Genomic DNA, 242632 nt, shown 5'->3' with positions numbered 1-242632 from the left:
GCGGGCCAGGAGGAGGGGGGGGTCAAGCCAGAAGACTGGGCTTGTCCCAGACCGTGGCGGTCTTTCCTTTCCTGGAAAGACCAAGTGCGCAGTCAAAGTCACCTCGATTGCACTTGATCTGAGTTGTCCCTGCGTGGCCGTGGCTGATGGTTTTAATTTCAGATTTTCCTGCCTGAACAGGATGGGTTAACGCTGCCGAGAGCGCGCCTGCTCTTTCCTGCCTGGGATTCCGCGTCTCCCCAGCCGCCCGCGGGACCGTATCTCCCAGAAGAGAACTGTCATCCCCCTGAGCCAGGCAACAGGCTGTGACGATTCTCATATCTAGATAAGAAAACCAAGGTCCCTAAAACTTCGTCGACTGGTCCTGGGTTCCTGAGCGACAAAGTTAGGACCCTTTACCCAGGTCACCTAAAAAATCTGAGTTCTTCCCATTCCCTTGGGGGTGGTTCCACCCTCCTCGCACTCCCTTCTCCCGCCCGCCACTCGGGGTCACGGCCCCGGCAGCTGGAGCTGCGCGCAGCGCTCGGGCGGCGCGCGCCGGGCATCTCACCTCAGCCAGGCAGGTGCAGAGGTGGCGGGCGCCGCAGCCGTGCGTCGTCCGGCCGAAGGGCAGGAGAAGGCTGGCCGCCTCTTTCCGCTGCCCGGCGGCTGAGGGGGCAGAGAAGGGGGGGGAACAGGGTTGGGGAAGCCGCCGTCAGCGGGTCCCGGCCCCGCCTCCCCAACACAACGTCCAGGAAACCTCGGAACTTTCCATTGTTTGAGGAGCTTCACTAAACAAACCGTCCCTATAACTATGGGGCTACGCGGAAGAGCGGGTAACCGGGGGACTAGGGGCGCAGAGCGGGCCGGGCGGGCACTGGAGGAGCCCGGTACCCAGCGCCCGCTGGCTGGGAAGTGTGACCGGAAGCCCCGCGGGGCCGGGGCGCCTCGGGGAAGTCGGAGCGCAGCGCGCGGGTGCTTCCCGCAACTGCGCTCTGCGCGCGGAGCCCTGGGGTCCAGGCCCTGGGGGGGAGGGCGCTCCGGCCTGGCCTCTGGGGCGGGCAAAGGGCCGGAGGCAGGCAGCCGCGGGCTCCTGGGAGAGCGTGAGTTCCTAGGAAGCCCAGGTGCCAAACTACCCGCCCCAAGCGCCAGGCTTCGTAATATTTGTCGCGATTCCCACCCTGCAGGGTGGTGGGTGGCGACGCTTCCCCCTCCTTTTCTGCACAGAAGTTACACTCCCGCACCCCCAGATTCTTGCTTCCCTCGCTCTGCACATCCCGCGCGCCCCACTTGGCCCGGCGCGCGCCTTCCCGCGGGTGCACGGCCCTGCATCCCACCCTGCCCTCGGAAGTGGGCTCTCCGGAGGCCGGGGGACTCTCTAATTGCCAATCTTCTCTTCTTCTCACCACACTGGGTAAATACCCGGCGGCCTTCTCTGGGAAAACAGCCGCGTGTGGGCGTGTGGGGCAGCCTCTAAGAGCTTTATGTTCCTGAGACCCGTCAACTGTGGCGCCCCCTCGGAGCACATTCAACTCCCGTGAGCACCTACATTTGGATCCCGCCACCCGAGCCCCCCGAACACCCGCGCACAGACCCGCAGGCTCTCTGTCCCTCTAGCCCCTTTTCCTTCTTGCCGGACTGGTTTCTGCTGGGTGATTAACGACCCCAGATAGTGTGAGGAATTCGGCTTCTCAAGCTCAGCATTTTCAATTCCTTAATTTGTCCCTAGGTGACCGTTAGCGATCGTGGCTGTAGATCACACCGGGGCGGGTTAGGTGGGGTGAGCAGCTGATTCAACACTCTTGAGTTAAGGTTTGGTTTCGGTTTTTTTAAGGCGACTCAGAAAGCAGTCCCTGGAGAACTTGAAGAAGGCGTCAGTCGGCATGCTGTGGAGGTCCCCGGGCTACACGGGCCTTTGGGTTGTCACCACTATCGTTCTTTATAAACTGTAAAGCACTAGCAAATCACGAAGCCCCTCTGGGCCTTAGCCTCTGATGTAGGTGGGGCAGCCAGGTGAGAAAATGGAGGATCCTGGGGTGCCCTACCCCAAACTCAAGGCCTCACTGGGAGAACTGTGCTCTGGATCAGGCCTGTTCCTGGAACCCACTTCCCAGGAGCTGCCCCAGAGAAAACTGGTTTGACATTAGCTGCCCAGGTTAGAAACAAGTTATACTCCTCTCCACCCCTGAAGCGAGTTTGTTTCCCTCGCACCCGACTCTGAGTCCTGATCACAATTCACCTCATTTAAAAAGAAGATACTGTCCCTTCCAGGGTTGGGGGGCCTGGGGGTTGGGGTCTGAAACTTCCCAGGTTGCCCCAAAGTTTCTTTGGCAGCTTTGGCTTTAGTGGAGCTTTTAAAGTACTTTTCCTGCCCATGTCCCTCCTTCCTGATGATGCGAACAGCTGCCCTGGGGGCAGAGGCTGTAGAGATGCCTCTCTTCCCCGACCTGCAGACACCCAAAGGCTAGGGGGAGTGTGAGGGGAGAGATGGGAGGTGAAGGGGGGGGCAGAGGGAAAGCGAGAAGGGGGGAGTCTTTGTTCTTGTTTTCCTGGGTCTTTCTTGCTGGGGGCAGACTTCTGTTCAGAGGGGGCAGAAATTAGTTGGTTTCCTGCCCTGCAGCGACAGGTTGTCAGCTCCTTCCAGCCTTCTTGCTGTCCCTCAGAAAGGGCCTGGGGAGGCCGGAGGAGCAGGGGATCAGCATCCTCTAGGTGGCAGCAGGCTGGCTGTGACACAAGAGAATCGGCCAAGTCCCTCAAAGGGATGAAGACTTGGGGGCCACTGGATGGCAAGAGTGAGACCCACAGAGCCCCAAGATCCTGGCACTGGACTCTCTTCTTGGAGACACCAGGTTTGTCCTTTCTGAAGTCACACACTATTGTGATTAAATACGTTTTTGTAAAACAAAACTAGAGCTGGGAGAGTAGTCTCAGCCAGATTGGGAACCGTGGCTTCTATCCGTCCTGGAACTGGCAGTCCCCTCCAAAAGTGAGGCCCCCAAGCTTTCCTGAGAACTGTGGTCACTCTGTGAAAACGCTGACTCAGCCCGGGTTGGTTAACAGGGGCGACCTGCCTGTTTGCAGGCCTGTGAAACCCAAGCAGTATACCACCTAGAGAGCATATAAAGGGATGTGGGGTGTGCAGGGTGAAGTCGGCCCAAGAACCTTTACAGAAACATGAGTGTGAACTGGGAGGGAAGTGAGGACGTGACCAAAGTAATGCCTTTGCTTTTACTGGCTGGCTGACAGGCTTTGGTAGGGGTTGGATACCTTTCCCAGCCAGTTGCAGAGACCTGCGCCTCAGGCAGGGACATGGGGGAGGAGGCTGCTTGGGAGAACTGGAAGGCAAAAGGAGACAGATGCTAAAAAAGTCCCCTATATTCTGGGCACACAATTTTTTGCCACATAGATGCTACATATGCATGTACCAGTTTATTTAGTGAGAGAAAAAAAAAAAAACTTGCCTTGGCCAGAATAAATATACACACGAGTTTATTCATTCTTGCAACAAGTAATCCTTGGATGTCCACCACATTCAGGGCATTTTACTAAGCTCTCCTTTGTAAAAAACAAGAAAACAGAACACGTGTGTGTCTGAGTACAAATTCACCCAGCAAACTCTGATTTAGCTTCACGGCAGGTTTGTGGGACTTTCTGCTCAGAGCAATCAGAGTGATGGGGCTTAGACTTCGGGATACAAACACACTTTGGGTCTTTGCCAGAGGTGGTAAGGAGACTGCAGGTGCCCTAGGAGTTCACACTTTTCCCCCTGCCCTGCAGATGTGGAAGTGGGGGAGGGGCAGCCGTGATCTCAAACCTGGGGTCCCACTCCCTGAAGGGAAATGCTGAGGAGCAGAGTATGAGAAATCCTTTTAAAATAATACTTCCATCCCTAAAGCCCAGTCCCCTTCCAGGAGCGTTCTAAGGAGCTTGGGGAGTCACAAAACCCTGCAACCAAAGGATTTCTTTTCAATGCCTATGCCAGAGAAGAGAAACTGATTGAGGGCAACTTCCATAGGTGCACACTTCAATAGCATGCTCACACAGACACACACGCACACAAATAACACACATTACTATGCAAATTCATTTACACAGTGTAAGTATACCTGCAAAAACAAAAACAAAAACACAGGAAGAGTGTATATTTAGAAACTCTATGGGTAGGGTTCAAAATATCACTCAGTGTTTTAAGTCATTTTCATGTTTCCTGACCAACTTAACTGCTTTATCAGTGCATAACCAGCCCAGCAGACACTAGCCTGGAGCGTATCTTCCAGCGGCCCGCGTCGTCATGGCATCGTCGGTTAGCATCAGATCTACACCCCCTGCTATCAATACTCAGACCCTCTGAGACCCCCTGGAGGCTCGGCAGCCTTGGTGTAGGCGTTTGCATGTACAGGAATGTTCCTGGGCAACGACTTTGAATTCTAAGGTCCAGGCCATGCAGAGAGGTAGCAATATAGGGATTCGTGCCTTTTGGGGGGGTCTCATCGGGGGAGGGTGCGACAAAGCGGCGGAGAGAAAGGTAAAATGACCCCAAAGAGAGAAAAGCTGCGGTGGAAAAGCTGCGGGCGGCTGGGGCAGTTGAGCGCCACCCGGACGCGGCCAGATGCGGCTGCGCTCCGCGCGCCCCGCCGACGGCAAGGCGGTCCGCTCGCCCGGCCGGAGGCCGGAGCCGGAGCCTCTCCGCGGATTCGGAGCCGGTGGGGACTGCTCACGACCTCCCTAAGCCCCCTTCGCCTCAGCCGTGTCTAGTGGAGCGGACACGGAGGAAATTATCCAGCTCTGGGGAGCTGAAAACATTTTCACTTTCACCTTGAACAAGGGAAGCAAACGGCTTTTCCTTTTCCGAACGTCGGTCTGATTTTTCCTTCTGGACCCTGGGGATGTAGCCTCGGACTGGAACGCGTCCGACCGTTTCCCCTGCACCTGTTCAGGTGGGACGCGCTCCCAGCCCTGCAGCGTGGGGCCGCGCAGCGACCCGGCCAGGCGGCACCCCCCAGCCTCGCTCGCCGGCCCGGGTGCAGCAGCGGGGCCCGCAGGGGTGCGAGCGGGCGGGAGAGGCCCCGCGGCTGCCCGCGGGCCAGCCGCCCACCCGCGCCCGGGCCGGGAGGGGAAGGGGCCCAGCCGCCCGCCGCGCTGACGCAGGAAACGGGCGGTGCCCGGCGCGCCCGTCGCACTCCCGCTTTCCCCCGTCAGGGAGCCGAGCGGTGGCTTCTTCGTTAGGCTCGGTCCCCAACCAGCGAAGCGCAGCAACTCCACGCGCGACTCCGGCGTGTCCGCGCTGTTCAGACGCAGACCAGGCTGCCGCGCCTGCCTTTGTCCCAGGCGGGAAGCCGCCGCGTGGAGCTCGGGGGGCTGCAGGGAGGGTGGGGGGCGGTTAAAAAAGGGCCTCGGGCCTGAGCTCTGGGCCAGGGCCCGTAGGAAGCCAGCTCTGCGTCCAAATGCGCCTCTCGGTCCCGCGGGCTTCGGACTAGACGCTTCCCACGAATTCACACGCTCGCGGACACCGCAGAGGCTTCGACGTGGGGCTCCCGGCGCCCTGTGGCCCCTCGCGAGGTTCTCGAGCAGGGTCCACTCCCAGGCCCCCGCGAGCCCCCACGTGAGCGGGCCGCAAGAGCGTGTAGGGCAGCCCGCGAGGGGGCCAAAAGGCGCCCTCGCCTTTATTTCTAGGGGCTCCGAGTTGAAGAAGGGCTGAGGCACCCATCCACTCTAAAGAAAATAATGCTGTTTTGAGATTCAGTTTTCCCTCCCAGATTTTAAAAAGCGACGGTCTCTCACTCTTTTCCAACAAGGGCCTGCCCCGCAGGACACAACTTCCTGAGAAATGGGCCCGCACGAAGAATCCCGTGGAGACTGCGGGCGGCCCCGGCGCTCCAACAGGACAGTTCGCACCGTGCGTCCGGGCGTGGGGTCCTGGGTCCGAAGAGGCCTCCCGAGCGGCTCTTGGCGAAGGCCAAGGCCAATCCCTCCAAGAGCCCATTTGCTCCCAGTTTCCCTCCTGACACACGCCTCTCCTCGGGAAACAGCATCCCCCTGACTTGTGAGGGTGCCCCCTTGGTGGCCTGGCGGGCCTGGGGGGGGGGGGCGGGTAGGAGGTAAAGCCTAGGGGAAGTCATCCCTCCCAGAGCCAGAGAGAATCCCCGCTGCTGCATGTGGAGCGAGGGCCCGGCTTTGTTATAGGCGGGCTTGGTGCTTGGGGTTTGCTTTACACTCTCCCAGCTCGCACGGCCGGCGGCGCGCGCTCAGCCTGTTCTCGAGCTGCCCGGCACACGCGCACACGGAGGGACGCATGCACACGAAGGGACGCATGCACACGAAGGACACGTGCACACGAAGGACCCGTGCACAAGAAGGGACACATTGCACACGAAGGGGCACATGCACACGGAGGGACGCATTGCACACGAAGGGGCACATGCACACGAAGGGGCACATGCACACTAAGGGACGCGTGCACACGAAGGGGCACATGCACACGGAGGGACGCGTGCACACGAAGGGGCACATGCACACGGAGGGACGCGTGCACACGAAGGGGCACATGCACACGGAGGGACGCGTGCACACGAAGGGGCACATGCACACGGAGGGACGCATTGCACACGAAAGACAAACCCCGCCAGACTGAGCGAAGGCTTCCGCCCACGGGCCGGGGAGGCCGCGGAAACCTTCCATTTCACGGACCGCATCCGAGAGCACACGCGGGTCTTAGGGGTTCCTGATGCTAAGCCGTTACCCCGTCAGTGGAAAAGCGCACGAAGGTACGGCCAGTCGCGGGGCCTGGCTGCGAAGGGTGCAGCCGGTGAGCCCGGACCCCCTCTCGCCGCCCGCGGCCCCGGAGCGAGCCAAGGAGCGCGCCTGTGAACCCAGAGCTCCCGTGGCCGCGGCGCCCTGAGGGGCAGGCCTGGGAGCCGGAGCCCGCCTCTCCCCTCTGCTGACACGTCCACGCGCGGTGGTGGGCGGAAGCGGGGCGTCTCGGAGCCCGTGGGCTGGCACCGCGCCGGGGAGCAGGGAGGCGGGGGCGTGTGTGCGCGGGGCCCGGGTGGGGGCTCGGGGGGTGCCGGGAATGCGGAGAACCCCGGACTCGCGCGCTCGCCCTCCGCGCTGAGGGCCACAGGGTCCCGGGACCCGACGCCCCCCCCCGCCCCCCCCCCGCCTCCCCGCGTCCGCGACTCTGCATCTCAAAGACCCGAAGGGTTTTAGCGACTCGTCGGGGCTCCCGCGCGCAGTCGTGGTAACGCTGCCCCGCGGACTGCGGGGTGTCAGGCTCGGGTCCTGAGCCGCCTGCCCCCTTTGCCCTTTTTTCCTCACACCTCAACCTCGGATAAAGAAACTGAGCACTTCCAGGAAAAAAAAAGAAAGAAAAAAAAAAAGTGGTGAAATCGGTGCTGGAATGAGGCTTGGGACACTTAACAGTCACAAGGCTGCCCCCAGGCGATGGTTTTCGGCAACAGCACGTGTGGGCACCGTCCAGGCGCTTTCTCTCCCTGTTGAGCCAATGTCATCTGGGGTAGAAGTTATTGAATCCAAACGTTTACATTAATCTCTCAAAAAAAAAAAAGAGTAATGGCCCCGAGAAACCTCCTTCCCGCAGACGCTGAGAAATTGTTCAATTTGTCTTTCTAGCCTCACTACCATTGACATTTGATAACTGCCCTTTCAAAATCAAGCTCTGGGCTCCCCGAGGTGCGGGCCCGCTCCCACCCATCCCCTCTTCCCCTCCCCTGCCCCCCAGCCCCCCTCTTCCCTGCCCCCGCCTCTGAAACAATAGCGCGGCGGCTGGAGTCAGTCTGATGATATAATCCTCGAGGCATTCACGGGCAGACCAGGGGCCAAGCTATCAAAGGGCTCAGCTTCTTTTTTTTCTTTTTTTTTCAAGCTGTTTACTATTCAGGAAATTTGGTAATTATTTTTTTTTCTTCATGTAGTGGTATTACCCTCTTCCTTTTGATATTAGATCCTCTGTGGGCCCCTAGCTCCATGCTGTAGAGACAGGAGGGAGATGAAGGAGCTGAATTCTGCATCAGAATGTAATTTTCCCTTATGTCATCCTTGCTGCTAGAGACCAGCTGAGGGCTTCCTAGAGAACAGGAACCCCGACGAGCGGAGCCCTCATGTTTCCAGGGGCCGAAGAGAGCGCCCATTTCATGTCTCTGACACCACAGACTTACTTTCCCACCGCGCTCCACCCAAATACTTCCAGGGCTTTATACTAGGATGGAGAAGGCACATCGGGAGGGGGAAAGGAAGATAGTAACCAAATTGTAATAAATCACTTGTTTAGAGTGCTTCACAATGAACCTCCCCCCGCCACAGGGTTTTATTGATCAGAATTGGTATCTTTGATATGTTATATTTACCAATATAGTGCCTTGCTCATAACACGCAGCACTTGATAAATATTTGTAGAGTGAATGGACAAGTGGTTTGAGAAATATAAAGCAAAGGAGTACACGTGAGATGGGATATTCAGCTCCGTTTAGTTAAAAAACCCTCCACGATCCATTTCTTGAGTGCCCGTGTCCCACAAAGCAAGACTATTTTTGCTAGATTGTGAGGGACTGACCATGCTTAAATGGGTTTAAGTTTTCCCTCCCAGACTGAACAGTAAAACACTGAGATCACAGACTCGTTAATACTTTTGTGATACACAAGGTCTTGTATGTTGCTGGGTACACGGATGCACCATCTTAGACTTTGGTGAAGGCAGAGACTCGACGTGGAAAATGGGAAAAAAAATTTAATGTGCAGGCCCCCCTTTGGGCAGGTCTCCCAGTAGAGGGGCAGGGGTGGTCCGTGAGCAGGGAAATTTCGGTTCAGCTTCCCCCTTCACTGGGGTCCCACCTCCTCCTGCCTCAATTCCAGAACCAACATCCTTGCCTCCTCTGCCTTCCCACGTAAGGCTAGGAAAGCAGGGAGACGGGGTGCGTTCAGCTGAGGGCGGCTTCCGTGGTAGCCCCCACCCACTCCCCCACCCATAGCTTTTTCTAGCTGCTCGGCTGTGAGCGATGATGACTAGTTAGCTCAGTGGGTTTGTGCGGATACCAATGAAATCGTTACAGAAGCTGCGCCCACTCGGATGTAGCTGTTTGGCCTATTTCAAGCACATCCATGACAGCCTTTCCTCTAAGTAAAGGTTACTATTTGGCCAAAGGAAACTGGGAAAGAGCTACCCTTAATCTCCTCATAGGAGATTACGTTTTTTGGAAAAAGATACGCTAATTGGATTTTTCCCATAGAAGCCAAGGCATCGCGTAGGTTTAGGTGCCTGTGTTAGACTATGTCATAAAAAAGACATAAAACCCACTTTCAAGGAGCTTTCTGTTTTCTACCTCTTTCTGTATTTTTTGTTTCACATTTCCCTAAGGCAAAGATAGGCCCTCAAGATCAAGTTGTTCCTCATTTCCTAGCGGCTCTCCAAATGGACTCTCTGCTTTCTTGAGCCGTCTCATTACTCAGATGTAAAGCACAGTTGAGAAAACGTTTAAAACGCGGGCTTCCCGACAATGAATAGTTCACCCTTTGATTCCTCATTATGTTCCTGCTTTAGTAGGTACAAAAGCCTCAAAGATCTGAATTGAATGTTGGCTAAATTTAGAAGGCCAGCAATCTTGGGTTTGATCCTAAATCCCCCCAAAAAGAAGTATTTTCTACCCCAGCCACACAGCCTGTTTGTTATCTCATGACGGTGAATAGCAACTGTCACTAAGGCAGGGCTCTTTCCTTTGATCAGTTAAAAAAAATTTTTTTAAAGGATTCAAGGATTGAAAGCTGATGAGAAAGTAAAGGGGCTGACATATATTTTTAAATACCAGAATTTATTCGAATTGAGTTGTCCTTCAAAGAAGTTACCCTGGGGTTCTGTATCTCACTCAAATGGTTGCTGAAAACATTTTTGGAATGCCGCTTTTGGAAATGACTTCAGGGATAGTTTACCAGCCACATAAAAGACCGCATCATCACTTACTCCAATACTCCTTCCCTCCGTGGCCGCTAACAGGGAAACCAGCTGCCGGTGCTAAAGACCTAATTCTAAGTGAGGCCTGTCAGGTGCAGAGCCTCACCTTTGCCTAGAGAAGGTGTGTCACTGCCGTGGTATCCCCGTGACAGAACACATAGCAAGCAAAGTGGTAACCAAAGCAGCCGTCCCAACTACGGACCTCTGAACAGAGCAGCAGCAGGAAATCAGAGCAGGCTCCTTGAGGAGGCGCACCTACCTGGGCGTCCCAGGGATTCTGGTCCCTTATTTGAGAGGACAACCTTTTTCAGGACAGCATCGCTACTGGAAGTTCTTAAGAAGCCTCAGAGGAAGTGGGCTACAGTAGCTGTCAGGCCCCTCGCCTTCCCAAACCCTCTAAACAAAACAGCAAAAACAAATGCTTTAGGCTAGGAATCGTAACAAACAAGTGGACTTACACAAGTTTGCTGATGGCTTAAATGATGATGGAGTGCCCTGCCCGGTGTGGCTTGGTTGGGCGTCATCCCATGCACGGACAGGCTGCTGGTTTGATTCTGGTCGGGGCACATGCCCAGGTTGTGGGCTCAGTCCCCCGTATGGGGTGTGCAGGAGGCAGCCAATCAGATGTTACCCTCTCACATCTATGTTTCTCTCCCTCTCCCTCTCTCCTTTCCTCTCTCTCTCTAAAATCAATAATAAAAACATATTTAAAAAAAATTATGACAGAGAATCTATGGGTTAAGAAATAACAGTCCAATGACAATCACAGGTTTCTGAATGCTCACTCTATCTCCGGGGCTACTCTGGGCATAGTCTTTGTGGTTGCACATCGAAGTAAATGACCTTTACAACACCCCCCTCTTTGTGACCTTCTCCCCTCCAGAGGTCATATGTTCCACCTATTTCAACAACCATTCCTCAGGCCATGCCTCCAACTTTGTCAACACCGAGAGCTGCATGCCCGTATCTTGAACGCAAGCTCAGACCAACATTTCTTCATCGTCTCACTCCCTCATTTCTTTGCCACCCCTGGGGCTTTCAATCAATCGATTTTACCATCGTTTCCCTGCCTCCGCACCCCTCACATCCTCTGCCCCCTTGCCCAGTAGGGAGGAGGCGGCTGCTCATTGTTAGACGCACTTAGTTCCTTTGCCCCTTTGCCCTTTTGTTCCAATCACTTAGCAAAACCCAGCTCTAGGCTAAGCAACTTTGCTTACGCTCTGCCTGCACCCACACAGTGGAAAGTGGCTGGAGCAAAACAATCAACTGGTCCACTGCTCTCGTAAGTTCATGTTTTCTAGCCTCAAGGGGGCCCTTAACTGCTGCCTGGCTGTTCTAATCCAAGTCCCTGGTCCTTCCCTTTCTTCTCCCCAGATGACTATTTCACACCTCCTCCTCTCTCCTCAGACCTCCAACACATCTTCCCTCATCCTAATTATCTGCCGAGGACATTGAATCTTATTTCACCAAGAAAACTGAAGCAACAGAGACCTTCTGTTGAACAACAGAAATTTATTTTCTCACGGTGTGGAAGATGGAGGTCTGAGATCAAGGCCTTGGTGGGTTTGCTTTCTTCTGAGGCCTCTCTCTTTGGCTTGCAGACGCCCGCCTTCTCATCGGGTCCTCACAAGCTCTTTACTAGAAGGAGGTGCACTCCTGGTGTCCCTCTGTGTGCTCTAATCTCTTCTTGTAAAGGGGCCAGTCAGATTGGATTAGCTTCATTTTAATGACCTCTTTAAATGCCCTCTATCTCAGATACTGGGGGTTGGGGCTTCAACATATGAATTTTGGGGCGGAAGCACAATTCACTCCCTAACACACTCCGCCCCCATGTTCTTTGTATTTCTACACAGCGTCCATCACCTGGTGACCAACCCATTTACTTCCCTTGTTGCTTTAATTGTCTGTCTCCACTACAACGTGAATTCTAAGAGGGCAGGGATGTTTGTCTATTTTGTTCACTTCTGTATCCCCAGTGTCTAGAGCAGCACCCAGCACATAGCAAGCACTGAACACATATTTGTTATTCAATTAAATTACAAATTATCTGTCTCGTGAAGCCACATGAATTTGCAGTCCCTAACCTCTTTCTCTTCTAAGGGTGGTTTTCAATCAATAGGCATTTATTTAGCATCTACTCTGTGCCTAGTCTTGTGCTCCAGAACTATGAGGAATCTACAAAACAAAAACCATAATAAAATCCCCAGTCTTTTGGCAACAGTATGCTCTCAAAGTCACTTACAAACAAGTACACCTATGGTGCAAACTTCAAGTGCTATAAACAGATTAGCCGGCGCCAAAGTACTCAGGGAAAACTTATCTGTAAAATGGGGGTAACAAATTCTTAGGCTTTACACAGGTTTGTGAAGATGAAATATGGTCAGAGTTTACCAAACACTTGATATGTTAAATTAGGAAGAGATTAGAAAGCTATGAAGGACAGGACTGTTGGGGGCCACATAAGCTCTCTTGTGGAAGGTGCAGGAGGATCAGGAAGGAGTTAACCTGCCCGGCAGCACCCAGGGGTCTGCGGGCCTGGTCAGCCAATATAAGCAGATCCAAGTGATGTAATTCTTGTAACACGAGTCCTTGCTGGGGTGCAGCGGTGGGGCAGCTGGGCCTCACAGAGGAGCCCCTCTCTAGCCTGCCCGCACAGTTCAATTTACTCTCAATAAAAACGCAATAAAAAGCTCACTTGCCTCCAGACTGTTGAATGCTTTTGACTCCACATTATTTGGAATAGAAATCCTGACTGACAGTATTTTGGGGTAGAAGATGGATGAAGCCTCCTTAAAGGGATAAAAGAGGGACAGGAGGAAATAAAGAGGTTGTATTTTACCAAACTGGAAGGCAGTTTAAAGATATTGCAAGGTTTAAAAAACATAGAAGCCAGAGATGAAATCATTTCTAGCAGCAAACGGCAGGCATGCAGAATGACTTGCGCTGCTCAGCGGGCAGGGAGACCACCCCCCTTCTCGAGACTCACGTAGCTTTGGGGAAGGCGGGCCACGGGAGCTCTACCTCTGCACTAGCACAAAGCCCAGAGTTTCAAACTCTCAAGTCGGGCCAGTCTGGGGAGCGCTAAGGCTCTGATATGTTAGCACCACCCGAAGTGTTTAAGCTCCTATGCTTTTATATATGATATTATATGAAGATATAAGATCAGTTCACTGTGTATAGTAATAATTATATTTTAGTTAGGTTTTGGAATATTTCAATGATCTGGGTTGTCTCTTGTTAATAAGACTAATGGCATACTGGCTTTAATCAGAAATCACAGCAAATTCTTTAAAGAATTGAATCCATTGCCTCCCTTATATTCTCTACCTTTACTGCCCATTAAATCTGAAGTGTGTACAGGCTTTTACAAAACACAGTAAGTACAACAGTCCTTATTCTCAGGCAGGCCCCTTTCCAGCCACCACCGGCTCCCTGCTGGTCTTCTCTGGTCTAGCCTGGAGTTCTGAACGCGGAAGATTACGAGGATGGGGGTGGTGACAGCAAAGGTGGCAGTTTCTATGATATCAACATCTGACACTTTGGGGAATAATTTGAGCATTCCTAACTTGTGCTCAATGCAATTTTGTGACTTTCTCACTCATAAATTTAATCCATGCTCAACTGTTTTTATTTCTAGGTCATATAACCCTTTATAGGGTAATAAGTACTATAATTTTACTACCCACTGTGTAAAATAACTCCCTCCTCTTACTCGTCTCTCTTGGCTTCAGGAGATCCTCGTTAATTCTCGTATTGATGGTCAAATCTCTATTTGCTCTATTTACAAATATAACTTCAGACACTTCTCCTTTTAGGATTTTCATAGGCCCAAATGACCTAAAGTTCTAGACTGTCTATAAATAATCATCACATATATAAACAAAAACAATCTAAGCTACATTGAGTGAATCTGATCTTTTAAAAAAAGGAGGGGGGAACAGACAGGCAATAGAAAGTCAAGACAATAATTATGTTTTTATGGCTGATTATACGTTTCCATCTCCTTTTTACTGTAAACTCCTTGACAGAAGCTCGGTTTCACTCCCTTTTTACCCCCAGCACAGTGGTTCTCAAACACTAGTTTGCATCTGAATTAGCTGAAGGGCTAATGGGTTGCTGAGCCCCAACCCCAGAAGTTCCCCTTCGGTAAATCTGGGGTGAGTCCGTGGATTTGCGTATCTACTGAGTTCCCAGGTGAGGGGGCCACCGGTGGAGAAGCACTGGCTCACCACATGGCTGGCTCTCTCAAGACGCTGGACTGAATGCACCGACCCCACGGGAGGGAAGACATTAGACAAAGACGGTTAGGATTAGTACATTAGATGAGCTAGTAGCCAAGGTGCCATAACCAACAGACCCCAAGATAGATAGTGCTTCATACAAAGTCAGTGCCAAGGCGAGGCGAGTAAATGCTGAGTGAAAGGGAGGTGAAAACAGACCTAGGTCACAGCCCTGGCTCTCTTATCAGCTTCCTGAGATCACTGGGCCCGTCTCAGGCCTTACAGGCCGATTTTGGACTCGAGCCCTCAGGTAGCTTTCCAAGAGTAACGACAGCGGGATGCTCACAAGCCCGACCTCACCTGTGCAGGGTTTTGCTCCTCGGAAGTTATCACAAGTCTAGTTTTTCCCGAGAGTCTTTCCGTGCTGCCTGTAGTTCTGTGGACAAAAGGTGTTGCAAGGGGGTAAAGAAGCACACAGACGGACAAACAGTTCATTAGTTTGATAGAGCCATCTTTAATTTTGTCATTTTCCAGTATTCATAATAGTTTTTTTGAAAGGGAAAAAAAAAAAAGACTTGGAAGAAATATGCCCAAAGAGGCTTGCTCTGGGACTATTGATACCCCATTCCAAGAAAAGACCCCAAAAAGGATCTTTTAATTTGGATTCTGGGATGCAGTGTTTTGTGGATTTGTATCTGTTAATACAAGGACCACTCTATTGCCTTCTCTTAAGACACATGAGTAAAAATTCTTTGCCCAACATACTAGTCTCTTGTGTATAAATGACAATCATTATACTCTTGGCAAAAAATTAGAAGCAATTTCTGTTACAAAATCAATCTTGCTAACAGATCCATTTCCATTTTCAGGTGTGGGAAACAGAAGTACGGGGAAGCTAGGTTTCGGAGTGACTTGTTATTACTTAGAGAGACGAGGTAGAGGCGAGATGTGCAGCTTCCACACGATGTTCAGGCCTCACTGCTGTGCAGTCTGGCAGGATACACTTTAAAGTACCTCTGCAGTAAGTTCAGGAGACAGAACTTGGGACTTGCCTCGGGGGCTCTGAGGAGCGAATGTGACCAAGGCTGGCAGAAACCAGATTTAAAGCTGGCAGCTATTGGTTGAGTAGCTGATAGAAACAGTCTCAGTAGTTCAGATCTTACACTTCCAGGACCCACCTTCAACAGAAGCGTGGTTGGAGGCTCATGTAAGCAGTAAAGGTTTTGACCTTGGATTTATTTGCCTCTCACTTCCTGATACTGTCCAAGCTAACTGTACTCTCCGAACCTCCCTTCCTCAGCGTCAAATATATTTCACAGGGGGTTGGTGAGATTAAACTGAGAGGTAGATAAAAGGAAGTACTTACTAGAAACATTATCTAGGGACTGGGCTCTTGTACAATAAATCAAGTTGAAACAGTACAGCTTTTTCATAAGATTATATCCTGCATTTCTAAATTATATATATATATATATATATATATATAAATGTGCTGGAACAATCAGTATAATCTCTTGGGAAACAAGTTAAGCAGTTTAAATACATCTAAGCAAGCACCACCTCAGTGACAAATGAACTATAATAATCAACTTATTTTTATGAGATCTGAACACAAGTTGGTCCAAATGGCATCCCAAGGGTTATAAGTCTAAGATCTCTACATATTACTGTAAAAGGGTTCAGATAGATAAAGTGACCACCTGTGATAGTACGTGCTTGAGAGAGACACAAAGGATACCCCCTTTTGCCAAATTACCTCTCACCTCAGTCACACCTGTGTAGATAAATTCAGGTCAAGTAATGTGCCTCAAAAATTGAGGATTCAGACGGGCTGGTGTGGCTCAGGGGATTGAGCACTGCTCAGTGCACCAAAAGCTCTCCGGCTGGATTCTGGGTCAGGGCAAATGCCCGGGTTGCAGGCTCCATCCCCGGTAGGGGGTGTGCAGGAGGCAGCCAATCGATGTTTCTCTCTCTCCCTCTCCCTTCCTCTCTCTCTAAAACCAATAAAAACAATTTTTTTTTTTTAAATTGAGGATTCAGAAAGCTATGCCTTCTCTGTTTTTTGTTCTGGTTTCCTGGCCACAGCCTTTTGCTGATGGGATTTAGAAACTGCTCTATCTGAAAGCCACAAAGCATTATTCATCAATTGAAGCCAATATCGGGTACACCAAATGAAATGTCCCCAAACTGCAATTTTTGGCTTGTGTGGAAAGCTGCCTTTTTTTATCGGGGCGCACAGACCGCAGAACAGAAAAGGCCGTTTTGTGACTAGTTGAAGCTCCCTACAGGAACCCCACCAGCTTCTTCACCTCCTGGCACACGGGATACGCTAATTCCTTGGCTTTTGCTGACCCGGCTTGTAAAACCTTCTCTAAGTGGCCCTTGTCCGTCTTCAGTTTTTCAATTTCACTCTTGATTGGAGCAAATTTCTCTATCACAGCATCTGCCACCAGCAGCTTGTAGCGAGCGGTGTCCACCCCTGCGCTGCGGCGGACCAGCTCCTCGGCCGGGAGCCCGGTCACCGCGGCGTGAATGGCAACCAGGTTGGAGACGCCCGGGCGGGCCGGGTCCAAGGTGACCTCCGAGGTGAAGTCCGTCACCGCCTTGCGGAACTTCAGCACGATCTCCTCGGGGCTGTCTGTTATTCTCACCGTGGCCAGTCTGTCCGGGTCTGATTTCGACATTTTGGCAGAAGGATCACGGAGGGATTTTACCTTCTTCATCGAAGCTTAGGCAAAAACACCAACACAACACAACACAACAAAATCAATGACAGCATAAAAAAAAATTACCAGGAATGGCAGTCTCTGGATCTTTAAAGAAGCCAAGAATACCAAACGACTTCATTCTTTTTATCTGATTATATAAATATTAAATTCTCACTGTGCAAAACTCAAGCAATTCATACGGGCCTGAAAGTAAACATCATCTGAAATGTGTAATGACACTGTTAACATTTTGTTGATCCCACTTTTATGCATTTCGAATGCACATGTCCACATAAAAATGTATAATCTTATACAAATAAAATTGTATCAATCACACTGACTTGCTGTGCACACCTTTAAAAAAAGCATTGTCTATTTCTTCCCTCCCCTTCTCTCTTCCTCTCTGTGCTTCCCTGCTAGCGAATCACCCCTACCCACAAACACTGCCTTTCCTGTCCCCAAACCAACATTAACAATCTGTGTCAACCCTTCCAATTCTTTACCCATGATTATATAACTATATACGAACACACACACACACACACGAGAAGCTTGTTTATTACTCTGATAGAATCAAGATGTTAAGCTGAGCTTCATAAACCCGTGTTAGTAATAAGTGCCTGTTTTATGGCTATTACAGAAGCATATAAAGTTGAAATCGGTACAATAACAATAGGCCAAAACATTAAAATGGTACTTATTGCTAAAAGAAGGTTGATTTGGGTGCATGGGGTGCCCTGAATTTATCTGTGGGAACTGCTGGAATAACTTAGGAAATTATACCCACCTTAGGTTTCTAACTTGATACTGGGCACATTACACTCCTTTAAAATGCTGTCAGCTTAATAAAGATGGACAGAGCTTAGGTTCGGTGATTCCTGCCCCTGCCACAAGTCTACACAACTACAAACGTGTTGATAGAGATTTACAGCTCCTTTCCGGAAGAAGATTCCAGACTAGCAGAGCCGGGCGAGCTGCGACTGGTCTCTGTCTCAGTAGGTGGACTGGACATTCTGCCTCGGTTGTGTCTTTAAGAAGGCAGAGTGTGAAGATCATCAAGGCCCTCTTGTTTCATCCAGATTATGATCCAGCAGTTCTCAACTCATGACTTTTGTTTTGTTGTGGATAGGGAAGACACGGTAAACTGGTTTTGGAACCAGGAGAACTCAGTGTAGGGCCCAGCTTCACCACTAACTAGGTACAGGACTTGAACACAAAGTTAGTCCTGGCACGCCTTAGTTTTTTCATCCATAAAATAGGGAAAGCTACCTGTCCTACCAAATGAGATGTACATATATAACTTGATAACTTACATAATACTTTATACATGAAAATGATCATTTTTAGTTTTTAGTCTCTCCCATACTTCTCAAGCTTTTTTGGTTATTTTATTCAGTTATCCAATGGGGTCTGCTAGTCTTACATGACAGAGAAAGATGGGGATTCTAGCTATAAATCCTGAAGCCCGTCCAGGAGGAAGCCGGGTGCAATTCCAAGAAAGTTCCAAGCTTCAGTCCATTATCCAGTCCTCTCTTCGAAACACGCCCTGATAGCTAGATTTACCAGGTGACCACTATGTAAGTTATATGAATGTCTAATCACTGTGCTGTACGCCTGGAACTCATGTAATATTGTATGTCAATTGTAACTGAAAAATAAAAAAAGCTTGTTTTAAATACCAAGGATAAAAAAAAAAAAAAAGGCCCCGATGTATCAATCACGTGTTGGTTACTTACTTAGAATGGACTTGGGCACCGGGAAGAACTCCCCATACTTCTTGTTAAACCCACGCGCCAGATCCTGAACCAGCTCCATGTGCTGGACTTGATCCACTCCGACGGGAACGTGCGTGGACCTTTAATAAAAGACAGACAGAGGAGCTCGCGAGGCTCCTGCTTATCCGGAGAAGGCACCGCGAGCAGCTGCCTTTCCTGGGCCTGTCTCCCTGCTGGTGCTCAACCAACGTTCACCAGCCGCAGAGGGGATGCTGGGACCCGCGCCTCTGTCTGTGTGCCAGGCAAGTGCCAAAGAGAAGCTGGCTCCTGCAGCTCTCCCCCTCCCACGGCACAGTGCGGCAGGGACCCCACCGGGCCGGGCCTGGCCGGAGCGGGAGCGGGGTCTGAACGGCGCGGGCCCGAGGCGTGGCTGGGCTTGAAACCACCCGGTCCCCGCACACCCAGCCTTGGCCAGGCGCCTTTCCCTTCGGAGTTTGCGCTCACCCTTGAGAGACACTCTGCCCTCCTCCGATGGCCATGGCACACAGCGCGGGCGAGGTTTCCTCCCTGCCGCACAGGGCGGAACTCAAGATCTTTGTGAAATACACGCTCTTTTGTTTCCAAGTACATTGCAGCAATCACGGGACAATTAATACGCTGCAGGGAACTTGAAATACATGCGCAAAATCCATCAGCACACTGCAGATGGATCCCAAAAACAACGTCGGATGGACAAAGAAAGTTGCAGGAGACGCAGAGTGCACTGACATTTCTGTAAATCTTAAAGCACATATGAAAATTCTATATATCGCTTACCAACACGTATGTAAGTTTAAAAACATATTGGAAGCTCCCCCACAAATTCATGATCGTAGCTGCCTCCAGAAAGGGAGGGGAAAGGATGGGCCTGAGGAAAGGAACAAAGGAGACCTGAATTGTATCTGTAATATTTTATTAAAAAATGGAGATGTGAAATAAAAATGATCAGAATATAGGAACTGTATTTATAATTCTTTTAATCCTGTATATAGTTTGCAGCGTTGAATGATGGCGAGTTATGGCAAACGGGAAGAATTAACCATTATAGAGAAGTCCTGAGGGGAAAACTTTATACCGAAGTATTGCTGGGGAAGGAGATGGGTGACTTTAAGTCTTTAATTTTGGCTGGGGGGGGTTTACATTTGGTAGCACAGTTAATAAAGAGCTGTAATTTCTTGATCAAGGAAGTTTAATATTCCCCTTAAAGTGAACCTGAATATTTAAATAATTGTAAATTGTGAGAGGAAAGATAACAGCTTTCAAAACAGCCACAGCAAAGGAAAACTGCTAGAAACCTATGGTGCTTTGTTATCGGGAGGAGAGCCTCCTAGCCCAGGGTTAATGAATGATTCTTGAAAAACTGGCAGAGGTCTTTGGTTTTCCTTGCGAATCACTGTCCATAGGCTACCGGTCCATTTACCGTAGTTGTCTAGAGCATGAGAGAGTGAAAGGTAGTTTTGACCAGCATAAAGACCAGCTACTTTAAGACAGTAAAATACTTGAGAACATTTTGAGAAATTTTGAAATATCCCTCATAATTATAATCGTTTTTATTTTTGCAAATTACTTTCCAGTCCCTGTTGTTGTATATATGAGTATTAGAATAAGCGGTAGGTTTCAAAGCAACTCTGACATTTCTTTTGCATGAAAGTCAAATAAAATCCATTTTATTTATTTTTTTAAAAATCCCTGAACATTAACTGTATTTTCATGTAGTTCCTCATATACTCACGCTGTGTGTGTGTGTGGGGGGGGGGGCGTGGGGGGGTGTATGCCTGTGTGTGAGTGTGTGTGAGCATGTGTGTGTGTGTGTGTGTGCATGTGTGAGATGCAATAGAGCACTCACTCAAGATAACAGGCTTGGCGGTCAGGCTAGCACCAAATCCTGACCCTGCCACTCTTGTCTTATGTAACTTTGGTTAAATCATAGAATTTGTATCACAGGCAACTTTCTTACTATAAGTTGGAGTAATAACAGTTACCCCACACTATTGGTGTGGAGATTAAATGAGACATAGCATGTAAAGTGCTTAGCACAGTGCCTGAAACTTGGCCAGCTTTCAAATAACGGCGGCTACGTAGAGAATAGAATTCTCAAATGGTGTATACGTATTGTACTTCAGAAACGTGCTCAGGACACACTCCCTAAAGAACTAGAGGTTCAATCGTTACCCGACTCTGATTCCAACTTCTCTCCATCTTGGCCAGAAATAGGGACAGTGTGTCAAGGGGGAAAAGCCCAGGTCATCAAGCATACTTAGCAAAGTGGATAAACAAGACCAATGGAATATTTATCTATATGTAAATTTTCACAGGAGAGTAAAAATAAAATACAATCAGCACAGGTCAATGAGTTGGCTTATTTTTCTCTTGTCCCCTAAATCTTGACATTTCTAAAAACAGTCCTGACCCTCTAGTTTTCTCTCATCATGGGAGAGCACATCAACTTTCATGGGAGGATCTGCATGTCCCTTCTCTTCTGATTTCTAGGGCTCTGTTGCTAGCTCGCTAGCTCTCTGAAGGCTGAGGGCTGCATCTCTGCCTTCCTACTAGATACTGGCATTAAATATCCCACACTCACTCTCAAACTCATAACAATCTTTGTTGAAAATCCCAAGATAGTTAACAAAATCAAAAGGAAGCGTGAGTATAGACAGAGGATCTCAAAGTGTGATTAACAACCCATCTGACCACATGATGTCATTTTGTACTTGGAAAGATGAAAAAAGACTCAAAAAAACAATTTCTGAAAAGAGAGAAACTGATATACAAATGGACAATGGCCAGACAATAAATGACCAATGAACCTATGCCCCAAAACCTTCAGAGCCACCAGACCAGGAGGCCAAATCACAACCTCTGCAGCCACTGGCCCAGAATGGTCGAGACTTTGACAATGACCGCCAACGTCCCAATTCTTTGTACTCACTTTGTCCAACTCAGGACCAACCACAGAAAGTCAAAATGCTCCCCAGACAAATCCCGTAAGATGCCCACTTCTGCTTCGAGCCTCTGAGAAACACAGCGATGGTGGCTGGCTCCCTTGCTGGGCCAGCTCTGTCTGAATAAATCGTCTGTGTGCTCTCATTTGGGTGGACTTTGTTTAGTTCAAAGATGATCACTAGTAGAACGGGAAACAGAAGGTACACCTTCCGAATCGCTGGAGTAGATAAAAGCAAAGCAAACACGATCTCTGTAGCAAAAGACAGAAAATAAAGAATCCTAAAAAACAACAACAACAGAAAACATTTAAATGATGTGGAAAAATCTAAGACAAAAAAGCCAGGATGCCAGTTTTCTTGGAAAATACACATAACACGTCTTCACAGAAAGGAGGAGCCACAGTAGTTGGAGTGGGGGCGCTGGTGTCAGGCAGCTCTGCGGTCAGACTCCTGCTCTCCAGCCGGGTGTTCCTGGGCAACTTATTTAACCTCCTTCGGCCTGTTTTTTTTCATTTTTAAAACTGACTAGTAATAGTTCCCACACAAGGGGTCCTTTGAGGAGTAAAATAATGCGTGCAAAGCTCGCAGTCTAGTGCCTGGCACACAGAATGCAAACAAGAACTGTTAGCTTAAGAAACTGATTTGAAGGGAATGCACCAATATGGTAATAAAAACAGACATAAGGAGCAGTGATTTTTAATTTTTCCTATTTAATACAGAAAGAATGTTTTAACTGTATTAGAACATTGAAATCAACCTGTGAGAGGCTTGACTCTCCCACTACTGGACCCTAAAAAAAAAAATAAGCTTTCTGAAATAAGCTATAAAATAAGCTTGTTGAGAGCTTGTCTGTCTTGCTTCTCTCAATGTATTTCCAGCACCTCGTAGAGTGGAAGCCACTGTAATTTATACGAAGTCACTACAAATAAAATTTATAAGAAAGCCAGTTCATGATCAGTATAGAAGATGAAAGCATGACCTCGGAGTCAGACTTTCTGAATTTAAATCACAGCTCCACCAGCTACTGGGCGCGTCACAGCCAACTTTCTTACCTTTTTTAAGCCTCTGTTTCCTCTGTAAAATGGAGATCATAAAGGTCCTACCTCATATAGCTGTTTCAAGGGTTAAATGGGATAACCGAGCATAGTGCCCGATGGCAAGAGCTCAGTAAACACTAGCTATTGATATAACATATATTCATTAACATCTGACATGATGAAGTAAAAATGGTGAAAGGAATTTCGATACCATTAGAGACCTTGGTGTGAGGCGCACTGTGACTTTTTCAAGCCACGATCATTCTCCTTTTCCGTGGCTGACTCTTGCCACAAATGTAAACGTCGACGAAGAACCGCAGAGACGGGCACAGGCCTGGGCAGCCTCCCTGATGCGTGTGGGTGCAGAACATGCTGGAAACTGAGAGCCCACGGGTCTGGTTAGGTCATTCCGAAGCCGAGAATTCCTTTAATTTCGGGAAGACAGGGAGAGAACCATGAATGGGCAAGGCGAGACGCGGAGACCGTGGCGACGGGGCGGGAAGCAGTTTCTCCGCCGCGAAGGCCGGCGGGTGACTTTAGGAAACTCCAGAATGACGGTCAGGCCTTTGGCCGCTGCTCGTTTCCACACAGCCTGGAGCAGAAAGTCACTGGCCCGACGAGTGGGAAAATGAAAATGCTCCTTTTGACGATTCGGTGCCCGTCACCCTGCCCACGCCCCTCCCCGAGGTGCACGCGCCCCCGTGTGCATTTCCCTCCGGTCCCCGGACTTCGCTGCTCCTGTCTCCTAATCACGGCGAGGTGACCTGCGGGGGTCACCTTGACGCTCCCAAACCAAATTAGCCAACAGGGCAGGTTAAAAAGCAATTACGGTAGCCCGTAGGAAATCACAATGGACTGCAACTAACACAGAAAAAACAATTACCATAATCAATACACTTTAAGCACATCAAAATGAATATTTCCACATGTCAAAATGGTTCCAGATTTACAAAGCAACCAAACTAAACAGAAAACACATTTCGTTTTCATAATCACTCTGCGTGCGTCTTTGCCTCATGTCGGACCCTCGCCTCTTTTCTTACCATTCGGTGAGGTTTTTGCTTTAAAAAAAAAAAAAAAAGATTTAAAAAATTTTAATTTTTTTCACCTGGCCCTATTGCTCCACTTGCCTTCTTTCTTCATCTGATTTTAGTTTGTTTGTTTCTAGTCTTTCCTCCCCCTGCTCCTGCTGCTCCTTTCACCTCCTATAATTTATCTTGGCCCCACTTCTCATCCGCTGAGTTTACACTTTACATTAATTCAGCCTGTCTTTGATTCTGCTCGCTTATGGGGCTTAGTCTCTTCACATTTGCAGCTTCTCTCCTCATAGGCTTCTTTTCACTTCAAATAATTTAGTGCTGCTCTTTTAAAATTTATACCCTCCATAACGATATCCATATTAATGTCTTCTCTTTTTCTCCGCAATCTTTTTTTTTTTGCTCACCCCGAGTGTGCGTTCTTAGACACAACATAAAACAAAAGCCTTTCATAATTTTGATTGTTATAACTTCTGTCACATAATTATGCGTCTGATCTTCTCTGGTGACTAAACCATTTTTCTTTTGCTGAGTTCCTCGCGGCATTTACGTTTATGCAGGATCCACCCCAACCCTTTGGCAGAATTAGTGTCCAGATGAATAATCGTTGCCTACATATATCTGCTCGCAGAGACTTGGTCTCTTGGGGTGGGGGTTTTTCCCCCTACTTCTTTGGCTGTTTGTGAGTTTTCCGTGCCATTGCCTTTAACCAGCCCAGCTGGGACAGGAGTTCGATGCTGTTTTTTCTTTCGTAAAAGACTAAGTCATCATCCCTGGTTGCTTCTTAGATATGCTGTGATGACTCTCTAATGTAGCAATTCCTGTTGAAGACCTACAATGTGCAAGGTCTGGTGCCGAGTACCGGCAGATAGACCAGGTTTTATCATCTAGGGAGTTGAGGCTCCAAGGAGGAGAGAGAGCCCAGGATGAAGCTGTCACTTCCTCTGGCTAGGCCCCCTGCAGTATCCCTGCCTCAGTGAATGGCAACGACACCAATCCAGGAGCACAGTCAGAAACCTGGGGTCATCCCTGACACCTCCTCATACACATCCAATCTGTTATGAGGTCATATCCATTTTACCCCCTAACATCTCATAAGTTTATCTACTCTCTTCATCTTCACTGTCACCATCATGATCCAAACAGACTAGTAAAGGAGCCTCTTCATAGACCACCCCAGCTGCTTTTGTCGCCCAATTTATTCTCTGCATTTTAATCAGTTCTCTTTTTAAAGTATACATCCAATTATTTCATTCTGTCCTTAAAATGCACAAATAGCCTCCCATTGCTTTTAGGAGAGGGTCCTGGGTTGTCTGTTGACATCTCAGGGCCCTTTTCTCCCTTCTCTCCTATTTCTTGATTTTCAGGGGCTAGCAGCCTGAAAGCTCCATTTCTCAGAGCTCCTTCCAGGAGGCTCTGGCTCAGTGGTGGCACCTGCTTGACGGCTGGAAGGGGAAAGAGAAAGAGAAGGAAGTATTGCTTCGGCAGTTGTGGGTATGTGGACATGAGCAGGCTGCTGAAATGAGATTTGGCCAGCAGCTTCCAGGATCTCAAAAAGACTTGGGACAGGCTGGCCTCCCGGACAAAGGATGTAATTCAAGAACTGGATGTCTCCAAAGCAGTTGGAGGAACTGATTATCTCAATTGTCCTCAATGGCAGTAGCCTGATCCCCAGTTACGGTGACTCAGCTCTTCTCTGGAATTACCAAGCAGGACGTTTCCGACCAGACATCTTACTCCCTGCCCTCTCTGTTTTGGGCTCTGCTTACTCAGTTTCTGGAGGCCTCTGTTTCCTCACTGGCCCCTCACCTCAGCTTTTGCTTTCACTATCTTCTTACCCTTTTCCCCTGTTTCCCTGTTCGAGTTCTTGAGAAAGAGAAAGTGATTAACCTCAGTCCATGCATAGTACCTTTTTTGGGTTTGTGGCATTACAGGTGCTAAATAAGTGTCGTCTATTAATAAAAACTGTGTGTGTGTCTGTGTGTGTGTGCATGTGTGTATAGAGAGAGAAAGTGAAAGATTCACTTAATATATAGCCAGCTATTTGAAATCAGATACTTAGAAAAATAATGCAGATGCAAAATAAAAATGATGAATGCTTGCTATTTTTTGAGTATTCTGTCTCTCTTCAAATATCTGCTATTTTCTTATACTCTCCACTTCACATGGTCTGAGCTCTCCATTTCTGGCTTCCTTACCAAGCATGCCACACAATCACATCAGTCTGTCATCCATCTACCTGAAAGGCTCCTCTTCCATTCCCTTCCCTGACCACGCGCCACTCATCTGAATGCTGATTTTGACAAAAGCAAACCGTAACTCTATACTTGCCCTGGGTGAACACTGGAAGAAGAGGCCACGTATAGATTTGCTGGTAGGAGACAATGTAAATGGTTTTTTTTCTATTTATCTATCCATCTACCTACCTACCTTTGTTTTTTTAATCTATCTACATGTATAATGTAGACATTCACATACACTCAGGTTATGGCCTTTTGCAAAATCCAGCAACTTCTGAACCAAAACTAAACAAAATCAAACCAAAAATACCCCAAGTGCTTGAGCTCTGTTAAGAGAAAGCAATGGTACAGGCTAAAACTCAGACCTGGGTTTGAGTCCTGCCTCTGCTACCCATTATTAAGCAAATTAGGAATTTCTAAACTTAGGGGAAGCACAGTAAACAGCCAAGAAATGTGTGTTAGCAGGATAAATGCTGTCGTGAACCACAGCTGATTTTATTGTACTTGTCTGCACGCTTTGTAGTGGTGCACACGACACACATGCCCAGGAAGTGTGGGGTATGTGCAGTGTGGCAACGGCTCCCCCGGGAGCAGTCTGTCGGAAGATGGCAGGAAAAAAGAGCCCAAAGGATCAGTCTATGAGCCGAGCATGTGCAGCCGGCAGCAGGAGGTCCAGCCTGAGACCAGACAGGAGGGAAATGTTTCTCTTAAGAAAAGGAGCATGTAAGCGTCTGCTCCATGTCTATGATCTAGTTAGGGTATTACAGGTAGGTAGTTCCCTAGGCTAAGGGAGGAGACAGGCATCTTGAATATATATAAGTACCCAGTTTTATAGAAAAATACTTTCATGTATGTAAAATATCAGAATCCTGATGGGAATAAAGAAGAATCTGCCACCATAATTCTGCTTTCAGAAAACAGGAGAAAGTGAGGAACCGTATACCATTCTTAGTACATATTCTAACCAGCAAACCGATCAGTAAGAGTTAAAGGTCTGTTTACAGCATGGGAATCTTTGTGCTCCTGGGAGTGGGCTGGGATAACTGAGGAGGGAAAGAATACTTTTCCTTGGAAGCATTAACCAGTGGTGTGAGAACCTGCCAATACTGGGCAGAGTGAGACAGACAGGAAGCTGCCAGAAAGCTCTTAGTGTTCACTTGCCTCATCTGAAATAATTATTGTTTTGTGTAAGAAAAGAGGACACTCACAACTCGAGGCATGGCTTGGCAAAAGGCAGAGTATAGGAAATATATTTACATATTTAGAACACATGAAAAATATTTCTATATTTATATATAGAAATTATATATTATATATTTGATATGTAAACATATAAAATAATATATAACAGAAATATGTAATATATGATATCTATTTAGAATATATATAAAATATTTATATATTTATATAAAAATATTTATATATTTACACATAGAAATATAATATGGCATATTTAGAATATATATAAATGTTTATATAAAATATTTAGATATTTAGATATAAAAATATATAGAGATTTGGGGATCTTAAGGAACTATTTTTGCCAATTTCAGCCTTTTCAAATGCTGCTCTTGTACGCTTAAAATGTTTGCATTGGCTGTACACTAGGTGATTTCAACTCATACAAAATTTGTTTAATAACCCCCTGAGCTATGTCCCATTAACTCACTTTGTAGATGAGAGAAACTGCAGTATTTCATCATTCTGCCAATTGTATTTTGGGCAGTTGATAAAAATAGATCCATAATTTAGTATCTGTTACTGGGGAACAGATGCAAACCGATTCACATGTCTGATCCTTTCTATGTCCCCTTTCCCTGTGAAGCAGATCTATTCCTGTCAGCTTGAGTATGTATAAGACCCGAGTGGACTCCACTCCTTACTTGTACAGCAGAACGTCAGCCGCCTGGAGCACTGGGTATGTGAGGAGCCCCACGGTTCCGCCGTGCTTCTGGTCGGCAGTCTTTGCCTGCAAAGGGGGGGGGTTGTTAAAAGAGAGGAGGAAAAGAAATCCTACATGAACCTAATTATACTGCTAAATTAAAAATCTTTAAGGCAAGCAAAGGGTAATCTGAAGCCCCCTGCAATAACATTACATCTCAGTTCCTTTCAGCAACTCGAGCCACCTTCAGGCCAGCTTGTCTTCATGTTCCAGCTCAGGCAAGAATGAGGCGAGTCCATTCCATCTCTGCCACTGTTTCCCATCCATTTTACTAAAGTAAGCGCATAAGAGTTTTCAAGGTTCCAAATCAGATAATTCCCCATTTCACAGGTAAGGTCAGAAAATGTCATGAAATTAAACGTCTATAAATTAACACGAGTTGACATCAAACGCCTACTGTTTATCTGGGGAAACCTCCCAAAAAGTCTCATACTGTGCTGTTGACAAAACTGGAATGTTCTCTTAAAATCACATTTAAGAAAACAACAAGAAAGAAAATCATGGCATTTAAAAAAATAAAATGAAGGGAAATTTTAACTACCCATCCTAATTACCTGTGTTGATCTTTTAGGCACTAAATGAGAGTAAAGAGATTCCAATGAACAGGACAGGTTGTATAGACCAGAATACTTCCTCAATGGGGAAGCTGGTAGAAACACCAGAGGTGACAGCAGAAATATTTAGTAACTGGTAGTGTGTGCCCACTGAATGTGAGCCCTGGTGAGACCAGCTCCCTGCTGTGGTTCAGCAGCACCTGCGGGGAATTTGGTTCTCTGAATGGAGCTACTTACTATTAGTAGCAGGAAGTGCTGTGTGCAGTTCACTGGTAATTGCTTCCAAGGCCTAGGCGCCTCATTGCACGTAAAATGAGAAATAGGTATTTTGGTGTGTAGATAAATCTCCTTTGTTTAGTTAATAGGAATCACTTCTCAGAGGTCCTGTTATTTCTGAATGAATTAAACAACTGAATGTATGGACTTGCGTGATCCCAAGGACCAAGCTCAACAAAGCTCACAACTTGGGCCTTTCCCACCAACATGCAGACACACTCCTTGAGTCGGGTCTGAAAGGCAAAAGCTTCTCTCTCATAATTCAGTTACTTCCAAGAGTTTCTGGCTTACAGCAACTAATGCTATAGGCCATTCAAAGGAAATTTGAAAGTTTGAACACACTACAGCTCTTTCTTACAGTGTCCGTGATAAAGGCCAGTTCACAATGAGCACCAGGTAAAGATAATGAAGGTTTAATTTGGAAATGAGCAAATTGGAAAAGAGCTCAATGTTTAAAAGTTGTCACTGCATTAGATTTATAGTCTTTTTATATTAGAATAGTGAATCTTGAAATTACAAAGAAAAGGGAAAGATGTGGAGAGCACTAATATTTATTGAGTGCCTATTATCAACCCCAGATGCCTTACATCTGTGTTATCTCATTAATCCTCCAAATAGCCCTGACCTCAGCAGCCCTCAGCCCACCTTTCTACCCCACTGTCCCGCCCCTCGCTGTGCCATTCAAAGCCAAGCGAAGTGTTCATAGATCCCAGAACCCTCCCTCTTTCTCTTTTATACTTTCTGATTACTTGTAGTTTTGTGTGTGTGTTTTAAATTTATTTTTTTAGAGAGAGAGGAAGGGAGAGGGAGAGAGAGAAACATCGATGTGAGAGTGAAACATGAATCAGCTGCCTCCTAACGCCCCCAACTGGGGATCGAGCCTGAAGCCTGGGCATGTGTCCTGACCGGGAATCGAACGGACAACCTTTCGGTGCACAGGACGATGCCCAACCAACTGAGCCACACAGGCCGGGGCCTGATTACTTGTTTAATTGCCTTTTCTTGAACAAACTATGAGCCTCATGAGAGGGGCCGCGTCCATCTGCTGTACCTCTCACACCTAGCATGACAGACTTGCAGGAGCATCACGAGCATTTGTTAATGAAGAGATGACCATGGAAAGCAGTGACATGCTCTAGGTTAAGGCTGGCACTTGAAATCCATGTTTTCCCACAAATAAGAAGTTATGGGCTCGTGGGAATATCATCACGGCCTTCACGAGTGACGTGTTATCAGGAGGCCCTTAGACTCTATCTTAAAGTAGGAACATTTCCCATGAAATTAACATTCAGTTCTTTTGAAGAGGATTTCAGTATTCCATTGAGCACTAGAGTACTATGATAAACTGGGAAAAGTCTTGCCTAAAACCAAAACATGGTAGAGAGCATAACAAAATTTTGTTCGTAATTCTTGTCAGATAATGATTCCGCAGCACCATCAATGCCTCTTAAGCGCTGTCCCTTTAAAGCTCTGTCTGCTCATCTCTGCAGCGGACGCAGAGGCTTCTGAACCAGCAGAGGCTTCTGAACCAGCCCAGGCTTCTGAACCAGCCCAGGCTTCTGAACCAGCGTGCTGGAAAGCAGCTCGAAACTGGAATCAGCCTTGACACAGTCAAGGGCTACCCACCCTTGGGTTATCCAATTGCAAAAATAAGTGGAAGTAAAGTACTATGAATTATCCAATTTATCTTTCCTAGTTGAACTTCTAAGAAAAAGTGCAGCCTTAATTTTTCTGTGGGTTTGAACTGTTGCCTGGACTCGACTTGTTTAAATGTTAAATAAAATATGCCGTCTCTTCCCCACACAATGAAAACATTCTCGCCTCACTGTCAGTCAATTCCAGTGCCGGTGGGATGTGAGTCCAATGATCCAGAAATTGTGATTGTTAAGTATAATGTGGTGGCTTCAAGGTCATTACCAAGTCTATCCAGAGGTCATTCTGATTCAACCATACACAGATCAAATCAAATAAGTTGGACATTTTTATCCAGTTTTTAAGTTGGAAGGACTCTTAGAGAACCCTTTTAATTCCCATTTACTACCCTGAGGCAGAGGGTTTAAAGATAGCTCTTCTAGTCACTAGTGAGTAGCAGACCAGGAAGGCTGTAAACTTGGGATTCCCAGAAACTACCCCAGAAATAAACAGAGAGGGGCCTGGCCAGTGTGGCTCAGTGGTTGAGTATTTACCTATGAACCAGGAGGTCACGGTTCGATTCCTGGTCAGAGCACATGCCCGGGTTGCGGGCTCGATCCCCAGTGTGGGGCGTGCAGGAGGCAGTGGATCAATGACTCTCTCATCATTGATGTTTCTATCTCTCTCTCTCCCTCTCCCTTCCTCTCTCTGAAATCAACAGAAATATATTTTTTTAAAAAAAGAAAGAAAGAAACAGAGAGGGGAAAAATAGCTGTAATCTGTTTTTAATCAGATTCCTGGCATTTACCTTCCACTGGTGTAAATGTTGTAATCGGGGCAGTCTGACCATGCAGGTGAGGATCCAACTTAATTGTGTGTGTTCAGCCACCTGAAGAGATAAAAAGAACATTAACAAAGGTGGTCAATGTTTTCTTACAGGCTCGACAAAACAGACAACAGGTATGACCTTAAATGGCTGAAAATACCCCAAATCAAGGTAATTTTAAAAGAGGACAGGTGAAGGGGACTGATCCATAATGCACAGAATTTTAGGCGAAGAAGAAACCTTCAAAACTAACCACTGAGATTGCTAGTCTAGTGTTTAAACCCTCTTTAGCATCCCTAGCAAGCGGCTGATGAGGTGTTTCACAATCTCCAGGGGAAGGACTTCACCAAGTCCTGAGACATCCATTCGGTCTTTAAAAAGCCAAGGTTGTTAAGAAACACATACACACATGGGTTCAAATCCTGTCGAAACGACTTCTAAACACACAAGAGCCGCCGTGATACCTGACGTGTAAATAAATGGTAGAGAAAGGCACTGCACGTAAAGATCGATCCTTTACACCTAGAATAATTTGAAATTTAGGAATCACTTTATCATCCCAAAGGGTGTTTTTATAGTTTTTAGTTCTTTCTGTTCCTCTTCTTCCTCTTTTGTCTGGTTTTTTTTTTCTTCTTCTAAAAGAAAAGGTGTAGCCCAGGCCAGGCAGACAGCTCAGCTGGTTGGAACGTCGTCCCGGGCACCCGAAGTCTGCGGTTTGATTCCCAGTCCGGGCACACACCCAGGCTGCAGGTACAGTACCCGGTCGGGGTGCCTACGGGAGGCAACCGACCGACCGATGTTTCTCACACCAGTATTTTTATTTTCTCTCTCTCCTTCCCTTCCCCGCTCTCTAAAATTACTAAAAGGGTGTCCTCGGGTGAGGGTTAAAAAAAAAAAAAGTCTAGTCAACAAGAAAATAGAACCTTTTCCCAATTTGTTTTTGTTTCAACCAAATTCAATCAAGCAACCAAACCTGGTTACAATTGGGATGATTCTTGGGCCCCGGCCAGGCTCTAACTGATGACCTGGAATTTAAGGCCCATGCATCTTGTTTCTGGACCCTGGGGATTCCGAGCCCTTCATCCATTGTGGCTTTACTTGTGTCCATATGATTCCCTTCAAAAGCAGAGACTGCTGCCAACTCTGAAAAGTGGCCCCAAATGTGTTCTTTGTGGGTTTTGCAAAAGGAACATGAAGGAATGGGGCTGAATCAGCCCAGGCCTATTTTACTAGCAGGGAATCGCCATCTGGCGTAGGCTAGTTTCTCATTTTTTCCCTCAAGTCATGGAGAGGGAAGAGTTGTTTTTCACGTGTTTGACAAGGAATCGCTTTTCAAGTTTTGCAGGCTGCTGGGCTGAATCTGTCATCTTTCTTCCAAGAGCCATTTGGGCTTCGCTGAGGGCTGGGACTTTGACGGCAGTGTCCATGCAAATTGCTAACTGCTGCTGTAAACAAACAGCCATCAGACAAAAACAGGGACGCTGGATGGAAGCAAGAGGGTTCTGGTTGCTCCTAATCATCAAGCAAAACACATTCCCATTAGAACTAATAAAACGAGCTGGGTTTTGGCATGCAGAAGCAGGAGAGGATGTTTTGTTTCTTCTTTACTGAATTGGGGAAAGAAATGACAACACAGGAAATAACAACGGGCATGTAGAAAGAGACAAGAAGACTCCTTTCCTTCAGTTCTGGCTCACGTGCTCGGCTTTGGCGATATGCAGAAGGCTAGCATCAGGTCTCCATGAAGTCAAGTATTTTCCTTGGAGTAGCTTTTTATTTGGACATATGGAATGAGACTTTAATATTCTGCAGAGATCTTCCTGGTGTTTCCAAATATGGAGGCATAAAAGTAATCCAAAGTATTCTTAGAAAAAAGTATGTAGAAAGTCAAAGACAATTTTCACAATTTATTATTATTAATTATATAAGAAAGTTAGTGCGCTTCAGGATTTGGTTCTTTTAATTTACTCATATTCAAGATAATTGCTTGGAAAGGTTGATTTCTATCCAGAGAAAAGTGAAAATGGTATTTAAATATAGTATGTTTTGAGTTACGTTGTGAAACTCAAATGATGTTTTGGCCACAGAAAAACAAAAGCATGGGACAATAGGTGGCCATCCACAAACAGGTTGTAGTGACTGAAGATTTTTGACCCCCTAATTGTAACAGCACAGACACATGCATTTGTCATTCACGAAGTTCTGCCTGTCTTGTTTGCTGCTGTAAAACAAGAGTCCGACACGTTGTAGATGCTCAATAAATACTTGTTGAATGCATGAACAGTTTCAAAGGCTGCAGAAAGAATGGTTAGGACCAAAAAGAATCCATTAGATTTAGCAACAGACTTGGTAATCCAGGCAAAAGCAGTTTCCAGGGGAGTGATGAAAGCCGAAGTACAGAGAGGTGAGATGAAGTGTAAGTAGGAGGCAGGATATGGAGACGGGTGTACAAGAAGTATGGTAGAGTGGTTAAGAGTTCTCTCTTTTTGGAGTGAGAAGGCCTGGATCCTAATGCGAGTTCTGCCACTTATTAATAGGGTGACCTCCTATAAGTGACTTAACCTCTCTGTGCCTCAGTTTTGTCATTTATAAAATGGTAGTTATTATTCTGAATAATTTTTAGGAAGACTTTTGTTTTAACTTTTTATTTTGAGATGATTCACATATAGTTGTAAGAAATAATACAGAGAGACCCAGTATGCCCTTCGCCCAGTTTCCCCAATGGCAACATTTTGCATATCTATAGTACAGTATCACAACCAGGAAAATGAACTTGACAACAACCCATCTACCCTATTTTTTTTTTTTAATAGATCTTTATTGATTTCAGAGAGAGGAAAGGAGAGGGAGAGAGAGTGATAGAAACATCAATGATGAGTCATTGATCAAGCCCGCAACCGGGCATGTGCCCTGACCGGAATCGAACCCCGATCACCTGGATCCTAGGTCGACGCTCAACAGCTGAGCCACGCCTGGCCTGGCCCATCTACCCTATTTAGATTTCACCAGTTTTACATGCACTCATTGTATGGGATATTTAGTTCTATGCAATTTTACCGCATGTCTATGACATTTCTTTTTTTATGTTTTTATTGATTTTAAAAGAGAGGAAGGGAGAGGGAGAGACAGAGAAACATCAATGAGAGAGAAACATGGATTGGCTGCCTCCTGCACACCCCCTACTGGGGATCGAGCCTGAAACCTGCGCATGTGCCCTGATTGGGAATCAAACCGGGGACCTCTCGGTGCACACTGGCCAGGGCTGAGACATTTTTTTTAAGGAAGCATAGAGATGGTAATACCTAGCAGGGGTTAGAGAAGGGAATTTGGTTTCGCTTTTTAAGGTGGGATAGACCTACTTTACAAAACATCCTCCATTGAGACAGGAGGGGAAATACATATAGGTGAGGTTATATCTTGTGGGATAGAAACGGAGAGCAGCAAGTTAGAGGACTTCACATCTAACGGGCTCTATTATCTCTGAAACTGGAAGACAGGGTGATTAGAAACAAATGGGATAAGACACACTCAGCGGAATGGCTGGGTTTGATAGGAGAGAACGAGGATCTGGAATAGTTGGATAAGGCTTGATGTTTCGTGGATGTTTTTGTGAACTAGAGGGGGCAATCATATGTACAATACACTCTTGGGGAAACACTGGTATTCAAGATAGACTAAAGTGTTCTGCCTAAATTAAAGTAGTATCACTGGGATACCACTACACACCTATCAGAATGATTAAAGTGAAAAAGCTGAATGATACCAAGTATGGCAAGGATATTAAATAAATACAACTCTTAAACACTGCTGTGGGACATAAACTGGTAGTATGTCAGCTTAAAAACTATATCCACTAACACTTGACATTTAAATAACATATGAGCAAGGTAGTCCATTTCTAGTTATATATCTAACAGGAATGTTCTCAAAAATATATGTGCAAGAATAAAATGTAACAGCCCCAAACTGTAAGCAATCCAAATGTCTACCTCTGTAGAAAGGATAAATCGTGATATAGTCACACAATGGAATATTATAGCAATGAGAATGGATGAACAATTGCATTCAACAACACAAGTCAATCTCAAAAACACGATGCTGAGTGAAAGACGCCACATGCCATAGAGTATCTACTAAAGAATTCAAATGATGTAAATTTAAATAATACGTTATCTTGGGAGAGGGACAGTTAGCGCCTAGAAAGGGGCAGGAAGAGCATTCTAGGTGTGAGTTACATGGGTGTGTTCAGTTTGTGACAATAGGTAAGAGGCTAGTAAATCCAACAACATTGGGCCTTGAATAAAATAAAATGAAAAACTTTCTGGTGTTTTAAAACAAGGTGGTGGGACTTCTGGAATAGCCAAGTAACCCCTGAAAATCTGCTCCTTCACAAAAGCAATGAGAACACTAGCAAAAATGGTCAGTCAACTTTTTCTAAACTCTGGGAATTAACCCAAGGCGGCAATAGTCTGAAGAGTATCTATTTAACAGAAACACCCAAATCTCAGTATCTAACCCACCTGCCAATCTTGTTGCTTTCACCTTCAAAATACTGTCAGAATCTTACCACTTTTCACCACTTCTGCTGCTACCCCTCCAGTCTAAGGCAGCAGCAAGTCTCACCTGGGTTCCTATAACTTCCTAACTGGTCTCTCTGCTTCCACCCTAGCTCCTGAACCATCTATTCTTACCAGAGCAGCCAAAGTGACCCCTTTAAAACATAGGTCATGTCACTTCTCTGCTCAAAATCCCACACTTCTGACTTCCTCAGAGTAGAAGCCAAAGTCCTTACAACGGCCTATGATCTCCCAGTGAACCCTAGTGTATCTGTGATTCGAATCTCCCTCCTCTCCCTCTGACCCAGCCATGCTGGCCTTCTTGGGTTCCCTGAGCAACCCAGGCACACCCCCACCTCGGGGGCTTTGTTCTGGCTCTTCAGTCTGATAGGAATTCTCTTCCCCCAGATATTCACCTGGCTAACTCCCTTACCTTAAATCTTTGCTCAAATATTATCAAGGGGTCTCACCCAGACCAAACTCTTTAAAATAGCAATCTGTTTTCCTCAGTGCCACTCCCCATGCCCCTTAATATCTTTTTTCTGTATAACCTATCACCTTCTAATATACTTTATGTTTGGCTCATTTATTATAGTTATTAATAAAAAACTGTAATATTAATAAGTAATATTTTGTGTTACCTCAACAGAGTCAGTATCATGGCAGCAAGGATTTTTGTCTGTTTTCTTCACTGACATACCATGACCACCTAGCACCCAGGACACAGGAAGTGCTCAATAAATATTTGTTAAATAAATGCATGAGTGAAATTAAAGGTTTATTAATAGGGGAATGTCTAAATAACATATAGCATATTTATATAATGGCATATTATACAACAAATAGAGGAAATGAGCTAGATTTATATGTATAAACATAAGATCACAAAAACACTGCTGTGTGAAAAAAGAAAATTCCAAAAAGGTACTATAATAAAATAAAAAAAAACCCATACAAATAAATATATATTGTTCATTGAATTATACACAAAAACAGGTATGAAAAATTGGCTCGATTGACACACTATCAGATCCAAGATTTTGGTTGCCTGGGGATAGAGAAAAAGGAATCCAAGGAGAGGGGCAAAGGGAGTAGGCAAGGAAAACAATTAAAGAGGCTCTCAACTTTATAATTATTTTTTAATATAAGGAAGTCAAGCAAATATAACAAAATGTTAACAATATTCATCCTTGGTGTTGGGGACATGAGTGTTTGTTATACTATTTTATGTATTTTACAATTTTTTTCCAAAATATTCAATTAACAACAAGAATACAGAATAGCATGATTCCAAAAGATATAGCTGCTAGGTATCAATCAAACCCATTTACACAATTAACTGGTTCAGTTAATACTGGATCGAATGTCTAAGATACCCTCAGTGTCCCTTAGTATTTTACTACTTCCCATAAATGTTATCTTCCCAGGAAACAGGTCTTGTAAGTTTTGGTTGGGACACCTGGAAAACTGTTCAGACTCACAAATTCCCAATTACCATTTCCTCTTGGAAACTAGCAATTTCATGCTGAGTTATTTTTATTAGACTCTTATCATGCCCATGACAAATCCCCTTAACAGGAACTTTGCTTGGGGATCTGATTTTAATTAAAAGAGCTCTGTTATTGATGATAAACTCTCATTCACTCCCTTCAACTGGCCTGCCTGCCATCAGTATTTTTGTTGACCAATGAACATCCCTCTCTACACATTTGGATTTTTCTATACTTTTTCTTAGTCCTATACTTCTAAAGCTGAATAAATAACTTCTATCAATCTGCTCCTGACTTAAAAGTCACCTCCATTTAAATTCTATTGCTTATTGTGTATATGTGTGTGCACATGTAGTTTTTTATCTATAGCATTATATTAGTCAGCTTTCTCTAGACTATGCTGGGTAACAAAAAGGCCCAAATATAAGTGGCTTACCCCAATGGTTTCTTTCTCATTCACATTACATACTGGTAGTTATAGGCTGGCTATAACTCTGCTTTCTACACCTTCTCATTCCAGGACCCAAACTGAAGGAGTACCCCCATCTGGATCATGCTGTTCTCAAGTTAGAAGGAAAAAGAGCAACAGAGCTAGAACAAACATGGAACAGCTATTAAAGATCCTGCTTGGGCATCATAGCCAGTGTACATCATAGCCGGCGTATATCACAGCCGGTGTGCATGAACATCATGGCAAGTGTGCGTCACAGCCAGTATACATCACAGCCAGTGTACATCACGGCCAGTGTACATCATGGCCAGTGTACATCAGGGCCGGTGTACATCAGGACCGGTGTATATCACGGCCAGTGTATATCACAGGCAGTGTACATCACAGCCACTCACTTTCCACTGACTAAAGCAAGTCACAAGGACAAGCCCAACGGAAGGTAGGAATAGATGTTCCTCCCACAGGATGCACTCTCAGTCCCATAGCCACAGATGACACAGAATCCTCATACACATACTGCTCACAGGCCAAATGTGGGCTAAGTGGTTTTTACATATTTTAGGGGTAGTAAAATTTTGGAAAAAAAGAGAGAGAAGATAAGGTGAAAGAGGAGCAGGAGGGAGGGGGGGAGGGGTGGTGACGGCAGAGGTGACAGAGACCGCCTGTGCCCTGCGGACACAAAATACTTATTAGCTATGCCTTTACCGAAAAAGTTTGCTGATCCCTGTTCTTACAGGGAATGAACATGTCCATCCATCTATCAGATCTTTGTTTGCTTCCTTTCTATTATGAGTTGAATGTGCACCTGTTGTTGGTAGTCTAACAACTTTGAGAGGTCAACAAACGTAAATTTGTACTGAAATATGCTTCCAATATTACTAGGATCAGCAAAAATACAGGAGATTCTTGGTCCAAGTTGAAGCCACGGTGTTACACATCTAAGACAAGGAAAATGGGTCAGGTATAATTCTGTTTGCATTCAGTGAGCTAAGATTCACGTTGTCAGTTCGGCGGGCCTTCATTCAGAAACTGATTCCCCCATAGCTCCCTTTCCTTTATTATTATTGATTTTCATTTCCTGGGAAACAAAATATGACTCTAATTAGGGAATGAGGCCACATTCCAAAGCTGCAGATTCCACTCTCCTCCCTTGACTCTTCCCTGGACTGCTTGGACCCTCTGTAACGTGACGTCTGATGGTCGCGACTGTCCTTTGCTCCTAGCCTTGGCAGAAAGGCATGCCAAAGCTACAGACTCCAGCTTTTATCTTCCATCTGCAGGGTGATTCATCGCAAGGAGAGTAACAACTAAAGAGGTGGAGATACACACCTCAGAGACAGCTGTGGGACTCAGATCTGATCTGCACTAGAGCCTGCTAGAAATAAAAGACCATTGACTTTGGCATTGGGATGAAAACCTCTGCCAAACACAAACACAGACAGCCTCTCTCTCTCTCTCTCTCTCTCTCTCTCTCTCTCTCTCTCTCTTACACACACACACACACCTTTCAGAGCAGAGGCTCTGTACAATTCCCCACATATGGCAAACATATTTTAGGGGAAGCACCATGACTAGAGGCCAGTGGGAGAGAAAGAAAAGGAAAATAGTGAGAAAAATCTTCAATAAGCCTAAATTGTTCCAGTCGGACTGCTGAGAAGGAATGCAAAGGATTGGAGATGAAATTATTGGTAAAAATCAGCATTAAAACATAGCTAAATTCTTTCCCTGCTTCAGATGTTACTAGAACTTACTCTGAAGTACAACAGTAGCACCTGGGGAACCAGCCTTTATGTTTAGCTGGGAGTGCTTTGCTTAACACAATGGATGGTCAGGAAAAGAGGGCATTATATAAAACAGAGATTCTGCTCTCATTTACGATTTCAAATATTCTTAATTTTACTTGTAAATAATTATGTGTGTGGGGGGGGAATGCAGGTATAACTAGTTTTAACTGGCAGTGGCTCCCAACACTTCAAGTACAATTGTTTTCTAAATTCCTATTTTCTCCGTGACATATTTAATGATCAATTAAATGCACTACAAAATTCCCAACAAAGGAACTGCCATCAGCTCCCGAGGCAAAGGCATGGTGGGGGCATGACAAGGTTCTCTCCCGTGAGTGGACCTTCCAGAAGTGCTCCCTTAGGAAGAAAAAATAGTCCTGGATTTGCCACCTACAAGCTGGATGACCTCAGGGAGCTAATTAAGAAGATGAGTTTGTTAAGCATTTTACTAAAAGTACCAGGAACCTCTCAGAGACGGATTTAAGTGTATTTTCTAATTTATTTAATCTTTTCATGCTTTAATTTACTCACCTGGGAAAGAACAGTAATACCTGATTTATAGGCTATTTTGAGGATTTAAAAGAGAGGTCATATACACGAGAAGGCTTCATAATCTTACACATTTAAAAAGGTTAGCTGTCTAATAAACATGACTTTTAACCTTTGTTTCTAGATCTAAAAATGCTATGAGAATTTCTTTTCAATCTCCATCTACTGGAGACTCCACAGGTTGATGAAAATAGTTGCTAATTATTAGTTGGGCGTGATGGCAGTATCGTGGTTATGTGAGAAACTTCCTCAGTTTACAGAGAGGCACACTGAACGACTTAGGGAATGAAATGCCATGAGGCGTGGTATCTGTTTTTAAATACTTCGCAAAACGTTAGTAAGTGATGGGAACACAGTATACCATTCTCCTTACTCTTCTATATATATTTACAATTTTCTTTATTAACTATTTTAACAAGGAATGAAAACCTGATAAAATATCCAGTCCGTCCACTGAGTTGTGATAAGGCTGGTCACCCCAGTTAAATAAGTGAATGGCCCATACCGAGCATGTCTTGAGGTCAGAAAGACACCTGAGGAAGTCTCTCACACTGTCTCCGTGGGATAAATTGTGGAATGTGGGCTGATGAGTATTTCCCTCAAATTTTAATGGCAAATGATCAAGATTCTCCCGAGGGACTGAAGGCAGGGACGGGAGGAGTGGAACTGTGAGATGGTTTAGGGTTGCACGCAGGCCCCTGAGGGAACAGGCAACACTGGTGACCTCCACTCTTTGGCCCAGACCCACAGCCACTTTGGGAACCAATGAACTCATTAGGTACCATAAAAAAATCAAAGAGGTGAATTTTATTGTCCCTCATTTACAAGGGAATTCTTTCAAAGTCTCCATATTGGGGAGACTCTCAATTGCTATTTTGAACAACAAAGTACTGCGTGGAAGAAAATACCTCAATTATTGCAAATATTAGATACTTATGGAGGTCGCCACCAAAAATCCTTAACAGAGGAGAAAATGTATTATGGTCATCATTCCTGGGGGTATGAGCTCAATGTGCAATACTGGATGTGGTTGTAAATAAGCCTTTCATTTTAAAGGTCACTTAAAAAGCAATCTGGCCAGTGGTTGCTTTGTGGAGATGAGACATTTTCATCTACAAGAAGTATGGAAATAGGTCCTGGGAATACAGTAGTATCATATAAGAAGCAAAAGAGTGCTGGTATCAAAATGGCTCGAATGGGCTGAAGTTGATGTGCTTTGGAAAATGCATTATATGACTCAAAAAGTGGTTCTAATGATGACCAGCCTTATAATGTCGGAGATGGATGCGAACAGTTTGAATAAACATTGTCTCATGAAATAGGAGAGGCACCCTGCTTTCAGAGAGAAGGAGAGAGTTCTTCGAGGTAGGCCAACCAAGAGGAGGAGAGATCTGGGGACAACTCGTTTGAAGAAAGTAAAATATGTGGGCTAAGGGCGCATACGGTAAGGATGGTGCAAAATAAATGTCTCCAAGTATCTGAAGAGCAGTCATGTGGAAGACAGAGTTGATTTAGTTTGTATTTTTCAGAGCAGAAGTTAAGTCAGTGGATGGGAATTATAGAGAGGCAGGTTGGCTCAATATAAGCAAGTACTTTATAACAGTTAGATCTGTCCAAGATTGAATTTGGAAAGTCAAGTGTGTGGTGAGGCTTCCTGACCAACTGTAAGGAAGGAAATTGAAGTAAATTGCCTTTATGGTCATTTTTATACTTAGATTCAATTCTTTTATCAAATTATCTCCAAGCTGGCAACAAGTTTAACTTGATAACCACGTTTATTTTGTGAAGAATATTCTAAGTCCTGTGGGTGATAAAGCATACATAAAAACAATAATTGTCAGAGGTTTATGATCAAGGAAGGAGATATACACACGTATAACACAGGCCACATGTGTATACATGTTAACATGCGTAACATACCATTCCTTGGCTGGGGTTTTGTCACAAGGTTAAAGCAGATATGTAATGACGGCATGATCTGATTTACATTTTCATCTTTTTTGCTGGGGAGCCTCTTAAGGACCCTGTCTCCAGCCCAGCTATCTGCCTGTCCAAGGGTAAACTGATTCATCCATAGTGAAAACATGAGTCAGAGTCAAATATTTTGGCTTAGTTCTGAAGCCTTTCTTGGATGGGACTCAAGTCACTGGACACTGCCTTCCAGCTTCCCAGCTAGTTCTCTCAAATCTTTTCAAAAGCTATTATACAACGAATGAACAATGGGACTTACCCAATAGGCCTTCCAAATGCAATACCCAATAAAGCAACATCGGAGTTACGCAAAACTGCTGTTAGCTGGATTCTATCCTTGATCCCCAGGAAATCAGGCAACAGTATGAAGCCATCAGTTTGAATGCAACCCAATATGGAAAACAATTCCAACGTCGGGGGTACTGAAGAGACCTACTATGTATAGTGGGGGGAAAGCTGAAAAGCTCGACTGCATTATAATGATACTTAATGATATGAACGCAAGGAAAACATTAAAATGAAACGATCACCTTTGATGAAATTGCCCTTGAACAATTTTTTAAAAACTGGAGCCAGGTACCCCATTCCAAATTTGCCTCAAACAATGTGAAAATGAAAGTTTTCTCGGTTTTCATGGGAGAAGCTGACCTGAGACTGCTGGAAAAGGATGCTCTTCTCCGGGTTTATGCCGCAGGCAAGGAGAGCAGCGGTCATGTCCAAGATGCTCTGTCGCAGCGCGGCGGGGTCCTGGGGGACGGTGATGGAGTGCAGGTCGGCGATGCTGTAGAGCACGGGCCCCGGCTCCTTCTGCAGGCCCACCCAGCTCTCAATGGCGCCCAGGTAGTTGCCGAGGTGGGGGGTCCCCGTGGGCTGGATGCCGGAGAAGACCCGTCGCAGGGCATCTTTCTGGAAGAGGGGGAAACAAACACATTTGCTCCTGAGCAGAATCCATGAGCCCGTGTCCGTGTTGCCACAGCGCCCAGGCTAGGCCTGTTTATTCCAACCGCAACCTGACAGTCACCCGCCTCCCGCAGCTGCTCAGTGCTTATTCCGCGCAAAGCACGGCGCTGGGTGCTGGTAGGGACAGGAGATGATATTTAAAACTCGGGGGGTTTTGGCACTCAAAAACTTACGAATACCAAGACACATAAGAAAAGGTCTGCATCCCCCAGAGAATGCAATCTAATTGGAGACAGAGGATATGTTTATGAAAAGAGAAGAAACAGTACAATGTGGCCGCGTGGCCTTGATCAGTTTGGAAAGATACTAGTGGGGTACAGGGGGGAGTTCCTAGGAGGAAAAGATGACTGTGGATCTGGGGGTCAGTGAGAAAGACTTCAGACATAGAATCAAATTTCACTGGAGACTGAAGGGACCGCAAGGGTATTTCATGTGATTTCATTCATTTTGAAGTAAAGGCAACGAAGGCCATAGATTAGGGGTAAAGGCTGTTATTTACTAAATTAGTTTTCTTTAAAAATAACTGCTGATATAGTATCAGCAGTATTATATAATTAAGTGTATATGTTAAGTGTAATTATATAATTAATATAATTAAGCGCGTAGGATCTTGGGCTAGAAATTTAGAAACCTACACTGTATTTCTAACATTACCTCTTGATAAAGTTACTTAAGTTTTTCATGCTTTTGTTACCTTTTACTTTTGATAAATCATACTTGGCTTTTTATTTCTTCAAAAGGAGTTTTTAATTATAATTTTAAATTATGTATAAATATATATATATATTTTAAATTATAAAACCACTTTTGTCATAGACAGACAACAGTGTGACAATTACCAGAGGGAAAGGGGGGTAAGGGGAGGTGGAAGAGGGTAAAGGAGGGATAAATATATGAAACAGAGGAGACCAGCATAGAAAAACAGCACTTCAGCCAGGCAGCGGGAGGATCCAGGTGCTGCGTCTTTGAAGCTTTCTTTGGCCCGGGCTCAGCATTAGCTCTTTCTTCCAGAAAATACAGGAGCTGAGGTCTGGAGAGAAAGTGCTGACTCAGCACCGAGAAAAATGGGTTTATTTCTGCTTAGAAATGAAACCAGATGCTCAGATCTGGGAATCAATATAGTAACTATTAATTCAGTATAAGAGAAGGAGGGTTTTATATGGTCCCCAAACAAGAAACAATACGTAGGCCAACAAAATGGAAGGAGACATTATTTTTTAAAAAGGGAGGGTAGTAATTTTTTTTAAAAAGGCTGTGATTTTCTTAAGGGCATACATGATAAGCACTTAGTACATATTGTTGGGCCAGTGGAAGAGTTGAAAAGGAATTAACTTGATTTATAAAAGTTTTCTAGAGACTTATTTGAGCCATTTCATATATTAAGAGCTGTGCATCTTTTTCCCGTGTGCCCTGTGCTACCCTTCCGTCAGGGGATGGGATGCCTTCCCGAATGTCTCTTCCCTCTTGTGGGAAACGTTCCCTATCAGAAACCTTCCCTGGCACTTGCTTGGACCTCATCTCATTCGATGGAACTAGGAATGACTGGCCTCACGTTCCAGGAAAGATGCAGCGAATAACCTGCGCAAGACGCAGGCAGATGGGTCAGGTCTGGATCTGAGCTCCCACCTAGTTCTGTCTCTTTCCTTCAGACTGGGCTGCATCCAGTTTAGAGTTTCCTGGCTTCAAGGTTGGCTTGGCCTGGCCTTGAGGAACCCTCACTCCCCACAACACCTCCCCTCCACGCACACACTTCTCAGAAGGGGAAAGTGTGCCACAGAGGTGTTAAACAAAAGGCCAAGGGCACATAGCTGGTGGTACAGCTGGGACCAGAAACCGGACCTCCCTCCCTCTCTCTCTTCTTCCCTCCCTCCTTCCCTGTCTCTCCCTCTCCCAGGGATCCCTCCCTCCCTTTCTCCCTTTTCCAGGGATCCCCCTCCTTCTCTCTCTCCCTCTCTCCCTTTCTCCCTTCTTCCCTCCCTCTCTCTCTCCCCAAGCAGAACAAGCTCCTCCTTCACCAGCTCTTCATTATTGCACATATCACATTGGTAACCTGGTAAATATTTTCTTATTTGCTTAGTAAATATTTTCCCACCTAGAACCCGAGCTCCTCTAGGGCAGGGCTGCCTCTTTCATCTTTACATCCCCAGTACACAGCAGTGCCAGGTACATTGTGAGCACCTAATAAATGTTAGCGGAATGAATGACAAATCTTTTCCCCCTACTTTGGCTCCAAATGTAAAGGGCTAAATAACTGTAAACAAAATGGACCAAATGTTCCAGTTATAGGCAGTTCTTAAACAAGCTATGTTCTAAAGGCTGATTTGAAAATTGGTTTTCTGAAACTCACAGACTCGATTTTTTAAATGGTGGTTAAGCTCCTGGAAGGCAGCCCATGGAAGCCTTGTGGAGCCCAGAGCATTCCTGAAGAATGGTTTTCATATCCCATTTCAGCTGCGCCTATACGCCATTCATAAAACTGTTGCTGTGGGAAGTGAACTCCAAGTTCGATTTGGGACACCAGAGACCCACCCAGGGGTAGCTCTGATTGTGAAGAGAAAGGGCTTAAGGGGGGCAATCTGGTGTGAGAACAAGGTGGCATTTGCATATGGAATAGACTTCAAAAATTAGATTGTATGATCACTAAAATATGCCAAAGCTTCCTCAAGCACCCATGAGCGTTCCTAACACTGATACTGTGAGGATGGGCCCGGAGGCAGCTGAACTGGCCGCTGTGGAAGAGCAGAAGGAAGGTGGAGGGCAGGCACCCATACCAGCAACGTCACCAGAACAGGGGACTCGTTAGAAATGCAAATCCTGGACCCTCAGCCAGATCTACTGACTCAGACATTCTAAGGGTGAGCTGAATCCAGAAGAAGAAAGGGGAAGAGTGAGGCATCCTGTGCTTTAACAAGCCCTCGGGTCACTCTGATGCATGATCCCCCGTTAGAGAGGGATCTGGGGGCACCAATATCTATTCTTCAAGTTCACTTCGACTACGTCAAATGAGGTCCAGATGAAAACACTATAAATGAAAAAGGGAAGACATCTTCTAAGCCAAGAGTTCTCAATCTTGGCTGCACAGTGATCAGCTGGGAGCTTTAAAAAATGCCGATGCCTGGGCCCCATCCGTACAGATTCTGATTTCATCAGTCTGGGATCTGGCGTGAGCATCGGGATTTTTAAAAGCTCCCCAGGTGATTCTAATGTGCAGCCAAGATGGAAAAACCACTGTTCTAAGCCAACTACTACACTACTATTCTCCAAAGCTGCCAATCTGCTAGGAAACACACACAAATGAAATAAAAAGACTGCAAAAATGTGAAAAGTAAGTTCACTTGCTTATAATTTACATTTCAAGGCAATTCCTGGGACAGTTATTTATTAACACATGGTCCGAGGCCTGTTTGGCTTCAGGCAGTTCTGATATCACCTGCAGCAGCCATGAGATTATGAAGATGTGCTTATAACCTCTATGTTGGTGAGCAAAGGCACCTGTGACAGGTAAGCATACCGCCTTCCATGGTCAGGTAGACCTACGTGGCAATGTCCAGTTCCACAGTCTTTATGGCTCAGGGATTCAGGGAGCTTATGTAGCCCGAACTTCACCAAGAAAAAAATCCTCCTAAGAAGGTTTTGACATAAGAATTGTAATGGATAGAAAACAAACTTATCTCTGCAAAAAATGTTCTTTTATGCCCACTTCCCTGCCTGGCAAACTCTCTAACTCCCTCTGATCCCTATCAGAGAGTCTGAATTTAACACTCAAGCAGCTGTAGGTGGGTCTCATATTAGCCCAGTCTATACTGCAGAGGGAGACTAGGAGAATATAAGCAAAGCATTCAAGAAATTATTTGCTTTTACCACTCTGATCCAATAAATGATGCTACCTTCCGGAAGGTATGCCTTAAAAATCTGCTTTAATTTTACATTATAATGAACTTCTAAGGGGATGGCTGGTTCTCTCCCTTGTACCACTCACAGCAAAAACAATTGGCCTGTGTGGGCCTTGTTTTCATTTAGAAGTGGTGGTCCGACCAGGGCAGGTGACAAGGACAGTGGTTCTGATCCATCTGGGCAGCAGCTTCCGTGCTAATTCCAAACACAGGTGGTGAGAGAGACAGCCAACGGAAGGGAGAAGGAATCACTGCTGACATGTGCAGCCGGGAAGATTGATGGTTTCCCTCTCCCTTTCCCCAGTGCGTCGGCCTGAGGGCAGAGACGCGGTGCTGCTGCGCTGGGGACAGTGAAACACACAGCGCAGTGTCTACCTGGCTGCAGCGCTGATTAATGAGACTGAAATGACACAGAAAACAGGCAGTGCCTCAGCCAGAGAATTCACAGGCCTTTCTTTCTTTAATGATTTCCACAAAAGCAGTTCCCATAAACAGCGGGTTTGAACTGGAGTGCCCCGTGGTTCGAGCAAGGCAGGGGTATATTTGCAGGAATTCGTGGAGCAAAGGGTGAGGGTGGGAGGGGAGCTTGTAATGAAGTAAATTCACTTATGATCGGGTGGGCACAAATCGTAATGAATTAATTCCTCTCCTCTATCTGCCTGGCTGGAAAATGTCACAAAGTTCCAGGTAAGATAGTTATTTACATACCCAACTTAATGTAAAGAGGACCTGAGAATACACTTTCGTAAACATTTGCCCCTGTTAAAAGCACTCTTGCTGTTTTGAGCTGGGAGATAGTATCACCAATTTTTCATGTTTTCCTGTAACTGCATTAATGTATACATTAAAACAATATTTTTTCTTTGAGAAAAAATGAAGTTTAACACCAAATATTATTTCTAGTACTTACTATCAAGTATCTATTGGACATACCCATTTGGATGTCCCACCAGCAGCTCTTCAAACTTAACAAATACTATATCAAAGCTTCAAAACTAAATCTACTGATTCACAATCTGCCAGTCAGCTCCCCCCAAACCTGCTGCTCTGTATTTTCAATGCTGGCTAATGACACAACCAACGACTCAGTGTCCTAATCGTGGGTCATTTCTAATTCCTTCCTTTCCCTCGCCAGAGTCTGTGGGTGAAAATTCTGGCTCCTCCAATTACTAGATATGCGATCTCTGCCAAGCATTTTCATCTGAAATCAAAATTTTAATAGTACTACTTCATAAGAATCTTGTAAGAATTAAATAAATTAGTACAAAAAAAGTGCCTAGCACACAGAAAGTGCTCAATAAATACTAGTTATGATTGATCTTAAATGTTCTCACGGCACACACAAAAATTATAATTATGTGTTAACTAACCTTACTGTGGTAACTATGCATGTGTCAAATCATCACGCTGTACACCTTAAACTTACACAATGCTATATGTCAATTATATCTCAGTAAAGCTGGAAAAAATATTAGCTATTTTTATTAGCATCATCTAATCAATTGCTAAATCCCCAGGGATGTTATCCAATACAATTTCACTATTCCATCTCCATCAATGTAGTCTAAACCCAATCAGAATTTTTGTATTGTTTCAGTGACTTCTATCTGACTTTTGTATCTGCCATACAAAACCACCACCTAAACTTTCTTTTTAAAAAAATGAATCTTCACTGGTTTTTCCTTTCTTATAGGGTCAAGTCCAAATCCCTCAATTAGTGTATAAAATCCTTCATAATCTAACTTCACATATATACAGATTACTTAGACATGGTAGGGTCAAGTATCTCCACAAATGACCTTTAATGAAGGAAGTGAGAAGTCCTATGAGGAATTTGGGGGAAATGTTTTACATTTAACACTTTATAACATGCCATTTTTCGTTAATCATCCTAGCACTAGAGCCAATATCATAGCCAACTAAAACCACAAGAGTAAGCTTGAGAATCTAGAATTTTTGATGAGAATTTTTTTAAATCACTGTTGCAGAAAAAAATAGCCCGATGCCCTTTCAGATGATTTATGTAACAAACACAGTATTTTACAAGTTCTCTCATGTTCCTGACAATTTTACCTTTTCTTCTGCTTCCTCCCCTCTGCACCACTGCTGAGTTAATAAGGACCAAGTCTACCTTTCCAGTCTTTTTCTTCCACCACTCCACAAATTAATTGTACACCTCTCTCAGGTCCCTGAAGGAGCCATACTCTTTCTCAGCTCCAACCCTTTGTACACTCAGTTCTCTCTGCCTAGTTGCCTTTTTTCACTTGACAAATTTCAATGATCTCTTAAGACCCAGTTCAGAAGTTACCACATCTGTGAGGTCTTCTCCACCTTCCCAAGGCGAGGGGAGTTACTTCCTCCTACAAGACCTACAGTGCTTTGTTCCCTCCTTATGGCACATGGTTGTTCTGGAATTTACTTCCCCTACAAGACTACTACCCTCAGCAGTCAGTGAAATCCTCACGGGTAAGAAAGAACCATGTTTTTATTCCTAATAGCACCAGGGTGAAGCACTATCCATACACAAACGAGGTAGAAATGAATACTAACTATAGGTGTCTTAGAGAATTCGGGAGCTGGAAACCTGGCCTTAAGTTCCTTGGCCCTCAGTAGCCCCAGGGGAGAGGAAAATCAGGGAGGACATTTACCAAGACTAGTAGGGCATTTTCAAATGATCCCTTCCCAGGTCACCTGTGCAAACGCTGGCCATTTTTCAGTCATCAACATCTACAACTCTCAGAACATTTTCCCCAATGTATGTGACTTTAGTTGAACCTATAATAAAATACTCTTGGAATAAAATGTCCTGAACAAAACTATTTTTACGAACCCCTTAAAAAGTTGCTCAACTCTCTGCAGAATGCAAGCAATCTTACCTTAAGGTTCAGATTTTCTGACATTTTATTTTATGTGTTGATTTCCTGACATTTTATTTGAACAATATGCTGTTAAAGAGGCATTCACAAGTATACTGGGAGCTCATAGTATCAATTCAGCTCTGCCCTCGGGGACAGTGTGTCTAATCTACAATTCGGTGTCATTTCCTCTTTTCTAGAGGACAAGCGTGCACCCTGCTGGGCCCCAGGCACACCCCTGATCCAGCAGGGGCAGACACACAGCAGAGCGCTGCAGGACCAGGATGCTCTGAACTGAGTTAAGAAATGGGATTTATGGGAAAACCTAGCGGAAATGTTAACTTTTTTTCATCTGAATTTTTAAGAAGGGTAAATTAAGAATCTTACAATCAACATCAGATGTCGGGTGATGACTTCAACAGGACAAATGACCTTCTAAAGCAAAATATTTTGAAATCTAGTTCCTCCTTCACTTACTGCTGCTGCTATGGTTCAAGGGGCCGAGGCTTCCACTGTGACGGTTCCTAAAAACCAAAGGCGGCGAGGAGAAAAGGGCTTTGGTCCTACTGGTGTCCCGGGTCTAAGGAAGAAACAGCAGACTCCTAACATTAACCAGCACGTTGAGGAGAAACGTATGTTTTAGTGTCAGAATCATTTTAATTTCCCTTTGTCAGGAAGTAATCAATTTGGGATATTAGCTCACTGATTTAAAATCAAAACAAGACCCTGCTATGTTTTGTGAAAGATAATAAATAGATTTTCCCAGTGAACAGTCACATTTTACTAGCCTCATCTTCAGGAAACGTCCTCTGCAGACCACGGGTGCTCCATACATAATTATCAAATGAATGAGAGTTTCATCACCAGTTTCCTTTTCATTCTCATAGGAAAATAAGTCCTTTCCCTTTGTGTTTCAAGCATGTCTGTCCCTGTACTGCCTTCTCTTCAAAGTCTTTTACTGAACTAAAGGCACATGCTACTCAATCTGGAGTTTTGATGTTCAGCTTTCACATCTGATACAGGATTCCTCGCACACGTTCCCAAGCCTCTCTCACACACCATGCTAGTCATTCCCTTTAAAACAGAAAGACCTGAACTTTCTCAATGTTACTGGAACATTCAGGTGAGGAGGCAGAAGCAGCAAGGTCCAGGTTCTTGGGGGCCGCTGTCTTGCAAATTACGGGACCTAAATATGGCTTTTCTAAACTCGGGCCAAATTCCAGAGCTACAAGGCGACCCACCCTTTCATCCAGCTCTCACGCCAAATGTTTCTTTCCTCCTCCCTTCCTCTCTCTCTAAAACTCAATTTTTAAAAATCTTAAAAAAAAAAAAAAAAGCTATATATACAGTAAGTCCTCACTTAACGTCCTCTCTAGGTCCTGTGGCTTGAAGTGAACGACATAAAAAGAAACCCATTTCACCACAGGCTAAACTGACCTAAACAAAGAGTTCAGTTCCTGAGGCACCTCATGGTTGTAACGGAAAGATGTTGAGCAAAATGAGGGCCTGCTAAGAAGCATCAACACTGCTTTGCTGGATTTATGTTTGGAGGAGGTTTTGTTTGTTTTCTTACTCTAGGAGAGCTACTCGTTTTTCCAAATACCAAGCTATCTGAAGAGAGAACAACAGGGAGATTTGGAGAGTAGAGTCTCTAATGACGAGATGGGAGCGTGGACAGCACTAGTTTGGAGCAGAGTTAAGAGGCAACTTTGGCTCTACTGGGTAAACGGAAAAAATACAAAACCAGAGTGCAACTGGCCACAATGCTCCCTTTAGTGAGCTGGCCAGACCCCAGCAGGGGCTCTTCCAGCTTCCTAGGTCAGTAGGAGAGGTTTGGGAGTTTCCCTAGTATTTAGGGTACAGTTTGGGGCCCATTCCTGTCCACAAGGAAAAGTAATGTTCAAGTTTAGGGTTTAGCAACTCTTCCTGCCATCCCATCTCTGTGCAAGAGACCAAACGGCAATGGTCCTGCGATTTTCTGTACTGCAGAAGCTATAAATTCATCCCTAAGTACACCCTGCAAACACCCCCGGCCAAAGCCTGCTTTATCAGAGCTTAGAGTTAGATGGCCTCCAGCTACCTCAAAACACAGCCATATGCTCCCTGGTATTACAGGTCTTATTATGCAAGGCTCCTCCCCGATCCCAGAGGAGGCCCAACGACATGCCATGGCTTGCCTTTGCTTCCTACCCACATTTTAAAATACCAAAAGAAAAAGAGGGGAAAAAATCCAGCCACAATTGGCTCCAGTTGGTGTGAATACTAAGATGTGGTTGTCAGATTCCTGGAAAGCTGCCAGCCTGGTCCGTAGCTGGCCAGATACCGGGCCCACTTATACAGAGGACGAGAGTACAACTTTAAATGAGGTCAATTTTAAGGAGACTTTCAATTTGGCATTTGGGTGTTGGGTGAAACCATCTAGGAATTAAAATCCTCCTTACATTAAGTGCTCTCCATAGGAAATTAGGGGGTAGACTGGAATGGGATGGAGCGTCCTCCGTCTTGGAAAGCAAGCCTCTCCCAATTAAAACCTGGTCCTTTTTTGAAGTCTGTGATGGAAGAATCCTAGCTTTGACAAGTTGGCAGTAATCCTTGTGATCTATTTTACTGGGATATATATACATATATACTGCAAAACTGGAGAGCAGACCCTGCCTGTGATCATTAGACAGACTGGACCAAGTGCCTCAAGCCTTTGATGCCCCTGACATATTATTTTCTGGATGGTGTCCAGCAACCCAATGCAGAATCGCTTTTTCTCTACTGTATCCAGATGGCAAATGGAAGAGATCAACAGTTTCGGGGCTGACCTTAATGGATGGGAAAGGCCGGCTTCTCTACCGCTTTTCAGGGATCGACAATACAAAAAAGGCCTTTGAACAAAGAGACAAATAATTGGCTCCTCCCCACCCCCCTCTCTCTTCAAAACTAAACCAAGGATGTGGTAATCTGGTTCAAATCCATCTTCTGGTTGAAAAGGACAGCCAAATATCTGATCAGTTCTAATCACTGACACTCTCATGACACTTTTTCTTTTTTTTACAGTTTTACATTTTTTTAATGCATTTTAAATTAAGGAGGGAACAAAAGGTTCTCGGGATATTTTCTGTGAAGTTCAGATGAGTGTTGTTCTTAATATTCTGGACAGCATCCCCCGCCCCCCTCCCAGGCAAATATTTTCAAATCTTCCTCTATTTCCTCCAAAACTTTAATACTAATAACACACACATACACACACACACACATTCCTAAGTGTTTTAGCAGCAGCATCTTATAGTAAGATTCTCACACCCCCACTAAAAGCTGAATTTCAGAAGTGGCTAGCATGAGCCTTACACATTTGTGTTATTGTAAAAGCATACAATATATATATTGTATAAGCTTATTGGTGAGCATACAATAAGCATAGGACTTCACTATGAAGCTATTTATTTGTGCAGGAAGGAATAAGGCAGGAAGGTCTCCTTCACTCTCCAGGCTTATTGTAGTACCAGAAATACCTCATTATAAAACAATTTCACATGGAAGTCCTGTGGTGCAGATCCTAAGACAGGCTGTGGAGTGAGTAAATGGTAGAGGGGGCAGCAGGGAGGAGGAGGGCTCAGTACTGGAAAGAAGGGAAAAAGTTTGACTTCTGTGAGTCAGCAAAACAGAGATGAGCGATTCAAAGGAGGAGTTCTTAACCTGGGTTGATGAAATTGCACACGAAGTTTTGAGAGTTTATGTGCATATTTTTCTAGGTAGAAGGTCCACATTTTAATCAAAGGAAATAGTGACTCCCCCCCCCAAAAAAAAAGTATAAGAACTCTTAGGATAAGACTTAATAGAAACAAGATGAGGGACATTAACATATCTAAGGAAAAAATATGCCCCCTGGATGGGTGGCAGCTTAGGGGAAAAAAAGGAGCTCTGTTGGAAAAATCTTGGCCATGTGTTTAAAGAGCTGACCACGGGGAAATAGTGACAGGAGGCAGCGAAATGTTGCCCAAGGAGTGGGTCCTATAATGGAGATGGAGCTTTGGGTGATCATAACTTGATTACACTAACCAATGAGGTGACCCAATGAACGGCCCTTGCTCTCATTCCACACCTATCAAGTTACCTTATTTAATAATTTGGCTTCCCAATAAATTTGCCTGCAAACAGAGACTATGACAATCAATGTGTCAAAGTCTTGATCATTCTATCTTCATTAGGACATGTGGTGTGTATGTGTCTGTGCGCGCATGTGTGTGTCCGTGTATGTGCACAGGTACATGTGAATTCATCTAAGAAACACCTTCCTCACAGGGTGTTGCCTTGTCCTGCCTTTTCCTCCATCTCTCTGGCTACTACTATCTTAAATGGTTCTTCTCGCCATCCCAGTCTCTTCATGTTGGAATGCTCACAGACTCGTGCTTGGACCTCTTCTCTTCTCTTTCTAAAAATACTGCCTAGATGATCACATCCAATCTCCTAGCTCTAGGCACAGTCTATACCGAGAACTCACAAATTTGTATCTCTATGGAGACCTCTCTCTTGAGCCTGGACTCATAGATCTAACTGCCTACCTGACACTTCCATGTAGATGTTCATGAGGCATCTAAACTCCACGTGTCTAAAACTCAACTCCTCACTCCCCCTCCCCCAAAGTCTGATTTATTCCCTTTTCACTCTTGACCATCTCATTAAGTGTCAAATTAATTCTTTCTGTTGCTCTGGACAAAAACCTGGGAACCATTCTTAACTCCTTCCTTTCTTTCATCCTACATCTAATCAATGGGAAAAAATCATGTTGGTTCTACATCCTTTAAAAAATAAATATGCAGAATCTGACCTCTTCTCATGAAGCCATCTTCACCACCCATCCTAGTCCAAGTCATCATCATCTTTTGCTCGAACCTTGTACTAGCCTCCTAACTGGTCTTCTTGCCTCTATCTTTCCTACTCTATTCTATTTTTTTACATAACAGTCAGAGTGAGGCTTTAAAACCTACAACACATCATGTCATTCTTCCAAACAAAGCCTTCCAGTGGCTTTTCAACTCAATCCAAGTAAAAGATAAAATCTTTACAGTTGTTTCTAAAGTTCTATACAATTGGCTTCCTCACTTCCACCTTCCTCCCCCAGAGCTGCCTCGGTCAGGCCGTTCTTCATAGCTCTCTTCACCCTCCTGGACACTCCTCATTCAGGCTTCTAGAAAGGATAATCCTCACTTCCTCTCCTCTCCTCTCACTGTAATGAACCTCCTGTTGTTGCTAATGATACTGCAAACACCAATGGATAAATTTTAGTCTTTATCATACTATACCACTATCTGCTCTTCATTTCTTTTCTTTGAAATTCTCTACCCCCTGGAACAATTAGATCCACACTTTAACGAGTCTTCTCCCACCTCTCTCTCTTTTTTGGATTCTTCAACTCTGGTCTTTCTCCAAGTTTGAGCCTACAGTGGGTTAAAAACCCCTGATTTAACAAATATATATTTTTCCCACTTTACATGCTTTTCTTGATGAGCTTTCCGTATTAAAAACAAAAATTTAAGTGTTATTCAGCTGACAGTAATCCCGTCAGTGGTCATGGCTTTGTTACTCCTTTTTGAAGAGACATTCCTCTCTTTCCCCATCCCCTTTCACACGTGGTCCACATGGAAGCTGGATGACCCTTTCTCCACATGGTTAGTCTAAAGGTGGGCATTTGACTTTCAAGAAGACAGGTGTCATGGAAGCCTGACCAAAAAGTCTGCTCTTAGACAGAAAAATAAGATGAGAGGACAAGCTGTGTCTATTTGAGTCATATATATGTTAATATATTCCCAATAAAAATGAAGGACACATGGTCTGCTGAAAAATTTCAGGTCCATTTTAGAATGTGAAAAACAATGTGGGAAATGTCATGTGGATGCTGAAACGCTGGAATTTCCAAGACATTGAAAAGATTTATAAGTACAATTGGTTCTTGAAGGAACAAGATGTCTGGCTGCTGTAGTCACAGACTTATCAGGAAGATGCTATAATCAAACCTCTTCTAACAGAGATGACATTCTGTGACAGTTCTAGGATTATGCTTGGTTGGTTTCAGGTTTCGTTAAACATGTAAATGAGAAACTGGTAAACAAGTATAACAAAAAACTTCCCTTACCAACTACTAAAATTTCCTTACCAACTACTTTAAAAAGAAGAAAATGTAAGTTCTTTGTAATGTAGATATAAATTCTGCTTAAGTCACACTACTCCACTCTTATCATGGTGCAAAGAAAAATGCAACAGAATTAGGTTGCTTACAAATGGCCTTATTGTCTCCATAGTGTATCAGTGCAGTGAGACTTAGGGCTTTTTCTCTATCTACAAAGAACATACCAAGATCTATAAAGCAAAGGTGCTAGGCATGGTTTGGCAGGTTGCCTTAAAGGGACCCAGGATAAACAATTAAGAAAAATGGCAAAGTTGATACAATGAGCAAATTTATTTCCTTCATGAGTTGAAGAAAGCATATTCTTGATTATAATAGCAAAACTACAACGTAAGTTGTTGTATAGATAATAGGGCACATTTATTGAACCAGTCTCTTGAGACAAAACTATCCTCAAAATATCTTCTCATCTTAATCCTTAATCCTGTACTTTTCTATACATAGAGGTAACAAGCTTTAGTATAATATACAGATGTAGAAAACTCCAGTATAGTTAGCGTCACCTGTGAAAAATAAAACTGGGGCTAGAGTAGCAAAAAAAGTCATTTAGAGCAACAAGTTGGAAATTCACAGCCTACTTGGAAAATCATTAAAATAAAATTATATTATCTCCCAATCATCGGACATTTAGGGCAATAACGAGATCACTTGCTAACTCCAGCAAACACTGAGCATCTTCCACAATTACATACTCTAAAATATACACAAAATGTATGGTTTAAATTCAACAATATGCTAAATGCCAATGGTATGTACTTTCTCTTATCTCATTGGTTTTATTTTTCACTGAATTCATTAACTCAATAAATACTTGCCGAGCTCTTGCTGATACAGGAATTAATATACCAAAGATTTAATTAAAACCTCATTTTCTCACATGGTTATCACAGCTAAGATGCAACAGAAAGAATCCCTCCTGCCCACCCTCTGCTACAGAGGGGGCCAGGTACATACTCCAGGTGAGGCTGGCCTGCTGAATGGCAGCCCCAAGGCTGCATCTGCAGAACAAGGTATTTATCATAAACTGTTTCCTGCTAGAGTGTTCACAAAGGTCTAAATTTAAAAAGAGCATGTTCTCTATCTGTCCTAAGTAAATGCCTATAAACAGAGACAGAATATAAGGAAGGATGTGTTCATTTCTATAAGAAAAGTACAAAGTCCTATAAAATTTCAAAATGGGAGCAATCATTTCCAGCTTCAGAACAAAGTTTTCTGGAACCTACACGAGTGTTTTTTGTCTTGTTTTTAAACAATGGTGGAATACCAGCAAGGATGGGAAGAAAGGCCTTTCCAAGAAGACACAGTGGTTTTAACAAAGAAGTAAAAGGGAACACCTCTGAGCAGACTTGGCAATTCTAAGAACTCTAGGGCAAAGGATCCATGTAAGACAGCAATGGCCTAGAAAGTGTTTTGGACCTGGATGGTGAAAGGTCTTGAATGTGGGGCTATAAGGAGTCTAAACTTTGAGAAGCCCCCAAATGTTTCTGAGAGTAAGGGAACAACATAATCAGAGCTCTGCTTTGGGAGATTAATCTGGTCAGACTGATTTTGGGGGGGAGGGGCAGGAAAACGTAGCGATGGGGGCATCAAAGGATTATCAAAATCGATAAGGGTGGAGGAGAGAAAGGTTGTTGAGTAGAATTATATATAATTAAAGAAATAATCATCATCAGGCATGGACAACCCAGTAGGTGCTATGCACTCACCAAGGGACTTTATATGTAAGTCAGGGTCTCGAATCCATATAAAATTCCTACAATGTGTTATTATCAATACCTTCAGGGCAGAAAACTGAGGTCTGGTGAGGTCAAATAACTTGCCTGCAACACGCAGCTAGTACTCGGAGGAGCCAGGCCCAACTGATCCCCATTTCACACGCCTTCTGCTTTGTACCACTGTAAATGGGAAGTCAGCTGTAAATGACAAGGATAATGTTCGTGTGACCATTTTCCTCCAGATACTTGCCTCTCTAGGTTACTGGGTTTCACAGTTTGGTGGCATGGGGGTGGCTGGAGAGGTGCCAGCCATCAGAGAAGCCAGAGTTGCCTGCAGAGAAGGATTTTCCTTCACAACCAGGATGGCCAGGCAACTAGTATCCATACATGGCCAACCTGGCTCTCTCCCAAGAACTGGCAAGGGCTCCACATAGTCTGGCTCTTGATATCTCCCCTGGGACTCCACCTTTATCCTGCACACTTACCCCCAGCCCAAGAGATCTCCCCTCTTCCAGCAAATTTATGAACTGGCTGCTTAGACCATTCTCCCCACGGGAGGCCAGGAATCCAGCTCAGGGATTTGAGTCAACAGCTCCATTTCCCTTCACCATTGCATTCCCCTGCTTTCCAAAAGGGGCCTAAAGTAACCGAGGGAGTAAAGTGCAGGGCTGGATGAATATAAAGTAGCAGGGCCTGTGCAAAGTCTCTGTTTGTGGGAAGATAAGGAATAGTTCGTGAGGAGCCCTTTGTTTAGTATATAAAACAAACTGTTCAATGTTGCTACTTTTAAAGCCTCAACAGCATCCTAATTAATGTACTATTTGGTAGTAATTCACTTTAATTTAATTGGTGAATTATAGACCCCTTTAAGAACTCTTTGGAAGGACGATCCTTTAGAATAAAATTCTTACTTATCCCTTGCTGAAATGGCCCACACCACTAATTACTTTAGTCTCTCCCATCTTCCTGCTTTGCACCTCTGCTACTTTTGAAGGAAGTACTCTAGCCATAAATCCCAATTAGACCCTAGATAGTGGTCCCCTGGTCATCCATCAGCTTCAACACTCACCACCTCCCCTTCGCCTGCAGGGCTGTGCACAGGTTGACCTTTTAGCTATAGAATGTGTATAAACAGAACTTCCTACATGCACCTTGGGACTCATGTGTTAAAAGCCCTTATTTTACACAGGGTAATCCTAGTGGCAGTAGCCAAATAGAGACATGGAGATAAATTTACAAGACAGCTTTGCTCCTTTCTCATAATTCATTGAGCCAAACAAGACCGTAGGAACAGCAACAACAAAGGATGATTTATAATTTCCACTCCGTGTGTCACCGTGGCGAGATACACCAGTGGCTTTCATGGGACAGATTTAAAAGGTGCAAAGCAGTTATCAGCATATTATCACAGATCATTTGTTTCAGAATTTAATGTCATTGTATTATTTATTGCAGTTAGTGTAGAGTTTGGAATCAGGCTTCCTGGGTTTATGTCTTATAGCTAACACTTGCTAGCTATAAGACCCTGGGTGAGTTATTTAACCTCTCAGTATCCTCACCTATAAAATAGGTCTAATATTAGCTCCTATCTCATTGGGTGATAAAGATTAAATGAGCTAATGTATGTCAAGTGCTTGGAACCATGCTTGGTCCATGGTGAGCACCCAATAGATGTGTGCTGGCGTCACCTCCCACATCACCCAGTTGAGTAATAACTGCAACAGGGCCCCCAAATGAATCACACATTTAACTAATTTTAGTACAAATAAGAAAATACTATCCACTGAGCTAAAACTTGAATACTGATATTTACTTATTTAGATTCACCATCTTCACAAAACTGGTTAAAAAATAGGAAGACAATGAAAATATAATCAGTGAGTAAAAATTTTAGATGACTAAATAGTGAAAATTTGTATGTTGTAATGAAGATTAATGAGCAAACATGAAGCATTTTGAAAACTACAAAGTGCTATATTAGAATAGGGCATTATTATTATTAGCGAAAATAATAGATTCCACCTGAAAATGTTGTACAAGCCCAGATTTGTTCTTTTATTTTATACTTTCAAATACCTTCATGAAAAATCTGCAACTATCATCCCTAAAACCTGGAATAAAAAACATCATTCATTCACCAAGGTCATTCATTCAGGGCTCTACCCATGCGGAGTTGCCTGGCACTGTAAGGAGTCCCAGCCAGAACATAGAACAGGAATGGAAAGGAGAGACTGACATCCCTGCACACTGTTTAGTGTCCTGGCCTAGAGGGCAATGGGTGGTGACGTGGAAGTTGTGAGAACCTCCAAGTATTAGAAATCGGGGTGGCTTGACTCTGCTTCTAGGAGAGGAAGGGCGATCAAAAAGGCGGACCCTTAGCCAGCCAGAGTAGGTTCGACACATGCAAGGAAGACTGTGCACCAAGAAAAAGAGAGCTCTAGCTGAATTTTGACAAATGACCAGAGGACCAATAGAATTCAGATGAAGGGGCAGTGAGAAGACCTAGATATGACCTTGGTTCACTCAGTACTCAGGGAAGTTAAGAAAAAGTGTTAAGCCTCCAACTGGGAATAAAAGATAGAGTATTGCTCAGAAATGATATATAGAGCAAACTGCAAATGCCTGAGCAGAGTTAAATTAAGTCAAGCTGGAACCAATGGATCATCCCCGTGCCTATAAATTATCCCTCTGCATCTAGTGTCTCACACTGGCAGAGCAGCTTCCACCCAAAACGAGTACATTTTTCCTGGGGAAATTCAGGAAGAAGCCTCAGGCCTCATGTTGCAGTCTCTAGAAGAGAAATTTCTGAGCCCTGAGTGGTGGCGGCAGGATGGAATCAAGAGCATACCTGGAGTAAGTGTTCCTTACGAGGCGGTCGGAGGCCAGGTTAGCCGTGATAGTGACTAAATGAATCCATAAAGTCATCTCTGAGCACAAAGCATGACGCAGAAGCAAGCTGTGTTTGCAGAGAAGGAAGGAAGGAGGGAAAATTGACTGCTATTATCTGAAGTACTTGTGTAGCTTTAGATAAACAGAATATATGTTGTATTTCACTGATAAAATACCTATATATCAAAGTAAATACTCCCAAACTACTCACTTACAGGGCAGCTCCTTAAAACAAATCCATCCATCATACATGGTCCTGAGCCAACAAACTCACTTGGATGTTTAAAGAAGCTGAAGTTGTTTTCAAACTGCATCATAAAAAATCCGAGATGTGTGGCACCATCTCAGAGGCCCCCAGTTGCGTGTGGTGGGAGGGGGGTGGGGTGGAGAGGTCAACATAACAGAAGACTACTGGGCAGGTGGGAAAAGCAGAAGCAAGGCTGAGTTTGAATCCTGGCACGGCCATGTGACTTGAGAAAGTGACCTCATCTCTTAGCACCTTAGTTTCCTTTTTTATAAAATGGGTACAATAATATGTACAGGATTATTGGGAGAAGTAAATAATATAAAGTTTATTTAGCACATAGTACCAGGCTGTGGCACAAAGCTAAATGTTCATTCCTCTTCTGAAAAACATAGGGATGGGGGGTGTGTGTGTATCTTAAATACATGTAAAAATATGCAATTGTGCAAGCCCCTATAGACAGCTCTTCTGTAACCAGCAGTCATGCAACAGATATGCTGAGAAAGGATCTGGGGTCAGTGGCGTCAATTTCTTCTGCATTTTCTGGCTGTAGTTGCCATAAGAGTTGCTGGCACAAATCCTCAGCATTTATCTACTCTTCCTCCTCGATATTTCCAGCAGGTACCAAAAGTTTTCATTAATTCAAATACATTTTTTTTAAATTGAAATATTATTTCTAATAAGCTAAGTCAGTTCACAAGGAAAACCAACCTATAGAGCATTTTAAACAAATGGATTTCTAGACTGAGCTTAAAAGGAGCTTTAGAGTAGATTCATATAACATCTTTATTTAACATTGATGAAAAGCACAAAGAGATGAGACTGATTAAACTGGCACAGTTATCATCTAGCAAAACTCCCAGATGGCTACAGCAGCTCCTGACAGCTCTCCACGCTGATCAGCTCATGTTGCATGTTGGATGGACAATATACGGCAGAGAAGAGCTAAGGCGACACTGGAAACACTACCCCATTTTAATTTCATTAGATCACAGACCTACAATGATAAATACTAATTGCAAAATATGGAATGAAACCCCAGTGGTAAATTTTACCACCCTAAATCCCTAATTAATTAGCTTTGTTACATTAGGCAAGTTACTTAACTAAAGTCTATTTCCTCATGATTTAAAAGAAGGTGCTAATATCTGCCTTAAAACCTTGTTATGAACAATATGTCTTCTGGCTTTGTGGTATTCTTGTCAAAATCCATAACCCAGTCTAATCATGAGAAAACATCAGACAAACCCAAATTGGGAGACATTCTACAAAATAATTGACCAATTTTCTTGAAAAGTGCCAAGGTCGAGAAAGACTACAAAAGCGCCATAGATTGAAGGAGACATGACAACTAAACGGAGTATGGGATCATGGATTTGATCTTGGACCAGGAAGAGGCTAATGGAAAACCTGGTGAAATTTGAAATAGGCCAGTAACTAGTACTGTACCAAGTTAATTTCTTAGCTTTGACCACTGGATTGTGATTATGTAATAGGAACCTTGGTGGAGAGGAAACAGGAATACTCTGCACAAATTTTGCAACTTTGTAAATCTAAAATTATTTTAAAATAAAAACATTTTAAAGAGCAATTTTTAAAAAAGCCTTGTTGTAAGAAATAAATACAAGATCAAAAATGTAATACATTGCCTGTTTTCTTGCAGGCATAATTCCTTCATCTAATGGCTATACTTAGAGGCCATCGACAGTAGGAAGAGTATATTAATATTGGCCAAACCCAGGTTGGGATAGTTAATAATGAAGTGTGTTGTTCAAGTGCGATAAAATGGGGCCATTCTATTTCAACTGAATAATTATAAGTATTCTCGCAAAACTCTACTAAACATCAATATTTCAGTCTTTGCACAATAAAATCCTAAGTTAGTTTTTTAAAAAGTATGGAGTTTGCGTTTGACTCATGATGACAGGCTTTTATTTACCTAATGCCATCAGTATTTAAACCTAACATGTCAGACCTTCATTCAGACTCTGGGACTGCTCCCATCTTGTCAGACTTCAACAGTTTTCTGTCAGGCAACACCTGGCAAAATAAACCGCTTTCATATAAATCGTAGGCATCTCAAAATGACTATTGCTTGATACGCTGTTATTTCTGTTTTCCCCCAATTTTTTATTTTAAACTTGAGTCTACATGTAGCCTTGAGGGGAAAAAGCCTGCCTCTGAGATAATTAAAGGTCCCCAATGCCAAGTTTATTACCTAAGATTTTGCTTTTGTTAAGAAAACATTAAAAGAACCTAGGAATCACAATGCTCTCGCAATCACAGTTTCCAACAAAGGAGCTATGGCTCCTCCACTTTTGCTCCTCACCTCAGAAAGTAACTGGGCAGCCAAAACTAGTAACGAGCAACTTGGCTATTTCTTAGTTTTAGATGGAATCATCCGTATGATAAATATACATTTCTTTCTATTATACTAGTCTCTTGCAAAATAATTTTTGTTTTCTACAAAGGTTATGAGATATCATAAAAATGTCTAATGCATCTGGTTTAAGAATCCAATTCTTCCTTCACATATTTCTGCATCTGTTCACAAAATCTCTTTGACTTCAAAGGAAGCTTTTCAAGGGGAAAAGAAGATACACACAGGAAAAGTGGCCATAAATTTTTAGTAGTCCCTCTCTAAGGCCATTTTAATAACAGCACTGTGGGACAAGTCTCTCTCTGAGACCGAAAATATCACAGATGATATTAATGACTATGCACTTATATGGAGATTTACGCTTTAAAATTGTATTCTGGGTCTAAACGTGATATAGCTTCGATTTAGAACATGTGAAAAATATGGAACGCTTAAAGAAAGCTTAAATCACTTTTAACCCAGCTATTCAGGAAAACCTAGCAAATGAAAAAAGAATGGTTGTTTCCTTCTATTTTTTTCTGTGCCTATATTTATATAAACATTTATTTACAAACAATTATTTACAAACATAAAACTGTAGCTATACTATTAATGCAACTTTGTATCTTTTTCAGTTGGTCTTTCAAAAGACTGTCTGGGTCCTTCAAGCCATCATTTTTAATGACTTGAAAATCATATGTAGATTTATACTTTAAAACGATACTCTCACATTTAATTCTTATTCTAATCAAAGGTAAATCAAAGGTTTGGAAACACTAATCTGTTCTGGAAGTGCTACATCTTGAAACAATCTAGATTAACAGTTGATTAAGATAATTGTATTGGTAAACGCCACCGAAACAATAGTAGATGTTTAAGAAACTTTTTCTTTAGCATTTATAATGACTTGGTCCCCTTAACCTCCCTGGGCAATCATTAAGGGGCTCTAGTTTCTTTTTATTTTCTATCTGATTCTCTGTTTCTCATGACATCCTTAGCTCTTGTTTGGAATGAGAGGAAGCTGGGGTCTAAGGCTGGGTGACTTTGATAGGGTAGCTTTAACATGCTACTATTATAAACACAGTAACCGACCACTTCTTGTCCTGCAGAATCAGGCCCTTGAGTTTCAAAGAGGGGAGTATTTGATTGGATTTATCTAATTTTGAACCAATTCTTCCCTCACATTGCTGCCTGAAATTTAAAAGAACATTTACGTAGCTGTTCTGTTGATGAAGAGCTTTCCGGTTTAACATTCTTCATTCTTATAAGAATCTTCTTAGGCTCATATCAATGAAGAAAACTTAAGTACAGAAAGTGAAGAGATTTATGGGGAGATGAGAAAAATCTTGGTTTCCATAATTAATTTCACTGCTGTACTCTGGCTTCATCATCACGACGCCAGAGGCCTTCCAGCGCTTGAGAGAACACGAGTGTGTCCAGCCCTTCCTCCGTCCGCGCTGAGGGGACAGAGGGGCTGTCACCTGACACAGCTAGCGGCCCGCTGACAAACCCCGCGACCTCTGCTCCCCGAACTTCCAGCCTAGCGCTCTTTCCGACACACTGCTTACCATGCAAAATCCTCACACGCACGCAACACCGCAGGAACGTGCACGGACGCCAGGCAGTCACCCAACAGTCAGACTCCGAGCTTCCTTCCTGCTTCCCGTAAGAGCGCTCCCAAGACACGTCGGGCACGTGCCTACGCCGAGATTAGACGCGGAAGGCGTTTAGCGAGTGTGAAGACGTTCAGCGAGTGTCGGAATGAATGAAACACACACTCACACACACACTCACACACATTTTCTTTTGCTTTTGCCATGAGGGCGAAATTCCAAATACTGACGGACAGGCTGAAGGCCTCGTCATGCCCTCGCGCCACAGAGCAATGACTGGTCACAGCAGAGCCGCCAGGCGCAGGGCAGCGACGCACCTGGGCAGGGCTACTCCGGGGCAGAGAGGAGGAACCACACTGGACAATGCACTGACACTTGCTCAGGGAGGAAGAGAGCGGCGGCGCCAATTTAAACCTCCCAATTCCGAACGAGACGTCGTCTCTCATTTCTCCGCAGGCCCGCGCGCTCGCGGTCAGGGAAAGGGCGGGGATCAGATCGCAATGGGACCCAGAGAGGGCGGGCCGTGCCAGGGGGCAGGCTGCGGTGCGCTCCTCCCACTGCGGGGCGCGTGCGTCATCACGCAGGCTTGCAACGTCATCGCGCTCCAGGTGGAAGGGCAGTCTTAGGCGAGTCGACTTGAGAAGCGAGAGGAGCGGGTGCTCTTAAGAGGAAACGGGAAGAGAGAAGCGAGTGGAGGGAGGGAGGAGAGACGAGAAGGAACTAGCGGGATGGGAAAGAAAAGCAGCGGCAGAAGGGCCAGCTTGGGTTACCTGGGGAGCGGGAGCCGCTTCGGGTCCTTTGTGAAGTGCCCGGATGAAGCCCCAGCACCCACGCGTCTTCCGCATTGAGTGCAGCGCCATCTTGAGGAGGGCGGAGCCTTCTTGTCTTGAGTGACGTCGGCTCGGAGAGCCAGGGCCCGATTCGCTGCGCTTTTGCTTGCTGCGCCTGCGCGCCGGCCGCTGTGCCCGGGGCTGGGCGAGTCCGGCCATTGCCGAGCAGGTGGGGCAGGGTTGGGGTGGCGCTTCGCTTCAGTGCCTCCCCACAGGCTCCTTCGCGGGTAGTAGTAGCTGGGTTTTAGGCCGGAAGAGAATCCAGAAGGTTGCTTTTCGCATCCTAGCCGTCCGGAGGCAGCTTTAAAGACGTTTCTGTAGGAATGGGGCCTTCGCAGTCCTATTAGAGACAGTAAGTGCGCCCCTGAGACCCGTATGGCCTCAGGCCATGCCATCTGCGGACCCTGGGCTCGGAAGGTGCAGGAGACTCGGGTCTTTCCTTCAAGGAGTGTACGGCCCGCTGGGGGGGTGGACAGGTAAATGGTGCAGCGTCTTAGCTGTGGCAGAAGCACATCCCAGGGTGGGGGAGGAGGGTGGCTAGGGCTGTACTTCTGCCCGTCCAGGCACGACCTTCAGAGGAAGGCGACACCCGATAGGAGAACCTTTCTGTTTTGAGTTAAATTATAACAAGAGTTAACACAGTGCTCCTGCTTCAGCGAATGCACCCAAAAAAGCTCCCAGACATGAAGATAAATAGATACCAGTAAAAATGCAACGAAGGGATTTAGTCAGAATTCCTCGATGTGGTGTTGTGTTTATCCATTGAACAAATACTGAAAAGTACCACATTTCCATAGGGAGGAGTAGGAGATAAGTGGAATAAGGATGCCCCATAGTTTTAAAGGAACTGGAATCTTCACAGGTTTAAATCAGAGTTTATAAATTAAAACCAGGCATTAAAACCTCATAGGAGTGGTACAAAGTACTGGTGAAGTTCAAGCGTAATTGGTGTAATCTAAGCAGGGAGGGAATTGTAGGGATGACGCCCCCCCTCCCCCCCAAAAAAAGGCATCTGAGGAAATCGAGTCTCATTCTTCAACAAAACTGGTCAGTTTGGTTTTGTCTCTGTCAAATTCCAGGTGTCTGTAGTACTCCCAAATGCGACACCCGTTAGATAGGCAGGTCTGGATCTCAGGAGAGGTCTGCACTGGGAGACGGAGGGTAACTGAGACCAAGGAAGGCTCGGAGACTGCCAGGTAGCGTTTGTGGAGTAAAAGGCGATGGTTGGATGATGGAAATTCAAAAGAGTAACCAAAAGATACTTTAAAAAAAACCCAACATGTAGTAAACCTGAAACCCAGGAAAGAGGTTTTGCCAGTGGAAGTGACAATTGATCTTTTTTATAACAATATACAGTATCCCTTGTAAATAACAGTTTTATAAAATGCCTAAATGTTTTGTACTCATATACACAGCAAAGCATTAAAATAGAGTATTTTTTTTTTACAGATGTTATTAATTAGATTCAATGACCTTAGGAATTAGTAAGATTAGATTTATGACATCCTACGCCATCTGGATTGTAAAATAAAGCCTAAAAGTAAGATGAGGGTTACAGCGGATAGCTGTCAAAGAGCCTGTCTACTTTATTTCCTCAAGCAGTACTTTTAGTCTTTTATCTGCTAAGACTCACGTGACTGACAATATTTTCGTGGGAGACATACTCCCATTGAAGAAATAATCAGAACACAAGTGTAATCATTTCAATATCTGTATTTTTAAAGTCAATTATTTTCAAACTCAGAAGTAATAAATTGTGTTTCCCACCACAGTGGTGACCTGATGACTCTAGAGTGTCACTCAGCCAGCAAGCTTGCCCCTTGGACAAGGACCATATTTTTATTTCTTACATTTCCCCAAGCATGTAGTATAGTGCCTTACATAGAGTAGGCATACCTTTTAAATCTAACTTTTATTTTGACAAAGTACACAATTTTCAGAGGTTGATAATACACTTTTGAACTTTTTCCATAGTGAATGATTCACATTTCTAAAGTTTGTATAATGCAGAGTTAGTATGGTCACACGGGAAGTTCACTTATGGAATATTTCATTGTCCAAGAGTGTTGTTAAAATGAAGCACCACTGTATTTATTGCAATATTTTACCATTGCTATCATTTGGTAAGCCAAAGAATTTTAGTCAAATGAGATACAAATGTTGTATTGAAAGCAGACTTTACAATTAAAAACTTATAGCCATCCACTTATGTACTGTTTGGCTACATAATGTGTTCATGCTTACAATTTTGAACACTTGTTTAAAATTTGATTTCTCATCAACACTTTTATTTTATAGTAAGTCCTGGTAATTTTGCTCTTTTCTGCACATTCCCTGCAAATCCTGTCTTGCTTGAAACAATAGATTAAAACCAGACTGGCAGTTGGGGAACGCTTTCTATTGCAACCATGTGTGTCAGAAGAAAGGATTAGGTTTCCTTGTCCAAGAACATCAAGGGGAACCTCCACCTCTGCAGACACACCTCTATTCCTCAGTAATGGGGAGTTTATATCTAGTTAGATTTAAATGGGATAAGGAAAGAGTTTAAATCCACTCTTAGCTCCAATAGTATAACCAGCCTCAAGTCTCAAAGTATCCAATTTTGTTTCTCTAATTTAATTCTAAGTGTCAGGTTGGTATTAGATGCTGATCAAGGTAATGGAGAATAACCCTACACATTTATTCAGTTAAAGAAGAATTTTGCAGAATGCAAGGACTAGATGGCATCTGTGTTCAAAACTTACTTAGAGCACAGTCCGTTCACCTCTGACCTTTAATTTATATTGAATATGTTTTTAAAAGAGCGGAATAAATTCCACAATGAAAGCAAACCCTTCTTTTCATAATTCTGGGTACAGCTGTCATTCCCTGGCCATGTGCTATCTTATGCTTGATTCATTATAAGGACTGAAAGTGAGGCAGAGTCTGCCCGTGAGTGAGATGGCTTCCAAGAGTCATTAAACCATGTGGAAGCCATGAGCATGATTTGGAGATTGTTCTTTTTTACATCTGTCTTAATTCCAATTCTACCCCTCATTTCATAGCTGATAAAACTGGTCCAGAGATATCAAGTACCTTGACAAAAATCACATCAGGAATAAGAGCAGGACTAGGAAGAACTGTAATTTCCAGACCAGCTCCCTGCTTTCAGTGGCAGCTCTGTAAAGCTGAAGTAGCTACGCTAGGGCTGGTCCAAGAGAAAGGCATCACCTGCACGCACATCCTGTGTCACTCTTCGTCAGCAGAGCAACCAAATGGCTAACTTTTAAAGGGTTGATGCTCACATCTCTCCACCCTGCAACACTGAAAGATGCTGTTTCCCTGGTTGGTGTTGAGGAAATGAAAATAATAGCCTCCTCTTTGTGTGAGGATGGTCATAGGAGGCTTATTTGGTCTTGGGAAAGCTACTTGGGGTTTTAAGGGAGGCGTTACAGTACTATCACTTTTTTTCCTGGAAGATGTCAGGTAGCAAAATTAAGGGAGAGACTTGGTGGTGTGGATAGCAAACTAGGAATTTTCTCAGAATACCCTTTCCTTAAAGTTACGGGCCAAGGCCATAGCTTTTTCCAGATTTCGTGTCTAACCTTCGGGACTCTCCTGCTCTGCAACGATGACATTTTGACTGGGTTTGGGAGAAGGTGGGTGGGTGGGGAGAGTCAGAGCAGACCTGGGCAAATAATTTGCCTGTGTTGATCTTCAGAGAACTGACTCCGTTACTTCTAGAGTTCGTAGGGTACAGAACCACGAGGGGGATGGATCGTATGGGATGTTGCAGGTCCTGGAATTCCTGCTCACAGCTAATGTTTTCTCTCGATTATCTTTGTCAGACTGCCATTTCAGCGTAACAGGTCTTCACCAGTGACAGAGAATTGCTCCCTTAAGTGTGGGTCTAGAATGGAGACAATAATTTTGGAGAAATGTAAGAGACTATTTCAGTCTTAGGACATATTTTTTATGGAGGAAATGGACCTTAGTAATTAGCAAGTTAAAGTTCAGAAAGCATTTTACTTTGCTATCTCTGCATGCCATTGGTTTTCCAGGTGATGTGACCCTAAAGACAAGACCTATTTGTTATCTTTACACTCACTCTACATTTAAATCACCAGCCTCTGTTCCAGCTACTTCACAACTGGGATGGACAGGCTTCCCACTTCTGAGTTTATGTTTTACAAAAAGAAACAGCAAGGTGTCCAAAAAGCTTCCTGGAGTGTCTTTTAGACAGGCTCTTTTCTCCTTTGTGTAATGAAGCTACATTAGGTCCCTTCCCACACCCCGTCTGCCTGGTGTAATGCTAGGATCCTAGCCATGACCTACTGCTTAGATCCTGATCTTTCTAAAAAAAACAGAAGACAGACATGATGATCTCTCTAAAAACAGGGAGGTGTTAACCTCACTGTCTCAGTCAAATCACGTCTCACCAGTTAAATTTCCTTGTACTAAACCCACTGACAGTTGTCATCAGCTATGTTTTTCTTTTCTTTTTGTCTTTAATAAGTAGAAATGAGCATGAACTCAGAGAAAATTTGTTTGCTAGGCCAGTGATTTTCAACCAGTATGTTGCAAGAGGCACACTGGTGTACCACAAGGATTTTTAAAGCATGTGCAATACCTGACTATTTCTTTAGATTGTCAAATAAAAAATTAAAAAAAGACAACAGTAGCCATCCATTGTGAATGAATCAAAATTATACCTTTTTTTTTGTCAAATTGGCAAAAAATATATTTTTTGGTGTGCTGCAGAGTTTTAGTAATTAGTTTATGTGTGCCATGAACGGAAAAGGTTGAAAGTTGCTGTGCTAGACCCAGTACTGATCTCAGCGAACCAGTTAGCCTTCATTACTTTTCCCCCGTTTCTGTGAAATGAGTGAAAAATAAGAGGGCTAGATGTCATACATTGCAGCTCTTGTTCTAGGAACTAGTTTCTGTTCGGTTCCAAATTAGATTCATGTAGAGAGACGAAGACAGATACTACAGTCAGGGCCCAGGTGTCAGAGCCTGTCTCCTGACCCCTCGTGCCCGGCGGGGGGGGGGGGGGGGGGGGGTGACCTGCAGGGGAGTCAGCTCCGACGCCTGGGGCCCCTGTGGATGAGTGGTGCCCACAGTGTCCTGTCCTCGTCAGCCTGGCCCAGCTCGGCACCCTCCTGCCGATGGCTTCTTTTGTGGAGTCAGCCCACCTTGTACGTGGTCTTCCTCTTCTCGTACCGCTTTCTATCGTCCCCGGCGTTATTGCCTGTTCCAAAGAACCGTGCCTTCTCACGATGCGCCCAAGGTAAGAGCTTCGGTTTTGTCATGGCAGACAGATACTGAGATGCAAATATTGAGAATGGGCCTCCAAAGTTTCTCAAGACTGCTCCACGCAGTTACCCTCGGCCAAGTCACGTCGCTCCTCCGTGTCATCCTGTGACGGCAGGGTTAGGTTTATGAGGGACAGAGAATAGGAAACTTTTCTCACCCAGCCTCGGCCACGAAGGGGCTTTCCACGGATCCCTTCAATGGGTAAGCAGGAAGAGTATCTTGATCCGTGCTCACCCTCTCTGGCTACTTTAGGTAGCAGTGCCTTAGTTCCAACTGCATTGCTTGCTGCTGTTTCTCAGACATATACTCCTGATTGTGTAATTGGCAGTCACCATGATTTGTATGACAGCTGCCAATCCAAGAGAATTCCAGGAGAGGGTTATCCAATAGGTTCTGTGCGCTTTAGGAAAGGAATGTAGCCACTGTCCCCCACAAATTCTCAGGTGTGAAGAATGGGGTTGGGGGAGGGAGGCAATAGCCCTGCTTCTTTCTCTCGCCTCCCACCCTCTGATCTTCTGATCTTTTGGTTTCTCCATTCACTGAACCTTCAGGGCAAAGGAACATGTTTATCTGAACCATAAAGGTCAGTCCTACTCCCACCCCATCCCCCTGAAGCACAAAACACAATGCAAAAGTAATAGACAGTGGCTCTGGAAGGCCAGATGGAAATATTTAGTACAGAACTACTTTACAGAACCAGAAATATAACTGTGAAAAATGATAAAAATTAAATATTCTTAGTAGAACTTTCTCACCAGGTATTAATCTTCAAGGCAAGACCACATTTTCATCTCAGACCTAACGGTACTTGACATCAGGGGAAAGCTCGATAAATATTGGCGGGTTGATTAAATGAACAGATGAACACATGTGAGGGGAAAAGAGGGAGGTGTGCGGGGTGAGATATTTTAAAGATAGTGCAGGGAATTGGGGAAAATTTTTTAAAGCCTAAAATAAGCCCTGGAAACATTTTTAAAATCTCTGATATATGCTTGCTTTCTTGTGGTTTGCTCTTTCCACTAAAAAGCAGAATGCATAAAATATTCTGATTAGTCGAGGGTTATTACTTAGGTTCCAACTAATGTTTCATATATAAATCTAAATTACTGCTTTTCCTTCATTCTGCTTCTCTTTTCTGTTTGGTCAAATCCCTGTGGGAGGGAGCAGCATTCCTGTGGTGGGTAAAATAATTTCTATGGAAATTATTCAAAACAATTTCTGTAAACACTATGTGAAGATATGATTTATTTCTGGATTCAGCCCTTTCTCTTGCGTCATCTCCCTATTTATCATCAAGTTTTCTGTTTACCAGCATCTCTTTGTAAGGATTTGTCCAGCCCTGGCAGGGCGGCTCAGTTGGTTGGAGCATTGTCCCGTGCACCAGAGGGTTGCAGGTTCTATGCCCGGTCAGGGCACATATCTAGGTTTCGGGTTCAATCCCCGGTTGGGGCGTGTGTGGGAGGCAGCTGATTAATGTTTCTTTCATCAATGTTTCTCTCTCTCATCCTTCCTCTATCTAAAAATCAATAAAAACATTATCCTCAGGTGAGGATTTAAAAATAAAAAATAAAGATCTGTCCATATCAGTTTTGCATCTAAGAGGATCAACTTCCGTTAGGAGGGTTGAGACAGTGGGAGGCAAGACAGAAGAGACTGTGATCCAGGAGGCAGCAGGTTACTGAAAAGAACACCGGACTTTATTCCCAGTCCCGACTCTTCCACAACTAGCAGAGGGACACTGGGAAGTTTTTAATCTCTCAGCCTGATTTTTATCTAAAAAAATGGGAGTGGTTCAACCACCTGATTCTCAAGGTTCCAGCCCTTACCTCTGTAAGCTTATGCTCATGCAAGTGTCACATTTTTAACCCGAGGATCTTCCAGTACTTTGGAAGTAACACCTACAATAGGTGGAGTATCCTCCCATTTTGACAGATGGTCCCAGCTGGGACCTCGGCGATTCTTTATTTATGACATTGTGAATTTGTGGAAGACTCAGAGACTGTCTTGCATAACCTGGTATTGTCGCCGGGCCTCTGTCCGGGTTGACAGGCATAGCTCCCATAGCAGCCCTGGCGACACTGATCAATTATAATGTCACTGCTAGTTAGCACCTCAGTAAGAACAAGACCCCCAGCAAGAGCAAGATCCTATAGGGCACAGGAGTGCACAAGAAATAGGACTGTGGTTTCTTCTCAATAACATCCCTTTAGGACCTATTTTATCTCTCTTATCCTAGAACTGCTTAGGGATCAGGGAGGGAAGGAAAAGAAGAGGCTGTCTGGCTGTGATGGTGACTGTTAGGAAGACCCCACTCCAGTCTTGGTGCCACAATGTGTTGTTGAAAAGGAAAGTTTCATTTCCTAGAACACTCAGCTCTCAGATTCTTAGACCTTTCCATTTGTCTGACATTTAACATCAAGAGGCGATGGGGTAGGGTGGGGTGGGGTGGAGGGGAGGAGGGAGACGTGCTGCTAATAACATAGAAACACAGACTCTTGAGGGCTTGGCATCTGTTATCTACTCATCTAGCAAAGACTGAGCATCCTGTGCCAGACACCATGCTGGGTGCTAAGTACATGAAGCTGAATGAGATCTCCGTGCTCTTTGAGATCACAATTTAATGGGGGAGGCTGCAATTAGCAAATAATTTCAGGGAAAACATCTCTGTATCAAGAAGACCTTTCATTTCCTTCAAGTCACACGTTAGGGGCAGTCCTGGCTCCTCTACTTCCTATTTGAACGACTGGAATTTTGAGCTGGAAAGAGGAGCAGGGTGCCCACCGGAGGGATAACTGCATGAAGGAGGTGTGGACCTGCAGCTGAAGGTGTGCAGGAAGGCGAAGGGGAAGAGAGCAGGGTGTTAACACACCTCCCTGCTTCCAGCCTCGACCCCTTCAGTCTAATCTCTCAATCCGCAGCCAGAGAAACTCATTAAAATGCATGTCAAATCATAGTCACTCCTCTGGCTTTCCACGCCATTGGGGAAGAAACCTGAGCCCTTCCCCAAAGCTACAAGGCCCAAATGCCCGCATTCGTCATCCCAGCCTCCCTCTCTGACCTCTTTCCCCACCGCCTTCCCCTGACCTTATTCTGCTCTGGACACATTGGTCTCCTCACCACTCAACCCTTAGCACCATCTAACATATTTTACTTAATTAATTTTTTTCTCCTGCAGAATGTAAGCACCATGAAAACAATGACTTGTGTCTGACTATTAAGTGCTTAGATCCTCTGTCTCTGTGCCCCTGGCTCTGTGGTAGACAGAATAGCGGGCTCCTGAGATGTCTGCATCCTAATGCCCAGAAACATGGCAAAGGGAGTTTGCAGATGTGATGAAGTTAAGCATCTTGAGATGGGAGATGATCCTTTTGATTGTTGGCTTCTGGCATTTTTTCCCTCAGTCACTTCAACTCTTTAGATTTATTGATTCACTCATTTATTAATTCATTCAACCAACATTTACTATATGTATCAATATGTATTTTAGCAAAAGAAAAAGGAAGGTTATGGAAGGGAAACGTTTGCACGTTTCTATACTTTTTAAAAAAGCAGTGGAATTAACTGTGTGTGTTTTACTTTAATTTGAGAATTTCCAGGTTTTTTTTTTAATTAAAAAAATAGAAACAAATATTTTCTGAGGGATACTCTGAGTCAAGCACTGTGGTAGACACCGGAGAGAGAGAAAATTCTTGAACTATACACACAGCTTAATAGGGGTGACAAGTGAACAGAAATTGTCGTCTAAGGCAAGTGTCACCAGGGAGGGCAGCAGGGTTTCAGTGGAGGCCTAGAGAGCAGCCTTGGGGTGGAGAGGGTGGCAAGTAGAGAAACCCAAAAGTGACATCTCAGTTCAGTGGTCTGATGGTTATCGGGGTCTGGGCCCTTTGGGTTTGCCCATCCCTGGCCTCTGCCGTTTGGCTCAGCAGAGCGGGCTGTTTTATGGGTGCCTTTTCCTTCACCCTGGTGGCCCGCCTGGTCTCTTCACTCACTGCCTCCCACGCCCTGGCATGACACAGGCATTTTCGGGCCCTTTCCCAGGAATCTATTTAGAGCCAGCATCCTGTGCAGCTCATGAGGAGTCAGGGCCCATGATGAGATAAGGGAGGGACTTGGAAGAAAATATGACGAACAAGGGCAAAGCCAAGGGGAAATATGCATGTTCTCATTTGCTTTCCTCAAACAGGATGCTTTCACACCACTCTCTGTAATCCAAACAGCATGTTCCTCCTTAACAACTGGGAGGATGTGATGGCCACAGGGGACACGTTCTTCTCCCAAGATGGGGTTAGCTCCCCTCTGTTGCTCCATCGGCACCCTGTGCTCCCATATGTCATAGGGCCCCTCACCCCCATCCAATCTCCTAAGATCCTTCTAGAACAGCAAACCAGTCTCGCTTGAGGGTGTATGAGACATGCCCCGCCCATGAGAACTGCTCGATAAATCACTGCTTCATTGAACTGAATAGTATAAAGCAATGTAGGTACTAGTTTGGGCACGTTTTGAAACATCTGAAGTCGCACTGTCCTCTTGGAAGGCTGGAAAATGGTTTTCAGTTTTAATGGATTGTTTCTAAGAAAACATAAAAATGTTCCCACAATTCTCTAATAAGCATTTACCAATGACATCTCAGCTTTATTTAACAGGCTTGGGGGTGAGGGGTGAGTGCAGATTGAGTACATAACACACAGTGTATTTTAATTGCCCTCTAACTTGCGGTCGTGTATCAGAGGGAGCACAGGATGTATGAGGGGGAAATGCTTTGAAAACTCTGAAGCGGGTTGCAGATGTTAGTTTAGGGTTTCCCACAACTACAGCAGAAACTGACCGTTCCCTCGGTCACTTGCAGACCGAGGCAGACATCAGTGTTTGGACGAGATGCAGGAATGGTGGGAGGGTGACCACTCATTGCACTGGGCACTGAATTGTTCTGGGCTCAGGCAGATGGTTGTCCATCGCTGGAGTCGGTCAGGGATGACCAGGGAAGTACTCAGGCTTTGCCTTCACTTAATCAGCGATGCTGGATTTCAAGAAGTCTTTGAACAATAACACTGTTCAGGTACCTAGCTAGGGAGGTCAACTCTTGATTAATTTTTAAAATTCAAATCACACAAGTGACAGTGACACACCCGGTGCCATTTCATACCATTCCTGACGTCTCAGAAGCAGTTGACGCCAGTTGTCTTCTCTGGCGGGGATTGCTGGCCCCGGCTTTGCAACAGTCCAAGCAGCCTGCACTTCTCCAGAGGGATTGCAAAATATTTCTATATATTCTAAAAATGAAATGAAATATTCATTTTATTTTAATTTAAGTATGCCATCCAGTGCTTTGAGAAGGTGTTAGTACTGTGGAATGTCATGGGCAGCCGTCGGATGCTGCAGCTCTGAGATGCACTGTGAGTTCTCAGAGGAACATGCTGCTGGTCCTGCAGCCCAGTGCTGCTTGGCTTTCACCGTGGCCAGCTCTGAGGGTTAGCCAGTACTTCTCTCTCTGTGTAGATGTAAAATATTTTATAGGTCCAAGGTGGTCAGATATTATTTCATAAAGCCTTAGTCTAGTAAGTTCTAGTAATTCTTTTTTTTTTGGTTTTATTTATTTTTATTCTTTGTGTTTTTAATTTTTATTTTTCAATTACACTTTACTTTCAGTATAATTTGGTATTAGTGTCAGGTGTACAGCATAGTGGTTAGACAATCATGTATTGTATAAAGTACCCACCAGGCACCCTGCATAGTTATCATGATATTATTTACTATTTTCCCTATTATTACAAGTTCTAGGAATTCTTAATCTCCCCCTGGTAAATACTGGTCAAATCTTCCCTGATAACAAATTGAATAAGCATCCACATCTCACAACTGTAATTTTGGTATAAGAAAACTATGTTCTGGTCTCCAGGGTTGAGAAAGTAAACAAACAGAACAGTTAGTAATGTTCGAGTGAGGGTCAGGGAGGCAGATGTTGGGCACATCTCCACCCCAGGCTCCCCGCTTCAAACCTGCTCTTGTCCTTTCTGCATAAGTGTATCTCGGTTTGTTGCCTGGAGTTCAGATGTGTTATAGCACAACAAAGAATTGTGCAAGACAAAGCGCGGCTTGCTCATCTCGTCCCTTCCAGCCCTGCTGTAACTTAGACAGCTCAACCATGTTTCTCCTGTTGTGTGAATGGCTACTGGAATGGAGAGATGTAGAAGAAAGGAAACTCTCAGGGCACAGTGGGGAATGAAGACATCATGATCGGCTTAACAGGGAACTGGAGGGGGGGGCATGTCTGAGAACGTGGAAATTGCTTATTTAAAATACTTTTTGTTTTCCATTCTAAAAAGAATACATGTGCATGGTAAAATAAAAAAGTCAAACTATAAAACAAAACAAAACAAGAAGTGAAAGTTCTCCAATATCCTACCCCAACTCCAGAATCCCGCTGCCGAAGAATCACTGTTAGCCACTGCACATCCTTCCAGAAGTATCCTGTGCATATCACAAAGATGTCACAACACCCGCATGCTTTCTTTCCCTGGAAGCTCTACAAGTCCGTATTTTCTCTTACCGTCTTAAGCATCTTTACACATCTGTAAACGTCAATACCTCCATTTAGAAGAAAATTATAAGTTTCATAGTATTTTGTTGAACGAGAGTATCATTATTTGTTTATACAATCTCTTTTTGGTCAACATTTGGATTGTTTGTAGATCATTACTTTTGCAAGCAAAGCTTCAGTGAACACTTGAAGCTTTGTATAAAATTCAATTTGTATAAAATTGAATATACAAATATATATTTGTGCATATAAGAAAATAAATCTTAATATCTGTGGGGGGAATTTTAAAAAGTGGAATGACTAATTTTTGAGATTATATATAGGGTGTCCCCAAAAAATGTATGCACACACTTTGAATAATTATAAAGGCAGTGTTTATTAAAATACATTTTATTTTCAAAATTGAGCTATCAGCTGTTAAAGTGTGTATACATTTTTTTGGGACACCCTATATTGATGATAGCAAATAAATGGAAACAATCTAGTTTCCTTCATTAGGAGATTGGTGAACTATGGTACATCCATACAATGAAGTATGATGCAGCCATAAAAAATGATGAGGGTGACCTCTGTGACCTGACATGAAGTTATTTCTAGGATATATTCTTAAGTGAACCAAAAAGCAAGGTGTAGCAGAGTATATATAGTATGTTACATTTTGTGTTAGGAGAGTAAAAATATGTGCATGTATTTGCTTATTTTTGCAGAAATAAGGATAAATAAAATATGACAATGGTACTTGAGGTGGGGTAGGAGTAGGTAATGAGCTAGATAAGATAGGGATTGAAATGTGATATCCCTTATATATCTTCTCAAACAGCTTGAATTTTTAAATTATAGAAGTGTTTTATAAATTCAAAATAAATTTAAGTAAAAAGACTGAAAGAAGCAAAATTAAATATAATAAAAAAATATACTTAGCCATTTATTAAATCTACAACATAACCACACAGGTAAAATGAATTTAGGTAACTTTTTAACACAATAATCTAAATGGGATCTAGTCTAAGGCTCAAAAGCTCTGTAACAAAATCTGGAAATTAGTAGGTTTGTCGTTAGGATTGGTATTGGAGTACTGAGTTTATTTTATTGTATTGCAGGATAGAGAAAAAAAAAAATATGTTGAGATAGTTGAGAACTTGGGTTCTCCCTGTTTAAGAAAAAAGGTATAAATATGGAATGGGGAAACGGGAATAAGAACCCTGAGATTGGAGGGTACCATTATGAACCCTGTGCCAGCAGCTGAGCACATCTGGAAATTAGGTCTTGGTTTCTAAATACCACTCGTCACTAAAAACGAGACTTCTCAGCCAATTCTATGTTTGGAGCAGGGAAAATACAAGATGACCCCAGAACATCTAGTGCCAGAAACCAAGGGAGGGCTCAAAGGCTACAAAAGAAATGCTAAAGGACACAGGAGCAACCTTGCAAGGGCCTCCAGGGCCACACTTGAAACAATTTGAGCATCCAAAGAATAGCATACAACACATTAGTAATATGTTACATAATATGTATTATTATAATATATAACACATTGAATTTTTTAAAACTCATGTGTCCTAGTGATACTACAAGAAAGCAAGGCAGGGGAAGGGAGGAAAGCACTTCTTTATAGAAGAATGCCAGCTACTATACGTAGAAGGGATGATAAAATTACAAATTGGCCATTTTGCAACCACCCACGCAATGATTGATTCAGATAATCAATTATGGATGTTAACTAGAGTTATTGTGGGGATCATTTCACAATATATACATATATTGAATCATCACATTGTACACCTGAAACTGATATTATGTCAATTATATCTCAATAAAAAAATGAAGACTAAAAAAAAAAAAAGATCATCATTGTTGAACTGTATGGATGTATAATCCATATTGAGCTAATTTTTTGTATATGGTGTAAGTTATAGATTGAAATTCCCTTTGTTGCATATGAATATAAAATTGTGTCAGCACCGTTTATTGAAAGACTATCTTTTTTCTCTGCTTAATTGCCTTTGTACCTTTGTAAAAAATCAGTTGATCATATGTGGGTGAGTCCATTTCTGGCCTCTCTGTTCTGTTCCATAGATCTATTTATCTTCTTTGACACCAATACACATTGTCTTGATTACTATAGCTTTATAGTATGTCTTGAAGTTAGATAGTGTAAGTTCTCTAACTTTGTTCTGCCTTTTCAAAGAGTTTTAAATATTCTAGGGCCTTGGCATTTTCATATAAATTTTCAAATCAGCTTGTCAGTTTCTACAAAAAAAATGCCTGTGGATATTTTGATTCGGAAAGCATTGAATTTACAGGTCAACTTGGAAAGAACTGACATCTTGACAATATTGAATCTTCTGATCCATAAATGCAACGTATCACTCCATATTTTAGGCCTTTCAAAATTTCTCTTAGCAACATTTTGTAGTTTGCAAATATACAGATATTAATCATCTTTTTTTCAGGTTTATCCCCAACTATTTCATATTTTTAAATTCTATTGTGAATGGTATTTTTAAATTTCTAATTGTTGCTTGTATATAGAAATACAATTGGTTTTTGTATATTCATCTTGTATCCTGCAACTTTGGTGAACTCACTAATTAGTTCTGACAACTTTTTTTGCTTCCCCACGATTTTCTACATAGGTTATCATGTCGTCTGTGGTGAAAGACAGTTTTACTTCCTTCTTCCCAGTTGGATGCCATTTATTTATTTTGCTTGCCTACTGTATTGGCTAGAACCTTCACTATAATGGTGAATAGAAGACTTATTCCTGATGTTAGAGGAAAAACATTTAGTCTTTCACAACTAAGTATGATATTAGCCGTAAGTTTTTATTAATGTGTTTTTTGTTTGTTTTTGTTTTGTTTATTTTATTTTTTTTATTATTATTTTTTTAAATTTACCTTTATTGTTGAGAGTATTACAGGTGTCCCATTTTTCCCTCCCAATTGACCCCTTCCACTTTGCTCCCACCCCCTCCCCAGGCCTTCACCTTGTTATTGAGTGTCCATGGGTTATGCATATATGCATATAACTTCTTTGGTTAATCTCTTCCCACTCTCCCTCTTTCCTGAGATATGACCGTCTGTTGCATGCGTCAATGTCCCTGGATCTATTTAGTTCGCCAGATTCTTTTGTTCATTAGCTTCTTCTTAAAGAAGACCCTTCAACTTTTCCTGTATTGCTGGTCTGGTGGTGATGAACTCCTTTAGCTTTTTCTTATCTGTGAAGCTCTTTATCTGACCTTCAATTCTAAATGATAGCTTTGCTGGGTAGAGCTATCTTGGTTGCAGTTCCATGTTTTTCATCACTTTGAATATTTCTTGCCACTCCCTTCTGGTCTGCCAGGTTTCTGTTGAGAAATCATCTGACAGTCGTATGGGTGCTCCCTTGTAGGTAACTAATTGCTTTTCTCTTGCTGCTTTTAAGATTCTTTGTCTTTAACCTTTGGCATTTTAATTATGATGTGTCGTGCTGTCTCTTTGGGTTCCTCTTGTTTGGGACCCTCTGTGCTTCCTGGACTTGTAAGTCTGTTTCTTTCCCCAGGTAGGGGAAGTTTTCTGTAATTATTTTTTCAAATAGGTTTTCAATTTCTTGGTCTCTTTCTTCCCCTTCTGGTACCCCAATAATACGAATGTTGGGCCTCTTGAAGTTGTGCCAGAGGCTCCTTATACTATCTTCATATTTCTGGATTCTGTTTTCTTTTTGCTCTTCTGGTTGGGTGTTTTTTGTTTCCTCATGTTCCAAATTGCTGATTTGATTCTCAGTGTCCTCTACTCTACTGTTGATTCCCTGTAAATTATTCTTCATTTCAGTTCGTGTAGCCTTCATTTTAAATTGGTACTTTATTAGGCTATCGATTTTCTCAGTTATTTCCCTAACAGTCTTCTTAAACATCCTTATAAACAAAATTCTGAACTCTGTATCTGTTAGCTTGCTTGGATCTATTTCATTTAGTTCCTCTTCTAGAGGTTTCTTCTGTTCTTTCTTCCAGGAAACCTCCACCCCGAGATTCCCTCCCGGGTTTACCCCGCGGCACCAGGTGTGGGCCCGCTGCGGCATCTCCACGATCCAGCCCCGATCCGCCCGCGTCTCCGCCCCTCCTCCCGGTCTCAGTGCTTCTTCAGCTCCCTGGTTGTGGGGCTTCTGTGCAGCCAGATCTCAGGAGGTTCTGAGTGATGGTGGTTCTGTAGTTTAGTTGTAATTTTGATGTGATTGCAGGAGGCGGCGGGTACAGCTGTTACCTGCGCCGCCATCTTGTTTCTCTCTCTGTTTTTTAATCCTCACCTGAGGATATTTTTTCCATTAGCTTTTCAGAGAGTGTGGAAGGGAAAGAGAGAGAGAGAGAAACATCTTTGTGAGAGAGACACATTGATTGGTTGCCTCCTGCATGAGCCCTGACCTGGGCCAGGGATGGAGCCTGCAACCGAGGTACGTACCCTCGACTAGAATCAAACCCAGGACCCTTCAGTCTGCAGGCTGGTGCTCTAACCACTGAACAAAACTGGCCAGGGTGTAGGGGGTTTTTTAGATGATATTTATCAGATTGAGAAAGTTTTTTTCTATTCTGAGTTTGTGGAAAAATTTCTAAAATCACAAGTGGATATTGGATTTTGCCTACTGTTTTTTCCTCTGTCTATTGAGATGATCAAGATAGATTATCTTTTAGTCTTTCTTTTTTGTCTCTTACTATGCCTGAAAAAGTATTTCACTTTAATTTTGAAAGATATTTTTGTGGACTACAGAATTCTAGTTAGACAGTGTTTTTCTTTGAGTACTTTAAAGATGCTCTATGCTGTCTTCCCTCTTGCATAGTGCCTGACAAGGAATCTTTGTCATCCTTACTGCTGTTTCTCTGTATGTAAAGTGGTGTTTTTCTTAGGCTTCTGTTAAGATTTTTCCTTTATCACTAGTTTTATGCATTTTGATTATGACGTTCATTGGTGTAATTTTCTTCATGTTTCTTGTGCTTGAAGTCCATTCATTGTCATGGGTCTTTGGGTTTATCGTTTTCATCAAATTTTAAAATGTTTTGGACATTCGTTTTCAAATATTTTATATGCCCACGCCCCCCTCCTTTTTTTCCTTAATGACTCCAATTTCAACCATAGGACTGCTTGAAGTTGTGCCATGGTTCAGTGATGCTCTATTATTTTTTTCTGGTTCTCTTTTTAAATCTCCATGCTTAATTTTGGATATTTTCTATTGCTATGTCTCCAAGTTCACTTATCTTTCTTTCTGTGATGTCTAATCTGCTGTTAATCCCATTCAGTGTAGCTTTTCATTTCAGGTATTTTAGTTTTTATTTGTAAAAGGTCAGTTAGAAATATCTTCCATGACTTTATTTAATTTGTTCTATGTTTCTTCTAGTATTCTGCTCCTATCCTGTAAGGAGGGTCATCCCTTAGTCTCAGGTAGTTTCTTCAGTCACGTTCTTGATCAGATACCAGCAGAAACCACAAAGGGGACCATCGATACATCTCTGTTCTCTCTGTGCAGCTCTCTCCTCTGTAGTTCTCTGCCCTGAGAACTCTGGGCACCTGTACCTCAAATTCGATCTCCTCAACTCAAGGAGACCACTGGGTTCTACCCAAGTACTTCTCTCTGTGTGACAACCTGGAATCTCTCTTCAGTAAGCTAGGCAATCCTAGGGCTCACCTCATTTGCTTTTTATAGCTCAGAAATCAATGACCTTCACTGTTTATTTCCAATATCTTGAGAGATGTTGTTTCATATATTTGTCCAGGCTTTTTTCTTTCTTCTTTTTTTTTTAAGTTATTTTACACAACAAGGTAAATCTAGTCCTTGCTACTCCGTCTTGGCCAGAAGCAGAAGTTCCTCACTATTTTTTTATGCATTCTAAAATTACCCCTGAGGCAACCTCTCGCGGATCTGCTTTCCTGGGCTGTTCAAGTTATGTCCCACGCAATAATTACTGTTTTTGTTAGTGCTCTGGTTACAAAGTTGAATATGTTTTTATCCATTTCCCTCTTATTTTAACATGAAATTTTATGGTATGCAGTGTTTCTGAGGAATGATTATATTGTGGTATAGCGTTACAACCTGTCCAACTTAAGAACCTATGCTGTGGTTGGCATACACTTTAAGCAAAAGCAAAGAATACACAGAGATAATTTTACGAACATTTTGAAAAATGAAACTATATGGTCTGATCTTTCAGGGTAGTTTTTATTTTGTGCAAGTCATTGTATTTTCCTTTCCTGTAATTCCCATAGATCCTCAAAAACTTTTGTTGATTTGAATAGATTTGTTGACAATTCAGGAATATATTGTTACTTTCATTATTATGATTCTTACTAGCTATTATGTATTGATTGTCTATTGTAAGTTAGGCACTCTGCCAAGCACTTTATACAATATCTAATTCACTCTTTACTGTGATACATATATATATATACACACATGTATACATATTTTTAGGTCCATCTTTATAGACAGGGAAATGGGTTCAGGGAAGTCAAAAAGCTTGCTCAAGACTAGTAACTGGTCCTATTAAGATTCCAGACCCAGGTCTGTCTGATTCCAAAGCCCCAGCTCCTCATGCTGTTTCGCCCTCTGTCCCATGAACCGTAACGAAGCTCGGTGGTTCTTTCCTCTGACAGGAGCTCCTTGGTTTTCTTTCATGCTCTTAAGAAAGTCATTTAGGACAAGACAGCCTAACATGCGGCAGAGCAGGTCAGGTGAGTACGCATCTTGAGTTTTCCGAGTTTACTCACAGATCAGATTGCGTCCAGGGTGACTTCACGTGGCTGTCTTATGTCTGAAGACCAGGAATATATTATGTTCAGTAAATAATGAAAATATACCAGAATCCCTTGTTGCCTTTTAAATAGCCTTTGCAGTTTCTACCAAGAGAGATGTATATACTTTTTAAGCACACCCCATTTTTTTCAGTCTTGACAGGAGACGTACAGGGTGTCCCCCCAAAAATGTATACACACTTTAACAGCTGATAGCTCAATTGATGTTTCTTTCTTTTCAGATTTAACCCGTTGGAATGAATAATTATTCAAAGTGTGTATACGTTTTTGAGGGGACACCCTGTATTTTACCTGGAGACCCTTTCCAGAGCTATGCGAGGGCTTCTCTTAGGAGGGACCTAAACTAGATGAAGAACTGAGTTTGGATCTCAGATAGTTTCCTTAATACTGTTGTGGTAGGGGCTGAGCAGGCGTGTGCCCTGAAAGAGAAGGGATAAACTTACAGTGACCTCACAAGGGGGCACTTCACAGTTTCCCGCATGCTGCTCCTCCGCAACCAGGAGGCCGCATTTCATGTTACTTGGTGCTTGGGTTTGAGCCTGGGGGAGGGTGGGGTTGTGAACAGGAGCCTGTCAGTGGAGGGAGTCGGGGAACAGGAGGCCAGATTGTCCTCACCAGGGGAAAGGAGCCTGGATTCATGGGCAGGGCCCGAAGTGTATCTGAAGTGCCTTCCACCTCAGTCAAGGTTTTGCATCAGGTCATTGGTGCCTATCACCGTGGTCATGAGGGATTATTTTTATTAAGCATTTTGTGTTTGTCCAGGAACTTTCAGCCATTAATCATCTAACTCTCTTGTTCCCCACGAGACTTCTCTGAAGTGAATGGGAAAGAAATAGCACAATTCTTATTTTACAGAGAGAGAAACTGAAGCATTTTTGTCTGCCACTGTTACACACTGAGAGAGCTAAAGCCGCACATTAGAGCCTGGGAGAGCCAGGCCAGGCGTTTGATGAGCTTTTTGTTCAACCCCAGAAGTGAGGTTTTTTGTTTTTACACAAAATGGACTTGCATATTTTTCATTTTGAAAGCAACATGATTGATGCTGAGGTGCAGTGAAGAAAAAACAGCCTTCACTTCCTTATATTCTATAGTCGGAAAATTTTCCTGAGTTCCCACAAAAATTCTGGAATCCAAATATGCATTTAAGTTTACGTAGTAAAGATTGTTAGGCATCGCTAATCTTGATCTTTCTAATAAGAAAGAGAATATAAACGAACACATCCGATGTGGTTGTGAATAGCCAATGGCAAGTTATAAAGGGACTTCAAGGGGTGGCATGGGGATTTTGCTGCCTGGAATTAATCTGGTGGGCTTCCTGGAGAGGGTGTGCTTTGAATTTCAATTAAAAAAAAACCATTTCAAAGATGGTATGTTCTTCAGCCCAGATGCTTTGAAATATCTTTCCTGTTCCTATGCAGTGTAAACACCACACAAAGAAAATTGTCAGGTATCACGAGAAGAAGGAACTGACTGAGGGGTCCACAAGGGCACATTTCAGAGTAATGGAGAGGAAATGAAGAAGTTTTCTGACAGTGAGATCTTTCAGATCTTTTAACAATGAGGCAGTTCAAAGGGCAGATGGGCTAGAGTGGTAGGGGGAAGGGTGTCAGTGGAAGCCATTAAAGCAAACTAGATAAAGCACGAGAAGATCACTTCGGGGATCAGCGTGCCCTCTGGTGGGGTTGGGAAATGACAGGTAGGGCGAGAGCTAATTGACTTCCTTTGGCATAAGACAGACCTTGGATTCAAATCCACTTAGAAGCTATGCGATTAAAGTCTCCGATTCCTCCTTTTAAAAATGGAATGACCTATCAGCAATTGAATTTTAAAAAACAAAATATACAAACAAGCAGAACAGAAACAGAATCATAGATACAGAGAACATTTTGACTGTTGCCAGCTGGGAGGAGGGCTGTAGGATGGGTGAAAAAGGCGAAGGGATTAAGAAGTACAAATTAGTTGTTGCAAAACAGTCATGGTGTGTGAAGTACAGCATAAGGAACATAGTCAAGAATATTCTAACTATGTTTGGTGTTAGATGGGTACAAGATTTGTCGGGATAATCACTAAGTTACATAATGTCTGATCACTGGGGTGTACACCTGAAACTAAGATAATATTTTATATCAACTGTAATTGAAAAAATTAAACATGATTAAAAAACAAAATGTTTTCAAGGGGAAAAAATGGTGTGAACGAGGCTAACCTTATAAGCTGGTGAGTAAAATAAAGTGAACATTGCTTACACCAGAGGCAAATTTGGGTTATAATGGGTCTGAAGCTTATACAATATCGGAGGCCTCTGTGTCATATCAACGCACTGAGCAACTCTGTCCCCCTGCTGGCTGGTGTTGCTGGAAGCGAGCGAGATGGCAGTGGGGATTTATGGCTACAAATTCAGGAGAGGCCCTGAAGGCAGTGGCTTTCTAACCACAGAGGTGTTACAGGTCTCCGTCAGCCGCGGTGAATCTAAATTAAATCGAATCTTGAGGATCTGATGGTGGCACATCAGAAGGAAACTTTCTGTTTCTCTTGTATTTTAATGTCTTCTTCCCCCAACATCAGCTGGTTACATTTGAGTTCAAAACTCCTATATTTTTATTTTTTTAAGTTGTTGTGATCTACCTGACTCTGAACTCTCTCTTCTTTCAGAAAATCCCTCTTGGAGCACCATGGTCCTGGGAGGTGTTGGCGGTGAGCTGGTAAGTTTGTCAAAGCCGCCTGGGGGCCACTCTGCCCTGCTCTGGGCTGAGAGGCTTCAGAGGCTGGTCAGGCAGCAGTTGTGTTTGAAACGGGGGCCAAGTGCTGCGGTGGTCATTCCAGAGCGTAACCCCTCAGAAGCGTGCTGCCCGGCGCTCGTCAGAAGGGTAAGACAAATAAAGCTGCCGCCTATTTGGAGCATACGCTGTCTCCTTCCACATCTGCAGGACATTTAGCTCCTTGCATCTGGTAATGTTTGCGCAAATATAATTCCATATTCACTAATAATTCCTGGGGCTAAAGGCCCCCCCTTGGGTAACCTTGTTAATATTCTCTCAAGGCCTGGTGTGAACGCCTCATAGCATTTTGATTAGAATTCAATCTTGTGTTTTTTTCCCTCTCTGTCTCTTTCTCCCTCTCTCCTCTCATGCTTTTCTGGCCCCTGGTTTCCTGGCCACCCACATCAGGAGACGTTCTCCTCCCTTCCACTCTCCATTCTCAGTTTCAAGGAATTTCCTTGTGTCAAAGGCAAAGTGTGATTGACATATTTTCCCCCTCTTAAGAGCAGTCATCTCGGTGTTTGATTTAACCATCTCCTTATGGGGCTCCTACAGTCATTACCTGGGTGAAAAAGAGACCCCCTGCTCACGCTCCCACTCGAGCACCAGGCGCAGACCCACGTAGCTTAGTGTTTTTATAGACTTTTCAATTGCTGCCCTCCTTCCTTTTTTTTGTACCTTTTTTTGGTTGGCACCAGAAATGATTCCCGGGTGTGTTGTACTCTGAGCCATAAAGAATTTGAGTTATCTGCAAACAGGTAGACCAGCTGCCTCCCGCCAGTGTCCTCTGCCTGCCAAGAAAAGCATGTGCCGTCCCTTAGCCCTGGGAGAAAGAATGGGTACAGAACGCGTTCTCTAGATCTGAATCCACCACCCCTGGGCAGGTCGCATTCAGTGGGCTCCTTAGGCTTACTTGACCAGCTTATTTGTCTCTCAAGAGGAGAAAACAGTAAACAAATACATAGGCAAATTAGCCATAGCATGAGACATTATATTTCAACCCAGGAAGAATTTCTTGGCCTGAAGTTCCTAATGTCGGAGCGATTCTGGAATGCGAGTGCTCTCTCGGGCTGCCGCGTCAGCCAATCACTGTGGGCTCCAAGGGTTTCTGCCCGAAGGGGATGAACTAGATGACCTTGGAAGGTCACTTGCAGCTTTTTAATTCAGCAGCAAACCCCTTCTCTGTGAAGGGCCACACTTCTCGCAGTGCTGGAGCAGACTGTCTTAAGGGGATTACTCACGTCTCTCCGGAGCAGCCTGACCCACAGCCCAGCTATTTCTCTTTAATGAATCGCATCTCCTCCTGCTGCTATGTGCTGTCTACTCAGAGCTCCCCACTGACGGCAGCTCTGTTGTCTTGCAGTAATTATATTCTCTGCTCACCTCCCGTGCCCCAAGTCCCATAGTTTCAGAACAAAGCTAGAAGATTAAGGCTTGAATTAGTAGTAACAAAGTTGATTTTTTTCCTGCTGGGATTTCAGTAATAAGGTTTTGAAATATGAATGATGATGAATATACTCTGCACAGACAGCACCTCCCCAGGGCTGCCTGACCCTCGCTGGGTAAGCATGGGGAGGGGGGGAAGCAAGCAGAGGGGCCACTTGGGTCCAGGAGAGCACCAATTCAAGGAGACGGGCAGTGGGAAGAGGGAGCCTAATAGAGACGAAAAGGCCTCGGCAGTGACATCTCACCCCCGGCTGCGGAGCTCATAGCTCTGCAGAGGTAAAGGTTTTCTAGGATGTGATCCAAGGAACAAGACATCCATCGCTTTCCTGGCAAGGCTGCTCTAGAAATACAGACAGACAGAAAGACCGAGACGCTTTCTCTCTCTTTTCATATTTTCATCTCGTCCCTGTTTCCATCCTCGACTGTTCCTCTCCTGTCTGGGTGTTTGAACTTGTTGAGTACTTGTAGGTGCTGACCACGGCCTGGCCCTGCTGTCACTTAGCCAAATTACACACATTTAGGTCTTTTCATTTCTTTATGAACCAGTCTCTCCAGCCTATTTAATCATTTTGGCAGTTCTTTTCTGAATTCCACCCAATTTAAAAATAAGCGAAGTTCTCCACCCCCGTGGATTGAAAAGCAGGCTGTTGGGAACCCATGCAGAGCTCTAGCCTTGCTTGGATGGTGTGGAGGAAAGATAACCCCACGCTTTTAAACTCTGTGTTCCCAGTTTTCCTCTGCAGTGACGGCCTATGAAAGGCAGGAGAGGTAGGAAAATGGCAAGAAACTTGCCTGGCCAGAGCTGGAGGCCATATGACTGTGCTGGGATTTGTTTTTATTTTTATTTAATTTTAATTTAATTTTATTTGTGTGTGTGTGTGTTTATTTTTGTTTAAAATATTACAGATGTCCCTTTTTCTCCCCAATCACCCATTTCACCCCTTCCTACCCCCCTCCCCAGTCCCTCTCTACACCATTGTCCGTGTCCTTGGGTTGTGCATCTATGTGTATGAATTCTTTGGTTACTCTCTCCCCCTCCACCCACCCATCCCCCTCCGTCCCTCTGACATTCGTCAGTCTGATCCATGCTTCCGTGTCATTGAATCTGTTCTGTTCATCAGTTTATTAAGTTCTTTAGATTCCACGTATAAACGAGATCATGGGATGTTTGTCTTTCGCTGCCTGGCTTATTTCACTTAGTATAATATTCTCCAGGTCCATCCATACTGTCCCAAAGGGTATGAGGTCCTTCTTCTTTACAGCTGCGTAGTATTCCACGGTGTGAATGTCCCATAGCTTTTTTACCCACTCACCTACTGATGGGCACTTGGGCCGGGGTCTGTTTTTAAATGTTCTTGTTGATTGATTAGTGGTTGGTAAAGATGATAGTGGCATTTGGTTCAGTATCCAAAAAGTACAAAAGTTTTATACCACGAACAGAACGCATTGCTCCTATTCCTGACACCAGCCACCCAGCTCTGAAGACGCGATCCAAGTAGCACGCTTCTAGGGGGTGCTCCTCCCCAGAGACACTTTATGCTTAAACAGTCAAATATGCACTTGCATCTGTGTGTGCAGGCATCTCTCCTCACCTCCTTTTTCCTAACAGCGATACACTATACTCATTTGCTCTCCTCTTTGCTTTTTCTCTTAGCTCTATGTCTGGGAGGTTTGAGGGTTGGTCAGTCCACAGTCACACGTAAATAGCTCCGTTAGTCCTTTGATGGCTCCACAGTATGTGTACCGTAAATGTGCTGTGATTCTGTAGTCCAGAATTGGTGAACATTTACATTCTTTCTGATTCCCTGTAGTCACTAGCGACAAATATTTAGGGGCCTTACCAAATTTCTTTATTCCTGACACCATCTCGCTGAGTAACTTGCATGTTTTGCGCATGGTATAGAGGATGCAATTCCTGGGTCAAAAGGCATGTGCAACAGGGTGTCTAGTTCAAGTCTGACTTGTCACCTTATGCACCTGCCACCAGTGTCTTAAATGCCTGTTTCCCCACACCCGCACACATACAAAACTTCCAAAACTCTGACAATCTGGTAGGGCAAAAGTAACTCATTTCTGTGTATTTCTCTTATCAGGAGTGAGGTTGGTTTTCTTTTCACGAATTTAAGAGCCATTTGAATTCCCTTTTCAGTGGACAGTCCATTCCTTTCTTTACATTTGTATTAGTTGCTGGTTTCCCATTGATTTAGTGGGGCTCTTTATATATTAGGGAGATCAGCTCCTGGTGACATAAGTTGCAAATATACGTTTCCTGTTTTTCATTCTTTTCTATTTACATAGATGAATATATTCGCTTTTTATGTCGTGATTCCTGAGTTTTGGTTTTCTGAAATACTTCAACAAGTTTTTCCCCCACTTTGAGATTGTTTCTTAAAATTCCCATGGTTTCTTCCAGTACTCATATAACTGACAGGTACGTCAAGCTTTATGTTTTTCCAGATGGCTGCCCAGTTGTCCCAATGTGAGTTATTGAATAATCTTTTATCTATAGAGTTGAAGTGTTACTTTTATAGTATATTAAATTCCCATTGCATTTGTGCCTCTTTTTTGGATTCTTGGTTTGTTCCATTTATCTGTCATGCCAATATCACATTATTTTAATCATCTGTAGCTTCAGAAATTGTTTTATTATCTAATAGAAATAGTTCACCTTCATTACTCTTCTTTTTCAGAATTTTTCCTTTTTTAAAAAATATGAATTTTAGAATCAGGTTGTCTGGTTCGAAAAATATCATTTTGGAATTTTAAAAAATCAGGGGCATGTTAAATTTATAGATTAATTTTGGGAAAGTAGGATCTTTATGATATTGCTTGCTCCCCACCCCCACCCCCAACAGCATGATATGCTTTTCCATTTGTCTCTATGTGTCTCTGTGTGTTTCTCAGTAGCATGTTGAAGTTTTACTCTTGTGAATTGTGCCAATTTCTTGGTAATTTTATTTCTTTTTGGTTGCTATTATAAATTGCAATCTTACATCATCTCTTCCAACCGTGTATGTGTGTGTGCTTTTGCTTTCTGCTGATTAATTTGTAATCACCAGGCACATTCCCAAATTTTCTTCTGTTCTCTCTGAGTCTCTCTTAAAGGTTATTCTAGGCCAGGGTTTCTCAACCCTGCATGATTGGTGTTTTGAGCCAAATAGGCTTTGTTTTCGGGGGTGGGCAGGGAGGGAGGTGTTGTCCTGTGCATTATAGAATGTTTGGCAGCATTCCTCAGCTCTCCTGGGGGGACTGTGTGGTTGTCTCTGACTAAGAACCATTGTTCTAGCCCATAATCCAGGGAAGGTCTTCATTATTTCCACCCACTCCCACCCCACTGCTCTCTTAGACACTACTGGGCCTAATCCTGAGAGTGGAAATAGCTAAGGCCTAGTCTTGTGTTATGAAAACAAACTGTGCCTGGAAGTGGGATGGAAATGATGGCTGTACCTAGTTTATGGCCAAGCCACATGTGGAAACCAGTCACAGGTACAAATCTCACGAATATAAAAGCTAAAAGTGCAAAAAAGAGGGAAGCAGAATCTATTGCTTCTATATCGCATGGCTTCGATCTGAATTGCATGGTGTTTGGCACGTTCTCTAGCTGTTTGACGTGTGATCACTGTCTTCCCAGTTGGCTTGAATTATCGCACCTTAGGCCTGGAGGGTTATCATCGTGTTCCCTAAGCACCCCTTTAACACTCAACTGTGTCATTCCACGTTTGCCTTTTCTGCGGTATTTACCATTGTGCTGGGCACATGGCAGGAGTTCAGTGAACCTGATATTTTGATAATCTAATCCCTTTAGCCTGACACACCTTGGGTTCTTCAGGGGAAACTATGTGGTATAGCAGGAAACATTTAGTGTTTGGAATAAAAAAGATCAGCATTCAAATGCTAGCCAAGAGTCATTAGATATTCATTGCATTTACAATTTACCTAATCTCTGTGAAGGTCATTTGAAAAACAGTTATAGTCTTACAGTGAAGGGTTGCAGTGGAGAGTAGATGAGATGACACATACAGAGCACAGGAACATAAGAAGAGCACAATACATTTTTAGCTCTCAGCTAAAACTCAAGCACTCGATATGAGATACCTATTATCTTCATTATTATTATGTGAAGACAAGTTCTTTATCTGAAGAATTAAGACTAAAACAGTTAATCTAAATTTTATCAAAAATTTAAAGTGTAAATTAAAATTTTGGACACTGGTTCCAAAGACTGATTAAATACTATTGAAGATCACATGTTTCTGTAAGAACTATCCACTCCTATCATTTATTTATTAGAGCTAAGTAGTCTGGGGCTTATGATTAAATCAGTCAGCTTCACGGGTGAGTCCTGTCTATGAAATTCAATGAAGAGTCATCAATCAGTATTCGTACTCCCACATTTCCTTTCACTGAAAATATAAAACATGCCACTAGAGTTCCAGAATCAGTATTTGTTACTAGCAAATCATGACCTTCCCAAAGAGATCTCTAGTAACCCAATTTCTTTGGAAATGCTCATCTCTCTAGTTCACTGTCTTATCATCGGTGCCACACATATTGCCTGTCCATAGTTGGCAATGAATAAATACTAGTGGAATGAATTAGTTAATTTCTGAATGGCCTCCTCTGACTTCTGCTTTAAGACACTATATTCAGATTCAAAGTAGTCTTACCTAGCCAAAAATTCAAATGGCCAGTTCTCCAGTTGTCTGGAAATGGTGGATTTCTTCTTCATAATAACTGGCCTAGTGTCCTAAACTGTTGCTTGAGAAAAGGCTGATTTAATCTTAGACTTCTTAAACCTTCATTCCAAATCAGCCAAGTTATTTATCTAAGTAGGCTCATGGGACAGTGAGATAAAGGAGAGTTTAAGGCAAAAATGACCTGATTTCTTTCAACTATTCAGAAGCATTCATCTCCAAAATAGTGATAAAGAAGGGAAGGAGCCTACATTGTATTAACGTGTGACCCTCTTAATTTGACCCTTAGTGAACTGCACACTCCACTACTTGAGACACTCAGTGGTTCTGAGAAAGTGGACTCTCTTAGTTAAGTCTAGCTTCCCGATGCCTGGCCCTTGGATTCGGTGTAAACAAGCATATGGTTTCCATTGATTGGTATAATCCCTTCACCCTGAAACATCTCAAGGTAATTTCTGACGGAGAAAAACAGGGTGCTCTTGTTACAGGGACAAAGTTTGTTCTTCTTCTGATAGAAAAATAAGTTTCAGCACTCAAAGCAGTCTCCACGCAGGGTCAAGTCTTAACAAGAAAAGGAAAATTTAGAAAATCCAGAGCCCACTTCGACAGTTTAGATCTTGGACTGATGAGAAGTTTTGTAGACCAAGCGGATTCACTTGGAGCCTACTTCCTTCTTTTAAACATTTATTTTATTTTATTTTATTTTAAGGGAAGCAAGGCTTGAAATACTTTAATACCCCCTTAGAGACTGTTTGGCTATTACATAGCCCATAAAAAGCAATATTTGGATGATTTAAAGGGAAATGAATCAGAAATTTAAAGGTTCAGTTTTCCTTGTATGACACAAGATTTTTCCCCCCAGAGTCAACAGAAATGGCCCTTAGGGTAAAACAAATCTTGGATCTTATTGAAACAAAAATTACTATCTATGTGTGTGCAGATTGTAATGTCTATTTTAAGTATTTTGCTTTACAAATATTTAGACACTCAACTCTACATTTTTTTACAACTTAACAAGGGATCTAACAATTTTCCCAATTTCTGCAGAAAGGACAATTTTCTCGCATCAAACCTGGTCGATTAAATTCTGTATTTCAGAGCCAGGTGGAAATGTGATCTCAGTTCCCCAGGCAGTGCTTTCGTGAAGTTTCTCTCAAAAACTGTTTTAGGCTTCTCAGTTACACTTCCCAAGGGGGTGATGGTGGTGTGGTCCAGGGTGTCCACATAACTGGTTGGCAATATTTTAAATGTGGTTATTCCTCGTACATTTAATATTTCTTTTTTCTTACATTTAAACAAGACTTTCATTTAGACATCAGACTTGTGTGATATAAGCATTTCTATGTGGGTTAAGAAAGGGCTTCACCCTCCCCTGATGTAAAGGAAATGGGCATCAACCAAGCTGGGTTTCTCTCTCACATAGCCATTGCTTCCCTTAGTGACAGTGGCCAAATTCCATCATGTCCCCAGTCCTGTTCTCTTCAGAGTGCCTCCATGACCTCTAGGATTCGTCTCACAGCTTATGTGCAGTTTTGGCACATAGTAATCATTCATTAAATGGTAACTTTCTTTTTACTATGAGCTTTCTTCATGGTGAATATTAGAATATCTTAATTTTAGATTCCTAAAGAGCCTAGAAGTTGATTCAAAAGTCTTGGACTTGCCCGGCCGGGCATGGCTCAGTGATTGAGCATCGACCTAGGATCCAGGAGATTGAGGTTCAGATCCCATCAGGGCACATGCCCGGGTTGCGGGATCGATCGCCAGCAGAGGGCGTGCAGGAGGCAGCCGATCAATGACTCTCTCTCACCATTGATATTTCTCTCTCTCTCTCTCCCTCTCCCTTCCTCTCTCAGAAATCAGTAAAGATATATTAAAAAGAAGAAAAAAAAGAAGTCTTGGACTTGTGTCTTGCCTCTCACTATTTACTAGCCGTGTAATCTTGGGAAACATTCTCCATTTTTAGAAAATTCAATTTCTTCATCTGTAAAATGGGGATAAAGGTAATACTATTAGGCACAGTGCTTTGTTGCAAATAATGGAATCCACTCTGGTTAGTTGAGGCAGAAAAAAATAATTTGTTAAAAATATTAAGCAACTCAGAATTCTCTGTAGGGCAAGGGAACCAGACTTAGAGACGATGAGGCCAGAAACAACACCAAGCGAGACTGTGGCATTTGCTCCAGTGAAAACACCATCGCTGCCAACACTTGGCAACAGCCCTGCTTCTTGGAGAGACACTGTAGCTTGCATTATAATGCTTGGTCCTGGATGCCAGGAGTTGAGCCGTTGAACCCCTGCGGTCCTGTTCGGCTGGGATGGATGCCATTCATATCTACCTCCTTGTAGCATTAGCTTCCAAGCTGAGGGCTCACATAGGTGTATCTGATTGGCAACTCCTAGTTCACATGTCTGATATCAGCAACAAGGGAGCCTGGGACAGTGATTTCTGGCCCTGTCTTGGGGGTTACAATGTGGGAAACTCTCCAAAACTCAGAAAAGATGTTGAGAAGGTATTGAGCAGCCTCAAACTACTCTACTCAGTGAAAATCAACACCCCCAATAAGACCCCAGCACTGTATGAATGGTGATTACTACCTTTTAACATTCTTTTACTATTCAAAGAAAAATAAGGCAGATGAAGTTAAAAGTGTAAATTGCCCAAATATCTATCCAGATGTGCTTTCTTTTTTTCTAAATTTTTGACATATATGTAATTCTTAGTATAAAAAGTTCATGAAGTATAGAAAAATTATAGGGAAGAAATAAATATCATTCAATAATCCTACCAGCAGGTACCTACTCTTACCATTTCGGTTCATATTCATCTAATAGAGTTATAACTATATGTATGTAATGTACATATATGTACATATATGTATACACACAAACAAATTTATATACACATATAATTATATATGATTTTTTTACCTAACTAAAAATTTTAAACAATATATTGTGGGTATCTTTTCATGCTAATAAATATTTATAAACTTCATTTTTTTAAATATATCTTTATTGTTGAAAGTATTACAGATGTCCCCTTTTTTCCCCCATTGATCCCCTCCACCCTGCTTCCACACACACCCCCAGGCCTTCTCCACACTATTGTCTGTGTCCATGGGTTATGCATATAAGTTCTTTAAACTTCATTATTTTTAATGGCTGCATATTGTTCTGTTGTATGAATATGCAATATATATACATATATCCATATTTTTATTTATCACCTATTTATGGGTAGTTTCCAAAGTTTTACTCTTACCCAGAGAGTTATGGTGAACATTCATATAGCCAAATATATCCTTAGAGTAACTACTTATGACGAATTTAAAGAAAGAGAATTGCTGTTTCAAGTATATACAGTTGAAAAGACACAGATAAAGTAGTTCATTCTTCTGAACCACAATTTACCCATCAGTCAAGTGTATAATGATGCATAATAAATAAATAATAATGGATAATAATTGTACTTATTTGGTGGTTGTAGAGATAAATGAGTTAATGTAAGTAACTGAGTTATGTGCAAATATTAAGTTAGTAGTGAGTCAATGCAAACACTAGTTTGGCCTGTATAAATAAATATTAATACCTAATACCTGTTAACTGCTAGTATCACACTCCTGGATTAGGTCTGCCAGTGAGCTCTGTCATGACTTGGCATTCGTGCATATACATGAGCTAACCTTGTATTGTTTGGATATTGCATTATGCTAGTAAATGTACCTTTGTCTATCTGGGTGTTCTTTCCAGAAGTTGTGGAATGAACCCTGTTCCACCCAAGATTCCTACCAAATCTGCCTTCCAGATACACCTCAGATCCGCTGCCTTTCTTAATCACCGCCTTCTCCGCTCTCACCCACCCCTCTGTCATCACTGAAATAGTCCCCTGTGGGCCTACCCCTTTCTAAACACATTCTCCCTGTTGCACCTAGGTGAAAAATCTAGGATCCGTATCAAGGCCTACCAGGCCTTCATACTATGGCTCTGCCTACCTTTCCGTCCCTGCCTTGTACCAATGTCCCTCTCACCCCCGTGCTCTGGACACACTCTCTGCCCAGCAACACACTCTTTCCTGGCCAGTCCTTCCTGATTCTTCCTCACTGAAGCCTTCCCTGGTGTGGCAATATCAAACAGACCTCCCTCGGTAATCGCTCCTCTTACCTTTTTCTTTTCTTTCTTAGCACTCCCAAAATGTGCAGTTGTGCATTTACTTGTATGTTCATTTAAAACCTGTCCCTTAGCTCTAGGAGGTAGGCACTGTTCTGTTTACCCCTTCATCTAGCATAATGCTTTGCACACAGGAGTTGCTCAATAAATGGCTCCCAGTCTAGGGGTAGACAGAGACACATAGACAGTAGCAATGAGAGAGCAATGAAGGGAAAAACCGAAACAGATGTAAGGAAATAAATGTCAGGGGCGCAGAGGAAGAAAGAACCTGTGCTGGGGGAACCCTCCCATTGGCAGGTTACAGAGAGAGTTGCTCATTGATGAACTGACCTCCCCTTGAACGACAGTCTCTCGCGGTTGGCACGTTGATGGCACTATATTACCGTTTAACACACAGGGAAGGAGTTGGGTCCTTGCCAGATAATAGACGCACACGTTCCAAGGGGCTCAAGGAGGCAGAAACGTATCTGAGCTCCTGGCTCCCACACAGAGCACAATGGCAGCTCTGAAGGGGGCAGAAGCCCTCTGCACCCACAGGCCCTGTTTATTTTCCCCTCCAGCAGAGGGGATGGCGTAGGTCAGCTGAAATGGTGCATCCTGGTGAATATTTATTGACCCAAAATGTTATACTGACAGACATGTGGACAGGCACACACAGAGGCCTCACACTTCTGCTCCCAAGGTTGTGACACGGCTGACATCTCCCCGCACGGGTCCTGACTTCTCCAGCTGCTCCTGGGGATGCCGGTGTCTCCCTGATGGGGGTCAGTGCAGACAATGTGCCCGGTCCTTTCCATGCTGCCACCCAGGCCTCTACCGATCGGTGGTCTCAAGATGTTCCCCCCAACACACACGTACTGTCCCCTAGCCAGTCTCTGTCCCCATCTCTTCTCTTTTAACTCTTTCATCTCCACCTTAATCCCATTGCCAGAGTCACAGGTGGCCAAATTAATTGTGCATTTTAAAGAGGGGAGCCCCTCGGTGACACCAAGGATCATCCTTGTGGTAAAGAGATGGGCTCTGCTTTCGCTGTAAAAGTACTTTGTGGTCATAAATGGGAACTTTTCCTCTCTTGTTCTTACTGTTTTCCTCTCCGTTTCTTGGGTTTTCTTTCCCATCATAGCTGTTCTTATTTAATTAATTTAATTTTTACTTTAGAAACTCTTTTATAGTTATAACTTTTTATTGTTGAAATGTAAGTAGCAGAGAGCCATAAAAAGCAAATGTGCATGTTAAAATACTTGTTTAAGGCCAGCTCTCTTGTGAACACCACCCATGAGAAGAGACTTCTTCCAATCACCCTGGAAGCCCCAGCATGCCCCTTCCCAGCCACCACCCCTCTCTCCCAGCCAGAGTAACTAACCACGATCTTAACTTTCATTGCAACCACTTCCCCCTTTCCTTTCCAGCCTTACCACCTGAGTGTGCATCCCTGAGCACTAGTTTAGTTTTGCCTGGGTTTTTAAAAAAGATCTCTTAAGCATTGTTTGATCCACAGCATCGTTTCCGCTCTATCTCCTTGTTTTTCTTACAATTTATGTATTGAAGATGTGGGATCGCTTACCTGTAGTTTCCTGCAGTCTGGATTTTGCTGGTTGCTTCCCCAGAGCAAAGTTTAGTCTGTTCCTCTAGTCTCTATGTTTCCACTGATCCCAATTCAGGGGGGTTGGTCTTTTTGGCATGACAACCTCATGAGCGAAGCGTTTTTACCTCAGGAGGCGTGCTAGTCTCAATGTCTCTCTTTGTTGTGATATTAGTAGTTATTGATGTTCAGTACTCTTTCGAAGTTCACTAGGATTATACTGATATTCCAATCCTATTTTTCTTTCTTCGTGAATTTGTTGAAACATTCTAATTTAGTACCCATAATAGTTTTGGGGTTTTTTCAGTGGTACAGTTTGCTTAGGAAAGGCAGCATAAAAGCTATTTAAAAAAAAAAAAAAAAAGTTGGTTCCCCAGCATCTTCTAAAGATACAAATTTGTTTTTTTAGCGTTGACTTTCTAAGTGGTTAAATAAACAACTAACCGTGTAATATGCTGGCATCCCTACAGGAGATGTCACACATTCTAGGAGAAGGGGATCGAGGGCAGGGAACTGGAAGCTCGAGCCAGGGGACAGGTTAGGCCAGCAAAATGGGAACCCAGGGAGGAGCCCAGCAGGCAGACGAGCCTCACATCTGCTCAGAGCTGACCTCCCGTCTCCCAGTCTTGAGCCGTGGGGACCCCATCGTGTCCCCAGGGCAATCTATGCTGTGAACGAGGCTCAGATATTATCTCTGTGCTTAGCACAGTGCTGGGCACCGGGTTACAGGAACAATACATTAGTTTGTTTTCTCTCATTTATTCAACAAGCATCTTTGAGCACCTACTGTGTGCCAGGCTCAGTGTTTCCCTGCAAGGGGACCAACTTGGGAGAAAGTAACTCAGAACTCAAGTCAGCATTTGACGCATTTCCTGTGGATGGTCCCCACATGAAGCAGGGCCCAAGAAGAGGAGGGGCAGGTGGAGTGCTGAGTGGTGTCCCGTTGGGGTGTAGCGTCACGGGGCGTGGCAGTGGCCGAGCTCCCCCAGTTTGCTAAAGGAGCTTGACCAGGCAGCCCCAGGCTCTCGGAGGGAGGAATATCATTACCGTGACATGCATGTGGAAACAATGTTTGTGAGCTTTTGCACAGTTTCCTGAACTTCTCATCTGATACCTTCTAGGAGGCTTACTCCATGTGCTAATATTATTTATGGAGGCAAGAAGTAAACTTAATCCATCATCAGCTGCTAGGACAGTATTACCACTTTAAATAGAATCTTATCGAGCTCCCTGCACCTTTCGATTGCCATTTCCTTTTTAGTCAGTGTCGATTAGTTCTCCGTCGCTGGTTTTAGTTTTCTACTTGATAAGCAAAGGTTTTGAATCCATCTTGATTAAAGCAGCGAGGCCCCAGCTCCATCCTGCCAGCTTCCTTTGAAGTTCATGTAAACTCTATATTCAGATCAGCTGCCCAGGGCGTAGAGAAAGATGAGCTATGAGCTGTGGCAACACGAGGGCACCAGGCCAGATGCTTCACGGCGGCCAGCTCCTTCCGTGAACTGGACCGCTGGGGTTTCCTCTCCCTGGAGTGGGTTAGGTGTGGCGGGGGGGGGGGGGGGGGGCACCACAAGAAACACAAAGTGAAAAAAGGATTCCTCGGGTCTCTTCCAAGCACTGATTTTCCAAACTAGGATCTATTTCTTGAAGCTGGTGGCAGGCTTTCCAACACTCCAGCTTGCCCAGAAATCTGGATTCTTCCAAGATGTCCCGTTGGGTAAATTGGAGCATTGGTTCATTATACAGAGCAAATAAAGAGAGGGAAATCATGGAATATTGTTACATATACACCAGGCTGTTTTCCTCATAATGGTGCAACGGCCACTTTGTCTTCCGCCCTCTTATAAGACTGCCTCTTCTTTTTCTCGTCTCGTTTTTCTATATTCTTCCTCTGTCTGTCTCTCTCTGTCTCTGTCTCTCTGTCTCTCTCCATCTCTCTCTGTCTCTCTCTCTGAAACCAATAACTTCCCTTCTTTGCCTCTTCCGATTGTCCTTCCTCTTCATACGTATTTTCATGTGGAAGTCACAGCTCTGACACTAACGCATTGTAAACCAGCCACTTTACCTCTTTGGGAAAGAATTCTTCATCTGTAAAATAGAATGATCCTTCAGTTCCCCTCGACTACTAAAATTCTATGATTTTTTTTGAAATACTATTTTGTCCCAGTACCCCAGCTTTCTTCTCGACCCCCTAAACTCTGTGGAAATCGACTATATCATGGCTGAGAAGCCGAGCGATAACTGAATCCCCTCCTCTTTCTCTTCGGGGGCCCCTTTCCCCTGCATCAATATTGGAAAGATGGTCAGACACCATCTCTGACATGCCCACTTGCACCCACGTCACCCCAGGAGCCTGAGAGCGATGGTAGCATGTCTCTGCAGCAGCCCCGGACGTCCCAGGAGCAGCAGCGCAGGGCCTGGGGAAGACGGATAAAGACTGTGAAACATTCGGAACACACAACTTTATAAAGGAGAATTTCTTGTGGTGTTGAACTCCCAAAGATTATTGTATGTAGCTCAGATCGTGTGCCCTACTTTCTACGCCGTTTATTTTTAAATTCTTTCCCAGATAGAATATCTAAGAAAGCGCCCTCCCCCAAAAGAATGATTTTTCTTTTTCATATGGTACACGCTAGCAATCCTGGCATTTGACCACTTTTATATAAACATGCAAAGATACCTATAAATTATTGGACTTAACCCAGTTTGAGTTTCCAACTATGTACTACAATGATTACAGCTGTTCTTACTTTAACCCCAGAAGATATTTTGGTCCATTTATATGGTTGATTAGTCATTTAGACCGTAGACTACATTTATTACATTGTTTGGGGGTGGGGAACATAGTAGATATTCACTGGAGGCACCAAGAATCTATATAGAAGCCAACAGTTTTTCAAACTGGTGGAGGTCCCCTAACCTGAATAACAATCCTGAATGACAATGGACCATCAGTCACCCAGGGCCACCCCACACTTTGAGATGACTTTGGGAAGAACCTGAGTCCTCCCCCAGAGTATTTAGATTGAAGAGAGCAAGAGGCCAAGAGAACTAATGGCTTCACTTTCTAAAATCTGGGCTCTGTCCAACAGATCAGGGGCTTGTCGGTGGGGAGGGGACACCGGGTCTTAATAACAGCATTGTAGGAATCTTGGCAGTAAAGACTAAACTGAGCTTTCTCACTCAACTCCCTCCTCCCCACCCCTTACTCATCCCCGCTGAGTCTCACTGCTTAGCCCAGCTGAGCTCAGATCCCCTCAGGTCTCACAGGACTAGAAATCTTGGGCTCTAGCCTGGTGCCAACAGCTGGACCAACCTGCAGGGGGTGCCCTAAAGCAGCTGCTGCCTGTCACAGCTTTTTGCTGAAGTATTTGGAAAAGGTATCCCACTATTATTTGTAATCAACCATACAATTTATTCACATAACATCTTAATTTTAGGCACTTCCCCCTCACACAGACACACACAAAATTTGTAAATGTCTTATTTAATATTTTATTTTGCCTCACAGTCACCAAGCGAGGTACCCTGTATAGAGAGGTGACATCATTTCACTAAGCTTTGTGGGAATCAGTGGTAGAGACTAGAATAGACGTCAGGCGTCTTAATTCCTAGACCTGTGCACTTCCCGAAAAAGTTCTTTACAATGAGGATGGCAATAAACAGAAAATACTTCTGCTATTTCTTTTATTTTCGTTTTCCTGTTAAAACGTTGACATATTTTATTTATGTCAGTTCCCCCGAGATCAGTTTTCATGAAACTCTAGTACTTTACTGGCTGTCCTCCATGCTCACACAATGTTGGGTAGGCTCTCCAGTCTTGTTCTGATTTATGCAGCAGATGGAAAGTTATTATCAATATTTCCTCAGAGTTTGAGGGGGTATTTTTGGATGATAAAGCTAGTTTCCATTTATCATCATTTTATCCCCAGCCCTGGCTTTTGGGGCTCTGATTGTTGCTGTATAAATGTGAACCACAGCGTTGCACTCAACTTGGAGTGTTTGCAAAGCCAGAAGAATCGGGACTAGAATGCAGAAATACATGGCAGCCTTTGGCAAGTTGGCGGAAATGTTTGCCTAAGGGAAAACCAGCACTGACTGGCTCAGATCTTTATTTGCACCTCTTTAGAGCATAGAAAACATTGAGCAATTCCGGATCAAGGCTCTTGTTTTCACTAATGCAGAAAATGAGACTCAGAGAAGTCAGTAGACCTGCCTGGGGTCACACAGCTAGTTGGTGGCAGTGCTGGAACGAGGCATCAGGTCATTCGTTCTGGGTTTGAGGCGCGGTCTGTGACTCCGCAGGGCCTGTCGCGGACAAGGGCAGGGCACACCTGGAGAGGGCTGAGGGAGCCCCGTGTGATTAATTCAGCTCAGCTTAAACACTCGCTGAGGCCAGCCCAGGAAGCCAGCGCGGCATCCAGGTATCCTGTGGGGCCCACATGGCCCACGGGCTGACCGAGCGAGTCCCCCCCAAGGTTCTGTTCGGTGGCCTCCTGGGACATTGCTACGTCTGCTTTGAAAAATCCCCTCTGAGGACCGAAATCGTTTATTTGGATGGATGAGACCCAGGCTCGCTCTTTATTTCCTGCGGTAACAGAAAGAAAGGCCATGGAGCCGCTTTCCTAGCAAACCACAGGATGATGAAGAGCTAAGGAGGAGGGTCGCAGCCTGGAAGTCGGAGGGTTCCTGGGCCCAGAGGGGGGCCTTCTCATTACTAATGGTGGCTCTGCCACAGCCGTGGCTTGGAAGTAAGAAGACGTGAGGCGGGCGAGACCCACGCGTGGGTTTGCGTTGCGCTGACCGCGGGCCTGTGCTTCGGACACCGTGCCCCGCGGCCAGTCCTCGCTGCCAGCCTCTGACGGGCGGCCCCGCTGGCCACCTTCCCCCCCCCCCGCCCAGAGGCCCGAGCTCGGCGGGGGAGGAGCTGAAATTGCTAAGAATAGCCGTGGTCTCTGGGACTTGCTCTTTCCAAGGAATCAATGGAATTAGAAATGAGATATTAGCTCTAATCAGTCGCACATGTTGGGTGCTCAGCTCCTCCGAGAAGAATTTCTGACTGCGGCTCCTCACCCCGTGGGGGAGAAGCATCCACACCTGTGGGTCTGGCAGGGCCCCTCTTCTGTCCTCCACAGGGTCCAGGACAAAAGGACCCCTTAGTATGTGCTGTCAGTCTGTCATCTGGTCTGATCCGAAGTGGCCAGACTTCTGACTAAGCATCCCCTATGTGGCTTTTCAACAAGTGTCGAAGAATTTCAAGGCACACATAGGCCCAGCCTGAGCCAAGAAGTGAGGGCTGCAGGAGTCCACGCCCCTCCCTTTGTCCTGTTTGCTTGTGTTTTTGAGAGAATTAGGCATACAGTGAGAGGATGGGTTCTTTGTTTTGTTTTACTTAACTTTGTATTTTATACAAATGTAAACCTCTGAATAATTTGCAAGAATAGCCTAATAAACCCCTGTGTGCCCTTCACATAGATGCACAATCGATTAGCAGTTTTCACTGAGCATGTGAGTTTCTCCTAACGGTCCCTTGACCACCTCTGTCAAAATCAACCCCAGAGCCCTGGCCCGTGGCTCCTTTAGTTGGAGCACTGTTCCGGGCACCAAAGGGTTTGGGGTTCGATTCTCCGTCAGGTTGACGGGTTGGATCCCTTGGTTGTGGGTTTGATCCCCAGTTGAGGTGAGTACTGGAGGCAACCAATCAATGTTTCTTTCCCTTCCTCTCTCTCTAAAATCAATAAAAACATATTTTCAGGTGAGGATTTTTTTTAAAAATCACCCCATACCTCTTCACTCAGGACCTTGGTGCAGCCTGGGGTGTTGCCTCTGCACAGTCCCCAGGCGGTGTCATTGTGCTGATACCTCTGAACTGCCCTCCCTCGAGCCACACACCAGGTCACGTGTCTGTGAATTTGCCCCTTAGTTCTTTGTGTTGCCAACTCCAACCAGGCCCAGCTGGGGTAAAACTGCTGTGCTAATGAGTAGTTTCTTTCAGCCTCGGATGAAACCTTCACAAAGTGGGCAAGGAGAATCGGCCCCCTTTCCTTTTCTAACACAGCACCGTTTAGTTACAATGCCTGACCCTTGTTCACAGGCCTGCAGTAAAAATAAAATCTCATGCTAAGCTCCTTGCCAGCTTTTTTAATATTTAAGTTTTATTTATGATTCACAATGAAAGTTTGTTTTATAGCCCAGGGCCTGTGCTTAACTGAATTGTCCTCTGTGGATCATTTGTGTGTGGGTGATGGGTGTGAATGGTGTGAATGCTTACACACTCACACGAAACACTAGTAGAACTTTTCAATGTCAACATCTAAGTATTCCAAAGGGAGCGGAGAGCAAAGTGAATTTTCTGGGGAGACTTGAAGTCCAACTGTCTGATCTACAGTTGTTTATATTTTGGGGTCTGCATCATGTCATTTAAAACAAGTGGCCTTAAGGAAATTGGGGTGGGTGAAATGGACAAGAATGTGGCTGGTGGTCAGGGAGCGAGTAGCAGATCAGGTGTTGGCACATTAAAACCATGGCCGGGCATGAGATTGCAGCCCATCCCCACAGGCTTCTTCAGATCCATAGATGTTTCTCAGACATGTCTGCATTCCTCACAGTATCACACACACAAATGCACAGGACACATGCTCCATGTCTGCTGAATGCTCACATGAGTGCCAGGCCTCAGCTTTGTATGAAAGTGCCACTGGCACAGTTTCGGGGCTGAGAAAGGGCCAGAAGACCTGAGGTCTTTCCCCTGGGGCCCACATTTTCGTCTTTCCTGAGGCTTCCATTGCTCACAGCCACCACGTTGCACAACTTCAGGAGCCACATTCATTTACGTAGCACAGAATGTGAATGGCGACCCCATAGCTGGGCACCTGGCAGCTCTGCGCCCTGGATGCCTTGTGGGAGGACCGTGTGGCTGCTTCAGGGCACAGCCTCCCTGGCTTAGCAGATGGGATTCCAGGGGTTTACACTGACACACCTCGTGGTCACTTGCTCAACAAATGCTACTCTCCTCCGGTTTTGTGCTGCTTTCTCAGGGAAACCTAAGACCCATTTGCCCTTAGGGAATTCACCCTCCCCTTCCTCCCCAATATCTTTTCTTCTCAGCATCATTCTTAACCCTGATCTCTAAGTATCATGAACGCCCAGGGGATCTGGGACCCTCAGAGTTGAAGACATTCACTTTATCGGGGTTCTAATGAAAGGCCTTAGAGTTATGACTGTTGGAGAAATGCGGGATAAATATGATATTTCGGGCACACACTTTTTCAATTACGGGCAGCTCAAACCTGGTATCGTTCCTCATCCATCTCAGCCTGAAGGCTGGTGGGGAGGCTGATCCTAACATCTTTGCACACTTAATCTCAAACCCCACTCATGCAGCTTCTCAATTTTTTAAGATTAATCAAACCTAAGTCTTGCAAAGTGCACATTCTGATGTATATAGGTTTTGGCAAACAGGCCCACCGAATAAAAACCCTCTTAGTTGGAAATGACAGCGTTAGGGGAATGAGGGCGGGAGAGTGGTACCAGGTCACCCTGTCTTGATGAGCCAGTGGCAGCTCCCGGACCTTAGTTAAAGGACTCGAAACTTGGCGTTGTGTTAAGGCGGGAGGGAGCCTCTAGGTGACACAGCAAGGACTGGCGCTGGTCTTTCATCCTCAGATTTATTTTCGAACTCTGGTTCCCATGAAGGAACACTCTAGAAAGTCCAGTCTCAGAGGAAATGGCACTAGGCTGGGCAGGGATCCTGTTACAGGGGCTGGAGGCCAAAGGGTGGGAAGCTGGAATGAGCTCTGACGCGGGAAGCTCTTTTCTAGAAAGATGACCAATGTCTAGGCTCGAGGGGGCCAGTGAATTTGGACTTGATTGAAGCCATTGCCATCCAAGAAGGTCCAACATAATGAATCAATACGGCAGCAATCAGCAGAGGACGGTGACATATAGTTAGCCCTGGCACGCGTCTCTGGCTTTGGGTTACGATTCCACTATAAGCCTTTCCCGCCGAGGGTTAAGCCTGATCTCAGCCTTAACGGTCAACAAACTTGAGCTTGTCTCCTGAGAGCACCGAAAGTGGAGGCCTTTGGCTGGCAGTGCCCTGCTCCCCTGCCAAGGGCGGGAGCGGACACTCGGGCTGCTGGCTCAGTGGGCTGGGGCTCAGGGCCGCGTGCCAGCCCTGCCCACGAGGGCAGTATGCGACAGGGAATGAAGGCGGGGGCAAGGAAGGGTCTGCGACCCTGGGAAACCGCTCGACTTTGTCAGACTAGCTGCAAACCGGATGGGGCTGCACCCCGCAGGTACCTGGGAAGGAAGAGCTGGTCCTTTACAAGACGTGCAGGCTGGGGCAAAAGTAGCTTGACAGTTGTTCCTATGGAAAGTAATATAACAATTAATCAATATTAACACAAGACTAGGCTGTGTTTCACGTACTCACAACTGTAGACCTGCTTTTGCCCCACCCTGTATGTCAAAGGAGAAGCACCTCCTATGAAAACAGAGGAGGGTTTACAATTAGCACGTAGGCCCTGGCCAGGTAGCTCAGTTGGTAAAAGCGTCTTCTCAACATGCCAAGGTTGCAGGTTCGACCCCTGGTCAGGGCACATACAAGAAGCAACCAGTGATGCATAAATAAGTGGAACGACCAATTGATGTCTCTCTCTCTCTCTCTTTCCCTCTCTCTCTCAAGTCAATTTTTAAAAATATAAAAAATTAGCACCCAGGAAAAATTATTTAAAATAAACGTCTGGTTTCTGTTATTCTGCATATGTTAGTCTACATTTTTTTAAGGTCTTTTGTAATATATGACTAGATTCTCGCAACCCGTCACACGCACTGAAAATTTTTCCTGAAAAGACAGAGAAATGTCAGGGTAAAATTGTGCCCCTTCGTATGTAGTGGGCGGCAGGAGTTCAGAGCACAGTCTAACCTGGTGTGCCAGGTGTCTGGCCTGCTTTTGCAGAGTTCATTGCTCTCTGAGAAATAAGATTAACATACAGGAAATTGCAAGGACCCATGTAAGCCAGATGGCTAGCTCCATAGGGATTCAGAGAAACGAATGATAAATGAGGTTCATGGTCACAGGGAAAGGCATAAAGGACCCAAGGACAAATAAGAGACAACTGGCAGAGAAAGAATGAGAGTGACAGCAATCGGAGAGGCGCAGAGTGTTCATGGGGCCCTGGTGAGGTGCTCTCCAGCAGAGGGAAGACAGTAGGGAGAGGTAGAAAAGAAAAGGGGATGTTTTAATTTTCCGTCTCTCACTTTATCCAGTCCAGAAGACCTACTGGAGATTTAGAAAGATCTCAAACCACTTCTGAGGCCTCAGGTCCACACAAGGGCAAAGTTGAGGAAACCAAATGATTTCATTGAGTGTTCAGGTGTGGTCATTAAATCTAGGTTAGTAAAACAAAGAAACAGGCAGATTACATATTTTCTTCGAGGAAAATCCTACAGCAGACTCTCAGTGCCCTGGAGAGGAGTGCTTTATGACCTAGTACTGAAAAGAACAGATAATCATTCCTTTTCAAAGCAGCACATAGAAACGAGGGAAAGGCTTCATTTGAAGATGTTAACTCATCTCAATTTTTAACTATTTAAAAAAAACCTCTTGCTCTAAATTTTATTTATTAGCTTTTTAAATGTAAACCTATGCTAATGTAAATACATCTTTAGTTTTATTGCTTAATAAAAGTTCTCTTTTTGTGAAAGGCAAGGCCTATTATTAGGAAAGTGTGCTGTGTTCTCTCTGACTCAGTTGCCCAGGCTTAAAGGAGTCCAGAGGGTTCAGATATTGTGGCTGCAACCCAGGCGGCAGCTTTCTTAGTCAGTCCTAGGCAGGAAAGGGGCATCATCATTTGGAATGTTGACACGTACTAATAAAACGACACACATCACAGTACCATTCTCCAACACACTGACTTCATTTCCATTATGAATTTTGAGTATATGGAACACTTGCCAGCTGTGAAGAAATGGGAAGTGCATTGAACTTGGAGAAAGAGGGCTGGGTTGCTTATGCCATTGCCACTTATTTGCTGTGTGATCTTAGGCAAACCATTTAAACTCTCTGAGCTCAGTTTTTTCATTGGTAGACTAGTGATAATAGGAAAGAGGTCCTTAGAAAGTCTTCATTTTTTAGGCATGTGGGGTTGGATCTTGTAGAGAGGTTGTGGATATGATTAGTAAAATCCTATATTTGATTAGCATAGCACCTGGAGCAAGGTAGGCATTCCAAAATTACACTCTCATTTCTTCATTCCATCACTCAGTGCAGAGCACTGACAACCAAGAATAGCATGATCCGCAACACCCATTGTTCTGCCTGCGGATGTCGACATTCTAGCCCAGCCACTGTTTTTCTGGGGCTTGATGGGTAGAAGGGCGTATGAGCCTTTGATGAACAGGTGGAATCCATGTCTCTTGGGACTTTGAGCACCTGGGGAGCAACTGACTCTTTTCCCTATTTGGGTTTCAAAATAAAATCTCTAAACTTGATAGAGATCGAATTAAATCTAGAGTGATCAAGTGTTTCAAGTGATCAGTGTCTAAGAAACAGAAAAGTCAGCTTCATCAGAAATACTTAGAAAAGGAGGCACTAGGGAGGGTGGGCCTGGTTTGGAGGGTGTCAACATGTGGGTGGGCATGGAGGTGGGGAGCAGGAAGTAGAGAAGGGTGCCTCCACATTCCTCCATCCACTGCAAATTGCTTTGTAAGGGAGGATTCCCCACTCGGGATCAATAAGCAGTTCTCAGCTGGTATTCTTTAAAGCATATAAAAGTGTGGAAGCAATCATACTGCGGGGGAGTTTCCATGGGGCTCGAGGCATGCCGAGGAGGAAGAATGAAGGCTGCCCCAGAGAGCTCGGGAGGGGAAGGGAAACAGCTGTGAGCATCTCTGGGAGGAAGGAACCGTGACACACACGCGGGGTGAGAGGGAAGGAGCGGGAGACGGGCAGCAGGAAACAGCACATTTCCACTCATTTCACTTTGAAAGCGTAATAGGCTTGTTTAAAAAAAATCCGGAACTGGTTCACACTGTATGAAAATTTGTTTTCAACAGATGGGTAAACAAGTCGGGCTTTAACTTAAAAATATATAATTCTCCACCTTTACTGTTTACCGTCTCATCCACGTGGGCTTGACAGTACGCAGCAGATTGACAATAGAATTTATTGAATACTACTGTCACTGAATTTAACTTGTCTAGGAGCCAAGGAAACCGAGCAGACTGATCCGAAAATGGAAATACGGTCCACGTACTGCCTCTTCTTTTGCATGGGCTGGAGGTTTGTTGGTCTGTAAAGCAGCCAAGATAATAGGAACATATGTTGGGAAACTAAATTAAAAGAAAGGTGGGAAAGGGGGGGGAGTAGCTACTGCTTCTTGTGCTGTGCATCACCTTAATCTTTCTGAGTCTTTCTTTCCTCATCTGATAAATGAGGGTAACACCCATCTCATGGGCTTAAACAAGGGCATGTAACGGGGCTTGCCCTATGGGACCAGACACCAAGCAAATAAATGTTGGCCCACTTTGTCTGGTAGACCGACAGGTCCCACCATGTTCTCTGGAGAAGTACTGTTGACTGTCACGCAGAAATGAACTTCGTGTCATCTAAGGCAAATGGGGTGTTGATGATTGGGTCTAAGTTTTCTCTTCCTCCAGCCTCAAGGGACAAAAGCTAAGTTAGGAGGATGGGTATTTTGTGTTGCTTGCTGTGTCAGAGAGCTGTTGGTTGTGGAAAGTTGGGGGGCAGGAGTGATGGCTATTTTGCTGTCTCTGTTAATCATACACTAGATGGTTTCCAGGCAGCTGAAACAACTCCATCGTCTGGCATGGTTTACTTCCTGCTGGCCTCTAAAGAGGTGGCCTTAGAGAGAGGTTCCCAAAAGAAGCTCAACAGTAGGTATCCTCTCCTCTTGGATATCCTGGGAGGCACTTTCAAAGGCAGTACCCCATTGGCCCCTCAGACTTACCCTAGGAAGTAATCTCCATTCTAAGGAAAGAAGGACTACAACTGAGAGAGACTGACTTGCCTGCAGACTTATTATAATCAGTGTCTGTATTCTGAGACTATAAATATTGTGGAAGGGGCAGGAAAGAAGGAGAGTAAGAACCAAGTCTGTCAGTATTGATTTAGGACCCTCATTGCGTCTGCTGTGTACCTCTCTGCAGCTTACCCGGGCAACCTCTGGAGGCACCCAGCATACATGGGAGCTCTCCAGCCACCTCACAGCAGGTCCTGGAGCTTCTGCTCAGGAGATAAACCTCTGTGCAGACAGCAGCTCACAAAAGGGACTGTTTAAGAAATTGACTTTTCATTGATGAGTTTTACTTCATTGCCGAGCAGACATGCCTAGGTTGGCCGTGAGTGCTTCTCTAGGGAGGGGCCACATTGTGGGATGATTTATAGGCGTGGTGTTACTCTACATTGCTATTCTCACAATGGTCAAAGAAACCACCACTCCTTAAATACCTGCTGACTATGGACCAGCATGTTATGTATATCATGACATACTCATTTAATTCTATGAAGTATATATTATCACTCTCATTTTATGGACCAAAGGGTCAAGGAGGTTAAGAGACTTGCTGAAGTTCACAGTAAGTGGCAAAGCAGTGATGCCCAATGCTGTCTATTTAATACTCAGGCATGTGGTCTTTCTGCCTCACCACAGAGTCTCTCAATAATTAATCCCTACATTGAAATGGGCACCAAGCCTCGTCTCTGAGATTTAAAGTCTGCTGCTCTCCTAAATGAAGCTCTTCCTCTAGAAAGTTAACATCCATCCCTAAACCTTTACACCAAGATAAATTAATGGATCAAAGATAAGAAAGATAATCTGTCTCTTCCTAGGCATCTCCCACGTTTATGATCCTGAAACCCAGGGCACTCCCACTGGATTTAGCTTTGAATCGCTTCTCACCCTGCATCACGGATTGCAGCAAGATTGTTGAGTCTTCCTCCCAGTGTTTCCTGCATTCACTCCTTGTCATCTAATCCCTTTGTCACCGCTCTCCTGTGTTACTTCAGTAGTCTCCTAACTTCTCCTTGCCTCCAGGCTTTCCCCATTCTAAATCCTGCTGCTAGATCAGTCTTCCCCAAACATTTTGTAAATGTCAATTCTCATTCAGAAACATTCCATTGATACAATGCAGCCATTGAAGCTAATGTTGGAAAAGAACAGTTAATGAGTGACATGATATGGAAAAAAATGTTCACAGTATGTTATTAAAGGGAAAAAAGAGAAAAGTTTACAAAATACACCAAATGTTCATGTGGTGATCTATGTGTGGTGGAACTGTGGGTCACTCTGTCTTCTTTTTGCTTATCTAGAGTGCTTTAATTTTTTTTTGCAGTAAATATTAGTTCTTGTAATAAGATTTTTTAAAAGTAGACGTTAATGTAAAAATAGAATTAGAAGACACTTAGGATAGTAAAAAAATAGAATAATGAGATTCCATTTTTTTACCATTCGACTGGCAAAAAAAAGCACAGGAGTTAGAACAGCCAGTGTGGGCAAGGTCGAGGGAAAGTTTCCGCTCGCGCACTGTAGGTGGGGACGTAAGCAGATACCATCTTTGTGCAAGACAGTGTGCAGGATTCATCAGAGTGAAAAATTTGCCTAGACTTTTACCCAACGTTCTGTTTTTAGGAATCCATCATATAGAAAGATGGTTCTCAAAGTTTGTTCTACCTAGATCAACAGCATCAGCATCACCTGAGAACTTGTTAAAAATGCAAATCCTCAGGCCCCACTCCTGACCTGCTAAATCAGAAACCATCCAGGAACCTGTGTTTTAACAAGACTTCCAGGTCATTCTGAGGCCCACTAGATTCGAGGGCCATGACGACAGAAATACTCTTTTGTTAAAATATATTTATTGGGGTGACATTGGTTAATAAAATTATATCGGTGTACAGTTCTATGATACAGCATCTGTATATTGCCTTGTGTGCCCACCACCCAAAGTCAAATGTTTTCCATCACATATATTTGGTCCCCTTCACCCTTTACCACCTCCCACCCCTCTTGCCTCTGGTAACCACCATGCTGTTATCTGTGTCTGTGAGGTTTTGTTTGGTTGGTTTTCTTGTTTGTTAAGGAAGTACATTTGTGGGAGCAAAGGTACAAGGGTAATTGTACAGTGCTATACATTACTACCTTCTTTGTAATGTTGTAAAATTAAAGACAATCTATGTATTCAATAGGGAAATTGCTAAGTAGATTATACTAATTTATCCTGTGAAATACTATGCATTGGTTAAAAAGTATTAGCATGGAAAGATCATTAGTACCTATGACTTTGTTCCAAGTTTCTTTCCTTGGCCAATAGATGACCATCTTCTGTCTATGTTTTTATATCATCTTCCCTCTGTATGTGCCTCTATGTCCAAATTTCCCCTTTTTATAAGGACACCAGTCATATTGGATTAGAGTCCACCTTAATGATTTCATGTTTCCTTGATTACCTCTGAAAAGACTCTATCTCCAAATAAGATAACATTGTGGGATATAGGGGTTAATGAATTACTACACACACGTACACACATAACACACATACTTTATATCATATTTTACTTGTAAATTTCCCTCTGACCATGTCAACTGAAAAGACCTAAGACCAATAACATCACTGCAGCAATGAGCACACCTAGGACCCAGATCTTGATTTCTAAATATCATTTCTGACTAAAGAAATCAGGGCTCTTTGAAGAAATGACTGCTCTGGCTCTGGTGCAGGGCCAGTGCAAGTGAGCCTGGGGAATCTTGGTGTGCCAGAGAGAAAGGAAATACTTAAAGATTAATGAGGTCATGTCCAAAAGACACAGTATCCTGCTTGAAGGGGTTCCCACTGGCCAAGTTTGGGATAATTTGAACATCAAAAAGAAAATGACAGTAATGGATTATAATTCACTGAAGCTTTTTTGAAAAAAAAATCCATGAGTTCGTAATTATGCTCAAAAAAGAGACTTTTAAAGAAAAGATTTGCATCTAATAAATGTAGAAGGAGAGTTAGAATTAGAAAATCACTACATTTCAGCCCCTAATGTAACAGTTGATTAAGACAAGGATCATCAACAGATGCTGAGCACCAAGCAAAAGGTTTCTGAGTGACAAGACTTTCACGTAGCATCAGTACATCTCCTCACAAATTATTTATTAATTACAAAGGGGAAAGGTACATTTTTTTTTAAATGGAGAGATTTGGTGATCACTGCTTTAACTAAATGTTCACAAGACCAATAGTGGAACAATCCAACATTATTTAAGCCTTTTGATGTGAGGCCCACCTGATATGAGGTACACCTTTAGATTATTCTTGCCAAAAAATACTTAACTTGAATTTAACCATGAGAAACAACCATATAAATCCAGAATGTTGTTTATTCTACAGACAATTGGCCTGGATTCTTTGTAAAAGTAGATTTCCTAAAACAAAACAAACAAAAAAAAACTATGACTAAAAGAGAAGTCAGGGGGCCATTCTGGGTTAGAAGAAATTGAAGAAAACACCATATGCGATATGCAAACTTCATTGGAGTCTTCCAATGAAGACAATAAAAAAAAAAATGTTTTAAGTGACATTTGGGGAACAATTGGGACATTTTTAGTGGGAAATGTATATTGGACAATAATTATGAAATGTGTTGCTAATATTTTCTTAAGTGTGATAATAATGTGATTATGTTTGAGAATGTCTTTATTCTTAGGAGACCCATGTTGAAGTTATTTGGTTTAGTGCCATGGTATCTGCAAGTTATTGAAAATAGTTCAGGAAGAATATGGTGTACTGGGACTGGCTCTTACCAGCTCCTGAGAGCAGATCAGTATTCAGGAATTTCACAAGCCATTTGTTAAACTACTGGTTTAATTTCAATAGCTTGAAATCAGCCATGGTGCGAGTTTTTACACCACAGAAATTGGCAAAGACTGCGGACGAGGGCTACTCCTCTCCCCAAGATGCCCGGTTTATCAGCACATCACTGTATGTGGGATCACATGTCAATAACTGCTGAAACTATTCAAGTGTGCCTTGTGTTCAGTATGGCATTCTTTCAAGCTTTATGAAGATTTAAAAATTTTTTTCCAAATAAAAAGTTGGGGAAAACAAAAAATAAAAAGTCCTTCCTTCCTGGGAATCCCGAGAGCCACAGAGAGAAGGACATGGCAGAGAGAGGGTGGGCACTTGGGAATCTACCAGGTGAGACTCCTGAGATGCGTCAGTGGCTCCAGGCGTCCTGAGTGGCGAACCACAGCATGAGGCCGGCCTGACACCCCCAGGAGAATTGGAGCTTGTCCTGCTTTTCCTCAGTGTGCACAAGCCACTGTCCTTCCTTCCCTCTGGGCCTGGCGCTGGCATGCCCACTTGGCTGTTGGCCTAGGTTTACCGGATCCTACAGGGAGCTTCCAGTTGTAATCCCTTTGGGTGAGAAGGTCCAAGGTAGCCTGCGGCTTGTGCGGTGACCAAGGCAACTGTGAGTGGCTGCCGGGGCCTCCCTTCCCTTTCCTTTCCTCCTCATTTGTCTCCATCACTCATTCCCTGCTCCTCTCTTCCCCCTCTGCTCTCCGTATCACTTTTATTCAGGAGCGCCCTCCCCACACCTCTGCCCAGCCCTACCCCCTCTTCTAGAAGACTCTCAAGACCCACCTCCTGTGCAAAACCTCCCTGCGGATCATCGTATCCACCATACGCTCTGCCCCCTCACCCTGCCCTGTGGCACTGGTGCCTGAATTACACTCGGTCATAATTACACATCTGCTCCAGGATTCGGTCCTGCGGCTGGTTTTTTGAACCACTCTGTAAGCTCCTGGAGGGCAGGAGCTAGATTCTACGTGTCCTTGTCATGTAAGAACGCTCGTCTCTCACAAGTGGAGGCTGGCCTACAATGCCTGTTGGGCTCGATTGCCTTTCTTTCCTCTGTCTCTCCTCAGTTCTCTTTTCCATTTCATTGTCCTCTCCTCTGACCATCCCAGGCCCTGCCCGGGCTCCTTAGCCGATTCCTTTCCCCCTCTCCCTGACCCTCGAAGGCTGGAGGGGTGGCTGGCCCTGGCTCGGAGCCGCGCCTCAGCCCCAGGACCTCCCCTTGCCTCTGGAGCTTTGGGACACCTAAGTCCATGGCAAGGAGAAAAGCTGCCCCAAGAAACCCAGATCAGTATCCACTGTCCTCAGTCAGGCTGCGGGTCCCCGGAGCTCCCGGCCCCACAAAGGAAGCCGTGTGGGGCGGCAGGGAACTCAACTCGCAGACATCTGCCTCACACATTTGTTTCTCTCCCACCCATCTCCCCCCCCCCCCGGCCCCCCCTGGAATTCTCTGGACTGATTCTTGTGGTAAAATCTCACACATTTTCTCAATCTATATGCAAACCAGGTAGGATTGACAGCTGCAGAAAGCTGCACATCGCCCGGGCCCAGCGTTATCTGTTCTCCCTCTGAGGGGAAACCTTTGAGCTCTGTGACAGTGCCTCCAAGCCATGGCCCTTGTCCTAGGCTCTGCCCCGGTCCCGGCGAGCGCCTGACCCCTGCTAATGTGTGGGGCCTTGAGCGGCACAGAGCGGGGGGAGGTAACCAGAGCCCCGCATGCCAGTGACTCATGTCCTCCGAAGGGATCAGAGTGTTATTAGAAACCTCGCCTGCCAAATGCAGGGCAAATGTAACCAATTTATTAATGCTGGAAAACCAGCGTGTGAAATCAGACCAGAGGAGAGGGGCGCCAGGCCCTCTCCCCGCTTCCTGCTCGCCGGCAGGGGCAGGGGCAGGGGCAGGGGCAGGGGCAGGGGCAGGGGCAGGGGCAGGGGCAGGGGCAGGGGGAGCCTGGCTTTGTCTTCTGCAGGAGGATGTTGGTGTCCTAATCGCATGTGATAGTGGCAGCAGATATTCCTGGCCGAAGTTTCAAAGGGCTGGGAGATCATCGTATCCGCCATCCCTGGCCGGGCTGTGATGCCTCCGCCTGCAGCTGGAAGGCCGGGCGGAAGGTGTGGAGCCGGGGCTCCCGGGGTCCCAGCTCTGCTCCTCCCCGTGGGGAGCAGGTGACAATGGAGGAGTGAGTGCAGTGCGCCTTCGTCACAGGCCTCTCGATTTCTGAAACGATAGTGCGTGCTGGTCACTCAGCCGTCTCCTATAAACAGCCTTCGCCTGGTCCCTGTGTTTCGGGGGTGGCTGCAGTCTCCTTCAGAGCAGTATGCATCTTTATGTCACTGTCACTGATTGCCCTCTAAACAGGCGGTTGGGTTAAAGAAGACATTGGCAGTCACCATTTATTGAAGCGTTGCTGTGTGGTGTGGCATTATCACTCGATATCTCACTTAGTACCTGCCCAGACACCCTCAGGGCATAGGCATAGTTATTCTCCATTTTTAGTTGGGGAAACTGAGCTCAGAGAGTTAATGAACTGGCCCGAGATGATAGGTTTTGGTGGATAGAATTCAAGCCCGTGTCTGGTAAAATATGCCCTTCACAGCCCTGGTTGTTGTGGCTGTTAGTTGGAGCATCGTCTGTGCTCCGAAAGGTTGTGAGTTCAATTTCCTGCCCGGCCTTGCTGGTCTGTGTTAAGCTTTTTTGAGTTAATGTTTGAGTGGGTAAGCTCACCTTCAGCGACTTGAGCTGAAATTAGCTTCTTAAGACCCTAAACTCTCCTGGTTCTGTCTGCTTCCACACCCAGCATGCAACCTTCTGAGAACTTGGCTTCCATGTAATTTGCCTGTAACGAAAGAACGCATTGATCTTCTGCCCTGAGCATCTTGCTCTGTGCGAGGAGGTGCACAGAGTAAATGTAAAAAGCCTTCAGCTTTGGCGTCAGATGAGTCTGGTTCCGATTCCAGCGCTATCACTTACTAGATAAGGTCACCAGGAGGTCTTCTGGAACCCTGTCAGTTATCTTCTCCTGGGGATGTTGCCCTGGGTCACCTTGGGCCACGTACCAGAATATTCAAATTGCAAAAAAAGATTTTCATGAGCAAAATTGATACTCCTAAGTCACAAATTACAGCAACTCCAATCCATCCAACCAACAAACATAAGTTTCTTGAGCAGAAACGTTCCAAAAGGGTAGAAAGGTGTTGATCAAAGACACTGCTCTGTGGTGGCTCTCTGTTCTAGAAAATGGGGGCTGGAACATGGGGTGTGAACTTAGGAGACTTGTATTCAAGTCCTAGTTCTTTCCTTTACCAACCATGTGAACCTAAGAAAGTCATCAGTTATTCCGAGTCCCTCAGATATAAATTCTGTCCCTACATACCCAGTAGAAACTTTGTGAGGATTAAATTCCCACGCACCTGGGCACTGACATTTCAGGGCCACACCTGTCCTCCGGGACTTGTGCTCTGGTGGGGGAACCAGTCAGTGTCAGCATAGTTGCTGCTCCTGCCTCAGTACTGCTAGCTGTTGTTCTATTCCTGAAACTGAAGTTTGCAATCCTGCCTTCAAAATTAAGAGTTGTGCCCGTGGGGCAAGGCATTGGGGCTTCTAAGAGAAGCTGTCCTTCTGTCCATGAGAATTTAACTGGAATGATTGTCCTTACATCTTGACTTCTGATCTTTGCTTCTGTATTAACTCTTCGTGGCTTTGACCTTAAACTTGACCACAGATTCTGCCTCTGCCTCTGCTCCAATCTTGTATCTTCTCTTGTGGTGACTTACTGTCCAATTCTGGCCAAACGTCAATTGGGTATTTTCTTCATACTAGCTTCCAGCACCTAATCCTCTCCCTCCTACTTGTAACTCTGTCGTCCTATCTCAGCAATGACATGGCCAGGAAAGAGGCCAGCATGGGCCCAAACTAACTACCAACATGGTAACTACAAGATACAATCACTTACTATAACCCACTGTAACTACACATGAGTCACCTGGGACACTTGCTATCTGGGAAGGTGTCCTTAACTTCGCATGTTGTTCCTAATGAGATGACTGAGAAGTCAGCAGGAATGGTTATGCCAGAGTCACAGTGCTGTTTCTAACAGCCCCAACACTTTGGGAGCAACCTGCCTAAGGTGGTGTATGTTTTGTAAGTTATGACTTTATGGAGGGAGATGGAAGGCCACCAGCTTGAGCCAACCTCTCCTTAGCTTGCCTGAATACTGACCTCTCCAAATGCCGATCTTTATTTTTTATTTCATGATACAGAAAGAACATATGGGTAGAATCCAGGAGTGAACTTACTTTCTTTTAAACAATAGAGTGTGAATCAGAACTGTGGCTCCACATGGTTAGGGACCATTCTTCTCAGACTTCTCAGAAAGGGCTGTGTGAGACCTGTGCATTGACAAGGCAGATGGTCAGAGAGATACAGCTTCTCCCAAGGCTGGAATGGAAACCCAACCTCAATTAAGTTAGAAATTCTCAATTAAGACTGTCTGGCCCTCTTCCCCCTGCCAGCCTTTAGCAGTTGAGACAGGATCTCCTTCGGACCCAGAACAGGAGCATTTTGTAATAAAATTCCTTATACATTTTCACATCTCCATGACTCTTAAAACAACCCTTTTAGTATGAAGGGTGATTTTCTCCTTTAAATCCCAGGTCTGCATTTCCTGCCAAGAAAATAGACATTCAACACACAGTGCACCCAGAATCCGTAAAGGAAACTAGTATACTACATTTGAGAACTTTAAAAAATTTATATGAAGAAAAAAAAAAATCATAGCCAAAGTCCAAAGACAACATATTGGTAAAAATATTCAAAACAAACATGGCAGATAAAGGGTTGATTTTCTTACGTGAAAGAATTTTTCCAAATTAAAAAGAGAGAGAGCACAAATAAACATTTAAGTCTTTTATCCATATTGAATTTATTCTTCTATATGGTGTAAGTTGGTCTAAGTTGGTCTAGTTTCTTTTTTTTTGCATGTATCTGTCCAATTTTCCCCACACCTTTTATTGAAGAGACTGTTTTTACTCCATTGTATGCTCTTGCCTCCTTTGTCAAATATTAATTGACCATAAAGGTATGGGTTGGTTGATTTCTGGGCTCTCTGTTCTGTTTCATTCAACGCAATTCCTATTAAAATACCAATGACATATTTCACAGATCTAGAACAAATATTGCAAAAATTTATATGGAACCAAAAAAGACTCCAAATAACCTCAGCAATCTTGAGAAAGAAGAGCAAAGTTGGAGGGATCACAATACCAGATATCAAACTATGCTACAAAGCCATTGTAATAAAAGCAGCTTGGTACTGGCACAAGAACAGGCGTATAGATCAATGGAACAGAACAGAGAATCGTGTCTTAAGAAAGAATCCTAGAGGCTATCGAGGAGAAGTCTGCAACTGACCCTTTAGGAGCTGATGAAACAGTCCTGGCAAGAGATATTAAGAAACTAAACTCAGTGCAAGACCACAGGATTAGAGAGAATAGGAGCGATCTGAGAATAATTAGAGAGGGTAGAAGAGGACAGGATTTATTGAATTTCCACTTTGCCCCCAGGCCCTGAGGTAGGTACTCTACACACCTTATATTTTTTACTCTTACAGCAACCCCACAAGGGTATAAAGGCCAGGATCCAAACCAAGGTCTGCTGGATCTCAAAGCCCATCCACTTTCTCTTTGCTCACATGGAATCAAAAGAGCTTGGTGGTAAGGTTTCCATCATCCTGGGAAGGGATGGACACCAACCTTCAGTAGCCCTGGGAAAGAATGTATTCTGTTAGGTTACACTGTGCTTAGGAAAGGAGTACTTCTTATATCAAGCAGAGTTTGGAGACCAAGCCAGTGTTCACCCTATCTAGCTCTGTATTCGTTTTCTATTATTGCTGCTGTAACAAATTGTCATAAACTCAGTGGCCTAAAACAAAACAAATGTATTATCTTACAGTTCTGTAGGTTAGAAGTTCAACAAGAATCTCATGGGCCTAAGATCAAGTTGTCCCAGGGCTGAGTTCCCTTCTGGAGACTTTAGGGGTGAATTCCTTCCTTGCCTTTTCCAGCTTCTAGAAGCCACCACTTGGGATGGTGGTCCCTTCCTCCAGCAATGACAGGTCAAGTCCTTCTTACATCGCATCTCTCTGATCTTCTCTTCTGCCTCTCCCTGCCACTTTTATGGACACTTCTGATTATATTGGGCTCGCCTACATAGTCCAGGACAGTCTCCCCATTTTAAGGTCAAGTGATTAGCAATCTTAATTCCATCTGGAAACTTAATTCTCTTTTCCCATGAAACAGAACATAATCACAGGTTCTGAGGATTAGGATGTGGATGGATATCATTGAGGGGCCATTACTCTGCTATCACTCTTGTGCTAGTTCTGGAAATTTACAAGGAGAGGCTCAGGGAAGCTGTGGTGAGGAAAGAGTTAACTAGTCATCCAAGAAACACAATGACCTCTTGACAATGTTGAGTGTGGTGTAGACCTGTGGGCCAAGAGCTGGGCTGTTGGGGTAGGTGGCCCACATCTTCGAAGAAAAGCTCATCAAGCCATGACCAGTGGAAACCAGGACACCAGTCACCTGGGAAACCAAGTAAACATAAACATACAGTCATCCATCACTGCCATCTGGAAAAAATTGGGTAGTGAGGGTCTTCCTGTTAGACCCTGCTCCAGTATTTATTTGTGTAGCTGGAGATTGCAGACCAGGCTTTCTGTCAGCAATGCTTCAGTGAGGTGCACAGGGCTGAATCTCAGCCTGGAATTAAAACATACCACCTTTCTATGTGCATGTGGATGTAAATATTACCAACGGACAGGTCACCCAAGAGATAGGTGTCCATATTTCCAAGTCTAAACAACCTCTGTCGGTCAGATGGGGAGGCCCCAAGAGTTTGTCGGCAACATTGTCTTTAGAAAAAGTCTGAATTCCCAGTGAATGCAGCATGTGTTCTGCTCTGTCCAGGAGCTATGGTGTCCGGGAGCCTTGTCCCACAAGCTGTATCCTGGTCAGTGACTTCAGAGATGTGCAAGGAAAAGATGGTATCAGCTGGGTCCACGGTACCGGGTGATACACTAAGTTACAGGGGCTCACCTTCCAAGAGTCCTTCCTCACTGTTGGTCGAGAATGTTTTCAATTGTTGCTCTCACGGTGGTGAGAGATTTGCCCTGCTCCCTTCACATGCTCTCACCCTGACCCCCACGTGAATCAAAGATACTGACAAGGCAGCTGGCTGGAGTCTGCGGGGCAAGGCTGAGGCATGGATCAGAGCAAAGCGAAGTGACCCGCACAGGGAACAAACCTATGACCTTGGACTCCTAAGCTCTGCATTCTTATAGACTCAGCTAACAGAGCACCCTGAAAGCCCATCCTTCATTCAGGTCCCTATGCAACATCAAAACACTCAAAGGCTGCCTGGCTGCAGCAAGACCAACATTCAAAACAGCCCAATTTCCTAGCATCGTGTTGTTTCCTTACCTTGAAGACTCATTTGGGGACCCCTAGCGTGGTGATACTGACTCAGAACTCAACCTATTCTTGATGACCATGGAATGCCGTGGGCTGGGTAGAGACTCTCCCATTCTCATTCATGGTGGGCTCCTGGGTGATGCTGTACCCAGCCCTCAGCACAGAGTAGATAGATGCTCAAAGTATGTCAGTGAAATGAATTTTAAAAATGAGTGAACTAATGAGATAAATACGTTTGTCACATATATCCTGACTTTGAAAGATGTCACATTCTTCATCACTTGTTTCATGAGTGGGAAATACCCGAGACCAGTACTGTCTATTAGAAATATAATACAAGCCCAAATGCAAGCCATACGATACTTTTATATTTTCTAGCAGCTTCATAAAATAAGTAAAAAGAAACAAGGAGTTAATTTTAATACTATTACATTTTAGTAATCCTATATATCTAAAGTTTTATAATTTTACTATAAGTTTATTATAAATATAATAGAAATATTAATTACAAATTAATTATAAATATACTTTTTATAATAATAAAATTAAAATTTATTGTGATTTATGTAAAATTATTAACAAGATGTTTTCCATTCTTTTTTGGTGCTAATTCTAGCAGCACATCTCAATTCAGACTAGCCATGTTTCAAATGGCCACACTTTGAAATGTGGCAACTTCACTCAGCAGTTTAGTTCTAGATACCATGCACTCTCACTGGTCAATATTATTATTAATTAACATCTGAATAGCTCCTAATAAAGAATCCTTACTTTTATGATAAGTGACATGATTTCCACTTTATACTTGAAGAAACAGGTTTAACTTCAAGGGAGTAAGTGGTAGAGCTGGCACTCGAACCCAGGTGTTCTAAGTCCCATGCTTCCCAGCGCACCACATGCTGTCATTCCTTTAGGGAACCTCCCCAGAGTGTAGAACAGATGGGGTTGCTTCCAAAAAGACCCAGTGAAGTGACTCTTGGTTTTAATGAACTACCATGTGATAGTTTAGGTCAAAAGTCTTAGGCGGCCACTGCCACACTGCAAATGTCATGTCCTGATGGCAGTTAAGACTGGCCCAGGGTTCAGTGAGCCACGGGCTTCAGTTTGAGAATAAGCTTCAGTTTGAACCTACTGCCTGGCTCTTTCCCAAGTTCATTTTTTAGCAGCAGTCCCAACACTGGCTGGGCACCTTCGGATTCTGGGAAGAAAAGCAGGGCTCGTGGAGAGACACATTCCTCCTGGGCCATTACACTCGGTTCCCTACTTTCCATTATTTTGTTCATTTCAGAGCTCCAAAGAACTTCCCTGAGACTGTGAGTCCTGCTTTCAGAAAGAAAATTAAATTCATCTTCATTCTTTTCTTTCTGATTTCCAAACAGCAAAAGTATTTGCTAGCACCTCCCGATTTCATTCCCAGCAACCTATGCCCTCCGATCCCTTCCCAGTTATGCACTCACATAGACTTAATTATGGTTGTTTTGCAGCATTGATTTTTGCACAGCCTGGTGGCCTATAACACCCCTTCACTTGGAACTCTGATGCTGTGACTTCCTTCTTGAAATTGAAATCATCTTTGGAAAAGACAACCAGTGTTTCACCCAAACCATGTCCGAGCAGGTCTGGTCCCCAGACCGTAGCTGCCATGAAAAGAGGCTCAGTGTAGCACACAATAGATGACTGTAGTCCAACTTTAGACCAGATGGTACTGAAGACCATGTTTCTTCTCTGTTGACCCCACTTCTTACCCCCATCAGACCAACTCCTAGGGGAGGGACCCTGACAGGCATCAAGAACATGCAGGAATGAACACACGGATTTTCCCAAACACATATGGGAACCTGCTATCCTCATGATTAAGACACTTCAGTGGCTTAGCGCACTCTACAAGGTGAAGTCCAAACTCTCTAATCGTGCAACAAATTCCTCCATGTTAGGTCTCTCTCCTACCTCCCATCCTCCTCTCTCACACCTCACACCCCATGCCCAATGACGCCAACTTCCTGCAGTTTTCCTAGAAATACCAGGTGAGTTCAGGGTTGTGATCTCTAGACCTGACCAGCCAGTTCTCCAAGCGCATCTCTGTGCACCTTGTTGACACTCACTCAAGAATCCCTCTCCCCATAGAACTGACTACTTTTTCCTTCGTGACTCCCAACACTGTCCATCCCTCCAACATAACACATAGCATGCTGCTGTACTTTTTGTTTACATGGCTAAACGAAAGGCAGCTGGGGGCAAGGACTTTGTCTTGGTTATGGTTGACCCTCCTTTGCTTGTTAGGATGTCTGGTGCGTGAATAAGCATCTTATATATTTATGAAGGAAGGAGCATAGACAGTTATTACAGAGGTAGAGTGATGCCCTGCTCTAGGGAAAGAGTTTTACCTACTTGCCCCTCACTACGTTCTCCTCTTATTTAAGAGATATTTAGAAGTACCCCTGAGGAAGGTTCTGGGACTTTTTGGTGGCCTGGAAGGTAAAGAAACCAGGTGGACATGCAGGAAAAAAGCAAGTCACTGATCATGTAGCATTTGCTCTGGGCTTAAGGAAAAGTGGACAAAGGGAGCTTCGGGTATCCTTTCAGGTTTCCCAGCTTAGCTCAGAGAAGGACAGGAAAGGAGTCAGGACCCAGGGCCTTTCTCTGAAATAAATTTCCATTTCACTGGAGCTTTTCCTGCCTGTATCTTATGAAAGCCTGATATACAGAGTGCAGTAAAGTGAGAGCTCAAACTCTTTCCCCTTTCATGTTAGGAAGGGATGTTCCTAAATCATTTCTTGCCACTTTTAAAATGACTTGAGAAAATGCTGCAAGACCTACAATGTTGGGATGATTTCTTTCTGATTTATAGAATCGAGAGAAGACTTCTCTCAGTCTTGGTCCTTAGGAAAGGATAACACTTCATAGGGAACAGACTTACTAACTGGGGGCCTTAGTACTATGTAATGGTCCTACCTTCAGCAGAATCTGAGGATTCCTTAGCACACGCACTCATGCACACTCTACACGTGCACACTCACTGGACAAAAATTTGGTTTTAAAAACATTATCTCAAGATACCGGAAAGCAACAAAAAGCAGACAGATACTGGAGAGAGTCGATGCATGGAGCAAGGGAATAGCACTGTTGAGTTTCCAGATTTTATAGTTTTAAGACCGAGGTAGGCTCTGGTCTGTACCAGGCAGAGTGGCTAAAACTCCAACATAAAACCCACAGTCTTACTGGCCAGAAGAACCAGAATTTGGGGCAACAACAAGTAGAAAATGAAGGGGGTGTCCCAAAAAGGATAGAGAGGAAGAGGGGGAAACCCAGCTGCCCTGATCTCTGACTTGCCCTTAAACCACACTTACACAGGGCAGACACCGGTGTGGGGGCAGTGAGAGGCCCATGTAGATCTTCCTTACGTGGTCTCCCAAAGGCCCAGCTCTCATCACTTGGTGACTCAAGTTGCCCTTACCGAAGGTAGTCTGCTTTAACACTCACCGAGACAAGGTGCTTCTAGGGTATGTTATATTGTGACTGAAGTTCCCCCTCCTAGGAGCTGTAACAGGAATAATGCTTCCTGGTAAGAGCAAAGCTGCCAAGAATCCAGCTCTACTCATGACCAGCAGGTGGCGCTACTGGCCAGTGTCCTGCCATTTAGGTTTCTGCCAACTATTTATTCTTTATTTTTATTTTTTAAATGGAATGACATTTAAAAATGGTGTGACACTGGTTAACAAAATTATACAGGTCTCAGGTGCACAATTCTACAACAATCATCTGTACACTGTATTGTGTGTTCACACCCCAAGTCAAGCCTGCATCCACCACCATTTATCCCCTGCATACCCCCCTCCACGCCCACCCCTACCCCCACCCCCACCATTTATTCTTCAATACTTGGTCTTTTTGCCACATTTGTACATCATTTTGAGATGTTTTAAAAAACATTTTTGACTCCACAGAGTGCAAAAGCAGTGAGCACTTCTGACAAAGGGAACATAAGCATGACAAAATGAAAATAGAGATAATTTTTAAAAATAGAAGGTGGTGAGAAAATAAATGGAAGGCTGAACACACATGTGGAATTAATTTTTAGATAGTAGAATCAATCCTAAAGGCAGAGTGAATCATAAGGCCTGAGAACGCTGTTATGCCTCCTCAGTTGACAATAATAAGCGCAAGATGCAGAGACAGATGAAATGGAAAACTTCACAGGTGCGCAGCTAGAGAATTAATGTTTCATCTTGGCTCCCGTTATCATCCAGCCAGCTCAGACCAGCGTCCATTAGGCTGTTTGTAATTCTGGAGAAGGCTGGGGGTGCTTTTCTAGAACTCAGAACTAAACACGGTAAAAGTTCCGCTACTTAAACTTCTGGAGTAAGCCATGGACGGTTCTACAATGTTACAGCCAGTTCAGATCTCTACGACTTCCAGGTGGCGAGGCAGCCCAGCCTGCTCCAACATTAACTCCTATGGATTTCTATTCCTCATCACACCTGCAGAAATGATTGAGGAGCTGGGCGAGATCAATGGATTTAACATAGATCAAACAGGCCTGTGTTGGGAAAAGACACTCGGTAGATTGTATCAGAAGAAGGAACAGGGGAATGCAGATACATTCTTGTATCAGCCAGAATGATTAAAGCTGGGAGAGTCTGGCGTCTTCTCATGAAAATGCATGGGGCAACTGTGAGCTCAGGCCCTTCAGACACCCTGAATTTATAGTGTATCAGTCAGGATTCAATCGGAGAAGCATAACAAGTGGGACATATGTATTAAGAGATTTATTGCAAGGAACTGGCTTATGTGATTGTGGGCGCTGGCTCGGCGAGTCCAAAATCCACAGGGCCGGCTGTCAGGAGGGGCAGGCTGCCAGGCTGAAGCTGCGACCCCCAGAGAAGCCTCAGCTCTGCTTTTAAGGCCTTTCAACGGACTGAATCAGGCCAACCCAGGTGATCTAAAATGATCTCCATTATTTAAAGTCCACCAATTATGTATTTTAATTACATTTACGAAATACCTTCACAGCAGCACCTAGATTAGTGCTGGAATAACTGGGTCTGGAATAACTGGGTACTGAGGCCTGGCCAAGTTCACACATCAAAAAGACCGTTACAAATAGTGTTTTGCAACCTAATCTGTTTCTGAAGAGCTTTTAGATTTAAAAACAAGAAAAGAAAAAAGAAGGTATCCTGTAGACTCCAGGAACTAGATGCTTTTATGTAGAAGGCACAGATGTCATTATCTGGAGGATCTGGTGATATTCTTCTTAGGTGCTCATTCACTTATTTAGCTGGTCAACGAACTTCAAGTACCTCCTATGTCTTAGTTACTGAAGAAGGTACTAGGACTGTAAGAGCATGGTGCTCATCATCATTCTAGTGGGAGAGTTAGAGATGCTAAGAGCTTCAGTACCCCGTTGGTGACTGTGCAATGGTAGCTCAGATGGGCCTCTAACCTGGCTTGTGAAATCAAGGAAGGCTTGCTGGAGGAGGCAGCACTTAAGCAGGGTCTAGACAAACCTTATGAGACACAGCATCTAGGGATAGATAGAAAGAAAGGATGGTCCTGGCACCTAGCCCATGCTGACCCCACCCAGAGCCAGTGCTGACATGGTCAGACACATTGTAAAGGACAAGCCTGGGGCAGACTCTCACAGATCGTTGCTGTTTTACAGTGTTTTCACCTCTATGTCTCTCAAGGTGGCTGTTAATGGTGTGTCCCTGGCTCCTCACCCAAGCCTCCAGCCCTCATGGAGGCACTGCCTGTGCCAGACGTGAGAGTTTGCTCCAAGACTGACGGCCGCACATGGTCCAGATGCTCAGACAACGGCTTCCTCTCCCCATCTTGGCCCTGCCAGTTCATCTGCTCCCCTTGGAAACATCACTCTCCTGGCCTGTTTCTCCATCCATCTTTTTTCCCACATCTGCCCTCCCTTCCCCTCTTCCTCCAAGTGGTCAATGTTGTGTACTGGTCCTCTGCACTGTTCATTAGCATGTGAGTCTCCTTATTTGCAAAATGGACTGAGCAATGTCCTTCCTACCTCCTTCTCAAGAAAGTGAGGGTAAAATGAGGCACCACATGAAGCCCCTTAAAACTGGTTCTGCCACAGGAAGTAAAGTACAAACAGGTATTGACATCATCTGTCTCTATCTGTCTATCATCTATCTATCATCTATCTATCTATCTATCTATCTATCTATCTATCTATCTATCTATCTATCTATCATCTATCTATCATCTATCAGTCCATCCATCCATCCATTAATAACTCCTAAAGTGTATCACTTAAGGATAGAGATCCTCTTTGAATCTATGGCAGTTTTCTGCACATAGTAATTGCTCATTAATTGTCTGGCAAAAACAATGACAATGAAATCATCTGAGATTTTGGGAGACAGAAAATTGCAAACAACCACACGGTGGTGCTAGAATGTTCCCATTCCCGACTTCTAGCCAGTGGGTTGTTGAAGACCCAGCTTAGGCCCCAGCTTCTGGTTCTTGAAGATCCAGCTCACTTACCATCTTTGCTAAGAGAACCTGTCCCACTGACCTTCATGCCTGAGTTGAGCACCTACTCCTGCATCCTTTCCATATTCTGGTCTTTCCTCTCTCTGCGGATGGCTCTGTCTCTCAACAGGCAGCTGGGGAGTCCTCTGAGGTGAAGCCCTGTGTTCTCATAACCTTTACCGGTGCGGCTCAGTTCCTGACACAATGCAAGCATGCCACAAACAACAAATCAACAGCACCATATTCTCCCCTATTGATTTTTGTCTCAATAGTAGCCAGATGGACTGTTCTTTAGAGGGAATATGCTTAGATACATGCTTAGAAATTTCAGTGTCCTTGTCAAGTGGGGAGAAAATAAATCGGAGTCGGGGTGCACGGGCTGAGTTCCTGATCCCGCGCTTTCTCAGAGAAGACACGATGCTCATATTTATACCTCTTTGAAGTTTCTCTTGAGCAGATGCTGTGGCTTTACTCAGGCTGCGTCCCTCACGGGGCTGGACATGTGAGAGGTTAGGTGGCAACAAACAGTGATGACAGAACACACCCGACACCCAAGGAACTTCTGAAAGGTGCCTGTGGAGGAGATCTCATCCCCCACGTGTGCGTGTGTGTTTTAAGCCTCAGGACGGTTATGCGTGTCTGTAACACTGCGGACTCTTTTAGGGGAGTCAAAGTGTCTGAATTTATTTTTGTCTGTCTCAGCTCTAACCCGGAGTAGTCACTCAATAAATATTTATTGATTTAACTATCTGTCGAGTGTGTACCCTCCAGGTTGGGACAGAGTTCTGATTTTATTGCTCCTAGTTATTAATCCATCTCTCAACTCAACCATTTCCTGTTGGGACGAGGCGCCCGGCAACGGGACTCCGCAGCCCGCTTACCTTTGTAGACAGTGAGTCAGAGACCCTGAGACAGAGGGACTCCGAGCTGCGCCTTTCAGGGGGCACGCACCCAGCCGGGTCACCCGTTTTGTGATACCGGGCTCCGGGTTATGAATGAGCAGCCCGCCGCCCGGAATGTGGCCGTCGAAAGCCATTGCCATGGGGTAGGTCTGGCTCGGTTCAGCAACGTTCAGATGCCGGCTGGGCTACAGGAAGAGTTTGTTGCATTAAGTAATTTATGGGGTGTTAAGAAGTTCCTTAAGCTATTATTAAAAACATGCAAACTCCTCCCCGGTTAGACCTCTAGTAAGTCAGACTTCTAACTAAGCAGAACTGATGGGCCGTCTTTTGATGTTTAATGAGTCCTGCCGCAGATGGGAGATGTGACAGACAGGGCTGTGGTGGTGATTTACTGGTCATGAAACAATGATGAGAGCCCTCTCCTGCAAAAAAAAACCAAAAAACAGAAAACGTAGCCGAAAGGACAGGTCTCCCCTCGCCCTCCCCCCACCCGTCCCTTCCCCTTTCTTTCCTGGGGCATGTGGTTTTGATTTCCGCGCCCCCGTGCCTCTCGGTGCTGGGATCATTTCCATTCAGGCACACACACAACACTGCAAACTAATTAGCCTCGGATACAGCCACAGGAAGTCAGGCTGCCAAATCCCCTTTCCCCCACAATTCCTCAACGCTCCCAGCCCGCCTCGGGCCCGCGGCCTTGCGCTGGGCCTCTCGGTAGAAGTTGCCAGTTCTAATTTTGCAATTTCCCTTCACCTTATCAAATATGCCCCAAGCCTGCCAGCGGGCGGAGGGGGAAGGCTTTGGAGTCGGGCTTGTCCTCTGGACTCTTTCCTCTGGCCCCTGCCCCGCTCTCTCCCCACAATTAGGGAGTCTTGTTTGGATACAGTTTCAGCGTTGACTTGTTAATCTGACCCTGGTTAATGCTTTTTAAAGGAGAGCGGTGCCCATCATGCAAAACTCAAGAGGGTTCCCCACTGGGTCTCCTCCACCCACTCACATCTGCACCTCCCAGGCACCTCTGACTTTTCTCAAGGGTTAACCCATTTTCCCACGAGCTGGAGGTGTCAAATCTTCCCTAACCAGCTTTGATTAAGAACCCTTGACACTTGCTGGAATAGGGTATGCAGAGGAGATGGAGAGGGGAGAGGGGCTGAGAGGTGGGCAGATGGTAGCCGGGGCCCTGGGTTCAACCAGGGGAGGCCCAGTGCACCGGCTCCCTCTAAGAGGCACTCCTTCCGTGGAAGCCTAGAGGCCGAGGAGGCAAACTGGTAGCTCTCAGGCCAGATCTGAGCCATCAAAATAGAAAATTAGTTGTCAACCAATTTAAAAATCAGGAGATTTCACGTAAAAATCCAAATTGCTCACTTCTTGGGAAAAATTAGATATGGCAACACTGGGCCAGCATTCAGGCCTGCGTGACTACAACTGGCTGGAGCTGAGTGGCTCCTGAACCCCCCGAGGTAGGGTGGACTCTCCAGATCACTACTGTCCCAACTATTCTCTCTTGTCTTGTTAACGTTGCCCACCTGGCTCCTGCAAACATCTGAATTTGCCATTCTTGCTCTAAACAGAAGGGAAATTTAAAGTTGAATCCTAAGGGACTTGGCAGGGCTTTCTACATGACTTTTCTTCTTTTCCAGTCATTTCAACACACCAAAGTCCACACCATGTTTCAGCAATTGCCTGCTGAGTTTTTGGGCTTCCTTCCCCATTGGACTGTGTGCTCACTGAGGGCAGGGATCTCAGAAGTCTTGTGCATTGTTCTGTCCCAAGATTTGCACGGTACCTAGGTGCTCATGCATTTTTCTTGGCAGATGTTAATGATCTGCTTTCTCATTCAGCAACTGTTTCTTGAAAGATCTATGGATTGTGCCAGTGTTAAGTGTGATTCACAGGTCATGAGACATGCCCCTTCATGAGCTCAGAGGGTGGGAAATATGGAAGCAGGAAATAAGATCTGCATGACAGGTAGAGAAGTCAAGAGGTTAAAAAATACGGTTTTGGTGAAGCAAGTTCTAAGGGTGAGCTTCTCAGAGTTTATGGCTCTATACCTTGCTTAGGATTTTGGCATACTGCTCATTTGTTTTTAACCACACTATTTGCATTACAGGGCCTATCCTCTGGACTCCAATTATTATTTGAGTCTGCCAGTGACTGGACTAATTTCTAATAGTTGCTTAATGGCTTTGTTGCTGTGTGATGGGAGGTCAGTCCGTATGGAAAGTCGTGAGCTTCAGCCCGCTCTGTGGTAATGGATACTCCTGGTGGTCATGGGAGGAAGATTCTCAAAAGTCTCGATAATTGTGGGCTGTCTGTGTTCAGTGCTTGGAATTCTCTTTCCAGAAAGCCTTTCTGGTGTAACCACCATTTGCCATTCTGACTGGAACAATCTCAGGGACCTTTCTTTGCTCATAGGCCCTTGCTCCCAAGAGGCAGAGAAATTGTGAAGGCAGGGAGGGTAAGGTAGCTGATCAGGAGTATTTCATAGGAGTAAAAACATGGCAAAGAAAGTAAATCTATGCTTAACACATTTTATTTCATAAACATTGGCTTGTACTTGAATTATTTTAACATTGAGATAAACTCATCAAATATATGCTTGAACTATGATCAAATCATGATGGGTAGCATCAGAAAAACAGTGCTGAAGGGAAGGAATTAGCAACTTACATACAGTTCACACAGAAATACTCATTCTAGGAGCCTGTTAGAAAAATTATCTGCAATAGTCATCATCTTTAAGATTTGGGACCTGTTGAAAAAATAATTCTGAATATATACATATATATCACAATATTATAGACTATTCACTATAAAATGAAATTTTCAGGTCCAAAGGGGTTTGAATTTTCACATTAGACATTTTGTCATCTACAGGAAATATTGTTGTTGCTCACCCTTCCCATGCCCATTACAGACATTGCTAATTGATCACAGAGCTTGTTTCTATTGCTCCAAGATTTGTCACCAGAAGACCTTCCAGTACTATGTACAGCTAGCCACTTTCAATCTACTGAAGTTAACATTTAAGTGTAAACTTCTTTGCCATCATAATCTAGTTCTTCACAAAAACAGAATATTTTTGAACACATGTTTTAGATCACATAATACTTGTGGGGTACATATAGAGTACTTCACAATCCACATACATTATACAGTTTAATCCATCTAACAGCCCAGCAAGGAGGAGAGTATCATTCCTATTTCACAGATAAGGACATTGAGATTTGGCTACTATGAATGATGATATTATTAAAGAAAGCTGAATATTTCACTGCTAGTTAGTCCTGTGACCTTAGAACCAATAGAGACCTGATTATATAGTGAGACCTTCAAGTTGCTAGGCTATATTAGGATTTACACAGCAGAATCTCTTGGATAAATATGACCCTTTACTCTCCCCAATCTCTCACTCTGATTTTTTTGTCTCTCTCTCCCTGCCCCCTTCTCTTTCTCATTTTTTTACTTAACCATTATGACTCTCTTTTTCTTTCTCGCCTTTCCATAAAGCTGCATATCTCTACAGAGCATAGTATAAAACAAGGCTTTCCAGCACCAGTGTAGAAGCAGAGCCCTTGCCTAGCCCAAAGCACCAGCATTCAGCACTCTTTGGGGAGGACAGTTCAGTCCTGACCCTGAGTAAAGCTGCTCAAGCCTGCCATCCATATCCAGTAGAGGCCTGCACCCTGGGAGCCTGTGGTCAGAAGGGCCAGATACAATGTGAGCAACTGGGCTGGTCTGTCTGCTGGTTTTCAAAGAAGAATCGGGTAGAATGACCAGCTGTAGGAGCACCTGGGCGGTTAGATATTTCCCAGCCACGTATGGCATTTCCTCTGTGTGTACTGCAGAATAAGATAGGGTTTAAGTAGCTCCAGAGTCCGTAGTATCCACAAGAGAGTGCCTGAGATGAGATGCTAAGTCAAAATTGGCACATACGTTACTCTGAAAGACATCACTTAAGAATTGACCTGAGCATTAGAGGGCCTCTTTCTCTCTTCCGCTCTCTCTCTCTCCCTCCCTCCCCCACCCCTCCCACCCTCCATCCTTCCCTCTTTTTCTCTCTCTCTTGTAACTAATTTGAAAGGCATCAACCCTTAAAGAGACCATCCAGTTTTTGCCCTGGTATTTGAAATAGGGCACCGCCCCAGCTCATCAGTACAGGTTTACTGTGGTTTCAGTGGTATTCAACCACCAGGCCAAATAAAAATCCAGGTGAACACAGTGGTCAAGACATCATAACTCTAACAAAAACATATGTTAAAATCACGTAACAACTTTTTAATCAAGAGCTTAAATTGTGAAGTAGGCTAGATCTACATGGAAGATGAAGCTGAACCACAACCCAGCAGTATTTGACCTGTATGTAATGTATATAATTAAAGTTGTATTAAGTTTTTATAGATAACTTGGGGGCTGCATTTATCTAGTAGTGGAAGATACTGGACTTGAGAATCTACTTGTCTAAAATCCTTCCGCAAATCCTAGTAGAAATGGTTTTCTGAGGTGTACCTAATTCCTAACCTCATGTGATCATGGCGCAGAAAGGACAGTATCTCCTTTTAAGGAATTGTGTTGATTGCTAGAAGATGTTTCTCTGTGGCCTTCTTAAACTGTGTGATCCCAGTCCCCCCAGAGAACCAAGAAATCTGCTTATTCCTTATGTAACCAGAGAGTTATCACTCACTAGGCAGGAACTTTGTGCTCCATACCTTTTTTCAGTTACTAATTCACTATTAATTTTCTGTAAATGAGTGAATCAAATGCACATTTACGCCACATTACTCATTTTAATAACTGTTATCACCCTCTACAGACCTGTTTTTCTGTGACTAATGACAAGCGAGCTGCAGATTTGGACACTAGTTCCAGAAATCTGGGTTACATTTGCCTAAATGTACTTAGACTAGGAGCCTCCAGGGTAACAGGACCCAAAACCCAAAGAGAATTGTTAACAGTTTATTATTAAATAGAAAAACCTTCCATTACTGGAGTTAGCAGTCATCGATCAATGAAGCCATCGTAGAGTAGGCCTAGAACGCCCGCTTCCTTTTCCTGGCCTCTATTGTATCTCACACGGTCCTGTTCTGACACAAACAATAACGCCCTCTATTGTTGAGAAGCAAAAGCCCACCCAGCATATTAGATACACCTGCCTCAAACTTGCCTGAATTCCTTACACTAATACAATTTTAGTTTCCTGTGTTTTGTAGGAGCAGAAAAAACCGTCTGTGTGGAAGTTACTGTCCTTGTCGTTATTGCCATCATTGCCCTCAAAAGTTCATCTCGAAGCCTTTGAAGCCTAGGCTGTATTTGGTCTAGCTGGCTGCTGAGGGTGATGTTGATTATAAATAATTAACTGACATAATTAGGTACTAGGTTCAAGGCTGCTGATAGAGAAATATATTTTATTCATATAACAATTATTTATTGAGTGTGTGCCTTGTGCCCAGCAATGAGCTAGATGTTGATGTGCAGTGATAAACAAGACAGACATAACCCCTGCCTTCAGGGCACTTACGTTCTAGTAGAAAGACAAGCAGCCCAATAAATAGCATAATTACTTAATTAAGACAGTTGGATTAATAGCTGTCTGTGCTTTCATTTCATTTGAATCAGAATTCCAAAAAGACTTTCGTCTTTGAGCATTTGCTGTAACGCCGATCAGACAATGGCCAACTGTTTACTTCTCTTCAAGTGTTCACTATTCATTCATTCATTCATTCATTCGTTCGTTCCAGGAATAATAGTGTCTTAATCACAGAGCCCTAAACTGAGCATGGAGGGGAAGAGGGGGGTTGGTGTTTCTTTTTGTTGGTGACTGATGGACAGATCATGTATTTTTAACAAATCACTTGCTTTCTCCAGGATTCAGTTGCTGCCCTGTTTATAAAACAAACTCCTTTATAAGAGTGAGACAACAATATACAATATGATATCTGGGATCACTGCAATCACATTTCTCCACATGTAAAGGAATGAGGCTGGAAACTCTAGCCTAACCACTACGTGCCCATGGATGGAGACCTCACTCCTGACAGGGCCCCAGTGTGCTCATAGGTGTGAACTGTGGTTCTAACAGAGCCAGCTTTGCAAACTTGGACAAGTCAATAAATTATTGGTCTTGTTTTACTTTAAACTGAGGGGAAATGGAAGATATTAGAGTCATATTATTTTTAGCAACATAAACTTTTCTTTTGTAACTTTACACAAAATCTGTAAAAAAGAAAACATATTAGGGACATCGTGTTAAAGAGTTTATAGAAAAGTGGGGATAAGACGGTGGGTAGGGGGAGGTGAGTCCCTGTCAGCTCAGCCTGTCTTACTTTACTCCCTGTAGTGACTCCCAAAATGCCTCTTTGGGACCCCTTGGGCTCCTTAATGTACAGTTTGAGAAGCCATTAAGCCCCTTCTTTGTTAATAATATGTGAGTTAGTATAGGCACCACGAGGCCAGACCTCCTAAAGGTACAAAGTGAAATGGTACCATCGCCAACTCAAGTCAGCTAGTTCCCAGTCGACGGGGCAAGACTGGAGAAAGGTGTCAAGTCAAGGAGCTTGGAAACCTAGAACAAATGACAGGCGCCTCCCCTGCAGCCACTCACTCTAGCCCCAACCCTGCACCCATTGTGTGCAAAACATCAAGTCACACCACTAGGTGGAGCCAAGATCTCAGCAGAAGGAAGAGTGCTGAGGTCTCTAGAAGCCTGTGCACACATTGCATGACATCTGAGTTCCTCATGAGGATAAAAAGAAAAAAAGGAACGACACAGTAGGGTATGATGTGTCTCTATCGGTCTCTGCCCACAGAGATCACTTGAATTGAGAGATCGCTTCTCCATCCCACCTAAGCCCTTTGAGAAATTTTTAAGTAAAGGCTTAAGGATTTAAGCTACTGATTGGTCTCCATGACCATCTATAGAGTCTTAGAGGTTCCATTCAGATGCTGCTTTAAATAGGAACGTTACTTCACTGGGAGAACGTGTGAGGATGTAGCAACCTTAGAGGTCGTCAAATCCAACCACCTCAAAGCGGCCTTCTAACCTTGGTCTGTGCACTAAGCGAGAGGGAGCTCAAGAACACTCGAGCTAAGTAGCCCGTTTCCTTTCTGCCGCATAGATTTATCATAAAATTCGTCCTTTGTAAATTGAGCCAAAATTTGCTCCCCTACAGCTTCCACTTTTTGTTTCTGATTCTGGTCTCTAATGTCGCAGGGGGTGCACCAAATTATATTCACGATAGTCCTTCAAGTCTTTGAAAAGAGTCTCAATGTTTCGTGAGCATCTTCAATTTTCCAAACCCAAACCTCTTCCTTCTCGCTTGGTCCCTGAAACAGGCTATAATCTTTCCATTATAACAGAATCCCCTTTCTAGTGACTGGCCAATGCAACACAGCGAGGGATTTTGACCCTAGATAAACAGTCACAAGGCAGATCAAAGAAGCAAAGCCAAGTTCGCCTGATCACGAAGAGCTTGCTGTCTGCCGGCTACACAGAGCCACCTCCCTGCCCAACTGTCTCACTTGGTGGCTGCACTCGAAGTTTGTGGGGAGGGAACACAGGCGCCCCCAGGGTGAGAAGAGTGGTGAGCACGACACTTGCTACAGGAGAGAAGTGGAGGAAACCCCACCCCACTCCCAGGTCCCTAGTCGCAGTTTTCCCCTCCTGTCCAGCCACCGTGCTCATCTCCGCCAGCGGCAGATGTCCCAAGTCCAGCCGGGTCCTTGGCCTCCAGCATTCTCCCTCACAAACACCGGGGGTAGTTTCCAGCGTCTTTCAGTGGATCCACGAAACCCCCCAGGGAGGCCAGGGCACAGCTGGGCCACTGGGACACTGCTCTCTCTGCCACCCTCCCTGTCTCGGGCCTGGTCCTCCGCCACCCACAACCTCCCACCAGAATTCAACCTCACACCTCCTCGGGTTTCATGGGGATTTTAGCAAATTACTAACTCACATTTCATTTAGCCTCTTTCCTTATTGAGGGGAAACTTGCTTGGATGCGCGGATGACTGTGTCTCTGCCTTTGACCTACACGAGTGGGGCAGCCACCTCCCACTCCCTCCTTCCCGTGCCCTCCACCCTCCACGCCCTATGCTCACTCCGCTGCTGCAGCCGGGGTCCCCTAGCTTTGCTCTGCCTCCTGAGCCCTGCCACCTCTCTGCTCCTGCGGCCCCTTTCTCCCCTCCAACCCCAACAGTGGGCGCCGGGCCTGTTTCTGTGTCTTCAGAATGTCAGAGCCTCAGCTCTCGATTGCTGCCACTCACTGCCACGCCATAGTCGGCACAACCCTGAGCCGGGCCAACACCAGGCAGTGGGACGAACAGAGAGATGACCAACTTGCCTCCTCCAGGTGCCCTGTCCTCCTGGGGAGGTCCTAGTCCCTCGCTTCTCTGCCCTCACACTGCCCCCTTCATTGAAAACCCCGCAGAACAGAAAGAAAGCAGATTCACAATGATGTAACCGCTTTTATTCATTCATCTGTATGATTAAGTTCATGGCCTATGCTTTGTCAGGTGAGTGTGATTTTCAGGATAGCAAGTGAGCATGACTCTCATCCTTGGCCTTGGGCTGGAGCTCTCTCCCAAAGAAGGTCATGTCCCAAGGCAGCGGGGACTCACAGATGTGGGTGAAAAGCCACAAGGCAATTTGGGACTGCTTGGAGATTAATGTGTCTGGCAAGGTGGGACAGACACACAGACCACAGAGGCTAGACAGGGGCCAGGTCATGCAGGGAACGTGTACCCCACAATAAGGCATTCAGACTTCACCTTCTGGTCACCAGGAGCCAAAATAGTTTTAACCAGTATAGTGACAAAATCTGAAATACATTCCAAAAGTGGCACTTTGGGGTAGGAAAATATGGCTTAGGTTACTGCCTTTCCCAGGAGAGGTTTATATTCTAATAAGAGTCAAGAGTCCAGCTAAATAAATGAAACTCTAAGATTAGAATTCAGGAATCACAGTACAGGCAGGGGAGGGATTTGGGGAAGACAGATTGGGACCTCTGTCTATGGAAGTCACACTCAGAAAATCACTCAAAGCCTGACTTCCAAACTCCCTACACCGCGCCTGTCCCGCCTGCCCCTTTTCCATAACTGGGAGAGCATTAACACCAGAAAGAAAACCTCAGGTCCTTGCCCCCCCACTCCCACCTCCTTTTCTGAAAGCTTTCTGTAGAAAGCAATGACAGAGGATCAAAGCATCCACTTCCTTCCCTTTGATGTGTGGTCAGAGACAGGCTCTGATGTCAGGCCTGTTGCATTTCATTAGACCTGATATTAAGCTTCCTAGAGGTCAGGTCGCCCACACTGCTTTAACCTGCGCTGACCAGGTTCTCCTCGCTGGACATCGCGGCCATCGCCAGCTCCCTTCAGACCCATTAGGAAATTTCACAGGTAAAGGAATTGGAGTGTAAATTTGCTCTCTCCTGCTCTATACCGCTCTGCATTATGAGGCCTCTCTTCAAGCTTGCTTTTCTGCCCAAACAGCCCTGATTCTGCATTTCGAGTTCATACGCCTTCCTCATGCCAAATTTTGGAGCTTTGAGCAGGTATGAAAAGGGGGAGGTTTGGCATGAAACACGTCATTTCGAGCTGAGAGCGCCCTCTCTTTCTTGGAAGCATCGCCCACAGCAACCTCAGCTGATTGCAAGCCCTGGGTTTCCCTTTGGCCAAGTTAGGGGAGCTCTGGGCAATGGCCCTAGATTTGCTAGTGGTATTGAAGAACCACAGGACAAACTCCAGTTAGCCTCTCTCCAGAGAAAATATCTAACCACCAATTTTCTCTCGCTTATAAGACAAATGGTTTAAGCTGCACACATGGCACTTATGCCCCAAAGGAACGTGCTTCTTAACAGTCTTGATTTCAGGCTGCATTCAGAATTTGCCCCGGGAAAGTGCTTCTCATGGAAAAACCGAGACTTCCATGAGTCAGGCCTGCTCACTTCCCAGGCCAGATCCAGGGCTCTGAAAATCCCCGGATTTATCATCCCCAACCCCCCTTCCTCCCTACCTCCACCCCATCCTCACGCCCACCCCGTGACTGAACTCATCTGCCAAATGGGGAATTAGCTCTTAACAGCACTCAGACCCCCCAAATACTTTCTTAGGATGGTTTTATAAAATGAGAGTTGTCCTTCGGAAGGGAAAAAAGGAGGGAGAATGCTGTTGGATTTCCTTATAATTACTTTATGCTTTCCTAATTCTTTTCACTTTCCATACTTAAGAAGAGAACCATCCTCTTTTCGGGGCTTAGGGCTTCTAAGTCTTCCTCTGGCCCTGAGCGGGAGTGGGACTCGCGGCCCTGCTCCCAAGGCCCCCCTTGGTTGTCTGTGAGTCCAGGGCTGGGCAGCCTGGCTCCCGTTTGTGGGGAGCAAGGTAGAGGCCCTGCATTGTCCTTGCCCCGGAGCCCTTTCCTTGATGGTGTTCCCTCCCTGCCATTCCTTCGGAGATAGAGGCGAAGGGCAAAACCAAAGGTGGGGAATTTACCGCGTCCTTGTACCTGATGCTCTCTGATGTCTGAAGATGTGACTTGGGGACAGACAGCCTGGGCTCATCACCTGGCTCTGCGCTCCCATCCAGGTGACTTTGACGAGCCCCTTAACCATTCTCAGCCCAGTCCCCTCACCTGTAAAACCTACTCAGGGCACCGTGGGGGGTCGAGTGAACCAAAACCACTGTGTGGGGATTAAGTCGAGATCATCTCTTCCTCCCTCTTGTCCCCACTGAAGCCACAATGAATTGATGATGGCCCACCCCGTTTGGGCTTTGGCCTAAGCTTTTCTCTTGGGCTAGAATGCCTTTCCCCTACTTCCTTGCTGTCCCATCCTGTCCTGTTTTCCTGCCCTATCTTACCCTTAAAACGCAGCTCCTTTTTCCTCTGCGAAGGCCTCTCTGAGAGTTAGTAGCTCTCTCTTCTATGATTCTCCTGTATTTCAAACATACGTTTTGATGTGATAAGTACTAGACTAAGAGCTCCTCAAGGCAGGGATCAAGTCTTCTGCGTCTTTCTTGTCTCACATGGCACTTCTGTTAATAATAATAGCTTCCTTGAATTTACTATGTGCTAGGCAATGCGCTACGCACTCATTCACTCACTTGCTCACTCACAAATGTTTACCTACTACCTATAGTAGTCCGCAAAGCCTGTTTACAATGTTTACCACACCCATACATTCTGAAAAGTTTAATATATGCAGTTTTGAATACACAGGGGGTTCGTGGCCATCTGCCCTCTGTGCTAGTTAGTGGGCCTCATAGATTGGGGAACAACCTGATTCTCAGCCTTCAATACTGAACAGGATTGATCAGAAAAGAAAATTCTCCCCAAAACACATTATAATGAAAATTAAGAGCATCAGTAACAGCTTCTAGGGAGAAAGGAAGACTGACTACAAAAGAACAGGCATCTAACTGATATCAGACTTCAACATCAAAAACAAGAAGCCAGAGGGGTAATTAACATCTTCACAATGTGGGAGGAAGGAAGGAACTTTGAACCTGAAATCTTATAGTCTGCTGGGACCTGAGGAGGGTGTCGTGAATTGAAACCTCTGATCACCTCATTTCTGTATCTCGAGGTTGGGTGAGGGAGAGCCTGGAAAGTGTGAGCCTGAGTTGGTTGCAACAGAAGATACGAGGAAGAGAGAAGTCTTGTTCCCCCAGACACTCTGTTCCTAGGATGATGTAACTGCCCTCAATTCCCTGTCCCTCCTCAGCCAGCCTGTGGCACCAACTAGGACTGTGATGGTGGCAGCCAACCCCATACTTAATGTGCTGCCTGTAGTTCCAGCGGCAATTGGCTTCCGCACTCCTTCCTTCCTTCCTGGTGATTGGAGGAGCAATGGCATCCCATGTCCTGCTAACCAATGAGAGAGTGGCCAGGAAACATTTCTGATCACACCAAGTTCTGTAGAAACCATGAAGTTGGCCCAAAGAGATCTGGAGTGGCCAGGTTCCAGGTGCATGTCACCTGACTGCAGAACCTCAATCTCCGATCCTCATTCTTTGCCCTACTCTGATGGTCAGTGCTAGTTACAGAAACAGAAATGAGGAGGCAGTGGAGAGGGAGCTGTTCCTGGAGGCCCTAAGAATCGGCTTACCCTCAGCTAATGCATAGAGTGTTCCTGTGGCATCAAGTCCTATTTTGGTTATGAGTCATGAATCTCTTAATTTAAGTCATAGGCCATTGAGGTTGTTACTTTTACTTTTGGCAGACCATAAAGAGGAAAACTCAACCCACGTGACCTGGAGAGTAGGGCATACATCAAACACAAAGACCAAACCTAGGCATTAGCACACAATTAGAGAGAGGCGTTGACCGAATGGACAGAGCACCAAGCCTTGGTGGTTAGGCCCTGGGCCAGGTGCTGGGGAGCAAGACAGAGTAGTCACTGCTGTCAGATGGCTGCCACCACTGTTTTCCCTTCCTCTGTGTGCCTACCACTCCTTTGCTGATACGTGTGTATTTCTCCTCCCCTTGGATTCGTGACTGCTTTGACCAAGTGACCAAGTCCTGGGGCTTCTGAGCTTAGATTCTAAGAAGACTTGCCGTTTCTACTTTCTTCCTCTTAGTTCCAGCAACTCTGCTGTGAGAAGCCCAAGTCACGTGGAGAGGCCATATGGAGGCACTCCAGGCAACCCCCAGTTGCACTTCCAGCTGAGAGCCTGACCCACCTAGAGCTCTATGGTTATCTGTCTTAGACACGGCAACCCAGTCCAGCCCCACATGACTGAAATGACAGTCAACACCTTTCAGAGCAGGAGAATCACCCAGCTGAGGGCAGTCGTCCTGCAGAATCGTGAGAGTCAATATCTTGTTTTAGGCCACCAAGTTTGGGATGGTTTGTTGCATTGGAGTAGGTCATTGAAACACAGAGCTTCTAGTTTAGGCATGAAACAGGAGATAAATGTACAATGTGATGAGTGTGTGGAGTACAGAGTGTGTCCCCAGGTTGAGAACTTAGGATGAGTAAGAGTTAACTAATTGAAAAGCTGATGTGAGTGACAGAGGTAAAGGCGTGTGTGAAGCCAAGAAAGAAAGAGCACAGAGCACATCGAAGAAGCATAATTTTAGTGCAGTCTGATCTTGGCAAGTGAGAAAGAGTAGGATGAGAGGAGCCAGTAGTACTTAGAATTTGGAAATTATTATAAATGCAATGGGAGGCCTTTGAAGTATAGTAAGGCTGAAAGCGACGTAAACTGGTTTGTGACAAGTTTCACCTTGATGTTAGTATAACCTGTGTGAGTACTAACAAATACAGCCAATTTTTATCATACCCATTTTTTTTTGGTGACTCGATGGGAGAATAGAGAATGTGTGTGTGGGGGTGAAGCTCCCATTGCATTCCTGGCTTGTTTGGGGCACATGGTACTTTTGTTCTTTGCCATGGCAGCTCTGGTCCCCAGGCTTGGCTGCCTTCAAGCTAGCTGATGGGTGGGACGGGGACTGATGGTTTCCATATGAGCTGCCTCTAAAAGGCTCTTGGCATGGACTGGTACAACTCCATCTCCAGTGTTAAAAATTGTTGATCAGTCTATCCCAACAACCCACCAGAGACGCCTGCTGTCTTTCAGGAAATTCCTTGCTTCCCGGGCCAAGCCCATTGTTTGAATGCCCCTGAATATCTCCCAAGGAGCTGTTCGAAAGCCCAGCCAGGAAGAAGAAATAGATACGAACCCAAAGAGACTGGAAAATTCGGGCAGGAAGCTATAAAATGAGATGCAGCTTGGAATAATACAGATTGTTACATCTGGGAGAGAAAATAATATATCACTGGCAATCCCTGCACCGCCCCTCCCCCCAGCAAGTATACATTCAAGCATAGGAGCAGGGGCAGATTACCATACAGCCAACGAGGTTTAAGCTCCAGTCCCTCAGTTGTACAGAACGGTTCCCGTCCTTGGGAGAGCCTAACAATCTGTTCTTCATATGTTTTTGTAAATTTGTAAAGGTCAACTATTTTTTGCATATTTTTCTTCATTAGGAACCCCCTCCAAAATTGTATACACTTCATGCTACACAAAATCTGGATCTGTCCCTGAGCAGACGGAAATGTTGGGTGACAATGTTGGTGGTCACTCTACTATATAAGAACCCCTCTTGCTAGCTCATGCGACTCGTCAAAATACAGTTGTAATGAAGTGAGGCTCAAACCCTACCAGGGCACATCTCTAGGGGAGGCTGTGGGCAAATATTGGGCTGAGTGTATGCAGACAGAGCTATTGCATCATGTGACTCTAAGACTAGTCTTCATCGAAGTCGTGAAATTTAGGAAATTTGTTCTAACTCCACCAGCTTTTCTGATGCTGAGCCACTTAGGGAGTGTTCCTTTCTCCCTTTCACCAAGTCTTGCCTTTGCTGGAGGAGTCTCTGGATGCTGTCCACACTGAAGTACATATGGCTGATAATTGACCAAAGGTACCTTTGGATGGAGGTGGCTGTCTTCATGTTACTGGAATGCAAAACCTTAGAGAATGTTGGGATAGACTGATCAACAATTCAGAAACGGCTAGTATGAACCCATAGGATGTCTGAGAAGTGCCTCAAAACCATGGTGGGCTTGAGGATTAAGCCATCCTTCTGTGAGAGGTGACTCCTGAGAGTCTAGGAGATACCACCTCCCAAACTCCCAGGAAGAAAGCTTGGAATGACTGCTTCAAATTTCATGTATAATTTTGATTATATTCCACACACAGAAAAAGGTTTTCAACTATTTCCCATTGAGGAAAATTGCCCCTATAAGAGGATGCAGATAATTTTCCTGTAGCCCCCTGTCCCAATTTGCCATCTGTCCCATGCCCCCATGGGAATATGTGCCCCCAGTCAGAGAAGCACACTTTCACTCATTTAGCATGGAGCTTGCAGGAACAGCTTTGGCTCACAAGAAAGCCTTCTCACAGCATGGGACAAGAAGGAATCTCCAGGATCTGGCAGGGTTCCATGCTTTTTATTTCAAATTACAGTCCTTTCAGGGCTGGGCTTCCTAGCCAGTCCCCTACCAGACATTTGGCAGAACCAGCACCCAGCACGGACAGGCTGGCTTTGCTCAAGGCGCCATGGAAACATGGGGAATGGTGTTTGTTGGCAGTAGAGATGCGCCTGGCTTGGCTGAGCTTGGGCTCGCTCTTTTGGAGCCCTGTGAGTGGTGCCTTAGCCAGGGAAGCACTCATTGCCAAAGCCTGGAATCTGTCCCTTCCACAGTGATCACAAAATGGGGCTCCCATCTGGCTATGGGTATCCTTCTTCTCCATGCATCTTTATCTGAAGTTTAATGATACCACATTTACCACCCAACAGTAACTTCCAATCAGTGAAGGCAGACACTGGATTCCTGACACTGAGTAAAAAGGTGACATGAGTGGCCTACTTTGACCCTTTCTGGCCTACTTCCATGTCCCCTCCATTTTTTATGTCCTTTGTCCCCATTGGGAGTTCCCTCTTCTGCAGGACACAGGGCTCTGGTGATTCAGACTTATGGTCAACCCCTCTAACCATGGTGAATGTAAAATCGGGGGCCAGAGACTTGGTGGCTCATTCCTCTTAACAATATCCCAGAAGATTTCAGAAAGATGCAAACTCAACACTAGTAAGTAAATCTTTTGTGATAAACTGCAGCATCGACAGAGGAATTTTGTTTTGTTTTGCAGTGGGTCTTTCCAGCATCCCTGAAAGCAGCACTCTCCTTGTGGAAATGACAAGTTCTACCAGGACCCCCTTTACTGGGCTTTAGGACTACCTGAGAGCACAATCTGCCTAGGGCAATGCTCAAGTACCTCAAACTCTCAGTATTTCTTGGTTGAGCCAAGACTGATATATTGGGAGACAGAGACGTATTTCCCAACCCCAAAAGAGATCCTTTGGGCCAAGCTATACTTCTTCCAGACACAGTAATTGCTGCAATGTTGTCTCTACGTAGAGCTTGTGAAGATACCTATGAATTTCCACAAGCTGCCTGCCCACTCCTCTCAGTCTAAGTGTAACCAAAACCAAGGTTCAGCTGCCTGCCACCACAAAAGCCGAACTTGTGAGACAGGTGCTGGCGAGAAAGGAAAGGTTTATTCAAGTGCTGGTGACCTGAGAAGATGAGGGACTCTTGTCCAAAGCCCATCTCTTCACCTCAGTGCAGGCAGAGGTTTTTATAAGAATGGAGAGGGAAAGCAGAACAAAGAAATCAAGGGGAAGGAGTTGAAAAGTTCTCTACGTGCAGGCCAGCACAGTCCATTCTGATAAGGATCTCCCAACTGGTCAAGCAATGGTCTGGTGTGTGTCATCCTGGTTCTACGGTTGAAGGTCAGCAAATCTCCTGGAATTGGGATGATTAAAGGTCGGTGTCTGTATCTCCTGAAGTTAGTTCCTAGGATTCTTATACAAACATACTGTTTATCTACAAGCTACATATTGGTCAGAGTCAGCATTTACAGAAACAATGTCAAAAGAATGGTGGGGTAGGTTATAATTCCCCACTGTTACAATTCCCCACTGTTACATAAAAGCTGGATGAGGGGAACCCCAGCCAGACAAGCCTCTGGAGTCCCTGGTGACCAGTGCACCCACCCAGTCTCTTAGGAAACCAGTGAAGTGCATGGAATCTCACAGAAAAGGGCCTGGCCTCCTCAGAGACATTAGTTGGTCAGACATTTCTTATGTCTGTTCCTTGACTTATTACTGGCCATCCAGCTTTTGAGGCCACATTGTTCTCTGACTTCTTCCCACTTTTTCTTTGATTCTGCTCTTGTCCCCTCTACACACACACACACACATACTTCCGCCATCCTGTCCTTCCTCCCATCTGAGTCATGTCTCAGACTCCCCGCTTTGTTTCCCAGATGCTTCTTTCAGGCACAGCTCAACCAGGGAATGCTAACCCTGCTGTTGTGTGGTGTCCTATGCAGCCCTGTCCAGAAGTAGCCCCACCCCAAAGGGTTCCCCCTAAGTAGGTCAGAGTGGAAAGCCAGCCTCAAACAGTGGGTCCTACATATCCAAGGTCCGTGGAGAGGATGGGGGTGGGGGGAATTCCAATAATTTCAAATGAATCCAAATCATGAGGAAAGTGCCAGCAGTGATTTAAGATCAGGTAATTAACAATGCTCACGGGGAGAACAGCAGGAGGGTGACACTGAGCATATTTACTTATTTCTATTTTTGTCATTTTTAACTTGAGGTAAATGAGTGTGATTTGTGGCCCCATTAGTCTCCTTGGCAAATGTGAGAGGCCAATAATAAAACAGTTAATTTCCAAGTAAGTTTGGCTCTAAATGCAGAGAGCCTCTCAGCACCGGGGCCAGCCATGTTATGGGGTCACTGCTCCCTGTAACAGCCTCTGGCAGGAAACACAGAAAGCCTTCATACTGGCTGTTTTGCCTTGCCCTGAACTCCATCCTGTTTGCGTGGGTCTGACTTGCTTGGCATATGTGTGAAGGCATCTGTCTGTTTCCCCCATTCTAGTTTGGGCTGAAAGTGATTTATTCCAAAATCTGTTATGTATTTAGGCTATGTCATGCCTTGAATACCGGGTTTCACTGCTATTTGAGCAACTTGTACAATTAATTATCCTTTATATTCGGGCTATTAAGGGTTGAGCTGGCATGAAGCGTATCTATTGGGCAAGAATAATACACAGATGGCATGCCACAGCTACACCCATAGCTGACATTTAAGTAGTTTGCAGAGCACTTTCACATGGATTATTGCCGTTGGTCCTCACAATAACCCCCTTGAGGTAGGTAGCAGAGTAAAAAAAATACATTACTCCCATTTTACAAATGATAAATATGGGACTCAGAGAAGTTAAAAGTGGCATAGTTAGAACTTGAGATTCCAAACTCCACTTAAGAATTTGTAAGCTGAAAAATATGCGACTTTAGCTCCTGGGGTTCTTTAGTTACTTGGTTTGAAATCCTCTGTCATTCGCCTACAGTGACTTTTATTTAACATCTTTATTGAGGTATAATTGACATAGAACTGCACAGATTTAAAGTGTGCAGCTTGATAAGTTTTGACATGTGCGTATACCCACAAAATCAACGCTGTAATTAAGATAATGAACATATTCATCACCCCCCCTCCGAAAGTTTCCGTGAGCTTCTTTGTAACCCCTCCTTCTCACTCCTCCTACCATCCCCAGGCAAACACGGATCTGCTTTCTGTCACAATATATTAGTTTGCATGCTTCAGACTTTTATATAAATGGAATCATACAGTATGCATTGGCTTCTTTCAGTCAGCGTAATATTCGTTCATCTTCTCTCATATATCAATAATTCATTTCTTTTTTTGCTGAATAGTATTCCATTCTATGGATATACCAGAGTTTGTGTATCCATTCACCTGCTGATGAATATTTGGGTTGTTTTTAGTTTGGGGCTGTTACAAGTAAAGCTCCTATGAGCATCCACGTACAACTCTTTTTATAGACAAATGTCTGCATTTCTCCTGGGTCAATACGTAGGAGTGGAATGTTGGCATCATACACTAGGTGCATGTTTAACATTTTATAAAACTCCCCCAATTTTTTTTTCAAAGAGCTTGGCCCACATTACATCCACCAGTTCCCCCTTCCCATCCTTGCCCATCACCAGGTGTGATCTGTCTTTTTATTTCAGCCAATCAGATAGGGGTGTAGTCAAATCTCGTTGTAGTTCTAATTTGCATGTCCTTAATCACTGTAGTTCTAATTTGCATGTCCTTAATGACTACCAGTGCTGAGTGTCTTTTCACATGCTTATTTGCCATTTTTTAATCGTCTTGTATATTTTTTAATGTTGAGTTTTGAGAGTTCTTTCTAAAGACTGGACACAATTCATTGATCAGATACATGCTTTGCAAATACAGTCTGTGGTTTATCTTTTCACTCTCTTAACAGTGTTTAAAAAAAATTTTTAGTAAAGTCCAATTTATTAATTTGTTCTTTTGGTATTGTAGCTAAGAAATCTTTACCTAACCCATGTTAACAAGGTTTTCTCCTAACATTTCTTCTAGAAATTGTATCATTTTAGGATTTACATTGAGGTCTGTGATCCATTTTGATTTAATTTTTTATATGGCGAGAGATATGAATCAAAGTTCATTTTTTGCACATGGATATCCAATTGGTCTACTGTATAAAAGATCATTTTTCACCACTGTCTGCCATTACATCTTTGTTGAAATCAGTTATCCATATGTGTGTACTTCTATTTCCAGACTCTTCTATTCCATCAATCCTTTTGTTTGTCTTCATGCCAATACCACACTGTCTTGACTCCTTAATCGTTAGTTTCATGTGCCAATTTGGCTAGGCCGCAGTGCCCAGTTATATAACCGAACCGCAGTCTAGGTGTTGCTGTGCAGTATTCTGGAGAGTTTTTGTGTGAAGGTATTTTGTAGATGTGGTTAGCATCTATAATCAAAGGAAATTACCCTCAATAATGTGGGGAGGTCTCCTCCAATCATTTGAAAGGCCCGGAAAGCAAAACCTGAGGTTTTTCTGGAGAAGAAATTCTGCCTCGAGACTGCAACATTAGCTCCTGCCCGAGTTGCTAGCCTGCCCTATAAATTTCCTACTTGCCAGCCCCCACCCTCCTGTGAGCCAACGCTCATTCCCCCTCCCTCCCTCCCTCCCTCCCTCTCTCTCTCCCCCCACTGGCAGCTCAGCTTTTGTCTGTGTGGTTTCAATCACAGCCAGGGCTTCTCTGTTCTCTTGACAGCTCCAGGCTTAAATTACCTGTATAACTTGCAGCTGTATAACTTGCAGTCCTCGTAGAAAGAAAGCTTCTTATTTTCACACTATTTCCAGTAAAATAAAAATTAAAAAAATCCCAGAAATGAGTCTCATTAGACAAAGTCAAGTTACGTATCTACACCAAAACCAAAAGCTGTGCTCTAGGAGACACCATCTTGCTAGACCTGGATCGTGTGAGCGTTGTTGAGGGGGAGGCATGTAAAGCGGAGGTCAATGGGACGACAGCATCCTCTCTCAGTGACTAGTTTTTGCAACCTCAGCATCTTTGGGGTTTTTTTCCCCATTTTATCTTTAAGACTCTTTGGTTGACTTCTGCTTTCTACATGGCTTCTTTCCTTTTTTAAAAAAATACAATGTCTAAACTGCTAAGTGCCAGCATCATGTGCTGGTTTCGCCGCACTGCATTGTCCCCGACTGTTAGCCCTCTGCAGAGTTCAAGTTTATTGCTGTCACCACTGGAGTCTGCAACAGCTTTCAATTTGGCTCCTTTGTGAATCTCATTAATATGCAGTTATCACCTCTCTCCAGATCATTAACAGACATTAACCAAAACCAAGCCTAATAATGATGTCGGAAGGTTCTGTGGCAATAACCCTTCCAAAGGAAACTAAGGAACTTGACCGAGGAGGAATTTGGGTAGCAAAACAGAAATGGCCTCCTTCCCCAACACACAGAGTTTTCGTCAAAAGGAGACCTTGAGAGGAAAATGAAAGAACCACAGTGTAAGGACAGAGAGATAGAAAAATATGTCCTTGCATCTGTTTCTGTAGAGTTAGGGTCAACTTCACAGCCATGAGTAGCTGCAAGTTGTAGAAATCTGAGGTTACAAGCTACTGCTTTTTAATTTTTTTTATTTTATCGAAGTATAGTATTCAATAAACATATTACCTTCAGGTGTACAATACCGTGATTTGACATTTATAAACCTTATGATGTGCTCGCCACACCAAGTCTAGGAATCATCTGCCACCGTTCAAAGTTGTCACAATATTACTGACAAGCTACTGTTTGAATGAGAACTCAGTCGGCAAAGCTCAGAGGAGGAGCAGTTGACAAAAGAATTTAGCTGTTGGCTGTTCTCCTTCATGTCCAGAAACACTCACTGTTTGGTCTTAGAGGTGTCTCAGGCTGCTTGTTTCTGGGTTGGTGTTTCAGTTTTAGCTTGAGTGTGACATCTGTACCATTTCTGAAAAATAGAATCTTCACCGTCAACCCACAGTTGCACTTGTTCTATGAGTGGGAGCTTTTCCTGTTCTATTAATGTCTTGATCTTGACTGTTCTTCATAATCTTCAAATCCATCAGGTCACGCCCTTTAGCATCTCTCACCTGGACCTAGCCGGCTGCCTCACCTCCGTCCTTGGGACCCATTTCCAGCCTGCCTCTTCCCCTCCCCAAGGTCAGCGGGAACCTCTCTAACGGGATCATATCGCCTTGCTTTTTTCACAGGCCAATGAACGGAAGTGCGCAGAGGAGCCATGGAGCGTGCAGACGTCACCACCTGTGTCCTGCTTTGTGTACATGGAGGTAAGGAAATAAAAACCACGGAACAGATTAATATAACTCTTTCTATGTAGTTTGGCCATATGCCTAGTTCCGTCCAGTGAGCTGTGGGGGGTGTTGTGAATCGTGTGGGGAGTGTTGCTTCTAGGCTGGAGTGTTTCATTGCCAACGCGAGACCCTTCTGTGTTGGAAGCATGGTGATGGAGACCCAGTCAGACCGGGTCCCCGTGGAATTGCAATAAGCAGAGCGTCCCTGCTGATCTGTACTGAACATACAGCATGAATAACCAATAGGCCTTTGTTGTATGGAACCACTAAAATTCTAGGGTTGCTGTTTATCAAAGCATAGCCTGGCCTATTCTGACTGATACAGATATTGGAAGTGGAAGAAGGGTGCTATTGTAACAACAACCAAAAAAACCCCACCCCAGTGTGACCCCCAAAATATGTGACATTGGGTTATAGGCCTGGGGGTAGGTGGTGACAAAGCTGATATTGGAGGCTGGAAAGTGGACAATCCATGTTATTTAATGGGAAAGCATTTGGTAAAACTGTCCCCTTCAGCCTTTTGGAGGCATTTATGGACCTATGAGACTAGGTTGGGAAACAGAATAGTGTAGCGTACGCTCGTTTCAGTTGGCTGTATTTGGCAAAGTATGAAAAGAAAGAGATGTGCTTAGAAAAGAAATGGCTTCTTAATCCCTTTACCTCTTCCACTCAGCCTCCCAGCCCCCCTCCCATCTGGCAACCATCAGTTCCTTCTCTGTCTCCATGAGTCTGTGAAGGTGGAGGCATTAAGAAGTATAAATTTGGTGGTTACAAAACAGTCATGGGGATGTAAAATACAGCATAGGGAAGACAGTCAATAATACTGCAATAACTATATGTGATGCCAGGTGAGTACTAGACTTATGGGGAGGGGGTCGCTTTGCATGGTATATAACTGTCTAACTACTATGCTGTACACGTGAAACTAATATAAAATAATATTGACTGTCAGCTATAATAGACAAATCAAAAAGAAAAAGGAAAGAATTGGCTTGTTTGAAAGCAGGGATGAAGGAGAAGAGGGAGGATTCGAAAGCTCAGGGACGAGTGGGGTTGCAAAGTCAACTCTTCTCAACTCTTACCTGAAAAGGTGAGCATGACAGAGGCTACGGTGGGGGTGGGGTCGGGAGGGCAGGGGTGAAAGGGGGAAGACAGGAATTGATAAGGGTTTGAATAGGTGCATGAACTACTCAGTATCTCTATTCAACCTTAGACAGAAATTATTGAAAGAGCTATAAAGTTGAAATTTGGGATAGGAATTTTAGCCATGATACAATTTAGATATTTGAAGAAACGTGATACTTTTATATTTTCCTTGAAAAGTTTTTATGCTTTGTTTCCCTAATGTTACCTGTCTTGATAGTTTGTTTTCTATCAGTGTAAAATAACCATAAATCTCTGAAGGAGACTGAGCTTAAAGCTGTACGCAGTGTGCAACTCCAGGCCTTGGAAAACCTTGATGGCACATGTTATTACTTTACTGACATCTGGTGGCCATGTAGTTTAATTGCAGGAATATTTTTTAAAGAGGAAAAGGAAATTTGTTGAAGATTTGTGCTCAAAGCCGTAGTAATCGCTGCAAATGTTTTGAAATTTCTTTATTCCTCTATTTATTACTTTATTTTCCATGTTTTATATTATTTTTCTCTATTCCATCTTTCTTTCTCTTTTTCCCTTCATTGCCAATACAGCATATGGTTGTTGTTAACAACATATAACCTATGTATCCAAGATACCCCGCACATTTCTGGGGGGGAAAGTGAGAGAAACCACTGAGCCTGCCAGAGACCTGTAACTAGGATTTCAGAGCTTCCCAGACTCATGTAGCAAAAGATCCACGAGAACTTGCATTCATTCATTTACCTAACATTTACACAGGCCCCACTGTGTGCCAGGCATGATATCAGGTGCTGAGAATTCTGAGACAGACTTGTCCTTGAGAACTTCTCAGACTTATTAGGGAATTAGAAAAATAATTTCAATAGTAGGATAGAGGTAATTCTGGGTCACCCTGGAGCATCTCAGAGGTCCCAACCCTACTCTTGCAGACATCATTAATCACTTTCAGCTGAGCATGGAGCACCTAGGAACAGCCTATGCATGCTACACATGGACCCATCCAAGACTTTCCTCTCATTTTTGGTGCAATCAATATAGGGATTAAAACAAATAATGTATGCAAAATGCTTAAGTCAGTGCCTGGAATTTAGGAAGCACTGGAAATGTTAGCGAAGGCCATTTCTCCACCTGGGCAGTCAATAGACTGTAGGCCAGGCACCATGCTAAGAGCTGGAAATACTAAAATGAAAAGACAACCCCTGACTTTAAGGAGTTATGAGACTAATGGAGAAAATAGACTGGCAAATAAATACTTTCAGTGCACTTTGGTCACAATTGATTAGCAGATTATGAGTAGGAGAGGAAGAACAATGTTACAATGTTAATCTAGGGGACCTATATATAGCTAGCCTTTGAACTGTTATCAAATGTAAACTAGATTTGGCCAGAGTATCACGAAGTAAAAGAGTGTGCTATGCAGAGGGCACAGCGTGAGCAAAAACACAAGGTATAAGAGCACGTGACCTATTCAGGGGACTGTAAGTAATTCAGGATTACTCAGGTGCAAAGTTCAAGGAGAGAGAAGCTGGGACCAGGTTAGATAGGTAACAAGATCCACATCAGGACAGGCCTTGCGGTACAGACGAAAGAAATTAGAGTTGATATAGTAGATCAGGGGTGATTCAGACCTGAGGGCTTCATGGGTAAGAGGAGTTTTGTTTGGTTTACACAGTTTAAAAAGCAGCATCCCTAGACAGGTCACAGTGCAAACAGCTGAGTGTATGTTGTTTTCCCAACAGCCCATGCCATGAGTTTGTGTTGCCTGCAAGTGTCTACTGTAAGCCCAGTTCAACCTGATGGATGATAGAAACCCACTGGAGAGTTTTGAGCATAATTATATTTGTGTCTCCCTGGTGGTAACATGGTGCATGAGATTGGAGAAGTCAGAATTAGAGATAGAGACAAGTAAGAGACTGTTAAAATAGTCCAGATGTGAGAGTCTGAATGGGGGTAGCAGCAGAGGGGATGCGCATAAGACGGATTTAAGAATGAGAAGAACAGCTCTGGCTGCTGTGGCCCAGTGGGTTGGAGAGTCATCCTGCACACCGAAGGGTGGTGGGTTTGATACCTGGCCAGGGCCCATACCCAGGTTACAGGTTTGATCCCTGGTTGGGGCGCATGCCGATTGATGTTTCTCTCTCTCTCTCCCTCCTCTCTCTCTCTCTCAAATCAATGAAAGCATATCTTCTGGTGAGGATTTTTTAAAAGGAGAGAGAGAGAATGAGAATTGGCAGGACCTGGTAAGCGATGGTTTATGGGGATTTTGTTTGTTTGTTAGTGGGGTCTCAGGCACCAAGTCCATATTTCCTACAGCTCACAGAGAAGGAGGCCTCAAGCTTGGAGTCAGGATAAGAGTGCACCAGCTGTCCCATGGCTGATCCAAAGAGTGACATAAAGAACTATAGTGACAACAAATGTAGCAGTAATACAATAGTTGTCTTTAATATAATTCCAGCTATGTGTGAGGGCCTGGATTATTTCATTTATTCCTCATAATAATCTTACGTGATAGGTGTGCTCGTTGTCCCCATTTCACAGATGTGAAAACTGAGGTTTGGAGATGTTAAATAGCTGCCTAAGCAGGCAGAGTAACATGAGGGGTACTAGGGAGGTTGACTTCTCTCAATCAAATATCCACCCCTCCCCCCGAGTTTGCACATGTCTGAAACTTTAAATTTAGAAATGTGTTTCTCCAGGTCTAGATGCTTTAGGAGGGAAAGTTCCTCAAATCCCACTATTCGGGTCTAAAAACCAGTGGGAGTTGAAGGGCTGGTCTGAATTTACAGCTTTCTCAGTCTGATTGCACGTTAGAATTACTAGGGCGGGGGTGGGTTTAAAAACTGCCAATGCGCTAATTAGTCCGGAGCCTTGGAGGGGGGCTGATGGCTGCTTTTTCCAGAAGTCCTGTAAGGAGGTGACAGGGGCCAGCTGGAGAGACAAAACAGAGCCTCTCTCCTCCCTGAAACAGCTGCTAAGAAAGGTGCAGCTCCAGGCATGGCCAGAAGGTGGCTCCACACGCAGCCTCGCCCTTCAGTCTTCCTGGGAGTCAGGAGCCTAAGGATCCAGGAGACAGGGTGAAGCCGGGCTGCGGGGAGTGGGGTTCAGGAGATCTGCGAGTTGGGAGACTAAGCTAAGCGAGATTTATTTTTTTCATAGTTTTTGAGGGAGAGGAGACAGATACCACTTGCTGGGAAAGTTATGTGGAGGGGAGGATGCCTCCCCCTCATCCCCAGAGAGCTAAATGGAACCAGATTGGGCCCTCCCCGTGCCACTCAGGGGAGATGCTTTTCAAGGGAGTGAAATGTTTTATTGAAGAAACTCCAAGGAGGGAGGAAAGAAGCCCAAGAGAGGGGCAGCCTGACAGGTCGGCAGATGGAAACAGCCCCTTCGGTGCATGTGGCTCAAAGCTGGGGGCCAGTCCCTCTGAAGGCCTCGCGGTAATCTGCAGGTCCCTGACACCTTTCATCTGCCTCCTCGCCGCTGGGGATTGATGGGACTGAGACACGCACAGCAACCGTGAGAAGCAGAAATGGGGGCCCGCGTTCAGAGTGGGTTTAGCCGATAGCAAAGGGGATGGGGCCCCCGGAGCCTGCAAACTGGGAGCTTCTATTCCATTTTGCCACCTCTATAAAGCAAGGATAAAAGATCCCTTTTACTAAGTGGTTTTAAAGATGAAGGGAAATGATGTCTGGGAATTGCCCGGCATGTAGCAGGTACTCAGCAAATGTCTCTTCCATGTTCCTCTTGCCCAGAAGTGCCAAGTGCTCAACAGCTGTCTGGTCAAAATATCATCAACTGTTCACTTTTAGGTCAGTTTTCTCCAGTGAAAGAACAAAAAAGGAACTAATGACACCCCTTTCTCCCGGGGCAATAGGAAACCACAAATGTGGGCTCCCAGTTCAATCCTCAGGTCTTATCAGTTAGCAACACCTGCATGTTGGATAAACGTCTCGAGTTCTGATATGGCCTCTGCCCGAGGATATTAATGGATAAGTAAATATCTCTTTTTGTTTGACAGTTTACACAGCGTGAGAGCCATTTCGGTGATCACAGTCTGTACTTTCACAGGTCTTTTCTTACCCAACTAGAGAGTCATCAATTGAAAATTTATTCAGCGTTTTAAATAATGGAATGAGATCAAGATAGACTCCCTAACTGAACTGCCTCCATTCCTTTTAGAATAGGTTCTAGGGGCTATGGCCTCGGGAACACAGCCCTTTCCCTAAACGATGATGTGGAACAGAGCCCCTGAATAAAACATATGTGGCATGTAGTATGAGTGAGAAATACACTTTGTTTTTGTCTTAAGCCACTAAGATTTAGGGATTGTTTGTTACTGCAACATAACCTATCCTGTCCTGACTTCCAAGCCCAGCATGAAGCCTAATGTCGACATATAGTAGTTAATAAATTATTTTTTCAGCAAATCAAATCACTATTTGTAGCCCTGGCTGCTCCCCAGAGTTTTGCATTTCCCCCCCAATCTGCTGCTGGACAACTCCACTTCTCAGAATTGCTCCTGTCCCAATCCTTTATTAGCAGCACCCCAGTCTCTCCAGTCATTGAATCAAGAAATGTCGGTGTCAACTGAGACACCACCCAGTGCTGCTCACTCCCCCTCAGTCCAATCGCTAACTCCTTCTTAAAAATACCTCCTACCTACCTCTTCAGTCTGTTCATCAGCTCTCTTATGACTCCCCTAATTCTAGTGCTCATAATCTCTTATTTGGAGTAGTGACCATTCTTCCTATCACCTTCCCTGCCCTATACCCATCAAGTTCACCCTCACCACTCGGGTCAGAGTGAATATCTAAATTATAAATCTAATTCTGCTTTAAGCCATTATGGCTCTCTGTCACCGACAAAATAAAGCCTAAGTCCTCTGTTTGTCACAGAGGCTCTTGGGCACACATGACCGAGACCCTCCTTGTACCTCTAGCTTCCGATCTTACCTCTCCCTCTCAGCCTTTGCACTGTAATGCTACCTAATTACTTGTAGCTCCACCCACATTAGGTCTTTTCTTTTCCCTCCCTCCTCTTACATCTTCTTTGTTCCTCCTGGTTCTGGGATCAGAATGACTCAGTTCAAATCCAAACTCCACTACTTGTTAGCTGTGTGACCCTAGAAAAGCTTCTGAACTTCTCAGCTTATTTTTCTCATTTGGGAAATGGGGATAGTCAGAATCCCCATAAAGATAATCCTGTTATCAGGTGGTTATAAGGATTACATTTATGTACATGCAAACTACTTGTTCAATGCCTGATACAAGGTAAGCATTCAAATAAAAATTTGCTAACATTAGTACTGACTTTCTTTGACTTGTTCAATGAATAACTAAATCATAATCAATATTTAATAGAAACTCCTAACCCTGGATTCGAAGTTAAGCTGACTGGTATTTTGGATTTGGGCCCAACCCCCATTCAGTTGCCCAAATCCCTCTGTCTAGGATGCTGCAGCCAGCATTCCAACCAGAGAGCCAGTCATTTGACTTAAGACTTGTTCCCCCTGAAAGCACAAATACCACATAAAGTCTTATCAATCATTTATAATGCCCTCATTGAAGTAGTCCCAGACAACCCCAGCTGGAAATGATAATAACTCATATTTGTACGGCACTTTAAATTTACAAAGCCCTCTCACATACTCGTGTTCTTTTGATCCTCAGAGCAGTGCCGTGGGCTAGGAGGAGATGGCAGGATTAGGAGTGTTACCATTTTCGAGAGGAGAACACTGAGTCTCGTTGAGCTTGGGGGCCCAGGTTCCCACACTAGCACACCATGGAACTGGGGCTCCTTTTCAAGTTTTGTGTCTCCCAGGTCCAAGCCCCTCCCGCTCTAAGTATGTACCCTCTGAAACCCTCCAGCAGCAGTGCAGGACTGAGATACCCTAGGTGCCTGCCGCAGAGTCATGCAGGCTGGCGGCCTATGCTTCTGTATTCATGAGTTTAGAGACCTGGGGAACATTGGGGTGAGATGGGGCTTTAGAGATAATCTGCTCAAGATCCCAGGATTGGAATCAGATCTACTGAGTTCACACCCAGCTCTGTCCCTTACTGATTCATCTTGAGAAAGGCATTTAATTTCTATGTCCTTTAATCACATCACTTTTAAAACAGGGCCAATCATAGTCATTCAATAGGGTTTTGAGGGAACGAAATGAGAGCATTCTTTTTCGGCACTTAGTTAATGAATGCTAGGCATCATCACCGGCATGCTCAAACCACAGCTGGGAAGACGACTTATGAGTTTATTGCCCTTTGAAGACATAGAGGACAAGATCACTTGGACCCACCCCCACATTTTATGAGCAACGACACTAAGACCCAGTGAGCCATGGTAACTTGCATAGCTCGGAAAAGCGGAGACTGGAGCCCAGACCTCTGAATCCCTCACTGGGACCTTTAACCACTTGCTGTGAGCTGCATCCTCTGCTAGGTCTGTGGGAAGATCATTCAGTCATTCAACAAATATTTATGCCTAGGGCTAAAATAGCCACTGTGGCAGATTGCAAATATTTATAATCTGTTTGGATTGGCAAGTGTTAAGTAATAACAGCATTTACATAAGCATTTAATTGGTAGAACAATTTGTATGAGGCCATCAGTGTAATGCATGAAGCATGTGGGAAAGGAAAGGGCTCCATTAATTAATTTAACGATCAACACATTTTATTGAGCTCCTAATTGTGTTGGGCATTTACTAGGTTTCAGAAATACACGGTCTTTACTTGTAAGGACCTCACAGTTTTGATGGGATGATATGTGTGTAAATAAATCATTTCAACACACTGCTTTTTAAAGATCCACAAGAAAGGTATTTACAAGAACTGTGGAAGCATAGATGACTCTAGGAGCACTAAGGAGATTATTTCTAAGTCAGCCTTGGGAAGCTAATGTCCAGTAACATTGAAACTGGGTTCTGAAGTACAAATAGGAGTTTGCTAATATGTAGTAGAAGAAGCCACATGGTTCATTATGTCGGGAACTGGAAGACTGCTGCGTAGCTGGGATTTGAGGTTTGAGCTCTATTGTTTCAGGCAGATGCAGGAGAGGCAGGTGGAGCCAGTTCACAGGGGTCTTGACTACTCAGTCTTGGAGTCTGGATCTTAATATGTAGAAAATGAGAACCTGGCACAAACTTTGAGTGGAGAAATAACCGGGGAATATTGGAATTTTTTTCTTTATTCCTGTGGAATTTTCTAATATTTCTACAATCAACGTGGATTACTATTGTAATCACGAGGAAACCTGTTATTTCAAAAGAAAGCAGGATCACCCTGGTTTCAGTATGGATAGTGGACACCCTGGTTTCAGTATGGAATGGAAACAGGAAGCCAAGTTAGGAGGTTGCTGCAGCCCCTCAGATAAAATTGTTAAGAAAATGGACCGAAATCGGAGATGGAGGGAAGTGATGGTCTGAGAGAATGTGGGAGGGAGGACCTGGAGGGGGTTAGGTGAGTGAAGGTGGCCTGGCAGGAGAGGAAGAGGTCCCGTATGACCTCCAGAGGATGCTGGTTTGAGACTCCCGCCTGAGCTGCCTGTTGTGTTTTCTATTATTCTCAGCTAGACTGAGAATGTCCCTAGGACAAAGATTTCTGTGTTCTGGGGTCTCCTCCCTTGTCTCCTACAGAGGAACCCTGCCCCTCTCTGGCTGCCACTGAGGGGCTTGAAGGCTGGGGGGGAGGGGGGGAGAGTGGTGTCGCTGGAATATGATGGGTTCTGCTTAGAGTTGTCAGAAAGGTTGTATGACAGGCTCTTGATGGCTTTCACATAGCAGGTGATCAAAAACTGTTGAGTGCAATATTAAAAAGGGAAGCAGAGCCCATTAAGGGGACTTCCTGCTTCCACTCTTCCACATGGTTAGTGTGGTGCCTGAACAGGGTGGCCTGGCCGTCGGGGTGAAAAGGGTGCTAGTGGGATCCAGAGAAGCTCCTATGACCCTGGAAGTCTCAGGTTCTCAGTAGAGGCCTAGGGTGTCCCACCCAGTACTCGGTGGTGCCCCTCCCCCAGGTGTGATAGGAGGTAGGAGCCCTCCCAGGGCCTCTGAAGGAAGGCACTCAGCAGGGGCACTCGACTTCGCGCACCTGCGGCCCTGGGATCCTCCTGGTCAGGGCCAGCGTGAGAAATTCGGGTCCCAGGTGCCTGAGCGGCCACCTGGCTGGGTGGGAGTGGCCAGCTGTGCAGGACCCATTGCTTGAGCTGCACCATCGACTCGGGTGCACAGCTTACAGCTAGCAGTGGCCTTAAAAGGCATCTAGTCCAAAACCAACATTTTACAGATGAGGAAAATAATAAAAATGCAACCATGAGCTCTTCATGATTTTACTGCCTAGCGTCCCGTGCTAAGCCATTTGCATGGGCCGCATCTGTGCGCAAGGGGCTTGTGTGCGCATTTACACGCGAGGATCGGTAAATGCACTAAAGCCCAAGAGATGGAAACGGGGTTTGAATCGGGGTCCTTCCGATTCCCGAAGAAGCTGAGCCAGGGGAAGGGACTTACCCTGACAGGCGCCCAAGTCCCCACCCCCGGGGCAGCGTGTTGTCTGCCCGCCTCCCCGGGCCGGGCGGCCGGGCGCCGCGGCCGAGCGCCCACCTCCGTGGGTCGCGCTTGCTTTGCCCCCAGTAGCCGCAGCGGGGACGGGCTGTGAGTCCTAAAGCCCCGGGGCTGGAGGCCTTGCGCCCTCCCCAGCCGGGGGCCGCGGGACTTCACAGCGACGGGGAGCGCGGGCGGGAGGCAGGGGGCGCAGGTCTGCGCGCCCCTCGGAGCCGCGAACGGCGCCCGCGCCCCCGCCCGCTCGCGCTCCCGCCAGGTGGCCGCGCGCCCAGACCCGCGCCCGCGCCCCGCCCGCGCCGCGCCGCCCCGCCCCGCCCCGCGCCGCCGGCGGCTTTCATGTGGATCAAGGCGGGAAGATGACAAGCCTCCTGACTGATAGATACGCTGAGACTCCGCTGGTGATTTATTGGCTTTCCGCACCTGCCGGGAACCACTAGGCCGACCCGCGGAGGGAAATATATGGGCCTCCCTGACTCCAAGTGGCAGCCGCGGGGCGCGCATGTGAGCTCAAGCTGGGCCGGGGGAGCGCGGCTGCGCGCCGGCCTGTGTTTTGTAAGCGGGCCCGGGTCATAAAAGTGTCAGCACGCGATATATTTCTTGCGGGGGATCCTCTCTGGGCTCCGGCCAGCGCCTTCTCTCCCGCGGCTGGCGGCCCGCGCCGGGGAGGGGGTCCCCGGCCGCCAGCCCGCAGGTCACGACCCGCCCCCCTCCGCACTGTCCCGCAGCGGGATGCTGGGGTGCGGGCCGGCGGCGAGGGGACCTGGTCCCTACAGCAGCCTGGCGCCTCTCACGATCACGTCTGGGCCTGGGGCCGGCGCGGGGCTGGGCTCGGGGCGCGGGGCTGGAGCAGCGCGCGCGGGATTCCGGGCCTGTCCTGGGAGACGGGGCGCTTCACGCGAGTCCCTGAGCTCCCCTGGGGAGCTCCCGCATTTGTAAACTGGGAATGATAGCAACACACGCTGGATTTGGTGGGACAGTGACCTATTTAGGAAGCAAAGTTCCAACCCAGCTCTGAAGGATGACATTGCTGGGAAGCGCTAGAAAAGGGGCAGGACGGGCGGTGCCCAGGCGCCCAGGCTGCCACAGTAACAGGGCTTCTCTGGAGGGAGAAAATTTACCTTCTCTGATGTGTGGGAATAGAGACCCCAGGTCATCTAAGGATTTAGATGTTTCTGGTGGGGGGAGGGGAAATGTAAACTGAAGGTTTTTCTTGGTTGTGTAAACGTGGAGGCGGGCTGTGTTCTGACCTTGGGAGACAAGAGAACCTCCTTTACCAGGCGAGGTTGCAAGTCCTTAAACCCTCTGGCACACGAAGCCAGTTCCTGAAGAGGAGCTGTGTCAGTGTGTCCAAGGAGCCCAGGAACCTTCCAGGGGAGAGAATGCTGAGGCTGCCGACTCCTGCTTCCCAAGTTGTGAAAACAAAACAACCCAAGAGGGTGGGCTGGGTGCTCCCAACCAAGGCCCAGGGACAATTAGGACAAAGAAATAAAATTAAGGAAACAGAAAGCCTGGCTGATGACCCCATCTTAATACAATAGCCACAGCAATGGCAGAGAGGCCTGCTGCTGACGCAGCAGGTGTGGTGGATGCTGGAAGCTTCTGCCTGCCACCTGCTTGGCACAGCGGTTGTTGCCTTTGGGAGTAAGATGTCTGAGCACCAGAATGTGAACCCCAAACCTCTGCAGCCAGGACAGGCACATGGGGCAGCATCACCCAGGACGTCCCACCAGCCTAACCCAAGTTAGCTTCTAAGCTGGGCAGGACCCACTTTCAAAAGCACCATCCAGGACAGTAAGGTAAACAGCCGTAGCCAAGCAGTCGGGCTCCCGGTTTTAACTCTTTAAACTGCAAATCCTCAGCTTTCTCAGATGATCCGGAGTTCGGATGGGGGCAAGAGAGTAGGACACTGGATTTCCTGTTTGCAGGCCACATGGGGAGTGCCCTGAAAAATAAGAGATTAAGCTGCCTTTGGACTCCACGTTGGTGGCAAAGGTTTTAGGACGTTGATGAATTCCAGGCCATAACACGAGCCCACAGTACTCAGGGAATGTCTGTGGGTTATCCTTTCCTGGAATTCCATTCTGCCACGATGTTTGGAAATAACTCTAAATTTTGTTTGCAACTATTTTTTAAATGCCTGCACTAGCAAGGTACTTCACCCTTGTCACCCATCTTCTTGTTTTTTCATCTCTTGCTTTGGTCTTGGGAAAGCATGTTACATGTGGGTAGACATTCCACTAAATGACTTCATACGGGTGTCCAGTGAAGAAAGGAGTGGCTGATACAGGTCAGGCCATGACAATAAAAGCTATAATACAGCCCGGCCAGTGTGGCTCAGTGGTTGAGCATCGACCTAGGATCCAGGAGATCGTGGTTCAGTTCCCTGTCAGGGCACATGCCCGGGTTGAGGGCTCAATCCCCAGTTGGGCGCGAGCAGGAGGCAGCCAATCAATGACTCTCATCATTGATGTTTCTGTCTCTCTCCCTCTCCCTGAAATCAATAAAGATATATTTATAAAAAAAAAAAAAAAGCTATAATACAAAGCAGGCACTCACAAGGCGAGACCACAGGTCTGCCTATATCACCCAGGTTCGGGGACTTGCTGTCCTGCCCCACACCTGACCTCACTAAATATCCACCCACAAGCAGGGCCAGCATCAGCCCCTGATGCCCCTCTGGTGCATATCAGGAAAAGGGGGCCTGTTCCAGAAGACCCAGAACCTTGCTGGGGCACGTAGGTGGCTTAGGAATCAAAACGCAGGCTGAATTTCAGGCCCCACTGTTCCCTCTGCTGGGGTCTTTGTACAGGGTCCACCTGCACAACCATAGGGAGACCCAGCCCTTCCTTAAGCTGCTCCTCCGTGTTCTGCTTTCCCCTACCAGGCCTCCCTTGGAGCTCGTTGCGGACCCCTGGGGTCCAGGGCCATGGGGCTCCCTATTCCTTCATTTTTAATCTCTGATTTGGGCTCATCAATTCCTCTTTCTGAGTTACTGTCCCCTTTTGTAAAATGGGGGCAGGATTGCTTCTCTCTCTGGGCTTTTGTCAGGGAAATGTAATTCCTGCTGAGCAATAATCTGGACATTCTAGGCTCACCCCTTTGTGTTTCCAGCTACGGTACCATTTTACAAGATTGAGGCAGAAGAGATCATTCCAAACCTTTGAGCTGGAGGGGGCTTTCAGAGTGAGTAAGGGACAGTTGGACAACAGGTAGGCCTTGCCAACAGTAGGACTTTTCCCCAGGTTCCCCACAGAGCCCTGGTGTCACCCTGGGTCCTCCTGCCACAGGCCTCATCGCTGAATCTGCCCTCAGCCGGCAGGGCCAGGCTAATGGCCCCACTGAGAGCCTCCAAAGCAAGGCCCAAGCCTTGTTCCTCTGAGACCCCCAGTACCCCACCCTGCACACAGCTTGTCAGCAAACAGGCCGTGAGGAAAGCCTGTTGTGCTGAGCTGAGCTGAACAGGAGCTGGGGCCATTGTCCATGTGCCTTTACTCCCCTGCAGTGCCATTTCAGAAACTTTTCCAGAAGATTTAAATGGTGCCTCTTCTTTGACTTCCATGAGTCCTAAACACAGAGACCTCCCAGCTCACCCATCCTGGACATTGGTGTGTACAGTCCAAGAAGACAGTGACCCAGGAGAAGGTGCCAACACACCCTGAATTTCTCATTCAGTATTCCACCAAGAATGGAAGGAAGACCCGGGGTCCGGGGAAGACAGGGAATGTCTTCACCTGTGATTTGAGGACATGGGCATCTGGGAGGGCAGCCTGGGAGAGTTTCCACAAGCCCATTTATGAGCAGGGTCCCAGCGCCTCGTTGTGAGCCTGACTTTCCAAGGCCCTGAACTTGCCCCCACAAAAACAAGGTTGAAAGTAGAATCTTTAAGATGGGAACTTTCCAGTGACCTAGGTGAGCCAGACTGAGGGTGAGGTACCCTGTGCAAGAAACTGACACCTCCAGGCTTCATTCTTTACCTGTCCACCTGCCAAAAGTCTAGAAAATCCCACAAAAATACCTGAGTTTTTACCCAGATGATAATAAACCTGAATATTTACATAAAGCTTCATTTCCTCCCCAAGGATGCTTTCAGATTGTCACAATATCCAATTTGACGTCCTCCTCGACCATTGATTTTCCACATGGGAAAAGCAAAATCTTTCATACCAGGCACACTTTCTCTGTAAAGAGCCGGATTGCCTCCGGCGGCCTAGTGTAAAAGCAGCCATAGACAAACTATAATGAATGAGTGTGGCTTTGTTCCAATAAAACTGTTTACCAAAATAGGCAACAGGCTAGACTGGGCACACGGGCTACAGTTTGCAGACCCCTGCATCTGTGCCTCTGAGCATGAAAATGGACAGTAATTTTTTTTCTTAGAGCTGAGTCTAGCTACAGCTAAAAATCCACCCTAGTCACCATCCAACCCCAAGGTCATGTCTTAGAAAGGGGCCTGGGGGTAGAATAAAGAATGAGACCAAGTCAGGCCAACCCCCCATTATAAGGCCTGGGGGTAGATAGGACCAATGAGCCTGCCTCTAGCACAATGCCCGGCACACAATTGGCACTTTATTTTCCAAATCAATAATGATTTAATTAATTGGTTGATTTCTAGGAATGTGAGTTTACTGTTTAGTTGTCCCAGAGTACTCTGGGTCTCTACGTCAGTTACATGCTTCAACATTCTAACCCACAATCAACCTTCTTGGCCAAAGACAGTAGTTAAAGCAATTGTCTGGGCATCTATCTGATGAATTCAGATAGCAAAGACAAAGTGCTTTGGGTACCAATGTGCCCCAACACCTACTGAATTCCCCGACTTCCCCATAGTGATCCTTTCCTGTAACCAGCCCTCTCCCATCCCCTGGGGCCAGTGGTGTTTGGGGGACCAGTGACCCTATGATGCCGACAGTTTCTGAGATGGATGCTCATCGGTGGATGCAGCATCTTAGAGCATCTTGTTCTTGTTGCCAGCAATGGTCAGTCCTGTCGCAACTGTACTCTCAGTGCCTAAGCCAAGTTTGGAGCTGAGCAGAAAAAGCCACTGGACCACAGGAAGAGGCACCCCGCTGTCTCCCCTGACTCCTCCGTCACCTTTGTCCGAGAAGGAAGTCTAGCTTGAGGGCTGGTGAGGCAGACAGATTTCCCGCCCTGCCACATATTTCCAACATTACTTACTGCCCTGACTTGTCATCTGCAGCTTGACAAGTTCTGCGTACAGGGCATGTTGTACACATTAAGACGTGCTTCCTGCAGCAAGAGACTTCCCCAGATTGAAGATATTTTCCTTCTGCAGAACCGAAGACTAAATTGAGGTGTTCAAATTGGCCTCGAGACCTATAGGTCTAGCCCTGGCCGGTGTGGCTCAGTTGGTTGAGCATCAACCTGTGCACCAGGAGGTCACTGGTTCGATTCTCGGTCAAGGCACATGCCCAGGTTGTGGGCTCAATCCCCAGTAGGGGGCATGCAGGAGGCAGCTTATCGATGTTTCCCTCCCTTTCCCTCTTTCTCTAAAAAAATCAATAAAAACATATTTTTTTTAAAAAGATCTATAGGTCTAGAGTAGGATCAGAACATTTCTTCCCTTTAAGGGTTCATCCTTTTATTAGAGCAGCAGCATTTATGATGAGGGCTCGACCTGGCCCAGGACACGCTCCAGGGAGAGCCTGCTGTCCCTGCAGTGGGATGATGACTGTTGTCTCCCTGATCAGCCCTGACCTAAGCCTGCCTTTCTCCCTCCACATGGGGAGAGGCTGTGGGCTGTAGCTCACGGCTCACCTGGAACGCCTCCGGTTGCTGGAGGGCTGGATGGAGGCTCTGAGACAACCTGATGGATCATCTCATAAACAGAGCCCGCAGGAAGGAAAAGAAAATTATGCCAGCAGAATGCACTTATGAGAAATAGATCTGTGCGGTGCAGGGAGAAATGCTTTGATATTAAAATTTTTTGTAACTTAAAAAGGCATGAAAAATGATACCGACCACTAACTAATCAACATTCCTTTGCGAATGCAGCTTCAGTTCCTAACCAAAAACACATCCCTGCTATTGTCTTGTCTGGATCCAGATGCAAACATGATTAATTAAGTTTTGGGCGAGGAGTGGGAGGGGGATAGTCAGGATGGATGGCTTACGGAGGATCATTTTTATACACAGGCCTGGGGGGGAATCACTAAGGCTGGGTCCCTGACCCCATGTGGCGGGTTCTCCTTCATGAACTGAAGGCCACAAGGGTGCAGCGAGAGGGTTGCACCCAGACCTGCAGGGTCTCCTTACAGCCAGAAGGGCTCTGCAGGCAGTAAGGAGAGACCCTTGGCATGGTGTGTGGCCACTGCCCAGCACAGGACGGCAGAGCAGCAAAAGTACAAGAGATGCCTTGTCGGGAGACCTGGGCTCCGCTTACCCTGTGGCCACCAAGTAGTCTGGGGCCTTGAGCAACCTGCGTCCGTTTCTGCATTTGTAAAAGGAAGGGGTGGATGAGATGTTCTTTAAAGTTTCTTCCATTTCTGGCTGTTTGTTCTGAGGTCCCTCATTCCTAGCAGGTGTTTCTCAATGGATGACCAAGTGTGGCAACGATTGCCACCTTTGGACAAAGCGGCCTGCTGAGGTGGGGCTGAGAAGTGTCCTAGGTGGGCATCTCTGGTGCTGGTGGCTGCACTGCGGAGACCTGAGCTGCATGACAGAGGCCCTCAGACTTGCTTTCTCACCACAGCTCTGCCACGCTGAGCTTAGTGATGTCAAATGAGACCCCGATTGCTCTGCATCTGTATTTCCCTTCCCTGTTAGAAAACAGAAACACCAGGCCCCACGTACCCTGGGGTGTCGTGAAGCTGAGTGGTGGAAGCTGGTCACAGAGGACAGTGGCATGTGCAGAGTCGTGCCTGCTCCAGGAGCCTGCCGTAGGAGCCCTAGGCCAAGTGCACTGCAGCTGAGTAGTTAAAGGGGCAGGACCCCGAGTGAGACTGTCTATTCAGGTAACCTCCCCCAGCATCCCAACCATTAGGCAAGTTACAAACCTCCTTGGGGCCTCATGGATCTCATCTATAAAGTGGGACTAATAATCAGAACATACCTCGGAGGATTGTTGTGAATATTGAGTTAAAATCTATAAAAATGCTTATAGTCATACCCCGCACATTCAGCAAATGCTAGATAAGTGTTAGTATTACAGAAATGAAATTCCACCCCCCGACCTGTGAATGAACCAGCCTGAATATGCGAGGCCCCTGCTCCAGCTGACCTTTCGGGAAGCCTGGGGCTGTCCTGCTGCCTCGGCTGCTGCCAGGGCCCTGCTATGCTCATTCCTGAGCTGCCCCCTCCCCTCCTCGTTTCAGGCTGCTTCTCCTCCCTAGGACTCGGTTGGTGTTTGTGCCACGGTTTCCCCTGCTTTTTGTTCTCCAGGCCTTGGGTTTGGACTCACAGCCCTGGTGGCACACGAATGCACACACACACACACACACACACACATGCACACACACACACACACTCCCAGGAACCTGTGTCTTCATTTCCCTTCTACATGACCATGCCCCAGTTCTGAGCCACTTATCTGGGTGCCCAGTACTGGGCCCTGGACATGTATGGGACAGGAGAGGGACACCAAGTTGTGGAATGCACAGTCCCGATATAAGGGTGCTTCTCTCTGCAACTCGAGCGACCTTTTATAAGAGCTGGTTCAAGATCTCAAGCCCAGCTCTTGTTTATCTCCCTGACTCAAGGTGCACTAGCCCTTGAGCGTCCCTGAGCTCCCTGAGCTCCCCAGGGAGCAGCTGCGTTCCCACCCTGCCCAGGCCTGTGTCTGCACAGGCTCTGAGCCTCCATGCCTGGGAGAGCCCAGCTCCCCCTCACCGACAGCTCCGTCTGAGGTCTAGACATTTAACCCCTCTAGGGTTCCATTTCTTTGGGGTGAATTCATGATCCCTTCCATATGTGGGTGTACTGGGAATCAAGCAATGTGCTAAACATTTTTCCACACTCTCTTTAATACAATGACCCTGTGTGGTAGGACTATTCCCTGCTTTGTGGACGAGAAAAGTGGGTGAGTTTATGTAAAAACTCAAGTCACGCAGCAACTAAGTGCTGGAATGACAACTGAACCACCAGAGTGAAAGCCCAGCTAGGCCTGATCCAGCATAGCACTTGCATACACTTCAAAACCAAGAATTACAGCGCTGCTGTTTTCAAAGGACTGATGATTTACTAGAGATGACGAGAGAGGAACTGGTTGGGTTTCTCACAAAAACAGGAGAAAAATACCTCTTTACCACATGCATATTTGAAAACTGGCAGAAGCTCGTCCACATTCTTTCTAGAAACAGCTGTGCTGATTGAAGGTGGATTTGAAAGAGTACAAAGGTGTGGTAAGTATTTGATGGGTTTTAGCTCATGGCGGGTGGAATTAAAATGTTTACAGATGTAGATAAGTGTTTGCTTGCATTTCCAATGTAGGAGACAGAAAGCTCTGTAAACAGAATTTGCTTCGGGCAGATCTGAAGGAACCAGTGATGGAGAAGTAGAGCGGTTATAAGGGTATAGTCAGCTCAGCTATAACAAAATACCACAGACTGGGTGGCTTAAACAACAGAAATTTATTTTCTCACAGTCTGGAGTCTGGAATCCAAGGTCGAGGAACCAGTATGGTCAGTTTCTGGTGAGGCCTCTCTTCCTAGATTGCAGATGGCTGTCCTCTCAGTGTGTCCTCGCATGGCCAGGAGAGAGGGACCGAACGCATTCTGATGTCTCTTCTTATAAGGGCACTAATTCCCACCCTCGTTACCTCACCTAGGCCTATTACCTCCCAAAGACCCCATCTCCAAATACCATCACATTGAGGGTTAGAGTGTTCAACGTATGAATTTCAGGTATATGAAGTTATTTTGTCAAATATCAGATTACAGCTAAGTTTCTCGACGGGTCTGCTGTTGTTACTGATGTAGCTTTAAACATCAGACATTCACAGACTGCTGTCCTGGTAAATTACCTACGCACGCTGCCCTCGTTACCAGCTTTCATTCCGCATCTGTAATCGCTTGAGTTACCTTATTGGTGTCTGGGACTCTTCTCACCTTATGTGCATGACCTTCAATAGGAAGATAATTTAGTTGGGTAGAGGATTTGGTAGGACTATAGTTGAGATTTTAATAGGCTTTATAGACACTAAACCACTTTCAGAAAAATACCTGACAATTTTTATAGCAACTTTCAGAGAAAGGTATTATTATGATCCCTGTTCCAAATTTGAAATGAGAAGACCGTGGCTCAAAGGGATTAAGTGCTCGAGATCACCTAGCCACGAAGAGGCAGTGTCTGGACTCCCCCCAGGTCATCTCATGTCAAGGCCAGTGCCCCTCTTCTTAATCCACAGATGCCTTCTTAGAACAAACAGCTCCTCCTCTCCAGGATTACTGGATGGCCTGCTCTTCACTGGAACAGACACCAACCAGGAGCACAGGTAGTGACGGCGAACTGATATTCACAAACCATTCAATTTTTTCCCCACCACTTCTTTACAAGTGCCCATAAAGAACCAGACCTCAGGTGGGCAACAGAGGGGTCTTTTCCTTAAGCCAGCAGGAATATTAAACATTCAAGATACAGGCCCCTTAGAAGGTCTGAGAGATGTGCTGTTTTATCTGTGCTCACTAAAAATGTTTGCTCTTTGACCTATGTGACTCCAGACATTGGACAGGGTGGGCACATGGGAGGGGTGTGCTGGGAGACCCCAGGCACTGGGGGAAGGCTGGGCAGTGAAGGCAGAAGAGTAGCCTGTGCTCTTAAATCTCTGCTCTCCCCTAAACACATGGCCGGCCGGCACCACTGGTTTCCAGATTGCTCGTGGACTTGTAGGAAGAAAGGCTTCTTCATCTGAACAGGGGGCAGGAAACAGAAAATCATTGAATGAAGCCTCAGGGGTTAGATCTTCATCATATACTGAATGGTTGGAAGTGGGAGAGAAAGGATTATTCCAACACTGACTTTACAAAAGGGGAGGAAAAGAGAATGATAATTCTAATCCCTCTGAGCCACAACACTGACCATTTTCCAATAGGAATCATGACCCTTTCCTCAAGATTTGTAACTATAAATGTGGAGCAAGGGAAGCCCTGTGCACTGCTGGTGGGAATGCAGACTGGTGCAGCCACTGTGGAAAGCAGTGTGGAGTTACCTCAAAAATTAAAAATGGAACAGCCTTGTGACCCAGCGATTCCACATCCAGGTATACATTCAAGGAAACCCAAAACACTAATTAGAAAGACTATGTGCACCCCTATGTTCATTGCAGCATTATTTACAATAGCCAATATTTGGAAGCAGCCCAAGTGCCCCTCAGTGGATGAGTGGATAAAAAAGCTGTGGGACATTTACACAATGGAGTACTACGCAGCTGTAAAAAAGAAGGAAATCTTACCTTTTGCAACAGCATGGATGAGCCTGGAGAGTATTATGCTAAGTGAAATAAGCCAGTCAGAGAAAGACAAGTACCGTATGATCTCACTCATATGTGGAATCTAACGAACAAAATAAACTAATAAACAGAACAGAAACAGACTCAGAGATACAGAGAACAGACTGACAGCTGTCAGAGGGGAGGGGAGTTGGGGGGTTGGGTGAAAAAGATGAAGGGATTAAGCAAAAAAAACCCTCATAGATGCCCACAACAGTGTGGTTTCGGGGAAGGTAGAAAAGGGTAAAGGGGGGGTAAATGGTGATAGAAAAATAAAAAATAAAATAAGTAAGTCTTGGAGTGAAACATATAATTATAGGGTAATGATTTTATGAACTAGTTTTACATTTGAGGAAACTGAAGCAATAAAAGGTTATGTATCTCCCCAACTTCAAACACCCAAGGAAAGACAGAGCCAGAATTAGACACTTAAACCATGTTGGGGTATCTGAGGGAGCCCAATAGGTATAACCCCTCTTTCCTGCCCATGTTCTGTACAAATTGACAAAAAAAAAAAAAAAAAAAAGGACTGGCAACTGGAGACAAAAATATGCTTTGTTTCTAAGAGAGGCCAGGTTGGAGGGTGTGGCTGGCTGTTAGCCAAGCAGATCTGCCAACCCTGGACCCCAAAAAGGAAACCTCCAGAAGAGGCCAGGAGTTGCACCAAGTGAGCTCCTTTTAACAAATGGAAACATCATGAGCTGGGTAGAAATGTGCCTGCAACACACCAGATTTATTTAATATCAACCTAAGTTAGGCTTAATTAAAAGCTCATAACTCACCCAGCCCACTTCCGTAAAGCCAGATCAACATGTCTTCTGTCTCTATCTTCACAAACGTAATAGTAATTTTTAAAGCCTTCAACTCTTAGATACTGTGACGTGGAGCGAGGTGGAGCGGGTACTGAGCCGCTCTGAAATCACACCGCCACCTGTCGGCCTCCGGATTAAGTCGGCCTGGCTAACCCCAGCGCAAGGAAGACCTCTCTGCCTTTCATCAATTCGTTAGCTCATAATCGTCGATCTTAATGCTAATCAAGTTGTCATTTCCCATCGTATCCCCACCTTCAGACGTAGTAATGTTCCTTCAGGCCAAAACTGGTTCATCTTCTTTCTAGAAAAACCATCTATTAGAAGAAGACCCTGTTTGTTAAATAGGTTGCCACCTTAGCGGACCGCCAACGTATTACCTGTTCCAGCTGCTTATCGGCGCCTTGTGGCCAGTGCAAAATGTACAGTGAACGTTTAAAGAATAAGAATTGAAAGATGGATCCCCCAAACCATGGCAGCCAAGATTACCGATTGCCAAAGCCCGTTATAAAGTAGGTGGAGGGCACGAATGGTTCTCATCATATCCTGTCTCCACCATCTTGATTCATCTACATGGAAAAAGGAGGAGGGTATGGTGTGGAAATGTGTGTGTGTGTGTGTGTGCGTGTGTGTGCGCATGTGAGTGTGTTTCAAATTGCATTTTTTTGGCTGCATCTCCAGTGAGATGATTAAAGAACTTTAGCTCTTTGCAACCGGCTCGGCCATGAGTTTGACTGTGCTTTACTTTCCCAATATGGTTCTCATTTGCTTTCAGCTTCATTCATTTCTTATTATTTTTTGTCTCTCGGAGAAAAAGGCAGCAAGAAAAATCAGCCTCGGGCTTCGTTAATTAAGGCCTGCCTTCTCCTTCTGGCATGTTCCGGGGAGACGGTCGGTTCCTTCGGGCCCGCTCTCCGGAGAACCTATCATGCGGTTCCGTTCGCTCCTCAGGGCTCCGCGCTGCGGCCTGGCCCTGCGCCACCGGTGGTCCACGCGTTCGTTTTCATACGGTGTTGTGGACACTGCATCAGTTTATAAAACTAATTTTTCTCTCCGCAGAGCTGCAGCAAGCAACCACGAGGATAATCATAAATCTCCACTGGGAAGAAGACGAAAGCAAGGGTTTTTTATCCAACTGTGGTTTTCGTAATTAAGAAAAACTAAAAAAGGTAAGCGCGGCATCTCCCGGCCTCTCCGCTCACCCCCCCACCAGAATACCAAGCATTCTAGTTCTGATTCCCTAGTTACTTGGTATGTGAGGTCCTGACCCATCTTCAACTGCTCAGTCTCATTTTTGATGATAAACAAAAATAAAGGCAGGGAACTGGGGGTGGGCTGGGGTGCAGAGGGGTATTTTCTAGAATGTGGAACCAGAGAGAGTCAGGAAGAAAAGCCAGATGTCTGCCTTCTCCATCTCCTTCGCTCTTCGCCTTTCTGCCTTCTCGAAAGAACATGGATGTGCTTCAGTCACGTTAGCTGAGCGCCTTTTGCCATTTCCACCAGAGTGAACCTTGCGGGCTGGCTTCCAGAGGCCACAGTGGATCCTTAAAGAAAAGTTCTCTGGGTTTATTCGGCAGACGCGCCTCTGCTCCGGGCAGTGGTGTGAGTGCCGCGGGGATTCCGAGGTGAGCTCCCGGGGCATCTATAAGGGGTGTATATATATATACACACAGGACAGAGCAGCATCGATGAGCAACAAGAAAAGCAGACGCAGAAAGAGATGAGGAGGGGAGATTAAACAGCCCCCCGTGATGCCGATCTCACTGTCCGGGGTCTCCGTGGCTGTCACATCAACACAACCCCAGACCACTGCTCCAGCTCTGCACCGCAGCATGGTTAGGGCGAGCAGCCAAGCGGAAGGAAAAGCCTGGGAAGTACAGGAGGAAGTAGAAATGGTGATTATAGACATCCCTTTCGGGAAAATCTTTGTAAACAACGCTAAGGAAGACTTGCAGTGTTTCTAAGGTTAAATTCTCACTTATCTGCTCGTGTTGATGGTAGAATTGCTGCCTCCCTCGGGCCTGTAGGCTCTCAGTTTTCTAGAACAACAGCTAACGTTCATTGCTCTCCAACTCCGTACTGACCACTCATATTCTCGTACCCACATTTTTTCATTTATTTAATCTTTACAACCCATCAAGGTGCCTGCTGTTACTAAAGCGTTCCGCAGCACGGAGGGGCTCGGTAATCCGACAGTCGGTCCAGGCGGGAAGAGGGGAGGCAGAAGGCAAGCGCGGCTCGCCGGCGCTAGAGCCCAGGCTCTGCCCTGCATGTTGCCGCTTGTGAGTCTCGGTTCTCTGCCAGCGCCAGCATTTGAAACGGCGGGGCTCTTTCCTCCGGTGTCGCGCTGGCATGAACACATGGCTACATGGCAGAGAGCGAACGCCTTTTGCTGCGTGCTCGCCCCCCGCCCCGCACTCTGAAATCTGTGGTCCTCATCAAGAGGAAGGACCTTGATAACCTCAAATGTCTTCCTTTGCCCCCCCTCCTTTTCTTCCAACTCTGGCATTTATATCTTGACTTCTGCCTTTTGGGTGAGAAAGAAACTTCTTTTAACCCGTGTCCTAGGAAACCCTTGGCCCCAATCAGTTGGCTTATTGTATTCTCTTATGGGAAATTCTGCTCCCCGCATTGTCCACCTATGGGACTGGTGAGTTCCACGGCCACATCAACTACCTCTCTGAGATTCTGTAGCTTATTTGCATGTATTTAAATTACATGAAAATCACACATATTACCATATACGTGAGTTACACATGTATTACATAGAATACATGCACATAAACACATACACGTCTAGCTCGGGGATGGACATCTTCGAGGGCTTTGATGAGCCCCTTTGTCTCATACTCTATAGCTACCTGTTCAATACAGTAGTCACTCGTCACATCTGGCTACTTACATGTGAATTTTAATTAATTAATATCAAATAAGGTTTAAAGTTCAGTTCTTCAGGTGCACTGGCTGCCTTTTGAGTGCTCAGTAGCCACATGTGGCTAGTGGCTCCTGTATTCCACAGGACCGTCACTGCGTTCCGTGGGATGGCGGGCACTCCTCCAGGTGATTTGCTGCTGTCTTTCTGCGGCTCTCCCTGCTGTCACCAGACCCTGGGAAACTTCTAGAGACTGCTCATTCTCTAGTTCTGTTCAGCAAAAGCCAAGACCAAGACGGGTCTGAGCACAGACAGAGCCTTATGCTGGGCGCTGGGCAGGGCCAGAATGGAGAGACCTGTTTTCCAGGAGTTAGAAGGAATCATAGGTTCACTGTTCCCCGTCGCCAAGCCCCAGGCCCTGGCTGTTGTGCAGGTGCTCCTGAGACTCTGAGTGAAGGCAGTGATGACATGTTTAATGAAAGGTGGATATTTATGGTCCGTCTCCAGCAGATGTAGTCTGTGCGTGGGCGGGTGAGTGGGTGGGTCAGAGGCCCTCAGCACGGGAGCTGGGATCCCATCCGTGGTGACGCTCTGGATCTCACAGGATACGCTGCTGTGCGCCTAAACTTGACCCTGCTGCTATTCTGGAACCAGACAGGTAGGGAGCCAAGCGATCAGGATGCAGTCGGCGGCCCTCGAACTCCAGAAGGACTGCTGGGTGCTGGGAGCTGGAGCAACTTTTCCTGGTGCTGCTTTTGGAAAATTCCAGAGAGAGGCCCAGCCGAGCCCTCCAGTCTCCTGGGCTGCTGCCGCCATCTAGTGGACAGACAGGGAAGCGGCTGGCGTGCAAATGCCTGCCTCGTGCAAAGGGAGGGTCCCAACCAGAACTCGGTGCAGGGTTCGCATTCGCATTCGACACCCCGTGCTCTAACCAGGGTGGTTGCAGCAAAAACAGAAGCCGTAGGAGTGGAAAGATATGGCTCCGATTCACCTTCACCGCACCCACAACACTGGTTCTCAATACCATCAGACCCAATGCCCTCTTTTTATAATATTTATACTATGTGCCCCCTTTACCCACCTGAAATAAAACTCATAGATGATAAACCTACCTATGCCCATTAGCATAAAAATCAACATAACGTCCTAGCTGTAATGTAAAGGTGAGAACATAGTAGCATATGATTTTTTTTAATGTGCTTTAATATGTATATACTCACTCACGGACACGCTAGAGCACGTAATTGGGCCACAGCTTGCACCTACATAAGATAATTAAGTGTAAATTGAAGAGAATACGGATATCAGAAGCCGCCCTATACACGAAGGGCAGGAAAATAAAAGAGCAGAAATACAGGTGGCCGCCAGAAGGAAACCTTGTGTTCAGATAAAAAAATAACAGAAACACCTGATTGTTTGGATGTGATAGGGGATGAAAGGAGATAACCCTGATCCATGAGAGAAGGGGCCGTGTCCTGTGTTTCTGTCAATGAAGGGTGAGCAAAGGAAGACAGCTACAGGAGGCAAGACAGTGGAGATCCAGACTCCAGCGGAAGCAGGAACGCAGGAAGCGTCTAAAGGAAATGCAGGCCCTCCGAGCGCCCACGGAGGCGTGGAGATGCGGGCAGGGATTTCCCACGGTTCCTGACCTGGGGGCTAGAGCCAGTTTACTTGCTACTTAATATTGAAGATATATTCAATATTAATATGACTGGAGGGCCAGGGACACCTGGGAGGCTGAAATTTGGGTTACAAACCACAGTCCAGGTACTGTGACCGTCACCGTGTGTGCTTTATCAATGAGCAGGACACGGCACCTAATTCAGCAGAGGTTGGCTGTCAACAAAGTGTTTATGCCATTTGCAGAGAAAACTGCCATCTGGCCAATGGTACGTACACTTGAGTCATTCGAACAAGTAGGCTGCTTGGTACTGAGGCCCTATTGGCTGAGCATCCACTCTTGCATGTATTTCCTAACTCTTAGAATTGCCTTGTAAGGTGCTCATCTGTTATCCTCACTTTACAGGGCTGAAAACTCAGATTTGGAATAAATGAGTAACACGGCCAAGCTCTTGGTAGGATGTGGCAAGCCGGAGGCCAGTGCAGCTGTATCGCATCCGAATCACACCCACTCTGGCCGGTAGGCGGGTAGGAACGATCGTTCCCGCTTTGGCTTCGAGTGACCTGGAGCCAAGAGAGGTGATGTGATTTTGCTAAATTCTGTGCAGCTGGCGTGCAGTGTTGTTCTCTTGCCCACAAAGTCCGCGTCTTCTACAGAATTTACATCATATCTTGAGATAGCTCCTTTATACCTTGTTTTAGGGATCTCAGAAATCAGCTGCAACCTTAAGCCAATGAAATTAAACTCTTCCAGGGCAGGAGGTGAGCCCGGCAATTCATCAACTGTTTCATAACAGAGACCAGAAATTCAAATGTCACTTAGGGAATTTAGTTAAGATCTGCGCTCAGTGTGGGAACAATTAGCTAACAGACTGCAAATAAATTCTCTGATTACTCAGGGCTGGGAGAGCGACTTGTTGCAAAGCCACTCTTGGATGTGAGCGCGATCTGGCGTGAACACCGGTGATCCAGTCGCTTGTTGGGTTTGGTCCTGCGCGGTGGGTGGACCTGTGCCTTCCTCCCCACTCATCGCCCCTCCGGCATCTTCCTAAGGTGCCGATGAGTGGAAAATACTTTTCCTGTCGAGGGTATTCAAGTGGGAAGCATCTCTTGGGGACAGAACCCTCAGAAATCTGTAGGAATCAATATTGTGGTTCTTCGAACTGCTCTAAATAATGACTCCAAGCTCAGAGAATGAAACGTAAGTCAAGTGAAATAACTAAAACTTTCAGACTCGGGGGGTGGGAACTTAAAGTGGTACAGCCACACCCTGGCCGGGTAGCTCGGTTGGTTAGAGCATCCTCCTGATAACGCCAAGACTGCGGGTTCGAACCCCGGTCAGGGCATAAGCAAGACTCAACCAATGATGCATAAGAAAGTGGAACAGCACATTGATCTCCCCCCTTCCCTTCTCTCTCTCTCTGTCTCTATCTCTGTCTCTCCATTCCTGTTCCTTTCTCTCTAAAAATCAATTTAAATTTTTTTTTAAATCAAAGTGAATAAATAAATAAATAAAATGGGACAAGCACTTTGGAGAACTTTTTCTCTCAAAGTTAAAAACACGCTGACTCTGTCATGGGCACGCACCACAGTGTGGTGATTGTGGGGGGAAGGGGGATGGGGGAGGTGGGAGAGGGTATCGGGGCGGGGGGGAATAAATGGTGATGAAAAGAAATAAAAAACAGACTCTGTTACTCAGCTCTTTTACTCCTGGGCACCTACCAAGGGGAATGAAAGCATGTTCCCAGAAAGAATTGTAGAAGAATGTTCCCAGCAGCTCTATTCAGAATCGCCCCCCAAACTGGAAACAAGCCTGCTGCCCACCAACAGGGGAGCAGATAAACAAATGTTATATTAATACAACAGAGCAACACTGGGCAATAAAAAAAATGTAAGGCACTCAAACAAGCAACAATATAGATGGATCTCAGAGGCATTTTGTTGAGTGAAAGAAGCTATAACGTAAAGTTCTAGAACAGGCAGCACGAATCTACGGTGACAGAATCAGAACGGTGAGCACAGCTTGGGGGAGGACATTGACTGGAAGGAAAACCAAGGAAATCTTCTTTGGGCGTCTCCACATCCCTCCCTGCGACTGCTGCCCACACCCATGGCTCGGCCCCCGCTGCGGGCTCCTGGCCTGTGAGGAGCCAGGTCGCTGCAGAAAGATACAAACCGCCCCTTCTTGGCTTGGCTCGGCTCAGCCCCATCCAGCACTGGTTTGGCTTCCAGTTTCAACAACCCACAGTTAATATTAACCTGCTCCAAAGGGTCAGGTAGGCTTTTAACCTGCTAGGCTTGAGCACACATCTCAAAGTCCAAAGCTTGTCAGACTTCAGGACTTAGCTCGACCAGGACGGATGACCCGGTGGCACAGCAGCGACCAGGAGGGTCTAGCGTGTCAGCCAGCACTGCAGGATGGGGGCACTCATCTCTGCCCGTGGAACCACGTTTGCTCTCTAAGAAGCTGGGCCGTGACTGTTCCGAATGACCCGTCATTTCTCTCCACCCAAACTAAGCAGGCGCATTGCTCAGCAGGCGCCCCGTGGCCACCTGAATAAGACCAGCGTCTCTTTACGACCTCATCTTGCAACACCCACCAAGCCTGCTGGGGCTGCCCCGTGGAGCCCAGGATCCTCTCCAAGGCCAGGCCCATCAGGAATCCATTCTGATGCCACAAGGCCCCATCTGCCTTGGCCCGTGATGTCCCACTGCGATTCACTCGCCTAGGCTAAAGCAGTGGAGGCCGACGTCAAAGGGTGTCGCCTTGAAGACAGGCTGCTCCTTAGCTCAGTGCAGGGATCCGACTCAAAAGGTCCCCAGGATGGGAATTAGTCCAAATTTGAGAATCTAATACGAGAACCTCCTTGGTTCTACCACCAGCACCTTATAAGTATTAACTCACTCACTTCTCATTAACGTACAGAAGATGTTACTAGAAAACTGAGGCACAGAGAAATGAGAGCATGTGGGAGTTAGTAAGTGGCTGCAGGTTCGAGCTCGGGCGTTGATGTCCCTGTGTCTGTGTTCTTCACGCCACACTGCAACGTCTCCTGGAAGGGAGGGATGGGGTCCAGGTTTGGACAGTGGCTGTGGATCAGGGCACAGCAAACAGCCAGGCGACGTGAGAGCAGGCCCCAGAGGCTGACTGTGGAGGGGTGGGAATGGCTGTGGGAAAGGGATTTCCAGATCCCAGCGTGGCCGGTTGGAAAGCATGTCTGGGGTAACACTGTCCTCTAGTGGCAAAACAGCAGGAAGCAGCTACCCTCCGAGCAAAGACGGGATGAGCTTTGAGAAGGGAAGGTGTAACAAATTAGCAGGAAAGGAGCTAATTTCTCCTCCGAGGACAGATTCTAAAACACAAGCATATCCTGTCCTGGAAGCAGCCTGCAATCTCCACATGCCAGGGAATGGTGGCTACAGGCGAGGTTCTAATCCCAGCTCTGCTCATGACTGACAAAAGGCTCCTGCAAGTTCATTAACTTCATTTTCTCTTCTGAAAACTGGGCAAAGTAATATCTACCCGCAGGGGTGTTGTGAGGATCAAGCGAAATCATTCATGCAATGCGCCGGGCGCATGGTCAGCATTTAACAAATGCTAGTTGTTGTTGCAACACTAAAGAGGTGTGGCAGAGCTGGGAAGGAGCTGGACACGCTAGGCATTAACTCGTGACCTTTAGGGAACCCCACAGGGTCATTGTTGGGGAATTTTTTCCCCATGCAGTCTCGTGTTTGCTTTTCCCTGTCTTCTGCCTACATTAACACACCGAGTCCTTTCTCCACTTGAAAATATTAGTCGTTCCAAAAGACCCTGGATATCTGAAGCACTCTCAAGAAAGAAGAGCAAAGTTGCAGGTATCATGTTACCTGAAAGCAAAGTATGCGACAAGGTGACAGTAATCAGAACAGCAGGGCCCTGGCCTAAACGCAGACACACAGATCAACAGGACAGAACAGAGCCCAGAAACAACCCGGCCTGTGTGGTCGATTGATCTGCGACAAAGGAGGCAAGAACGTGCAGTGGGAGGAAAGACAGTCCTATTCAGTGGTATCGAATCGCTGATTCACTCTGTTGCATGCCTGAAACATACGTATGTCAACTGTAACTGAAAAATAAATACAACATAGATTTAAAAATGTATTTTTTAAAATTTTTCAGCGGAGACCCTAGCCATCTGTGACGCACTCCCTGCAAGGTGTCCAGTGGTCCTTGGCTGCACATCCCCTCGAGCGTCCTCAGCGGGGCCTTTGTTTTATAGCACCTGAAGTGATAGAAAAATAATTTAAATATTAAAAAAAAAAAAATCTGAGCAGTTCTTTCTGCCTCCCATATTAATCTGTCAGCCCAGCAGGGCCCTACACAGCCCGGCCCTGCGCAGACCGTGCTGGCTGGGTCCCCTCTGCCCTCGGCCCGCCGGCTCCCAGGAGGTGGCTGCCCTTCCCGCGTCCCCCCCACCTCCCCAGACAATTTAACTCTCCACCTGAAATCACCACTTTCTCCCTCTGACCCTCTTGGAGGAACTAGGAAGATACAGGTTTGGAAACAAGCAACTCTTTTATTTTAAAGTTTCATTTTATAACGAACTTCAGTTCAATTTGAGCTAACTTCGCAAAGCACAGGCAAGTTTACTTCCAAATTAACCTTGCCCTGGCCTAGTTGCTCATTTACGTCAAAGCTGAACAATGTTCCCGTAAAAAGATTAACGTTTAGCCTTGACCCTTGGGGCTGTGTGTAGCGACCTACCGTTTCTTGCCACATCCAGCCGGGAGCCAGGCTTCGGGGGACACCACTTTCGTGAGTCCTGGGGGACACTAAAGAAGGTTTGTGGTTGGGTGTCTTCTGTGGGCTTAGCACTGGGGAAGGAGGTGGCAGGTGGGGCGAGAACAGAGGCCAGAGACGGCGTGAGGCATGGCGGCTGCTAACTGGAAATTCGCAAGGTGGCAAAAGGGGGCATGTTGACAGGACGGGGAGGGGACCAAGGAAGGAAGCTTCACTGTCAAGACGCTCCGTTTAGAGCGTCCGTAAAGAGGCCACGTTTAGTAAAGTCGAGTCCTAGAACCGCCGGGCAGCATGCTGACCCTTAGGGGGGAACATAGGTCAAAACCTGCTCCCTTGAAAGGTTCTGGAAAATCTGGAAATACATCCCTGCCTTCGGGGATGTACTTTATACCTTGACCACGGCTTCCTGGCCACAGACAAAAGAAAACAGTGACATGGCTGCTGCTTCTAAAAGGCAGAGAGGCCTGGCCGGGTATAGCTCAGTTGGTCAGAGTATCATCCGATATGCCAAGGTTGAGGGTTCAATCCCCAGCACATACAAGAATCAACCAGTGAATGCATAAATAAGTGAAACAAGTCGACCCCCCTCTCTCTCTCTCTCTCTCTTCCCCTCCCTCTTTCTCTTTGAGAAATAAGATCCTTTGGAACTAGGTACCAGCTCCCTCCAATGTAGAGCGTTTCAGGCCAAGCTCTGGAGAACTACCCAAGAACAGTGGACAAGTCAGGCAGGGTGGTGTTGGTGTTGTGGACAGAAGCATGGCCGAACTTGTAGAGGATTTTCATTGGCATACGTCCAATGCCTAGATATATTAGACAGGGTAGGCTTGGCTATACTGTAGTAAAGACTAAACCCTGACATCCTAGTGGGTTAACACACAAATCTTTATTTCTCGCTCATACAAAATCAGCTGATCTCCAGGCTACTCCTTTCCAAATGGTGACTCGGCCCCACGCTGCCTTTATCTATAGCTATGCCTCCTAGAGGACAAGGCCTCCCGATTGCTGCCGCAGGAGAAAAGAAAGAGTGAGGGTCACATATCAGCTCCAAATTCTTGGCCCAGAATTAACACAAGTCACGTCCACTCCTAGCTCGTTAGCAGAACTAATCATATAATCTGCTTATCTTGAAGCGGCTGGGAAATGTCAGGAAGCACATGATAGGCTGCAAATGCCTCTGCCTTCCTGGTGACTGTGTGTGCTCAGTAAACCTTGTTGGGTAAACTGAGGAAATCTGACACAGGGTTAAAGCTAAACTATCCAAGAATCATTCAAATCACTGGAAGCAACTTTCAACCTCCAGGGCCTCAGATGAAAATGCATGTGTCAAAGACGCAAGAGGAAAAATGCAATGGATCTGCCATTTATTGATGATCCACTCTGTCCGAGGCACTTTCCTAGGAACCCTCTATAGGCTGTAGGTTAATCCTCACGAGGGTCCTGTGGGACAGGTGTTAATATTCTTCTTTCACACGTCACTTGTTCATGGAACCATGGTGAGCAGGTAGCAGAGCTGTGGTCTGAGCCCATGTCTGCCAAGTCCCAAAGTTTGGAAGAGCCTGTCCTCGTGACTCCATGGACTCTTTCAGCTGCTCTGCCTTACGGACTCAGAAGTACAATCTGGAGTAATTGCCACAGTCGGAAGTGTCAGGACAAAGGGGAAAGACAGACAGAGCTCCATTCCCCTGCTGCCTTTCTCCACCCCACCCGCTCTGCCCTTTCTCATCTCTCCTGCTACCCACGACTGCCATCGTTAGAGACCCAAAGTCAGCGGTGAAAGAACGGAGTCCAGTTTGTTCTGAACATGTGTTGTTTCTAACATCTGATTGGCGCCCTCCATCCCTTCTGAGCAAACAAAGAGGCTGGGACAGCGACCCCCACACAGGACACCTTTCCCAATGGCCTCGATTTTGTGGGAATTGACCAAGCTCACTTGACGCAGCTCTTCCAACCCCGTAGAACAGAGACCTAAACGTCTCCTAAGGTACCACTAATTCTCCACACTGGCTCAAATACACCCAAAACAAGTCAGGAGGCTTCCTGGTCAGGCTTTGCCATTCTCATCGCGTGAGTTTAGATTATTCACTTGGATTCTCCGGGCTTTAATTCATTTCCTCTATAAAATGGGTCTCGGGTACACCTACTCTCTGATTGCCCTTTATCTCACCGGGTTATTATGATCATCAAATGGAAGGCCATGGAACAGGGCCCCGTCATCTGATTTAAATGGGTCGTTGTTTATGACCAGCTGAACAATGAAACCTCTACGCTTTCTCATTGAGTCATGGTTTTGTGGAGGGAACGGGGCGAAGCTGCCCCTTTTAAATGCCGGCTCTCTCTACAGGCCACACTTGGCTGCACATGTTTGCTTCTTTCCATGATGCTTAAGAGCCAGGCTTCACACGTTGCTCAATGTGTGAAGGTGGGCGAAGTCCTTTAACGCCTCTGACCTGCAGGTTTCTCGTCTGGAGCATAAGATTTGTGTTTGGGGGGTTATCATAAGGGTTGAAACATGAGTGCACATCAAACAACTCACATAAGCACTCGATCCATGGTTGCCATTTCATTGTCATTATTATTAAGGAGCCATCCTGCTGTCTCCAGGGCTCTCTGTGTAATCAAATTATTCCACTGCTCAGCAGAATAAGAAAATCCCCAACCTTTCAAAACACCCTGTGAGCATTCAGGCCCCCGTCTCCCAGCATGCCCTGCACGGCCCCCGCACCCCCTAGAAAGCACACAATTCACACCGTCACTGCTCCCAAAACTCCCCTCGGAAGTCCTGTGTTTAGAACTCAGCACACATTTTCCCATAGAAAGAATGCTCTTAAAATAATGGTTGGAGTCCCAGGTGACTGAAAATACCCTGAATTCCTAAAATGACACCAACATGAGTCAGACAAGCCCTACGAGTCCCTGAAACCTTCCAAGGAAAATATCTTGTTCTCTAACTGCGTTAGATTAAATGGCAATATTGTGAAAGCAAGGCCTGCCTTGACATTCCTCCCAGCCCCGGCCCGCGTCCTTGCCTCTCTCCTCCGTCAGGAAAACGATCTGAACCTCCGATTGCGAGCACCGGATACCGCTGAATGTCCTTGCTCCCAGATGTCAGCTTCCCTGTCACCAGCGTGCTAGTCGTACGTCATCGCTGTTCACCGCGAGGCAAAAAGCCAAACGAGACTGATCGAGCTGAAGCGAGCGCAAGTTCTCAGAGCGAAAGAGACTTTTGCTCTCTGCTCTCCTGTCCCCTCCTCTAGGGCAGGAGGGGTACAGGAGAAACGAGCCCGGATCAAATAAAATGGGAATACAAGCCAACCTCTAGGTAACCTGGTCCTCCCTTTAGTATCTGCTGCCTGGAGGTCTCGTATGGGTCAAACTGGAATGCATAAAAAATATCGGGCTAAGGCTCCCTCCCAACCTTAGGGAACACTTTGAACAGCAAGGTTGACAGTGTCTCCAACTACCAGCCTTACAGTGGACCTCTAATGAAAACAACGGGCTCAGTACTAGACTAAGCTCCACACGAGCCTTGAACAGAAAAAAAAATGCATCATAACTATATTCTCACCCTAGGAAATTCTCTTAAATGCGATATAACAAGTCCTTTATGTGGACCGACTGTTTGGCTGCGCACCGTGAAATTGCAACTAGAGAACGTCTGTCTTTAAAGGCCACGGAAGACACGATTCTGGGCCTTCCTCTGTAATCATTTACTGCCTCGTCTTCTTCAAATGCAAAAAAAAAAATAGAGACTAATACTTTCTGTCTACTTCATAGGGAAGTGGCTCGAAAGGAAATAGTAGGTAGAAAAGCAACTAGTAGGTAGATGTGTGATGAATGGTGTTCGGTGCACATATATAAAGAGGCTGGGTCATTCATTTCCAAGCAGGGTTCAGATGATATAATTCACATGATTCCAGGAGAGTAATGCTGAGTGAGGCTGAGCCATTTTTTCCTTGGATTAGACACAGCGTCGTTGAGTTTCTATGCTAGAAATCTGCAGAAGAGCACTTCTGTGCATGTGTAATGCAGGGATTTGTTGAGATTTTGGGAGCTGAGAAATGCCCAGACCTGCAGAAAATTTTTATAAGAGTTTATCTGAGCCAAACTGACCACATATGCCAGGGAGCAAGGTTTCAAGTGCTCCAGAAAATAACAGTTGTGCAGTTTCTTTTATGCATTTGAAATTAAGGAGGGAAGGCAGGGAAGATCACACGGAGGTGGGAGAAAACAAGGCGGGGATTGGATAACAGGATAGTTAAGCTTATTTGCTCTCTTGGGGGTGGTTACCTCTTAGAAGATATGATCTGAAAGGGTGGTTCGTGCCTTAAAAACGGGGGGGGGGGGGGGGGGTGTTAAAAAGGGACATTTCAATGGTGCATTGATCCAGATGTACAGAAACAATGGGCAGGGCTGGCTTAAGGCAAAGATAAGCCTGGGGTGTGACTACCCACCATGACCTGCCCAGTCAGGAATTTATCATCAGATCACCCGTGAAGTTACTTTCCACAGAACCCTTCTTTCACCCACAGTTGAAATGGGGTAGAGAATTCTCCTACAAGGCAGAGAGATGACAGACAGGCGCACGTTAAACTCAAGCAATGAACGTTGCTAGACAGCCACTCGGCGTCGCATACCATCCTAACACCTGCGGAGAGAGTGTGTTGGGGGTCCCAGGTTCAGCGATTCACTAAGAAGACGGCAGGTAGTGGAGTCTGTGATTCACTACAGTGAAGGAGGCACCGCAAAACCAGCAGAGAAGAGGCCCCTGGGGCGGACTGCAGGGAGCTCGGTGTGAGCCCCACCAGGGCCCTCCCAGTGGAGTTACTCGGATGCGCTTGATTCCTGCAGCAGAGAGTGGTGGCGACACCTGTGAATCGTTGGCTGCCAGGGAAGTTCATTTTAGAGACTCGGTGCCAAGGTGTTTTTGGTGCTGGGGCTGGTCCTATAGACACTCTCTGTCTAGCAGGTATCAAAATGCCAGCCTCTGCGAGGGGAAGCAGCTGCTCGGCATAAAGCATATGTTTGCACAGACCGCCGAGACACAGCAAGCCGGTCTCATCAGGGAACCGTAGGAACCCTCCCGAGATCCACGTTCCCAGCCCCCAGCCCCGGTCCGGCCTTGCAAGCAGGCCTTTCCCCGGGCAGCGCCCTCAGGCTGCTGCGTTAGCTCTTTTTGCGCACAGAGTTGGAAATAAGCAGTCGCAGTGCAGTTGGGTGAACTCAGTGATGAATTCATCCGACTCAACTTACCGAGCCCTGAAGGGTTTGGTTGGGCGGGAAGGAGATAAATTAGACATGGTTGTTGAACTTTGTCAAACTCAGCTCAGCGCCTCAACAGCTCCCTGGCCACCCACGCAGAAAGCTCTGTGGCTGTGCTCCCTGTTCCTCCCTGTCGCCTGCATCCGGGGCCCACCGCGTATCCCAGGGCTCTGGTTTCTGTCTGCCACGTACCATCTTTCTGCTTAGCGCCCTGCGTAGGTAGGTGTCTGGGGCTACTTCTCTCTTTGACTTGACTAGATTGTGACACCCCCCCCCCCGGATGCCCTCAGGCCAGGTCTGCCCTATCCCTACCCCCACCAAGACTCCCAGCACCCCACATTTCATCTGGCCTCCATGGCCCCCTCGTCCATTGCAGGGGCTGCCCCATTTGAGTTTGGAGCCCTAGTTCCTGGGGCTCACCCCCCTCCCTCAATGATGTCAGTCGTTCGGTTTCTACGCACAGCCTTTGGCTCATTTTAATGCCACTGCCAACGGCTGGAAGATGCTCAGAGCTCTGACCTACAGGTTTATCACCCTTCCTGGTGGAACCCTCTGGTGCAGGAGCTCTAGACGCTGTGACTCACTGCCACCCGAGCCTCAGCATCTCTGCGCCTCTGTCCCACTGCTCTCGCCCCTCCTCCGGGAGGGAGTCACCCCAAACCCTGCCCTCCTTCCACTTCCAGAAGTACCAGGCTCCAGGTCTGCAGGTTCAGAGTGGGGATGGGAACACACGGAGGCGATATGTTGTCTTCTTGGTCTCAAGATGAGCAACCCAGCCAAGGAATTTTTAAAAATTAAAAAAAAAAAAGTTCAGCTTTTTAAAATCCTCAGGTGAGGACTTAAATAAATAAATAAACAAACTAACAAAAAATAAAAAAGAACATGAGGTTGATGAATCCAAACAGCTTCGAGCTGTAGCTCCCTCCACCATCTCCTCTCCCTCTGAAATATTCTTACTGGGCTTGGTGGTCTGCTTTTGGTTTTCCCTCTGAAGGTCCAGAAATGTCCATGGTGTGTCTGGCAGACTTTGAGGCCCATGCGCGGGAGCGTCTGTCCAAGTCCACTTGGGATTATATCGAAGGTGGAGCTGGGGAAGGCTTCACCCTGGAGGACAACGTCGCGGCGTTTAAAAAGTCTGGTCTTCTGTATCCTTTCTGTGGTTCAACTCAGGGGCGCTGGCTCAGAGCTCCTTGGAGGGGAGCAGGCCTGGTTTCTGCCCACAAACAACACAGAGGCCTCGGACATAACAATGGCTTTTGTGTTGTCCTTTTGGGTTTGGGTGTTTTGGGGTTGGGGGCACAGGTGGCTGGGGAGAGGATGGCTGGAGAGAGAATTTATCTTAGTGCCTCTGCAGATCTAGCACAAATAAGTCCCCCTCCCTCTGCATTTCAGCAACTTCGTCACCTGAGAAAACAGGACAGGGGTCCAAAGGTTGCCAGTCCCCCTGGGCAGGGAGGAGAAGCCTGGCTTAGAGGAGAGAATGTATGAAAGGAGGGGACTCGGGGTGGGAGGGGACATGGAGACCCAAGGAGTCTTGGTGACGTAGGAAGGTTGATTCAAGGCAGAAGGTTGGACCAGAGCAGCAGGGGGCTGAGCATAAATCAGCAAACAGCAGCCCACAGGCCAAGTCAGACCCACCGCCATATTTTGGATGGTGAACAAGCCAAGGATGGTTTATTTCCTCATAGAATTATTGGAAAGAATCAAAAGAAGAAAAATAATTTGTGACACGCAAATATTACATGACATTTAAATTTCGGTGTCTGTAGGCAAAGTTTTATTAGAACACAGCTGTGCGCAGTCATTTACCTGTTACCTATGGTGCTTTTACGTTACAGCAGCAGAGCTGAGTCATTGTGACAAAAACTATACAGTTCATGGAGCCTAGAAATGTTGACGATCAGGCCTCTTACAGAAAGTCTGCTGACCTCTGTCACAGAGAGGTCGGGATACAGGCAAACACTTTGTTCTGTGTTTTTGTAATTGTTTAGCTCTGTACTCAGCACTTTAATTGCTTTATTTTATTCTGTCTTCACAAGACTCTTAAGAAATTTGGGTTGTTCCTGCATTTCAGGCATGAAGGACCTGAGCCTATCTGACCAAGTTTGCACAGTCAGTATTTCCAGAAAAATCTCTCTAAATTTGTGCACAAGAACAATAATATTTTGTGAAAGACAAGCAATTTTGGACCCTCAGGCAAACTGTCTATTGGGTTTAAAATGTTTTATACATTTGTCATTGGTAAATGTCCTTACCTTCTCCTAAAGCCTTATTTAAGTCAGATCTTCAAATGAATCAGCCTCTAGCGAAAGGACCGTCATGCTCAGCCCCTGGGCCTTGTCCCCTCCTTCAGAGAATTGATCTAGCCCCATAGGGAAGAGCCGGGACTCTGCATCGCACTCCTTCCCTTCTGGTCCTTGTTCTGATAAATTGGCGGGAGCGTCCCAACACTGAGAGTCTGGTCAGGGCAGCCCAGCTCAGAGACGCAGACCTCCGAGGGAGCGAGGCTGGGGCCGGTGGGGACCACGTGGGCGGTGGGAGGGCACAGAAGGCGGGTGCGTGTGGAATGGGGTTGGGAGAGGCTTCCTGGAGGAGAGGGGCCTCCAGCGGCCTATGCTGCCTGTTTAGCTGCCAGCCAAGGGACCCTCGCCAGAGGTCTCTGGGGACCTAGTCTGGTCTCCACCTCCACCAGGAACCTGGAGGCCCCGGCGGCAGGCAGCACCTCCCCTGGGTGCTGGAGAGTAACGCCACCGATTGGAAATCTCTTTGTTGTCCAGCGCAGAATCCGCCTCCGGCCCCGGTACCTGAGAGATGTGTCGCAGGTGGACACCCGAACCACCATCCAAGGGGAGGAGATCAGTGCCCCCGTTTGCATCTCACCGACAGGCTTCCACTGCCTCGCCTGGCCTGACGGGGAGATGAGCACAGCCAGAGGTGGGAGCAGCCCCCGCGGGCTCCCTCCCGGGGCCCTGCTGTGCGCAGGAGGCATCCTTCCAGCGGGGCGGCAGCTCCAGGGTTCCCTGGAGAGGCTTAGGGAAGGCAAATGGTTGGAATCGAGGAGGGTGGGAAAAGGACTGCTTCACGCTTGTTCACCTAACACTTCCCTAAGACTGAGAAAAATACCTGTTTTCCACAATAAAGAGTGGATAGGAGGGTAGAGAGGCTGCTGATAAACAGGAGGGTGCAAAATCCCTCCAAGCCATCTCCCAGAAGGGGGCGCTGGCCCCGCTGACTCCCACTGTCTGGGGGGCAAGGATGCTCCACGTGGTCCTGGGGGTGGGACTCTCTCTGACCCCTCACGGGGCTGAGTGGTGAGTGAGTTTAGGATGAGAAGAGCGTCAGGACATTAGGTCCTAACACAAGGCCCTGGCAGGTGTTGTGTCCAAATGTTCCAACTCGCTTTTGCTCGATTGACTTTATCATCTTATTTGATGGTTTCTTACTGGGTTATGCCCCCTTCCTAGACGCCCTCTTTCTGTACCCCCACCCTCACCCCACCAAAAATAATAAGGGGAAGGAAAGGGAAGGGGCACAGCAGGGTTACAGATAGTCTTGCGGCTCCTTTGGAAGCTTCCCTCTAGGCTTAGTCTGTTTTCAGCAAGTTTCCTTGGGGGTCTTCTTCTTTGACTTCAGGCTATAGGAAGAAAGCGATGAATCCAGGGATCCTAGAGCTGAAAGTGACATCGTTTGGTTTAGAAACCAAGCCTGGCAAGGTCGAAATGTGAACACCCTTTATGAATGTGGCCACTTTGCTAAATCTCAGTGGTTGAGTGTGTTGTGTTGATTTGGATGTAGAGCTAGAGAACGGGGCATCTCCTGTTGATGTTGGGAATTAAAAATATTAATGTTTGATTAGGCCAAATCCTCTGCCCACGGGCTGTAGGATGGTAGTGATATTAACCTGTTGGAGAATCCCACTGACAATGCATAGAGTAGGAAAGGAGAAATATCCAATGCAGCGGCAATGTCAACACCACTGCCACCACCGTCATCATCAACGTCACTGTCACTGGCATTTGTACAGCGTATCACTTTGTAATTTAAAAAATGCTCCATATCTAGTATCTTAGTTAATCTCCCAACAACCCGGTAAGAGGTATTTTCCCCACTTTACGATAAGGAAAGCGAGATTCAAGATCACACAGCCAAGAAGGGGCAGAAACAACATTCTTCTAAGCTCTGACATCGTGCTTTTTCCACCACAGACCTCGGCCTTCTCCACGGGAATTGCATTGCCTCATCCTTTGTCCCTCGAATTCCCTTTTGCTTCAGGAACAAGTTCAGGAGAAGCCCCTTTTCCTGTCTGAAAGCTGCAATGTGCCCAACACAGGCTGGGGCCCTACATGGCCTTTCTGGCTGGAAGTACTTCCATATGGAGCAGAGGGTTTAGGAGATGGGCCACACGGGGGACCCAGGCGGCTTCAGGCCTCCCAGTCCGATCGATCCCTGCCCCCCAGGGAGGCAGAAGCAAGTCGAGCCTTATCTTCACTCCCAGGTCAAGCTGGCCAGGGCAGCGCAGACTCCCAGGGCTTCTCCGTCCTCATCTGTGTCCTTTGCTCTGCAGCTGCCCAAGCGGCCGGCGTCTGCTACGTCACCAGCACGTATGCGAGCTGTACCCTTGAAGACATCGTCGCCGCTGCCCCCAGAGGCTTCCGGTGGTTCCAACTCTATGTGCAACCAGATCGGGAGCTAAACAAACAGCTGGTCCAGAGGGTAGAAGCCTTGGGTTTCAGGGCTCTGGTAATCACCGTGGATGTACCCAAACTCGGCAACAGGCGACATGACATCCGAAACCAACTGAACCTGAAGACGAACTTACTGCTGAAGGATCTTCGGTCACCTAAGGAGGTAGGAGAGACACGAGGTCCAGTGGGCAGCCATTATAGAAGCAAATGCCCTTCCTTGGTTCCTCCCTTCTTTCTTCCCACAAGAATTCACTGAGCGCCCCCCCTGTGCCAGGCACTGACGATGCAGCCGTTCACAGTCAGACCTGGCTCCTGCTTCCCAGAGCTTCCAGTCAAAATGTTCCCACTCCTGGAGCTGTCCCATCTGTCACCAGAAGTGTTCTGGCCAGGGCTCAGTGCTGAGAAAGCTATAGAAAGGATTTTGCATGGATGAGAGAGTACAATAAACGAGTTCTTCCAACATTTTCTACAATCATCTTGGACGGCACGCTTAGCTAAACTGACCCCCTGACAGGGATGCTCACAGTCAAGGTGACCAGCCCAGGCCCCACCCTGCTGCCCTGAGAAATGAGGGGTCAATCTCTCCGCACACCTGGACCTCATCCAGGGACCACCGGGGTGCAACCACGTATTTGTTTGGAATCTCTGAACTAGGTGATGGCAAAGGGCACTTTGCCCATTGAAATCCTACAGTCAGATGGGTGGAGTGCCCCAGAGAGAAAGTCGTGGTAAACTTGCAGTTCCCTGGCTGCAGTAGAGATAGTGACACCAGACTTTTCAGTCAGTGGGCAGCTGTGATATCCAGCTGACAGTTCTACTCAGTAAGTCATACACAACTGGGCCTTGAGGTTTTCAGGAATCCTTATGTCAGATTCCAGGAATTTATGGATACTTGGTGCCCATGGTCAGCCAAGGGTCAATATTGCATAATATCTGACTTAGGATTATTGAAGTATTGCTTCGTTGTTACTATCCTGTGTATGTCTCAACTGGAGCACATTACATTGGCCTATAAATGCTTTTGCTTATCCATCTCACTAAACTCTGAGTCCTTTTAACATAAGGACTGTGTCTTAGCCGTGTTTGTGTCCCCAGATCTTGGCATAAGGATGGAACAGGGGAGCGGTGAATGGTTAACGAACAAGCGACGGAAGAATAAAATTATTTTCGTAAAGAAAAGGAGCCAGAAGTGGGGTTGGTTTTCGTAGCTGCTCTTTCCAAACTCATCAATGCTTCCTTTCGCTTGCCATCCAGTGGCTCTCCAGGCGTGCCTCTTCTTCGGGATGGGTCAGGCCGCCTGGAAGGAGCTCAAGACTAAGGCTGCCTTTGGTTCCCCCCCAGAGAAACGCGACGCCCTATCTGCAGATGTCGCCCATCGACTCATCCTTCTGCTGGGAAGACCTCTCCTGGCTTCGGGGCGTAACGCGGCTGCCCATCATTCTTAAAGGGATCTTGACCAAGGAGGACGCGGAGTTAGCTGTGAAGCACAAGGTCCAGGGCATCATGGTCTCCAACCACGGCGGGAGGCAGTTGGATGACGTCCCTGCTTCTGTACGCAGACCTCGGGGGGGGGGGGGGGGGGGGTTTCGCCAGCGGGGGGGGGGGTCTAGGGCAAGGTCCTCAGTGCAGTTTGGCGCACACTGCGCCCTCTCTTACCATATTTGTTGGTGTGTGAGTGTCAGTTTTAAGGGCTTTGCAGTGTTAATGATAGCCTCGTGCGCACCAGGCTATTTTCACACGCTTCACCCACATCGTCTCTAAATCTCACAGCAGTCCCGCCAGACGGGCCCTGTCAGCCCCGCGTTACAGGTACAGACGGGGATGCTGGCGCTAGCAGATGTTAAGTAACTTCTCCAGCTGAAGGTCACACAGTTAGGACGTAATACGGCGCGTTTGATACTAGAGACGTTTCACAAGCCCTGGGGCCTCCTGCCTCCTCGAGGAAGAACGCGTTCCGTTGCAAGGTCGCCTCTCCGCACGGATTGTAACCTCGTATTTTCTCAGATGACACAACCCAGAAGGAACAGGGTATCACTTCAGCTGACAAACAGCCGTCTTTCACAATACAACTTAAAAATGTCCTATGAATCCTTTTGCTAAAAGTGTATGACACCCTGTAATTTTCCCCGTAATGTGAATTTATGTCCGTTAGAGATGGAGCTCGGGGAAAGAAAATGAAGAGGAGAGAGGGAAAGAACCTTTAGGTGGTACAATATTATATTATTTCAGGTGTACAGCATAGTGATAAGACATTTATGTACCCTACGGAGTGACTGCCTGAAAAATTTAGTACCCACCTGACACCAAACATAGTTATTACAATATTATTGACTATATTCCCCATGCTGTACTCTACATTCCTGTAACTACTTTTATAACTGGCCATTTTTACTTCCTAACCATGAAAGGAAAACTTGTACAACAAGCCTCCTATCACTGAACATCTGGGTTGCTTCTCAGTTTCTGCTATTTTAAATAATGCCTCAGTGGCCACCCTTAAAACTTGAGCACATTCCCAATTACTTCTGTAACACAACTTGCAGGAAATACAGGGTGTCCCCCAAAATGTATACACACTTAGTATACATTATTAATTCCAATGGGTTAAATCTGAAAAGAAAGAAACATCAGTTGAGCTATCAGCTGTTAAAATGTGTATACATTTTGGGGGTCACCCTGTACAAAAGCTACCAGCTCAGACTTCCCAGCCCTGGCCCAGGTCAAGGGGCACAGCTGTCCCATGACACCCTGGGAGTCAAACCAGAAACCCTCAGGCCGCTCGCTCCGCTCTCCTTTCAGATCGATGCCTTGCCCGAAGTGGTGGCTGCTGTGAAGGGGAAGCTGGAAGTGTACCTGGACGGTGGGGTCCGGTCGGGCAATGACGTGCTGAAGGCTCTGGCCCTTGGGGCAAAGTGCGTCTTCCTGGGGAGGCCAATCCTGTGGGGTCTCGCCTGCAAGGTGAGACCAGAGTGAAAAGCAGCCGGGAGGTACCGCGTTTCTCATTCCTTCCCATGCTTTTCTGTGGTTTAGCCCCCAGGCGTAACCGTTTTTCGAGGTGCCACAGATTCCTGAAGGACGGACACACTGGCCCTCATCTCCATGCTCCCTCTGGCGTGTTGCAGATTTGCAAGAGCTCCCCCCTTCTTTGCTCTTGGTGTTTCTTTGTTTCCCAGATACCTTTGTGCTCCTCACCACGTCGCTGAGCACACCTAAAATTTATACTCGGCTCACGGTCGCAATGTTCCTTCATGCCTGTCCCCCCCCCCCCCCAGGGTGAGCATGGCGTCGGGGAAGTCTTGAACATTTTGAAAGATGAGCTCCACACCTCCATGGCCCTCACGGGTGAGTGTGTCCGGTTTTATCCTGATTTGGACCTGAGAGCGGGAGGCTGAAGAACAGGAGTGGTGGCCCCTCCTTCTAGCCACCTCTCCCAGCCCAGGGGTGACAGAAGAGTCGGCAGGGCAGAAGTGTCCCAGACAAAGATTCGTCTTTGATACATCTTAATCGTGAAAGGACAGTTTCTATAACAAACCTCCTACTATTGAACATCTCGATCGCCTCTCAGCTTCTACTGTTTTAAGCAATGCATCTGTGACTTACTTCTGTAAGACAAATTCCAGGACTCCCGGTCCTCGCCCAGATTGGGGGCACCACCGTCCCATGATTAAGATGCACAGAAGCAAATGTGATTTCACAGTATGGGAAAGAGGCTCCAGGAGACTCCAGACTGTTCAGATCATGCTCGCTGGATGTGGTTCTGAGTGTCCTTGTTGTTGGTTTTCTAATGTTTTTATTGATTTTGGAGAGAGAAAGGGAGAGGGAGGGAGAGAGAGAAACATCTATGAGAGAAACATCAATCCGCTGCCTCCTGCACGCCCTCGACGGGGGATCGAGCCCACAACCCGGGCATGTGCCCTGAGCGGGAATCAGAACCGTGGCCTCCTGGTTCATGGGTCAATGCTCAACCGCTGAGCCACACCGGCCAGGCTGAGCCAAGCAATATTCATGGGCTGTGACTAGTCGGAAAATCATGTCAAAGAGGAAGCAGGGAGGGACTGGGGAGAGAGAGACAGTCAGGAGAAGAGAAGGGGGAGAAGCATCGTCCCAGATGCCAGACAGCCAGACAGACGTGAGTCTCAGAGTTACATGGATTTCAGTCAGAAATGAAATTATTGTGAAGTGGGGCTCATACAAACTTCTAAGTTTTTAGCAAAGTCTGGAATGCCAGTGATCCCGCAGAACAGTGGTTCTCAGCTAATGATGGAAACTTTCCTCTCAAGGGCATTTAGTTTGGGGTTTCTAGTTTGTATTGTTCTAATTCTAAGTGAATCAATTCTAAATGAGCCAGTGTCACCAGCTTCTCCCATGAGGGAAGGGAGGGCACAAATGTGAACAGGGAGCATGTTGGGGGGCAATGGGGAGAGGGATGGGAAGACCTGTGGGCATCTGTGGACCCAGGAGGTTGAGATAACTTGTCCTGCTCCCCAAATAGTTTCCCCTGTTCTTGGACAATGATGTCTGAGCTTCTTTTAACAATGACCCGATTGGGAAATTCACAATCACAAAGCTTCATTTCCCCCCTGGAAGTTAAGTTACCACTGAGTGTAAACGGAGGCCAGAAACTCTAGGTCTGAGGCGGAGTGGAACACCCTTTTTTAAAGGGCAGGAAAAGAGAAAGAAAGAACAGGATTGCGAGCATTTTTCTGCCTGACTTTCTGTACGCCACTCTCTTCTAATTGTCCCACGACAAGAATGTCTTGTTTTAAATGTATAGAAAAAGTAGTCATCACAATGAAACGAGGGTCGGGGAGAGGATTCAGGGAGGAAGAACAGAAAACCCAGCCGAAAGGGCACCCCTGGCCATCCCTCTGTTTAAGAGATGCTGCCCCAGAGAGAACCCCCCAATTCATCTCTGGAGAGAGGGGATCTCAGGTTGGAGGCCTGGGCTTTGGGTGGAACTCAGCAAAGTACAGAATCATGATGTGAAGCCCCAGAGATTGTGTCACTCCCTGGCCCTTCCCTGCACAGCACACGGTGACACCTGACACAGAGTCAGCGCCCAGGAGGTGACAGTCAGTATGACCTCTGACTCCTAATTTCCCTGGAAATGTGTAGTATTTCCCCCTTACGTCCCTGTGACATCACAGCCCTGGGAGGAGAATTCTGTGAATACTATTGCTGAAAACAAAGGAAGTTTAAAAGTATTGTTTTTCCAACTGTGAGACAAATTTCTGAAATCTTCATATTTATCAAAAGGTTAAAAATGATGATTTGTCTTGAAAAACAAAAATGACCACGTATAAATCGTATCAACACAAGGCTGGACAGAACCCACTAAGGTTTCATCCATCCCTTGTTGACGTAAGAACATCCAAAGCTGTAGAGAATTTTTTATAAAAATTAATTTGAGCCAAACAGAGAGTACTCCTGGACACAAGAGAGTTTAATTTTCAACAGAGATAAGTGTGTCCAAGAAAGGACAGTTGGGCAGCTGCTTTTCCACATTGGGACTTAAGAAGGGACTATTACGAGGTGCGTCCTTTCAATGCCTCAAGGTGGGAGAAAGCAAGGCAGGGAATGGATTACAGGACAGTTAATAACACTACCTGCTCTCTGGAGGGTGCTGGCTTCTGAAAAGAGGCGTTGAGGCATCTCAAAGGTGCATTAACCTAGATGCACAGAAACAATGGGCAGGGCTTGCTTCAGGCAAAGGTCAACCTTTTACTAAAAAGGTTATATGGCTGGGGTATGATTACCCACCACATCTGCCCAGTTGGGAAGTTATAATCAGATCACCCTGTGAGGTTACTTTCCATAAACCCTGTCCCCTTTTTTTGGTCCACAGTTTAAATATTATTTTCCCTACAATACATAGCCAGAGATTTTATTTTGACATCTCTGTGCTCCTTGAGTAAGTCTGTCTGCTTTGAAGTCCTTCTGTTCTCTGCCCCGTGGAAACCCAAGGCTCCCAAGGTCATTGCCAGTTCTGGGGAGAGTGCCGTGGCTCCGAACCCCTGCTTCTGCTGGATCAGTTCAGTTTACGGGTTCTTTCTGCCGGCTGTTTCCGTCCATTGCAATCATCCCAGGCATGAAACTCAACTCTTTCCTCTATCTCCATTCTTAGGAAAATACCCTCTTTTGAGTTACAGTTTTGCAAGTAATGCATTTTGCTGAAGTTATGTTTTGGGAGGTGACGGTGCATACATCAGAGATGTGGAAAGAACTTCCAGGGAAACATTACACATCCTGTTATTAAATTCTAGCAGCCTTCTCAACACCAGGGGGGTCTCGCTGCTTCCTTCAGCCCACAGTTCTCCAGCCCGTGGGTCATGCGGCTCCTCTCTCCCTCCTCTTTTCACTTGTCTGAAGTTACTCTCTTCAGTCCCTGTGCCTAATCTCAGCTACCATCCTAAGTCTGCACTTTAATGAAGACCCTTTCCTACAGGAGAGGGGTTCATTTTTCAGAGCTTCTCCTTAGAGGACAGTTGCTGTGTAAAATTCCCCATCTCCTACGCTGTCTCTGAGTCACTTCTTCCTTGGAAGATATGGCCTGCGTCCCTGAGCCAGCCTTATCAGGACCCAGATAAAGGTCAAGGGTATCTACTGCACACATGAATTGCTTTTAAAATGTCAAAATGTTGTTTTACATTTTTTACCATGCCATTTTGACACGGCTGTCGAAAGAGGGCCCAAGCGCCCGGCCGGCGTGGCTCAGCGGTTGAGCGGTGACCTGTGATCCAGGAGGTCACAGGTTGACTCCTGGTCAGGGCACATACCCAGGTAGTGGGCTCGATCCCCAGTAGGGGGCGTGCAGGAGGCAGCCAATCAATGACTCTCTCATCATTGATGTTTCTATCTCTCTGAAATCAATTTTTTAAAAAAGTTTAAAAAAAAAGGTCCCAAGCACAAATAATTGATGAAATAATCCCCAGTGCAATCAGAATGACATTATTCAGTCTGGATACATAATATTTCCTCAGGGTGAGCACCAGCGTCAAGCCGGGGCTCGTTCCCATCGGCCCATCCACCCCCAGGATGGGGTGGGTTTCTGGGGCTTCGGAGAAAGGAGCTTTTCAAGTGCATTGTGCTTCTAGGCTGCCGGTCCGTTGCTGAGATCAACCAGGACCTGATCCGGTTCTCCAGGCTGTAAAGAAAGGGCTGGCGATGGGACTGCCGAGGTGGCCCGCAGAGGAAGACAGTCAGAGCGTGTGTGACGCCCTCCTGCCCAGGCCCTTCCCTTCCAGCAGCCCCACGGCTTCACCCCCGCGCATCGGGCCCCCACCCTCATGCTCCTCCAGTGTGCCGGGCCCCCCTGCCCGCTGCTCCTCACATGCTGCTCCCCACCTGAAATGCCCCTCGGAGAGAAAAGGGCACTTGATGATCTCAACACTTAGCAGGTGAAATGTTTCCGTACCCCCTACATCTCTGTGAAACATCTGTGGACATCTGCATTCCGGACCGAAGAGCTATCCGTGCCAAATACCCCCAACAAAAAAATCATACTCCTGTCTGTAGATGATAGGGAAATAAGACAGTTTAAAGCATAGGCTTTGGAGCCACACAGACAAGGGATTAGGGGTTGACAGGACAGCTACAGACCAGCTGGGGGACTTGGGAAAGTTTTGCAATATCTCTGTTTTCTTGTCTTTGTCTATCAGATAGGGATTATATCACCAAACTCCCTCGGTTGGGAGAAAGATTAAATGAGATGATGTATGTAAACTTCAGAGCATAATGTTTAGCACCCTGGAGAAGTTTAAGAAAGAGTAGCTTATATTATTGCTGCTAGATAAATTCCTATTCATGTTTGAAGACCTCATTCAAAGGTTACCTGTTCTTACCCGGGCTACTTGCTAGGTGCTTCCAACTGAACTGTGCGTATTCCACTATTACAACCCTTATTACAATGTGTTATATTTATTTATTTGCCTGTCTCACTCCACAAATAGATTGTACATTATTTGCGGGATGGATGGATGGATGGATGGATGGATGGATGGATGGATGGATGGGTGGGTGGATGGGTGGGTGGATGATGGCTGGCTGGCTGGCTCGATGGATAGATGGATGGGAAGATTGGTGGGTGGATGGGTAAATGAGTGGGTGGATGGACAGACAGAAGATAAATGGATGAAAAGAGAGATGGAAAAATGAGTGAAGGCCCTAGCAGAGTAAAAAACTCCCAGACCAGTAGTGAGCTAAAACAGACTTCTAGAGCAGGGCACCCAGCTAAGTAAGATCTCACACTTGAAGACAGCAAGAAAGCTAGAGATGGAAATCAATGTCCTAAATAGGCAACCTCAAACTGTTTTCCCCACGTTCTCTCTTGCTCCTTGTTACAGGCTGTTCTCTATACAACAACCAGAGAGGTATGTGTTTTTAAGTAGAAGCAAATCCTGTGTCTCACCTGTTAAAGCCTATCTTTGGCTAGATCCAAGATTCCAAGGAATATGAGCAAAGATATAAAGATCATGCCAAAGGCTGTTCTCAGAAGGGACTTCTTGGCCCCTGAAAAGGTCCTACATTAGAATTCATGGTAAAAAGGTGAAGAAATCTCCACTGGAAAGTTTTCAAAGATGGAACAGAATGCCGGGTATCTGAGAGATAAGCATTTTTTTCCGATAATGAGCATCAGCTTTGAAGTCACTCCAGGGTCAGGCTGCCAGGACTCAGACTCTGGCGTCACTGTCCTCGAGATGTTTGGCAAGACTAAAGACATCTTTGTCTTCCTCCATTAAACAACAATACCAATCTCTTTGGACTGTCATCGTGAAAATTAAATGACACGAGGGACTTCTGTTTCCCAATCCAGGATGTGAGGAGCTTAGAGGTCTCCACTCCAACCTAACAACAAGCTGAACAGACTGAAAAATTAACTTCTCTCAATCCTGCAGAAAAGTGAGGTCACAGGGCAAATCACTGCCCCCCCAATTAGAGAGACAGGCAGGTTCAGAGAATCACAACTTATCTGAGCAGAAACCTGTGAACGAGAACCTCCATGAAAGCTACACCAAGGTAGGGAAGCTGAGCTGTAACTGATGAATTGCTGCAGGCTCCACGTGGCCCAGCCTGTCGCACATTTACTTCCTCCGAGCCCCAGCTGCCTCTCCCAGCCTCTCCCAGCTCATATCTTTCTATCTACCTTCTCTAACAAAAAAAGGTGAAGGTGATTAAGAACTATAAACTGCCAGGTACAAGGTTAACGTACAGAAGTCCATTGCTTTCCAATACACCAGTAATCAACAAGTGAAATTTGGATTTACAAACACAATACCAATTACCCTATCACCCAAGAAGAGGAAATACTTAGGCATAAACCTAACAAAATGTATACAAGACCTATGTGAGAAAAACTCTGATTAAAGAAATCAAAGAGGAGCTAAGCAAGTGGAGAGATATTCCATGATCATGGATAGGAAGATGTACTATGTCAGGATGTCAGTTCTTCGCAGCGTGATCTATAGATTCAATGCATCCCAATCAAAATCCCAGCAAGCTATTCTGTGGATACTGACAAACTGATTCTGACGTTTATGTGGAGAGGTGCAAGACTCAGAATAGCCAAGATATTGAAGGAGAACAGGCACAGCAATGACACTACCCAACTTCGAGACTTACTGTAAAGCAACACTAATCAAGACAGTGGGGTACTGGTGAAAGGACAGATAAACAGGTCCATGGAACAGAACAGAGAACCTAGATATAGACCCATGTATAGTCAACTGGTCTTTGACAAAGAGGCAAAGGCAATACAATGGAAAAAAAGACAGTCTTTTCAACAAATAGACATCCACATGCAAAAAGTAAAAAAGCATCTAGACACTACCTTACATCTTCACAAAAAAACGAACTCAAAGTGGATCATAGACCTAAATGTAAAATGCAAAACTGAAAAAGCTCTTAGAGCATAACCTAGGAGAAAAATCTTGGTGAGCTTGGGTACGGCAATGATTTTAAGATACATCACCAAAGGCACCATCCATGAAAGAAATAATACGGTGGACTTTATTAAAATTAAAAACTTCTGCTCTGAGAAAGACAGTGTCAGGAGAATGAGAAAGAAGTCACACACTGGAAGAATGTAATTACAAAATATATATTTGATAAGATGATGGGATGTTCCCCGATATCGACAAGATTCTGGAGACACAGATGAACTATACCTGGAGATGGAAAGGAAGATGGTCCGTAGGGGAAGATGGTGGAAATGCCTCCGCTGAAGGCCCGAGGGCGAAGGAACCAAAAGCACGAACATCGCTGGTGTGATACTGTCAGGAACCATCCTTTCCAGAAAACCAGCTTCACAAAAGAAGCCTACAAGAAGTACATCGACATTCCATGAAATCAATCAAAGGGAAACTGGAAGAACAGAGACCAGAATGAGTGAAGCCTCTCATGACCGGGGCTGCAGAACAAATCAAGCACATCCTTGATCATTTCAAACACTACCAGCTCTCTCTTGGTGGAAACATGAATCTAGATGGCATGGTTGCTCTGCTGGACCGCTGTGAGGACGGGGTGACCCCATATATGATCTTCTCTATGGATGTGTTGTAGGCCGTGGGAGCCGCACCAAGTGTTAGACCAGTGGGGTCAGACCGGACCTGGGTTCAGCAACCTCCATACTTGAGTTCTGGCTAGAAAAGAATTCAGAGCCAAGACTCAAACTATAAGAGAAAGTTTATTTAGAAAATCACAGCCCGGCCCAGCGTGGCTCAGCAATTGAGCATCGACCTAGGATCCAGGTGATTGCTGTTCAATTCCCCGTCAGGGCACATGCCCGGGTTGTAGGCTCAATCCCCAGCCAGGGGTGTGCAGGAGGCAGCCAATCCATGACTCTCTTATCATTGATGTTTCTCTCTCTCTCTCCCTCTCCCTTCATCTCTGAAATCAACAAAGATATATTTGAAAAAAATAAAAATAAATAAATAAAATCACAGAGGTAGAAGAAATAATTCCTAGAAGAAATGGGCTGAGGAAACAAGTTATAGAGGCAAAGGAAGGGCCCTTGGAGCTTGGGAGTGAGGAAGGTAATGGTTACTTGCCTGGGAGGATGGGGAGAGGGAAGGGAAAAAGCATGAGCGTGCTCCCAGGAGGGAAAGTGTGCTGGGTCTTTGGTCCTAAGCATTTTAAGGGTGGATATTTTAGGGGCAGTCCCAGGGGAAGATCTCAGTAGAATATTCAGCAGCTTTCCAGGTGTGTCCTTTCAGGGCCTAGGTCTCTAGGGATTGATTGGTCAGCGCCAGGGCAGGGGGTCATTATCGGCTGCAGCTGGGCCTGAGGTTACTTGTCAGGTTTTGCTGCTTTTCTGGGGCTGAAGCTGAAATACAACCGAGGCGTAGATGTTATCTCTAGGGAGGAATCCAAACCACCTGACCAGGGCTATGCTAGGGGAAGAAAGGTCACCCTGGAGGCTAGGTCCCACCCAACAATTGTCCTTTGCTAGGCACCCAGAGCTCTGCACCCTGGTGACCTTCTGTGGGGTCATCGTTCTTGCTCGGCTCCTGCCTAACTACCTACCACATGATGCAAAAGCAGAGGCACGTCCCCACACTGGAACGCACACCTGCATGGTGGGCCCAGCCTTGCCTGGCCACTCGTGCATCAGTGTAGGACGGAAGGAGAGGAAACTGTGCCTTCTGCTCCTCAGCCTTTGCATTTTCCTAACACCTCACATTGTGTAACCCATGCTGTGTCATACTGAGGAATTCTTCCCAAACTCTGATGTCAACTGGTGGTGGCTCAGACGGGCCCCACCCTCCATGCCATGGCCTGACCTTCCCTGAGCATGGAGACAATCCAGATGTCCGGCACCATTTGTTTAAAAGACAAGCCTCTTCTCCCATTGGATTTACTTGACACATCTGTCAAAATCAATTGACCATACGAACTTAGACCATTAGCTCACACCACGTACAAAATTTCCCACAAAATGGATCATAGACCTAAACGTAAGGGCTAAAACTACACACCTCTTAGCAAACAACATAGGTGAACATCCTCACAACCTTGAGTTAGACAAAAATACGAGTGGTTAAAGAAAAAAAACTGAAAAATGGAACTTTATCAGAATTTAAAATATGTATGCTTCTAAAGACGTTATTAAGAAAATAAAAAGATAAGCCGAGACCGGGAAAAAATATTTTCAAATTATGTATCTATTAAAGAACTTGTATTGAGAATGTAAAGTACTCCTACACTTCAACAGTAAGACAATAAATCACCCATTTAAAAAATGGGCATGCAAACTATGTCTCAGTAAAGCTGTTTGCAATAAAAATTTTAAAAGTGATATTGTGGCCCCTGTTTGCTTTGCCTTTTATTTTATTTCTCACTTTCTATAGAGTTTAGTTTTTTTTATTTTATTTTTCAATTACAGTTTACATTTAGTATTATTTGGTGTTAGTTTCAGGTGGACAGCATGGTGGTTAGACAATCATATACTTTACAAAGTGGTCCCACATATTTCCAGTACCCACCTGGCACCATACATAATTATTACAATATTATTGCCTATATTCCCTCTGCTGTACTTCACATCCCCGTGACTAACCTGTAACAACCAATTTGTACTTCTTAGTCCCTTCACCTTTTTCACCCAGCCCGCAGCCCCTCTCTTCTCTGGCAACCATCAGTCTGATCTCTGTATCTACCAGTCCGTTTTAATTTTATTTGTTCATTGATTTTGTCATAGAGTAAACTTTTATTGGTTCTACTCAGAGACCCTGAACTCTTGTAATATTTGCTCGTTGGCTGCAGATAATTCCCAGAAAGACAGCAGCTCAATGTCTACCAGCCTCCAATGCTCCCAACAGCTGGGGGAATGAGTACCCGGGGCATGGGGGGCTTGGGGGGCATGTACAGTTCACAAACAGCACACTTGAGCAGGTAAAGGTGTGCGAGGCTCCTTGGTGGCCTCAGATGGCTCCGCGGTGGCCTCAGATGGCTCCACATGTCTCGGCCAGACCAAGGGCCTTTAACAAGTAATGACAGCTTCTGAGAACAAGCTGCTACAGCGCAGTAATTACTGAGTGACTGGAGCTGCCACCATTGCCAGTTTCTCAACTTTGCAAGAGGGCAACCTTTCAGACCACTCAGAGAGGAGACAGTGGACTAAAGCGGGCCCCACCCCTCCGCGGGTGTATCTGCATCACGGGGCAGGAATTCCCATTGTGCTGGGAGCCGTCGGCTGGTCTAGATTAAATTCACAGATTGTGGATCCCAAACAGCCGGAGCCACCTGCCCAGGGTCCTGCTGTGGTGGACCCAGGGGCCTCGATCTGCTGCGGCCTTGAAGCTGCCTCTCTCCAGAGCTTTGGCGGAAAGAGAGATAGATGCAAGCTGCAGCTCCCCGCGAGTGGGAGGAGGGATCCCGGGACAGGAGCGAGCGGTGAATACGTAGCAGGGAGTCCAAGATAAAGAGACGGGGCCAGAGGGGACCGCGCAGAGCGCTCCAGTCCTGCCTTCGGGTGATAGGGGCACCGGAACCCAGGCTCGCTCTTCTGGCTTTTAGCAATCTCGCAGGTTAGAGATTTTTTTATTTTTATTTTTTTCTCTCAACTACTCCTGGGCACAGAGGGGCGTGGGGATGGGAGATTTTTGCAAACATGGAGTGGAGGGAGCAGAATGATCTGTGTGAGCCTGTACCCACCTGGGCTCTGTTCTGGGCCCTCTTCAGGGTGACCCTCCACCCTGCCGTCTGGTTTCCCGAGAGAGCATCTTGGTTCCCAGGTGTGGCCATGGCCGGGTGGAGCTGCCTTGTGACAGGTGCTGGAGGCTTCCTGGGGCAGAGGATCGTCCGCTTGTTGGTGGAGGAGACCGAGCTGCAGGAGATCCGGGTGCTGGACAAAGTCTTCAGACCCGAATTGCGGGAGGAGTTTTCTAGTAAGTGAACTCGCGTCGTGGGTGTGTGGCTCTATCTTCAACCCTGCGCCGGGGTGGGTCGGGAGGGGGTTCTTATACATAAGGAACATGGTAGCCAACCAAGGCTAATCCCATGTCCAAAGACATCAGAAAGGCGGTCGCAGGTGGTGTCGTAGAAAAGATACTGGGCTGGGTGTCCGGAGATGGAACTCTGTCCCTGACCAGAACCAGAGAGGTGGCTGTCTGCCAGCCACTCCCGCCTCTGGGCCTCTTTTCTTTGCATCTACAAAATCACACCCTGGTTCTCTCCCTTGTTAACAACTCTTCAATGTTCTGAAATGTTTGACTTGGCAATTACTGTGAAACATCAACAAAGGGCAGGCAAGAGCCATTAACCTCGAGACCGCACCAGCCCCTCTCGAGAGCCCTGGTCTTTCTGTGGCTTCACATAGCATCTCCAGTGACAGCGAAATAAACAGAAGTGAAGGTAAAGCCGAGTGTGTGTGTGCATGTGTGTGTGTGTGTCTCAGAGACAGACATAGAGGGAGGGAGAGAATTAGAGTGAGAGAGAACAGAGAGAGTGAGAATGACAGAGGGAATCCCAGTAAGAGTGGGGGGGTGGCCCTGGCTGGTTTGGCTCAGTGGTTAGAGCATCGGCCCGCAGACTGAAGGGTTTGGGGTTTGATTCTGGCCCAGGGCATGTACCTCGGTTGCAGGCTCGATCTTGCGGGAGGCAACCAATGGCTGCCTCCCTCCCTCTCTCTCTCTCTCTCTCTGTCCCTTCCACTCTCCACTGCAGATGCAATGGAAAAAATATCCTCGGGGGAGGATTAACAACAACAAAAACAAAAACAATGGGGGTGGGGAGCGGAGAGGGTGCCAAGGGCACATCGCGAGGTGGCAAGAGTGTGGACACACCCCTGTGGACTCCCGCGCATCTCTTTATCTCTGTTCCTCTCCGCAAAGGTGGGGACTGCAGGCTTTGCTCGAGCAGCTCACTGCTTTTCCCCAGCTCGTTACCCCTGGTGCAAATGCAAGAGCTGGACTTAGTGTGTATTTTCCAACCTGTTTCACTCCCTAGATCCTCAAAATATTCCTGTGAGGAAAGTAGGAAAGGGGAGGGGTCGCCCCATTTGGACAATGAAGAAATCAAGGTCCACAAGACAAAGCTTTGCGGGAAGCCGTCTGGGTAATGAATACCAGCCCTCAGACTAGGGCCTTTTTACAGGGACCCCATTAGTGGCCCTAGGGCTGACTCTTGACAAAGTGAGTGTCCCCTGTGTGTCCCCTCTCCCCCTTGCCAGCCTCTGCAGACTGGGTGTCTACATGCTGTAAAAGAGAGGCAGAGGAACGGAGCAGAGAGGGCAGAGGTGGGGACATAGCAGAGAAAATTTAATTCTCAAGTTGACTTCTAGCAGCTTCTGCCCTACCTTTCCCCAACTCTGGGGTCTTCTTGGGGGCACAGGAAACTTGGCAGACACTTCAGTAGAGTAGATAGTTGTTCCCAGTTGTAACCTAGGAAGGAGATTCCCCAGCCCTAACTTTTTCCCCCTGAATTTCTCTCTTACTGTTCCCTGGCCCCCACTGCCAACTTCAGCTCAATAGGCTTCTCAGTCAGCTCCAGGAATGTGCCAGTCCTGAGCTTGGGTGGCAAGGGAAGGTAAGCAAGGCCAGAAGGCAGTGACAACTGCCCCTGGAAGGCGGAGTCGTCACTCCAAGTGTGACTCAGACCTGCCCCTTTACTCTCTGAGCCCGTTTCCGCCCTGTGAAGTGGGTATCGGCATACCCATCTCGCCCTGGCTGGTGCAGCTCAGGGGCAGAGCTTCTGCCTGCACACCCAAGGGTCGTGAGTGTGATCGCCGGTCAAGGGCGCGTAGCCGTGTGCATCTCTCCCCTTCTCTGCTGCAGTGCAGCCGCTGGGACCCTGGTTCCCGTCTTCTTCATCTAAACTCTGGTGCCGATGTCAGGATTGATCTCTCAACCGCTTTGCTTTCTCTCAAACCCTCCACACCAATCCACTGTGGCCAGGCTGAGCTTCCCACACCACAACTCTGTTCACGTTTCTCCACTTATTCCAAATCCATACGTGACTCCTCAGGCCCTACGGAATGAAATCCGACTTCTGACCTCTTAGGTCCGCTCTCCACCATCACCCCACTCTCCTTAATGAATCGTCTGAACTTCCCACGAGTCCCTTTAACAATATGGTGTTCCAGGCACGCCTGACCTCTCACAGCTCAAGCTCTTCGCAGGGATGAGATCAGTAGAAGCAGACGTTTGCTATTTCCAATACGCGCTGCACGTGCTGACTTCTGTGACTTGGTTTACTTGTCCTTCCATGGAATGTGCCTCCCTTCCCACCCTCCCCCCAGTCTGCCTGTCCTTGAAGACATGGGTAAAACGCCACCGTTATCAGCAAACTCCCAGGTCCAGAAAGCCTTCCAGGGACCTGCCTGTGTTCCCACAGAGCTCCAGAGCAAGATCAAGCTGACCCTGCTGGAAGGAGATATTCTGGACGAACAATTCATGAAGAGAGCTTGCCAGGGCACTTCGACTGTCATTCACACCGCCGCCGTCATTGACGTCTTCAATGTGCTCCCGCCTGAGACCATCATGAATGTCAACCTGAAAGGTACAATATCCTGGGGAGGAGACGGAGTGGGGTGAGAGGTGAGGCTGGGACAAGAGGACAGGGCGGGAGGAGAAGCCCGGTCGCTCACCACCTGATGAGCTCTGTGCTTTTGCTCAGCGCTGCCCACGGAGAGTCACGGGTCTTTAGATGAGAAAACTAGGGCTGGGAAAGGCTAAGTAGCTTTCAAGGCCCCACGGGTCAGAGAGGGGGGCTAGAATTTAAATCCATAACTGTGTGGCTCCAGAGGCCACAGAAGCTCTTGCTAGTGCTGCTCCAATCAGGGGTGAACTAAACCCCAGCCTCCAACTCTTGATACCCAGCCACCTCCCCTGGGCGGGAACCAGGCCTTACACAAGCCTCCTCACTCGTCACTTCAGCCCTTCTGTGTGGCTCTATGGTGCTGGTCACACAGGAAGGCCAAAAACTAACAGCTCTGAGGTGAGGTGGCCCCAAGTCAGCTCCAAGCGATGGGCCACAGCTCTGGGCCGGTTTCCTTCGGGCAGGGCTTTCTGCGCAGAACAAAGCCGGAGCACAGTGGTCTGGTGCTATAGAATTATCTACCACTTGACTTCTTACAATATTTTCTAACAATAATGGTATCCCATTGTCGATAACACCATCTCTTCATCATCAGGTCTATTCTTAAAGACGATATTTCTAACCAGGTGTTAAAATACACCTTAGACCCTCCAACCTTAAAGGCTTGGTGGCTCTTTCAGAATTGTGGCTTTCCAATCCACTTAAAATCTAGATGCACTGGCTCAAGGGTTTGGCTTAAATCCCTTGTTAGCTTGCCATGTTATATCATCTGTCTGGTCCCTGGAGGCCAGCCTCTCTAGGACCACAGCACCCCATCTCCCTAGCCCATTTGTCTTCCATGCCCTGCACTCTAAAGTTAGTCTACTCAGAGACTCCTTTTCTAAAGCAATTTATTGCTTTGGGTCTCCAGTCAAAACCAGCACAATCTCAAAAAAGACCCCTTTGAGTTTCTAATTAGCCGCATCCCTAACCACCCCACACTGCAAGGAGCTTGCTAAGAGTAACCAGTATCTAGTGTTCAGCCCTTGCTCACAATTCCTACTCTTCACAGCTCCCAGAAACAGGAGACTTGAAATCCCTGAGAAGTGTTAAGAGGCATCAGGTGACTAAAACCAATATCACTCCCAGGTTTAGATACACTTCATGACAATTGTCATGTCCCCCTATGAAGGTAAATTAGCTCCAAATATTCTCTGCCTCTAGATTTAATTTTTCTTTTAATTGAGGCTGTCCCTCCCCAAAATCAAATTTCACAATGACCTTAAAAGGGATTTTTTAAATGCAAAAATTAAGCCCTGGCCAGTGTTTCTCAGTGGTTAGAGTGTCGGCCCATGCACTGAAGGGTCGTGGGTTCGATTCCTGGTCAAGGGCAGGTACCTGGGTTGCAGGTTTGATCCCTCGCCCTGGTTGGTGTGCATGCAGGAGGCAACCAATTGATGTGTCTTTCTCTCTCACTTCTCTCTCTCTCCACCTCCTTCCCTCCCTTCCACTCTCTCTAAAAATCAATGGAAAAATCGAGTGAGAATTAACCAAAAAAAATGCAAAAAATAAAAATGATGCCTTTTACTTCACGAGCTAAGGTTCTACCCAGCTAAAGGGATTCTACCAGATGCTCCCATTATAGGTATTACCGCCAGAGGGCACACACTCTTCCCGAGTCTCCACCGAGCTCAACGTGCAAGACCAGTGCAGAATTCAGCAATGCTTAGCAGGGGGAGGGCTTATCACCCCCACTTTTCATACATGGGTAAACATAGTCACAGGCAGAATTAGGAATGACCTCTGTAGGGAACACACAATCGGGAGTTGGGAGCAGAACCTGGATCTCCAGCTTCTCCCAGGACCCACTAATTTGCTGTGACTCAAAGAAAGGTCCTTATGATTATGTTTTTATTAGTCCTTAAAAACGAGAGCAATACGAACAAGTCAGTATATATTTAGGAGTGTGTATTACCTATAAAAAATTGTGTGTGTGTGTGTTTGAGATGAGACTCCTTCAAGTGTCCTCTTTTGCCAAAGGACTAGGACTGCCCATATTCTGAGTATGGCCTCCTAATTTCTTTTATTTAATGCCTGTCATTAATGAAGTGGGAGGGATGGGAAAACGATCATTTTTTAATGTCCATAGTCAGGAAAATATAAAGGGGCAGCCCCATGCCCTTTTCTAGAATTAGAAGTACACACACAGGCCCATGAAATCCAAAAGCCTAGACATTTTTGCTCTCCAGAACTCAACATCAGTCTCTTTTTATTTTTGCATTTTTCTGTGGCATTAGCATGGTTAGCTCTCAGCCAGAGACATGGATAAATTCACTCTGATCAATAACCCCTTCCCTTGGGGGCGGGAGGTGGACATGGTCTGTGGACATGGGTCCTTTGGGTTCTTTCCTGACACTGACAGCATGCTCCCTGCGGGCAGGTACCCAAATCCTGCTGGAGGCCTGTGCCCAGGCCAGTGTGCCCATCTTCATTTACACCAGCACCATAGAGGTGGCTGCACCCAACTCCTACAGGGAGACCATCCAGAATGCCTGCGAAGAGAAGCATCTCGAGACCTCGTGGTCGGCTGTGTACCCACGGAGCAAAAAGCTTGCCGAGAAGGCCGTGCTGGCAGCGAATGGGTGGGCCCTTAAAAATGGTGGCACCTTGTACACTTGCGCCTTAAGGCCCACGTACATCTATGGGGAAGGAAACCCATTCCTTCATGGCTTTATTGACCACGCCCTGAGAAACAATGGCATCCTGCCACGGAACAGCAAGTTCTCCATTGTCAACCCAGTCTATGTTGGCAACGCGGCCTGGGCCCACATCCTGGCCCTGAGGGCCCTGCGGGACCCTGAGAAAGCCCCCAACATCCAAGGACAGTTCTACTACATCTCAGATGACACACCTCACCAAAGTTACGACGAGCTCAACTACACTTTGAGCAAAGAATGGGGCTTCTCCCTTGACTCCGGAATGAGCCTGCCTGTATCCCTGAAGTACTGGCTTGGCTTCCTGCTGGAAATGGTGAGCTTCCTGCTCAGTCCCGTCTACAGGTATCAACCCCCCTTCGACCGCCACGCAGTGACACTGCTAAATAGTGTGTACACTTTCTCCTATAAGAAAGCTCAGCAAGAGCTGGGCTATGAGCCTCTCTTCAGCTGGGAGAAGGCCAAGCAGAACACCACGGAGTGGGTTGGCTCCCTGGTGGAGCAGCACAAGAAAGCCCTGAAAAGAGAGACTCACTGAAGCGGACGTGGGTATTGCTAGAGGATGGCTGACAAGCTCTCGCCTTCTGGTTTCATACAGGGAGCAACACGGCCCAGGTCCTGCTGCGTCCCTGTTACAAGATAGCAATCTTACTGTCTTCCCCCAGCCACTAGTCACTGGCCCAGCCAGGTCCTACCCGGCCTCCAGATCTGCTGCAGCTGCTGGTCCCAAAGTCTCAGTTGCTGATTCTGAGCTATTCGGGCCTCTTTTAATGTAGGCCTTTGCCTATTAACTCCATTCCCTTTGCTAACTGCAAACTCTTTTTAAAATTCCTATTCCTTCACCCAGCTCAGTGAAAAGAATAATAAATGTTTTAATGCCTAATCTGAAGGAAGTTGTGGTTTATGTGAATACATACCTTCCTCCTTTGGCCTCTATTTCCAGGTATCACCATCTCCCATGTACATCTATGGGGAAGGAAACGCATTCCTTCATGGCTTTATTGACCGCGCCCTGCATGGTGCCCGGAACTGGGCATGTGCCCTGACTGGGAAAGGAACGGACAGGGACGCAGAATCATACTTTCACTTCATTCATTCGGAAGAGACGGACTTTCACAATCTTTACAAGAAAGGGAAGGGGATACTTAGTAGACTTAAGGTTCAGTGGCAAAGATAAAAACCATAAAAAGGGGGCATGTTAAAAATAAATAAAATAAACCAACCCAGGGCACACACTCAAAGCGGGCGAGACAGCACCCGCGCCACCCCCGCAGCCCCCCTGCCCAGCCCCGCAGCCCCGCAGCCCCGCAGCCCCGCAGCCCCGCAGCCCCGCAGCCCCGCAGCCCCGCAGCCCCGCAGCCCCGCAGCCCCGCAGCCCCGCCCCACGGTTCCGCTCGGCTCCAGGGCGCCCCCTGGGGCTGCAGCTCCACCGCCGCGGTCCCGCGCCCCGCCGACTCCGACTGCCCCCAGCCTCGGTCCCGAGGCCACGAGGGGAACAGCCAGCCGGTCGTCACGGGCCGGTGGGGACGCGGCTCGGGCCGCCCGCCCGCAGAGCAGCCGCCGAGGGCCCCTCGCGGAGCCCCGCAGGGTGTCCCGCATCCCCCGCAGCACCGCAGCGCTGGAGCCGGGCCCCCTCCCCGCACCCGCGCGCGCGGCCCTGCCCGCCCGCGGCCTCGGCGAGCGGGAGCGGCCCCGAACGCCCCGCGCCCCGCGCCCCGCGCCCCGCGCCCCGCGCCCCGCGCCCCGCGCCCCGCGCCCCGCAGCCGCCCTGCGCCCGCGCCGGCTGCGCTGCTGGACACGGCGGGCCGAGCGCCGCGGAGGTTCCCCGCACAGCCGCCCGCGGGCCAGCCCGCAGGCCCCTCGCCGGCCCCGACTCGGGCCCCCACCCCCACCGCCACCGCCACCGCCACCGCCACCCCCGCAGCCCCCTGGGCACCTGGGCCTGGACACCACAACCTCCCTCCTCAAGCACAGCTAGACCAAATTAAGTCCTTCGCGGGTTTTTTGGTTTTTTTTACAGTCCATTACCGATACTGCTTTTCGCGTGTTGATGATATTCTCTTAGGTTACCGATTCCAGTATACTATGCCTGGCTTTGGATCAGGCGGCCTGTATTTTAATATATTACTAAGCGAGGCAAAAAGACTTTCAGGACACAGGCAGCTACTGAGCATTAGAAGGCACATGCCCCTTTTATCGTAAATCCTTGAAACAAAATCTATCAAATAAAATTTGAAGTACTCTGTATAACCCTAATTACTGAGTGAAATAAAGTGAATGTGCACAGTAAAACATACAAATGTGAAAATCTTTCATGCACAAAGAATAGGTTTAATTTTAATAACTGATCTTTAAAGAGCCAAAGGACGTTGATTTTTATTTGTAAATCATCTCCTTCCGACGCTTTTCTTTGGCTGAATTAGTACAAGTTCTTCTGGGCTTAATTCTCATTAAGATGTATTGTCTTCAATGTTTCTTTATTAAAATAAAAACACACATATGCCAGATTATGCGAGACTGATTTGCGTTTATGATGAACTACTCCAGGCCCTGCGATAGCATTTCATTAAAATTGATGCTAACAAACTTGGGTCTCTCGCCGTGTGCGTACGACTGTATTACTGAGAAAGCATCGGTCAGGCTCTATGCTTTTTTTTTTTTTAACTTTTACAGAAGTGTTTTTACATTAAGAAGTACTTTTAAATAAGTTGTGTACAAGGGCTTGAGAACTGTCCTGTGCCTTCGAAGCAGGTCCATTTGCCTGTCTGTCCAATAGGGGTCAGACCAACGCTGCCCAAGTGTGGTCAGGCCCGATCTCTCACCTTCCAGCAAGTGGAAGGATGGCATAAATTTTAACAGTATTTCACTTAAATCATGTTTTTTACCTGTATTCTATTAAAGAGCATTTTTACCATTTAATACCATTTGACACCCCCCTCGCCCCATTCTCGCTCCCTCTTATTAAGTTCAGCTCCCTCTCTCGTCTTGCCTGGTACAAGGGACAGTCCCTTTCTGAGTTCAAACTCTTCCTCATCGGCGTGGCTCCTGTCAGCTTGCTCTCTTTTGTCTTTTCGCGCAGGCTGTGCATTTGTGGGTCACCTCCTTCTTTACCCGTAAGATTTATACTTTTTGCTGCTGTACTTTTCATGGCGGCACTTAGTAGGCCTGTTTTCCTCCAGACTCCCCGTGTTTCCCGCGTGCGGGCTCGTGCACCTGCGTGCTAATTAAAGTTATGCGTTGATGTTCGCTCGGTTCCTAGGCTTATGAAACAGACATAGTATTGATAAATAAAGGAATAAAAATAAATCCCGGTAATATTGTACTACATTCCAAGTGTGAAATTCCCAGTTGTTTTCCATTCTGATATTTTGGTGGTTCTTGATTCTCAGAAGATCAGTAGTGGGTTGTGCCATATAAAATGTCCATCTTTAATTGTTTAATATATACTTAAATACAAATTTAATAAGACACACTATTATTCAGAAATGAGAAATGGGGCTCAAAGGGATGATGAACTTCCTGTTATCACTTCAATTTTCGGTGGAATAGTCACCAAGCGCCCAGCATGGCCACTCCCGCCTGCAACAGACTCCGCTCCCTTGGCACCCTCCGTCTCCCTGCTTGCAGGAAGTCTCCAGTTTTCCAGGGAAGGGTGACGTGCCCCCCCCGCCCCCCACTAGACACCTGTCACAGTCCAGGGTGGCTGCTTATTAACCTGTCTTCCGGACTAGACTGTGGACCCTGGGAGGGCACCGCGGGGACCCTGCACTGACCACCTGTGCACAGCTGGATCCCCATCTGGCTCAGAGTGAACACTCGGTCCACACGTGGCACGGAGGAAAGAAGGAAGACAGCATTCCTAAAGAGGGGGACTCTGGGCCAGAAAAAACAGGATTTCAGGGAGTGGAGTGAAGGCCGTCCAAGGACGAGCATCGACTGAGATAAAGCGGGCTCCGCACCCACCTGCGCTGGGCTTGAGAGCTCAGGGCTAAGAAAGGGGCGGGGGCGCCACAGCCTCCTAGAGGCCAAGGCACTGCGCCAGGAGGCCGCCCTACCCACATATTTGTTAAAGGGGGGAAAGAGGGGAGAAGGGCAATAAGAGAGAACATTTGGCAAGAGGGCAGAGGGCAGGCTTAACTAGCTCTCCAGCTGCCCGAGCCTTCCATGGAGCCCACAGTTTCCAACCCTCCAACCTCAGCTTGTGGAACGCGGGTCCCGCCTGAAGGGGGTGAACACGCCATCTCTTTCCATTTTGCCCTCAAAGTTAGGCAAAGCCCTTTACTTACCCAGATCCGTTTCCTTACCTGCAGGATGAAGGGTGTGCCTCGTTTCTAGGTTCTGTCCCCAGTGGTACTCAGTTGCGTATCCTCTGGCACCTCCACGCTTGTGCAGCTAGCCTTGTTGGCTAACCCTCCCCCCCCCACCTTGAGCATTGGTTTGTTGATGTGAAGCCAGAGCTGAGAATGTGGTTTCCTAACCCTCCCCAGCACTCTTGGCACCTGCCCCTCATCTAGGAAGGGCAATAACACCCCTCTAGTTGTAGAGGGTCAAGGCCAGGGGCCAAAGAGGACCCCACCAGGTATCAGTTCCCTCCCGCCTCCGACATCCCATGGGAGTGGCAAACCTAGACGCAGAGATGCGACCAGTGGTTGCCAGAGGGGAGGGGTGTCGGGGCACTGGGTGAAAGAGGGGAAGGGGCTGAGAAGCACAAATTGGTAGTTAGAAAATAGTCACGGGGAAGTTAAGTAAGGCACAGGAAATCTAGTCAATAAAACTGGGATAGCTACGTGTGGTGCCAGTTGGGGTGCTGGAAATACTGAGGGGAACAATAGGTCCATTATATGATTGTCTAACCACTAAGCTCTACACCCGAAACCAATACTGCACATAATAAAAAATAAAATAAAGAAGGGGAAGATGGCAGTCTATGATTGGCAGGGACCAAGGAGGGCCAGCGGCAGCCTGCAGTGGCCATCTGGCCTTATCTGAAGAACATGAAAGACAGGTATTGTCCCCTGTCCCAACTTATTGTCTTCAACTATTTGGGGAAGGCGGGTGTGGGAGGCAGGCCTACCTAGAGAGAGTAGATCAGGCAGCGAAGCCTCTGACAACGCCCTTATCAGAGGAGAGGATCTGAGGCTTATGAGTTTTACTCACCGCAATCCCTGAGGTGAAAGGAGGAACCTAACTGGTCCTGCAGACTCCTCAATCCTGCTGCCAGTTAAGATTGCTTGGGAAGCATTTATAAAAATTACAGTAATTGGACTTCACCCCAGACCAATTAATCCATCTCTAGACAGTTTGTTTTTATTTGTCTTTAAAGGTCTCCGGGTAATTCCACTGTTCAATTAAGGTTAAGAAAACCTCTGTATTAAACTAATCAAGCCCCAAGAATTCCAAGTTGGCTAGATACAGCTTCTTGACCTGGAATGTGGACAGAGGCTTGCTCTCACAGCACGCAGGCTGAGCATCCCTTCAGGGGTGGCCCAGACCAGGTGCACTGCTGTCCCCACAGGGCACTGAGCAAGTACTTCAAATACCCGGTTTCATATCATCTTCTCAGGAGACACCTGCAGTTTTCCCAGGGGCCAGAAGCTAAACCGGTGGTTCTTGAAGCTGGAAGAGTCAGGCTTGGGAAGGAAGGCTGTGATCACAGTTAATGAGCCACCTTGCAGGGCCAGGACCCAGCATTTGCTGGCCTTGCAGGGCCAGGGCCCAGCATTTGCTGGCCCTGCTCGGCAGGGAAAGGGCTTGTGGATATTCACACAAGAAGGTAGTTGTAGTCATTAAAGAAAATAGGGTGTTTTTCACGCTTCCTCTTTTCTTTTTCCTGTGAATCCCTTCCTTACACACTGCTGTCTCATTGTTTCTACAAGGTTGGGCAGAGACCAGCTAAAAAATTATTTCCAGCAAAAGGCCAGTATTGCTGATAAGTTGCATTCAGTGTTATCAGTAGCCATTAAGTTACATTTCTGAGAACTGGGGCGAAAGAAAATACTTTGTTATGTGATTCAGGAATACATTTTTTAAAAATAGATTAGAGATGAGACGAGACCTAAGACTGCCTTCCTTTCTCCGTAACTACCTTCCCCTGCCCACAGCCAAAATTTCCCACAGATTGGTTCTCACAAGGAATGAGACACAGATCTTGGGAAATCGATACTGATGGTATAACATTAAAACATTCCCAGCATCTCAGAGCCACATCAGTGCAGGAGTGCTGCACTGAGATATTGGTTAAAACAGGAAGACTATTTAGACATTAGCCAGTCCCGGGCCGAGAGGATCCACCTGAACATTTTAATGTGGGAGTGGGCAAATTTTTTCTGTAAAGAACCAGATAGTAAATATCTTAGGATTGTGGGCCATGGAGCCTCTGTCCCAACTACTCAACCTTGCCATTGTTGTCCAAAAGCAGCCACAGGCACTATGCAAGCAAGGCTGTATGGGTCTGACTGTATTCCAATACAATTTTACTTACAAAAAGAGGCAGGATGGATTTGGTGGCTGGCTGACCCCTGTTCTATCTATATTTTGAAAATCTATTTGCATTGGTGAACACAGCTTCCGTAAAGTGAACTGACATTTAATGAGTCACAAACAGCAAAGAATGACATGATAAAGGACTGACATGGATTTAATGACACAGAGTCCATACCGGTTGCTTAAACACCAGAGCACACTGTCCAGGGAACCATTATTAAATAAAACAACCTGCAAATAATGCAATTCTCACATACACAAGCGCACGTGCACACACACACACACACAACTAGTTACTTGTAGGGTCATTAAATTATTCACCATTTTAACAAACAGCTGTAAAATAACATTACAGTGGAGGAAAGTGTGCACAAACTTCAGAAACACAATTCAGTTCAGATTGTCTATGAACACAGGTTCTTAATTTGCACTTTTTCACATATGTAACAGCCTCTTGATCTTGAAGAGACGACATGGCTCAAGGGGTTCACTTGTCATCTCCTTCCAACGCGGGGCTCAAGATTTAAGCAAGCCGTTTAACTTATTTAATCTGCTCCAGGTTTTGCTCAGGAAAGGGCAGCCTGCACTTGACCAAACTCCCAGGAAACAAATGATACACTTGCCTCCACCTTCGTTAATGAGCTGGTGGAAGGAGTCTTCAGATTAACATTTGTAAGGGTGAACCACAGTTAACAAGGTTTGCTTGAGAAATACTATTATTCTAAAACTAAATGCAAGGAAACCACCCCCTGAATGCACTGAACCTCACTTAACGCAGATATGTTCCCTGAAGAATTGTAAGAAAAAATGGAATCACATTTTCGACGCACCGAGAGAGTGGGTGTTGATGGCTGGTCTGTTTCCTTCCGCAAAGGGGTTTGCTCACGGAGGGGATACCGAAGCAGTAGCTGCCTCTCTTATCCACGGTAACAGAAAGAACAAAAGAGGTCTGTGAAAGCCAAAGACTTCCAGTGCCTCTAAATTATTTTACATTAACTTCAATCTCCTCTCCCCATCAAACCCTTTCTCAAAAGCTGCTAACATGTAATGTCTTTGATGCAGATGAGACTGTGCGATAGTATAACCATGATAGCAAAAGGCCAAATAACCCATAAAGTGGACAGTCAACCCACGAAGAATCAGAAGTTCCATGAGATTTCATAGGCACAGACCTGAGAGAACTTAAAACAGCTGGAAGAGGCAGGTGTGCATGGAAAAAAAAAAAACACAACCCAAAGGAACAAGATCACCTACAAATGGGCCGTATTATTTTCGGGCAACTTCGTATCCAGACTATAAAATTCAGAATAAATAACAGACACTTGCTTTGCTCATATTACTCTCAACTAAAAAAAAAAAAAAGAAAAGAAAAAAAACCTTTTAGTGTCTTCCAAAACTACCTGTATTTTCAAAATCTATTTGCATTTGTGAATAACAATAACCTGATTAAGGGCAAGATCAACAAGCATTATACAAAGCCCTGAAGTCTCAGAATTTTTTTAAACAGTGTTTTTATAAAGACAAAAACATGCTTCTCTACAGTCCCCAGAGAGGTTCTTTGCTAGAATACAACTGATCGAGTAATAAATTACTGGCATCCCCGGAAAATATGCTAAAAATTGTAAAAACAACCTCGTAGTTGATTCCCTCCTCCCCCCTTCGTGTGTATCCAACAGTTTGGGAAGATGCTCCCATGAAAAATACGGGGTAACAATCACTAGTGAAGAAAACGGGGCTGCTCCCCACAACTCTAACCTCTAAAGGCTAACCTAGGGGAGGGACTTTCAGCCCAGGTAACTGAAATCTAGACAAGAGTCATCTAACTACAGCCCCTACTAGAAGTGTAACATACCCAGGACACCCTACTTATCTGACAAAGACCAGCTTTGTCGCCGAGGACGTCTTTGGCCCTGCTAGACTAGCCTTGATCTTCCATCAAGCATACGCATTTTCAGTGTCCTTGTTTCATTATATAAATCACAACAGGGAAGTCCTCCTAGCAGCTGAGCTGGAGAGCACAAAAGGTCAGACCACGCCTACCCACACTGTCAGCCCCTGCAAAACAGCCCGTCCCCGGGCCTCCCCTAAGACAAGGGCCGCAATACTGATCTACCTCACAAAGATGTGAGAAACAACTAACGATCATTAAAAAGCATAAAGCACTTTGCAAATATAAAAGTGCTAGTTTGGCATTTATAGAACCACCAGAAAACATTCATTGCTTGTGCTATTTGGCAATTTTGCATTTAGGCCTCTCCCTGCTTGTGTCCTCCTTGTATAAAGCCTGGAGCTTTCTACTGTGCCTCCCTAGGTAGGAGAAAAAAAAGAGTTTCTACTCAGACCAGGGCCCAGATCAATAAGGGTGGAGGTGGGGGCTCCAGGATCTCCCCCAGCACCACGGAGGGGGAGGGGTACACAGGTGCACAGGCAAAGGAGACCAAGGAGCCTTGCCACCCAACACCTGAACTTCTGCTGTCCTGTGTTTCTCACATAAGGCCAGCAAAGCTCTTGAGCTGGTTGAGCTTCGGAGCACGTCACTGGGGCAACTGTCGAGGATGGTCTGAGGTTCACTTGAAATAAGCAGCCAGCTGACCTGGGAAAGGGAAAGTCACACACAGCCGGGATTGTTCCACTTCCCTGCACGTAAAGATGGCAAGTGAGACCTGAAGGAAACACGGAGCCAGGCACACACCTGACACTGGGGGCCAGGGCCCGCTCACCCACACAGACGCCCTGGACCCAGCGTGAAGCCAAAAAACGTTTCAAAGGAAGCAGCAAAGAACCGGGGGGGGGGGGGGGGGGACCAGGATTTCCTAGAAATGAAAACCACTTATGAATGGATTTCTAAGAGTTTCACCTTTGAAATGAGGGTGTGTGGCTTTTCTGCCCAGTGTCCCCTGGATGCCTCAAAATAGCAGCTAACCGTGGCTCAGAAAGGAAGAGCATACAAAGTCCCCTCTCCTACAGGGCTGGCAAGGTGCCTCTGCTTTTCGTGGGACTCTAGCTGATGGGGGGGGGGCAGGGCAAAGGGTGGCTTAACACCTGGTGGGACCAGGAGCGAATTATTCACACCCGCATTTTCTTTTACCCCGTCCCCCCCACTCCAGCCACGCCCTCTCCCTCATTCCCACAGGCTCTCACAGCCCAGCCTACTCTAGTCCCGCCGTCCTGTTCCCTCCCACCCCCAACTCCATCTTCTCAAGGCCCCCAAAGTGCCGTTCAGCTCCTAGAGTGTGTCTGGGGAAGTCCGCACGCTCCAGCTCCTCTCCGCGTCGGCGAGGCGGCGGGCGAAACAGGGCACCCAAAGGAACCCCTCTTACTCGACCCTGCCCTGAAGGACCCCCTCGCACCAAAAGGGCCCCCGCCACTCTCAGGCTGCCCCCAGTCCTCCCCGCCTCGTCCCGGGGCGCGCCGCCCTAGCACAGGTGCAGCTTCTGGTGCTGCGCCAGGTGCGTCTTGTAGCGGAAGCCCTTGCCGCAGCCCGCGCACTTGTGCGGCTTGTTGCCGGTGTGGATGCGGCGGTGGCGGATCAGGTGGGAGCTCTGGATGAAGCTCTTGCCGCACTCGATGCACGTGTAGGGCTTCTCGCCCGTGTGCGTGCGCTGGTGCTGCGTGAGCGTGGAGAAGTCGCTGAAGCGCTTCTCGCACTGGCCGCAGCGGAAGGGCTTCTCGCCCGTGTGCACGCGCAGGTGGTTGACCAGGTGCGAGTTGCGGCCGAAGCCCTTGCCGCACTCGCGGCACACGTAGGGCCGCTCGCCCGAGTGCGTGCGCTTGTGCGTGAAGAGGTGCGAGCTGACGCTGAAGGTCTCGCCGCACTCGGAGCACATGTAGGGCTTCTCGCCCGTGTGCACGCGCTGGTGCTTCACCAGGTCCGAGCGCCAGCTGAAGCGCTTGCCGCACTCGCCGCAGCCGTGCGGCTTCTCGCCCGTGTGGATGCGCTGGTGGTTGGCCAGGTGCGAGCGGCGCACGAAGCCCTTGCCGCACTCCCCGCACGCGAAGGGCCGCAGCGCCGCCGCGCCCGCGCCGCCCGCCGCCGCGTGCGCGCGCCGGTGGCTCAGCAGGTGCGAGCTGAGGCTGAAGGCCTCGCCGCACTCGGGGCACGGGTAGGGCTTCTCGCCCGTGTGCAGCCGCCGGTGCTTGAGCAGGTCCGCGCGCCAGCTGAAGCTCTTGCCGCAGTCCGCGCACAGGTTGGGCCGCTCGCCCGTGTGCAGGCGCAGGTGGTTGGTCAGGTAGGTGTTGCGGCTGAAGCCCTTGCCGCACTCCCCGCAGCGGAACGGCTTCTCGCGCGGGGGCCGGGCCAGGGCAGGCCCCGCCCCGAAGCCCCCCGCCGCCGCGCCGCGCTCCCCGGCCAGGCCGAAGGGCGCCAGGCGGTGGATGCGCTGGTGCTGCAGGAAGGCGGCGCCCGGGCTGAAGCTCTCCCCGCAGTCCGGGCAGATGGTGGGCGCGTCCATGATGCTGGCCATCAGGCTGTCCAGCTCCCCGAGGTCCACGGCCACGGGGTGGTGCAGCCGGCGGAAGCGGCGGGGGGCCGGCTGCGCGCCCCGGGGCCGACTCCCCAGGGAGAGGTGACGCCTCCAGGGAAGCGCGGGCGCGGGCGGCGGCCCCTCCTCCCCCTCCGGCGGGGCCTCGCCCGCGCTCTCCTCCTCCCCGTCCTCGCCCCGGGGGCTCCGGGAAACGCCGTCGGACTCGGGCAGTCCCGGGAACGCGCCAGCCTGGTCGTCGTCCTGCTCACTCAGCAGCCCCTCTGCAACAGAAAAGGCGACAGAGCGGCGACTGTACCTGGAGCCCAGAAAGTAAGCCCGGAGGAAGCCAGGCACCAAGAAGAGTGTGGGCCGCGGAGTAACCCCCCAACTCACTCTCCTAAGACCCCCCCCCCGAGCGAGGTTCCACCTGTGCGGCCTCGGGAGGAAGGCCTGCGGGAGAGGATGCTCCGGAACCCGGGGGCGCTCACCCGCGGCCCCCTTGGCTCACCAGCTCCAGGCAGCCGGCTCTGGGCCCGCCAGGCCCACCCACTGTCCCCAGGCTCCCTCCCAAGGCCTGACAGTCTGCTTGAGCGGTCAAGTCTGGGCCAGGAGGGGCTCCCTTGAATCTCAGAAGAAACTTACTCACCCTAAGAGCGACCCAGGCCTTTCAAGGCCCTGACCTCAAAAGATAAGACCACTCCAGCCAACCACAAGAAAAGGCCACTGGGCCTAAGCAGGCCCTGGACTGACTTTTAAAGTGTGATTAGTCATTCTGGTACAGATGAAGGTGGAACAATACACCGAGCACACCCGAAATTAAGGGCTTTGCTATGGAAGGGGTGAGGAAGATGGGGGGGAGAGCTCTGGGCCTAGAGCTGCTGAGCCCAGCTTAGAGGCTGGTCCAGCACACACACTTGTCTGTCTCTGGTTGCTTATGCCCAAGCAGAGGGCTCTCCAGAAAGTCACTGGATATTAAAGAGCATGTGCTTGCCCTCGCTGCCAGTTTGGCTCAGTGGTTAGAGGGTCACCTGCGGACTGAAGGGTCTCGGGTTTGATTCTGGTCAAGGGCACCTACCTCAGTTGCAGGCTTGATCCCCAGCCCCAGTCGGCCAGTGCGGGATGCAACCAATTGATGTCTCTCTCTCACATTGATGTTTCTCTCCCCCCACCCCCGCCACGCTCCCACCCCTTCCTTCCACTCTCTCTAAAGAAATCAACGGAAAAAATATCCTGAGGATTAACAACAACAAAAGAAGAGCACGTGCTTGTGTGCACTGCTGGGACCCGGGATGAGCTACAGGGGGAAGAATGTAATCTCGCCGTCCTGGCCACAGGGGCTTCGGCTCGTTTCTGTCCCCGAGGCATGCACAGAGCAGGAAGAGTAAGGAATTCCCGAACACAGAACTGAATGCGGTTTCCAGGTCAGGAACAGCAAGGGATTGGGCAGAGGCCTTGGCACTCTGAGAATTAGCCACAGGAACGCGGGTTACATCACTTACCACTGAGTTCAGTTATCTGCAAACAGATAAATGACAGCAGCTGTAAACATCTGAAGACTGCTCCCGCTGCGCTCAGTGGGCCTTTGTATGTGGCAGCTCATTTATCTCTGCCAACAACCAGGTGAGCTAGGTTCTAATACTACCTGTGTCCCCTCTTGTCTTGTTCCAAGTTGATCTGCAGTAGTATTCTCCAAACTGTAAAGCGCTGTGCCAGTGACTACCCTCTTCACCCATCTATCAGCACAGCCCACCTCGCACTGGGCTGAAGAAAGGGATGTTCCCCGGGCTTAAAATGGTGCAAGCTGGGCTTAATGGTCTCTTTGGAGAGCCCCCTCACAGGACTGCTGCCCCCGGTTATGACTCAGGAGGAACTAGAAATAAACGCGAGCGGGGCAGCTTTCATGGAAAGTCCCGCATCTCACCTGCGCAGATGTCAGACACGGGTTCCCGCTCCTCCGAGTCCCCTCGTGGAGCGTCCTCCTGCGGGCTGGAGCCCGCGTCCTGCTCCGGGCAGCCTGCTGTCTTGTCTGCATCCTGTGCATTAGAGCCCATTTCTCTCTCTTCTGGGTTCTCTTCCCTGTCCTCTGAGTTCTCAAAATCGGAGCCCATGCCTGTGTCTTCCGAGTCCGGGGCTTCACACACACCGTGCTTGTCTTGTTCCATCCAGGAGGAACAGGACGAGGGAAGGTGACCAGGAATCCCTGCTCCAGACAAAACACAGATAAAGGTCACGTCAGTCTGGCCTCATTCCCTCACCTTGCCTGCCTTTGAATTCCAGTGGCACAGTCCCACGAAAAGTACAGAGTAACAAGCCTCAGATGGCAAATCTCTGCTCCACCTCACATTTTAAGGCAAACAGATCCGAGCGCAAAGGCGGCTGGTCTGGGTGCCAGAGGAATGGTGGCAACTCATCCTGAGGCCATAGGCTGGACCACAGTTTGATCTGTTTCCTTCTGTGAAGTGGGTGATTTTATTAACAGGGCTTTGTGGCGTTAACCATGGGGTAACAGTGGCATTCCCATTTTACAGCTGAGAAAATGGTGCTCAAAAGGAAGACCTGCTAGCCTAAGGCTAACATGTAAGCAGTAAAGAGGGGTTCGAATCCATTTCACTGTCTCCAAGTTCCATGCATTTCTTACTCTTAGTAAAGCTTGCCCTCGTCTAAATATATACAATTCGTATTTATCAATTACATCTCAATAAAGTTGGGGGGGGGCACTTGCCCTCCTCAAGCCCACAGCAATCTTGTGAGGATTTTCAGCTAATGATGGGTGGGCCTCTAAGGAGCCAGAGGAAAAGTACATTTGAGACGCAAGAATGACACTAACTTCTGGTCTAAGACCATGTCACCAGCAGCAGCACCAACCTGGCTTTGTGGTGAGGATCAGGCTTTCACAGGTCTGTTGGGAGTGGGTGGAAGAGATGCAGGGACCCTCCATATTAGAAGCCATCCCTACAGCCTTATGACACAGTTTGCCTTATTATATGTGTACTTTAATTATAGGGAGCCCTGAACAGAGCATGCCCCTGGCGTAACCAGTAACCCCTCTACAGAACAGGCAACATGGGAACTGCAGGGAGAAAATGACCTCAGATTCCTAAACCTTTCATAGACGTCAGGTTTGCATTTCAAATTTGAAGGGGCCCATGCCAAGACTGAGCCATGGAGCCAAAAATAATTTACTTCTGCCATCCATCACTCCTACAGCTCAGCTCATGGCAGCGAGGCAGTTTATAGGTCAAGCATCTTGGACTAAGACTTTAAAAATGTCCAATTCTCTCTGCCTTGGCAGCCCCCGAACAGAATTTGCAAGAACATGGCTAAGCGAGATGCCCCTTCCTTGGCTGGGAGCTTTTCCTGCCTCCACTGAGGGCTTCCCCGAGGCAGCCCTGGATCTGCTGAGACTCAAAGTGGAAAGCAGGAGCCATCCTGGCAGGGCCGGCCTCACTCTAGGGCCCAAGGGAAGTCAATTAACCTCTCATTGTCCCAATGTCTTCATCAATGCCCCTTAGCCTGTCTCACCAGCAAGGTGTCAGAAGGAAACATTACAAAGCACTTTGGAAAATACTGTAGAGGGGAACTGATGCTCTGAGTTTTACAAATGTGGAATAAATGTGATTTCTCTTTTTAATGTGCAATACACACATTATTTCTCTTTTTAAGTCCTGATGCCATTCCAGCATACCTCAAAGGCACGCTGGCCCCAGCATAATTTTGGTTGATATCACCCTAGAGAGCATATTATACCTTTTTCTCAGAGATGCTCTACTGCTTAGATCAGAGTGAAAAATCGAGCCCTTCCCTGAAACATCAGAGGAGAATGGCAGTGCCCGTGATTAGTCAGTCAGCAGTGTCCTGGAATGCAGCCGAGTTCCTTTAGAATGCATCCTGTTTAAAATGCCAGGTTTCAAACCCTCAGGATTAGGCTGTAGAAAATCCCATTCAAGTCATAAACCTTTTAAGAGGTCTGTCCCACAAAGGACTATTAATCCTGAACCACTTCTACCCATCACTCTCTCGCCTCCTGGAGCAATGCACAAGTACATCCCTCGAGTGTGCATATAGAACACACCCAGAAGGTGAGGGGTGCAGAGGGAAAAGCGGGGCTTTCAAGCATGTTTTAAGACCTACTGGCTCGCTGGTGGCTAAAAGCAGCGGAAGGGTGGGGTGGGGGAGGATTTTAGGGGGAACTAATCAATGGTTCCTGCCGATCTGAGACCAGCAAGAAGAATTTTACGTCTGTAAAGGAATCAAACGAGCATGTCACCAGAACTCACACATCCGAAATGGCACAGAGTGACTGCAGCTGTCCATCCTGCAAGGTGGAGTTTGGGGTCCACCTTGGGAACAGGGAAGCCTAAGGTTTCCCCTCTAAGCCTTTTTGAGGACAGAGCACCTTCTTAGAAAGTACCTCAGGTACAGCAAAAGCAAAGCAAGAGGACTTTCTTTTCTTTTTTATTTAATCTTCACCCAAGGATATGTGTTGTTGTTTTTTATTGATTTGAGAGAGAGAGGGAGGGGGGGAGAGGGAGAGAAACATCGACGTGAGAGGGAAACATCGGTCGGTTGCCTCCTGTAAACGCCCCAACCGGGATTGAACCCAAAACCTAGGTATGTGCCCTGACCGGGAATCGAACCCACAGCCTTTCGGTGTATGGGACGACACTCCAGCCAACTGCGCCACCCAGCCAGGGCTGAACCAAGAGGACTTTCTGATTTATGATTTCCTGGGAACCAAGAGAGAATTCATACCAGAGATACTAAATAAAGAAACAGAGTTTTTCTAAATGTAAAGGGGAAGTGGGGGAAAGGAAGAGTTGGGATCCCGCCCTCCGGGCTGGCATCTTCAAGTTCACAGTGCTGCCACACTCAGAACCAAGGAGAGTCTGGGCTCCCAGAGGGGGCGCGTCCACGGCCTCACCCCAGGGAAGGCTCTGAAGAGAGGGGGACGCTCCTGTCACCAGAGAAACGCCATTCATTTACAACATCTACTCAAATTTATTTTAAAATGCGGTATTAGTGCAAGACTGGAAATGCGCAGACTCAGTTAGTCGCATTCACGCCATTACATCATTGGTTCCGGGCAATTATCAAATAGCAGAAAGGCTACTTAGAGGTAAGGAAAGGCAGTCACGACATGTTATTAGATGAGAACCGGCTGGTTTAAAAATAGTCTCACCGTGTTTATTAGGGTATGCACACTAGCATATGTATTTACACGTGTACACACAGGTTCAGAGAGGGAAACCAGAAGATTGTTAAAATGTTAAACATCGCCTGGTCACCTCTGGGAGCTTTGTATAATTCAATCTTAACGACACCCCAAAGAAACAGGGTATTTCAGAGATGAGGAAATAGGCACAGAAGTGGCAGAGCAGGGATTCAGACCCCCGCGGTCCAGCTCCAGCAGCCACATTCTTACCCAAAAGCTGGTGTGTTGTTCGGGACTTTTCCTTTCTGTGAACACCTGTATACTCTACACTAAAGATTTATTTTTATCAGCGAAAATGCCAGCTTTGTTTTCAACCTGACAAAACACATTAAAGGAAAACCTATGACTGTTCTAGAAGCAACAAAAAGGAAGCCAAGGACGAGTTACGGTTACCCCGGTTTAGAAGACAGTTTTCAGAAACGTTATCTAGACACTGTGTCAGTCAGCAGATAGCTAAGCACACTTTGTTCCAACTCCCTTCCCCATTCATTCTCAAAATAAAAACTAGCAGCATGTTTTCTCAAGCAAGGCCAGGGATGGATAAGGAGTGGGTGGCAGGGCACTGTGACAGCTTTGTGGCTAGACTGTCCTAGGTTCAAGTCCTGTGCTCTGTCAGCTACTTGACCTTGTGCAAGTTACTTAGCCTTGCTGGGCCTCAGATTCTGCATCCATAAAAACAGGTATCTGCCACCTACCATGTAAGATTGTTGCAAAAGCAGTTGGCACATGGTAGAGACACAATAATTGGTAGTTAAGAAACGTAAGCCAACTTGATTTTATAAATTACACACATACACACACGCACCCCTCCTAAATTGAAGGTCAAGGCTATATTCACCTTTGGCCAGTACAAGCAGAGCTGCCTCTGGCCTGGCTGCTAAAGGCTGTATTAATGCGTTGCCCACCTTGTGGAGCCAGGAGCCAGGGAGGGACTAGCTTCTTGGGGAACTGGGGCGAAGGGAAAAAAGCTCAGTTCCATATGGTTTGGAGACGCTGATGACCCATCCTGCATACGGAAAGTGTAAGTCCACAGCTGAATGAGATGGACGGTTCAACAAACCCTGACTTACACCACCTGTAAGGGAGCTCTTCCCGCTCCAGTAAGGAGGGATAGAAGTGTACGGGGAAAAACAAATGGGCAGACAAGATTGATTCTGCATCCAGCTGTAATCCCTGAATTAGCAGCAAGGGACGAGCCCTGGTTTTTTGGCCAGCACAGCCACCGTGCTGTGTGGCTTTGAGTATTTGCCCCCTCTGGGCTTCTGTTCAATAAGGAGGTTGGGTTTGAATGTACCGGAGTCCTCTTATAGTTGGTCATACGACATGGTCAGTTAATCCAGGAGGCAGCACTGTGAGTTTCATTAGACATTTTCAGTGGCAGCTTGCTTACTCAACTGGCACAGCGAGCCGTGAGCTCCCCAAACACCCACCACCAGCACCACCACCACCACATGATCTTGGATGCGGATCAGTTCAGGGTAGGATCAGCCAACTTCGCCAAGACTGCTCAAATCCTAGTTTTTAGAACTTGCAATATTTTCATGTCCCTTCCTCCCACCGCATACCCTCTCCCCCAACTCAAAAAAAAGTAATGTTCATGACCCTGTAAAGCGACTAGGAAAATACTCAAGTGCCTTCTAGACAAGCTCAGCCTCATTTGAAAGACTGTAATCAGATCAGTTTGAAGATAATGCTACAGAGTGGAAGTAACTGTGATAAGATGATGGAAAGAAGGAAGGGGGGAGGGATGGGGGAATGAGAGGGGGGAGCGGAAGGGAAGCCAGCAGCAGAGCCGGAACTGGAATTGAACCTCAGCTTATTGGCACACTTTCCCAATGGCCCCCACTGAGGTTACCCCCATCACTTCATGGATTCAATTTCATTTCCTGCGAAGGGGTGGGGGCAGATAAGCCCACACCCCTCCCCCACCTTCCTAAAACTGGCTGGCTTTCTGGGCGGCACAGGACCCCACACTCATGCCACCTTCCACTGGGGTGGCTATGAGGAGTGACGTGCTGGGGGCTCCGCTGTGAGCCGGTCACCCACTCAAACATCCGAGGCAGCTGACACAGCACCTGAGTGGGTCCCTCTCATTTACCTCCATTAATTCCGTGAGGGTCACCCACCCTGTTTCACACGCGAAGAAAAGTGAGGCTCAGCAAGTTGAGCTCTGGCTCCCAGGTAGAGTCAGGACTCAAACCAGCATTTCTGGGCTCCATGCCATCGCATTTCCTATTCTGCTGGCTCCTAGGAACGTAAGAGGCAGCAAGCGAAGGCATGTCACAAGACCAAGGACAGGAATGACCCACCTAGCAGCCACTCCCTGAAGGACAGAGAATGGAGGGAGCCAGCAGCCTGAGCCAAGACCTCTCCCACCCCCTCCCCACCTCCCCACCTGCCCACTCCCCACCTGCGGTTCTGGTTCCGGGGAGTCATGTGCCAAGGCCATTGCCAGGTGGCCTGGAGCCAGGCCTGCGGTGGGGCTGTCATGTCAAGGGAAGGAAGCTATCAGGCGGCTGGCCAAGAGAGGCTCCCTCTCCGCCTCCTCGGGCTGCAGCTCCCTTCCTGTCCCCCTGTCTTCTTGCTGGTCCCTGCCTTACCTCCCCGCCTCCCAGCCGCAGGCCAAGGCCGCCCTGCTCACTTCCCACGGCCCCTGCGCGCCATGCTCTCCCAAGGGAGGGTCCTACAGCAGAGGCCAGGCCGGGCCGCCCCACTGGGTAGGAGGCTGGAAAACAATTTCAGTCTGCAGTTCCAAAGGCTAAACTCATGACCATAACCGGGGGCTAACCAGGGATTCCAGGGGGTTAATCATTTGTCAGTCTTCAGCACCAAATGGGTAAACAGTCAACTAGCCTCTCAGGGGATATGGCCATAAGGGTCCTGCCTCCTCACTCTGGTCAGAAAGAACCCTAGGGGCAAAGAGATCAACCTCACCTATTTGTGGGGGATGCCTCCAAGAGCAACGAGAAGGTGTTCGCACCCGAGGGGGCAGCTGACTTCCCCAGTCCCACACCCAGACTCTCCAACCCGAAATGCCAGCCTCTCAAGTGGGAGACAGCTGCGTGAGCTGACATTAATTCCTGACCGAGAAATCTGAAAGATTACTGCAGCTAAGTATTCACCACTCTCCATACAGGAGGAGCTAAAATAATGTGGTTTCTTCTTCGAGGTCACTGCTCTTCTACACGGAGAGGGAAGCCCAAGTTGAAACAGGAGAAAGGCTCAAAGCCAAGGCAACTGAGAAATCAACTTCCACTCCCATGGCCAGAGCTAGTCTGAGATGCCTTCCAATCTCCATGGTCAAGAATAGCAGCGTCCTTGGGATCAGGCATTTCCTGTCAGTTGGTTGGGCTGAGGCCCCCTCTATTTGGCCAGAGGGCCTCAGCTCGTCACAGCTACCCGGCCTTCACCACCACCCCACACCTCTTGTACAAAGTAAGAAATATCACAATACAGAGACAGACTCTAAGAACCATGAAAGTGAGACCACCTGCCGAGGTGAGAAGGCACAAAGCTAAAGGTTTTCACGCAGCCGTTAACTCGTCCCTATTTTACACTTAACTCATTAGAAGGTTCTACCTGATGCACAGAGACTCCTTCTGTTCATGATCCCACCCACCTCATGGCATCACAGCACCACCACTACCTGTATACACCCTCAGCTTCTTTCCTTACCCAGCACCTGGGCAGAAGTATCTTTAGATACCCCCTCAGCAGGTTCAAATGGTCAACGTTTGTGTTTCATGGACTCATAGACTTGGGTGTCCCTTATCTCAAACTCCTTCTACAGACAGGAAACTCAGGCTCAGAGAGAAAGGGACCAGGTCAGAGACTGAAAGGTAGTTTGCTAGAAGAGTTATGACTAAAATCTCATTTTTCTGATGGCTTCTCTAATGATCTTTCAATTTCTTTAATATAAAACACCACTTCAAAAACAGCCAGATAAATCCAGGGCATATACTCGTTTGGGGTTTTTTTGCACTATTTGTTCAGGGTTCTACAGAGAAACAGAACCAACTGGATTCGTATATAGAAAGTTATTTTAAGAAACTGGCTCCTGTGATTACGGACACCGGCAAGTACAAAACCTGCGGGGTGGCCCAGCAGACTGGAGACTCAGAGCTGATGCTACAGTTTCAGCCTAAAGATCTGTGGGGAATTCCTTCTTGCTCAAGGGAACCAGTCTTTTCGTTCCAGTCAGGCCTTCAATTGATTGGGCAAGGCCCACTCACAATTATGGAGGGCAACTTGCTTTACTCGAAGTCCATCAATTTGAATATTAATCTTATCTAAAAACTCTGCCACAGAAGCACACAGAATAATGTTTGATCAAATATCTGTGTAGCTACTGTCCCAGCCAAATTAATGCATAAAATTTACCACCACACACACTGCCGCTAAATGATAGTCTGTGATAATCCCATCATAGGTCCAAAGGTACTCATAAAACATCTTATTTTTCATAAAAGCCTTTATCAGATTGTTGAATGAGGTGTCTGTAGAGGGCAAGCAGGAAAAAATCAACATTCATCTTAATTAAAGATCTACACAGACACAGGCACGCACCTCCACAGCAGAAAGGAATGCAATTTAATAATCTATTTCACTGAAGGATGAAAGAGAAAACAGGCTTAGAATGCACAGGGTGTGCATGTGGGACACGGGGGTTGTTAACAAGCAGCTTCGTTCTGGGAGAGTTGATGCTGGAATCCCGTTAAGGTTACCAGATGGGGCCAGGTGACCTCAGGAAGTCTCTTCCAACCCAGATGATTCTCTGACCATATTTCCAGTGGAATGAACAGTCCTCAAGGGATTGTTCATCACTGCAAATAGGGACAGAGGAGTGTTGGGACCAAGGGGTTTGAGGCACACATTCAGTCGGCCCAGTTTCCCACTGCAGATTCAACAGGAAAAAGCACTCTTCCTTCTCTGCCCCAAATAACTGTGTGTTCCTGCCCAGTCCATTGCAGCAGCGGGTAGGTGACACCTCTGCGTACAACCTGCCAAGGCGTCTTCCAACAAAGAGAAAGCAGCAATAAATGTAGAGACCTCGCCTGACACTTCAACTTTCCTGCCTGATTAAAATTTAAACTCCACTAGCTAGATTGCTTTCAGCATAAAGTGAAACATTGACAGACACTGAAAAGCCTTTACAAAAAATACTTAGGCTACTCTTATTTCCTTAAAAATAACATTATCAGCAAAACCCAGATCACAGGAAACTATGAAAGACACATGATCCGGTTTCTTCAACGACAGTGACAAAAAATGGCAAGAAAAAAATACAAAGGAGGAAAACCCATTAAGTCAAAAAACTTGAGATGTATCATCTAACCTCAGGGTATAGAACCTATTTGAATCTCGGTTCAAATGAACTGCAAAAATAAATTATAAGGTGACTGGGGAATTGTGAATACTAATATTTGATATTAAGGAATCATTCCTTTTTTTTAAGGTGTTGGTATGGGAGTTAAGTTTACAGAGAGCTCTTATATCTTTACGAGATACATAATGAGATTTTGCAGATGAGACGGGATTTCCGTAATTTGCTTCATTTGAAATGATGTCTAGAATTCCAGGGCAAAGGGGAATGGGCAGGGAAGCAGATGAAACAAACAGGGTGGTGGCATATGAGGTTTTAGTACAAGACGCTGTCTACTTTTATATTTGTTAGAAAACTTAACACAAAACTTTAATGAAAACATAATTTTTTTCTGAAATTTAAGGTTGATTATAGTCATTGAAGTTCTGAGCAAACCATAATAAAATGTCAGGGACTTCCACAAAAGGATCAGCCTGCTTTTACTAATTATGCCAAATCAAAAGTAATTATAATGCTTGATACTGAATCTAGAGCCCATGGGAATTGGGAGAGAGGCAGTAGGGTAAAGGGACTAAAGAAACTTAAGTTTGATGTTTTTGAGGGTTTTTTTGTGTGTGTGTTTTTAACTTATATTTATGAGATGGAGGAATAGCTGTTCTATCCAAAATAGAATCAGAATCCTATTTCCGCTTTCATCTCCTTTTATATTTCCAAAGAACTCAAAGAAGGATGCTGCCAAAGCCAGTGCTTATTGTTTATTTCCACCCTTAGTTCAGCAACTCTACACTCAAGACCAAGGGGGGCCTGGCTGGTGTGGCTCAGTTGGTCAGGAGGTTGCCGGTTCAGTTCCCAGTCAGGGCACATGCTTGGGTGTCGGGCTCGACCCCCAGTGGGCAGTCATGCAGGAGGCAGCCGATCAATGTTTCTCTCTCATCGATGTTTCTATCCCTCTTTTTCTCTCTCCCTTCTTCTCTCTGAAATCAATAAAAACATATTTTTAAAAAAAGACCAAGGAGAAATAGACCTGGTCCTGACAGCTCTGGGAGAGGGATGCTTTATCCCCAGGAAAGTCAAACTGACAAAAGGATGTGAGTGTCCAACGGATGAAGCACACTGCTAACTGGTCATCCCCAGAATGATCTTCTAAGCCTAAGGGGATGAAAAACGCCAGGGTGTGTGTCACTGAAAAGGAAGGTAATATACTAATGATTTATGAACATGTGATCTCTAGGAGATGAACCCTGGCAGGAACAGTTACTTCACTAGCCCAAACGGAGAACTTTTAAATTTAGCCAGTGTCCTTCTCAGAGGAGCTCCGAGGATGCCATCCAGATGGACTCACACCACATTACAGAGATCAGCTTGAGGATATCATACTCCCACTTCGTGCTGGAAACCAAGAGCTCGAAGATACTTTCCGCCTTAGCCAAGGGTGTGCGCTAAGTCTATGATGCACAGAACCAGTCACAGGGCCCAGCTTCCATCCAGGAAGGAAGGGACACATCTGTCTCAAGGAGGTTGTAGCCCTGGCCCGTGTGACTCAGTGGTTAGAGCATCGGCCGGTGCAACAAAGGGGCCTGGGTTCAATTCCCAGTCAAGGGCACGTACCTGGGTTGCAGGTTAGATCCCCAGCCCGGGTCAGGACACGTGCGGGAAGCAACCAGTGGTGTGTCTCCTTCACATCCATGTTTCTCTCCCTTTCTTCCCCTCCCTTTCTCTCTCAGAATCAATGGGAAAAGTATCCTCTGGTGATGATTAATAGAAAGGAGGTTGTAGCATCCAGGGCTCCTCGACGGCTCCTACACCAAAATTCCCAAGTCAGGCTCAGGCTGGTTGAGTTCCTTGAGTCCCTTTTACCCCCAGTCCCTAGCATTTCCTGGAGAGAGCAGCAGTCTACACCAGCTTATAAATAGAACAGTGGTGTTTTCCTTAGGCATGGGTTCTTCGCCTACGAGCCCTCAGAGTCCACAAACTCCCTGAAACCTTATGTGAATGTGTCTGTGGAAACTTATTCCTGATGAGAAGGCCCATGGCTTTCCCTTGGCCTTTGAAAGGATTCACGGCACAAAAACAAGACAAAAACCCTGTTATAAACCAGTACCACAGAGGGCTCATGATACATGCCCAATCACAGCATTGCAGAAATCACCCAGAGTGGTGTTGGGGGTCAGGGGTAAGAGCAATTTCACCATTATATGCCATGAATCTTTTGGGGGGCTGGTGGAGAAGTGAGATACTGACCGTAAATCCCAAATCAGGGAGAAGCACAAAAATATCAGTACATTTCAAACAGGGGGGGATGGAGGAGGATGGGGGACCTCGCAAATGCAACCTGCCTGATCCAGTTTGCTGATCTTGGCTAGCAGCCTGATTTAAAGATGAGTCAGGCAACAGAGACGCAGCCAGGTTAAGGGCAGACATGAGCCTAAATTACTATCTCAACTTTTGTCCCAATCCCCTTTCTCAACCCAACAGAGCCTACTGTGCTTGGCTAAAACATTCACATGGGGCCGGGCCCTCCCGGCATCATTAGTTCACCTCTTTGTGTTTCCTAATCGCTTGTGTTATGTGGCAGATGCACTAAGAGGGAGTTAAGTTGCTCTTCGGGCCTCTGACACACTGCCTCTCAAGGATGTAGCTAATTTATACAAGTTTGACCCTGGGTTTACAGTTCCCATCAGCTGCTTACTTGGGCAGGGAGTCAAAGCACATTAATCAAACCCTAACCTACCCAGGACATAAAACACTCTGTTAGTTAATCCCTCCCTTGTCAAAGAAAGAAAAATAAAAATCTGGCTAAAGTCACCAACTCATTCCCAACAAATCCTCAAAATGTTCGCAAAGTCATCCTGCCTGCACATAACACAGAAAGACCCAGGTGAAGAAAGGGATTCTGGGAGTGACACAAAACTGCAATATAAGGAGCCCGGCCCACACTTCAATGGCAGTAAGGAGGTGCGAGCTCCTCCAACCTGGCCCATTATGACAAACAGGCCCTCGGGTTCGCCCCCTTTCCCACCGCATCTTTTCACTCCTGCCTTAACCTCTGTGCATTCTCTGTGTGGAAGGTGGTCCAAAAATGGGCCAGGTGGCAGGCCAATCACAAGCTAAATTTTTCTTAAGAGCCCGAACGGCATGGCTCAGCAGTTGAGCATGGACCTAGGACCCAGGAGGTCACGGTTTGATTCCCCGTCAGGGCACAGGCCCGGGTTGTGGGCTCCATCCCCGGGGGGCATGCAGGAGGCAGCCGATCAATGATTGTCATCATTGATGTTTCTCTCTCTCCCTCTCCCTTCCTCTCTCTGAAATCAATAAAGACATAATTTTTTTTTTAAAAAACACCTAAAATTCTTTAAAAAAATTTTTTTTGCCGAAGAGACTGTACCCACAGACAAGAGAATTTCACTTTTTGTTGGTGTTGCTGATTTTTCTTGTTCTCTCCCAGACTCCTGCTAATTTTTTTATTGTAATTTTTACTTATTTTTTCCTGTAGAAAATGTTCTTCAAGTTCAACATCCTGTGATCCTCTGAAACAGTCTCTGATCTAACAGGTTTGGGAATATATATCTGTTTGCCTTAAAGAAAACAGACATTTTGTTGGCTAGAAAAAAAAAGTCATTTGAGTTGGCATGGACTTAATGGAGTGTTATGGTAAGTATTTAATAATTCCAAGTCCTTGGTGCAGCATTTGAAAGAAAAGCCATCATAAAAGAGCAAGAGGGAGAGACAGAGAAACAGAGAGGGGAAGAAAGCCTATGAAACATCGGCCTGAAGAATTAGTTCTGCTTATACCAATTTAAAAGAATCTTTCAGGACTTTTTTTCAATCAAACTATGAAACTCTCCTTAAAAGTGAAGACCCTTTCTTCTGCAGCATGTTTTTTGTTGTTGTTAACCCTGAGGATATTTTTCCATTGATTTTTAGAGAGTGGAAGGGGGAGGAGGGTAGAGAGAGAGAAAAATATCAATGTGAGGGACATCGACTGCTTGCCTCCCACATGCGCCCCAATCTGGGCAGGGGTCGGACCTGCAACGTGCCCTGGACGGGGAATCGAACTGGAGACACTGAGTTGTGCAGGGAAATGCTCTAACCACTGGGCAATAAGATTATTGTTGAGTGTTCAGGAAGAATTATTATGATGTGACTCTGTACAACTTTCAGGTACTTGTCCCTATCTTATTCTGCCTAATATTAGTTTTTAAAATATAACCATGGTTATAAGAATCTGCATCTTACTGTTTGCTTTTTGCCTCCCCAACACCTCCAAAATGTAAGCTCTCTCTGGGAACATACTGTTTTCTTCACTTTGGTGGCTCCTCCACATAATAAGCCCTCAAATACTTCTTGAAATGGATAAAATTAGGTGCAATTATTTCTCTCCCTCAGTCTCAAAAGGAAGAACCAGACCAGGAAACCTAGTGATCTGGCCAAGATCACATCAGGTAAGGCAGAGCCATGGAAACAGCCTAGCTCTCTTAGCTAGATCCAATAACCTGTCAGCACCAGGAGCCAGGCATGCTTAATTATGCTGCTAAACAGACAGGCATGATAGAAAGTGGTGATTAGCTTCAAAAGTTAGACAGAACCTTCTCGAAAAGGAATCCTGTGTCCCTGGGCCAAATGTCAGCCAAGGGGCATTTGATGCAAACAGCCCTTGTTTGCATCAAAGAGTCCTGTGCGAATGCCCCCTCCACTCCAAGCTTGAAGACTCAGGTCAGCTGTGCAAAGCACAGGTGCACAGAGCTGTGCTTGTGTTCACGGTGGGAGATGCTACTAGACCCTCCCAGTCCGACCAGGGCAACTGCTTCTCTCTACCCCTGGAGGAAAGACAGGACCAGAACGAACAGAAATTAAGTAAGGAATGAAAAAGACCAACACTCAACCTCTACACAGTAATGGGACTAAATAAGTGGTAGCTTGGGGAGCCCAGGGAAGAGAGAGGTACAACAGGGAGCACAGTTAAAAATAAGAGAAATTTATATTGCACAGTAAACGTGTCTATTCAGACTGAAGTTTAGTCTCGGTTGTCAAGGGTTCGGGGGTTTGTTTGGTTTTTCTTACTATGACAAGAAATGCAGGCATTTCCTCATTTCTCTTCTCACCTGATGCAATCATCAGCCTAGAAATCCCTTTTCCTAAGAGTCCAGAATTAAGCTATGAGACAAACACAGGCTCTTAAAGACATCTGTACAAAGGGTACATCTACATCGGAAGTAGGTGGCCAAAATATTCCCCAAACTACCGATTGTATCGATACACACAAGAGCACCTGGTAGTGAGTGGGGAAACAGAAGCCGTCTCTATAGCAACTGCACCCAAGCGAGCTCGGGCTGTGGTCACAATCTGGTTAAATTCAATTGCCATTTACCTTCTAAGAAAATAAAAAATAAAAGGTTGGGGAGCATTTCTTCAAGTTTATGTCACACTTTGGTTTCTCATTTTTGGGGTAAACTGGTTTAACATTAAAAAAATCTGGCACATGTACACTACCTCCCAAAGAAAAATATAGGAAAAGTTCATATTCAGGGTGTCCCCCCCAAAATGTATACACGCTTTAAAACTGATAGCTCAACTGATGTTTCTCTTTTCAGATTTAACCCATTTGAATGAACAATTATTCAAAGTGAGTATATATTTTTGGGGACACCCTGTATATAAAAATATATCAAGACAATAAGAAGACAAGCCACAGACTGGGAAAAAATATTTGCAAAAGACCTAACTGATAAAGGACTGCCATCCAAAGTACACAAAGAACTCTTAAAACTGAACTGTAAGAATATAAGCCTAATTTTTAAATGGGCGAAAGAGTGAAACAGACGACTCCCCAAAGATATGTAGATGGCAAATAAGCCCATGAGAAGATGCTCAGCATCATATATCATTAGGGGGCTGCAAATTAAACCAATAATGAGATAGTACAGACTTATTAAAATGGGAAAAATTCCAAACACTGACAACACCAAATGCTGGTGAGGATGTGGAGCAGCAGGAGGTAGGTTCAATCTCGTGGTGAGTAAAAAAGCCTTTGTTCCCAAAGAGGAGAGATCTTTCCACCAACCCCATGAAGATATGATGCGTTGAACCCCAACTCCATGGCCCAGGCAAATCATGCTACTCTCAGAGGTTAGGAAAACCAGAATGAATTCTCTTCCTTCCTCAATCCAGCCTCTCTTTTTTCTTTCCTTCCCCCCCCCCCCATCTGCAGGAGCAGGGGACCCCTTCTGAATTTCTCAGATGTGAAACAAAGAAGCCCTTTCTAGAAGATATAGTAGAAGGTGGGCGTGACAGCAAAGGGGAAGAGACTGAAGCAATGGACCCACCCCTGCTCCCCAACATCAATAAAACACGGTAATCGCTTAGTGCCGATGGGAGTCAAGCTGGTGAAACTCAGCAATACACAGATCTGCTCAGGCACAGTTCCTGTTGGTGCTCACTTCTTTTGGCAGCCCTGGGGGAAAGACGAAAATTAACCAAGAAAATGACCCCTCTGATCCCTCCCCTACAAGCCGTCAATGTGCACATAATGTTTCGCGCCTGTATTTCTGCATGTAGTTATTGCCAACTCATTGTCAGCTCACAGTTCCTGAAACCCCACCATATGTCGAGTTGTGTCCTGGACATAGAGTTCCTGCCATGTGCAGGGGATATGCAGATATTCCGCGTGGGGGCTTAGTCAAGTGTATTTTCATTAAGAAGACATTCAGCTCCAGGTATGTCAGATGATGCAGAAAATGAGGGGAGAGGCCGAGTGTGGCATGGAGCGTCAAGAAAGGCGACCTAGAAGGGCTGAGGCTTGGTCTGGAGGGAGGAACAGAAAGAATTCAGATAGTCTGGGAGAACAGGAAAAAGAATTCCAGGCAAACAGTTCTGTGCCCAAAGGTTTTATTAGGGATTCTGAACCTTATGTTCCCAACTGGTGGTCATTGGAGTTTAAGGGCATAAAAAAATAATTTATGAAAAACCAGTGCCTCTCAGGATGAGATCCAGTAGGATGAACTCAGAAGCCCAACAGTGTTCCTGGTAGGAAACCTGGAAAGTGGAGGACCTTGGGAGAAGGGCAAGAGAGCTGATGGCTTTCTCCCAAGGAAAGCACAGCTACACCCATTCTGAACAGCCGTGGGAGTCAACAGTCCTAAATTGCACTCTATCTTCAGTTCAGAATCCGGGAATCCAAGCAAGTTTCTTAGCTTCTCTCTGAGTCCCAGTTTCCTCATTTTTAGAATGGAGATAATACGTAAATCACCATACTGAGGCAATGCATGCAAATTGCCTAATAGTTGACATATAGATGCTCAATAAACAGTAGCTGTTGTCATCACATAAAAAATTGTCCAGTTAGAGATAAGTGAGGGACTACAAAACTGCCGTGCCTTTGAGGAAAGTTTAGAGTCTGATCTGTCTTGCATTTTTATAGGCTACACTTTAATCCTGGTTGATTGCTTGGGCCATAAAAATCAAAGCGACTTGGTGGATGCCAGTAGCTCAGTTCCAAAGAGCAGGATGGCCTTTGTAGAAAGCGCATGGCACCTTCACAACTGAGAGGTGTCCTCTCGGTCCAAGAGCATGACAAAGGTCATTGATTATCCACTTGGGATTAATCCATTCTATACCCTGCCTCTAGAGTTTGAGAGTTTAAGCTGGCCAAGAACCTATTCAAGAAACTTTCAATGGATGTCTTTGTACCAGACACCTTGACAGATCCTTTTAGGGTCTCTTCACCCAGAAGCAAAAGGAAAAGCTCCAGTCTCTCATGTACTGGATGCTTTAGATACACAATTGCCATGAATCCTCACAGGTCTGCAAGAAAGACTTTACAGAAAAGAGATCACTTAAGATATATGCATTCTTTCAATTTTTTCACTCATTCCTTCATTTACCCACATTTTCCAAGTAAAAATCCTTTGGCACCTGCTAGGTATAAAGTGTGGGGTAGAGGAAGTCACTGATCTCAAAGGGTAACAGTTTGAAGGGGAGAAAGGTAAACATCCAGCTATGACAAGGTAACACAAAGGTGTGTGTCATCTGGAGGATACTAGTACCATGAGGATGAGAGTGATTCTGACCAGGGGGCCTGGGAAGGCTTCTACAAGGGCGCTCTGCCAGCATCCTCTGGGCTAGGATTTGGAGACAGTAATCAGGGACAGTGCAGGGATGCCCAACAAGCATGGAGTTCAGCCTGATGGAGACACACAGGTAGAAGAATGTCTGTCTCACCTGGGAATGGGGAGCCGTCTGCTGCAGGGATGGGCAGGTAATATGGGGTGGGCAGGGGCCAATGAAGGATAGCAGAAGGTGGGCACTGAATTGTGAAGAGTTGTGAATGCCAAACGCAGCAGTTACCTCTGTTGAGTACATTTAACGATACATGTACCAAGAATCCTGTTGGGGAGGGGGTGCTTAGGATCTTAGCTACAAAGAAAATGGCATTAACTTGGGTTCAGGCTCCAGATCTCTTAAGGACACCACAGCCTTTTCCCCCCCACCCTACATTAGCAGGCAATATCTTTCTTGCCTTAATGTATCATCGTTAACCAGCGTTTACCCTTTCCCCTTCCCTTAACTGGACACTAGTCATTAGGCAAACATGTAGATTCTGAGGAAACCCAAAGAGCTCTGGGGGAGGAGGGGAGAAATGTGAAACAAGGCCATCAGCCTGAGTCACACAGCCTTGGGTGAGGTCACCTCCCTGCTCCGCTTCAGCTGCATCGGCTGGTTTTTCTGATTTGCTTCCATTCACCACCTTATCTCAAGTCATTTTTAAAGGCCACCTGTGTGCCTTTCTGTACAGTAAAGGGTAAAACAGCTTCCCACTTCGGCTCGTGGTGCACGCAGGTGCCATCTTCTCTTTGGATCCCAACTGAACTTTTGGCATCAGATTTCCCCCAACAAACACACACACACAGAGACAGAGACAGAGACAGAGACAGAGGAGAAAGCCACTATGTTCCAACCAGAAATCAATCCTGAATTCAGAGCTTTTCCTCTTTATTTCACAATCCCGACCCTTAGGCCCTCACTGTTTCCCCCACTCCACTCTTACCTCACTTCAGACGCTTCGTCTCTCCTGGAGGAGCTCATGAAAAATGTTTGGTGCCCCTACAAGCCACTCGAGCGGGTGCAGGGCTCTATGCCTAGCACCCTGACCCTGAGCCTTGGGTGCCGCTGGGCCCCCCCCGCAGTGGCATTGTTAAAGGTCCATGGGGCTCTTACATTGTATTCCACACGAAACAACGCCCTACGCTGGCTGGTTAAGGGGCTGAGGTCAACACCTGGGTGCAGCAGTGAGAAACACGGGGGGGGGGGGGGCGACACACGGAGGCCCCCGAGGCGAGCGAGCGGAGCTCCAGCAGGACCTGGGCGCCTCACAGCTGCCGGCTCCCCCACCCCAGCTCCCCAGCACTGCTGACTTACTAGCCCGTCTCCACCCGCCTGGACCACGCCCGTCCCACCGGACGCCGCCGTAGGGGATGCACCGCGTTCGTGTCGCCCTACAGGTGAAGGGCAAAGGGGCCCACTGATAGGGCAAGGCTGCTTCACCAACTCGAGCCCAGCCTGGCGCTCCTGGGGCAAGGGGTGGGTGACTCAACACCGCGTGGCGGGGGGGGGGGGGGGGGGGTCCTGGCCAGTCCCAGGGGCGCGGCAGCGCGGTCCCGAAGCCCGAAGCCCGAAGCCTGCCGCAGTGTCCGCCGGCCCCAAGGACCGCTCCGGCCCGCGTGGCCGCTGCTCCCCGCTCGGCCCCACCGCCCTCTCCTCCCCGCACGCGCTTCGCCCCGCGCCCCGCGCCCCGCGCTCGGGGCTGAGCTTCGGCATCCCCCCGGGTGAAGGCGTCAGCTTCGCCCCCACCCGCCGGCAGGCTGGGAAGACTCCCAGAGCCCGAGGGCCACCCCTCCAGGGGCGCCCCTCTCCCCACCCACCCAGCCTTAGGTGCCGTGTGGCCGGTCTGAGCGCAGCCCAAGGCGCTGACCTGAGCCGGCCGGATGGAGCGGAGGGAAAGGGAGCACACGCTTCATAAGGACCCAAGGTGACGCGCTGCCCCTCCTCGGGGCCCCCGGCCCCACCCCTTCAGCCCCGAGTGGGGCCGGGGGCGCGGACGGACGAGGCTGGGGCGCGCGGTCGGGCCGGCCGGCAGCTGCACACAAAGCCCTTGGTCTCCTCCGCGCCGCGCGGGCTCCTCCCCGGGCTCCGTCGTTCCGAGGGTCTCGGATGCCCCCTTCGGTGGTCGGCGGGACGGTCCGACTCCGTCTCGCAGCGCTGCCCCCTCCCCGCCCCTCGCCACCGACCCCGCGGGAGCTCGGCCGGGGGCGTGGGCGCCGCCGCAGCACCCCCTGCGCCCCGGGGGGCGGACAGCGCTCGGGTCTCCCAGGCGCAACTTCGCGCGGCCGGCCCGCCGCCCACTCGGGGCGCACACCCACCGCGCAGCGGCCGCCCGCGCCGGGATGAGCCCCGTCTCCCGGCGGGCAGCCCAGCCGCGGGCGCGCTCCTACCTGCGCGGCGGCCGCGCGGCCAGGGCGAGGGTCCGAGCGCCCGGCCCGAGCCCCCGCCGCGGCGCCGCTGCCCTTGTGCTGCGGCGGCGGCAGCTGGGCGGCCGCGGGCTCCGGGCACCCTGGCTGGCTGGCGGGCTGCCCGCTGACTCCTCACTGGGGCTTCCTGCGGGGCTGGACAAAGGACATTTCCTGGGAGGAGCAGGGGACTGTTCCCAGCATGCCCCGATTTGTAGTTCCCGGGGACTTCCTGCCACCGGCGCGGCGCCGGCCGGACGGGGACCCCGACGCTGGAGGAAGGATGCTCCGCGCATCCCTACGCGCTCCGGGGAAGGGGCGGCGCGGGGCGCACCGTGCGCCCAGCCCCGCGCCTCCTGGGGACGCGCCCCCGGCCCGGGTCCGCGCGCTCCCGGCGCAGGCGGCCGTCGCCTCAGGAGGGGACCCTGCCTGGAAAGGCCTCTTCTTCAGAAAGGAGGAAGTTTGGGGTGGGTTCGCTTTGGGTTGACTTGGATTTTTTTAAAAAACAGATTCTCTCTGTTCCCATCCCGCCAGGACCCCGCCTGGAGCGGATGAAAGGGCTTGAGCGCTCACCAGGAACGCAGGTTCCTGAAGATC

At 46.3% G+C, this 242632-nt stretch overlaps 4 protein-coding genes across 8 annotated transcripts; 2 read left to right on the top strand and 2 right to left on the bottom strand.

Annotated features, from left to right (window-relative positions):
* Positions 1 to 16185: 16185 nt before the first annotated feature.
* On the bottom strand, positions 16186 to 65683 carry WARS2 (tryptophanyl tRNA synthetase 2, mitochondrial). 2 transcript variants are annotated; one of them, XM_081121485.1, is made up of 6 exons: positions 65380 to 65683; positions 42558 to 42815; positions 31091 to 31171; positions 27762 to 27847; positions 18605 to 18723; positions 16186 to 16888 (listed from the first exon to the last, which is right to left on the bottom strand). In XM_081121485.1, the coding sequence occupies exons 1-6, from the start codon at positions 65596 to 65598 to the stop codon at positions 16443 to 16445; spliced, it is 1209 nt and encodes a 402-aa protein (XP_080977611.1). In that variant the 5' UTR covers positions 65599 to 65683; the 3' UTR covers positions 16186 to 16442. The 2 variants fall into 2 exon arrangements, with proteins under 2 accessions (XP_080977611.1, XP_080977612.1); XM_081121486.1 differs by lacking the exon at positions 16186 to 16888 and adding an exon at positions 18384 to 18516.
* On the top strand, positions 65577 to 198958 carry HAO2 (hydroxyacid oxidase 2). 4 transcript variants are annotated; one of them, XM_081121489.1, is made up of 11 exons: positions 65577 to 65791; positions 86701 to 86750; positions 150584 to 150661; positions 172670 to 172779; positions 187136 to 187274; positions 188924 to 189075; positions 190706 to 190989; positions 192168 to 192377; positions 193626 to 193784; positions 194099 to 194168; positions 197921 to 198958. In XM_081121489.1, the coding sequence occupies exons 5-11, from the start codon at positions 187144 to 187146 to the stop codon at positions 197974 to 197976; spliced, it is 1062 nt and encodes a 353-aa protein (XP_080977615.1). In that variant the 5' UTR covers positions 65577 to 65791; positions 86701 to 86750; positions 150584 to 150661; positions 172670 to 172779; positions 187136 to 187143; the 3' UTR covers positions 197977 to 198958. The 4 variants fall into 4 exon arrangements, with proteins under 4 accessions (XP_080977615.1, XP_080977618.1, XP_080977616.1 ...); XM_081121492.1 differs by lacking the exons at positions 65577 to 65791; positions 86701 to 86750; positions 150584 to 150661; positions 172670 to 172779 and adding an exon at positions 176578 to 176622; XM_081121490.1 differs by lacking the exons at positions 65577 to 65791; positions 86701 to 86750; positions 150584 to 150661; positions 172670 to 172779 and adding an exon at positions 180818 to 180923.
* A 5563-nt stretch (positions 198959 to 204521) lies between these two features.
* Positions 204522 to 210711, top strand: HSD3B2 (hydroxy-delta-5-steroid dehydrogenase, 3 beta- and steroid delta-isomerase 2). Its single transcript, XM_081120939.1, has 3 exons — positions 204522 to 204709; positions 207156 to 207320; positions 209779 to 210711. The coding sequence occupies exons 1-3, from the start codon at positions 204565 to 204567 to the stop codon at positions 210588 to 210590; spliced, it is 1122 nt and encodes a 373-aa protein (XP_080977065.1). The 5' UTR covers positions 204522 to 204564; the 3' UTR covers positions 210591 to 210711.
* Positions 210712 to 216671: 5960 nt separating this feature from the next.
* ZNF697 (zinc finger protein 697) lies at positions 216672 to 242102 on the bottom strand. Its single transcript, XM_081121154.1, has 3 exons — positions 242021 to 242102; positions 222920 to 223198; positions 216672 to 221279 (listed from the first exon to the last, which is right to left on the bottom strand). Exons 2-3 carry the CDS (start codon positions 223158 to 223160, stop codon positions 219952 to 219954), a joined length of 1569 nt encoding a protein of 522 aa, XP_080977280.1. The 5' UTR covers positions 223161 to 223198; positions 242021 to 242102; the 3' UTR covers positions 216672 to 219951.
* Positions 242103 to 242632: the final 530 nt, after the last annotated feature.

This window comes from Miniopterus schreibersii (assembly GCF_964146895.1).
Source record: "Miniopterus schreibersii genome assembly, chromosome: 19".
NCBI lineage: Eukaryota > Metazoa > Chordata > Mammalia > Chiroptera > Miniopteridae > Miniopterus > Miniopterus schreibersii.
Note: the sequence above shows the minus strand (reverse complement) of the source record. Positions and strands in the feature narration are given on the sequence as shown.

Bases quoted from the DNA above. Each gene is read 5' to 3' on its own strand.
- WARS2 (XM_081121485.1), bottom strand. From the start codon at position 65,598: ATGGCCGGACTCGCCCAGCCCCGGGCACAGCGGCCGGCGCGCAGGCGC. The intron at 42,816-65,379 runs GTAACCCAAGCT...CCCCTCTTCCAG, and splicing joins AAGCGGCTCCCGCTCCCCAG to AAAGATGCCCTGCGACGGGT. The intron at 18,724-27,761 runs GTAAGGAGTGGA...CTTTTATTAAAG, and splicing joins GCTGACGTTCTGCTGTACAA to GTCCACGCACGTTCCCGTCG.
- HAO2 (XM_081121489.1), top strand. From the start codon at position 187,144: ATGTCCATGGTGTGTCTGGCAGACTTTGAGGCCCATGCGCGGGAGCGT. The intron at 190,990-192,167 runs GTAGGAGAGACA...GTTCCCCCCCAG, and splicing joins ATCTTCGGTCACCTAAGGAG to AGAAACGCGACGCCCTATCT. The intron at 193,785-194,098 runs GTGAGACCAGAG...CCCCCCCCCCAG, and splicing joins TGTGGGGTCTCGCCTGCAAG to GGTGAGCATGGCGTCGGGGA.
- HSD3B2 (XM_081120939.1), top strand. From the start codon at position 204,565: ATGGCCGGGTGGAGCTGCCTTGTGACAGGTGCTGGAGGCTTCCTGGGG. The intron at 204,710-207,155 runs GTAAGTGAACTC...GTGTTCCCACAG, and splicing joins ATTGCGGGAGGAGTTTTCTA to AGCTCCAGAGCAAGATCAAG. The intron at 207,321-209,778 runs GTACAATATCCT...CCCTGCGGGCAG, and splicing joins CATGAATGTCAACCTGAAAG to GTACCCAAATCCTGCTGGAG.
- ZNF697 (XM_081121154.1), bottom strand. From the start codon at position 223,160: ATGGAACAAGACAAGCACGGTGTGTGTGAAGCCCCGGACTCGGAAGAC. The intron at 221,280-222,919 runs GTGAGATGCGGG...TTTCTGTTGCAG, and splicing joins CGTGTCTGACATCTGCGCAG to AGGGGCTGCTGAGTGAGCAG.